Here is a 243,793-nt window from a genome sequence, read left to right as displayed (position 1 = left end):
GTATCAAATGCATCTACTTGGTGCGCAAAAGTCTTCAGGAATTATATCTATGTGCTCAGTGCAATGCTTTTGTCATCCCCAAAAGATCCTTAACAGGACCTTTTCCAGACCGATTGTTGTCCTCAGAAAGCACTCGTAAAGACGTTTCCGGGGCAAACCAGCTTGTGTCGTCCTCAGTAAGAGCTAAGGTCAATGAGAACTGTGCGAGGACGATTGTACCATATGAGGACGGCCTCAGGAGATCGAGCGTTGTCTGGGATCAGACTCAACTCAGGTCCTTCGAAGAAGTGAGCGCATTCGCTGAGAGCCACAACGTTATGCATTGCCAGAACGTCACAAATAGCAAGGCTATACATGTTCGCAAACAAAAAATTTCCTCAACGCTTGTTTGTTTGTGTGTTATGTCTCCTTTTTTTGCTCCAAAGAAGGGAATATGTAATAGAGTGCAAGTCACACTTTCACGACAACCAACGCGCATGTGCAACACTCGATCCGCTTATCACAAGCCTCCTTATATACTCGGCTGCATTATTGAATAAACTGCTTTTGTTCCCCGCTACTCGTCTGGCATAGAGTGTGTACTTCTACCTGGAAGACACCGCAAAGACCTGGCACGAGAATCGGGAGTCCACGCTCCGAACGTGGGATGTCTTCTGCGGCACATTCCTGCAAACGTTCGCGAGCGTCGCTCGAAAAGAGAGGGCCGCTGCTTTATTAGAGACCCGGGTTCAGCTACCAAATGAAAAGGTTGCCATGTTCACAGAACAGATGACCCGCCTATTCCGTCACGCTGATCCAGACATGCCTGAGGAGAAGAAAGTTAGTTTCCTCATGCGAGGGGTCAAACAGGAGCTCTTGGCGGGACGTATGAGGAATCCACCGAACGCCGTCCAAGAATTTGTATCCGAAGCGACCACTATCTAAGAAACCCTGGACATATGCACCAGACAGTATAATCGTCGCCTGACTCCAGAATGCGCTGCTGCTCAAGCCAGTGACTCCGACGCCCTGCGTGAAACGATCCGAGCGATCGTCCGGGAAGAGCTGCGCAAGCTGTTGCCTTCGGCGCAGCCTCAAGTGGATTCGATCGCCGACATTGTGCGAGAAGAAGTTCGGCAATCGCTTCGAATTCCCCAAACACCGCTGCCCGAGCCAGAAACTATGAGCTACGCCGCTGCAGTGCGCCACAGCGTTCCTCCCCGTTCACGCCAAAACGCCACCCCGTCGCACTTCCGTCGCCAGATGCCACCGCCACCCCCATCCCCACCGACGTTTTACCATTCGCCAGTGGGCCAGCGCAGTGCGCCGAGAAAAACGGACGTTTGGCGGGCACCTGACAACTGCATGCTCTGCTACTACTGCGGCGAGGCCGGACACACATACCGCCGTTGCCAGTAACGACAGATGGGACAGCGGGGCTTCGCCATCAATGCACCGCGTCCGCAGCCAGGAGAATGGCCACGTGACATCGCCGACTACCTGACAGGAACTCATTGGACACCACGAATTCCTTCCCGTTCGCCGTCGCCCAGCCGCCGCATGTCACCGCACCAATGGCAGTACTCTGGCCTAACGCAGGCCGGTCTCCTAGCCCGTATCCGAAAATTAAGGGCAGCAGCCGATGAAGGTGCAGTTAGTGTGCGACGAACTACCGAAGATCCTCCGACGATGACGCCGCTGCGACGGAGCTTATCGAACACAACGCCAACCAGGCAATCCCTAACGACGAAAACTCAGTTACCGAAGGTGGCCTGACGACGCGACATGGAAGCAGCGGAACAAGCCGACGCAGGTATGACTCGACGCTACGCCCTAACTGTAACGCGAGACGGCGAACTAGCGACCTCGAGGTTCTTATCGATGGCCACAGTGTTACCGGTCTCGTCGATACTCGAACCGACTATTCCGTCATCAGTGGGCCGTTCACCGCGAAGTTGAGGAAAGTTAGGGCAGCTTGGGAAGGCCCAGAAATCCGCACAGCCGGAGGGTATCTCAGAATGCCTGCAGGAATCTGCCCAGCGAGAGTCACCATTAACGGCAGTATTTATGCTACAGACTTCGTAGTCCTACAGCGTTGCTCGAGAGATGTCATCCTTGGCATGGACTTTTTATGCCTCCATGGTGCTGTCGTTAACCTAAGAACAAAGTCGATAACGGTATCCACATGTCACAAAACGAGCGCTCAAACAAGGGTGCGCCGCCAAATTCTCGCGACGAAGCGCCGAGAGGTCGAGGATAAAAAAAAGAAAACAAGCATCCAAAGACTCCCCGGGCGCGCGACCCTCTCTCCTCGGAAGCGTAGGTTCGCCAACGAACCTCCTCGCGTCGGCGGCCGAGCAAGCCCTGAAATTTTCTCGATGGAAAGGGGCGTGGTGATGCCGGGTTGAGTCATCCATCGCGGACGGCCCCCGTATCGTCTCGCCCTTCCCTCAGCCTTCGCTGCGCATTGCGCCGACGAAATGACGAGAACTTTCTGGAATCTCGCGCGGAAGGTATTTAATCGAGCAGCCGAGATGGGAGATCAGGAGAACACGGAAGTTATCGCCAGAGCGCGTAGAGTATTCCGCCGTGTAGTCGGCGAAGATTTTGTCCTTAGTGACAAAGCAGGAGAAGAAGAGGATGTCCACCTGAGGGGTGACGACTCGAGCTACAGGCAAGAGTGTGTGTCTACCGCTATCGAGCGAAGACGCGTGGCAACAGCTGCGAGTGTGAAGCCGACGTGTTTCCGGTGAAGAAGTTTGAAGCTTGGAGAGTGGCCTATTGAAGACGCGAGGTTTTCTGGAAGAGAAACTTCGGGGGCAGCAGATCGACAACAACGTTGGGCTTTGAGTGAGTGATTCTCGGAAGAGTATCATCCAAACTTTTGTTCCAAGATTTTTGGACTGAATAGGTTTTCTATCTCTTTAGTCTTTAAGTGTCTTGGTTGTTCAATGCATGCGACTGCATTGTAGTGAGTATTGTTGACTGTGTCCGTTGTTTCGAGTGTGGCTGATTGTACTGTGTAGTACGTTGTTTGATTGGTGACATAATGTGCGCAACTATTGTGGAGTGTGCATACTTGTGTAGTGTTTTTGATCTGCCATAATTGAGAATATAATTTTGTTTTGTTTATCAACTCTCGGCTCTGACTTGTTCTTTGGGCCACAGCCGGCGTCCGCTGGCGCGCCAAAAAGGACCACTTCTAAATTGTCCACGCTTTCATGGTGTGGTTCGGGGAACCGATACTTCGGCCCTTCGAATTAGTCCGGCGATTGCCTTCCTAATTAACGGGACCTGTGACAATTATTCTGGCTTCCGCGACAGGACCTTTTGGCTCACAGTGTGCCCAAAGTAGTGAGAAAGAGCCTCGAGTTGTGGATAGTGCTATCGGAACGATTTTGTGTGTTGCTCAGTGTTCTCGTTAACGAGTGCAGGGGAGTGTTCCGATAGACCGATTTAGGCAGATACTTTTTACACGCGGCAAAACTTCATTTGCGAGACACCATGGATCTCGAAAAGTTAGTTGCTCTTGGTGAGAAGATGGGTCTTTCTGGTGCCGAACTACGGAAATGGGTAAGCCAGAAGGAAAAAGAGGCGGTCGAGAGAGAGAGGTTGGCAGCTGAGAGAGCCAAGGAAGAAAAAGCAGCTGAGTTGGAGAAAGTCTGGCCGCTAAAAGGGCGAAGGAAGAAAGAGAGAAACAATTGAAGTTGGAGCTGGAGAGAGAAAAGTTGGCAGCCGAAAGGGCGAGAGAAGAAAGAGAGCAGCAATTGAAGTTGGAGCTGGAGAGAGAAAGACTGGCAGCTGAGAGGGCGAAAGAAGGAAGTGAGGAAAGGGAACGGCAGCGACAGCACGAGTAGGAACTCGAGCGGCTCCGTTTGCAACAGCGAAGTGAAACTCCGGTCCAAGCTAGAGTTTAAAGCAGCGAACTGGAAGATCATAGCTTCCGCTTGAACCCAAGCAAGCTGCTCGTAGCGTTTGATGAAAAGAAGGACGACCTTGACGCGTACCTTCACAGATTTGAGACGATTGCTAGGAGTCAGAATTGGCCGGAACATCAATGGGCAACTGCTTTGAGTACTTGCTTGAGTGGTGAAGCGCTCAGTGTGTACGGTAGGCTGACGCTGACCGATGCAGCCAACTATGCAAAGGTGAAAGCTGCTTTGCTGAAGCGATTTAGCTTTACTGTGGAAGGTTTCCGGGACAGAATTCGGACAGGAAAGCCAGCTGATGGTGAGACGGCTACGCAGTAGGCCGCCCGACTTAGCCATTATTTCGACAGATGGATTGAACTTTCAGGGACAGCACAGGAGTACGATGAGCTTAGAGAGCTCCTAATTAGAGAACAATTTCTTACTAGTTGCCACCCAAGCCTGTCGCTGTACTTGAAAGAGAGGGGAGCTAAGTCACTTGAAGACATGCTTGAATTAGCGGATCAATTCTTGGAAGCGCAAGGTGGCATTAATTTGGCCAAGGTCAAGAAGGAGTGTCCTGAAGATTCGAAGAAATCGGCTCCCGAAGAAAACAAGCGAGCACCGGAGAGCATTCCGCGATGTTTTCTGTGTAACCGAGTTGGTCACCGCGCTCACAACTGTCGAAAAATCTTTACGAGCCCTACGGTATTAAAATGTTTCAAGTGGGGTCAGACTGGACACAAAGCAGACGCATGTCGTAACGGAGCGAGTCAAACTCACCAGGTATCCTGTGTGCTAGCAGCACCGAAATCCGATGGTGAAGCCGTCACCGACGGATTTGTAGAGTTGAAAAATGGGGAGAAACTTCCTATTGTGGGTGCTGTAATGACAAAACAGCCAACCAATGTTACGAAGGGAATGCCAACGCTGCCTGGAAAAGTTGTGGGCAAAAAGGTAACGGTGTTAAGAGATACCGGTAACTGCACTGTTATCGTGCGAAGAAATTTGGTACGGCAAAGTGAGTTGACAGGCAAAACGAAACCGGTTTGCCTAATTGACAGTACGGTTCGCATGCTTCCCGAAGCAGAGATTGAGGTAGAAACCCCGTACTTCAGCGGGAAGGTTACCGCTCTATGCATGACGACCCCCCTGTACAACCTCGTCATCGGAAACATCGACGAGGCGCGAGGGCCGAACGAACCAGATCGTTTGGGGGAAGACCCGCAGTTGGAGCCCCCGCCGACACAGGGACCGCGAGATACAGCGGAGAAAAATCCCATGAAGGATTTCACTCGAGCCCAAGGTGAAGCCTGGGTACAAAAGTCAGTGAATGAGAACATCATCGTATTGAATGAGTTCACGTGCTGGGCAGCTGGACTTACATCGGCACGACCTCAACCGACCGACAGTGCAAAAGTGATGGAGTCGGCCAGCCAGGCCAAATGTCGGGACATGAACAAGTGAGTGAATGACCGAACAGGATCGGTTGAACGTTATCACCCGTTAACACCGTCAGAAGTGACAACGATGGCTGAGACGCCGCCTCAGATACCGTCGTTGGAAAGGGCTCGCCGAAAAAGAATGAGGAAAAACAAGAAGAGATCGAGCGAGCACCGCAAGAAAGGACGCAAGCGCAGCTCGAAATACACGAGATAAGTGCTGAGGTCGAATCAGAATGTGTTTGGCAGGGCTGAGTGCCATATGTTGTGTTAATGTTGTGTTATCCTGTGTCACAAGTGTCGAAGTGTTTGTGCTGTGATGTCGAGCGACATCACAACTGTATGTCGAGCGAGTCAAAATGTTTGTGCTGTGAAGTGATGTATAGTATTGTCCAATTGTTGTAATGAGAGAACTTTGTACATTTGTATTGTTTGGAATATGTGATGGAGTGTTGAATTCATGTACCTCTGGCTATATTTCATGTGTTGTAGAATTGAATTACAATGTACAATTGTATTGAGTGATCTATTGTGAATGTGACGTCTCATGAGCGACGGACTATGTTACAGTCTTTGATAGTGTGGGGCTGTTCGCGCTCGTTTGTGTGGTTTTGAATATTATGAGATAATATTCTTAAAGTGGGGGCAGTGTCACAAAACGAGCGCTCAAAAAGGGCGCGCCGCCAAATTCTCGCGACGAAGCGCCGAGAGGTCAAGGATAAAAAAAAAGAAAACAAGCATCCAAAGACTCCCCGTGCGCGCGACCCTCTCCCCTCGGAAGCGTAGGTTCGCAACGCCACCGAGACTGACTCAAAGCCGGGGGGGGGGGGGGGGGCTCCCGTGGGGCCGTGAATATACGTCATCAGTAAGGGGCCCAGTCCCACGTCTCCGCTAGATGGCGTTGGTCCCCTGAGCGGCGGGGCCTCGGCAGCCTCGGCGCGGCGGGCACGTTTGGACGCGCTGTGAGCGTTCGTGGCGCGGATGCACGTTGCTGCTTGGATATTCGTTTCTGTGCGTAGTTGGGCAACGGCGAGTGACCTAAGTGTTTATCGCGTGTTATTTGTGGCGAACAGGCTCGTGCAGAGTTAGAATCAGCGCCGAAATGCCAGGAAAGTGTTGTGTGCCACGGTGCAACGGCAATTACAAGACAGGCCCCAAGATGCACGTTTTTTCGTTCCCTCAAGCCGACGAAGCAAGACAAGCGTGGATACGTGCCATTCCACGAGAAAACCTGGTCGTGTCAGCGAATTCTAGGGTAAGAAGTTTTGAATGCTTTATAATTTTCTCATGGAGGTTGCTCCTACCGTTGCGTGTCGAGCCTTGTAGTTTGTGGCACGTTACGCCTAAACGCGTCACGCAAAGCCCTGAATGTACTGTTGCTGCTACGAGGTAGCTGTACTGATGCTAGGATATGTTTCTTTTGTTTATGTGTGCGAACGTCACTTTAAAGCCGAAGACATCGTTCGGGAAACAAGCTATATTGACCAAGCCACCGGCCGCACAGTGACCGCACCGCTCTCACGTTTGCGGCTTCAAGCTGAGGCAGTACCGACGGTATTCCCTGATTGCCCAAGCTAAATGTCTATAGAAAGCTGTAGAAGAGAGGACCCAGAGAGCAAGCGAAGACGCTTAGAGGCCGCTTCCCTTGAGAAAGTGCTCGCCGAGTCAATTCTCACTGCCAAAAAAGAGGAAGAAGCAGATAAGCTTTGCGATTTTAAAGATGTCACAAACTTCGTTCGGTCAAGAAGCTGACATTTTGGCATGTCATCGAATGCAGTGACCACGTCATTTTGGCTCACATTTGTAATGATGACGCTCCTTGGATTAAGTACTCTGTTGTAAAAACCGACCTAACTCTTACGGTAAACGTCGCAAAAGCATCGGTGAAGCGGCTCGGGTTCAAAATGGTAGTTCCGTCCATGATCGACAGCAAACGACGGCTGCTGGAATTGCTGGAAGGAGTCGAGAGGTTCGACAGTGCCCAGAGGTCAAACTCTGAAAACTCAACCGCAGACACCTTCGAGACTGTCGCTTCTCTTCTGAACGAACTATACACAGCACAAGAAAGCGATAACACCCCGATCATTCAACTGCTCGCTGAGCAAGTGAAGTTAATGTCAACAAAAAAAGAACTACGGAGCTTCTCTGTAGAATTAATGGTGTACTGCTGCATACTATTTACTATATCGCCTCACGCGTACAAGTATATGCGCAGTCACAGGAGCATCATCATGCCACACCCAAGAACCATTAGGTCAATATGTTTGTCTTTCGGAATGAACCCCCAACTAGAGCACCAAGACAATACATTCCTCCGCTACACGGCCAAGAAGATATCCGAGGTGAATGAGCAGCAACGCTACGTGACTTTGATGGTGGACGAAATTCATCTAAAGCAATTTTTTGACTATAAGAGAGGCAACATCGCTGGTATCGCGTTGAACAACGCAGAAGCAGCAAATAGTGCATTTGTATTTATGGTACACAGCCTCATGTGTAAGTTTAAGGAGGTAGCGCACATTGTTCCAGTTCAAAAGGCTAATGGAGAATTTCTGCACAAAATTTTAGGAGATGTCAATCGCGGCTTAGAAAAAATTGGATACAAAGTAATGTGTGTCGTGACCGACAACAACGCCTTGAATTGAAGCTCAATGGTGCGGTTGAAGTATTCGGTGAGCAAGGCCCCTCAAGCAGTTTTAAAAAAAATCACTGGCAAATGATTTCGTGTATCCGCACCCATCAAATCCCCACAGGCCATTGTTCTTCGTCATCGACCCAGTGCGTTTACTGAAGTGCGTATGCAACAACTGGTTAAAACAAAATGACCAGTGTTTCTGGTTAGCTCAGTTCGAACGAAGCACAACGGGGCAGCGGCGCATGCAGTATGCGCATTTCAAGAAAGTTAAAGACGCATATAATTTAGAGAGTGAGCAGTTACTCCGGTACGGCTACACTTTGTCAAGAAAAGCTGTTTACCCAACAGACATCGAGAAACAGGATGTTAAACCTGCTTTGCAGGTATTCAGCGAGTACGGACCGAATGCACTTCGAGTCATTGGAGCCAAGCACAACCTGAAGCACTACGAAGAAACCGCCAGTTTCATTGATGTAATAGTGAGATGGTGGAAGGTTGTCAACGTAAAGACTTCTTCCAAAGGACTGAGACTAAGGGATGACTTGCGAAAGCCAGTCTACTCTTCTCCATTCGACCCCAAGATTTCCTTCTTGAACGATTTTTTGGACTGGTTGGAGGAGTGGAAGGAAAGGAGAGCGGATGCCTGTAAGTTGTCTGATGAGACACATGGGGCTCTCATTCAGACGACTCGGGCGTTCATTGAAATCTGCGCATATTGCTTTCAGGAGCTCAAGATGTCCTTTGTGCTTCTTGGGAAGTTCCAAACAGACCTTCTGGAAGAACGTTTTGGTTGTTACCGACGACTGGCTGGCTCGCAGTATCATTTGTCCGTAAGACAGATTTACGAGTGCGAGAACAAGTTGCGACCGCAAACCACACTACCACAAATCAGCACGGCGTCCGCAATCGACAACGGCCAAAATCAAAATTGGGAAGAGCACCAAACGCAGTCAGCAGTGCCAAGTGAAAAATTCAACGTTGTTGTGACCCAGGAGGCGCTATCAAAACTGAAGGATGTCATTCCAGTGGTTACCTATGTTGCTGGTTACTCGGTGCACATCGCTGTGAAGAGGTTAAAATGTGACAAATGCAGAGAGCTCCTCACAATTGACAAGACTGCTGCAGTTTCTCCGGAAAATCGCATGTACAGACTTGTCAAAGAGATTGACAGGGGAGGGCTGGTTTACCCAGAAATGCCAGCTGTGAATGCGGTGGCTAATAATTACGTTGTTGTGGAAGAGCTTTCCAAATGTGCCGAATTTTTAAAAGTTCAAAACCAACGTCAAGTGGCCACCTAACTAACACTGCAACTGCTCAGCGACGAGGAGCCTTCAGATTTCGACGTCTGTGAAAAGGTACACGCAAGTGAAGTGGTGCTCAAATATATATTGTGGTGCAGCACGAACAATCTGCTTAAGAACTTTTGCCAGCAATTGAACAACAAAGTTGCGGACCCGGACAACAAGTGTAAGAAGCGGAAGCTGCAAACTCCAACAAATAAATGAATAAAACGGCGATGGGTGTAAATATGAGTGGTCTCTTTTGTCTTTTCCTTCCTAATTTTATTCAGTATATTACACGTGTAGTACTTAGATTTAGGTGCACGTTAAAGAACCCCAGGTGGTCAAAATTTCCGGAGTCCTCCACTACGGCGTCTCTCATAATCATATCTTGGTTTTGGTATGTTAAAATCCAGATATTATTATATAAGTATATTACACGTGTAGCAGCAAAAAAAGTCAGCCAAGCGCACAACTTATGCCCTCCGTAATGCCCTCCGGCGCCCTTAGGGTGTCTGAATAAATAATATAAGGACTTCTGTTCAAGCGTTCCCTCGCTTCCGTTGGCCCCATCCCAGCTACGTCACAGAGGCAGCCCCCCGGCCTGGAAAGAATTTCTTCTAGGTGGTGTTGAGGTTCGCCAACGAACCTCCTCGTGTCGGCGGCCGAGCAAGCCCTGGAATTTTTTCGATGGAAAGGGGCGTGGTGATGCCGGGTTGAGTCATCCGTCGCGGACGGCCCCCGTATCGTCTCGCCCTTTCCTCCAGCCTTCGCTGCGCATCGCGTCGACGAAATGATGAGAACTTTCTGGAATCTCACACGGAAGGTACTTAATCGAGCAGACGAGATGGGGGATCAGGAGAAGAAGGAAGTTAGCGCCAGAGCACGTAGGGTCCGCCGTGTAGTCAGCGAAGGTTTTGTCCGTAGTGACAAAGCAAGAGAAGAAGAGGATGTCCACCTGAGTGGTGACGACTCGAGCTACAGGCATGAGTGTGTGTCTACCGCTATCGAGCGAAGACGCGTGGCAACAGCTGCGAGTGTGAAGCCGACGTGTTTCCGGTGAAGAAGTTTGAAGCTTGGAGAGTGGTGTTAGGTTTGGCTTGGGGATTCGTCTCTCAATCCCTTCGGCGCCAAGTCTGACGGACGCTGTCAAGTATTTCAGTGATTATCCAGACCAGGCGGCGGGCAGAGGCGAGTCCCGTCCTTCAAGTGCGGACCCTTTGGTCGTCCCTTGGAGCAGCAGCGTGACTGATGGCCTCATCGACTCGTCGGGCGACAGGAGGGCTGGCGTGGCCGGCGCCGGAGTTGACAGAGGAGCGGCGCTCCCTTTTGATCCCCAATCACCAAGCCGACCGGCCGACTGCCTATGCTCGTCATGCAGTGTACGTGCTAGCCGGAGGGCGAGACGTCGTGTCGCCAAGACGCCGCTAACCATTCGAGAGAGGCCAACAGAGACAGCACCTTCCTGGAGGAGACCCACGGCCACCGCAAATTACCCCGCTAATTGAGCGAACAAAATCGGCGGACCCTTTGAAGTATGCTGCCAGGATCGTGGGAACTCTCGAGTGGCGGCACACACACGACGCGGAAGAGCCCTGCTGGCGCCACCACCGTGCAGTGTTCGCGTGGACCTTGCATGCTCGCCCCCCTCACCTGTGTGTACGTGATTGGTGTTCGACTCTGAGAGGAGGAGCCCGACAGGGCATAAAACGACGCAGCAGAGTGCTGGACATCGGGCTCTGAACTATGTAGTGTTCAACCACCACGCTCGTGGTTTGTGAAACCACTATCCCTTCTTTTCTGTAAACATGTGTAAATAATGTCATAAACCTCTGTTATGTTTCTCGTATCCTCTTGTCAGCGTTCAGTTCCTCCATCCGGATGCCATCACCTGCAACATCTTCCTTCCCACATCTTACAACTGGTTGGCAGCGGCGAGATCGACTTCATGACATGGTGCTGTGCTGTGGTGAGTGCTTGGTCTTTGCTTTGACTTTTCAGGCTTCAATTGTGTGAGTTTATTAGGAGCTGGATTGGGTGTGGATTAGGGAGATCACCTTTTGTGAGTTTTGAGTTGTAGGGATAACCTAATTATGTGTGAAATGCAGGACCAAAGTACAACGGCAATCATGTCGTGGAAGGCAATGCTAAGAGATGAGCTTTTGTGTGTGAGTAAGTATCTAGGCATTGAAGTAGAGGAAGGAATGTGCAGGACAGCGATTTGGATGCTGATCTCGCAAAAAGCCAGTGAGGAGGATATTAAAAACGCGGTAGCGATTGTAGAAAAACAGGAAATTGAGAAACAAGAAAAGAAAATAAGGGATAGAAAAGAGCGGCTCGATCAATTGGAACAGAAAATCGAGGCAGTGAGGCGGAAGTTTCAGCCATCCGTAAGTGTAGCGCACGAGAAGTGCGAGGTGCAGCCCAGAGTTGTAGAGAAGGCTAGCACGTTGAAAGACAGCAGCAGGTTCGATGAAGAACCAAACTTGAGTGCTGCTAAAGATGCTGCGCTGATTAGAGAGGCCGACGAAGGCCAGAGCAAGTGCGACGAGGTGCTGTGCCAGTCAACTGTTAGCGAAACAGCTAGGATAGCTGTAGAAAAGCTGGCACAGACCTCAACTGTGTTTGTCGCGACGGTGGGTCTTGCAAATGAGGTTGAAGAAGTCAAGAACACCGGAAAAAGCTCAGGAAAAGCAGCGAAAGCAGATGATAAGAACCATGCGGTTGTAGAAAGCTCCCACGAAGGCGAGCAAGATTTTTCGGTGAGAAACAGCGGCATTGTTCTTCAGTGTATTACGCTGTCCGCCAGTGTAGAATGTGAAAGAGATGATTTGGTTGAAAATAATTTAGACTGCGCGAGTTCGACAGCTGAGGAATGCTGTGAGAGCGTTGACGAGCTTGCGATGAAAGCGGAAGGCATGGCAACGAGCCGCAAAAAGCGGCGCAGACGAAAGAGACGTCGCAAAGCCACGAGTGAGACAAGCAGCCCTAAGCGTGTAAAAGAAGGCGAAAAACCTTTGAGTGTGGAAAATAGTACTAGGCACTTTTTATCGAAGCCTAAGTCAGTTTGCATGCGTCCGAGCAACCGGACAAAACGAAAAAGAACAGCACGTTCTTCGAGAATAGAATCGCGTGTAGAAGCGCCCTTGAACTCTAAAGACGCCACCCAAAGCGAACTTCCTAGTAGTGGGGAAACGGTTGGTCGCAAGCGCCGCCGTAAAAGGAAGAAGCGTACGGGAGTGACAAAGCGAAGGGATGAAGGAGGTAGCACTCAGCCGGGCGAACGACGGAAGCGTGGATCATCGGCCAGTTCAACGAACAGGCCCTTGTGTCGTACAGTCAGGCTCAGGCGGCAAAACGGTAGACCGTGGCACAAGTCCTCGCGACGGTATGCGCGGGGGAGATTTAGAGCTTTTCGGGGAAAAGAGTGTCGACGTGGTCCTAGAAGAAAGACCACCATAGCTAAACACCGCTCGGCTAGACCAAAGATGAGCATGTTAGCACACAAGGTTTTGTTTAGTGATTGTTTATAAGGATCTTATGATCACTTCAGTTGAAAGCACTGCGTTCACCAAATTTTGAGATTAGATACCTTTAGAGGATTGATAAGACGCAGTTTGATCTGTTGTGAGTGAGTTTTCGTTGGCGTCAGGGTGTCCCCCAAGTAGGCACTCATGACTACGTTAAGTGTGTAATTAAGAGAATGCGCACAGTTACTTTGTGTAGGTACAGGCAGCATTCCTGTGAAACCATTGGAGATAGTGGTGTTTCATTGAGTTAATGATGAGTTATCAGATTCGTTACAACATTGTAGGGCAGATGGCAGGAGAATGCTAGTTTTGTAAAAATGGAATTACGGTTATATGGGGCCAAATTGTGTTTGCTTTTGTGTGCTTTTCTCAAACGACAATTTGTTTCATCTTTGGCACGCATCTCCACGTCCATGGCTGTTGTAACTTTGGCGGCACCAAATTGTCTCAAAATTTTAGCGTACAGGTTTTCCTTTTGGTGTTGTGAAGCCTGGAGGGTCTTAAGCGGGACCAATGTGCTTGACTGCGGCATGGTATTGTGTTGTGCGGTTCGCCTCGCTGTTGTCAGCCATTGTGAGTTGGTTTGGGAGTTGGTTTCGAGTTCGCAGCTGGAGAGAGAAAAGCTAGGCCATCGTCCTCGTCACCAACCCTTCTCTTCGTGCCCAGCGGTTGGGAGCGCTGGCCAGCCGAGATTTTCCGGGCGGCGGAGGAGCTGTTAGGTTTGGCCTGGGGATTCGTCTCTCAATCCCTTCGGCGCCAAGTCTGACGGACGTTGTCAAGTATTTCAGTGATTATCCAGACCAGGCGGCGGGCAGAGGCGAGTCCCGTCCTTCAAGTGCGGACCCTTTGGTCGTCCCTTCGAGCAGCAGCGTGACTGATGGCCTCATCGACTCGTCGGGCGACAGGAGGGCTGGCGTGGCCGGCGCCGGAGTTTACAGAGGAGCGGCGCTCCCTTTTGATCCCCAATCACCAAGCCGACCGGCCGACTGCCTATGCTCGTCATGCATTGTACGTGCTAGCCGGAGGGCGAGACGTCGTGTCGCCAAGACGCCGCTAACCATTCGAGAGAGGCCAACAGAGACAGCACCTTCCTGGAGGAGACCCACGGCCACCGCAAATTACCCCGCTAATTGAGCGAACAAAATCGGCGGACCCTTTGAAGTATGCTTCCAGGATCGTGGGAACTCTCGAGTGGCGGCACACACACGACGCGGAAGAGCCCTGCTGGCGCCACCACCGTGCAGTGTTCACGTGGACCTTGCATGCTCGCCCCCCTCACCTGTGTGTACGTGATTGGTGTTCGACTCTGAGAGGAAGAGCCCGACAGGGCATAAAACGACGCGGCAGAGTGCTGGACATTGGGCTCTGAACTATGTAGTGTTCAACCACCACGCTCGTGGTTTGTGAAACCACTATCCCTTCTTTTCTGTAAACATGTGTAAATAATGTCATAAACCTCTGTTATGTTTCTCGTATCCTCTTGTCAGCGTTCAGTTCCTCCATCCGGATGCCATCACCTGCAACATCTTCCTTCCCACATCTTTTAGTGGCCAATTGAAGACGCGAGGTTTCCTGGAAGAGAAACTTCGGGGGCAGCGGATCGACAACAACGCTAGACTGAGTGAGTGATTCGCGGAAGAGTATCATCCAGACTTTTCTTCCAAGAACTTTGGACTGAATAGGTTTTCTATCTCTTTAGTCTTTAAGTGCCTCGGTTGTTCAATGCATGCGACTGCATTGTAGTGCGTATTGTTGACTGTGTCCGTTGTTTCGAGTGTGGCTGATTGTACTGTGTAGTACGTTGTTTGATTGGTGACATATTGTATGTAACTATTGTGGAGTGTGCATGCTTGTGTATTGTTTTTGATCTGCCATTATTGAGAATATAATTTTGTTTTGTTTATCAACTCTCGGCTCTGACTTGTTCTTTGGGCCACAGCCGGCGTCCATGGCGCGCCAAAAAGGACCACTTCTAAATTGTCCACGCTTTCGTGGTGCGGTTCGGGGGGCCGATACTTCAGCCCTTTGAATTAGCCCGGCGATCGCCTCCCTAATTAATGGGACCTGTGACACCACAGAAGAAGCACTACCGCCGCGCACGACGTCAGGAAACCAAGCATTGCATGTGCTGGAAGAACAAGACGATAGTTATAGCGCGAGAACAAAACGACCACAGAGACAAGAAGGACAGGAAAGACACGAGCGCTCGTGTCTTTCGTGTCCTTCTTGTCTCTGTGGTCGTTTTGTTCTCGCGCTATAACTATCGTCATGCCATACCAACTAGCTTAAGCTGCCACACTGGAAGAACAAGTTACCGTTTCGCCTCGCGTTCTCGCCTCGAAACCCTGTACGGACTCTCTTTTACAGAGAAATCAAAGGTTATGCTCTACATAATGCAAACGAACAGCTATCTATAATACATAGACTACACAAGCCATCATCTATGACACGGCAAAGAAGAAATATTTATCTGACAGACAAAGCGTTTAAGAAGCGTCTGTAGCGACAACCATCACTATGCTCACCAATTAAGCAAGCCAAAGAAGACATTTGGCGAAATGACCTGCACAACACTCTGAACAAAATCCAAAATGAAGCTTGAAATTGAGGAAATCATCACTAGATTAACACGTCCCATAGCACAGCCTAACCAGCCGCTAGCCTTTGCAATAAATACCGAAATGCAATCCCAAACTTTCGCAAGTATTACCTGATATAACCTAGCAACGAGCCGCTTCGGAAAATGTTCCCCGACATGTTAGTTCATGCAAAAGTAAACCCGCATTTTTTTGTACACATAATACCTAGTTGTAATCTAAAATTTCAGACCTGCAAACACCTTCAAGAATATGTTAGAATTAAAATCACTACAAGTGATTTATGCATAGTATAAAATCTAGTTTTCCTGCACTAGTTCTAACATTATCCACATGAATAAATATACATATTGTCACAAACAGGACAACATTTTAACATGGTGTAGTAGCTCAACTTCGACAGGGACAGAAAGTACAAGAAAACACGACACTCGCTTTTTTTGTTTCCTGTGTCCCCATCGAAGTTGCTCTACTACGCCTCATGTTAAAATAATATTTCACCAACTATTTAAGCTCACAACCCTACTGAACAAACAGGACAACCTGTTAACGTTTCATTAAATAAGCATTAAGCAAGCATGGCAAATGACTGGAAGCAATGGTGCAGAAATTTAGAGTGGCAGGACAAATCTTCAACAATCTTAAACCTTAAAAACAGTAACCAGCTTTCCAAAAAAGAAAAATTGCCGTACCTTATTCACAAGTTTAATACATTCCAGCCAACAAGTGTAAATGTTTCAAAGAGGGCACTAGAACCAATTTGACATGGCACATACACAGTGAAAACCTACAAAGAATAAGCCATTCTTCAAGGGATTTTTAAGGCTAATTATCCCCATTGTCAGGTGGTGCTTCCTCGAGGCAAAGATAATTAAGCAAAATGTCTTCTCCTTTTCTACCCATCTATCCAACACGCTTGCTTCCTCCTGCCCCTCATTTCCTTCTGTTTCAAGGACTTTTGATTGATTGTTCCTTTTACCCTGGCGCAACCCAATACGGGGGATCGGCTTTTAACTCACCCAATTTAGCATGCGGACTTCTTGTTTTCATCTGCCCATTTTCGCTTGTGGCTTTTCCTGCTTTGTTTAGGTTGGAGAAGGGGGTATGAAGAATATACAAAATGCACTAAGGTAGGCAAAAAAATGAATTTTGGCCTTGTTGGTGCAACATATGTGAAATGTTTTGTTGTCATTTGCTGATTGATAGCACCAGTGTATCCCACATTCCCTTCATCTTGATAAATCTGCCCTACTCAATTCAGACAGGTCGGCATGTAAACCTTGAAGAAGTCTGCATGTTGAGACGATGGCTCTAACGACAACTCATGTTCACAAATGTTTCATCTCTTTAGGCTTGTCCTCCTCACAACTTCTGCGTTTTTTGGTTTCATAACATTAAACTTCTGATTTTTCAAAAATAATAAAATTGGTACTGCCTTGCATATTTCGTGTTAATAATAGCGCATTTTTGTTATTATGTTGGTAGATTTTCAATGCACCCATTGTGTTGGTTTCTTAAGAGCAATCATTTGACTGAGTTTGTGAAACAATGATTGCTCTTCTTCGTTTATTATCTGCCATATTGCGTCTACAGACTAGTACATACTATACTAAGACTGAAAATATGAAAGGAACAAAAAGAACGATTTTCTTACAGTGCAGCACCGAAATTAGGATATTTAGTAATTGCGTCTTGTTATTTTATTACCAGCATGTCAAGTGCCAGAGTCAAAAGTGCTGGCTAACCAATGAAGAGTTCATTCCTGGGCCAAGGGGAAAAACATCCCTCGCCCCCCCCGCCGACGCTAATCTGCAATTTTTTTAATGGTTGAATAATTCAAATAACATAACCATTCGAAAAGTGGGCCAAATGTGACGTATCACCCTAATTTGTTATGCAGCACTGAGCAGCTGGCTCGTCCGACACTCAGTGTCAGCGCAGCCGATTTCACCTGGTTGAAACACTCCCGCTGTAGATCGGGCACAGCAGAAGAGCGACACGTGATCCTAAATTCAGCAACGTGTTTAAATTACACGCACAATAAATGTACATCATGATTACACGTATCGCAACAAGAGAAATATGCAACACGTACTGTGGATGTACGGTAAACAATGAAAGTCTTAGTTATATTGTCAAACTCTGTATTAGCCTTTACAATAATCTCATCAGGCTGCTGTACAAACCGAGCAACTTGCGCAGCGAGAAGGTTTTCGAATTGTGGAACATTAACACACAGCGATATTACCACCACTACCACGAAATTAATGGTGCAAAAGCGCGTTCACCCGGAGATTGGTTAGAATTTGACTGCTTACCCGTCCTTGACACGGGGTGCACTATGAACCTGTGAACATTTGTGTTAATCACTGACGTCACTGAAGAGTAGGTTTATCGCGAGGAGGAGTGCTTGCCGCAAATAACCACATAGCTTGAAGTTCGCGCTGGTTCAACGACAAAACTGGAAGCCGCTATAGTGCCAAGGAGCCAACGTAAGCCTAAGTTGTTGCAAGCAAAATTCAACGCAGCTACCACCTCAGACACAGCAGCTAGGACCGGCGATTTGTGCTTAATACGTTTTCGTTTTTAATCTGTCTTTTAAATGTTCCACGAAAACGAAAACAATCTCTTCACATGCTTGAATACCATAGTCATCACCATCAGTAACCCCGCGAAAATTGAATGTGGAACTTCAAACCACCCAAAAATGCCATTTTTATTGTCATTAATAATAGTATTATTATGATAACTTGCAGAGAAATTGCAAGGCTCTTTTGAAAATGGAGCAGAGCCACAGTCACACGCATTTTAAGCACTGCATTAGAACACACATTAGAACACGCATTAGAACAAGGGCATTTGTCACGACCGTTCGCGCGCACGCTGGCTTAGTCAGCAGCAGGTGACTCACATACACTTATACGTGCTGCACTCTCATCGCGAAGAGTGTTGCTCTCCTTGATATGGCTGCCTTTGTATACACCAGCGTTTTGTGGAGTTACACGAGATCGAATCCAGCCTCACTTCGTATAACATTACAATTTGCTGCTATCACATTCATTGCTTTCCCCTTGCAGTGCAACCAGCACTTTTTAAATGCGCAGCATTTCTTAGTTGCAGAACGTTTCTCTTCAGCGTCAATCACCGTTCACACCCATATGCGCATGCTCGCACCTCGTGCCAGACCAGGAAGACACCCGCAAATTTGTCGATCCAGGAGCCATTCAACCTTTCAGATACTATGTACACACTTGTGTACACCAATCATTTTTGCTATTTGTATCAAGTATAGGCTAAGAAAGCGCAAGATATATCATACATTGTATTATTCAAACCTTCTGCATAACAATTTTTTTTTGTTTAGCTTCGTTTCGCAGAATACTGATACATATTATCACTTTTTCTGAAGGCACTACCACACTAGACGAGTTGTCCGACGCGCCACCTCCTTCGAGCAATATGAAAAGAATTTTTCTTTGCTCAAAATAGACCTAACCAAAAATGAAGTTGACTATATGCCAAGTCTGATATTCATTTTTACTCATGCCAAAAGTAAGCATCTATCACTTAAGATATATTCAATTACAACTTAATTAGGATCAGTAGATACTACCCTAGTAAATTGAAGAATTGTCTAATTATTCTTGCTACAATAGAATATGGAGTGCCCTAAAGTACCATTTTAGTGATTTCACACATTCACAGACAGTTCTTCATAAATCGCGTCTGAAAGGGTTAAAGGATAAGACACCACCGGGCGTCCAGCTCCAGCAAGTCAACATGCGCAGTGGGCGTGTGGACCTCTCTTCCGTACTCTTCTCCTTCGAACGCGGGAGGGTGTGTACATAAGCGCTGGAGTGCGCGCTTGGAATTCAGTAAAGAACGTCTTTAGTTGGATTTCGCAGATTTGATGTTTTGATTGACTCGAGTAAATGCGATGGAAGCAACAGTACTGGAGCACAACCCAACGTCACCGTCTCACCACTCGTTGAAGGAATACTTCTCCTTCATTCAATAAATAAGAATAATAAAGACGAAAGAAATATTAGGCCTTCCAAAACCATACCCACTTACGCAAGATTCGCGCGATACGCCATCCATTCTGCGAGGCACTTAGTCGAGTTTCCCTGCAGATGCGAGCGGGTTCTTTAGTTATGTACAGCCGCCTATGCTTTTTCTAACTGGACGCACGAGTGTTAGCCACTAAATTGATAAACGCGAAGTACAGCGGCCAAATGAATGACAATACGCGCATGCACTCGATGAGCAGTCATGTGAGATTTTGATTGCTCGGCTTCAAACTTTTCTGAGTTCAACTTTTTTTCTAGGCTGTTCCGCAAACCGCCCCCCCCCCTACTTTAGAGGACCGTTACTATTATTTTTTGTTTCTTTTCAGCATGATGCCATTATATTGTAAAGAAAGAGTTTGACCGGAGTGGCAAAGCATTGGATGCAATACCAACGAATAGTAGGGCTGGCAGCCAACTCACATATATATAATATACTATTGCATAACTCTACAAAATGTGGGTGTAAGAGAACACAGCCGTGCCAGAGAGAGATGCTCTTCTCGTAGTCTCTTCCCGTTGAGAGTGCAACATGTAGGATGGTTCACGAGCTATTCGCTCTGATGCCAGCCGTAATCGCGCATACATAGCAATTGTCACCACTTCCTTAGGATCACAGTTCCCAGATGCTCCTGGAGTGACAGCCTTTCTGAAATCGAAACTAGAACCGCTTCGGTGAAACCAAAAAGACTGCCTCAGCGACGTTCCCGATCACGGCTCAATGACTTTGTCACTTTGCAGCAAAATGCTGGTGCTGCAGTGCATTACTGCGCCCATAAGCGAGTTAAGCGCAGGATGGAGAAGGTAAGCAAGTTTGGCTCACAATAGCACAGCTGTTTCACCTGATTTGAAATAACCTTTAGTAAAATGTTGAGCACCAGTCTTGTTGTATGTGTTTCTTTAATCTTTGTGGTTTGCACTTTTCACCCAATTCAAGGCACTTGTGTTATAAATTAAAAAAGGAAGACGATGCTATCAGAGGCTCAGCTATCGTCAGCACGAGATGAAGGTACGAGATTGCCATTCGAACACCATCATCCGGTTCCACCAGCATACTCTTCGAGCTACCACCCACTTTGCTCAACTCGTTCCAAAAACCTCTTTACATTTTGTGGATCACACCATATGCAACCTGAAACTACAATGCCGCACACTGCTACCGGCCATGCAAGCCAAAATTCTAGAACAGGCACCGCCATTCGAGGCCACCGTCTTTTTCGGGACTGTTAACCAACGAGACCTCCTGATATTTGCGGGCACGAAAGATCAGATGTCGAGGACTGGCAGTCAACCTAGTTAGTGGACCTAACAGATGGGATGATGCTGCTGAGTTAGACAGTGTCAATTTTTACCTGGCTAATGTGGCGAAGCTATTGTATACGAACCACAAGTCAGATTTCGAAAACTGGTCCGGAATAAAGGAGGCAATACTTCTTTGTCTCCGTCTTTTTTGTGCGCCGCTTTTCTTTGAATATGAATACGCACCAACTCGCCCAACTTTCTATTCTGTTATAGTGTATTTAGAATAGTATCTTTCATCGCAGGAGATAGGAAGTCGTCCGCAGTAATCGCAGTGCGAAGAATAGCAGATAGCAGCACACCATCTCGTATTGTTCAATGGTCAGAGGAGGGCAAAAGCAAACATAATGTAATTAGGGATGCTATCTTTCATCGCAGGACAGAGGAAGTGCTCCAACGTTGACGCACTGATACTAAATAATAGCTAGCGGCACACAATCTCGTATTCTTCACTGGTCAAAGGAGGGCAAAAGCAAATATTTTACATTTGGGAATCATATCTATTATCGCAGGAGTGAGGAAGTCCTCTGCAGTAGTCGCAGAGAGACTGAATAGCAGTCAGCAAAACACCATTTCGTACTGTTCACTGGTCATAGGAAGCGAAGAGCAAACATAGTAAATTTAGGGATGGTATCTTTCATCGCAGGAGAAAGGAAGTCCTCCATCGTTGTCGCAGTGATACGGAAAACGTGATAGCAGCCGACCATCTCGTATTGTTCACTGGTCAGAGGAGGGCAAGAGCAAATATAGGGTATTTAGGAATGCTATCTTTGATCACAGAAGAGAGGAAGTCCTGTGCAGTAGTTGCAGCGAGACTGAATAGCAGTCACCAGCACACCATTTCGCATTGTTCGCTGGTCATAGGAAGAAATGAGCAAACGTAGTGCATTTAAGAATGGTATCTTTCATCTCAAGAGAGACGAAGTCCTCCCCAGTAGTCGCAGTGAAACTGAATAACAGATTGCACACCATCTCGTATTGTTCATTGGTCAAAGGAGGGCAAAAGCAAATTTAGTGTATTTGACATGGTATCTTTCATCGCCGGAGAGAGGAAGTCCTCCGCAGTAGTCGCAGTAAGACTGAATAGCAGATAGCAGCACACCATCTCGTATTGTACATTGGTGAGAGGAAGAGAAGAGCAAACATAGTGTATTCAGGGATAGTATCTTTCATCGCAGGAGATAGGAAGTTGTTCGCAGTAATCGCAGTGCGAATGAATAGAAGATAGCAGCATACCATCTCGTATTGTTCAATGGTCAGAAGAGGGCAAAAGCAAACATAATGTAATTAGGGATGCTCTAATGTAATTAGGGATGGTATCTTTCATCGCAGGGTAAAGGAAGTGCTCCAACGTGTTCGCACTGATACGAAATAACAGCTAGCAGCACACAATCTCGTATTCTTCACTGGTCAGAGGAGGGAAAAGCAAATATATTACATTTGGGAATCATATCTATTATCGCAGAAGTGAGGAAGTCCTCCGCAGTAGTCGCAGTGAGACTGAATAGTAGTCAGCAGCAAACCATTTCGTATTGTTCGCTGGTCATGGAAAGGGAAGTACAAACATAGTGTATTTTGGGAAGATATCTTTCTTCGCACGAGACAGGAAGTCGTCCGCAGTGATCGCAGTGCGATTGAATAGCAGATAGCAGCATACCATCTCGTAGTGTTCAATGGTCAGAGGAGGGCCAAAGCAAACATAGTGTAATTGGCGATGGTATCTTTCATCGCAGGACAGAAGAATTGCTCCAACATTGTCGCACCGATACGAAATAATAGCTAGCGGCACACAATCTCGTATTGTTCACTGGTCAGAGGAGGGCAAAAGCAAATATATTACATTTAGGAATAATACTTATTATCGAAGAATGAGGAAGTCCTCCTCAGTAGTCGCAGTGAGACTGAATAACAGTCAGCAGCACACCATTTCGTACTGTTCACTGGTCATAGGAAGGAAGAGCAAACATAGTGTTTTTCGGGATGGTATTTTTCATCGCAGGAGAAAGGAAGTCCTCCATCGTTGTCGCAGTGATACGGAAAACGTGATAGCAGCCCACCATCTCGTATTGTTCACTGGCCAGAGGAGGGCTAGAGCAAATATAGGGTACTTAGGAATGGTATCTTTCATCGCTAGAGAGAGGAAGCCGTGCACAGTAGTTTCAGTGAGACTTAATAGCAGTCAGCAGCACACCATTTCGTATTGTTCGCTGGTCATAGGAAGGGAAGAGGAAACGTAGTGCTTTTAGGAATGGTATCTTTCGTCGCAAAAGAGAGGAAATCCTCCCCAGTAGTCGCAGTGAAAATGAATAGCAGATAGCACACCATCTCGTATTGTTCACTGGTCAGAGGAGGGCAAGAGCAAATTTAGTGTAGTTGACATGGTATCTTTCTTCGCAGGAGAGAGCAAGTCTTCCGTAGTAATCGCAGTAAGACTGAATAGCAGATAGCAGCACACCATCTCGTATCGTTCATTGGTGAGAGGTGGGAAAGAGCTAACATAGTGTATTTAGGGATGGTATCTTTCATCGCATGAGATACGAAGTCGTCCGCAGCAATCGCAGTGCGAATGAATAGCAGATAAAAGCATACCATCTCGTATTGTTCAATGGAAAAAGAAGGGAAAAGCAAACATAGTGTAAATAGGGATGCTATCTTTCATCGCAGGACATAAGAAGTACTCCGACGTTGCCGCCCTGATACGAAATAATAGCTAGCGGCACACAATCTGGTATTCTTCGTTGGTCAGAGGAGGGCAAAAGCAAATATAATACATTTTGGAATCATATCTATCATCGCAGAAGTGAGGACGTCCTCCGCAGTAGTCGCAGTAAGACTGAATAGCAGTCAGCAGCACACCATTTCATACTGTTCGCTGGTCATAGAAAAGGAACTGCAAACATAGTGTATTTTGGGAAGGTATCTTTCATCTCACGAGACAGGAAGTCGTCTGCCGTGATCGCAGTGCGATTGAATAGCAGATAGCAGCATACAATCTCGTATTGTTCAATGGTCAGAGGAGGGCAAAAGCAAACATAGTGAAAATGGGGATGGTATCTTTCATCGCAGGACAGAAGAATTGCTCCAACATTGTCGCGCTGATACGAAATAATAGCTAGTGGCGCACCATCTCATATTGTTCACTGGTCAGAGGTGGGCAAGAGCAAATTTAGTGTATTTGACATGGTATCTTTCATCGCCGGAGAGAGGAAGTCCTCCGCAGTAGTCGCAGTAAGACTGAAAAGCAGATAGCAGCACACCATCTCGTATTGTTCATTGGTGAGAGGAGGGGAAGAGCAAACATAGTCTACTTAGAATAGTATCTTTCATCGCAGGAGATAGGAAGTCGTCCGCAGTAATCGCAGTGCGAATGAATAGCAGATAGCAGCATACCATCTCGTATTGTTTAATGGTCAGAGAAGAGCAAATGCAAACATAATGTAATTAGGGATGCTATCTTTCATCGCAGGACAGAGGAAGTGCTTCAACGTTGACGCACTGATACGAAATAATAACTAGTGGCACACAATCTCGTATTGTTCTTTGGACGAAGGAGGACAAAAGCCAATATATTATATTTAGAAATAATATCTATTATCGCAGGAGTGCGGAAGTCCTCCGCAGTAGTCGCAGTGAGACTGAATAGCAGTCAGCAGCACACCATTTCGTACAGCTCACTGGTCATAGGAAGGGAAGAGCAAACATAAAAAATTTAGGGATGGTATCTTTCATCGCAGGAGAAAAGAAGTCCTCCATAGTTGTCGCAGTGATACGGAAAACGTGATAGCAGCCCACCATCTCGTATTGTTCACTGGTCAGAGGAGGGCAAGAGCAAATATAGGTACTTAGGAATGGTATCATTGATCACAGAAGAGAGGAAGTCCTCCGCAGTAGTCGCAGTGAGACTGAATAGCAGATAGCAGAACACCATCTCGTATTGTTCTTTGGTCAGAGGAGGGCAAGAGCAATTTAGTGTATTTGACATGGTATCTTTCATCGCAGAAGAGAGGAGGTCTTCCGCAGTTGTCCCAGTGAGACCGAATACCAGATAGCAGCACACCATCTCGTATTGTTCATTGGTCAGAGGAGGGCAAGAGCAAACATAGTGTATTTAGGGATGGTATCTTTCATCGCAAGAGAGAGGAAGACCGGCGCAGTAGTTGCAGTGAGACTGAATAGCAATCAGCGGCACACTATTTCGTATTGTTCGCTGGTCATAGGAAGAAATGAGCAAACGTAGTGCATTTAGGAATGGTATCTTTCATCGCAAAAGAGAGGAAGTCCTCCCCAGTAGTCGCAGTGAAACTTGATAGCAGATTGCACACCATCTCGTATTGTTCACTGGTCAAAGGAGGGCAAGAGCAAATTTAGTGTATTTGACATGGGATCTTTCATCGCCGGAGAGAGGAAGTCCTCCGCAGTAGTCGCCGTAAGACTGAATAGCAGATAGCAGCAAACCATCTCGTATCGTTCATTGGTGAGAGGTGGGAAAGAGCAAACATAGTGTATTTAGGGATGGTATCTTTCGTCGCAGGAGAAAGGAAGTCCTCCATCGTTGTCGCAGTGATACGTAAAACGTGATAGCAACCCACCATCTCGTATTGTTCACTGGTCAGAGGAGGGCTAGAGCAAATATAGGGTACTTAGGAATGGTATATTTCATCGCAAGAGAGAAGAAGTTCTGCACAGTAGTTTCAGTGAGACTTAATAGCAGTCAGCAGCACACCATTTCGTATTGTTCGCTGGTCATAGGAAGGGAAGAGGAAACGTAGTGCTTTTAGGAATGGTATCTTTCGTCGCAAGAGAGAAGAAATCCTCCCCAGTAGTCGCAGTGAAATTGAATAGCAGATAGTACACCATCTCGTATTGTTCACTGGTCAGAGGAGGGCAAGAGCAAATTTAGTGTAGTTGACATGGTATCTTTCATCGCAGGAGAGAGCAAGTCTTCCGCAGTAGTCGCAGTAAGACTGAATAGCAGATAGCAGCACACCATCTCGTATTGTTCAATGGTCAGAGGAGGGCAAAAGCAAACATAGTGTAATTGGGGATGGTATCTTTCATCGCAGGACAGAAGAATTTCTCCAACATTGTCGCACTGATACGAAATATTAGCTAGCGGCACACAATCTCGTATTGTTCACTGGTCAGAGGAGGGCAATAGCAAATATATTACATTTCGAAATATTATTTATTATCGCAGGAGTGAGGAAGTCCTCCGCAGTAGTCGCAGTGAGATTGAATAGCAGATAGCAGAACACCATCTCGTATTGTTCTTTGTTCAGAGGAGGGCAAGAGCAATTTAGTGTATTTGACATAGTATCTTTCATCGCAGGAGAGAGGATGTCCTACGCAGTTGTCCGAGTGAGACCGAATACCAGATAGCAGCACACCATCTCGTATTGTTCATTGGTCAGAGGAGGGCAAGAGCAAACATAGTGTAGTTAGGGATGGTATTTTTCATCGCAAGAGAGAGGAAGTCCTGCCCAGTAGTTTCAGTGAGACCTAATAGCAGTCAGCAGCACACCATTTCGTATTTTTCGCTGGTCATAGGAAGGGAAGGGCAAACGTAGTGCTTTTAGGAATGGTGTCTTTCATCGCAAGAGAGAGGAAATCAATGAGGCAAAAGCAAACATGGCGTATTTAGGGATGGTATCTTTCGTTGCAGGAGAAAGGAAGTTTCCAACGTTGTCGCAGTGATACGGAAAACGAAAGAGCACCCACCATCTCGTATTGTTCACTGGTCAGAGGAGGGCAAGAGCAAATATAGGGTAATTACGAATGGTAGCTTTGATCACAGAACAGAGGCAGTCCTCCGCAGTAGTCGCAGTGAGACTGAATAGAAGATAACCGAACACCATCTCGTATTGTTCTTTGGTCAGAGGAGGGCAAGAGCAATTTAGTGTATTTGACATAGTATCTTTCATCGCAGGAGAGAGGATGTCCTCCGCAGTTGTCCTAGTGAGACCGAATACCAGATAGCAGCACACCATCTCGTATTGTTCATTAATCAGAGGAGGGCAAGAGCAAACATAGTGTATTTAGGGATGGTATCTTTCATCGCAAGAGAGAGGAAGTCCTGCGCAGTAGTTGCAGTGAGACTGAATAGTACTCAGCGGCACACTATTTCGTATTGTTCGCTGGTCATAGGAAGGGAAGAGCAAACGTAGTGTAATTAGGGATGGTATCTTTCATCGCAAGAGAAAGGAAGTTCTCCCCAGTAGTCGCAGTGAAACTGAATAGTAGATAGCACACCATTTCGTATTGTTCACTGGTCAGAGCAGCGCAAGAGTAAGTTTAGTGTATTTGACGTGGTATCTTTCATTGCAGGAGAGAGGAAGTCCTCCGCAGGATTCGCAGTGCGAATGAATAGCAGATAGCAGCATCCCATCTCGTATTGTTCAATGGTCAGAGGAGGGCAAAAGCAAACATAGTGTAATTAGGGATGCTATATTTCTTCCTAGGACAGAGGAATTGCTCCAACGTTGTCGCACTGATACGAAATAATAGCTAGCGGCACACAATCTTGTATTCATCACTGGTCCGGGGAGGGCAAAAGCAAATATATTACATTTAGGAATCATATCTATTATCGCAGAAGTGAGGACGTCCTCCGCAGTAGTCGCAGTGAGACTAAATAGCAGTCGGCAGCACACCATTTCGTATTGTTCGCTGGTCATAGGAAGCGAAGTGCAGACATAGTGTATTTTGGGAAGGTATCTTTCATCGCAGGAGACAGGAAGTCGCCCGCAGTAATCGCACTGCGAATGAATAGCAGATAGCAGCATACCATCTCGTAATTTTCAATGGTCAGAGGAATGCAAAAGCAAACATAGTGTAATTGGGGATGGTATCTTTCATCGCAGGACAAAAGAATTGCTCCAACGTTGTCGCACTGATACGAAATAATAGCTAGCGGCGCACAATCTCGTATTGTTCACTGGTCAGAGGAGGGCAAAAGCAAATATAACACATTTAGGAAAAATATATATTATCGCAGGAGGGAGGACGTCCTCCGCAGTAGTCGCAGTGAGACTGAATAGCAGTCAGCAGCTCACCATATCGTACCGTTCCCTGGTCATGGGAAGGGAAAGCAAACATAGTGTATTTAGGGATGCTATCTTTCAGTGCAGGAGAAAGGAAGTCATCCAACGTTGTCGCAGTGATACGGAAAACGAGATAGCAGCCCACCATCTCGTATTGTTCACTGGTCAAAGGAGGGCAAGGGCAAATTTAAGGTATTTAGGAATGGTATCTTTGATCACAGAAGAGAGGAAGTTCTCCGCAGTAGTCGCAGTGAGACTGAATAGCAGATAGCAGAAAACCATCTCGAATTGTTCTTTGGTCAGAGGAGGGCAAGAGCAATTTAGTGTATTTCGCATGGTATATTTCATCGCAGGAGAGAGAATGTCCTCCGCAGTTGTCGCAGTGAAACCGAATACCAGATAGCAGCACACCATCTCGTATTATTCATTGGTCAGATGAGGGCAAGAGCAAACATTGTGTATTTAGGGATGGTATCTTTCATCGCAAGAAAGAGGAAGTCCTGCGCAGTAGTTTCAGTGAGACTGAATAGCAGTCAGCAGCACACCATTTCGTATTGTTCGCTGGTCATAGTAAGGGAAGAGCAAACGTAGTGCATTTAGGGATGGTATTTTTCATCGCAACTGAGAGGAAGTCCTCCCCAGTAGTCGCACTGAAACTGAATTGCAGATAGCACATCATCTCGTATTGTTCACTGGTCAGATGAGAGCAAGAGCAAACATAGTGTATTTAGGGATGGTATCTTTCATCGCAAGAGAGAGGAAGCCCTGCGCAGTAGTTGCAGTGAGACTAAACAGCAGTCAGCGGCACACCATTTCGTATTGTTCGCTGGTCATAGAAAGGGAAGTGCAAACATAGTGTATTTTGGGAAGGTATCTTTTATCGCACGATACAGGAAGTCGTCCGCAGTGATCGCAGTGCGATTGAATAGCAGATAGCAGGATACCATCTCGTATTGTTTAATAATTAGAGGAGGGCAAAAGCAAACATAGTGTAATTGGGGATGGTATCTTTTATCGCAGGACAAAGAATTGCTCCAACACTGTCGCACTGATACGAAGTAATAGCTAGCGGCACACAATCTCGTATTGTTCACTGGTCAAAGGAGGGCTAAAGCAAATATATTACATTTAGGAATAATATCTATTATTATTGCAGGAGTGAGGAAGTCCTCCGCAGTAGTCGCAGTGAGACTGAATAGCAGCCAGCAGCCCACCATTTTGTTCTATTCACCCCTCATAGGAAGGGAAGTGCAAACATAGTGTATTTAGGTATGGTATCTTTCATCGCAGGAGAAAGGAAGTCCTCCATCGTTGTCGCAGTGATACGGTAAACGAGATAGCAGCCCACCATCTCGTATTGTTCACTGGTCAGAGGAGGGCAAGAGCAAATCTGGGGTACTTAGGAATGGTATCATCGATCACAAAAGAGAGGAAGTCCTCCGCAGTAGTCGCAGTGAGACTGAATACCAGATAGCAGCACTCCATCTCGTATTGTTCATTGGCCAGAGGAGGGCAAGAGCAAACATAGTGTATATAGGGATGGTATCTTTCATCGCCAGAGGGAGGAAGTCCTGCACAGTAGTTGCAGTGAGACTGAATAGCAGTCAGCAGCACACCATTTCGTATTGTTTGCTAGTCATATGAAGGGAAGTGCAAATATAGTGTATTTTGAGAAGGTATCTTTCATCATAGGAGACAGGAAGTCCTCCGCAGAAGTCGCAGTGAGACTGAATAGCAGATAGCAGCACACTATCTCGTATTGTTAACTGGTCAGAGGAGGGCAAGAGCAAACATAGCGTATTTAGGGATCGTATCTTTCATTGCACGAGAAAGGAAGTCCTCCAACGTTGTCGCAGTGATACGGAGAACGAGATAGCAGCCCACCATCTCGTATTGTTCACTGGTCAGAGGAGGGCAAGAGCAAATATAGGGTACTTATGATTAGTATCTTTGATCACAGAAGAGAGGAAGTCCTCCGCAGTAGTCGCAATGAGACTGAAAAGCAGATAACAGAACACCATCTCGTATTGTTCATTGATCAGAGGAGGGTGAGAGCAAACACTGTATTTAAGGGTGGTATCTTTCATCGCAAAAGAGAGGAAGTCCTGCGCAGTAGTTGCAGTGAGACTGAATAGCAGTCAGCGCCACACCAGTTCGTTTTGTTCGCTCGTCATAGGAAGGGAAGAGCAAACATAGTGTATTTAGGTATGGTATCTTTCATCGCAGGCGAAAGGAAATCCTCCATCGTTGTCGCAGTAATACGGAAAACGAGATAGCAGCCCACCTACTCGTATTGTTCACTGGTCAGAGGAGGGCAAGAGCAAATATGGGGTACTTAGGAATGGTGTCATCGATCACAAAAGAGAGGAAGTCATCCGCAGTAGTCGCAGTGAGACTGAATAGCAGATAGCAGAACACCATCTCGTATTGTTCTTTGGTGAGAGGAGAGCAAGAGCAATTTAGTGCATTTTACATGGTATCTTTCATCCCAGGAGAGAGAATGTCCTCCGCAGTTGTCGCAGTGAGACCGAATACCAGATAGCAGCACTCCATCTCTTATTGTTCATTGGTCAGAGGAGGGCAAGAGCAAACATAGTGTATATAGGAATGGTATCTTTCATCGCCAGAGAGAGGAAGTCCTGCACAGTAGTTTCAGTGAGACTGAATAGCAGTCAGCAGCACACCATTTCGTATTGTTATTGGTCTTAGGAAGGGAAGAGCAAACGTAGTGCTATTAGGAATGGTATATTTCATCGCAAGAGAGAGCAAATCCTCCCTAGTAGTCGCAGTGAAACTGAATAGCAGATAGCACACCATCTGGTATTGTTCACTGGTCAGAGGAGGGCAAGAGCAAATTTAGTGTATTTGACATGGTATCTTTCATCGCAGGAGAGAGCAAGGCTTCCGCAGTAGTCGCAGTAAGACTGAATAGCAGATAGCAGCACACCATCTCGTATCGTTCATTGGTGAGAGGTGGGAAGAAGCAAACATAGTGTATTTAGGGATGGTATTTTTCATTGCGGGAGAAAGGAAGTCCTCCAACGTTGTCGCAGTAATACGGAAAACGAGATAGCAGCCCACCATCTCGTATTGTTCACTGTTCAGAGGAGGGCAAGAGCAAATATAGGGTATTTAGGATTAGTATCTTTGCTCACAGAAGAGAGGAAGTCCTCCGCAGTAGTCGCAGTGAGACTGAATAGCAGATAACAGAACACCATCTCGTATTGTTCTTTGGTCAGAGGAGCGCAAGAGCAATTTAGTGTTTATGACATGGTATCTTTCATCGCAGGAGAGAGGATGTCCTCCGCAGTTGTCGCTGTGAGACCGAATACCAGATAGCAGTACACCATCTCGTATTGTTCATTGGTCAGAGGAGGGTAAGAGCAAACGTAGTGTATTTAGGGATGGTATCTTTCATCGCAAGAGAGAGGAAGTCCTGCGCAGTATTTGCAGTGAGATTGAATAGCAGTCAGTGCCACACCAGTTCGTATTGTTTGCTGGTCATAGGTTGAAATTTGAAAATTGAAAGTTGAAATTTATTTCACCAGAACAATACACCGTGATTTACACAAACAAGAAACAATTGTGGCATGGAAAGTAGGAAAAAAGCTGCGCTATAGCAGCTTGACTAGCCCCACCTCCCATTTCTACAAGGCAACGGAAACAATGGCACACCAAACTCCATACGGTGCTCACGTATGATTGAAAGAAAAAAGAAATAAAAATAACATTCTAGTGGTTGTTTATGAAGTACAGAATATATGCACACTTTGGTGTTTACAAAGAAACAATTATTGGGAAAAAAGGCAACCAAAATAAGACGCTATAACAGAAAGGGGTACACTTAACATTTCATGCATTTACAAGTACTGGGTGCAATTTTTCTGGGTTTATAACTCCTTATACAAATCCGTTTAATATATCACTACTTGAAAGGAGACGCAATTGCTGTTCTGTGAGCTTGAACTTATTTAGTATATGGGGAACAGAGTGCTTTAGCATTTGGAGTCCGTAATTTGTTCGCGGTCGGGGGATGTGCCAGTGTTCAGAACTCCGCATCGGACGCAACAAAATTTTGGGCTGTAAGAGTGCTAAGCCTCTCAGGTTTGCGTAATTCTTTCGAATTTCAGACCTCAAAAACAACAAGTTATGTTCATATGCAACACAAAATTTTAAAACTTTAAGCTTGACAAATAAATGGGATGTGTGTTCTCTGTAACCTATATTTGCAACAGCCCATAAAACGCTTTTTTGGAGTGTATACAACTTTTGTTTTGATGTTTCAGTTCCAGGAGCCCATACCAACTGACAATAGCGTAGATGAGAGCAAAAAAGCGTATTAAAGATAGGAAGTTTCTGGGGGAGTGGTAGAAACGACTGACACCTTCTCAGCACGCCAAGGGCTTTTCTTAGCTTAATACACAATTGTTCTTGTGAGAATTCCAGAACATATGTTGTTAAAAGATGACGCCCAAAGTTTTGACAGTCTCTGAAAGTTCGATATTGAAACTATTTAGCATCAGTTTTTGTGTGTACGTACATGTCATTCCTTTCACTCGGAAAAGAACGGCCTTGGTTTTAGAGCTGTTGATCTGTAACGAATTTTGGCAGGACCATTTCGAAAAATTGACTAACGTTTTATTAGCTGCTTTTATCAAATCGTCTATATTTGTTCCCGTAAAGAATAAGCTTGTATCATCTGCATAAATAATGTACGTTATTGAGTGATTCACATTTACAATATCATTGATTTAAAGGTTAAATAGAAGAGGTCCTAATATGCTTCCCTGTGGTACACCGCGTTTGATTTTTTTTGGCATAGATGTTTGCCTATTTATAGACACACACTGGTACCGATCACTAAGATAGCTTTCTATTAAATCGAGCGCGATGCCTCTAATCCCGTAATAAAACAATTTTTCTAACAAGGTTTGGTGATCAATTCTGCCGAACGCCTTCGTAAAGTCTATGAATACGCCTAATGTTAGCTTTCTTGCTTCAATGTTGCCCAGTATCAGCTCTTTTTGATGCAACAGCGCTGTGTCCATCGATACGCCAGACCTGAACCCAAATTGCGCTGTTGTAATCACAGAATGCGACTCCAAAAATTTATACAATCTAGTGAAAATGATTTTTTCTAGAGCCTTTGAAAATATAGGTAATACCGATATTGGCCGGTAATTACTCATTTCATTTTTGTCACCACCTTTATAAAGCACTGCAACTTTGGCATTTTTCATCCGCTTAGGGAACCTACCTGTGCTTAAAACAATATTATAAATATGCGTCAGACAGGGTGATAATAAATCAATAACAAACATAACCGGTTCCATTTTTATGCCGTCAATGCCCTCACTTTTGCTTTTTTTAAGTTTCATGAAAACGTTGTTTACCTCAGTTTGCTCCGTAGGGTCAATAAATATTGAGGGGGCTATAGGTGTTGGCATGTAACTCAATGCATTTCCGTCGTAAGTACTTTCTAACAAAGAAGTAAAGTACCCATTGAATTTATTGGCTAATGCTTTTTCAGTAAATATATGATTATCAATTGTAATTTCGTCGACATCGGGTGTCCTATTACTTGAAGATATAATAATGTTTAGTTTTTTCCACATTTGCTTGATATCTACGATACCGTTAAAAATAGTATGATAATAGTCGCGTTTGGCTTGCCTTAAAAATTTTGAAAGACTGTTTCTGTAGGCCCTAAACGCTTTCAGTGCATTCAAATCGCGATTTTTCAAGAACAGCTGGTACAATCTGTTTTTTGTACGTATCATTTTCAATATACTTAACGTTACCCAAGGCTTACCCCAAGGAAGGGAAGAGCAAACGTAGTGTATTTAGAGATGGTATCTTTCATCGCAAGAGAGAGGAAGTTCTCCCCAGTAGTCGCAGTGCGAATGAATAGCAGATAGCAGCACAGCATCTCGTAATGTTCAATGGTCAGAGGAGGGCAAAAGCAAACATAGTGTAATTAGGGATGCTATCTGTCGTCGCAGGAGAGAATAATTGCTCCAACATTGTCGCACTGATACAAAATATTAGCTAGCTGCACACAATCTCGTATTGTTCACTGGTCAGAGGAGGGCAAAAGCAAATATTATACATTTAGGAATAATATTCATTATCGCAGAAGTGAGAACGTCCTCCACAGTAGTCGCAGTAAGACTGAATAAAAGTCAGCAGCACACCATTCCGTATTGTTCGCTGGTCGTAGAAATGGAAGTGCAAACATAGTGTATTTTGGGAAGGTATCTTTCATCGCAGGAGACAAGAAGTCGTCCGCAGTGATCGCAGTGAGACTGAATAGCAGATAGCAGAACACCGTCTCGTATTGTTCGTTGGTCAGAGGAGGGCAAGAGCAATTTAGTGTATTTGACATGGTATCAGACCGAATACCAGATAGCAGCACACCATCTCGTATTGTTCATTGGTCATAGGAAGGGAAAAGCAAACGTAGTGCTTTTAGAAATGGTATCTTTCATCGCAAGAGAGAGGAAATCCTCCCCAGTAGTCGCAGTGCAACTGAATAGCAGATCGCACACCATCTCGTATTGTTCATTGGTCAGAGGAGGGTAAGAGCAAACATAGTGTATTTAGGGATGGTATCTTTCATCGCAAGAGAGAGGAAGTCCTGCGCAGTAGTTGCAGTGAGACTGAATAGCAGTCAGCGGCACACCATTTCGTATTCTTCGCTGGTCATAGGAAGGGAAGAGCAAACGTAGTGTATTTAGGGATGGTATCTTTCATCGCAGGAGAAAGGAAGTCCTCCGCAGTAGTCGCAGTGAGACTGAATAGCAGATAGCAGCACACCATCTCGTATTGTTAACTGGTCAGAGGAGGGCAAGAGCAAACATAGTGTATTTAGGGATGGTATCTTTCAGCGCAGGAGAAAGGAAGTCCTCCAATGTTGTCGCAGTGACACGGAAAACGATATAGCAGCCCACCATCTCGTATTGTTCACTGGTCAGAGGAGGGCAAGAGTAATTATAGGGTATTTAGGAATGATATCTTTGATGACAGAAGAGAGGAAGTCCTCCACAGTAATCGCAGTGAGACTGAATAGCACATAACAGAACACCATCTCATATTGTTCTGTGGTCAGAGGAGCGCAAGAGCAATTTAGTGTTTTTGACATGGTATCTTTCATTGCAGGAGAGAGGATGTCCTCCGCAGTTGTCGCAGTGAGACCAAATATCAGATAGCATTGGCCAGAGGAGGGTAAGGGCAAACATAGTGTATTTAGTGATGGTATCTTTCATCGCAAGAGAGAGGAAGTTCTTCGCAGTAGTTGCAGTGAGACTGAATAGCACTCAGCGGCACACACTTTCGTATTGTTCGCTGGTCATATGAAGGGAAGAGCAAACGTAGTGTATTTAGGGATGGTATCTTTCATCGCAAGAGAGAGGAAGTTCTCCCCATTAGTCGCAGTGAAACTGAATAGCAGATAGCACACCATCTCGTATTGTTCACTGGTCAGAGCAGGGCAAGAGCAAATTTAGTGTATATGACGTAGTATCTTTCTTTGCAGGAGAGAGGAAGTCCTCCGCAGTAGTCGCAGTAAGACTGAATAGCAGATAGCAGCACAGCTTCTCATATTGTTCATTGGTGAGAGGAAGAAAAGAGCAAACATATTGTATTTAGAGATGGTAACTTTCATCGCAGGAGATAGGAAGTTGTCCGCAGTAATCGCAGTGCGAATGAATAGCAGATAGCAGCATACCATCTCGTATTGTTCAATGGTCAGAGGAGGACAAAAGCAAACATCGTGTAATTAGGGATGCTATCTTTCATCCCAGGACAGAGAAATTGCTCCAACCTTGTCGCACTGATACTAAATAATAGCTAACGGCACACAATCTCGTATTCTTCGCTGGTCAGAGGAGGGCAAAAGCAAATACCGTATAAACCGGAATATAAGTCGAGATTTTTTCAATAAAATAATAAGCTAAAGTCGCCCCTCGTCTTATATAGCGGTGTCTAGCCAACAGTGCAACGCTGTCTGGCAACATAAGGTTTGCATGTGCTTGTGAAGCCAGACGCGGCCATATCCGCATCCAAATCCAATCGCAGTCTTTTTTTTTTGTGTGTGTGTGTGTTCGTGATTTGCTTCTGATCTGTACCGAGTTTTCGCTCCGCTTGACGTTGCGCTGCATTTTTAGTGGCCTTTTTTTTTTTCGTTCACTGAATATGTCTAGCGGTGCGAGGAGGCAGTACTCAGCTGCGTTTAAACTAGAAGTTGTTAAGTTCACAGAAGCGAACGGGAATATGGCTGCTCAGCGCCGCTTTGGTGTATCAGAAAAAAGCGTGCGCTATTGGAGGGCGCAGAAAGGGAAGCTGCAGATGTGCAATCCTCGAAAAATGTCGTTTCGTGGAGGAAGTGCCGTTCATCCGCAGCTGGAGGATAAGCTAGCGGACTTTGTGCGGGAAGTTCGCGCGCGCTCGCTGCCAGTGACCGTGGATACGATTCGCAAGAAAGCCGTGGAACTCGCTCGGGAAGCTAGGCTCACGAGAGAAGAGCTTCGTGCACCGAACTCTTGGGTGCGTTGATTTATGCGACGCAAAGGATTTCCTCTCCGGCGGCGCACATCCATCTGTCAAAAGTTGTCGGAGGAGTTCGAGGACAAGCTCATAAACTTTCAGCGCTTCGTAAGCCGGCTTCGGGAGCAGAACGACTACATGATGGGGCAGATTGACAACGCCGATGAGACCCCCGTGTGGTTTGACATGCCTTCGTCAACCACGATAACGCAGCGCGGCGCCAAAGATGTGAAGCTGCTGTCCACTGGCAACGAACACTAGCGCTTCACCGCCATGCTGGCATGCACGGCAGATGGTAGAAAGCTTCCGCCCTTCGTCATTTTCAAACGCAAGACAATGCGATGGTGCGACAATGCGACAGTTGCGATGGTGGTAGAGGGGAGCTTCGACGATCGGGATGGGGTGCGCCCAATTCGCAAATAAATGTGGTTCGGCAGTTGTGGGTTGTTTTCCTTTTTTTTTTTTTTCAGTAACCTGAACTTGAGGGGTCGACCTATATTCCCACTCGACCTATAGTCCGGTTTATACGGTATAATACAAATGGGAATCATACCTATTATCGCAGAAGTGAGGACGTCCTCCGCAGTAGTCGCAGTGATACTGAATAACAGTCAGCAGCACACCATTTCGTTTTCTTCGCTGGTCATAGGAAGCGAAGTGCAAACATAGTGTATTTTGGGAAGGTATCTTTTATCGCAGGAGACAGGAAGTCGTCCGCCGTAATCGCAGTGCGAATGAATAGCAGATAGCAGCATACCATCTCGTATTATTCAATGGACAGAGGAGGGCAAAAGCAAACATAGTAAAATTGGGGATAGTATTTTTCATCGCAGGACAGAAGTATAGCTCCAACGTTGTCGCACTGATACAAAATATTAGCTGGCAGCACACAATCTCATATTCTTCACTGGCCAGAGGAAGGCAAAAACAAATATAATACATTTGGTAATCATATCTATTATCGCAGAAGTGAGGACGTCCTCCACAGTAGTCGCAGTGAGACTAAATAGCAGTCAGCAGCACAAAATTTCGTACTGTTCACTGGTCACGGGAAGGGAAGAGCAAAAATAGTGTATTTAGGGATGGTATCTTTCAGTGCAGGAGAAAGGAAGTCCTCCGACGTTGTCGCAGTGATACGGAAAACGAGATAGCAGCCCACCATCTCGTATTGTTCCCTGGTCAGAGGAGGGCAAGAGCAAATATAGGGTATTTAGGAATGCTATCTTTGTTCACAGAAGAGAGGAAGTCCTGTGCAGTAGTTGCAGTGAGACTGAATAGCAGTCACCAGCACACCATTTCGCATTGTTCGCTGGTCATAGGAAGAAATGAGCAAACGTAGTGCATTTAGGAATGGTATCTTTCATCGCAAGAGAGAGGAAGTCCTCCCCAGTAGTCGCAGTGAAACTGAATAACAGATTGCACACCATCTCGTATTGTTCACTGGTCAAAGGAGGGCAAAAGCAAATTTAGTGTATTTGACATGGTATCTTTCATCGCCGGAGAGAGGAAGTCCTCCGCAGTAGTCGCAGTAAGACTGAATAGCAGATAGCACACCATCTCCTATTGTTCTCTGGTCAGAGGAGGGCAAGAGCAAATTTAGTGTAGTTGACATGGTATCTTTCTTCGCAGGAGAGAGCAAGTCTTCCGTAGTAATCGCAGTAAGACTGAATAGCAGATAGCAGCACACCATCTCGTATCGTTCATTGGTGAGAGGTGGGAAAGAGCTAACATAGTGTATTTAGGGATGGTATCTTTCATCGCATGAGATACGAAGTCGTCCGCAGCAATCGCAGTGCGAATGAATAGCAGATAAAAGCATACCATCTCGTATTGTTCAATGGAAAAAGAAGGGAAAAGCAAACATAGTGTAAATAGGGATGCTATCTTTCATCGCAGGACATAAGAAGTACTCCGACGTTGCCGCCCTGATACGAAATAATAGCTAGCGGCACACAATCTGGTATTCTTCGTTGGTCAGAGGAGGGCAAAAGCAAATATAATACATTTTGGAATCATATCTATCATCGCAGAAGTGAGGACGTCCTCCGCAGTAGTCGCAGTAAGACTGAATAGCAGTCAGCAGCACACCATTTCATACTGTTCGCTGGTCATAGAAAAGGAACTGCAAACATAGTGTATTTTGGGAAGGTATCTTTCATCTCACGAGACAGGAAGTCGTCTGCCGTGATCGCAGTGCGATTGAATAGCAGATAGCAGCATACAATCTCGTATTGTTCAATGGTCAGAGGAGGGCAAAAGCAAACATAGTGAAAATGGGGATGGTATCTTTCATCGCAGGACAGAAGAATTGCTCCAACATTGTCGCGCTGATACGAAATAATAGCTAGTGGCGCACCATCTCATATTGTTCACTGGTCAGAGGTGGGCAAGAGCAAATTTAGTGTATTTGACATGGTATCTTTCATCGCCGGAGAGAGGAAGTCCTCCGCAGTAGTCGCAGTAAGACTGAAAAGCAGATAGCAGCACACCATCTCGTATTGTTCATTGGTGAGAGGAGGGGAAGAGCAAACATAGTCTACTTAGAATAGTATCTTTCATCGCAGGAGATAGGAAGTCGTCCGCAGTAATCGCAGTGCGAATGAATAGCAGATAGCAGCATACCATCTCGTATTGTTTAATGGTCAGAGAAGAGCAAATGCAAACATAATGTAATTAGGGATGCTATCTTTCATCGCAGGACAGAGGAAGTGCTTCAACGTTGACGCACTGATACGAAATAATAACTAGTGGCACACAATCTCGTATTGTTCTTTGGACGAAGGAGGACAAAAGCCAATATATTATATTTAGAAATAATATCTATTATCGCAGGAGTGCGGAAGTCCTCCGCAGTAGTCGCAGTGAGACTGAATAGCAGTCAGCAGCACACCATTTCGTACAGCTCACTGGTCATAGGAAGGGAAGAGCAAACATAAAAAATTTAGGGATGGTATCTTTCATCGCAGGAGAAAAGAAGTCCTCCATAGTTGTCGCAGTGATACGGAAAACGTGATAGCAGCCCACCATCTCGTATTGTTCACTGGTCAGAGGAGGGCAAGAGCAAATATAGGTACTTAGGAATGGTATCATTGATCACAGAAGAGAGGAAGTCCTCCGCAGTAGTCGCAGTGAGACTGAATAGCAGATAGCAGAACACCATCTCGTATTGTTCTTTGGTCAGAGGAGGGCAAGAGCAATTTAGTGTATTTGACATGGTATCTTTCATCGCAGAAGAGAGGAGGTCTTCCGCAGTTGTCCCAGTGAGACCGAATACCAGATAGCAGCACACCATCTCGTATTGTTCATTGGTCAGAGGAGGGCAAGAGCAAACATAGTGTATTTAGGGATGGTATCTTTCATCGCAAGAGAGAGGAAGACCGGCGCAGTAGTTGCAGTGAGACTGAATAGCAATCAGCGGCACACTATTTCGTATTGTTCGCTGGTCATAGGAAGAAATGAGCAAACGTAGTGCATTTAGGAATGGTATCTTTCATCGCAAAAGAGAGGAAGTCCTCCCCAGTAGTCGCAGTGAAACTTGATAGCAGATTGCACACCATCTCGTATTGTTCACTGGTCAAAGGAGGGCAAGAGCAAATTTAGTGTATTTGACATGGGATCTTTCATCGCCGGAGAGAGGAAGTCCTCCGCAGTAGTCGCCGTAAGACTGAATAGCAGATAGCAGCAAACCATCTCGTATCGTTCATTGGTGAGAGGTGGGAAAGAGCAAACATAGTGTATTTAGGGATGGTATCTTTCGTCGCAGGAGAAAGGAAGTCCTCCATCGTTGTCGCAGTGATACGTAAAACGTGATAGCAACCCACCATCTCGTATTGTTCACTGGTCAGAGGAGGGCTAGAGCAAATATAGGGTACTTAGGAATGGTATATTTCATCGCAAGAGAGAAGAAGTTCTGCACAGTAGTTTCAGTGAGACTTAATAGCAGTCAGCAGCACACCATTTCGTATTGTTCGCTGGTCATAGGAAGGGAAGAGGAAACGTAGTGCTTTTAGGAATGGTATCTTTCGTCGCAAGAGAGAAGAAATCCTCCCCAGTAGTCGCAGTGAAATTGAATAGCAGATAGTACACCATCTCGTATTGTTCACTGGTCAGAGGAGGGCAAGAGCAAATTTAGTGTAGTTGACATGGTATCTTTCATCGCAGGAGAGAGCAAGTCTTCCGCAGTAGTCGCAGTAAGACTGAATAGCAGATAGCAGCACACCATCTCGTATTGTTCAATGGTCAGAGGAGGGCAAAAGCAAACATAGTGTAATTGGGGATGGTATCTTTCATCGCAGGACAGAAGAATTTCTCCAACATTGTCGCACTGATACGAAATATTAGCTAGCGGCACACAATCTCGTATTGTTCACTGGTCAGAGGAGGGCAATAGCAAATATATTACATTTCGAAATATTATTTATTATCGCAGGAGTGAGGAAGTCCTCCGCAGTAGTCGCAGTGAGATTGAATAGCAGATAGCAGAACACCATCTCGTATTGTTCTTTGTTCAGAGGAGGGCAAGAGCAATTTAGTGTATTTGACATAGTATCTTTCATCGCAGGAGAGAGGATGTCCTACGCAGTTGTCCGAGTGAGACCGAATACCAGATAGCAGCACACCATCTCGTATTGTTCATTGGTCAGAGGAGGGCAAGAGCAAACATAGTGTAGTTAGGGATGGTATTTTTCATCGCAAGAGAGAGGAAGTCCTGCCCAGTAGTTTCAGTGAGACCTAATAGCAGTCAGCAGCACACCATTTCGTATTTTTCGCTGGTCATAGGAAGGGAAGGGCAAACGTAGTGCTTTTAGGAATGGTGTCTTTCATCGCAAGAGAGAGGAAATCAATGAGGCAAAAGCAAACATGGCGTATTTAGGGATGGTATCTTTCGTTGCAGGAGAAAGGAAGTTTCCAACGTTGTCGCAGTGATACGGAAAACGAAAGAGCACCCACCATCTCGTATTGTTCACTGGTCAGAGGAGGGCAAGAGCAAATATAGGGTAATTACGAATGGTAGCTTTGATCACAGAACAGAGGCAGTCCTCCGCAGTAGTCGCAGTGAGACTGAATAGAAGATAACCGAACACCATCTCGTATTGTTCTTTGGTCAGAGGAGGGCAAGAGCAATTTAGTGTATTTGACATAGTATCTTTCATCGCAGGAGAGAGGATGTCCTCCGCAGTTGTCCTAGTGAGACCGAATACCAGATAGCAGCACACCATCTCGTATTGTTCATTAATCAGAGGAGGGCAAGAGCAAACATAGTGTATTTAGGGATGGTATCTTTCATCGCAAGAGAGAGGAAGTCCTGCGCAGTAGTTGCAGTGAGACTGAATAGTACTCAGCGGCACACTATTTCGTATTGTTCGCTGGTCATAGGAAGGGAAGAGCAAACGTAGTGTAATTAGGGATGGTATCTTTCATCGCAAGAGAAAGGAAGTTCTCCCCAGTAGTCGCAGTGAAACTGAATAGTAGATAGCACACCATTTCGTATTGTTCACTGGTCAGAGCAGCGCAAGAGTAAGTTTAGTGTATTTGACGTGGTATCTTTCATTGCAGGAGAGAGGAAGTCCTCCGCAGGATTCGCAGTGCGAATGAATAGCAGATAGCAGCATCCCATCTCGTATTGTTCAATGGTCAGAGGAGGGCAAAAGCAAACATAGTGTAATTAGGGATGCTATATTTCTTCCTAGGACAGAGGAATTGCTCCAACGTTGTCGCACTGATACGAAATAATAGCTAGCGGCACACAATCTTGTATTCATCACTGGTCCGGGGAGGGCAAAAGCAAATATATTACATTTAGGAATCATATCTATTATCGCAGAAGTGAGGACGTCCTCCGCAGTAGTCGCAGTGAGACTAAATAGCAGTCGGCAGCACACCATTTCGTATTGTTCGCTGGTCATAGGAAGCGAAGTGCAGACATAGTGTATTTTGGGAAGGTATCTTTCATCGCAGGAGACAGGAAGTCGCCCGCAGTAATCGCACTGCGAATGAATAGCAGATAGCAGCATACCATCTCGTAATTTTCAATGGTCAGAGGAATGCAAAAGCAAACATAGTGTAATTGGGGATGGTATCTTTCATCGCAGGACAAAAGAATTGCTCCAACGTTGTCGCACTGATACGAAATAATAGCTAGCGGCGCACAATCTCGTATTGTTCACTGGTCAGAGGAGGGCAAAAGCAAATATAACACATTTAGGAAAAATATATATTATCGCAGGAGGGAGGACGTCCTCCGCAGTAGTCGCAGTGAGACTGAATAGCAGTCAGCAGCTCACCATATCGTACCGTTCCCTGGTCATGGGAAGGGAAAGCAAACATAGTGTATTTAGGGATGCTATCTTTCAGTGCAGGAGAAAGGAAGTCATCCAACGTTGTCGCAGTGATACGGAAAACGAGATAGCAGCCCACCATCTCGTATTGTTCACTGGTCAAAGGAGGGCAAGGGCAAATTTAAGGTATTTAGGAATGGTATCTTTGATCACAGAAGAGAGGAAGTTCTCCGCAGTAGTCGCAGTGAGACTGAATAGCAGATAGCAGAAAACCATCTCGAATTGTTCTTTGGTCAGAGGAGGGCAAGAGCAATTTAGTGTATTTCGCATGGTATATTTCATCGCAGGAGAGAGAATGTCCTCCGCAGTTGTCGCAGTGAAACCGAATACCAGATAGCAGCACACCATCTCGTATTATTCATTGGTCAGATGAGGGCAAGAGCAAACATTGTGTATTTAGGGATGGTATCTTTCATCGCAAGAAAGAGGAAGTCCTGCGCAGTAGTTTCAGTGAGACTGAATAGCAGTCAGCAGCACACCATTTCGTATTGTTCGCTGGTCATAGTAAGGGAAGAGCAAACGTAGTGCATTTAGGGATGGTATTTTTCATCGCAACTGAGAGGAAGTCCTCCCCAGTAGTCGCACTGAAACTGAATTGCAGATAGCACATCATCTCGTATTGTTCACTGGTCAGATGAGAGCAAGAGCAAACATAGTGTATTTAGGGATGGTATCTTTCATCGCAAGAGAGAGGAAGCCCTGCGCAGTAGTTGCAGTGAGACTAAACAGCAGTCAGCGGCACACCATTTCGTATTGTTCGCTGGTCATAGAAAGGGAAGTGCAAACATAGTGTATTTTGGGAAGGTATCTTTTATCGCACGATACAGGAAGTCGTCCGCAGTGATCGCAGTGCGATTGAATAGCAGATAGCAGGATACCATCTCGTATTGTTTAATAATTAGAGGAGGGCAAAAGCAAACATAGTGTAATTGGGGATGGTATCTTTTATCGCAGGACAAAGAATTGCTCCAACACTGTCGCACTGATACGAAGTAATAGCTAGCGGCACACAATCTCGTATTGTTCACTGGTCAAAGGAGGGCTAAAGCAAATATATTACATTTAGGAATAATATCTATTATTATTGCAGGAGTGAGGAAGTCCTCCGCAGTAGTCGCAGTGAGACTGAATAGCAGCCAGCAGCCCACCATTTTGTTCTATTCACCCCTCATAGGAAGGGAAGTGCAAACATAGTGTATTTAGGTATGGTATCTTTCATCGCAGGAGAAAGGAAGTCCTCCATCGTTGTCGCAGTGATACGGTAAACGAGATAGCAGCCCACCATCTCGTATTGTTCACTGGTCAGAGGAGGGCAAGAGCAAATCTGGGGTACTTAGGAATGGTATCATCGATCACAAAAGAGAGGAAGTCCTCCGCAGTAGTCGCAGTGAGACTGAATACCAGATAGCAGCACTCCATCTCGTATTGTTCATTGGCCAGAGGAGGGCAAGAGCAAACATAGTGTATATAGGGATGGTATCTTTCATCGCCAGAGGGAGGAAGTCCTGCACAGTAGTTGCAGTGAGACTGAATAGCAGTCAGCAGCACACCATTTCGTATTGTTTGCTAGTCATATGAAGGGAAGTGCAAATATAGTGTATTTTGAGAAGGTATCTTTCATCATAGGAGACAGGAAGTCCTCCGCAGAAGTCGCAGTGAGACTGAATAGCAGATAGCAGCACACTATCTCGTATTGTTAACTGGTCAGAGGAGGGCAAGAGCAAACATAGCGTATTTAGGGATCGTATCTTTCATTGCACGAGAAAGGAAGTCCTCCAACGTTGTCGCAGTGATACGGAGAACGAGATAGCAGCCCACCATCTCGTATTGTTCACTGGTCAGAGGAGGGCAAGAGCAAATATAGGGTACTTATGATTAGTATCTTTGATCACAGAAGAGAGGAAGTCCTCCGCAGTAGTCGCAATGAGACTGAAAAGCAGATAACAGAACACCATCTCGTATTGTTCATTGATCAGAGGAGGGTGAGAGCAAACACTGTATTTAAGGGTGGTATCTTTCATCGCAAAAGAGAGGAAGTCCTGCGCAGTAGTTGCAGTGAGACTGAATAGCAGTCAGCGCCACACCAGTTCGTTTTGTTCGCTCGTCATAGGAAGGGAAGAGCAAACATAGTGTATTTAGGTATGGTATCTTTCATCGCAGGCGAAAGGAAATCCTCCATCGTTGTCGCAGTAATACGGAAAACGAGATAGCAGCCCACCTACTCGTATTGTTCACTGGTCAGAGGAGGGCAAGAGCAAATATGGGGTACTTAGGAATGGTGTCATCGATCACAAAAGAGAGGAAGTCATCCGCAGTAGTCGCAGTGAGACTGAATAGCAGATAGCAGAACACCATCTCGTATTGTTCTTTGGTGAGAGGAGAGCAAGAGCAATTTAGTGCATTTTACATGGTATCTTTCATCCCAGGAGAGAGAATGTCCTCCGCAGTTGTCGCAGTGAGACCGAATACCAGATAGCAGCACTCCATCTCTTATTGTTCATTGGTCAGAGGAGGGCAAGAGCAAACATAGTGTATATAGGAATGGTATCTTTCATCGCCAGAGAGAGGAAGTCCTGCACAGTAGTTTCAGTGAGACTGAATAGCAGTCAGCAGCACACCATTTCGTATTGTTATTGGTCTTAGGAAGGGAAGAGCAAACGTAGTGCTATTAGGAATGGTATATTTCATCGCAAGAGAGAGCAAATCCTCCCTAGTAGTCGCAGTGAAACTGAATAGCAGATAGCACACCATCTGGTATTGTTCACTGGTCAGAGGAGGGCAAGAGCAAATTTAGTGTATTTGACATGGTATCTTTCATCGCAGGAGAGAGCAAGGCTTCCGCAGTAGTCGCAGTAAGACTGAATAGCAGATAGCAGCACACCATCTCGTATCGTTCATTGGTGAGAGGTGGGAAGAAGCAAACATAGTGTATTTAGGGATGGTATTTTTCATTGCGGGAGAAAGGAAGTCCTCCAACGTTGTCGCAGTAATACGGAAAACGAGATAGCAGCCCACCATCTCGTATTGTTCACTGTTCAGAGGAGGGCAAGAGCAAATATAGGGTATTTAGGATTAGTATCTTTGCTCACAGAAGAGAGGAAGTCCTCCGCAGTAGTCGCAGTGAGACTGAATAGCAGATAACAGAACACCATCTCGTATTGTTCTTTGGTCAGAGGAGCGCAAGAGCAATTTAGTGTTTATGACATGGTATCTTTCATCGCAGGAGAGAGGATGTCCTCCGCAGTTGTCGCTGTGAGACCGAATACCAGATAGCAGTACACCATCTCGTATTGTTCATTGGTCAGAGGAGGGTAAGAGCAAACGTAGTGTATTTAGGGATGGTATCTTTCATCGCAAGAGAGAGGAAGTCCTGCGCAGTATTTGCAGTGAGATTGAATAGCAGTCAGTGCCACACCAGTTCGTATTGTTTGCTGGTCATAGGTTGAAATTTGAAAATTGAAAGTTGAAATTTATTTCACCAGAACAATACACCGTGATTTACACAAACAAGAAACAATTGTGGCATGGAAAGTAGGAAAAAAGCTGCGCTATAGCAGCTTGACTAGCCCCACCTCCCATTTCTACAAGGCAACGGAAACAATGGCACACCAAACTCCATACGGTGCTCACGTATGATTGAAAGAAAAAAGAAATAAAAATAACATTCTAGTGGTTGTTTATGAAGTACAGAATATATGCACACTTTGGTGTTTACAAAGAAACAATTATTGGGAAAAAAGGCAACCAAAATAAGACGCTATAACAGAAAGGGGTACACTTAACATTTCATGCATTTACAAGTACTGGGTGCAATTTTTCTGGGTTTATAACTCCTTATACAAATCCGTTTAATATATCACTACTTGAAAGGAGACGCAATTGCTGTTCTGTGAGCTTGAACTTATTTAGTATATGGGGAACAGAGTGCTTTAGCATTTGGAGTCCGTAATTTGTTCGCGGTCGGGGGATGTGCCAGTGTTCAGAACTCCGCATCGGACGCAACAAAATTTTGGGCTGTAAGAGTGCTAAGCCTCTCAGGTTTGCGTAATTCTTTCGAATTTCAGACCTCAAAAACAACAAGTTATGTTCATATGCAACACAAAATTTTAAAACTTTAAGCTTGACAAATAAATGGGATGTGTGTTCTCTGTAACCTATATTTGCAACAGCCCATAAAACGCTTTTTTGGAGTGTATACAACTTTTGTTTTGATGTTTCAGTTCCAGGAGCCCATACCAACTGACAATAGCGTAGATGAGAGCAAAAAAGCGTATTAAAGATAGGAAGTTTCTGGGGGAGTGGTAGAAACGACTGACACCTTCTCAGCACGCCAAGGGCTTTTCTTAGCTTAATACACAATTGTTCTTGTGAGAATTCCAGAACATATGTTGTTAAAAGATGACGCCCAAAGTTTTGACAGTCTCTGAAAGTTCGATATTGAAACTATTTAGCATCAGTTTTTGTGTGTACGTACATGTCATTCCTTTCACTCGGAAAAGAACGGCCTTGGTTTTAGAGCTGTTGATCTGTAACGAATTTTGGCAGGACCATTTCGAAAAATTGACTAACGTTTTATTAGCTGCTTTTATCAAATCGTCTATATTTGTTCCCGTAAAGAATAAGCTTGTATCATCTGCATAAATAATGTACGTTATTGAGTGATTCACATTTACAATATCATTGATTTAAAGGTTAAATAGAAGAGGTCCTAATATGCTTCCCTGTGGTACACCGCGTTTGATTTTTTTTGGCATAGATGTTTGCCTATTTATAGACACACACTGGTACCGATCACTAAGATAGCTTTCTATTAAATCGAGCGCGATGCCTCTAATCCCGTAATAAAACAATTTTTCTAACAAGGTTTGGTGATCAATTCTGCCGAACGCCTTCGTAAAGTCTATGAATACGCCTAATGTTAGCTTTCTTGCTTCAATGTTGCCCAGTATCAGCTCTTTTTGATGCAACAGCGCTGTGTCCATCGATACGCCAGACCTGAACCCAAATTGCGCTGTTGTAATCACAGAATGCGACTCCAAAAATTTATACAATCTAGTGAAAATGATTTTTTCTAGAGCCTTTGAAAATATAGGTAATACCGATATTGGCCGGTAATTACTCATTTCATTTTTGTCACCACCTTTATAAAGCACTGCAACTTTGGCATTTTTCATCCGCTTAGGGAACCTACCTGTGCTTAAAACAATATTATAAATATGCGTCAGACAGGGTGATAATAAATCAATAACAAACATAACCGGTTCCATTTTTATGCCGTCAATGCCCTCACTTTTGCTTTTTTTAAGTTTCATGAAAACGTTGTTTACCTCAGTTTGCTCCGTAGGGTCAATAAATATTGAGGGGGCTATAGGTGTTGGCATGTAACTCAATGCATTTCCGTCGTAAGTACTTTCTAACAAAGAAGTAAAGTACCCATTGAATTTATTGGCTAATGCTTTTTCAGTAAATATATGATTATCAATTGTAATTTCGTCGACATCGGGTGTCCTATTACTTGAAGATATAATAATGTTTAGTTTTTTCCACATTTGCTTGATATCTACGATACCGTTAAAAATAGTATGATAATAGTCGCGTTTGGCTTGCCTTAAAAATTTTGAAAGACTGTTTCTGTAGGCCCTAAACGCTTTCAGTGCATTCAAATCGCGATTTTTCAAGAACAGCTGGTACAATCTGTTTTTTGTACGTATCATTTTCAATATACTTAACGTTACCCAAGGCTTACCCCAAGGAAGGGAAGAGCAAACGTAGTGTATTTAGAGATGGTATCTTTCATCGCAAGAGAGAGGAAGTTCTCCCCAGTAGTCGCAGTGCGAATGAATAGCAGATAGCAGCACAGCATCTCGTAATGTTCAATGGTCAGAGGAGGGCAAAAGCAAACATAGTGTAATTAGGGATGCTATCTGTCGTCGCAGGAGAGAATAATTGCTCCAACATTGTCGCACTGATACAAAATATTAGCTAGCTGCACACAATCTCGTATTGTTCACTGGTCAGAGGAGGGCAAAAGCAAATATTATACATTTAGGAATAATATTCATTATCGCAGAAGTGAGAACGTCCTCCACAGTAGTCGCAGTAAGACTGAATAAAAGTCAGCAGCACACCATTCCGTATTGTTCGCTGGTCGTAGAAATGGAAGTGCAAACATAGTGTATTTTGGGAAGGTATCTTTCATCGCAGGAGACAAGAAGTCGTCCGCAGTGATCGCAGTGAGACTGAATAGCAGATAGCAGAACACCGTCTCGTATTGTTCGTTGGTCAGAGGAGGGCAAGAGCAATTTAGTGTATTTGACATGGTATCAGACCGAATACCAGATAGCAGCACACCATCTCGTATTGTTCATTGGTCATAGGAAGGGAAAAGCAAACGTAGTGCTTTTAGAAATGGTATCTTTCATCGCAAGAGAGAGGAAATCCTCCCCAGTAGTCGCAGTGCAACTGAATAGCAGATCGCACACCATCTCGTATTGTTCATTGGTCAGAGGAGGGTAAGAGCAAACATAGTGTATTTAGGGATGGTATCTTTCATCGCAAGAGAGAGGAAGTCCTGCGCAGTAGTTGCAGTGAGACTGAATAGCAGTCAGCGGCACACCATTTCGTATTCTTCGCTGGTCATAGGAAGGGAAGAGCAAACGTAGTGTATTTAGGGATGGTATCTTTCATCGCAGGAGAAAGGAAGTCCTCCGCAGTAGTCGCAGTGAGACTGAATAGCAGATAGCAGCACACCATCTCGTATTGTTAACTGGTCAGAGGAGGGCAAGAGCAAACATAGTGTATTTAGGGATGGTATCTTTCAGCGCAGGAGAAAGGAAGTCCTCCAATGTTGTCGCAGTGACACGGAAAACGATATAGCAGCCCACCATCTCGTATTGTTCACTGGTCAGAGGAGGGCAAGAGTAATTATAGGGTATTTAGGAATGATATCTTTGATGACAGAAGAGAGGAAGTCCTCCACAGTAATCGCAGTGAGACTGAATAGCACATAACAGAACACCATCTCATATTGTTCTGTGGTCAGAGGAGCGCAAGAGCAATTTAGTGTTTTTGACATGGTATCTTTCATTGCAGGAGAGAGGATGTCCTCCGCAGTTGTCGCAGTGAGACCAAATATCAGATAGCATTGGCCAGAGGAGGGTAAGGGCAAACATAGTGTATTTAGTGATGGTATCTTTCATCGCAAGAGAGAGGAAGTTCTTCGCAGTAGTTGCAGTGAGACTGAATAGCACTCAGCGGCACACACTTTCGTATTGTTCGCTGGTCATATGAAGGGAAGAGCAAACGTAGTGTATTTAGGGATGGTATCTTTCATCGCAAGAGAGAGGAAGTTCTCCCCATTAGTCGCAGTGAAACTGAATAGCAGATAGCACACCATCTCGTATTGTTCACTGGTCAGAGCAGGGCAAGAGCAAATTTAGTGTATATGACGTAGTATCTTTCTTTGCAGGAGAGAGGAAGTCCTCCGCAGTAGTCGCAGTAAGACTGAATAGCAGATAGCAGCACAGCTTCTCATATTGTTCATTGGTGAGAGGAAGAAAAGAGCAAACATATTGTATTTAGAGATGGTAACTTTCATCGCAGGAGATAGGAAGTTGTCCGCAGTAATCGCAGTGCGAATGAATAGCAGATAGCAGCATACCATCTCGTATTGTTCAATGGTCAGAGGAGGACAAAAGCAAACATCGTGTAATTAGGGATGCTATCTTTCATCCCAGGACAGAGAAATTGCTCCAACCTTGTCGCACTGATACTAAATAATAGCTAACGGCACACAATCTCGTATTCTTCGCTGGTCAGAGGAGGGCAAAAGCAAATACCGTATAAACCGGAATATAAGTCGAGATTTTTTCAATAAAATAATAAGCTAAAGTCGCCCCTCGTCTTATATAGCGGTGTCTAGCCAACAGTGCAACGCTGTCTGGCAACATAAGGTTTGCATGTGCTTGTGAAGCCAGACGCGGCCATATCCGCATCCAAATCCAATCGCAGTCTTTTTTTTTTGTGTGTGTGTGTGTTCGTGATTTGCTTCTGATCTGTACCGAGTTTTCGCTCCGCTTGACGTTGCGCTGCATTTTTAGTGGCCTTTTTTTTTTTCGTTCACTGAATATGTCTAGCGGTGCGAGGAGGCAGTACTCAGCTGCGTTTAAACTAGAAGTTGTTAAGTTCACAGAAGCGAACGGGAATATGGCTGCTCAGCGCCGCTTTGGTGTATCAGAAAAAAGCGTGCGCTATTGGAGGGCGCAGAAAGGGAAGCTGCAGATGTGCAATCCTCGAAAAATGTCGTTTCGTGGAGGAAGTGCCGTTCATCCGCAGCTGGAGGATAAGCTAGCGGACTTTGTGCGGGAAGTTCGCGCGCGCTCGCTGCCAGTGACCGTGGATACGATTCGCAAGAAAGCCGTGGAACTCGCTCGGGAAGCTAGGCTCACGAGAGAAGAGCTTCGTGCACCGAACTCTTGGGTGCGTTGATTTATGCGACGCAAAGGATTTCCTCTCCGGCGGCGCACATCCATCTGTCAAAAGTTGTCGGAGGAGTTCGAGGACAAGCTCATAAACTTTCAGCGCTTCGTAAGCCGGCTTCGGGAGCAGAACGACTACATGATGGGGCAGATTGACAACGCCGATGAGACCCCCGTGTGGTTTGACATGCCTTCGTCAACCACGATAACGCAGCGCGGCGCCAAAGATGTGAAGCTGCTGTCCACTGGCAACGAACACTAGCGCTTCACCGCCATGCTGGCATGCACGGCAGATGGTAGAAAGCTTCCGCCCTTCGTCATTTTCAAACGCAAGACAATGCGATGGTGCGACAATGCGACAGTTGCGATGGTGGTAGAGGGGAGCTTCGACGATCGGGATGGGGTGCGCCCAATTCGCAAATAAATGTGGTTCGGCAGTTGTGGGTTGTTTTCCTTTTTTTTTTTTTTCAGTAACCTGAACTTGAGGGGTCGACCTATATTCCCACTCGACCTATAGTCCGGTTTATACGGTATAATACAAATGGGAATCATACCTATTATCGCAGAAGTGAGGACGTCCTCCGCAGTAGTCGCAGTGATACTGAATAACAGTCAGCAGCACACCATTTCGTTTTCTTCGCTGGTCATAGGAAGCGAAGTGCAAACATAGTGTATTTTGGGAAGGTATCTTTTATCGCAGGAGACAGGAAGTCGTCCGCCGTAATCGCAGTGCGAATGAATAGCAGATAGCAGCATACCATCTCGTATTATTCAATGGACAGAGGAGGGCAAAAGCAAACATAGTAAAATTGGGGATAGTATTTTTCATCGCAGGACAGAAGTATAGCTCCAACGTTGTCGCACTGATACAAAATATTAGCTGGCAGCACACAATCTCATATTCTTCACTGGCCAGAGGAAGGCAAAAACAAATATAATACATTTGGTAATCATATCTATTATCGCAGAAGTGAGGACGTCCTCCACAGTAGTCGCAGTGAGACTAAATAGCAGTCAGCAGCACAAAATTTCGTACTGTTCACTGGTCACGGGAAGGGAAGAGCAAAAATAGTGTATTTAGGGATGGTATCTTTCAGTGCAGGAGAAAGGAAGTCCTCCGACGTTGTCGCAGTGATACGGAAAACGAGATAGCAGCCCACCATCTCGTATTGTTCCCTGGTCAGAGGAGGGCAAGAGCAAATATAGGGTATTTAGGAATGCTATCTTTGTTCACAGAAGAGAGGAAGTCCTGTGCAGTAGTTGCAGTGAGACTGAATAGCAGTCACCAGCACACCATTTCGCATTGTTCGCTGGTCATAGGAAGAAATGAGCAAACGTAGTGCATTTAGGAATGGTATCTTTCATCGCAAGAGAGAGGAAGTCCTCCCCAGTAGTCGCAGTGAAACTGAATAACAGATTGCACACCATCTCGTATTGTTCACTGGTCAAAGGAGGGCAAAAGCAAATTTAGTGTATTTGACATGGTATCTTTCATCGCCGGAGAGAGGAAGTCCTCCGCAGTAGTCGCAGTAAGACTGAATAGCAGATAGCACACCATCTCCTATTGTTCTCTGGTCAGAGGAGGGCAGGAGCAAATTTAGTGTATTTGGCATGTTATCTTTTATCGCAGGAGAAAGCAAGTCTTCCGCAGTAGTCGCAGTAAGACTGAATAGCAGATAGCAGCACACCATCTCGTATCGTTCATTAGTGAGAGGTGGGAAAGAGCAAACATAGTGCATTTAGGGATGGTATCTTTCATCGCAGGAGATAGGAAGTCGTCCGCAGTAATCGCAGTGCGAATGAATAGCAGACAGCAGCATACCATTTAGTATTGTTCAATGGTCAGAGGAGGGCAAAAGCAAACATAGTATAATTAGGGATGCTATCTTTCATCGCAGGAGAAAGGAAGTCCTCCAACGTTGTCGCAGTGATACGGAAAACGAGATAGCAACCCACCATCTCGTATTGTTCTCTGGTCAGAAGAGGGCAAGAGCAAATATATGGTATTTAGGAATGGTATCTTTGATCAAAGAAGAGAGCAAGTCCTCCGCAGTAGTCGCAGTGAGACTGATTAGCAGATAGCAGAACACCATCACGTATTGTTCTTTGGTCAGAGGAGGGCAAGGGCAATTTAGAGTATTTGACATGGTATCTTTCATCGCAGCAGAGAGGGTGTCCTCCGCAGTTGTCCCAGTGAGACCGAATACCAGATATCAGCACACCATCTCGTATTGTTCATTGGTCAGAGGAGGGGAAGAGCAAACATAGTGTAATTGGGGATGGTATCTTCCATCGCAGGAGAGAGGAATATTGTCACAGTGATACCGAATAGGAGATAGCGGAACACCATCTCGTAGTGTTCACTAGTCAGGACAGGGCAAGAGGAAATTTAGTGTATTTCGGGATGATACCTTTCGTTGCAGGAGAGATGTCCTCCGGATTTGTCGCAGTAATGCCAATATAGAGTTAGTGGCGCACCATCTCGTATATTTCACTGGTCAGAGAAGTGCAAGTGCAATTGTCGTGTATTGAGGAATGGTATCTTTCAACGCAGGAAAGAGGAAGTTCTTCGCAGTAGTTGCAGCATGACTGAATAGCAGATAGCAGCATACCATGTAGTATTGTTCAGTGGTTATCGGAGGGAAAAAGCAAACATAGTATAATTAGGGATGGTATCTTTCATCGCAGGAGAGAGGAAGTCCTGCGCAGTAATCGCAGTGAGACTGAATAGCAGTCAGCAGCACCCTATTTTGTATTGTTCACTGGTCAGAGGAGGGCAAGAGCAAATTTAGTTTCTTTGACATGGTATCTTTCATCTCCATTTGACATGGAGAGAGGAAGTCCTCCAACGTCATCGCACTGATACAGAATAGGACATAGCAGCACAACATCTCGTATTGTTCATTGGCCAGTGGAGGGCAAGTGCAAACATAGTTTATTTCGGGATGATATCTTTCATCGCAGGAGAGAAGTCCTCCCCAGAAATCGCAGTGAGACAATAGCAAATAGCAGCACAACATCTCTTATTGTTCACTGGTCAGAGGAGGGCAAGAGCAAACAGTGTGTTTAGGGATGGTATCTTTATTAGAAGGAGAGAGGAAGGCCTCCGCAGTAGTCGCAGTGAGATTGAATAGGAGATAGCAGCACACCTGTTTGTATTATTCACTGGACATAGGAGGGCAAGAGCAAACATAGTGTATTTAGGTATAGTATCTTTTATCGCAGGAGAGAGGAAGTCCACCGCAGTAGTCGCAGCGAGACTGAATAGCAGATAGCAGCACACCATCTCGTATTGTTCACTGGTCAGTGGAGGCCAAGAGTAAACATAGTTTATTTAGGGATGATATCTTCCACCACAGGTTAGAGGAAGTTTTGCGCAGTAGTCGCAGTGAGACTGAATAGCAGTCAGCAGCACACCATTTCATATTGTTTACTGGTCAGAGGAGGGAAACAGCAAACATAGTGTATTTAGGGGTGGTATCCTTCGTCGTAGGAGACAGGAAGTCCCATGAACCCTTCGCAGTATTGACAAATTGGAGATTGAAGCACACCATCCCTTATATTTTACCGGTCAAAGCAGGGCAATAGCAATTGTAATGCTTGAATATTAGGGATGTTGTCTTGCATCGCAGAAGAGATGAACTCCTCCGCACTTGTCGCAATGATATGGAATAGCACATAGCGGCACACTATCTCGTATTGTTCACTGGTCAGAGGATGGCAAAAGCAAATATAGTATGATGATGATATATGGTGTTTTTTTTGCGCAAGGGCCATTTGATGGCCAAAGAGCGCCAGTTCATGGGACAAGGGGTGTGGACAATGTGATTAGCGGCTGTATAAGGGCCATAAAATTCCTCGCAGCAAGGCGGGTAAAAACATACAAGTAAAAAAATAGTGACCATGACGTGAAAGGTGTGTGTCGTGTGAATAGGTGACAAAAGTTGGTGATAATGAATAACGATGGTGGATATGTATGGCATTAGCACAAGTACCTCACACGTTCATACCCTTGCGTTCAAGGGCCGTGAGGCAAGTGCTTTCCAGTGTAGCCACCGCAGCAAAAACCTGTCTGGAGAGGTTGTGCTACGGAATGCCTGGGTATATGATATGAAAATTATGAATTTCTTTTAAAAACGCTAACAATGATTTATTACTAAAAAGCGGTTCCCTGCCAAAGAACATTGCAGGGTGTAGAGGTATGTGTTGTCGGTAGCATAGTGGAAAGTGTTGTCTTCTTAGAGTGTCTAAATGTTTACATTGAATTAAAACGTGAAGAACTGTTAATGCCTCACCACATTTATCACACAATGGTGGATCACCACCGGACAAAAGATGTGTGTGTGTCGTGTATGTGTGTCCTATTCTGAGTCTTGTTAGTGTTACCTCTGTTAGACGTGATTTTGATACTGGTGGCCAATGACCAAGGTGTGGCTTGATAACGTGTAGTTTGTTTTGTGTGTGCGTATCCCAATTGCTCTGCCAGTAGTCCCTGAGGTTTCGTTTGAGAGACGGCTTAAGAACAAGGACCGGGATTGATATGGATGTGATGGCGGTGCTCTCATGGGCGGATGCAGCGAGCTGATCCGCCCTCACGTTGCCTTGGATCTCACGGTGCCCTGGCACCCAGCACACTACAACATGTTGTTTGAGTGTGTAGAGTGTGCACCAAATGGAGTAAAGTGAGACAAGGACCGGGTTTTTTTGTTTTTTAAGACTGTGCAGAGCCGTTACCACACTGAGGGAGTCGGTATGAATTACTGCTTTTTGTATTTGTAATTGTTTGATGTGTTTAGCTGCCACAAGTATCGCGTAAGCTTCCGCTGTGAAGATACTTGTGCGTGGATGTAGAGGGCCAGCATCCGAAAAGGATAGGCCGACAGCAGCGTAGGACACAGAGGAGTTAGTCTTGGAGGCATCTGTGAAGAACTCAGGACGTGTGTATTTGTGTTGAAGTTCCAAAAAGTATGTTCGGATATGGGCAATAGGTGCATGTTTTGTAACTTCTAGGAAAGACACATCGCCGTCTATAGTCTGCCACTGCCACGGTGGCGGGTATGCTACAGGAGCCATTAAACTGTGTTCAAGTGACACTGCAGTTTCTTCCGCTAGACACTTCAGGCGAACTGAGAAGGGCTGCCTCATCGAAGGCCTGTTTTGAAACAGAGTTGAGCTCGACAAATCATTAATTGTAGAGTATGAGGGGTGCTTCTTGTCTGCTTTCACCTTAAGAAAATAAACAAAGGACATGTAAGTTCTCTGCAGATGAAGCGACCACTCATTTGACTCAACATAAAGGCTTTCTACGGGGCTGGTGCGAAAAGCACCCGTAGAAAGGCGGGTGCCCAAATGGTGCACGGGGTCCAGCATCTTCAAGGCACTTTGAGTAGCAGACTGATAGACAACGGTCCCATAATCTAAGCGGGTGCGAATGAGGCTTCTATAGAGGTTCATGAGGCATTGCCTATCACTACCCCACGTAGTACGTGACAACACTTTTATAACATTCATGGCTTTTAAACATTTTGTTTTTAAATACTTGATGTACGGTACGAAGATCAACTTGTTGTCCAAGATTAAGCCTAAGAATTTATGCTCGGCTTTGACGGACAGACGTTGCCCGTTCAGTCGAATGTCAGGTTCCGAGTGCATGCCTCTCTTTCGAGAGAACAAGACACACGTGCTTTTTTGTGGGTTAAGTTGAAATCTGTTTTCATCTGCCCTTTTTGAGACCTTATTTAAACCCAGCTGAACCTGCCGCTCACACATGGCCAAGTTGCATGACTTGAAGGCAAGCTGAACGTCGTCGACATATGTACAATAGAACATATTGCGGGGAATGGACAAGTGCAAAGAATTCATTTTGATAATAAAGAGTGTGCAACTAAGCACGCCACTTGTGGCACGCCTGTTTCCTGGACAAATGTTTGAAAGAGCACACTGCCCAGACGGATTCGGAATGTACGGTTTGACAGGTAACTTTCGATTATATGAAACATTCTTCCGCGCACACCAAGGTGGGACAGGTCTCTTAGAATTCCGAAACGCCATGTTGTATCATACGCCTTTTCGATATCGAGGAACACAGAGATAAAATATTGTTTATGGACGAAGGCGTCTCTGATCTGTGCCTCGATACAAACAAGGTGGTCTGTGGTGGATCTATTTTCTCGAAACCCGCACTGAAATGGGTCGAGCAAATTGTTTGTTTTAAGGATATGTACAAGTCGGCAGTATATCATTTTTTCGAATACTTTGCACAAGCAGCTTGTAAGTGCAATAGGCCTATAACTTGAAGCTAAAGAAGGGTCCTTGCCCTCTTTCAGAATGGGAATAATAGCCTCTTTCCAGGAGGTAGGAATAGTGCCAGAAAACCAAATAGCATTGTACAAACAAAGTAGAGTTTTTCGTGTTTCGGCTGGTAGGTTTTTCAACATTTCATACACCAGACGGTCAGAACCTGGGGCAGAAGTACTGCAGGAGTTTAGAGATGTTCGGAGCTCCACTAGACTGAGAGCTTGGTTATATGCCTCGTATCTAGTGGATTTGTGTTCGAGTTTCTGCTTTTCTATTCTTGTTCTGTATTCTTGAAAAGTGTCAGTATAGTGGGACGAGCTGGATACCCGTTCCAATTGTGCCCCGAGGAAATTTGCCTGATCTTCCAAGGTATCACCTTGAGTATTTACGAGTGGAAGTGTGTGTACTTGTTTCCCTGTTATCCTACCGACCATGTTCCAGATTTTGGACTCTTGTGTGTATGAATTGATCCCTGACAAAAACTTCTGCCAGCTTTCTCTTCTGGCCTGCCGACACGTTCTCCTAGCTTGAGACTTTATTTTCTTGAAGGTGTCAAGATTTTCGGCTGTCGGTGAGTTCTGAAGCAGCCTCCAAGCTCTGTTTTGCTGTTTGCGCGCGTTTCGGCATTCAGAGTTCCACCATGGCACACACCGTTTTCCAGGGTGTCCATTTGTTTGTGGGATGCATTTTGTTGCAGCATCAATCAAAAACGCTGTGAAGAAGTTGACAGCAACATCAATGTTCAAAGTACATATGTCATTCCAACCTAGACGAGCGATGGTATAAAACTGTTCCCAGTCGGCTCTGTTTATTAGCCACTTGGGAACACGTGGTGGACACTCAGTTACTGTATTTGTGCTCAAAACTACGGGGAAGTGGTCACTTCCGTAGAGATTACTGACGACTTTCTACTGGATCAGAGGCACAAGAGATGGAGATACTATGCTTAGGTCAATGGAGGAGTAGGTGTTATTGGCGAGATTATAATATGTTGGTTCTTTTCGATTTAAGAGACACGCGCTCGACGAGAGAAGGAACTGTTCAATCAGTCGACCTCGCGCGTCATACCGAGAGTCACCCCATAGCCTGCTATGCGCATTAAAGTCTCCAAGGAGAACATAAGGTTACGGAAGTTCATCAATTAAAGAGTGTAAATCACGTTTTTGCAGCTGATAGCTAGGAGGAATGTAAATAGTGCAGATTGTGATCAGTTTATCAAAAAGAACCGCTCGAACAGCCACTGCCTGAAAGGATGTTTGGAGTTGTAAGTGTGTGCATGCAATTCCTTGATTCACTATGATGGCAACACCTCCGTACGATGTCATGGCATCATCACGGTGCTTCCGAAAAATAACGTATTTACGAAGAAAATTTGTGTGTTTTGAATTAAGGTGTGTTTCTTGAACACACAGCACTTTTGGTGAGTGTTCGTGTAAGAGTTCTTGGATGTCGTCAAGGTTTCTGAGAAGGTCCCTGACGTTCCATTGTATAATTTGAGTGTTCATGGTGAATGTAAAATAATACTGTGTGTACGAAAAGCGAGTGGCTGTTTAGACGGAGAGTTTGAGTTCACTTAACAGGGCCGTCACCAGGCCCTGTTATTTGCTGTTTTGTTTTCTTGGCGCACTCCAAGGAGCCACGCCGCTCTTTCGGCACCAAGGGTGCCGACGTATCCATTGTCTCCTCGGAGGCACTGGATGCCCGCACGTGGGGTCTGTTAGTTCGGATTTTGGGCCTCGCCTGGTGAGGGGAGGCCTTGAGACCCGAAGTCTCTGGAGTCTCCGGTCTCTGTTCGGGAGTAGGCGGTGTAGCCTGGGCTACAGCCGCCTTGGGGGTAGGTGCCACAACCGCTGGCTCGGTATGCGCGGGCCGAAGGGTTGGCGAGGGCTGGTGCGGCGGTGCCCCCTGATGCGCCGCATCAGCGTATGTAGGTCCATAGAATAGAGCGACTCATCGCCGTGCTTCCTTAAACGTAATGTTCTCCTTCACCTTCAATGTAATTATTTATTTTTCTTTTTTCCAGTATGTGCAGGAGCGTGAATATGCGCCATGGTTTCCTTCGCAGTTTACACAGTGGGGCGGTTGTTTGCAGTTCTCAGACACGTGGCCCAGGACTCCACATTGTGCACAAGTCTGGCGACCACGACAGGTTTTAGAGCCATGGCCATACTTTTGGCATTGGAAGCAACGACGAGGGTTTGGTATATACGGCCTGATAGATGTCTTTGTGTACCCTGTTTGAATGGAATCTGGTAGTTTACTGGATGCAAATGTGAGTATCAAGTGTTTCGTTGGTATTTCCTTATTATCTCTTCTTATGATAATTCTCTGTACATTATTGACATTTTGGCTCTTCCACCCTTCCAAAAGTTCAGTTTCGGTGAGTTCAAGTAAGTCTGCATCAGATACCACTCCGCTCTTCCACCCTTCCAAAAGTTCAGTTTCGGTGAGTTCAAGTAAGTCTGCATCAGATACCACTCCGCAAGTGATGTTCATGGATCTGTGTGGTGTTACGGTGATCGGTACGTCACTAAACGTTGAGAGGCTGTCTAGCTTTAGAAATTGTGCTTTGTCCCAAATTTCGAGAAGAAGGTCTCCGCTAGCCATTTTGGTTACTTTGTATCCAGCCCCGAGAGTTTCAGTAAGACACCTGGCAACTACGAAAGGAGATACGGTCCTGGCTTGCTTTCCGGTTTTTTCACAGTGAATGACGTGGAAGTGGGGAAAAGTTTCTATTGGCTGGATGAAGAAATTTATGTCGTCGGTGCGTACCCGCTTTAGGCCGGTACGATCAGACAGTTGAGGGAATGCTCCATGCATGCCGGTCTTATTTTTGTTCAGCAGCGTTGCCGGCCAGCCACCACGGAGCCCAACAAGGGGACGCTGCAAGTTTGCAGGTGCTGAAAGCTTGCAGGCGTCAGCCGTACAACACTGCCATAACCCAATGCGCCTAGACCAAGGTAGGCTATTTGCACAGGGTTAACCCAATCCGCCAGGAAAATTGGAAGTAAACAGAAGAGAGAAGTACACAGGAAAGCTAAAAAAGTAAGAAAGACGAAGATGTAGGGAGAGAGAGATAAGAAAAGGCGACTGCCGATTTCCCCTGGGTGGGTCAGCCCAGGGGTGCCGTCTACGTGAAGCCGGGGCCAAAGGGGTGTGTTGCCTCGGCCGGGGAGCCTTAAAGGTCCAATCACCCAGCGTCAGCTCAACCCCCAGGATCCCCTTTTCCCCGGGCACGGCAAAGCCACGCACGGCTAGGCGTGGGGGGGAGTAGAAATTCCCCCGTTAGCTCGGGTCCGTGGTGTCGCTACACACCAAACGCCTACTTGCGCAGGCGCCCCTGCGGGGAAATATAGTATATGTAGGGATGGTATCTTTCGTCACAGGGGTGAAGAAGTCGTCCCATTTTGATACCGTGAGACCGAATGGTGGATAGCGGCAAACAATCTAATATTATTCACTACTCTCAGGAAGGAAAGGAAAACTACAGCGTACTTGGGAATGGTATCTTTCATCGCAGGAGAGAGAAAGTCCTCTGAAGTGTTCGCTGTCAGACCGAATGGCAGATAGGGACACAACATCTCGTAGTGTTCACTGGTCAAAGGCGGGCAGGAGCAAACATAGTGTATTTCAGAATGGTATAATTCATCGCAGGAGATAGGAAGACGTCCACAGTAGTCGCAGAGACTAAATGGCAGATAGCAGCACATCATCTCATAATAATCACCGGTCAGAGGAGGGCAAGAGCAAACATAGCGTATTTAGGGATGGTATCTTCCATCGCAGGAGAGAAGAAGTCCTCCAATATTGTTGCAGTGATACCGAATAGGAGATAGCGGTACACCATCCCGTAGTGTTCACTGGTCAAGAGAGGGCAAGAGGAAATTTAGTGTAATTATGGATGGTATCTTTCGTTGCAGGAGAGATGTCCTCCGGATTTGTTGCAGTAATATCAATATGGAGATAGTGGCGCACAATCTCGTATTGTTCACTGGTCAGAGGAGGGCTGGAGAGAGTATAGTGTATTTAGGAATGGTATCTTTCATCACAGGCGATAGGAAGCCCTCCGCAGTAGTCGCAGTGAGACTGAATAGCAGATAGCAGAACACCATCTCGTATTGTTCATTGGTCAGACGAGGGCAATAGCAAACTTAGTTTATTTAGAGATAGTATCTTCTGTCGCAAGAGAGAGGAAGTGCTGTGCAGTAGTCGCAGTGAGACTGAATAGCAGTCTGCAGCACACCATTTCGTATTGTTCACTGGTCATAGGAGGGCAAGAGCAAACATAGTGTATTTAGGGATGGTATCTTTCGTCGCAGGTGAGAAGAGGTCGTCCGATTTTGATGCAGTTACTCTAAATAGGTGATAGCAGCAAACCATCTCGCATTATTCACAACTCACAGGAAGGAAAGAGCAAATACAGCATATTTAGGAATGGTATTTTTTGTCGCAGGAGAGAGAAAGTCCTCTGCAGTGTTCGCTGTGAGGCCGAATAGCAGATAGCGGCACACCATCTCGTACTATTCACTGGTCATAGGAGTGTAAGAGCAAACATACTGTATTTAGGGATGTTATCTTTCATTGAAGGAGAGAAGAAGTCCACCGCAGTCGTCGCAGTGTGGCTGAATAGCAGCTAGTATCATACCATCTCGTATTGTTCAGTGGGTCAGAGGAGGGCAAAAGCAAACATAGTGTAAATAGGCATGGTATCTTTCATCGCAGGAGAAAGGAAGTCATCCGCAGTGATCGCAGTATGATTAAATAGATGATAGCAGCACACCATCTCGTATTGTTCGTTGGTCAGAGGACTGCAAGAGCAAAAATAGTGTAATTAGGGGTAGTATCTTTCATCGCAGGAGAGAGGTATTCCTATTCAGTATTTGCAGTGAGACTAAATAGCAGATAGCAGCACATCATATTGTATTGTTCAATGGTCTGAGGAGGGCAAGAGTCAAACATAGTGACTTTAGAGATTATATCTTTCATCGCGAGAGAGGACGTCCTGCGCAGTAGTCGCAGTGAGACTGAACAGCAGTGAGCAGCACACCATTTCGTATTGTTCACTGGTCAGGGAAGGGCAAGAGCAAGCATAGTGTATTTAGGGATGGTATCTTTCGTCGCAGGTGAGAAGAGGTCGTCCAATTTTGATGCAGTGAGACTGAATTGGTGATAGCAGCAAACCATGTCGTATTGTTCACAACTCACAGGAAAGAAAGGGCTTATATAACGTATTTAGATTTGGTTTTTTTAAGCGCAGAAGAGAGAAAGTCTTCTGCAGTGTTCGCTGTGAGACCGAATGGCAGACAGGGATACACCATCTCGTAGTGTTCACTGGTCACAGGAAGGCAAGAGCAAACAGTGTATTTAGGTATGCTATCTTTCATAGCAAGAGAGGAATTCCTCCGCAGTAGTTGCAGTGATACTGAATAGAAGATAGCGTCACACCATCTCGAATTATTCAGTGGTCATAGGAGGGCCAGAGCAAACATAGTGTATTTAGGGTTATATCTTTCAGTGGAAAACCCTCTTCCAAGCAAAGCCGAGCCAGTGACAATGTGCAAACTCAAGCCTCAGAGAGAGAGAGATGGGCGAGCTGTCCGAAGACACGTGAATTATGGGCGAACACTGGTCCCAATGCTCCGACAAAGTGCGTCGTCTGTAATGACGAACGTCCGAAGTTTGCAGTGTTGTGCCGAATTGTTTTCGGCCGAACCTATTGCCCTGGTTTCTGGTACCCGAGGACCCGATGTCCATATAGAGTCCCAACGCCTCCAAGCAACTCGGTAGATCTGCGTCATTTAAGATGTAGTTAGCAGGGGCTCTGGTAGTTCGTGAGATTCTTGAAACTTTACATTTTTTTGTGTTGGATCTATGTTCCAAGTTCTACACCAGCGGGCAATATTGTTAATGTCACTTTCAGAAGAACTAATGTCATAGTTTGAAGAAATTTTTATGTAAAAAACGCAGTCGTCTGCAAAAAGGTGAATCGAAGAAGTTACAACATCTGGTAAATCGAATATAAATAAGGAATAAAGAAGGGCCCAACACATAACCCTGGGGCACACCAGAAGTAACGGGAGAAGAGGGTGACATGCAGTTGTTAATAACAAGAAATTGTGAGCGAATAATTAAGAAAAACTCTATCCAATCACGAATGCCGCCATAAATATCAAGGGTCCTAAGCTTATATAGTAGTAGGTGAATATTAATCTTGTTAAAAGCCTTCGAATAATCTTAAGAAAATGCAGTCGACCAGTGAACTTCAATCTAGAATGTTATGTAACGAATGGGTAAAACAAAGCAACTGCGTTTCACATGAGAATGGCTTCTTAAATTTATGCAGTGACCTGCTAAAGAACGAATTTAATTCTAAAAAGGTTACCAAGGTAGAGAAGATTACGTTCTCCAAACGTTCGCATGGTATAGAAGTAAGTGAAATAGGTCGGTAATTATTGACAGAATGCTTGTTTCCTGACTTGTGTAGCGGAACTACCTTCGCCCCTTTCCAAACGCGTGGCACCACACCTTTATTGAAAGACGTTAGGAATATTTTACACAAGAACATAGATGAGGCATGTTTAGTTTCTTTAAGGGGAGATGCTACTCGAAGACACTTTTTTTAATATCCACCCTAGAGCAATGAAACTTGAGCTGTTTATGGAACTTTTTATGCCGATTTCAAACACACAATTACCTTTCTCGCAATTTACACAACTTTAGCTCTGCAACATGACAAACTGAAAACCTTAACCCTTTTGCCCCCCCCCCCCTCTTTTCATCCCTTAACTTCTGTAATTTTTTATCATTCATGGCTCATAATGCTTCAATTGAACTGCAGAGTGCAAATAACTAATTAGGAAGCACATACAAAATATGTGATACGCGTGAAAAATAGACATAGAAAGTTCATAATTTACCTACCCTAGTGGAGGTATACATACAATTTTTTAATATACAATAAATTATTAAAAGTTAAACTATCTAAAAATACATCGAATTTTGTCATACTTTGGAAACATTTTCGGCAAAATTCTATGTGAATCCGAGCGCTAGAAGTGCCCAAAAAAAGAGAGGGCACATTAGAAAAAATGGCAAAATTTGTGCTTTGAGAAAAACGAGTTTCAAAGTTAAAATTGAGTTTTTAGTTTTGAAAGATATCAATAAATCAGATGAATTTCGCACACCAAAAAGGAACAATTCTTCTTGTAGTGGCCACTGCGACTAAAATACGCCAGCACCACAAGTTTGTCCCTCTCTGCTTTTTCGAGCCGACTCTTCAAAGACATTTCGCTCACAGACAGGGCCATGAAACGCTTGCCAAACATCCACTCCATCTGGCAGAGCCTTGTGCCAACTGCAAGCTAGGTAGAAGTTTGACAGGACTGTGAAACCCGAACTAACTCCAGTGTAATGCCATTTTGCAGCCATGCTTGAGCCACATACCGTCGTACATAATGGTAATGTCCTCCTTGCTAAGTTCGCTCACAGCGAGCTCTTACTACCTCTCAATATTGGCGCTGACGTCATCTATTGCCGCATCACAAACTTTCCGGCTGACGGGTGTCGAGGACTTTTGATGCATTGGCTTTTGCAAGCCAACAACTGCCGCAAATCGGACCAGCTGCTCGTAGCCTATTCCTACAGAGCGCGCCGCACAATGGCTCTCCCTTGAGCACGATGCTTTTTTTTCATTCATTACGGAGATAATCACACGAGAAAAGCATTGTTCAGCTGTGCTGCTCGACAAGACATGAACCCCGCAAATAGGTGTTACAGCACATACAGGCGCGCAGCGGCCAATGGCGGTCCCCGATTCGTACCAAGTGATAAGCCAGTCGCGGTGCTAAAAAAACACGCAGAAGAGTGCTTTTTACTATTCCTTGTGCCGCAGCAGCGAGAGAAACTGTTGGTATTTGAAGAGTGAGGCTCGACTCTTTGACTCATGCGATCAACAATGGCGAGCGGCGGCGCATTATCGGCGGCAAGGTGCTCGAAGATTGCGAACTTCGACCTTTTCACAGGCACCTTGTGCTCTTTGGATGCAATTTTAAAGCATTTCCAGTTATGTCTCGACCTGTATTATTTTTTTCATAACTGTAGAGGTACTAATCTTAGCAAAACAGGCGAAAATAAAAAATCTGTAATTTTGAAAAACTCATGTTTTCCGCATCTCCCCTTAAGGATTCTTGCGTTCATACTGTCCACGCCACAAGCAGAAGACACTTTGAGTGATTCAATTACTTTTACAATTCCATGAGCCTCAGTCACTAGAACAGACGTTGATGGATAGTTGCGCGCTGGTAAAGAGACGCTAGCAGAAGTGGACGATACTGAAATGTTCCGGACAAAACTTTCGTTCAGACATGCTGCACACATCTTGGAAGACACGGCAAGGCCGTCCGAGTCAACAAGTACAATTTCACTGTCGTTGGTATTTGTAATGGTTTTCCAAAACTTTCTAGGGTTGCTAACAAGCATTGATAGCAGAGAGTTAGAAAGTTAGCCTTAGCATCCGAAATTGCTGACGAGTAAACTCGTGCAGCTCTGTCCTAGGTGCCCCAGCTTTCCTCCGTACTCTTGAGTTTCGCAGCATGAAACAAGCGTTTCTTTTTCTTAGAAAGTCGCTTTAAGTTTTTATTGTACCAGGGTGAGCAAGAGCTCACAGGTACAATACACAAAACAAATACAAAACTTTAGAAAACTTTAAGGAAACAAAGGTGCGAGTAAGTTCATAGATTTTGTTAACAAACAGATCCCACTTTTCCTGCACGGTTCTATTATCAAAGAAATCTAGATAAGCGTCGTAAAATAGAGAGAGTTCGTGGTTCATTGCCTCAAAGTTTGCAGCATTGTAGTTATAGATAACCTTGCGTTTCTTAGTAGCAGTTGGCATGCTGTTGCGCATGTAAAAATGTAGCAGACAGTGATCGCACAGACCAGGAATTGAGTTTCGTGCATTAATGTTCTCGGGTATTGTTGTAAGAATCAAGTCAAGAATGTGCGATGAAGAACTGGTGACACGAGTTGGGTTAGTCACCATCTGCATAAAATCAAACAGGTTGCAAGTGTCAAGAAAGCAGTGGCCATTTGAAAAAAATGGTACGACTTCAAGTAACGATGACGCCCACATTATGGTAGGATAGTTGAAGCCGCCGAGAATAGTTTTCGAAGAAGATGGGTACTGCATTGTAATTTCATTATTGTTATCGTGAAACTCTTGAACAAAGCTGATGTCTGTATGTGGAGGGCGGTCACACTTGCAAAGAACAAGCTTTTTATTATTCCCAATCACGCCGCACCATATCACTTCCAATGTAGACGTCACGTTTATAAGAAATGACTTAAAATGCTTTGAAATGGCAAGCAAAGTACCACCACCTTGTCTTGTATCTCTATCGCGGAGGTAAATGTTCAACGATTTGGAATTAGAAAAACTTTTGTTATCACATGCTTGAGCATTCAACCAAGTCTCGGTCATGGCAATCACGTCGGCTTCGCAAGAATCGATAATAGCGTCAAAAGCGTCACTTTTGATAATAATACTGCCACTTCCTCTTGCTGATTCGTATGAGGAGACATTAGATGTCCACGCACGTGACAAAAGCGCGGTATCAGGCAATGAACGTGCGTTAAGGTCATGGCTGTGATCGGAAGTCAAGTGCACCCCATTTTCGACGCGTAATCTGCTACCAATACTTCGAAAATGCGCAGTAGTCTCGTGAACAATGCCCGCGGAAGCATCATAAGAATAGTTTGTGTAATTAACAACGAGCTTGTCGTAACGAAGCTGAAAAGCGGGTTGGCCAGGCAATGATTTTGCAAAATTGTGCAGCATCTTGCACGCTGTTCTTGTGGCCTGACAGTAGTCCTCCGATACAGAGACGTTATGACTTCTCAACTTAAATCGACGTTCCAGCAGAAGTTATTTTATATTAAGGCTTGCAAATTTTACTATCACTAGTCGAGTTTTCTCGCGTATGTATAAACCACCTAAACAATGGGCTTCTTTCTACTGCATTCGGGTCAAACTCGGTGCCTAGGCTACTAGAGAGCAAGTTGGTACGTGCCTCTTCAGTCGCTTGCCAGGTCTCATTTTTATCACGCATACCAAAAAACACTAAGTTGCACCTTCGGGCTCTGTCCTCGGGGTCGTTTAGACGGGAAACGAACGCGTCATTTGTTTAAGTGATGCTGTCGATTGCTTCATTCGTGACCTGTAATTCTTTCTCCATGTCAGCAACTGAGTTAGTCTGCAGTTCAACAGTCGAAAGTCGCTTTTAAATCTCGCATAATTTGCTCACCACAAGTTGTGGTTGGCTTTCACCTCGTCTATCACCGTTTCCAAATTGAACTGCTCAATGGCAGATGAATCACAGAGGGCACTTATCTTAAAAAGCATTGCCATGATTCTTTATGACGCGCATCAGAAGAGGCTGTGCTGTTCTCGACTTCATATAGTGGCCCAGGGGTCTTTTTTGGAGGCCCTGGGTTCGCTTCAACAACACCGCAACACAAGAGTAGCGAGAAAAGGGCGTCAGTACACGCTCGAAACAAGACGTACAACACCTATGGGCGTGGAAGCAGCAGTAAAAAACGGTTACTTGTCTTCTTAGCATATAAAGAATAGGTTTCACCAACCTGTATAACGTGAAAGCGAAGCTCGTAAGCCGTTGGACACAGTTAGACTGCCTCCACACTGAATAGGAGATAGCGGCACACCATCTCGTACTATTCACTGGTCAGTGGAGGGCAAGAGCGAACATAGTTTATTTAGGGATGATATCTTCCATTGCAGGATAGAGGAAGTTTTGCGCAGTAGACGCAGTGAGTCTGAATTGCAGTCAGTAGCACACCATTCCATATTGTTTACTTGTCAGAGGAGGGAAAGAGCAAACATAGTGTATTTAGGGATGGTATCTTTCGTCGCAGGTGAGAAGTCGTCCGGTTTTGATGCAGTGAGACCGAATAGGGGATAGCGGCGAACCATCTCGTATTGTTCCCTACTCACAGGAAAGAAAGGGCAAATACAGCGTATTTAGAAATGGTATTTTTCATTGCAGGAGAGGGAAAGTCCTCTGCAGTGTTCGCTGTGAGACCGAATGGCAGATAGGGACACAGCATTACGTAGTGTTCACTGGTCAGAGGAATGCAAGAGCAAACAATGTATTTCGGGATGGTATCTTTCATAGTAAGAGAAAGGAAATCCTCCGTAGTAGTCTCAGTGAGACTGAATAGGAGATAGCGGCACACCATCTCGTATTATTCACTGGTCATAGTAGGGCAAGAGCAAACATAGTGTATTTAGGGCTAAATCTTCCAGTGGAAAACCCTCTTCAAGCAAACCCGAGCAAGTAACTATGTGCAAACTCAAGCCTCAGAGAGAGAGAGATGGGCGAGCTGTCCGAAGACGTGTGAATTATGGGCGAACAATGGTCCCAATGCTCCGACAAAGTGCGTCGTCTGTAATGGCCAACTCCCGAAATTTGCAGTGTTGTGCCAAATTGTTTTCGGCCGAACCAATTGCCCCTGTTTCTGGTACCCGATGACCCGATGTCCAGATCGAGTCCCAACGCCTCCAAGCAACTCTGTCTCCTGCGAAATTCTCCGCAGCTGCTGCTTCTTCGTCGTTCAACGCCGCGGGTGGCCATCCGCGCATAACGCAGTAATGAGCCCTTGGGCCACGGATGCTGACGAAAAGACAGGCCGGGCCCGACACAGGCGCTGCAGCAGGGTCGCATTCACCGAACCAACAAAAGGTGCTCTGCTGCTCCCCCATGCCACGAATCTGAAGGGTGCGCGCGGAATATTGCCACTGTACACTGTCACACTGTCTGTAGACAACAAGGCGCCACCCGATCCTCGTGTTTGCGTGGGGGGCCCGTGAGAACAGTCGACAGAATCCTTCCAGATACTCCACTCCGGATTGCACATTCGTTACCCCGAAGGTTTTCTTTTTCTTTTTTTTTCAATGCATGGGTTTAAGAAATGAACGTAAACATCTTGAAAGGGCTAAGCATCAGTCGGTGTTTGCGGAGACGTCCCAATTCCTTCATCTTGCAGAAGAATTTTCCCAGCGGGGAAATTCAAACACGAGAAATGCGGGCGCATAGCGCCTTTGGGTGGCGCAGTCATTGGAATAAGGCATGCGAACACAGTACACTTGTGATTCAGCCCTGGCGGCAGTGCGTCGCCGATAGGAAGCAATCTGTGATTGTCGCTGAATCATCACCCACCACGAAGCAGTTTGATTCCGTGTTTCTACTGCGCACAACACACATGAAATTTTGAGTATCACCTCAGAAACTCTTGGATAACGCTTGAAAAAAAGGCGGACACTGGTCACAGTTGCTCGTCGAGTGGTTTGGCACGCAACGTTCAGTCATGTGTGCTGAAGGTTCACTACCATGCAAGCACATCACACACTTTGCCTGCAGTTTTCCTACTGGGCATGATCGAACAGATGATACACACATTTGAATACGTTTCCATTCCACACATGCACAAAAATTTTAGGATCTTATCGAACATCTCACATCGAACGAAAAGCGGGAAGGCGGGAGAACATGGGTTATACAGGCAGCAACACTGAATTACCCTCGCGTACCATCTCCTGCCCGGCCTATGCTGCACCTGTCGGTGAGGGAAAGGGACCTTCAACGTGAATTGCATCTTCGGATGGGTTGAGAAAGTAGCGTATATGCTGTCCTATGCAGCTGTGACATTGGGCGTTGTACATCAATACCGATCACGACGCTCCCTGCCTCCTAACGAGGTGCGACACATTCGTGCGGGGAAACGCTGTGACCCCTTTTCAATTTGAACTTTCACCTCGCCTCGTCAATACCATGGCTGCTTCATCTCTTCCCACAAGCCGGCCCTCCCCGCCTCTTCTCGAGGCACGACACTATTGTGTAGAAAAAACGCCGTAGCTTGTCTGTTATTTTTACTTGTCTCATCTCATTAACTGTTGTGCAGCGTCTATTGAAGAATCTCGACCAACCACCTCGCATAATCGGCCTAGTTTGGGCCACAGATGCCAGTCACATATTATGTCTATCTAAACCTTACCGTTTCCAAGACCAGTCTTCCTCGCACCCTGTCTGCGACACGTGGCAAGGTCTAGGTAACCTCACATTCACTGACTCTATGTTCTTCTCATCATTAGGTGTTAATCGGTCCCAGGTGGTACCACTGACTCAGTGATCAACATCAGATACCTCATGCAACACAAAGCCATAATAACCGAGTGAACTACCTGCCTCATTTCAAAACACAATAAACAAAATAAAACAAGTTACAAAGCAAAGCAAAAAAATAAAAAACTTTAACTTCGACACAAGGTTTACACTAATGTAACAAGCACAATGACCGAGCAGAAATCATAGAACATAAAATGGCATACAACATTGCGTAATCGTATGACCCTAGCCGATCCTCGAGCGCTCAGCATCTACCCGTATGTAGACCTCTTCCCCGACTACGAGTCCCGGACCCTTGTTGGATGGTCCGAACTTCCACCTACTCAAATTAGTCGCAGAGTGCGGCATGTGCGAAGCTATCTTATCAGACCAATGCTGCGCGTGCCCGGGTTTGGTGCGGTGTACATCGAGTGTGCTGTAGATACCCTTTGGCCCCACGGGAGTGACCCCGTTGCGATCTAGGCATTATTCAATCTCTACTACTCTCCCTAACGTTCGATCTACCGCCGTGTCGACCAAGACTCCGACAACTGCATCCTCAGAGAACCCGTTCTCATACAACTCCATATCTGCTACTCCTACTGGTAATGCCTCATCGTCTCGTGGGATCTTCGAGGTTGAAACCGCAGCTAAACCATCTGTATCTGCTCTAGCAACCTCAACAGCTTTTGTTTCATCCAGTGGCACTGGCGTGCCAGTGTTCCCCTCAAACACACACTCACTCAATGGCGGAACATCCTCCTCGATCACGGAAATTACATTAACCACATCCGCGCACGGTGAACCGCAACTCGTTTTTACGGAGCTTATTCCTCGTGAATATTTACGACCGCGATTGTCCTCTGCGCGTCAACGTCATGAGGAGGAGTTGCGTCTAGGTTTCCAGATTCGAATTTTGTCACCATCTCCATGTCTTTGTGAATGCGGCTGCCACCCGTCCAATTCCACTTTCGTCGTCGGTACCGGTGGCATTCTCGCCAAATGTGACCAAACCTGCCACAGTTATAGCACCCGCCGGGATAAGGGAGTTGCTTCGGGAATTCCTGCCAATTCTGTTTCACCTTATTGCGTACTACCAAGCTCTCCACAAATTTTCGAGGTGGTCAAGGCAGCTATGCATCTCATGAACATCCGTGTTCTCTCGTATCGAAAGGTAACGTATGGCTCCACGACACTTTCTCATTCTCTTCCTCCTTGACCGCTATGGCAATGGCCTCATCAAACATTTTCGGGTCCCGAGGGAGAACAAATCTGCGGACTGGATCCCTCAGGCCTAATAAAAATTGCGAGATCGATTGTTCGGCTAGAATTTCGCGGCGCAGTGAAGCTTTCACCGGATCCTGACTATCGGAGCTTGCCAGGCTGGCGGTCCCGAGCATGCGCAAGCGACTCGCAAATGACCTCACCTCCTCATCTGCCTTCTGCCTCTCGTTTAAAAACCTTTCCATTTTGAAGATAAGTGGCTCTGTATTGAGCCTCTTGAGGGCCAAATATTTGAACTCAGAAAAAGTTACAGCCGCAGTGACGCCATCATCCCACCACGCAAAATCGTGCGCCGCGCCTACAATCTTGCATCGTGCTATGCAGACCAGCTCACTATCCCGCCATCCACCCAAGGGACCAACCTGCTCCAAAATTTCAAGAAGTCCCTAATATCCGCATCCGTGTCACCTCCCGTAAACGATGGAACCATGCTCGCTAACATTAACGCGCTAGTTTCTAGTGGGTCGTCTCTGTCGGTCATCTGGGTAGTCTGCTCGTTCATTTTGCCGCCTCTCCTTCCCTAGTATGAGGGTGAAATCTCGCACCGTTGCCCCAGCAGTTATCCCACCGCTGCCACCACTTGAGACGTCCCCCGCTACGCCACCGATTACCAAAGAGAGGGAAGGCCACTCAACCCCTTGTCTATCCGGTTCTCTCTTGGCTATGTGTCTCAATCGCTTCCCACATACAGGGATTCGTACTGGGGCCGGAAAGTAAGAGACGCTATGACCTGTTCCTGTTTACTGATTCATTTAATTTATAACTAACTGCAAACACCGTATACCCGCGTACATCAACCACTACACAAAATTATAACACATGATTTAGACACTTGCGACGTTGAACACATGGCAGGCACATAAAGAAAGTAACTGCAACATACAAGTGTATGCATATAAAAAACACACGACAACACAAATGATGAAGTTATAAATGAATAAAACCGCGCAATGTCTCAACGCGCCGCTTCCCTGCCTGCAAAGCTCGTCTAAATAGGGTGCGTAAAATTCGTCTCATTAATGGTCCGTGTTGTCAGTCTTCATCGTCTTCGTCGTCTCCGTTGTCTCTCTCAGTGATTTCCATCTTAATTTTCTTTCATAACGTCCCGCAATCACTCGCTTCCTCGTTTCCCTTCTCTAACTTTCATTCCTCGTCATATCATCTCTGCCTCAGTCATCATCTCATGGACTCTCATTGCTATCTCCTCACACCGTTATCATCCTTTTCCATTCCGTCTCTCTTCCATCTGGAGCTCATCGCATCGCATCTCTCAATCGCCGTTCCGCAGTCCCTTTTTGTAGAACCCGACTCCGCCCCTCCATGGCACCCAACCCATTGCCACTGTTGAAACGACACATTTCTCTGTCAGTCGGTGTGTGTCAGCTTCTAAGGTCACCCCCGCGGCCCACACCAGTGGAAAACCCTCTTCCAAGCAAAGCAGAGCAACTAACAATGTACAAACTCAAGCCACAGAGAGATTGATTCATTGATTGATTGATATGTGGGGTTTAACGTTTCAAAACCACCATATGATTATGAGAGACGCCAAGCCACAGAGAGAGAGATGGGCGAGCTTTCCGAATACACGTGAATTGTGGGCGAACAATGGTCCCAATGCTCCGACAATGTGCGTCGTCTGTAATGGCCAAAATTCGAAGTTTGCAGTGTTGTGCCGAAGTGTTTTCGGCCGAACCAATTGCCCCGGTTTCTGGTACCCTATGACCCGATGTCCAGATCGAGTCCCAACGCCTCCAAGCAACTCGGTCTCTCCCGCGAAATTCTCCGCAGGCGCCGCTTCTTCGTCGTTCAACGCCGCGGGTGGCCATCCGCGCATAACGCAGTAATGAGCCCTGGAGCCACGGAGGCTGACGGAAAGTCAGGCCGGGCGCGACACAGGCGCTGCAGCAGGGTCGCATTCACCGAGCCAAAAAAAGGTACTCTGCTGCTTCCCCACCCACAAATCTGAAGGGTGCGCGTAGAGTATTGCCACCGTACACTGTCACACTGTCTGTAGACAACAAGGCGCCACCCGGTCCTCGTGTTTGCGTGGGGGGAGGCCCGCGAGAACAGTCGACAGAATCCTTCCAGGTACTCCATTTCGCAATGCACATTTGTTACCCCGAAGGTTTTCTTTTCCTTTTTTTCGATGCGTGGGTTCGAGAAATTAGCGTAAACATCTTGAAAGGGCTGGGGCTTAGTTCGTGTTTGCGGGGACGTCACATCCATAACAAGTCCAAATTGATAACATACCCTCGCGCATCGCAACTTTCACTAGCGGGTAGAAACACGCGAGCACTGCTAAAGGAGATATCAAATGAGTCAGCCTATCTCTATCGCCTGGAAAGTGCATAAGGTAACATCTCCCGCGTGGTAGAACTGTCATCGAATGCTCAAATAGAAAGTAAACCACTCGTCTTGAATAAGCATGAAACAACGCTGAGAGGGGGTGGAGTTCGCTCGAGTAGCAATAATGAGCTTGCATTTTAAGGACGGTCGTGAGATCTGGTGCGCTGGCTATCTTGACGAGTATCAGTGCTGTTTCGACGCGAAGGGACTTTGTGAAAAGAGCATTTCTCCATGCATAGAGCGACCGAATTTGCCCACAGCAGCGTTTTGTAGGAGCTCCGCGATACCGGTCTCTAAAGAGTTTGCTGCCAGCCTTACTTCTTATACCATTCACTTTGTTTGCTATCGCGTTCATTGCGTTGCATTTAATGCACCGTCGTGTTGCCAGAACTAATCGGGTAATTGCGAAAGCTATCAGCCTGCGTAACTGGCGGCACGGCGCTAGACGGAAGTGCATGACAAGTCGACCTCCGAAGATCCGTCGTCACCGTGGTTTCGAAGAGTTTCCATCAGCGTCTAATCTGACATTCACTCGGTAGTTAGGACACGGTTGTCCGAAGTTAATAAAAGAAAAGTCATAGTTTCGCCGCAAGGACGAAGCAATAATTGCGATCGCAGCAACTTGGTACGTAATGCTGAGACTGGCAAGCAGATCGACACGTGCAGCGCGCTGCTCAGGAACAAAAGATGGACAAAAAGAACATAGGACGAGAGCGAACTAACAACGTTTACCGCTCGACACTTAACTTGTGTTTAAATAAAAACTACGCACGAAATGTAATCACAGGTATAGATATCAGTGCGAACTAGCAATTGTCCCAGTTGTTACTTCGCGGTGTTTGAAAAGCACACTCTTTTCGCAAACGGCGCCTGTCCAGCGAGCGAAGTGATCTTTGTGCGCCTGGCAACTAAACGCAATCGTTCTGGTCAAAGTCGAAAGGTACGCGACTCTCTATATACCAAAAAATAAGAGTGCGTGCACAAGGATCTGCCCTCCCCCCCCCCCCCCCCCACTCGCGGGGCAAAGCACGCGCGGTAGATAAGCGCACCTCAGAGCATCGTGACAAGCTGGGCGCTGGACGCGGGTGGCTTTTGTGTTTTCTAAATGCGAAGCATTTCTTAGCGAACTTCGGTGACTTAGAGCGTTTCTATCTTTCTGATTTGGTATGTAGGGTTTAACGTCCCAAAACCACCATATGATTATGAGAGACGCCGTAGTGGAGGGCTCCGGAAAGTTAGACCACCTGGGGTTCTTTAACGTGCACCCAATTCTGACCACACGGGCCTACATTTCCGCCTCCATCGGAAATGCAGCCGCCGCACGTTTCTATCTTTCTATCTAGCCGCTTACAACTTTTCGCTCTCCTGGTCGTTTTGATAATGGTATCGATACCAAACTTAGTATGACATTACATGACTATATGACGAACATAACTCACTAGTAATAATATGAAAATCACCATATGTATGTCATTGTCGTGATTTACATTTCATGGTCTCGCTGCTCTTGTGGTGGCTTCGTTCGCATGACATGTTGCAAAAATAGTATGGTATAACATGACTGCATGGTGAATACAAGCGACAGACCCTAACATGAAAACCATGACATGGGTGTCATGTAACAACATGACTACATTCCACGCTCATGATGCGCTCGCGGCCGTTTCGCTAGCTTTGCATATACCCAATTTGGTATTACGGGACGTGAATGGACGATGAAAGTATATGTGACTAATGCAAACATGATAATCATGAGATGAGTGTCATGTAAAAACATGACTACATGCCGCACTCATGTTACGCTCGCGGTCGTTTCGCCAGCTTCACATATACCAAATTTGGTATTACGGGGCGTGAATGGGTGACGAAGATATATGTGACTGATGCAAACATGGTAATCATGAGATGCGTATCATGCGATAATATGACTACATACTACGCTCTTGATGCGCTCGTGGCCGTTTCGCTAGCTTCAAATGTACCAAATTCGGTATTATGTGATGCGGACGACATAGGTAAATGACACGTCCAAAGATGATAATGATGATAAGCGCATCATGTGACAACACGACTACACGCCACCCTCATGATGCGCTCGGGTCTGTTACGCTGGCGTCATATATGCCAAATTTGGTATTACGTCATGTGAATGAATGACGAAGGTATGTTACTGGTGTAAACATAATTATCATGAGATGACTGTCATGTGAGAACATGACTACATACCACACTCAAGGCACAAATACACTTCAACTTGACACGATACGCGTGCGCAATTTTCGTCGTGTCACGTGCGCGCCGCGCTGCGGTGCTTTTACGATTGTGCGTTTGAGCGCGCCCGGCCTACCTCCATCACGAAGAGATGTAGCCGCAGTGCTGTCTGGGTAGTGGGCGCGGAAAGCAGCATGTTCAAATCCGCCCCGGTTGCCGTCAGGCCACGTCGACAGATGCTGGCCGCGCCGGTCGCGCCTGCCATCGAGTCAGAGTATTGAGTGCTCGCGTTATGCTCGCGTAGCGTCGCTGCGCCGAGCGTGCGCGTGCGTCAACGTTACGTTGGAGTATATTGAGCCCTTCGTGATGCGCTCGCGGCCGTTTCGCTAGCTCCACATAAACCAAGTTTGGTATCACGTGACTTGAATAGACGACGTAGGTAAATCAGGCGCCTAAACATGATAATTATGGCATGCATGTCGTGTAAAGCATGACTACATGCTACGCTCATAGCGTGCTTGCGGCTGTTTCGCTAGTTTTACATATACATAGTGTTCATGTGATGTCACTTCGGCTATTGTCGCCCTCTCCCGCCATGCCCGGGTAACTACGGCAGTGCGCGTGCTGCAGTGCGGTTTGTTGGGGGCTTGTAATCTGTTGCTGTATACGATGTTGGAAGGGAAGCAATGTGGTTTTTTGTTGACGTACTTTAACGAGCTCATCGGATCAAGAAGGCCTCGTTTGTTCACTTGATACAAGAACAGAAAATCAATATGTACGACACGTATACCTCCTACCCCGTACACCGGCTGCCCGCCCCGACCTACGAGGGCCCGGTATCCCTCTTTCACTACAAACACTACGAATTGCATGGCGCAAGAACAAGTGAAAGCCCAAAGTCTCCCGAGCCGCAATTTTAAGAATGGATGAGCGAAGTGCAGCAGCTCCCTTCGAAAACGTGTCGTGCTGAGCTAGGCAAGCTTACAAGAGATCCAATATTAGTATAATGTTGCGGCCCACGCCACCGATGTAGCAGCGCCACCTCCCCTCCAAGTATTTTAAACAGTGCTGTTGTTGAGCATCTTTGATTGAAGTTTGTGGAAACAGCCGAGGAAAATATTATGCGAGGCCGATAGAGACTTCGCGTGGTGTGTGCCGCGGTAATGCCAGTCTTCAATTTTTTTTCTCATATGTTTTGATACTTTTTCACCTTGTATTTTACTTTTTTGTACGCTAATGCACAGTGGAGTCTCTGAAAATGGCGGAGAGCGTGTTAGGGAATGCATCGACCAATTTTTCAAAATCCTGATCCCTCGCTCTCCCCCCTCCTTAACTTGAACCGATCAGCTATACTTTAAAGTGAGGTAATATTGTTTCGCATCCATTTTCACGGTTTGTTTCAGTGCAATACCTGAATTTTTCACGACCGCCATCACAATTTTAACCGCCTCCCTGACACGCTAATTGTGCACACAGTGGTTGCGGACAAGTTTGTATGTACAGTATCTTGGTAAGCTATGTCTGTTTGCAGGTAAGTGCTTGGCTATGGCACTTACTCGGAATGAGGTTGCACCTGAAGACACAAACGGTCACCGAGTTTCTTCAAGTAGTTTTTTTTTTGTTAATCCGCGCCAGCCAAACACGTTGGTACTTTTCGGAAAAACTCAATGTGCGTTCTCAATTTTAGGTAATAATTTTCGGCGAAGAAACACCCCGAAGCTCTGCTTCCTCTTCGCGGGCCAACTAAAGCAACTTGCCTCACTAGCAGCCCTCAAACTTGCATCGTGAGCCAAAACTAAATGGGCGCAAGCATGAGGAGACAACACGGCAGCGGTAGGCGACTGAGTCGGTAGGTACCCGGGCATGTCGGTGGTGCATTTCGGAAGTGACGAAGGGGCGCTGCATGACGCACGTGCACACTATGTATAGCAAATTTGGTATTACGGGACATGAATAAACGACGAAGGTGAATGACACGTCCAAACATGATAATCATGACATGGAAATCATGTACCTCCGCCTCGTAACGTTGAGTTGATTTTAAAGTGATATATCAACCTTTTTCATTCATGCTTCGCATATCGTCGATTCTCTATGTACGTGGGATTTGCCAATTTTTTTCTTGCTCCAAAAAATGGCAGAATTGTGTCAAGGCAAGTGCGTGGCCCACGGATGTTGAGAAGATAAAGCGGGCTACGCCGGTCGTCTCTTGTAGCACAGTGTCGTAGGCATAGGTCATAAACGGTAAAACTGCGTCCCAGTTCTAACTGTGAAGCGTTTCTTAGCGAAATTCAGCGACTTTGCGCGTATCTGTCTGTCTGTCTGTCTGTCTGTCTGTCTGTCTGTCTGTCTGTCTGTCTGTCTGTCTGTCTGTCATCTATCTATCTATCATTTAGCTCTCCTGGCGATTTCAATGATGGTATCGATACCAAACTTGGTATAGCATAACACGACCAAAGAAAATATTTGACTAGTCATAACATGAAAATCATGGCATGTATTTCATGAATGTCATAATTTACATTTCGTGGTCCCATGATTTACATTTCGTGGTCTTGCAGCTCTTGCGGAGGTTTCGTTCACATGGCAGTTTGCAAAACTGGTATGGCATGACATGGTTGCATGGCGAACACATGCGAAAGACCCTAACATGAAAATTATGACATGCGTGTCATGTAACAACATGACTACATGCCACGCTCATGATGCGCTCGCGGCCATTTCGCTAGCGTCACATATACCAAATTTTGTATTACGGTACGTGAGTGGACGACGAAGGTATGCGACTGGTGCAAGCATGATAATCATGAAATGTGTGTCATGTAACAACATGACTACATGCCACGTTCATGATCCACTGGCGGCTGTTTTGCTAGCTTCACTCAGACCAAACTTGGTATTACGGGACACAATTGGATGACGAAGGTATATATGACTGGTGCAAACATGATAGGTAATCATGAGATGCGTGTCATGTAAAAACATGACTACATGCCGCGCTAATGATCTGCTAGCGGGTGTTTCGCCAGCTTCACATATACCAAATTTGGTATTACGGGTCGTGAATTGATGACGAAAGTACATGTGACTGATGTCATGTAACAACAAGACTAAATGCCACACTCATGATGCGCTATGGCAGTTTTGCTAGCTGAACATATGCCAAATTTGATATCATGTGACGCCAATAGATGACGAAGGTGTGTGACTGGTTCAAACATAATATGAAATGCGTTTCATGCGAGAACACGACTACATGCCACAGTCAAGGCACTAATACATGCCGACATGACGCGGTGCGCGTGCTCGCCGGCGTTGCCACGCCAAGCGCTGGTCCGGCCATTTACTCGAAGGCACGCGCCGCGCTGCATCGCTTTGACGCATGCGCGTTTCAGCGCGTCCGGCATCCCCCGATCACGAAAAGAGGAAGACGCAGTGTTGTCTGGGGAACGCATTGGCATAGAGTATTGTTACATTATGGCATCGGCGCGAAATGCATATGTCGCATTTGCCATCAGGCCGCGCCAACGAATGCTGGTCGTGCCTGGCGTCCGACTATAGAGTGCTCGCGTTTTGCTAACGTGTCGCTGTGCCCAGCGTGTGCGTGCGTCATCGCTACATTGGAGTATATTGAGCCCTTCATGATGCACTCGCGGCTGTTTTGCTAGCTCCACATATACCAAATGTGGTGTTACGTGACGTCAATGGATGACCAACTATATGACTGGTGCAAACATAATAATCTTAACACGCATGTCATGTAAGAGCAAGACAACATACCACGTTTATAGCATTCTCATGGCCGTTTTGCTAGCTCCACTTATACTAAATTTGGTATCACGTCACGTGAATAGACGAAGGTTAACTTCGTTATATCGAGGAAATCATTATATGGAGGTTAGTTATCAGCAGGTTTAACTGTAATATAATTCTCAGCAGTCTTACGAGAGGCATTTCATAAGAAATAACATAACACTAGTACAAGAATGAACTACAAAAGTGGTAAAAGAATGTGAAAAACAACATATATACGTGGACGCTGTAAGCAGTGATTTATAAAATGAGTAGCACAAAGTCTGTGTGTTGATCGGCATTCAGAGCAGTATTGAACAAATGGCTTCGTACTGTGTGCCTAGGCCATTATGGTGCAATACGAATCTCTTCTCTGCAGTGCCTTGATGTCGAGGAAGAAGAGAGGGTACTGGATAGTCCAGCAGAAAACTCCAGCAGCTGCAACAGCGATCCAGGTATTTCACTTCTCCTGCTTTATGTTACGCATTACACACAGCTACAAGTATCTAGGGCTTCTGTTTATGGACAATCCTGGAGCGAGCATATTCCAACAATGTGTAATAAATCGTTACAAAAGCTGGGTTATCTCCTGTGCACCGTCCAAGTAGGCTTCAAGAAACTAAACTGATTGTATACAAAGCACTAATTCATCCAGTACTTGAGCGTGCAACTGTAGTTGGGAACCCATTTCATTAGGACTATAGAACTAACAAGATTGAGTCGTTTGAAACAAAAACATCTTCATCGGATCTACTGTGAATATTGTCACGGGGCCGTGACGTGGCCGAAGACAGGAGACTTTGTGTTGGAATTTAACTATTTATTTAGGCGAACCTGTACCCAGTAAACGGAAAGTCTTATTACAGTAGCAGTCTTGGACTGATAGCGGCGAATGGAGCATCGGCCGTCGATCAACTACTCACAAGCGGCGAAGTGCGTCGGCATTTATACTCTTGCCAACGAATGTTCTAGCGTTATCGCTGGCGGTGGCGTAGGTTCCAGAACAATCTGTACAGTTCGCTGAGTGGGCGTGATCTTATTGAAATAATCTACTAAAGTTCGGAAGCTTCTCGAAAACTGCACGCGCGTTTTGCGCTGAGAATTGGGTAGGGTTTTGGGCGATAACAAAACTTGAGAAATGGAACGTGGCATTGCCCTCCTCTGAAAAAGGCATCGTCCCGATGCTTTAACTAAAGATGAAGGTACAACAATAATGCAACAAAGTCATCATCATCATCATCATCATCATCATCATCATCAGCCTGACTACGTCCACTGCAGGACAAAGGCCTCTCCCATGTTCCGCCAGTTAACCCGGTCCTGTGCTTGCTGCTGCCAATTTATACCCGCAAACTTCTTAATCTCATCTGCCCACCTAACCTTCTGTCTCCCCCTAACCCGCTTCCCTTCTCTGGGAACCCAGTCAGTTACCCTTAATGACCAGCGGTTATCCTGTCTACGCGCTACATGCCCTGCCCATGTCCATTTCTTCTTCTTAATTTCAGCTATGATATCCTTAACCCCCGTTTGTTCCTTAATCCAATCTGCTCTCTTCTTGTCTCTTAAGGTTACACCTACCATTTTTCTTTCCATTGCTCGCTGCGTCGTCCTCAATTTAAGCTGAACCCTCTTTGTAAGTCTCCAGGTTTCTGCTCCGTAGCTAAGTACAACAACAAAGTATGCAACAAAGTACAATGTATAAGTTACCATACAATAATGTCACGTTACTCTCGACAAACTTGATAAAAATGGGCTCGTTTGATGCTGATGCTGATGACCTCTGATGGATGGCGTTTACCCACAAAGGGGGATGGGCCAAAAACCGGGCGGCAGGATACTTAAATGAAACTAAACTGGAAATGAAGCCAATCTGAAAAAGTAGCTTAAAATATTACTACCAAAAAAACAAAAATGTGTGCTGAGCAAGCAGTCAAACCATCTTTTGTTTTTGAAAGACATAACTACGAATTATAAACTAAAGATCTGAAAAGGTAGTGGTTCACTAGCATGGTAATCTTTTAGTTGCGTTGATGTAATCAAACACAGCGGAGCATACATCCCTGTGGCAGTAACCAAATGAAGTTCCGCCAAGTGATAAAATTACTGGTAAATTTACTTGTATTCCTAGCTTTTGTAATGGGGCTACTAAAAATCTTTTTCTCTGATAAGAATAACGATGACAGAATAAAAAGAAATGTTCAATTGTTTCAATTTCGTTGCACCAAATGCATAGCGGTGACGCATTGAGCTGAGCTTTATTAAAGTAATAATTTAGTTGTGGAACTGCATAGCGCAATCGGGTATAAGTGACCTCTAACTGGCGAGATACATACCACTGTTTATTCCAGCAATAGCTCAGATGCTCGAAATCTTTGAATTTATCCAAATTACCTTTTCCCCATTGCAGGCAAGCATTTCGGAACCTTAGCGCGGTTACGTAAGCCGTATCTGGCAAAACAGGGATGGTGGGCCCACCCAGGGATACTGCTGCTAAAGAGTCCGCCATTTCGTTCAAATATAATCCACGGCGGCCTGGTACCCATAGCAAATGCAGTTTTTTTACGTTTTTCGGTACTAAATGCCGAAACGTATTCATCAGCTCTGAATTTACTGCCGCAGAAAGTACATTAGAAACTGATAACGAATCTGTAATGATAACTGCTAATGATTCGCTTGAGGGTAATTTGCGTAGGCCAAGAACAATGGCCAATAATTCTGCCATGAATACCGGGGTATAATCTGGGAGTCGAATCGAAAAGGACCAGTCCAAAGAAGGAGAGAAGATGCCAACCCAAGCCTTTTCTTTTGACCAAGATGCATCAGTCGCTATGATATTGCTTATCTCTAGGTGGGCTAGATAATCTGCTAACTGGTCATTTAAATACCTATATGCTATATTTAAATACCTATATACTATATGCTAAATACATATATGCTCGTTTAGTCAACTACTCAAGCAGCGGCTCAGAGAGATCGTCTTTGTCTTCTTTCACTCTTCGATCTCACCCAAGCAAACCATGTGGCAATTGTCCCCCCTTTTGAAAGCATCGACTCAATGCTCGTAAATAAAAAAAATGAAGGTATACACACGCAGATATAGAGAACCAAAAGAGGGAGAGTGCCACTACTCGCAGCGAAAATGAGGAAGTTTCGCCAACGCTTGCGCCAAGCGCAAAAAGAAAATGCATAAAAACACAGGAGAACACAAACAGCAGCAGCGACGCAATGTCACGGCATGTCGTAGCACGCGAAACCACAAGGGCTACTGTGTAAAGTAGGGCTTCAGCCGAACGACATGCACGGTTTCGGGCCGAAGCTGTCGACGAGAAGACGCTGCGCCGTCCGGAAATACCTCGTAGGTAAGATCTGTGATTCGCCTAAGAACCTTGTACGGTCCAAAATAACGGCTTAGGAGTTTTTCGGATAAGCCTGGTTGCCGTACAGGAATCCACACCCACACTCGGTCCCCAGGGTGGTAGGTGACATTTCGATGGCGGAGGTTGTAACGTCGTGCGTCTGCATCTTGTTGGTGACTGGTGTTTATGCGAGCTAGCTGACGAGCTTCTTCGGCGTATTGAGTGTATTTCTCAGCATCTTGAGCACGTTCATTGCTTTGGTCGCACGGAAGCATAGCATCGAGCATGGTTCGCACGTTGCGTCCGTAAACAAGTCGGAAAGGCGGAAATCGCGTTGTTTCTTGCGTTGCTGTAATATAAGCAAACGTGATGTATGGAAGAATCTCGTCCCAGGTTTTATGTTGTACGTCCACGTACATTGACAGCATGTCCGCTATGGTCTTGTTAAGCCTCTCTGTCAGTCCATTGAATTGCGGATGATAAGCCGTTGTTTTTCGATGACTTGTGCAGCTCAGTTTAAAAATGTCCTCCATCATTCGTGCTGTAAACGACGTCCCTCTGTCCGTAATCACGCATGACGGGGCACCATGCCGTAGGACGATTTGGTGCACGAAGAACTGCGCGACTTCAGAGGCCGTGCCACGGGGTAACGCTTTTGTTTCAGCATAACGCGTAAGATAATCTGTCGCAACTATAATCCATTTGTTCCCAGAGGACGACAAAGGGAAGGGCCCGAGAAGGTCCATTCTCACGAGGTCAAACGGTGTCCGTGGTGGTGCGATCGGCTGGAGCAGGCCCGCGGGTCTCACAGGCGGAGTCTTGCGGCACTGGCACTCACGGCAGCCTTTCACATATCGATGTACACTAGTTGATAGTCGCGGCCAGTAATACTGTTGGCGTACTCGGGCGAGAGTTCGCGAATAGCCCAAATGTCCTGACGTGAGCTCGTCGTGGCACGCAAGGAGGATTTCATCACGCATGTCGGTAGGAACAACGAGTCGGAAGGCTTTGTCGCTACCACGGGCGTTTTTCTTGTAAAGAATGCCTCTTCTTAGACAAAAAGAGGACAGTTCGCGAGCAATGTGTTGAGGGACCTGAGAGTTGCGGCCTTCCAGGGAATCAATTACTGGGCGTAATTCATCGTCTGCCCACTGCTTTGACATAAATTCGGAGTCACTAACTGCTCCGAGAAAGGCATCTTCATCTTCGGAGCCCCTGACAGCGTTCCCCACAGGTGCTCGAGAAAGCGCGTCGGCGTCTTCGTGTTTCCACCCTGACCTGTACACAATCGTAATATCAAACTCCTGCAAACGCAAACTCCACCATGCGAGAGGGCCAGATGGATCTCTGAGATTTTCCAGCCAGCAGAGCGAGTGGTGGTCAGTCAACACTTTGAAGGGACGACCGTAGAGGTAAGGCCGAAATTTGGTCGTCGCCCACACGACTGCGAGGCATTCTTTTTCTGACGTAGAATAGTTGGTCTCAGCTCGAGAAAGAGTACGACTGGCGTAAACTATCACATGCTCAACGCCGCCGTGTCGTTGTACAAGGACAGCGCCAAGTCTGACGTTGCTGGCATCTGTATGAATTTCTGTAGCAGCGTCCTCGACGTACATCGAGACGGTCTCGTTGGGCATCTGGATGCGTGATTGTAGTGCACGCTCCTCCCGTTCGCGGCGGTCGGGACTCCTGTAGGTCTCCAGGAGGTGACGCTGGAACTCGCGCCAAGATGTCAGAACATCATCCCTGTTCAAAAACCACGTCTTGGCACCGTATTTTAGGCAAGTGTACAAGTTCCGGAGCTTCGCGGCATCATACCAATGATTGATTGCTGCGACACGTTCGAACTCACTCAGCCAGTCGTCAACATCTTCAACTGCTCTCCGTGAAAGGGGCTAGGCATGAGCGGGTTTTGGACGGTGCAGTAGATCGGCGTGGAAGGTGTCGGAGCTTCCATGGGATCTTGTGTCGAAGTCATAGTCGCTGCGTCAGTGGTTGGTCTCTCAGGCGGTAGGCCTCGTTGGCGGCGGCTTACTCTATGAACAGGAGTGTCCACGGGTGCAGGGCTTGTGTTCCGGCTGCTGGGCGGGGTCTTGGGCATCGGGTGGTTTGTGAGACGTTGTACCCAACAACTCCATCAGTCTTGTCACGTTGCTCTCGACAAACTTGATAAAAATGGGCTCGTTAAGTCGACTACTCAAACAGCTACTCAAAAACGGCTTGAGGCGCGCGACATGGACGACTTCAGGTCGCGATTGGCGTCGTTGAGAGTTCATGATGCCGTCGGGGACAACCTCCTAATCAAGTGGGCCGAGATGTCGAACCACCCTGTACGGTCCGAAGTACCGTCGCAGAAGCTTTTCACTTAGTCCACGTCGGCGTATCGGCGTCCATACCCAAACACGTTCACTGGGCTGGTATTCCACGAAGCTTCGTCGAAGATTGTAACGGCGGCTGTCGGTCGTCTGTTGATGCTTGATACGGAGACAGGCGAGTTGTCGGGCTTCTTCGGCCCGTTGAAGGTACTCACCCACATCGATGTTTTCTTCGTCGGTGACGTTGGGTAACATTGCAGCGAGCGTCGTTGCCAGGCTCCTTCCATAGACCAATTTGTAAGGAGACATCTGCGTCGTCTCCTGCACCGCCATGTTGTATGCGAAGATCACGTACGGAAGAATAGCGTCCCATGTTTTGTGTTCGACATAGACGTACATTGCGAGCATGTCCGCGATCGTCTTGTTTAGTCGCTCGGTGAGGCCGTAGGTCTGTGGGCGGTACGCTGTCGTCCGGCGGTGGTTTGTCTGCCTGTATGCCAAGATCACTTGAGTTAAGTCGGCAGTAAATGCAGTTCCTCTGTCGGTGATAAGGACCTCCGGGGCGCCGTGACGTACGACGATATTTTCGATGAAGAACTTAGCTACCTCGTATGCACTGCCTTTGGGAAGGGCTTTTGCCTCGGCGTAGCGGGTGAGGTAGTCGGTAGCTACCAGGATCCACTTGTTTCCGAAAGACGACGTTGGGAACGGCCCCAGTAGGTCCATACCAATCTTCTTGAAAGGTCAGCAAGGTGGTTCAATTGGCTGCAGAAGTCCCGCTGGCCTTGTCGGCGGTGTCTTGCGTCTCTGACAGTCCCGGCATGTCCTCACATGAGTGACGTCGGTGGTAAGACGTGGCCAGTAGTACCTTTCTTGTATCCTCGCGAGCGTGCGAGAAACATCGAGGTGCCCTGCCAACGGATTGTCGTGCAGGGTCTGCAGAATTCTGGTCACAGAGCTGAAGACACCACAAAGAGGTACTTAGCTCGGAGCGGGGAAAAGTTTTTCTTTTGGAGAAGACCGTTTCACAGGAAGAACGACGCAAGTGCGCGTTTGAAGACCTTCGGGACTTCGGCGGTCCTGCCTTCGAGGTATTTTATTAGGGCCTTAAGTTCCAGGTCGGCCCGCTGTCGTTCAGCGAAGTCGTCGGTGGTCATCGTTCCCAAGAAGTAGTCGTCATCCAGGTCGTCGGGTGGTGGTTGGTCGACAGGTGCACGAGAGACAGTCGGCGTCGGAGTGTTTCTTTCCGGACTTGTAAATGACAGTAATGTCATATTCTTGAAGTCTCAGGCTGCATCGTGCGAGGCGACCTGAAGGGTCCTTCGAGGTGGCTAGCCAACACAAGGCGTGGTGGTCGCTTACAACTTTGAAGGGCCTGCCGTAGAGGTAGGGGCGAAATTTCGACGTAGCCCAGATGATGGCGAGGCACTTCTTTTCTGTTGTGGAATAATTGGCTTCTGCTTTGGATAGCGATCGGCTGGCGTAACTGATAACCCTTTCAAGTCCGTGAGCCCTCTGCACAATAACGGCACCAAGGCCTACGCTGCTGGCTTCAATGTGTATTTCTGTCTCGGCGAATTCGTCGAAATGGGCAAGTATCGGAGGCGTCTGTAGGCGATGTTTAAGCTCCTGGAAAGCGTGTTCCTGCGGCGTTTCCCACTTGAACTCCACGTCGGCCTTGGTAAGGTTAGTGAGAGGATCGGCGATGCGAGCGAAGTTTTTTACGAACCACCTATAATAGGCGCACAGGCCCAGAAATCAGCGCACCGCCTTCTTGTCAGTAGGCGGCGGGAAGTCGGCGATGGCGGCTGTTTTCCGTGGATCGGGACAAACTCCAGTCTTGCTAATAACGTGCCCCAAAAATAAGAACTCCCTGTACGCAAATCTGCACTTTTCTGGCTTCAGTGTGAATCCGGACGTCTTGATACCTTGAAGTACAGATTCAAGGCGCCGAAGATTCTCGTCGAAACTCGAGGAAAACACGACGACGTCATCCAAGTACACAAGGCAAGTCTGTCACTTCAATCCTGCCAGTACTGTATCCATAACGCGTTGAAAAGTTGCAGGCGCTGAGCAAGGACCGAATGGCATCACCTTAAACTCGAAGAGGCCGTCCGGTGTTATAAACGCCGTCTTCTCTCGGTCTCTTTCGTCGACTTCGATTTGCCAATAGCCAGTCTTGAGGTCCATTGACGAAAAGTACTTGGCGTTATGGAGCCGATCAAGTGCGTCGCCTATTCGTGGGAGAGGATACACGTCCTTTCTTTTTCTTGTGATTTTGTTGAGGCAGCGATAATCGACGCAGAAACGTAGGGTCCCATCAGTTTTTTTTTTCACTAACACCACGGGGGATGCCCATGGACTTTTTGACGGCTGGATAATGTCAACCCGCAGCACTTCATCAACTTGTCTCTTCATGGCCTCACGTTCTCGCGTCGAAACCCTGTACGGACTCTGACGGAGTGTTCTGGCATTTTCTTCCGGTATGATGCGATGTTTCGTGATTGGGGTCTGCCGAATTTTTGATGACGACGAAAAGCAATCTTCGTATTGCAGGAGCAGGGCCTTGAGCTGTTCTTGCTTATGGTTCGGAAGTCTGGGATTGATATCGAAAGCTATGGGAGGGGCTTGGTTCCTCTGAGCAGGTTCCGCAGAATCGGCGAGGGTGAAAGCACTGGTGGCTTCGACAATTTATTCGATGTATGTGACCGTTGTTCCTTTGTTCACATGTTTGTACTCAATACTGAAACTCGTGAACGTAATCGTTGCCTTGCTTCCCCGCAGCTCTGCAATTCCTTTTGCGACGCAAATATTTCGGGTGACCAACAGATGCTGACTGCCTTCAACGACGCCTTCCAAGTCAGGTGATTTAGGAGCGCCGACTGAAATAATTACGCTTGAGCGAGGCGGAATGGTGACTTGTTCTTCCAGCATATTCAAGGCATGGTTTCCTGACGGCGTGCGTGGCCGTAGTGCTTCTTCTGTGGATAACGTTATCGACTTTGTTTTTAGGTTTAAGAGCGCCGTGGAGAAATAAGAAGTCCATGCCAAGGATGACGTCTCTCGAGCAACGCTGTAGGACTACGAAGTCTGTAGAATAAATACGGCCGTTAATGGTGACTCCCGCTGTGCAGATTCCTGTAGGCGTTACGAGAAGACCTTCGGCTGTGCGGATTTCAGGGCCTTCCCAAGCTGTCCTAACTTTCTTCAACTTCGCGGCGAACGACCCACTGATGACGGAGTAGTCGGCTGCAGTATCGACGAGAACGGTCACACTGTGGCCGTCGATAAGAACGTCGAGGTCGCTAGTTCACCGTCTCGCATTACAGTTAGGGCGTGGCGTCGGGTCACGGCTACGTCGGCTTGTTCCGCTGCTTCCATGTTGCGTCGTCAGGTCACCTTCGGTAAGTGAGGTTTTGCCGTCAGGGCTTTTCCTGGTTGGCGTTGTGTTCGAAAAGCTCCGTCGTGGCGTCGTCATTGGAGGAGGATCTTCGGTAGTTCGTCGCACAGCAACCACACCTCCATCGGTTGCTGCCCTTAGTTTCCCGGATACGGGCTAGGATACCGGCCCCGCGTTGGGCCAGAGTACAGCCGGTAGTGCGGTGACATGCGGCAGCTTGGCGACGGTGAACGGGAAGGACTTCGTGGTGTACACTGAGTTGCTGTCAGGTAGTCGGCGATGTCACGTGACCGTTCTCCTGGCTGTGGACGTGGTGCATTGACGGCGAAGCCACGCAGTCCCATCTGTCGGTACGGGCAACGGCGGTATGTGTGTCCGGCCTCATCGCAGTGATAGCAGAGCGGGCGGTGGTCAGGGGTGCGCCAGACATCGGTCTTCCTCGGCGCACTGTGCTGGGCCGCTGGGGAACGGTAGGACGTCGGTGGGGGTGGTGGCAGCGGTGTTGTCAGGCAACGGAAGTGCGATGGGGCAGCTTTTTGGCGAGCGCGTGGAGGAGGGGCGTGGCGGCGGGCTGCCGCAGCGTAGCTCATGGCTTGCAGCTGAGGCTGTTGAGGTTGAGGATCTCAATTGTTGGATCTCCTGGCGTACGACGTCCATGATGGATTCCACGTGAGGCTGCGCTGAAGGAAGTAATTTTCGCTGCTCTTCTTGCACGATCGCTCGGATCGTCTCACGCAAGTCAGGGGTTCCAAGCGCTTGAATGCCGGCGTAGCTGGTTGAGGAGAAGCTATGGTTATATTGCCGCGTGCGCATCTCGAGCGTCTTCTCTATCGTAGATGCTTCTGAAATGCATTCGGCGACCGTCTTTGGCGGGTTTCTGATCAGCCTGGCAAAGATTTCCTGCTTTACTCCTCACATGAGCAGACGGACCTTTTTCTCCTCGGACATGCCGGAGTCAGCATGGCGGAAAAGTTTATTCATATCTTCAGTGAATAGTGCCACGTTTTCGTTTGGCATCTGCATGCGGGTTTCAAGAAGAGCTGCGGCCTTCTCCTTGCGCACCACACTTGCGAAAGTGGTGAGGAACCTGGCGCAAAAGACGTCCCACGTTGTAAGGCTTCGCTCTTGATTCTCGAACCAGGTCCGAACAGCATCTTCTAAGGCGAAATACACATGCCGGAGCTTTTCATTGTCATTCCAGTCATTGAAGGCGGCGACGTGGTCAAACCTTTCGATCCAGCTTTTCGGGTCTTCTAGTGGCGGACCGCGGAAAGTTGGCGGCTCTTTGGGTTGCCAGAGCAGGAGTGGCGCAGGCTGCATGGGAGCGGTCATGGTTGTAGTAGTGGATGTCGGGATCCGAGTCTGCCTGGCTGCTTCAGGAAGGGGCCCGTACTCTGGTTTTAGTCGCCTCTGCCTGCGGCTGGTTCACTGTTCAGGGTTAGCGTCCGTGTCTTCTTTGACGCTTGGGCTGGGGTTGCGGCTTGAAGGAGGCGTCCGGTACATGGAAGAAACAGCACGTCAACCAGATGTCACGGGGTCGTGACGTGGCCGAAGACAGGAGACTTTGTGTTGGAATTTAACTGTTTATTTGGGCGAGCCTGTGCCCGGTAAACGGAAAGTCCGATTAGAGTAGCAGTCTTGGACTGATAGTGGCGAACGGAGTGTCGGCCGTCGATCAACTACTGACAAGCGGCGAAGTGCGTCGGCAGTTATACTCTTGCCATCGAATGTTCTAGCGTTATCGCTGGCGGTGGCGTAGGTTCCAGAATAATCTGTGCAGTTCGTAGAGTGGGCGTGATTTTATCGAAATGATCTACTAAAGTCCGGAAGCTTCTCGAAAACTGCACGCGCGTTTTGCGCTGAAAATCGTGTAGTGTTTTGGGGCAATAACAAAACTTGAGAAATAGAACGTGGCATTATGATAGGAGCTTTTCACCCTCTTCTAATTTTTCGTAAATCTCAAATTGAGCACTGTGGCAGAACCTTGCCACAACCAAACCTTAAGGAAGTCTAGGGTTTCATCAAAACTTGAGTGGTGAGGAAAAATTACTCTTAGAAACGCTGATTGGCTCTTTTTATATTTTTTATTGGTTGGAGAGTGTTTGCACTCTTTAATTAATGAAAGCTTAAATTTTCTGCTAGGCTTAACTCCCGATGCTGCATTCGTTTTTAAATCAGTCCTTTCAGTACGCTCAACCTTTCTGTACTCGTAGCTTGCATTATCTTGACCTTTTATTACTCAAATCATAAAATGATTTGTCGAAAATAGGTACTTTCTTTCTACAACTGAACGTTGGAATGTATTGCCTGGGCTTGTTGATGCTTCACCGAAGACCGATTTTTCAGTCTGTGATTGGTGTGTGATGGTATCACTACTCCCATTTTAGCCTATGATGGGCTTCAGTATGTAATTATAATGTATATATAAGAATTTTGGATACATTATGCCCCTAGATTGACATTCTTATTGATGGGTTATTTTTAGGTTTTATTGCGATTGCAACTATATGGACACTCGGAGAATTCTTGCCGTCACCATGGCCGCCATGTTTCATATGTACCATACTTTTCTATGTGTAACACGCACTTTATTCCCAATATTTTTGCTGGTGCATCTTATAAGCGCAAAAAGCCATGCAAATCTGTGAGACAACTATGTCTATGTTTCTTTCATCAAAATAATAAATTGAGCATGAAAGCCTTTTTAAAAATATTTCTAATTTTGTTGAAACAATGAAGTGGGAGGGATCTTAGATGTCAGCAATTTGCTGTTGAAGCACTGCAGCGACCACGGAGACTATAGCTGCAATAAATGCCAATATCTTAACTATTGTATTACTGGAATTGTTTGTTCATAAACATATCAATAAACCTACCGAACAGAAGCAGTAAATAAGAAAAGGTAGCACAACGTTTCAATGTGATGTTATAAGAGTCGCCATACTAGTTACAGAAATAAAGTACCCTTTTTATCATCATCATCGGTTTCCGTATGATTCATCGCTTCAGTCCTGCAGCAGTCACAGGTTCTAGCTGCCATATATGTTTTGTGTGTGCCCGTGTAGGTGTGAAAAGCATGGCATGATTGTTTATGCGTTCTCAGAGCCTAGTAATGTAATAAAGACAATGCTTATGACATGCTGCCCTAGTGAAAATTACCAATCGAAAACTAAAGCCTACTTGAGCTATGGACACCTACTGGTCTTTTCGTTCATTGGTCATATTGGTCATACTGGTTTACTGAAACTGTATTTGGCTTTTGGTTCTATAACAGCCTAGTGGGATAATATTGGTGTATTGGTTCTGTGACAGCCAATTGTAACTGTATTGGTATCATCACCATCATCATCTGCCTGACTATGTCCACTGCAGGACAAAGGCCTCTCCCATGTTTCACCATTCAACTCAGTCCTGTGCTTGCTGCTGCCACTTTATACCCGAAAACTTTCTAATCTAATCTGCCCACCTAACTTTCTGTCTTCAACTAACCCGCTTGCCTTCTTTAATAATCCAGTCAGTTATCTTCAATGAACAGCGGTTATCCTGCCTATACGCTATGTGCCCGGCCCATGTTCATTTCTTCTACTTGATTGAGACTATGATATCTTTAACCCTGGCTTATTCCCTGATGCACTCTGCTCTCTTTTGTCTCTTAAGTTTACACCTATCATTTTCTTTCCATTGCTAGCTGCGTTGTCCTTAATTCAGGCTGAACCCTTTTTGTAAGCCTCCAGGCTTCTGCTCAGTATGTAAGTACCGGCAAGATGCAGCTGTTATATACCTTCTTCTTGAAGGATAGTGGCAATCTACCAGTCATGATTTGAGAGTGCTTGCCGAATGTGCTCCACCTCATTCTTATTCTTCTAGTTACTTCAGTCACGTGGTTCGGCTCCGCGGTTATTACCTGTCCTAAGTAGACGTAGTCTTTTACAACTTCAAATGCACTATTACCTATCTCGAAGCACTGTTCTCTTCCCAGGTTGTTGTACGTTACTTTCATTTTCTGTAGATTAAACTTAAGACCTACCTTTCTGCTCTCCTTGTCTAATTCAGTAATCAGGAGTTGCAATTGGTCCCCTGAGTTACTCAGAAATGCAATCTCATTGGCGTAGCTTACGCTATTTAGGTACTCTCCATTAACTGTTATCCCTAACTCTTCCCATTCTAGGCCTCTGAAAACCGTGGTAAATAGCATTGGGGAGATTGTATCCTCCTGCCTTACACCCTTCTTGATTGGTATTTTGTCACTTTCTTTATGGAGCACTATGGTAACAGTTGCTCCTCTGTAGACTTCTTTCTGGATGTTAATATATGCATTGTCGATTCCATGATTACGGAGTGTCTGCATGAATGCTGATATTCTTACAGAATCAAATGCCTTCTCGTAATCTATGAAGGCTATGTATACTGGTTGGCTGTGTTGTTTGCATTTCTCTATTACACGATTTATAGTATGAAGGTGATCAATTGTTGAGTTGTCTGTTCGAAATCCTGCTTGTTCCTTTGGTTGATTCAATTCTAATGTTTTCTTAATTCTCTTACCTTTGTGAATAGCTTGTATACGACGCAGAGCAAGCTGATCAGCCTATAACTCTTCATGTCCTTGTCATCTCCTTTCTGATGTATTAAGCTGTTGCTAGCATTCTTTCAAGATCTTTCTACATTCCCCACCAGAAGATACTTCGTAAACTGTGTGGCTGGTTTTACTAACACAATCTGTCCTCCGTCTTTCAGCAGATCTGATGTTACCCAATCTATACCAGCTGCTTTGCCTCTTTGCATTTCCTTCAAAGTTTTTCTGACTTCTGTTGTTACTGGTGGCATGCCATCTGGGGTACTGCTAGTTCTTACAATATGGTGATGGTTGTCCCGGCTACTGTACAGATCTCTGCAAAACTCCTCCTCTATTTTAATTATCCTATACATATTGGTAGCTATTTTGCCTTCCTTGTCCCTTAGTGCATACATCCGATTTTTGCCTATCTCCCGTTTCTTCTTCACTGTTTTGATGCTTCATTCCTTCTTGAGAGCATGTTCAATTCACTCCATGTTATACCTTCTTACATCAGATACCTTACGCTTATTATTCAAATTCGAAAGCTCTACCAACTCTACTTTGTCTATTGCACTTGAGGCTTTTATGCTTGAACGCTTCTTAATGAGATTCTTCATCTCCTGCAACAGCTTCCCAGTGTCCTGTCTAACTACCGTGCCTCCAACTTCCACTGCACACACCGTACTGATACTAGTCAGATTCTCATTCGTTGCATCAACGCTATATTTATTTCCTCGATAAGAGCTGACTACCTGTTCTGAGGCAAGACTCTCAATTTCTGTACTTTCTCTGTCAGTGTGTGCTCATTAATTTGCTTCTTGCATATCAGCTTTTGTCGTTTCTTCTTCAAGTCTAGGCGAATTCAAGACCGCGCCATTCTATGTTCACTGCATCGTACCTTGCTAAGCACTCCCACATTTTTCACAATGCCTGGGTGTGCACTCAGCATAAAATCTATTTCGTTCTTAATTTCGCCATTAGGTCTCCTCCATGTCCAGTTATGGTTCCCTCGTTTTCGGTAGAAGGTATTCAAAATTCGTAAATTATTGTGTTCTGCGAGTTCTACTAATAGCTCCCCTCTGGCACTTCTAGTGCCGATGCCATAATCTCCTACTGCCAGGTCCCCGGCCTGCTTCTTCCCTACCTTTGCATTGAATTCGCCCGTCAGTAGAGTATACTGTGTTTTTACCTTATTCCAGCTAACTGACACGTGGCTGGATGTAGGCGCGTAAGCCTGTAGCACCTTCATCTTGTATCGCTTATTGAGTTTGATTACGATACCTACCACTCTTTTATTAAGGATATACTAACGCTCTATGTTGCCAGCTATATTTATGTGGATAAAGAACCCCACTCCAAGTTCTCTTCTGTACGCCAAGCCCTGATAGCAAAGGACGTGCCCATTATGTAGCACTGTATAGGCCTCATCTGTCCTCCTCACCTCAATGAGCCCTATTACACCCTCTAGCTCCTTGAATAGTTCAGACAGACTGGCCCCACTAGACAAAGTTCTAACGTTAAACGTTGCCAAGTTCAGGTTCCCATGGCGGCCTGTCTGCATTCAGAGATTCTTAGCTCTCTTTGTTGTGTTGCAGATCTCTCCGTTTCCGTGGTCAGCTTCTACGCAGCCACTTGGGAGTGAGGGTCCTGTGCTAATTGATGTGTGCATGTGGGATGTAGTGGGCAGATACTGCACCAGGGTGGCCAATTCATCTCTGGCCAGTGTGTGCAGTACTGGTGGTGGTAACCGGTACGGGTGCATCGGTTTTGTAATGGCTCATGCATTAGCTTTGTATTTGGCTACTTATTAGCCACGAGCATATTAGAAATAATGCGAACTGACAAACAATTATGCCAACGAAAGTATAGCGAATGTTGTTAGAAGTAATTATAATGTAAATGTGAAAAATAAAAGTGGACGAAAAGGTAACATGTCGTGAGCCGAGGCCGAACCTGCTACCTTCAAATATTGCACCCCATGCTCTACCAATTGATCTACTAACAGAGCATGGAATGCATTATTTGAAGGTCGCAGGTGTGTCCCTGCCCACAGCAAGTTATCTTTTCTTGCACTTTATGGCCACTATATGGCATCGCTGTGGAGGTGCTAGTAACAGTGGATGAATGAGGCATAACATCAAGTATATTCTCATAAGCAAGACCACGTTCTGCTAGCCTTTCATGATGTCGGCAATCTTGAAGGCGACTATTTTGTCAAAGCAACTGTGTCTTGTGTCAATTTCTTCTGCCTCCACATTAGCACTCAGAGAAGTGCCTGACAAATGTTGAAAATAACAGAGCCACACAATGAGGAAACTAACACTTTTAATAGAAGTTTAATCTTGATAGCAAGGTGTAGAGAGCTGTGGGCAGTCCGAAATTATTTAGACCTTTCATTCACCGCACATGTTCGGGAAAGACTGAGTGACATATGACACATGCAACTGTAGCTTATTGCATGAAATCGTGAACTAAAAATCTAGTGTCAAATCTAGTGTCTAGTGTCAAACTAAAAATCTAATGTCAAATATATATATATATATATATATATATATATATATATATATATATATATATATATATATATATATATATATATATATATATATATAGTTTTTTGTGCTCGAAGTAGCTAGGCTGGGCTCTGGGCTGCTTCAGCTACCACTCACTAGTATCGGTATAGTGCATTGCCTTGCGGCTCGATCATTGGTTCCGCGGATATTACGTGCAATCGAATTTGGGAACTTGCACTGCACTCAATATTTTCGAATTAACCAGACTGGTCCTGACTGGACCTTCATATTGCGTGCTCAAACTGTCATTGCAAAATATGGGATTGCAAAAATACTTTGATTTAAACAGGATTTCAAAATAACCGAGTTTGAATTGATTAGGTTTTACTGTAACTACGAGCAGTTGTATGCTTCTTGCTGTCTGCTTTTCCTTCAGTATAGCAAATAGCTGGGATTGTCATGATTATTTTAACTCTACGATAAAATAACTCTGGATGATCAGATAACGTAATCTCATCACAAATACCGTAGTTACTCGCGTAATGAACCCAATTTTCTTTTCAGAAACGTTCACGTCAATTTGGGGAGAGAATTCATTATGCAGAAGAAAAAGTCACGGGAGTTACAACAGCCAAACTTTCGTGTGTCAGCTTCGCTGGTTTGGGCCCGTGAAATTCGCGACAAATCTTGTTGTAGCATGAAGCTCTTTTTGTTTTTTCCCATAACGAAAGCGCATGGATCAACACCAAAGTGTCGTCCAGCCGCTAGCTTCCAATGCTCCAGCACATGCTGTTTGTAACTAGGCCTGTAGCTAGCGTACCGGCCGAACGCGCCCTGCGCAGCAGGTGTCCCAACTAAGTTCACAACGACAAACCCGACAACAAGAAAGTCACAGTTTCGCCACAAGGGGGAAGCAATAAAGGCGATAGCAACAACATGGAATGTAATAGTGAGCACTCAGCTGGCAGATTGAAACGTGCAGCGCGCTTTTCAGGCACACATGACACACGAAAACAACACACACAGGATGAGGGTAAACTAGCAACGTTTAACGCTCGACATGTAACGCACTGTGTAAACAAAACGGAGCACTAAACGTAATCACATGTACAGATGAGTGCAAAGAAGTGTCCCAGTTATTACTTTCCTGTGTCTGAAAAGCATGCTCGTTTTGCAAGCTCTCCAGCGAGCAAAGTGATCTTAGTGTGCCCGGCAGCTGAATGCAATCAATCCGGTACAAAACACGCACCCACAAACATCTACCCCCCCCCCCCCCCCCAATCTGCTGGGCTAAGTACGAGTGAGAGATAAGTGGAAGAGCTGGGCACCGAGCGTGGGCAGCCTTTTTTTTCTTGAGTTTTCATATATATATAGGTACGTATACATATACGGTAAGTGACGCTCACGTCGCCGGCAAAACCCAGCCAAGAGTGTTAATTTCAATAAAACGCAGCGTCGGATGGTGACGCACAAACTTTGTGGGTCCACAACACGCTGTTGGCGTAGTGTGTGCGTTTGCGCTTTGCATGGCCTTCGAGATGGCGAGTGCGTGGAGTGTTTCTACGCCATGCGCGCGCCAGTTTGAAGGGCACGCACTTTGTTTCTGTGCTGCTGTGCATGCGTGGTGCTACCAGCAAAGAGTTTTCTCCTTCATTCAACAAATGGCGCTTTGCCACAAAAGTTGCGACTATCAAATTTTGATTGATGTCGTCTGCTTAGCATGGTTGCAAAACTATGTTTTGACTTTTATTGCGTTGTGATTTTTTCGTGTAATGACTTGAGTTAGCGTTGTTTCGATTGTCAACAGCACTGGCTATCATAACGAAATAAAATGAACAGATACATATCAAAAAAGCTTTATTTTTTTATTTTTTCAAGGCCAAGGTGGGGGGCGAGTTCATTATGCGAGTGGGTTCATTACGCGAGTAAATACGGTAGATATGTCTACTTAAAATGTTAGCCGTAGAAAGTGAGGTAGATACCCACGCTATACTGATTCTTCTAGGAACAAGTCACTGCCATGTATTGGGACACTAAAATACCAATAGCTGTCAGTTATTAGGCCAACAGTTATTTATTGTTTAAACAAAGGAGGTATTCTCTCGATCAGTTGAATACTAAACTAAAATAGGTGGGAGCTCTTGGGCCAATGCACAGACCAATAAGATACCAACTGGTGGTAACTTTTTTACCTATACAACTCATTTTGGCCTTCCACTATCGGCTCAAAAAGAAACCAATTGGCTCACCTACTTGACGAATACAACTCCGCTTTGCCGAATAAGGTTCAACAGTTATTAATTATTTATTGCTATTACGTGCAGCTAATAGTATTTAATAATATTTGCTGCTATTCGTCCCTATCAGCTGCAATATGATACCTATACAGCCTATACAGCCTTGATAGACTTCCTACAGAACCAATAGTGATTTCCTAATGGCGCAATACAAACTTGTATTGGAATTTTTGATAGAAATGTGTTTTCAGTGTCCTGTACAGCAGTTTCATTTCATTTCATTTATTTTACCGTCAATCGCACATAGCTTTACAGAGGGGAGTGGGGTACAAAACATAATAAACTATAAACAAGAGCAAACATAGCAACATCAAAATATTAAAGATTACAAGACATTAAAATTCGATGTTAGGCAATGCACTGAATGTATGTGTATCATCAGAAATATGAGGAAAACAGAGTACCATAATATATATGTACAATATACACTGCACGCGTCATTACGTAGGTACCTCTGTATTGTAGAAGAAAACAAGTCATGATTTGAAATGGAAACCGTGTCCGAGGGAAGGTGGTTCCAGTCGTTGGATGTGCGTGGAACGAAGGAATGATGAAAAGTGTTAGTGTGGCAGCTAATAACGTGTACCTTATGTTGATGATCTAAACGGGCTGAGTAGTATGATGGATGATGGAGTGGTAACGAACTGAGCTTTTAAAAGTGGATGATTGAATATCTTGTGAAAAGTATAAGACGAGATGCTTTGCGACGTGATTAAAGTGACTGTAGCGAAAGGATGTGTTTCATTGACGTAACACTGCTAGTGCGATGGTAGTTAGAGAGAATGAAGCGTGCTGCGTTATTCTGTACCCTTTAAAGCCAGTGAGTCAAGTTCAGTTGAAAAGAGTCCCAAATGGAGCATGCATATTCGAGTTTTGGATGAACTAGTGTTTTATACATTGTTAGCTTCACGGCTTGAGGGCCACGGCTAAAGTTGCGTCGTAGGTACCCTAGCATACGGTTGCTATTGTTAATAGCATAGTTAATATGATGCTTACAGTTCAAGTCAGATGTTATATGAATCCCCAAGTATTTATACGAAGTTACAGACTCTAGATCAGCGTCATTTAAGATGTAGTTAGCAGGGGGTCCGGTAGTTCGTGAGATTCGTAAAACTTTACAATTTTTAGTGTTGAGGTCTATGTGCCAAGTTCTACACCAGCGGGCATTATTATTAATGTCACTTTGCAAAGAGGTATTGTCAGAGTGTGATGAAATTTCTCGGTAAACAACGCAGTCATCTGCGAAAAGGTGAATCAAAGAAGTTACAACATCTGGTACTAAAATAAATAAGGAATAGTAAAGGGTTCAACCCATAACTCTGGGGCACACCACAAGTAGCGGGAGAAGAGGGTGAGATGTAGTTGTTAATAACAAGGAATTGTGAGCGATTAATTAAGAAAAACTCAATCTAAGCAAGAATTCCGGCATCAATATTAAGGGTCTTAAGCTTATATAGTAGTAGGTGATGATTAATCTTGTCAAAAGCCTTCGAAAAATCTAAAGAAAATGCAGTCGACCAGTGAACTTCGATCTAGAATGATATGTAACGAATGGGTAAAACAAAGCAACTGCGTTTCACATGAGAATGGCTTCTTAAATTCATGCAGTGACGTGCTAAAGAACGAATATGATTCTAGAAAGGTGACCAAGTTAGAGAAGATTATGTGCTCCAAAAGTTTGCATGGTATAAAAGTAAGTCAAATAGGTCGGTAATTAGTGACAGAATGCTTGTGTCCTGATTTGTGAAGCGGAACCCCCTTTGCCTCTTTCCAAACGTGTGGCACCACACCTTCATTCAAAGACTGTTGGAATATTTTACACAAGAACATGAATGAGACACGTTTAGTTTCTTTAAGGGGACATGCTACTCGAAGACACTTTTTTTTATATTCACCCTAGAGCAATGAAACTTGAGCTGTTTATGGAACTTTTTATGCCGATTTCAAATATATAATTAGTTTTCTCGCAGTGTACACACTTTTAGCTCTGCAACATGACAAATTAAAAACCTTAATCCTTTTACCCCCCCCCCCTCTTTTTATCCCTACACTTCTGTAATTTTTTATCATTCATGGCTCCTAACGCTTCAAATGAACTGTAGAGTGCAAATAACTAATTAGGAAGCACATACAAAATATGTGATACGCGTGAAAAACAGACGTAAAAAGTTCATATTTCACCTACCCTAGTAAAGGTATACATACAATTTTATTATACAATAAAATATTAAAGTTTAAAATATTTAAAAAATTATTGAATTTTGCCATACTTTGGAATCTTTTGGGCGAAATGTCATGCGAATCCGAGCACTAGAAGTGCCCAAAAAAAAGGAAGGGGCACATTCCAAAAAATGGCAAACTTTTTGCTTTGAAAAAAACAAGTTTTAAAGTTAAAATTTAGTTTTTATTTATGAAAGATATCATTAAATCAGATGAATTTCGCACACCAAAAAGAACAATCCTTCTTGTAGTAGCCACTGCGACTAAAATACGCCAGCACCACAAGTTTGTCCCTCTCTGCTTTTTCGAGCCGACTCTTCACATATATTTCGCTCACAGACAGGGCCATGAAACGCTTGCCAAACTTCCACTCCTTCTGGCAGAGCCTTGTGCCAACTGCAAGCTAGGTAGAAGTTTGACAGGACTGCGAAATCCGACCTAAGTCCAGTGTAATGCCATTTTGCAGCCATGCTTGAGCCACATACCGTCGTACATAATGGTAATGTCGTCCTTGCCTAAGTTCGCTCACAGTGAGCTCTTACTACCTCTCAATATTGGCGCTGACGTCATCTATTGCCGCATCACAAACTTTCCGGCTGACGGGTGTCGAGGACTTTTGATGCATTGGCTTTTGCAAGCCAACAACTGCCGCAAATCGGACCAGCTGCTCGTAGCCTATTCCTACAGAGCGCGCCGCACAAATTGTTCAGCTGTGCTGCTCGACAAGACATGGACCCCGCAAATAGGTTTCACAGCACCTACAGGCACGCAGCGGCCAATGGCGGTCCCCGATTCGTACCAAGTGATAAGCCAGTAGCGGTGCTCGAAAAATACGCAGAAGAGTGCTTTTTACTATTTATTGCGCCGCATCAGCGAGAGAAACTCTTGGTATTTGAACAGTGAACTCTTCGACTCATGCGATCAACAATGGCGAGCGACGGTGCATCATCAGCGGCAAGGTGCTCGAAGACTGCACAGTTTCGATCTTTTAACAGGCACCTTGTGCTCTTTAGATGCAATTTTAAAGCATTTCCAGTTTAGTCTCGACCTGTATTATTTTTTTCATAACAGTAGATGTACTAATCTTACCAAAACAGATGAAAATAAAAAAATCTGTAATTTTGAAAAACTTGCGTTTTTCGACTCGCATCTCCCCTAAGGATTCTTGCGTTCATACTGTCAACACCACAAGCAGAGGACACTCTGAGTGATTCAATTACTTTTACAATTCCATGGGCCTCAGTCACTATAACAGGCGTTGATGGATAGTTGCGCGCTGGTAAAGAGACGGTAGCAGAAGTGGACGATACTGAAAGGTTCTGGACAAAATTTTCGTTCAGACGAGCTGCACACATCTCGGAAGACACGGGAAGGCCGTCCGAGTCAACAAGTACAATTTCACTGTCGTTGGTATTTGTAATAGTTTTCAAAAACTTTCTAGGGTTGCTAACAAGCATTGATAGCAGAGTGTTAGATAGAAAGTTAGCCTTAGCATCCGAAATTGCTGACGAGTAAACTCGTGCAGCACTCTCCTATAGGTGCGCCAGCGTTCCTCCGTACTCTGGAGTTTCGCAGCATGAAACAAGCGTTTCTTTTTGTTAGAAAGTCGCTTTAGGTTTGTATTGTACCAGGGTGAGCAAGAGCTCACAAGTATAAACTTTAAGAAACAAAGGTGCGAGTAAGTTCCTAGATTTTGTTAACAAACAGATCCCAGATTTCCAGCATGGTTCAATTATCAACGTAATGTAGATAAGCGTCGTAAAATAGAGAGTCGTGGTTCATTGCCTCAAAGTTTGCAGCATTGTAGTTATAGATAACCTTGCGTTTCTTAGTAGCAGTTGGCATGCTGTTGCGCATGTAAAAATGTAGCAGACAGAGATCGCTGTGACCAGGAATTGAGTTTAAGGCATGAATGGTCTTGGGCATTGTTGTAAGAATCAAGTCAAGTCAAGAATGTGCGATGAAGAACTGGTGACACGAGTTGGGTTATTCACCGTTCGCATAAAATTAAACAGGTTGGAAGTATCAAGAAAGCATTGGCCATTTGAAAAAAATGATACGACTTTAAGTAACGGTGATGCCCACATTATGGTAGGATAGTTGAAGTCGCCGAGAATAGTTTTCGATGAAGATGGCTACCGCATTGTAATTTCAATAATGTTATCGTGAAACTCCTGAACAAAGCTGATGTCTGTATGTGGAGGGCGGTAACACATGCCAAGAACAAGCTTTTTATTATTCCCAACCACCCCGCACCATATCACTTCCAATGTAGACGTTACGTTTATAAGAAATGACTTAAAGCGCTTTGAAATGGCAAGCAAAGTACCACCACCATGTGTTCTATCTCTATCGTGGCGGTAAATGTTCAACGATTTGGAAATAGAAAAAAATTTGTTATCACAAACGTGAGCATTCAACCAAGTCTCGGTCATGGCAATCACGTCAGCTTCTCAAGAATCGATAATAGCGTCAAAAGCGTCACGCTTACCCATTATACTACGGATGTTCGTGTAGAGCACCGAAATAAGACGTGATACGATACTGCCACTTCCCCTTACTGATTGTTATGAGGAGGCATTAGATGTCCGCGCACATGACAAAAGTGCGGTATCAGGCAATGGACGTGCGTGAAGGCCATGGCTGTGATCGGAAGTCGAGTGCCCCCCATTTTCGATGTGTAATCCGCTACAATTACTGCGAGAATGCGCAGTAGTCTTGTGAACAATGCCCGCGAAGCATCATAGGAATAGTTTGTGTAATTTACAACGAGCTTGTCGTAACGAAGCTGAAAAGCGGGTCGGCCAGGCAATGATTTTGCAAAATTGTGCAGCATCTTGCACGCTGTTCTTGTAGCCTGACAGTAGTCCTCCGATACAGAGACGTTATGACTTCTCAACCTATGTCGACGTGCCAGCAGAAGTTCTTTTATTTTAGGGCTTGCAAACTTTACTATCTCTAGTCGAGTTTTCTCGCGTATGTATTAACTACCTAAACAATGGGCTTTTTCTACTGCATTCGGGTCAAACTCGGTGCCTAGGCTACTAAAGAGCAAGTTGGTACGTGCCTCTTCAGTCGCTTGACAGGTCTCATTTTTATCGGGCATGCAAAAAACACTAAGTTGCGCCTTTGGGCTCTGTTCTCGGGGTCGTTTAGAAGGGACACCAACGCGTCAGTTTGTTTAAGTGATGCTGCCGATTGCTTCATTCGTGACCTGCAATTCTTTCTCCATGTCAGCAACCGAGTTTGTCTGCACAAGTTGTCTGCCACAAGTTGTTTGTCTGCCACAAGTTGCTGGTTGGCTTTCACCTCGTCTATCACCTTTGCCAAATTGAACTGCTCAATGGCAGATGAATCACAGCGGGCACTTATCTTAGAAAGCATTGCCATGAGTTCTTTATGACGCGCATCAGAAGCTGTGTTGTTCTCGACATCAACTAGTGGCCCAGGGGTCTTTTTGGAGGCCCTGGGTTCGCTTCAACATCACCGCAACACAAGAGTAGCGAGAAAAGGGCGTCTCGAAACAAGACGTACAACACCTATGGGCGTGGAAGCAGCAGTAATCAACGGTTACTTGTCTGCTTAGCATATAAAGAATAGGTTTCACCAACCTATATAACGTGAAAGTGAAGCTCGTAAGCCATTGCCACAGTTGGACTGCCTCCACACCCACTAAACCACTGACGTCCACTGTTGGCGCTTTTGTTGCTTGATAAGAATGATGTCCCTGACGATGACGATGTCCCGAATGGCCTGGAAAGCTCAGGTGTGTCGGCGCAGGCACTTGGATCCGTAGTAAAGCTGCAGTCTTCTGGAAACTGTGGCTGTTTGGCAGGGGTGTCAGCCAGCCTTCCGTGGTGAACCATAAGCGGCAGCCAGACCAAGACGACCTGTATAACGTAAAAGCTAAGCTCGTAAGCCATTGCCACAGTTGTTATGCCTTCACGCCCACTCAGCTTTTCAGTTCTTCAGAGGCCTACAATGACAACGTGGCGGTGCTGCCGGCTGAGGTGAAAAAACTTTTGACAGTGCGCCCATGGATGTAGCTTTGAATGCAGTGGAGGAATAAGTAAAGAAGGAAGGGCCTAAAAACTGTGGCACACACCCACACTGGGGGATTGGCCAAGAACCGGGTAGTTCTTATGAAATACTGTTAATTTTTTTGCTCACGTTTTTTAAACTTTCGGTTTACTGCGTCCCAGGACAGTACTCCAGTGCAGAGGCAGTAGCATCGAACGTGCAGAAGAGGCTCGATGCTGCTGCCTCTGCGCCAGAGTACTTTTTCTTTTTTACAACACACACGCGCCAAGTATGGACATGCACACACCGAGGATGTCTCAATTATGCTGTGCAATTAAAAAGCAGAGGAATGGCATTACTTGAAGTTGACCTAATGCATATTGTTGCCAGTGTGCCGTAGAAACCACTACAAATTTTTTCGTTAGTTACAATTAATTAGTCACAAAGTTGTTTATAATTCAAGAAGTCTGGCCTAATTAAGAAATTGTCTTTGTGGCAGTGGACACATAGTGATATAGCACCCGACTGCGGTACTGACACCCCTGCCAAACAGCCACAGTTTCCAGAAGACTGCAGCTTTACTACGGATCCAAGTGCCTGCGCCGACACACCTGAGCTTCCCAGGCCATTCGGGACATCGTCATCGTCAGGGACATCATTCTTATCAAGCAACAAAAGCGGCAACAGTGGACGTCAGTGGTTTAGTGGGTGTGGAGGCAGTCCAACTGTGGCAATGGCTTACGAGCTTCACTTTCACGTTATATAGGTTGGTGAAACCTATTCTTTATACACTAATTGCAAGCTCATTTTTTTCTGTGAATAAGAAAAAACCAGCGAAATCTGAAATGATACGAGTGATCAAATGGCTGGCCACATTACTGTGCTTCAAAAAATAGCAGCCTCAGTAAAGCCCAATTTGAGGTAGTCAATATCAATGAAATAAATGTAGAAAGAAAAGGAAAAAAAATACAAGTTGTTCTATTTGCCACTTCACGAGCCGTCAAAAAAATGAACCGCTTTGATTTTACTCAGCTAGGCTGCAATCTGAACAGTGCTCCAGCTGGGTCATTAATGAGGACATGTAAGAATAGTAGAGTGGGCTAGTTGGTTTAACGTATCAGAAATTCAAGGCGTGAATACCGCATGGACATAGAAAAAGTGCACACACATGGAGCGCCGTAATGAGGATAGTTGGCCATGAGATATCGATAATGACAGTGACGTACAATTATGCGGAAGGAATCTCTGCAAATTCGCAACACATGCTGCTGGCGCCCAACATGTGCCCTTGCCGATGTACGTAACGCTGTATCTGGCAATGGTAAAGAGGTAAAGCAGAAGATTGCAGTAAGCTTATTTGAGGGCACTACTTTTTTTTTGAGGGTGGGAAGATGTCGCTTGTTATTTTTCACATTTCGCGGGTTTTTTTAATAAATAATACTGTTGCGTATTCTTTGTCTCAGCTTGTGGCTGCATCTGTGCAGAAATGATAGACAGAGCAGACAAGCCGACGGTGAGTTAAGGCAACATTTATGTACAGTATGAACGGAGGCCCTACATATTCGACACGGGGTTGGCCGCCTAAGAAGCTCGCACTAAGGTGCGACGATGAGCCGAGATTTCTCCTGACGCTCTCTCTCTCTATTGGGGCAAGAGAGGGAGGCCCTGAAGACACTTTGCATTGGCCAGCAGGAAGCCTCCAATCCAGAACCGTTGCTGGTCATGGGCTGGATTTGCACCCGTGGACGAGGGGATTGCCACGCGTTGCATAAGATGCGCCACAAGAGAGGCCGTTGATTGCATCAGCTGGCTCGAATCGAATCAGTGGGTGAGAGGCTTGTCGAGGGTTGCGTAAGACGCACCGCTAGTGATGCTGGCGTTTGCGTCAGCCTGGCTGCACCCCCACTGCCAGACAATGCGCTAGAGGGACGAGCTGCTTCCACGTGGCTCAGATGCCGGGCGCGCTCATTTGCCAGCTACCTCCATGTTTGCCTCCAGGGTCATGAAGAGGATGTGGCTCTAGGCTGAGTTCAGTGATCAGATCCCGTTCTTGAAGAATATACCGACTCCACTGGCTTGTCGCTGAAACTTGTCGACTAGCTTCCCCCATCTCTTCGGCCACTTTGTGGTTTCAGCACTTGTTGGTGGTTCTGCAACTTGTCAAGAACAGTTGAACAACAAACAATACACGACCCAAGCAAAGCCCTCGATTATCCGACAGAACACCAGACACAATATAGCATAATATATACTTAGCTACGTGTCTATCGTGATTTCGTTCCCTCTATATCAAGAGGCACAAGTGGGACACAAAACTCTTAGAACCATAACTCAAAATTTTACATGTGCAACGACATTTTGAAGTAGAATACAACATAAAGTTGGCTCCTAGAGATCACTCATGACCGGAGCGCTCAGCTAAGGCTGTGATGAGGACAAAATTTTCCTCCGACTTTCGAGCGAAAGACCGAAAGGCGGAGAAGGTACCGACTAAAACGCACGGCTCAATGCATCTGCGTTAGCGTTTAGCTTTCTTTTCTTGTAACGAACGTCTAAGTTGTGTTGTTGCAGCATCTTCCTCTACCTCAGTAACCAGCCACATTTAGCCGACATGTTATTTAACCAGGCTAGAGGACAGCAGTCTGTTTTGACCACAAACCTCGAACTGGAGACATAACAGGCTAGCTTTTCAATGGCCCGCATGAGACAGATATTTAGCAGATTTCGCAATAAGGCCAGCTTCTTTCACCTGTTCAGCACAACTCGTAAATGCTCGACAAGATTGGATTGCGGGTAATGAATTGAGCTGTGTTCTATTTTATTCCGCATTTATCCAAAAAGGTACAGCTAAGGCAGCTGGTGAAGACACTACCGTTGTTGCATTGAATTTCAGGAGGAAATCCGACGCGTGCGAATATAGAGAGCAGAGCATCCACAACATAAGGAGAATTGAGCTCCTTACGTGCTATCGCTTCTGGGAATTTTGTGGTTACACAGAGGGCCATAACGATGTATGAACAGCCTTGCGTTAACTCTGGCAATGGCTAGGCGGTATCAATGACTAGACACCGAAAAGGTTCTGTGATAATTTGCAAAAGCATCATGGGTGCCTTCTACTTGTCCGTGGATTTCCCCGCTCTCTGACAAGTGCCGCATGAGCGCATTAGTCATCGGAATCCTTCCAACTTTTCGGCCAATAAAACTCAAGGAAAATTCTAGCCTTGGTCTTCTTTAAGAAGAGATGCCCTGCGCGCCCGTTTTCATGCGCTAGTTTCAATTGTCGGCGACGATACTTTTGTGGCACCAAGAGCTGCTCATACTTGCGACCTTGCACATCTGTGTAGCTATGATACAGGGCCCTGCTTTCTCATAAAAAGTAACATTCTTTCTCTTTGTTCCCAATTTTATGCTTTCCATTAGCGCTTTGATCGAGAAGTCCTCACGCTGCTCCCGAATGAGCGTTTCTCGATCAACTCTCGACTGCTCACACCAACTTTTTGCTACAGGCGAGAGCGTGCGCCCCTCTCACTCTCACCCAACTCTGCCACTGCGTCGCCTCCGCCAACAGAGACGGCGCCACTCGCTTTAGCTACGGGCAGCTCGAGTAACTCACCCAAAGAGTTTTTCTCCCTGAGGCTCTGTCGACTCGCCGCCGCCAAAATCGCGCAGATCAGTCGCTTTTGCAGGTGGTGTTTCGTTACTTTGAACGAGATGAAGTTTCTGCGAAAGCTTCCGTGCTTGTGATCACGTGAGGGCCATGTACGCTAAGTTGGAAAAAAAAGATTTACCCTGATTTTTGAGAAGCTGTTCAGAGTTATTCAAAAAAGATAAAAAAACAATCGGAAAGTGCAGCAGGTGCGGAGTGTGAAGTTTACCGAAAGAGCTTTCAATGACAATCGTAGCAATTGATAAGCCAGTAACACAGGCCTATTAACTAGCTTCCATGCCCTGAATTTAGGTGAGTGAGGTGCTATTACCCTTGCAAGGTTATTTGCACCTCGCGGCATGTGTGTGTTGTACAGATTAGATGCATTTGTGTTTAACAGCCACCTAGCAACGGGTGGCTCGTGCAGAGCAGTAGGGCCATCTGCACCTTTGTGTTTGGTGGTGGTTTTGGATGCATGTCTCCTGCATGGAATCGCAAGTGAAGGCAATCACAAGCCGTTTCCCGTTAGTTCCTCATGGGGAGTTGAACATTGGTAATGGCCCATTTGTGGCACCTTATTGTGTTATTTTGCTTGAGTTTGGTATTGCAAATCTAGATGAGTTTTTTTTGGTGTAACACTAGTGACGTATTATTTGTTTGATCACCCCTCTTGAAATGTCCCATGTGGGACCTTTCAGGCATAATGAATAAAACTGATTTGGCTGGCAATATGGAATGGAATAAAAAAACTTTATTTGGAATGAAAAAACTTTAATTTAAACTGGCAATATCGTGGTCGTAAAAGCAGGTGAATCAATGCACAGATGTGTGGCTTGCATGAGTATGTCTGCTGTGTCTGTGTGTTCCGAGAGCACAACGTTTCGAGACACCGCAGGTGCCATGAAGTGTTGTTAGCAGATGTGCTGAAAATTCTGTCATAGGTTTATACCTTAAATTGATACTCTCTAACTGGGTAGATTGCATGATTTCTCACCTGCATGGATGCACTGGTGATGGCAGCAGAAGCCAACGGTGTCATAACTGTGCTAGTTAGCAACAAAAACAATGCAGGCTGTTGGTAGTGTGATGTTGCGAGTTTCCCATTGTAAGAAGTGTCTTGTGCCAGTGTCTTCTACCTGCTCTTTGTCGCTGCTGCAAGTGAGCGATGCTTTGCCTGCAGCAGAGGTCAACAGTGCCAACCTGTACAGCAAGGACAAGCTGCTGCAGCTGTTCCGGACCATCCATCCAGATTCAAGACAATCCAAGGGCTAGACTGTTATTGGCTTGGTGAGCACATGATCCTCGGTATGCGAATTCATGTGGAATATATGGTCGAGCCATTGGAGCGCTGCAACCATGTGTTGTTAATCATCGTTGCTATTTTTCTGTGCTGTACTGGCACTCTTTGGCCATCAGCAGCCACCCTTTTGCCGTATCACCATTGGTGATACGGCACAATGGTGATATATCAACTTATATCACCATTGTAATGTTCAGTACGAGCCTTTCTCTTCACCGGGTTGATTTAATCGGATGCCTGTCCATCGCATTACAGTTATTGAATGGCCGAAGAAGGCAGTACTGTCAGTGACAACCCCTGCTTTTTCTGCCAATCTTTCAGTAACTGTAGTAGCAGACATCGACAACATGAAAGGGCCAACATGAAGGGACTCTGCAAGAAAGAGCCCTAGACGACCTCAGTTTTCTTTATTCTTGCACAGTCGCCGCTGGTGAAAAAAAATGAGAATGAAAAAAATGCCGGGCCTCTGAAGAAGGGCAGCACAATGCAAAAGCTAAAAGAGCCGCCTTTGTGGAGCCCATTGCAGACTCTTCTGGGGCTACTATTACATGTACACGTGGGAGGTGCTCACTACATCATAAATCTTAATTCTTGTAAAGTTGGAAAGCAGCCACCATGCCATTATCTCTCATTTTGTGGGCAAGTGTGGTACCTGTGGCACACCTGTATGGCATTATGGGAGCTTTGTAGATGCCATGGCTGTTGACAAGGAAGAGTGATGGCTGACCTTCTGTAAGGATTTGGAAGCTTTAAGTGACCCACTATAGTAAAACCTCGTTTATCCGGATTTTAATAACTCAATCATTTGGTTACCTTAGACTCTCGGTTTGTTCCTGGCAAAACTGTGTATACTTCAATGTTGTCAAATGCTTATTTGGAGAAATCTAGTCGTGCTCCGGTCAACCCTGCTTGGAGGCTCCATTACTGCTTGCCGTAACCGACGGCGAAACCAGAGTTTCGGAGAAACCGTTACTAAATGAACTGCAGCAGAATATGATCACGATGGCCACCTAACCACCATAAAGCCATCATCAACACAACTGCTCGCTAAGCCTACACTGTTGTTCTTTTTTGTGTTGCGACTTCACGCATAGCATGCAAGCTCACACACGTTGCATTCTTTGGCTGCGCTTGTGCGCGTTGCCGCTGCCGTCGCTATAGACGATGCTTCAAGGTTTGTTGACTACGTCGCTTGGAAAATAATGTTGCCATTGCTGGTCCTACTAATGACAATGACATATTATCAGAAGTGCTCGAAGAGGATGAGTTGAGTCGAACGAACTTTATTTGTATGAACATTATTTGTCCAACGGTTATTGCTGTGCCTGGTGATAGGCTGCCAGGGACACATCATTCGAAGGACATCTTCCTAGGGTCTCACTGAGAGGGGCGGCTCGCCATTGCTCAGCAAGGCGCCCTCATTTCAGAGGGTTCCTCAGTTGGCATCGTCCTATTTCGTGGCCCATCTTCAACTCTTGTGCATTGCCAAATTATATGTGCCATATCGGCCTGTTCGTACGCGCACCACGGGCAGCCAGGCGACGGGTGCAGCGTGGGCTACAGGCGGTGAAGATGGTAGGGGTTGGTGAAGGTGCCCATCTGCAGCCTTCTTACGTTCACTGCCTGCGACATGTGCAGGTGCACATGGGATTGCGGAAATTTCTTCTGGTCTTTCCAATAGTACTCAAGCTCACCGTGGTGCATGGCAGGAGATTCTTCTGTATAGCAGTCAGCGCACTTCTTTTGCCTGAGAATCAGTGTTCAGATGATGACAGTCAAGATGAGCTGACATGTTATCACACTGTGCAGGAGGAGGTTGCCGAATCCCTCGTTGTGGTTGAAGAGTTATGTGTTGGTTCAACAGCGAGTGTGCACACTATCCACTGTTGGGGTTCACAAAAATCATTTCAGCACTGATTTAGATGACTGGGCAGACGAAAATAGCCAAGTTTGTCATGAAATAAAGCTTTCTGTATGCTGGGGTACATTTCTGTTCTGTTTTTATGGTCAGTTTGATAATCCAGAATTCGGTCAACTCGAGACGTCTTCTTTGGTCCTGTCAGATCATGGTTATAGAGGTTTGGCTGTAGTTAAGTAATTTCCATCGTGTGACTTGTGGTCTTTATTTCACTCCTAGCGCACTGCATTATGTATGTTGAATGTAAACATTTGACAGATGTCTGTCTGGTTGGGTAGGTAAACTGGGAAACAGTAAAAACTCCAACCAAAAAATGCGTGAAAATGCATAAACCCAGCGTTGGGGAACCGACTTGATTCCTTCTTTAGGGGGGACTGTTATGTATCTTTCTTTCCTACATAGCTGCCATGAAGCTATCCCGGTGCACTAAAAGGTGCATTTTTTCTCCGCCATGTATTCACGAAACACGTTGCGATGCTAGCTGGTGATGCCTGTGTACTTGAAATAATTTGGCGCGCTACTCTCTAAGACATGACAAGACACGAGGACGAATGCCGACTCCACCCATAGAATCAGGAGTCATTTATGCAATTTGTGGCTTTAGAATAATTTAAATATTTATTGTTTTGATATCAGCTCCACATTTGTATGCACAAGAAAAATTAGAGTAAATATTTTTCATGCTTGTTCTGGGGGAGTTTTTGGTTTTCATCTGTTACGAGGCTACTGTTTGCCATCAATCGCTCATTAGTCGACGCTCACATGAGAGCCATGCACACTGCCATTTTTGAGATGTCGATTTTCGGTAGCGATTCCAATCTGGAGTGGCATTTCTGACACGGGCTTAATAGCAATTTGTTCAAGGGGCACTGGTAATTGGTGAGAGAGCGGCCTTTGATGCTTTATTTTTTGGTAATGACCACGTTTGGCCAGTGAATAAGAATAGCCCTATCCCTGGTTGTTGCGAGTGTCACATCTACAAGTTCCCAATTCAAATTGGATCAAAGCATGTTTGAAATGCAAACTTGTACCCACCAGTAACCATCTTGCGTATGCGTGAAGCGGCTCAGCTATGCGTCATATGAACCAATATCTTAAGTTATCACGAAATATAGAAAGGTCATATCCTTAGCAGGAAGATGCACTGACTTGTCACTGGTGCGATAGTATAGTTTCTGTCTTCGTTAATGTAGCAGGCTTTCAAAATTTTTCTTTAGGTTTTCGTCATTCCCCAACCTCAATGTTGTCAAGCACAGGATGGCACCTACCCTGCCTGCGATGGCTGTGTAGATGAATGATACCACAAGTGTCACACTACGAGGAAGCGCTAGTTGGCGAAAAAGTTGTTTTGGTGCGATCTTTCTGCATAGCAGCCCTGTGTGTGTTTGTATTGTTTGGTTGAAGATTTCTGAAGTGGCTATTTTCTCAAGTCACAGCATTTGGAAAGAAATGTTGCTGCCTACGTATGGTAATTTGCTCATTCTAGATTTGTAGAGCCACAAAAAGGTCTTACTCTTTCTCAAACCATTGTTGTACATCTTCACAGGACCAAAACAGTATACTTCATATTGAATCGCTGGTGTTTGGATAAATATTCGCATGACGTGGATGTGAATGTACTCAATTTATATTGCAACATCATTATTGTATATTTAATGATTTATAACATTAGCGACAACATAGTTTTAGCAGCTGTGTGCAAGATCACAGATTACATTCTCTAGCATAGTGCAAAATGTTCATTGCAGATGAATGCAAAAAGGAAGAAAGAAAGGTTATGTGATTGGTTCAGGTTAGCAAATTCAGTGACATGAAAATGAAGGCAACATTTTCCCCCTTGTCATTTATAACTTACTGATTGATTTGGAGAGGCTAAAAACGACAGTTTGATTATATACATAATTTATTGCTTTGGTAATTGTGACGCCTACCATGTGTTTTCATATTCAATCTGCCACTCAAGTCTTTAAGGACAAACTTGGTGTATGCATTGTCGCTTTGTAAAAATAAAGCCAGGAGAGGAAGTAAGAACGTCCTCTGTTTTTTTCATTAGGGGCTAAAAGAGCTGCACATATTGGGCATTTTTCATAAGACTTCGTTTCCTTGTCAGCTGTCAGCCGTTTCCATGTCAGCTTCAGTGGGGACAAGTTGACATGATGTTCCAAGTCGTGCCAGGAACACCAAGGGACGTTCACAGAACACACAGAATGAAGAAAAAGTTGTCGGTTTTGCAGCACTCAGGAAACACCTTTGGGGAGACCCAAAACCATAGAGTTGTTCTAGTGTTTTTTAATGAGAAGGTTTCATTGTACTGATGCAATGTGCGTTTGTGTCATCTCCCAATGAAAGTGCACTGTACGCTTGCAACAGCACGCACAGCACGCATGTTTGATGCGTGAGTGTGGCAGCCATGCTACTCTCTAGAAGGTGGTTCTGCATAAGGTGACAGCAAACAGAGCATGTTTTGTGATACCGAGGGGAATAGCGCAAAAAATGAGACGTAGAAAGATTGAACAAACAACACCCTTTTTTGCACTGTTCTCCTCAGTATCATGTACCAACTGGCCCTTCAAGAAACCCTTCTGCATGTTTTTGTGGTCGTCTGTTCAAAGTGTGCAGTACACGGGACGCCAGGACAATCGAGCAGAAAGCTGAAGGGGCTAGTTACTTTCCTTCTCCTTGACTAATTCAACACTAGCTAAGGAGGGAAGATGTTTGAGGTTCGGAATGGGTCCCCTCGATGACTCGAGTGCACGGTGGCAGCGCGAAGGAAGAGCCGTACTCCAGTGAAGAGATGCTTTATTGCAGCCTCAGGTGACTGCCCGCGTCCAAGCCCGAACCTCCGCTCCATTTCAAATTCAAACATCCTCTTTTCAACCCTTCGTCGAACAAAGAGTCTTCACAAAAACCAAACACATGTTGGGAGTCGCATCATTACAACGAATCACAGAAACACTTTCATAAAAGGCACTACATTTGTAAAAACCTCGTCACCAAATAAAACACGCAAAGAGATAGGTTATCCGCATGTGACACTCTCTCCCATGCCAGCCCGTGCTGCCCAACATTACTAGTGCTGCCTCCATCGGCCGACTTCCGTCGGCAGCTGTTCTCACGCTCAAGCCCCGTCAGTTCTCTCATTAATTGTTGCTTCCTAGAAGCCTCCTTAAGAGCGGTGGGTACACCGTTGGGCTCCGTGCGCTTACCAGGTGTGCATGCGACAGCGAGGCGCCCCGACATCCTAACAACAGCGGGGGAGATTATGGTCGTTTCCCTGCTGCCACTATGTCTTGGTCAGCCAAGTGGTCACGTCCCCGCGTCTTTCTAAATGACACGTGTGTCTGCCAACAACAGCTTAAACTCCGACGGTGGCGCCTGGCCTGCCTCTTGCTAGACGCTTTTCCGAGTTAGCTTTCCCTTTCGAATCCCGAACTGGGGGCGACCTTGAATGCTCCACTTGTGAACCGTGAGAACGAACAAGTTCCCTTTCTTTCCCGCGCTTGAGTCTTCCGCGTTCGCCTTCGCGGAACCGATCAACTTCCTTAGTTGACGGGTTAAGAACTGGCCACGTGCTCTACATCAGCAGCATTAATTGCGCAGCACCCAACACGCTGGTAATTGGTGCCTCATACTAACTCCTCCCCCCTCAAGAGTGTTACTGAATACTCGATGTCCAGTAACGCGATACAAAAACAAACAAAAATTGCTCAAAATAAACTTACTCTCGGTGCACGCATATGCGTGAACCGATTATCACTTCCATCTCAACAGGAGAACTTTCGCGTCCTTCTGCGAAATAGACGCAGCAACGCCTATACATAATGCTCTCAAAACGTCCTTTGAAAGCAAAAACTTTCGTCATGAACAACACTGAATATCGCAACCAGAATGTTGAGTCCACAGCGCCAGTCAGTTCGCATTAGCTTGTCACAGGGCACACGCACCATGCATAGTCCGGCGACATATTGTCTTTCAAAACTCACAACACCACACGGTCATTGTCCTAACACGGGAGACCCACTCCATGCGCCCTCCAGGCCCCGCATGACACACTCAAAGAGAGCGACGGACCCAGCGGTACAGGTATACCTAAGTCTTAACGGATCGCACCAAGAAAAAAAGTTGATAATGAACTTACTTCCCGAAGGCTACCCTATTTTATCTACAAAATTATTCCTACAGTATACATAAACTACGCCTAAAACCGTTTTACCACTTAGGTGCAAGCTCGCATCTCAAAAACAACATAACAAAAAATGTCTGGTACAACAAACAAAACATTTTCACATCACACCGGATCTATTAGTCTGTTCGACTCACTTAAATATCACGCTTAACACCTAAACGTGCGATGCAAACTACTCTACAGTCATTCAATTCACAGAAACTATTTCAGTGGCTACATATCATCATCAACAACAATACTCAACCATATGAAACAGACAAAACGTCACTTTTCTACAAAGAGTTACAATCACGCAACCCAGTGGTCATCCGAGACGCGAAAGAGCATCAGCAGCCTCACTCAAAGCGTCTAATTAACAACAATTTTTGTTTCCCATTCGCCTTTAATTCAACTGTGGACGCCTCTTGTTGCGATTGGTTCAGTCTATTACTGAATAATGCGACTGATCATTGCCATTACCCTATCGCTTGAGAGAGGCAACCTCTAATTGCCCTTTTCGATGCGTTCGTGGCGAAACAAAAAGCTTTGCTAGGGTTGGTTGCCGTCAACTTAGAAAATAACGCCAAGCCCTCTACCTCAATCGAACGCTACCTGTGCCTCTACGTTGTACGGCAGCGTATTCAACACTGTCGAACTGCCGTTACCGATAATTATCTGACTTCCCACACAAAGCCTTTCGCAATGTCACTGCTCATCGGTAACATGCCATACTTAAACACTATAAAATGAAAACGCAAAACTAGTTACTACAATAACTTCTGTCTAGGACGATTACAAAAAAAAACTGTTTCAAAGGTAAAAAACACAACGCAGAACAAAAATACCTTAAAAAATCCGGTACTTATATCCTTCCAAGAACTTACGGTTTCACTTCACTCTTGAGTCGCACACGAGACGGTCCCGTCCTGACAACCTTTCCTTTTAACGGGGAATACGCCAGGTATAGAACCCCCTCGTTCTACCGCCGAAACCCAACGCTAGCCGCTTTTTGACGCGCTTTCTCGTTTTCTTTTCTGGGCAGTTACCACCGCAAGAGTTGTCGATCGCTGACACTTCGTCTCGGCTCGACTCTGACACGACAGACTGGCGTGGCCGCATCCCGTCTAACTGCTTCCGATCAGTAAACTTGACGTGCGAACCCTTTTTCACCTGATGCCGCGTATCGGCAAGTGACTCATCGTGTTCCTGTTGCCCATCACGATAATTTTCACAAAATGGACCAAGCCACTCGCTGTCCACATTACGTTCCGCAGCAGAATTGCAACTGTTAAACTGCGCCTCCTCTACAGGTGAAGCGGACATAATCGTTTGCGGCTTCCTTGCTTGGCCGTCCGGTCTCTCCACTGCACACTGCATGGCGTTAGCGCTAGGACTAAAACCTCGAGAAAAACGCTTTGGCTCCCTCATTAATGAATACTGCTGTGGTCTAACTTCCCCTCTTACACAGCTGATCTCTCTCTTATTACCCACCTTTAGGTCATTCATTGGCTCTTGCCAGTGACCACGAAGACATTTGTAGTCTGCGGGAGTAAGCAGGACGGAAACTGATCAGTCACTGCGCATCGCAATTTCACCGGCTGAACAGCACTCCCTGATGAGGTTGGGAGACTGAGATGCACATGCAGCAGGCGTGCGGTAACACCATGCCCAAAAGCGTCTGTTAGCCTTATTGTGCCACTACTCTTATCCACAATTTCAGTGGACACTTCATTAGCCCGTACCACAATGTTATCCGCACCTGATTCAACGCTTGCGAAACAGGGCTTGTTTCCCACAAAAATCTCGATCAGCGGATCCCGCATCAGGGAGTTTTTCCCGACCGCAGACTGCCGCGACGGTTTGGCTCGGCTCTCAAATGATCGCTTCCTCTTGGAAGCCACACATAAAGCTTCGGCTATATTAGCAGCAGTACCACGGGAAAACTCGCAATCCTTTTGAAAGTGGCCCCGTTTTCCGCAGCGAAAGCACGCTCCTGAATTAGGGCTGAAATTAGCACTAGCAAATAGTTTGGCTTGCGGCTCATAATTCGAATTCCCAGGCTGTGTGTTGCAATAGCGGCCCTGCTTGCCACTGCCGAGGCTTTCTTCGAAATCGGCAGCTACTTCTGCAATATCCCTGGGCCTCAACCATCCCTTGAGTTCCTGCTGAAGCACGAGTGAGTGGAGCTCACTTGGCATTACTGCTTGAGTCTATCAGCAATAAGTAACTCCCTAAGATCTCAAAACGACTCCACCTCTCTACTTTTCAAGTAGTACGTGAACATAGTGTGCAGGCGCGCCATCACTTGGCTCCAAGACTCGCCTGCTTCTCTTTTGATATCCACAAACATACGGCGGTACTCGCTTGGAGTCCTACGTAGCTCCCTCAGCACTCTTAATTTTACATCTGCGTACGCCATTACCCCTGCTTCAGCCTGATTGGCGACGAACGTGCGCATCTTGTCGCTTAAAAATGGCAACAGAAGCGTGTTCTGAATTTCCTCAGGTATGCCCAATGCCGCAAAGATGATTTGATATGTGGGGTTTAATGTCCCAAAACCACCATATGCTTATGAGAGATGCCGTAGTGGAGGGCTCCGGAAATTTCAACCACGTGGGGTTCTTTAACGTGCACCCAATTCTGAGCACACGGGCCTACAACATTTCCGCCTCCATCGGAAATGCAGCCGCCGCAGCTGGGATTCGAACCCGCGACGTGCGGGCCAGCAGCCGAGTACCTTAGCCACTAGACCACCGCGGCGGGGCACCAATGCCGCAAAGAGAGTGTCCACATGTTTGAACCAAGCGGCAATCATAGGCTCATTAGTGGGCATAGGTGCCAAGACTGCCTTCAGCTCTTTCGCGTACCGTGCGATACTAGAATGCTGGTTCCGGTTTTCCGACTCCTCTGACAAGGCACGCGATGACTTCACTTTCTCAAGCTCAAGCTTGAGCTTTAACACTTCTATCTCGAGCTGCAACTCGCGGGTGCGATCTGATTCATTCGCACTGTCACCTTCCATGACATCTCGCTCTGAATCTGTCATCTCCCAGAGTGTGTCTGAACACAAGTGAACTCAGTTAAAAAAATTTTGGGGGGCCCCGAGAGAGCACAAAGGAGGTCTCACCTTGCAGTGATGCGTCGTCCGATGCACTTGACAGTTGGAAGTACGTCCGCCTCGTCGCCAACGCTAGCTGCGACGACCAATTCCAATGCAGCAGGTCTCCACCCGATCACCTCTGTCGCTGACTCAGTCTGTCACATTGACTGTCTCTGCTGCTCTGCTCCTGAAGAAGCACCCTTCAGCGCCTCTCCGACAAGTCCGTTGCTCACCGACGACCTTTAGCTCTGCATCTCCTCCACTGATGTGCAGCGCTCTTGCGCTTCCCAACTCCAGGCTCCAACGTTGACCGGCAGGCTCGCACCGAATGTCAATGCTGCTTCTTGCAGTGCAACAGCAGGTCCCAAGCGGTGAGCGTCTTCTCAGCTTCCCGGACTTCAGCGCCTTCCTCGCCGCGGGCTCTCCACATCTTGTCGACTGCACCAGTTACTTTCCTTCTCCTCGACAAGCTTCAACACTAGCTAAGGAGGGAAGATGTTTGAGGTTCGGAATGGGTCCCCTCGATGACTCGAGTGCACGGTGGCCGCGCGAAGGAAGAGCCGTAGTCCGGTGAAGAGACGCTTTATTGCAGCCTCAGGCGACTGCCCGAGTCCAAGCCCGAACCTCTGCTCCATTTCAAATTCAAACATTCTATTTTTAACCCTTGGTCGAACAAAGAGTCTTCACAAAAACCAATCACACGTTGGGACTCGCATCATTACAACCAATCCCAGAAACGCTTTCATAAAAGGCACTACATTTGTAAAAACGTCGTCACCAAATAAAACACGCAAAGGGATAGGTTCTCAGCATGTGACACTCTCTCCCATGCCAGCCCGTGCTGCCCAACATTACTAGTGCTGCCTCCATCGGCCGACTTCCATCGGCAGCTGTTCTCACGCTTGAGCCCCGTCAGTTCTCTCATTAATTGTTGCTTCCTAGAAGCCTCCTTAAGAGCGGTGGGTACACCGTTGGGCTCCGTGCGCTTACCAGGTGTGCATGCGACAGTGAGGCACCCCGACATCCTAACAACACCGGGAGAGATTATGGTCGTTTCCCGGCCGCCACAATGTCTCGGTCAGCCAAGTGGTCGCGTCCCCGCGTCCTTCTCAATGACACGCGTGCCTGCCAACAATGGCTTAACCTCAGACGGTGGCGCCTGGCCTGCCTCTTGCTAGACGCTTTTCCGAGTAAGCTTTCCCCTTCTAATCTCGAACGGGGGGGGGGCGACCTTGACTGGTCCACTTGTGAACCCTTAGAACGAAGAATTCTCCTTTCTTTCCCGCGCTCGAGTCTTCCACGTTCGCCTTCGCGGAACCGATCAGCTTCCTTAGTTGACGGGTTGGGAGCTGGCCACGTGCTCTTCATCAGCCGCATTAATTGCGCAGCACCCAACCCGCTGGTAATTGGTGCCTCATACTAACGGTGCTTATTGGGAAGTTCTTCGGCAATACTCAGGTCAGAGTAACACTGACCTACGCAGCAAGATCTGGAGACGCTTGACAAGCTAAATAAGCGGACGAAGCAGTCTTACAAAAAGCCATAGAAGTACTATGCTAAATTATATCACTGTTTTTAAGCGAAAGCCTACTACTATGTCACTGCAATGCTTGTCCGACCACAATATATTTTGATAAATGTGAAACCTTTCCCTGGTTTTGCTTTCTTTTTTTAATGTTAGAAGTTTCTAGATACTTTCTTCAGTTATTTCATGGGTTTGTAAGACTGGCTAGGTAGGTGGCGTGGTATGTAAAATGGTTGTGCAGGTCATACCTGGTGATAATCTGTTACTAAGACTTTCTCCAAAAGGTGTTTCAGTGTACAGTGTATTCTAAGCCTATTGGCATACTTGCCTCCCCAACTTGGTACAAAATTGTTTTTGTTTTTTTAAGCTCTGAGGATGCATATCAAATGCCTCTTAACTGCTTCAAATCAAGGTTTGTCTGCTCCAAAATTATAATTTTGCTGCCTCAAAAACAGCTTCCGATCAAGTTGCAGCCGCCTCGCCTCTGCAATCACCTCCTTTATTTTTTATTGCCAATGTTTACGCTCGCTTGTGTTACAACTCACAGTCATTCTCGTCACAATGTGCAGTCTATGAGACCAAGTATATCAGAGATGCGTTCGCATGACCCTACACACCTGGACCCTTCCCAGAAAGAACTTCAACTTCAACTTTATCATTTTTTCGCACAGTGTAAGAATAAGTGAGGTGTTGACACTGCACCCGGCATCACATCAAGATTGCGTTCGCTGCCTGGGCTGTTTCCGTTTGATGCATCAGATGGCGTTCGCGGAGGGTGGGCCAAGGTGCTCACTGGTGAGTGACTCGATCCGGGTGTAGAAGGTTATTGCTGCGGAGCTTCGCTGGTTTATTACGCTCGATATACAGACATAGATGGATGTCAATAAATTAATACACTGTGGCTCTGCTGTAAAGAAATTGAATTCCTAATTTTATATGCAGCTTATTTGCTATCTGTCTCTTTGTGATATAAATGCACCAGCAACAGCTAATGGTGGCCTGCGGAAAACAATTGCGTTCAGACACGAAAGCACTAAAGATCTCGTTTCGTTGAAATTCTGGTGTCGGCGTCAGCATCTTTGGTTCAGAACAAAAAAAAGCAGCATTGTCTGTGAAACAAAATTTGAGGTGTTTGCAAGAGGATAGCAGCCCGAGGGCGAAGGGGCTAGCTGATAAAAAGGCGATAATCTGCGCGTGCGCATGTGTGTGTTTGTGTGTGTGTATTTGTGTGGGAGAGAGAGAGGCCGGATATCACTTTCGTGTCATGTTCCTCAGCGAAATGAACGAAAAACTTTGTCAGAAAGCTCTCAACAAATGTATCCTGAAACTTACACGCATTCCTTTAGGATCCGAAATTCACACACTACCCTTGGTAGTATTGTAAGCACAATATTGACAACGTTTGACCTTCAGCTTCTTCATCTGTGTATAATGATCATCACGAAAAAACGTCGTCTTCGTTCGAAGGGTGGATCAGGCGATTCGGCCTAATAAACGCCGTCGAGACTCCAACACTGCTACTGTCATACGGAGTGGTGGAAGTGCTTTGATCCCCAAGTCCTCTCCGACGTCACGTTCCTCTGTAGCTTCGTTCGGGTCGCCGCTTGCTTCCCCCGTCCACTGACATGGCTCAATAACCGCTGCCCGGAACATCCAGCATCCCTGTGCAACAAACCATTCCTGCGTGGATTGTCAACGCCCAGCAGCGCGACCCACCCATCTTCTGTGGTCTTCCACGCGACGACGTCGAGGTATGGCTAAAATAATACGACATAATCAGTGTTTATAAACAATGGTATGAGCCTCAAAAACTTCGTCACGTCGCCTTCTATCCGTACGATGTCGCGAAAAGGTGGTTTTTTTACCACGAGAGCAGCTTCCCGAATTGGCCTACTTTGGCTCAACATGTCCGTAGGATTTTTGGAAAACCGACTATCCATACCGAAGTGTCGAAACGAAAGCTCGATGGGCGTGCCCAACTTCCCGGGGACACGTACACTTCGTACATTGCAGACGCCCTTGCCTTTTGCCACCGCGTGAACTGGACAATGACAGAAGCTGATCGTGTTCGCCACATCATCAAAGAGATAGGCCATGTCGCGTTTAACGCTCTGGCTGTTAAAAACCCCACCACCGTTGAGGACGTCATCACGACATTTCAGCATCTTGATGAACTCCAAGCCATTCGATTGCACCCAGACTACCCAGACGCCAGTGACAGCCGGCCTTCCTCGGATGCGGGTTTGTGCGCGCTGATTCGCACTCTGATTCACGAGGAACTTCAAGCGCAAGGGCTATCATGTGCACCCGCCCCTCGGCCTCACTCTCAATCTGCTGGTCTGCGCGACATCATCAAAAAGGAGCTCTCATCCATAGCTGGCGCTCTCCCAACGAACACTACGGCGCCACCAACACCACCCATGACGTATGCGCAAGTCGCTGCCATGCCACCTGCCTTGGTTCAGCATGCGCATCCTGTTCCTGTGCAGTCCAACGTAGCAGCATTTGCACCACACTCGCCGGTCCCAGTGCCAGTACCAGCGCCTGTGACCACTCCAGCACACTACGCCTCCTGGCACCCGCCTCGCCCAATATGTTACTATTGTGGCATTCAGGGCCATATTTCACGATTTTGCCGCAAGCGCCAACAGGACGAACGCCATGGCTACGATGTTTACGAAAAGGATTCGGAGCCATCCCCTAACCAGTACCAGCGACGCTCTACGACACATTCCTTCTCTCCGACTTCTCCACTTGCCGCACCTCGCCCCTGCTATCCCGGACGCCGCTGGTACCCTTCACCTCTACGACGCTCAACATCTCCTCTGAGACCAGCTGTACCTACTTCTGACTACCACTCGGAAAACTAGCTGGTGCAGTTTTTGGAGGGAAAGCTGCATCGCTCGAACAAACAGCAAAACCTCCAGAAGGCCCAGCCAACTTGTTATTAGTGTATGCGGAAGGGTTACCAGTTCAGGCATTGGTGGACACGGCGGCTGCTATTTCTGTTATTCATGCGGATTTGTGTACTCGTCTACGTAAGGTTACCACACCTTATACTGGCACTCTCTTACGTAGCGCAAATGACTCGCAGATACGGCCATCAGCACAGTGCACCGTTAGAGTTTTCATTGATGAGATCCGGCATCATATTCAGTTTGCCGTGCTGGATTCTTGTGCTTTTATGCTTATTTTAGGATGGGACTTTCTTTCTGATGCTGCTGCTTCCATCTCTTGTCGACATAGACTCATACATATGCGAGAGACGGATGATATTTCCCCGAAATTATCACGTGACCGGCTACGAACAGCCAATGGCTTTCTTGTGCCCCCTAACCACGAGCACGTTATCACGGTTATGTCTGACTCCATTGACCAGGGTGACGTCCTAGTCAGTCCATCAGCCCGTTGTGTATCCAGAGGGATTGCACTTTCATCGAGTCTTGTCCGCTTCTCCAACGGCACCGCATTTCGCGCAGTACTGAATATCACCAATGAGCCGATTCTGCTGACCAAGGTCACTGTTGTAGTTTCCAGCGTGGACACACAACCTATCTCTGTAGTGGCTTCGGATACCAGTCTGGTGGAATCACGTTCAATACCAACAGATGCTCCACCCACTATGGCTCTCGTCAATACCATCAGCACGGATCTCACTCCCCCGCAAACAGACGAACTACTGGCGTTGTTGTCTAAGCATAAATTTTGTTTCGACGAACATTCCACTGCTCTAAGCCAGACTTCTGCGGTGGCTCATTGAATACACACCGACGCAACTTCTATTGTCCGTCGTCGACCATACCGTGTTTCTTCTAGCGAACGCGAGATCATCGACAAGCACGTTGCTGATATACTCAAGCAAAACATCATCCGCCCCTCCTCGAGCCCTTGGTTGTCACCTGTAGTTCTCGTAAGCAAAAAACGACGGTTTGGTGCGATTCTGCGTTGACTACCGCGCATTAAACAAAGGAACCAGAAAAGACGTATATCCCTTGCCTCGCATTGATGATGCGTTAGATTTCTTACAAGGAGCGGAATATTTTTCGAGCCTTGACCTGCACCCCGGTTATTGGCAAATTCCAATGCACGAGACTGACAAGGAAAAAACTGCCTTTGCCACACCCGATGGGCTTTAAGAATTTAACGTCATGCCTTTCGGCCTCTGGAATGCGCCAGCAACGTTTTAACGACTGATAGACACTGTATTGATGGGCCTTAAGTGGAAAACATGCTTATGTTACCTTGACGACATCGTCATATTTTCTTCAACTTTCAAACAGCACTTGCAGCGCCTGGATGAAGTTCTGACGTGTCTCGCAGCTGCTGGCCTTCAGCTTAACACCAAGAAGTGTCACTTTGCTAGCAAAAGTATTAAAGCACTCGGACATCTCGTCAGCAAAGATGGAATCCCGCCTGATCCCGACAAGATTACCACCATTCTTCACTTCCCGGTGCCTCAACGCGTCAAAGAGCTCCGAAGCTTTCTTGGCCTTGCGTCGTACTTTCGGCGCTTTATACGAGACTTCGCCACCATTGCTGCGCCACTTCAGCAACTCCTTTCTTCGGGAGCGTCGTACGTATGATCGGACGAATGTCAAATGGCTTTTCACACCTTGAAACGTGCCCTCATGTCTGAGCCAGTGCTTTGTCATTTTGATAACGCCGCACCGACTCTTCTCCATACTGATGCCAGCGGACACGGACTCGGCGCTGTACTTCTGCAACGAACAGAGCGTTATGACGAACGTGTGATCGCATACGCAAGTCGCACCCTCACAGCAGCAGAGAAAAACTACACCATCACCGAGCAGAAGTGTCTCGCCGTTGTCTGGGCCATCCAGAATTTCGACCATATCTTCACGGCCGCCACTTTAAAGTCGCCACTGACCACCACGCTTTGTGCTGGCTGTCGACGTTGAAGAATTTGCCTGGACGTCTCGGTCGCTTGATACTTCGTCTCCAAGAATATGAGTTTGACGTTATTTACAAATCCGGCAAGAAACACAACGATGCCGATGTCCTTAGCCGCTGTCCTTTACAATCCTCATCAGGCACTCCTGGCCTGTCGCCAACTGTCAGTGAACCCATCAAAGTGTCTCTGTCAGTTCATTCACTCGCCGCTGTCGATTTTCTTTCTACCTTCAACAACGACACGTTTGCATCCCACCAACGCAGCGACACTTACTGTCGCTCTATAATGCAGCGCCTTCAAGGCTCCTCTCGTCCTCCCAACGCTCGCGCCCATCGACAGCTACGGAACTTCAAGACTAAAAACTCAATCCTTTACCGCTTTGTCTTCCACCCCGAAGGACAGCGCTGGGTTCCTGTTGCTCCTCGTTCCCTAAGGGCGAAGATTTTGGAGGCGTTTCACGATGACCCCAAGGCTGGTCATCTCGGTTTTCAAAAAACCTAGGAACGCATCCGCAGTCGTTTTGCCTGGCCTGGCCTATCCAACTGCGTAGCGTGATATGTTGCGTCACGCTCGCTATGCCAACGCCGCAAGCGACCCACTTCCTCCCCGACCGGTCTTCTACAGCCTCTTCCGTGTCCTGACGCTCCCTTCGATGTCATTGGCATTGACCTCTACAGACCACTACCAATATCAGCTAGCGGCAAGCGCTGGATTGTCACAGCAGTTGACCACTTAACAAGTTAAGCCGAAACAGCTGCACTTCCTTCAGGATCAGCAGAGGACATTGCCACATTTTTTTGGAGGCAATCTTTCTAAGACATGGTGCACCACGCATCTTATTGAGCGATCGCGGCAAGGCGTTTCTCTCGAAACTACTCGAACAAGTCCTCCACGCATGTAATACGATTCATAAGACGACATCCAGCTACCATCCCCAGACTAACGGCCTCACAGAGCGCTTCCATCGAACTTTGACCGACATGATATCTATGTATATCAACGCCGACCACACCAACTGGGATACCATCCTGCCATTCGTGACTTTTTCGTACAATACCGCTACGCAGCGCACCACGGGCGATTCCCCATTCTTTCTTGTCTATGGCCGTCAACCAACATCTCCGCTCCACATATTTTTTTTGACGTCCCTGTGAACTCGTCATCGTCATCGAGGGAGCACTTAATCTCTCGCCTGGCCGATTGTCGCCGACATCATGCCCACCTCAATACACAGGCAAGCCAACAAGAGCGGAAGACTCGCTACGATGGCGTCCACCGCGTAGTTCACTTCAATACTGGAGACGAAGTACTGTTGTGGACCCCAACGCGGTTTCCCGGCCTGTGTGATAAGTTTCACTCACGTTTCATCGGTCCCTACGCTATAGTCGAGCAGACGTCTCCTGTTAACTATCGAGTAACCCCTGTTGTCATACCTCCCGACGGCCGTTTTCATGGTATGGAGGTTGTCCACGTGTCGCGCTTAAAACTATTCGTGCGCCGTACACCACCATCATAAACAGCGGCCCAATTTGCCGCTTCCGTGCGAGGGGGAAATTAGTGTAGGCACAATATTGACAACGTTTGACCTTCATCTTCTTTATCTGTATATAATCATCATCATGAAAAACGTCGTCTTCGTTCGAAGGGTGGATCAGGCGATTCGGCCTAATAAACGCCGTCGAGACTCCAACGCTGCTACTGTCTTACAATAGTAGTGTTAGCTTCACGCAGATTTCGGCCTCTGGCAGTGTACGCAGCATGATATGGTAGCAAAACTTCATTGGGCCCCGAAAATCGACCCTGTGTCAACCCGTACCACACCCACATCTTGGGACTGTTGGACCAGTGCCATCAGCCATACTTTGTGCTCTTTTACTAGGCCGTGCAGAGTTGAACTTGACGAAATGCTTATTAAACAGCGGGAGCAAGCTCACTACCTAAAGCAGTATATTTTGTACAGCTCGACCCTTATAATACTGACGCAGGACGCGGACAATCATATTCCGAGTTTTATGAGGCATCTAAGGATATCGAAGGCCTTTGAATTAATAATATAAAAGATGTGTCATAAGTACCGTGGTAAGAAGTGCACCTACATTATTCTAAGACAATGACAATAGAGCGCTAAAGACATCAAAAAAAGAAAATCTGGCTTGACAAGCATGAAAAACTAATTATGGTCATGATGGCTGCATCACAGAATTAGTAGGTACCATTATTTCTGTTCACTGGTTTCTTTATACTTAATTTCGCTTGGTCCAGATAGGCATTGATGAGGCAGCTAAAAATGTAGCATATCGATTTAAAACAACAAATTATGTTTCCGGCATGGTGAAGAATTCAGTCGGTAACGCATAAGCCCATGCTATCAGTGTCGTGTTGAGAAGCATGCTCCTCATTACGTGTGGAGGAGGCCCGTCGCTGCTGAAGTCAAACCGCTACCTGAATTTGCGTGCCTGTCTGCTGATTCATCATTACCATTCTGTGAAAAAACTGTCTCTACATGCAATAAATTTGGTGTTCTTTCAGTGGTCGTGACAGGTGCAGTTGAACTTTTCCCCGTCACTTCCAAGAAGTCGGCAGTCGAGCCAGCCATTTTTGCTGAGGTGTCCTTTTCTTTTCTTTGTTTTTTTGCTGCACGGTCAGTTATTTTTGACAGACCGATAAGATAGCAGGCACAGCGAAATTGGCCATCGCCACTTATCCAAGTGCTCTGGTTCACGCGAAGCCTTGAAAAGTGACATACGCTCTGTACGAATCCGATACTCCGACTTGCAATTTGGAAGAAAACACCACTTGCCCATTTCGAGGCGCAGCCAGCCACAAGGCCGCTGATGCGTACCCGGAGTAATATGCAGTGAGGTCTACGTGCACTGAATCACAAAGTGCGAATCAGCTGAACAAATGCACTGGCAGGGCTCATGGACACAGGGCAACGCATTTCTAAATCACAAAATCCCTTGCACACAATCCTTTCAGAAAGATGCTCTTTGGTGCACGTGTTTCAGAATGAGTGCCGCGTGAATACCTGGCACATCATACAATAGTGGCATCTCAACTTTCGCAACAGCAACTACTGGTAGCTCAAGGTCATCGGCGAACGCAATCTGTCCGCACCCTCTCTATGCACAGAGCAGCGAGTGTCAGCCCCTAACTTATCCTTACACCGTGCTTTTTTAGTACAAACTAGAAACATCCTCCAGGGCTAAAAGCTGCCATCAGCAGCTTGACTGGGCCCAAGAGGCGTTGTACATGACAGCGCGAGAATGAACATTTTATTACAAAAGAAATATAACCCTCAAATGCATGACTATAGGACGGTGAACATTTGACGCTACATTTATTTACATAAAAACAAAACAGTCAAACAAAATATGATCAGTTGGCCTAACTCATTATACGTGAATATGCTGTATACATGCTTACTTTTTTACCTGTTAGTGAAATATATCTTCAATTACTCACGAGATAATTTAGTGACGTGAACTTATGTATTTAAAATTTTTGGTAAATCGTGTTTGAGGAATTGCAGCTTATATTCAATGCGAAAACACGGTACAAACCAAGGTTCAGAGATTTTTAAATGCACAGGTACGTCGTGGTGTTTCAAGGCCGCTAAGGATATAATAAAATCACTGTGTTCCTTCTTCGCAAAATAAAATATCTGTGAAACACGGTATTGGTAGTACCAGTCTACGCGAATGATTTTGTATTTCTGCGACAATGTTTTTGTTAAGACCCGGGGATCGACATTTGCAATGTGCCGGAAAAGTGCCTTTTGTAATGTACCTATTTTATTTATGTTAGTTCGCATTGTGGTCGCCCAAACTAAGCTGCAGTAATTAAACTGCGATGTGAATAATGCGTGATAAATTTCTGGTTTAGCTTTTGTCGGCATGAAAGCTTTACAGTCAGATAGTACAAAGGTTACTGCAGAAAACTTGTTTCGAAGGTTATTATAAGAGTGTCCCAACTCTGACGGCATGAAAAAGTAAACCGAAGGATTGTTCATTAGGCATTTCTATATTTTACCTAAATAAGTGACTGAATGCATCATCTGAAAAGGTTTACTTCTTCTGGCTCTAAAATGGTTTGCTTTTTGTTTTGGAGGACTTATTCTTGATGACATTTGAAAGGAACCAATCTGATAGTTTCATTAGCAATGCGTTACATCTGATAATTAGTTGATTCGCATCTTTTCCAATGAAGTGTATCGTGCTATCATCCGCATCTATAAAAGAATCAACTGTGGGTTCTATATTTACTAAATTATTAATATATCAGTCGAAGATCAGCAACGTTAAGGATAGTCTTGAGTTTATTTATAGCGACACCGTGCTCTTCGGCGAGGTCTTTGGCATATTTAAGCTGCCTGAGGCTACTAATGTAGTCAATTGCTACAAGCACACTTGTGGGCACTGGCTCGAAAGTTTGTTGTCCTTGCCATCCAATTCCTCCAAATTGCTCTTGCCACCCACTTCATTCACAGTGCCCTTATCCGCGGTTCCGCAGTGTCGGCATCCTTATCAGCTGTAATTAAATCATTGCAACAGGTGTCCTGTACGCCCTCTTATGTCGGAATCGACGAAACACCACCACAAATTCTCGCCGGAGTGGCCCTGGTCGGAAGCTTCAGGCTTGGCATCGGGTTCAATGTCAACGAAGTCAGCCTCGCGAAAACAGTTTAGCACACAAGTAGCCGTCACAAATGCTCACGAAGCCTTCATGATCTCCACAGCTGAATACAGGGACACCCGAAGCGGCAAGTTACCTGTCAGGCTGCCAACAGATTTGAGCAAGCGCTCTATAGCGCAGCAATTAAAATAAGCCTTAAACGCACGGATTGCGCCCCAAACCAAGTGGTCACACGTTCGACAAAAAACGATGTTATATGCACTACGGAGTGCGGTGGTACTAGAAGTGGTTATGTGTATGACAATGCATGCAGCGCCATCTCAAAAAAGCGGTTGCTGTCGGAAAGTTCCGATGAAGAGCGCCCAGGCAACCATCAACAGATGATATGCGCACGGATTATTAGACGCACTACTGTCACGGGTGCTTACAGCTACGCAAACGAACGCTTGTCCTCGTGTGCCTTTTGTACTTGTCCTGAGTCCCCAAATACCGAATAGATGAACGGAGCTCGACTTGCTTGGCGAAACAGGCGTAGTGGCTCTGGCAGTGATAACCTGGCTGCTCGCTCTGAGCAACTAGCAATCTCGCCATCGGCAGAATGTAGCATAGGTACCGCTAGTAGCGTTAGTGTGCCGCAATTTTTACACGCCCAGCTTAGAATAAAGAAACAATTAAGTCATAGCCAGTGATTTACACACTATCGCTACATTTATCTTGCTGATGAGTAACACATTGACCTTCGAAATTCCCAATGATATAACGTTAACAGGCCAGTCAAAGACGCAATAAATCGACAATCTGTGGAAACACACAAGAGGTGAATTTCTACTTCGCATAGTTCGAATGGCTTACCGTAAGTCAGGAACTTTTTTTGGCGGGGGGGGAGGGACATTCGTTAGAAACTTTAAGACACCTATTTTATTAGTTGTCTGCATTAAACGTCACACACCCCTCCCCTATCTGAATTTTGCGGTGGTTGGGTCTAGCCCCCCTTCCTAGGCTATGGCCGGCTGTAAGACACTCTGCCACTATAGTGCACAGATAACGCGTCCATATCCTTGTGTTCGTGTCTTTTTTGCGTGTGCATATTTTACTAGCGACAGATAGCCATTCAGATCTGCGAAAGAACATCTAAGAGCAGCTTTTCCATTGACATTGCCTAACAGGTATAATACAGTGCATATGCTTATCCTGACTCAAATTTAGCCATGGAAGAAAACTAAACCTAACGCTGCTTACTACTCAGATTGCAGTGAACACCTTGCAACTATGCTATAACTTCTGAGCTCTGGCATGCATAAGTTGAGGTTTTACGTCCCCAAACTGAGACAAAAGTATGTGGCATGCATACACTATATGTGAAATGTGTTAGTCCACTGCAGCGGTTGGCAGCCTATTGAGGCAGAGAGCCAAGTTGCAAAAGCACGAAAATTCACCTAATTGACCCACTAATTTGTATGCGATTAGAAATTTCCTTTGTCATGTGTATTTTCAGCGCGCATGTCACAATGTTGTAATCAAGCATAGGAAGCAAAAATTCGATTTTATGTAAAAAGTGACCGATCAGGCCTTCAAGAAGAAGTAGCAAGGAAAAGAGGCAAGGATTCTGACTTCGTCCCGGGGGCCACAGGTTACAGACACGTAATTCATGATGCCGTACATGCATGGAACAAGTTATATTCATTGGCTTTTGAAAAGGAAACAAAACAAAAAGGCACAGGCAATACGCACTCTCTAGATACTCGTAGGCATAATCAGAACGTGCAACTAATATGGTTATTTGAAGCATTGTTCTTTAACAGTGAGACTGCTCACGCTATCTAGATTATGATATGTCTCTGTCATAGGTTGCTTGTAAGGACGCTGGTGACGCAAGGAAGACAAAGGCATTGAGCGAACGCAACGCTGACAAGGCGAATGAAAGAAAAAGAAGAGAGACGCGAGGAACCCTCGTGGCGCGAGAATCTTGGAAAAAAAAGAGAGAAGTAAGAAGATTACTACGTACATAAAGCTGGACTAACAGCATCTCCGTTGTGTCTCTTTTGCAAGGAATCGGAATCAATAGATCATTTCTTTTTATCCTGTCAACGTTATGCTTACCGAAGGAAAAGATACCTGGTCGAACCAATTGAGAAGCTAGGTTTAAAAATAAACGTGGAACTTAATGTTATCCTTCGGAGGGATTACATTAGGTTATAGCCGCTGGGAAGTTTTCTCTGCTGTGTGCGAGTACATAAGGGCAACAAAGAGATTACCCTGCTAGCCTATTGTTATTAACTACGGCTACGAGACTACCTGAATGCCTGACTTAGCACACTTGATGATCCTGCCGCCCGGTTCTTGGCTGATTCCCCTTTGTGGGCGAGTGCGAGCAAAGCTGAAGGTTCATTACCATCATCATCATCATCATCAGAGGAGCAACGCGTGGGCGAGACTCGGAGATCTGTGGAAGAAGCAGCCATGCAAAGAAGAAACCCTGGCTACGGCCGATGCCTGGTGCCACTGAGCCTATGGCTCTGGAGGGTTGATGGAAATTCTCAGGTAGTGTACATGGGCATCAGTCACTTTGCGGTACATCGACGACAACCGTTCACGACACCCCACCTGGCTACCGGACTACCAGAGGAACACCGAGCCCCGACTTCGAAGTGTCGCGTCTGGAATGCTCCTGGTTTCTGCGGCTGGCACCAACGGTGATGTGTGCACCTCGACTATGTCTTGCTTATCCGAAATATTAGCTGAGTATGTGCTTATCTATATCTACTTGATGCACGTAACGCAAGTATTGAGTTGAATATTTTGTATAACGCGAGTTGGTTGAGTCTTTATAAAATGTCTACGTGTGTGTGTGACAGAGAACGCTTGCTTCGTCCTTCTGATTTCTTTTGAACCTGCTGCGGAGAATTTACTACACCGTGACAGTCACATAGTGCCTGCGAAGTCAACTAAAACTATGATTAGCATTCACCAAATATTGAAATGACGAAAAGCCAAGATGATAACATTACAAAAAGAGATGTAGACACATCAGCCTTATGGGGGCAGTGCACTGCCAGAAAGTAGAGTTTATTTGTCCAGTTCAATGTTCTAAGATAACTGCAGTGGCCAAAGCAGCTGGAATGCTGTCACTTGAGTTTGCAAGCACAGCAAAACCATCGCTTCAGCTTTGCGTCTGCACTACAGACTCCAAAACGGCTCCTGCACACAAGGAGCAGAATATTAACACATACAGTGCATCGCTTTAAAAATGCTAGATAAACCTCACCAGTGAAACCACTCCAGGCATTGATCCCATGATATCATTTTGATCTGGACATCGTACTTTTTCTTGCAGCTGTGGCAGAACCATAGCAGTTTTTCTTCTTTATGGAAACTGTGAAGTACAAGAATGGTTGGTAGACTAACAGCCTTTCGAAATGATTAGGATCGCCTATGCCTACCTTACCTGAATTCAGAAAGGCAGCACGAGGCGCGACTTATTTTGAACACTTTCTAGGGCAAAAAAATATTCTGGTAACTTCAACATCAAGTTTCCCACATGTGCTTGTGTGTTAAAAACGATAAACAATCACCCCATCATAATCAGGTACGCCATGAACTGCAAAAATACCCAACCCTGCAATGTCCTAAAAACAGATCGTGTTTTCAGGCCTGAAAGCAACATCCGTGTTGTGATTGCCATTGTAGTAGTGGGTTCCGAATAGCTTCTGGCTTAGATATACTCTGCTCTGATATTTGAGCCCACCACCAAAAAAATTTTCAGTGCTGTGGCTCGATCGGTATCCTGTGAATTTTCAAACATCAGCCAAGCATCTCTGTCACTAAGCTATCACATTGACTGCCTTTACATGTATTGAACAATGAGGCATACCCGATGACATCAGTAAGCCCAGGCATCTTCAGTGTAGAACTTTTTCACACTGGGTAGCTTGACCTTATAGTCCAAAAAGGCACACTTAAACTTCAGGATCATCCACAATGTGGCCGTGAATGAGTAAACTGTTGCATACAGTTTCTCCTACCATGCCAGTTAGAAGTACTGCAAAGGACAAGTTTACATTAAGTTCAAAAAATTACAAGAAAACATTTGCGTTTGGAAGCTGCTCAAATGGCACTGATGCAGTTCTTCTAGGTTGTCTTTTTATAAATCTTCTGGCCAATATTCTTCTTGAGATGGCCCCAACATTTCACCAGCGGGAGCAAATCGCAGCCGACACAGCCACTGGGACATCATGCTCAGTCACTGGGACATCATGCTCAGACATCATGCTCAGGTTGAGCTTGGTGATGGGGATTCTACCAAGCTCTCGTTCTGATCGAGTTCCCTAAGCTGCCACTTTATTGAAGCCTTCATCATCAATAGCTGTATTTGCTTCGTTAGCAGCTACAGTTGATGGGACACTTTGAGTCCCCATGGTGTCTGCATTTAGCACAACTTTCTCACCTTTCAACCAGCTTTCATTTATACTTCTTCTAAGAGTTGAAGCCTCATGCTAAATATATCAGCTGGTAAATCTGGTAAATGATCGGCCATTGTTTTACGGTCCACATTTCGTAGTTGTATAGTTGATTGCTGTTCATCTTTTCATATGAGAGTCCAGGCATAGTTAAAGGTTTCACTGGTACAATATCTGAAGGAGACTTTTTATCTGCAGCCAGATCACTGCTCCTTGCCATGAAGGTAATTTGATAGCTCTTAAACCAACGCATCTTTACAGCCTTTTGTAAATCTGGGGTTTTCTCAAACTTGTGAAAGACAGCCAAGGAAGTGAGGGCAAAATAATCCGAGACTTGAAATTGTGGTGCAAGTACACGTCTGTTCATCTAAGAAAACTTTCTGCCGCGTATTACCACAGGATGAAGCTACATGGTGATGCTGCAGTGTTAATTGCTGCACTTTTGGATTATTTTCTTTAGTTTGCCTGCTTCCTTTTTTATAAGGCTACAAGCCTAAGGAATGAGATTCCTGGAAAAAACTGTCCATCTCACTGGAGGCACCATAGATGTAAAACTCGCAGTTCTGTAGAAGAGCTGCTTGATGCTTTGTGTCATGCCACATTGCACTGGAAATCTTACGAAGGGCCCACAGTGATTCGTGCAGTTTTTGTGACTTAGACAAAATAGCTTTTACTTTACCATTGTGTGACTCCATGTGGTCGGTAGTATTGTTGCCGCCAGTAAACGTAGCATTGCATAAGTGTCTTGCCCACATGTGGATTATATTTGCCAAGTTTTTATTGAAGTAGGTCAGGGCGTCTTCATTCGCATACCTACAAAATTCTTCTTGCACTTCCTTAAACTGCTTTGCCGTTTGTGCTTTTACCATTTCACTAAACCTATTCAGCAGCCTTTCTCGCTCTTCTACAGATTTTAAAAACTGACCTACAGCTGACCTGAATGCTTTCATAACGTGGAACAGGCACAGATGCACTGCCGCCTTCTACGGGAATGTTTCCCGAATAGCATTAATTTTTGTAAAGTCCTTGTCAACTACAACAACATTTGTTTTTGCAGCCTCCTCAGTTTCTTTACCAAATGTCTGCATTTGTTTTACAGCCTTCTCGTTTTCTTTAACAAATGTCTGCAACAATTAAGTGACAACATGTTGTTGCTTCGAGGCAACAAATGCGTAAGCAACAACATGGCTGCGGCCAAAGCCATCCTCAATGACAAAGACAAACAGAGGAATCCTTAGTTTGTTGGTCCTATAAGTAGCATCAACAAGAAGCACTTGTGGAAACGACGCAAAAACCTTCTTCATATATATTGATTGTATAAAAAGAATTACCAGCTCTTGATTTTCGTCAGTGATTGGAAGTATTCTCGCTTGCTGAGTGAACTGCAATCCTTCAATCACTTGAATGAGTTCGCCTGCTTTATTCCTTTTCCTTCCTTTATTTTTCAAGTTATGAAGGTCCCAAGCTATGCGAGTCTTTCCTGCAATGATTACCAAACGAAACATAAGAGAGTGAATTGTGATTGACCCGTAATCCAGCAAAAAAATAAAAACAGAAAAGAAACATATTTAATAACAAAAAATGCACTTACCTGTGTTTTCCTCGAGTTTTTGCGAAATCAACCGAAGAGGAACTTTTATTTCCAAAAGTGGTTTCACGAATTCTTTCTCAAGGCGCCCAAACCTGCGGGACTCTGGATACGAGTTGAAGATCTCGGGCGTCGTGCCACGATTGTGCTCCAGCATGGCACTCGTTATTTTCAACTCCTGGAAAGAACTCGAGGCAGCGATGACGATGGAGCAGGGCAATCTTTCTTCGTCATCCTTATGAAGAGAACAGGGAACAGTTAGTCACAGCGTGCGATGCCACACCTAAATGGCCGACCTTTGCAACAAGCTATGCTTTACATCGCTGTAAAGATAGCTGTATTCCATAGCTTTCATTAGGACGAATTCCAGTGCCAGTAGTTCTGCGCGGCCCACCATGCTTACGTGTGTAAGTCAATAGACCACCGCGACGGGGCACTGACTGCATTACCAGAGAAGGCAAACGCACAAAGGGGAGACAAAAATGTAAGTGGGCCGATGAGACTAAAGAGTTCGCAAGTATAGCGTGGCAGCAGAAAGCACAAGACCAGTTTAATTGGCGGATTATGGGAGAGGCCTTTGCTTTTTTGCTTTGTAGTGAGCGTAGGCAACCTGTTGATGATGATGATGATGATGGTAATGATGATGATAAAACACTAGAATCTGTATATGCTAAATTTTTACAAGACTAGGGTTCTATTGTCTAATTTTTATGTGTGTTACTTATCTGTTACAGTCGAATTTCGATAATTTGAACTTGAAAGGGCCCAAAAATTTGTTCAAACTGAAAGAAGTTTGAATTAATGAAAGCTAAATAAACGAAGGGCTCTCCGTGCAGTGGCGCATGTGCATTGAGCTAAAACACAAGAGCGAAGTTTCAGAAGACTTATTTTTATTCACACATCACTGGACATTCATTAATAATTGAAGTAATCAGTGGTGCACGTCTGCATACGTTTGCCTTGCAGCGAGACAATCAATATCGCACGCAGCTTGCAAAGAATTTCTACCTCGGCTTCAGCAATCTCCTGGCAAGAGAAATTCCGTGCGCAAATGTCCAGTGCTGACACTTTCTAAAGACGACGACAACGACTGCGTAGAGGAGCCTCCCGCTCTCCGCTACGCAGCCGCAGCATGGCCAGCACGTGACGAGAAGAGGAGCGTCTCCATCCGGAGAGAAGCAGATCGGCAATTGAGAAAAAACCAACACTCCACGGCAGTTTTTTTTCTCTCTCTCTTTGCGTTTGTCTTTGAAAGGAGAAGGGTTACAAGGCAGGGAAGAGAAAGGGGGATGCGTGGCACCGGTGCTTGAGAGACCCCTCCCCCCTCGAGGCGCAGAGCTGTGCTCCCGCAAGGGGCAAGGGCAGCAGAAGATAGTGCCTTTTTTTCTTCACTTCAACCATACATTCATTCAACCCAGCGACAGCTTTCTTTTTTTCTTTTATGCAAAGCATTTCATAGCGAACTTCGGCGACTTTGAGCGTATCTATCTATCTAGCCGCCTACGACTTTTAGGTCTCCTGGGCGTTTGGATAATGGTATCGATACCAGATTTGGCATGGCATTACATGACTATATGATGAGAATATCTGACTAGTCATAACATGAAATTCATGATATGTTTGTCATGAATGTCATGATTTACATTTCATGGTCTTGCTGCTCTTGCAGTGGTTTCGTTCACATGACATGTTGCTAAACTGGTATGGTATGACATGATTGCATGGCGAACACAAGCAACAGACCCTAACATGAAAACCATGACATGCGTGCCATGAACCAACATGAATACATGCCACGCTCATTATGCGCTCTCTGCCATTTTGCTAGCGTCACATATACCAAACTTGGTATTACGGTACGTGAATGAATGACGAAGGTATCTGACCGGTGGAAACAAGATAAGCATGAGATTCGTGTCATGTAATAACATGACTACATGTCATGCTCATGATGCGCTGGTGGCCAGTTCGCTAGCTTCGCTTATACGAAATTTGGTCTTACGGGACGGGAATGGATGACGAAGGTATGAGACTCGTGCAAACATGATAAGCATGAGATGCATGTGATGTAACAGCATAACTACACGCTACGTTCATGACGTGCTCGTGGCTGTTTCTCTAGCTTCACATACGCCAAATTTGGTATCACGTGTCGCCAATGGATGACGAAGGTATGTGACTGGTGCAAACGTGACAATCATGAGACGCGTGTCATGTGAGAACATGACTACATGCCACTGTCAATGCGCCAATACACTTCGACGTGACCTGGCGCGCGTGCGTACCAGCCTTCGTTTCCTCACGTCCCGCCGGCGTTGCCACGCCAGGCACTGGTCCTGTTATACTCGCCAGCACGCGCTGCCTTGCTCTGACACATGCGCATTGCAGCGCGTCCGGTGTCTCTCCGTTTCGAAAAGAGGCAGGTGCAGTGCTGTCTGAGTAACGCATTGGGTTACTTACATGATTTGGCCGCAAATAATACACACACAATGTAAAGAAACACTCAATGACAAGCAAAAGCGGCAACCAAGCCGCTTGTGCTTGTCTTTAGGTGTTTCTTTACTTTGTGTGTGTATTATTTGTGGCCAAATCATGTCAGTAAGCAAGTACCAACTAGATCAACAATCAGTATTGTAACTCATTGGCACCGAATGCATCATGTCGCATTTCGCGTCAGTTACCGTTGGGCCGCGATGACGGACGCTCGTCGCGCTGCTCACGCTTGGCGTCAGACTATAGAGTGCTTGCGTTTTGTTAACCTAGCGTCACTGTGCCCAGCGTACGCACGCGTCAATGTGACGTTGGAGTATATTGGACCCTTTATGATGCACTCGAGGCCGTTTCGCTCGCTCCACATATACTAAAGTTGCTGTTACGTGACGTCAATGGATGGCGAAGGTATATGACTGGTGTAAACATGATAATCATGACATGTAAGTCGTTTATGTCATAATTTGCCTCCACCTCATAACGTTGTGGTGATTTGAAAGTGGCACATCAACCTTCCTCATTCGTGCTTCGCATATCATCGATTCCCACTGTACGTGGGATCTGCCAATTTTTCTTTTTTTCCTCTATGTTTTCGCGTGCGGCGTTAGAAGGAGATGGGTCTTAACACGTACGACAGGGACGGAAAAGGGAGAAGCGTGACATGGCTGCGTCGCACATCGGCCTTTGAGAGAAAGCAAACATTCCACTGCAGCCTTTTCTTTACTTTTATTTTCTTTGCTGGCAGAGTTGAAGTGTCGCAGGTGCCACGGTGGGATTGGGCTGGTCACTGAGAGCATTTTCGGAGCGCGGTATGTTCGAATTAATTGTCGGAAGTGCTTCTGCGTTCGAATTACCGGGCGTTTTCGCCCATAGGAATACACATAGCTTTGACGGGACCTCATCGTGAGTTCGAATTAACCGGATGTTCTAATTAAGCGTATTCGAATTAATGAGATTCGACTGTATAGAAGTATAGAATCGAAGTATGAAGACTCAAAGGAGAATCGAAGTATGAAACCGATCGTTCTGGAAGCAGTTGTTTCATTCAAGCAGCAGTTCCATAAAACAAATTTCCGTTTTTGAGAGGTCCAATGCACTATTTTTTATGTTGATGGAAGCTCTCCCATTTCATTGATGAGCACCATCATCTTCTCTCTTTTAACTTTTTAAGGCTTTTGCTTGGTGAATTGGTAAAATTAAGTTTTGTATCAGGTTTCAGAAAACCCATGGTAAATTAGTCTATGCCTGTTTCACTTGTTTCTTTGTGTGTCGCCCTCTTTGAACACTACTTGCCTACAATGCAAGGGATCCATAGCTGAAAACTTTGCATCAGGATTAGCATGATGCTAACACAGTGTTTGTGTCAAATCACTGTTAAAAGTAAATTGTATCTCTGTACATTTGCTCTCAGTGCACGTACTCACAATATTTCTGATGAAGCTGCCTCTTATGTCTATGTTGTCGACTGCACGCAGGTGGGCGACCCCAATGTGGGCAAGACTTCTACCATCAACGCACTTGTTCGCAGAAAGAAGGTCTCTGTGTCCACCACACCGTGCAAGACCAAGCATTTCCAGGTGCAGTAGACTACTTTGAATGCGGCCTGCCTGCTGACCACACGAGAGGTTCGACACAGTTTGCTTGCCATGTTCTGAATGACTTGGGCTGATCTCTGTACAGACGCTGAACCTGGACGATGACTGCCCTGGCCTGGTCTTTCCCAATTTCGTAAACAACAAGACCAAGATGGTTGTTCACGGAATCTTGCCGGGTGACCAGATGACAGACCATATTCCTCCTGTCAACCTCATATTCTTCTACGTATTACAGTGTCTTTTGCTCCGGTGGAACTAACAGGCACTGAAGACGTTACCGTTAAACATGGTATCTTTTTTTAGAACAGTCGTGTAGCCGAGGGGCAATGAGACCACTGAAATGTAAGGCCAGCATCTGGGAGTGCCAATATTCATGGTACAGTGGAACTTCGATTATATGTCTTCTGGTTCCGTGATGACCCGCATTTTACAACGAATTGATTTTATCTTGGCAAGGTTCCAATAAAGTAAATGTATAATATAAACCTTGGTTAACCATTCAGTTTTACAACTTTCAGGTTCCATTCGAAAGGAAAAACAAACACATTTATTACAATCAAACGTCGAGCAAATATTCACAAGTGTAATGTAGGAACTTGCATGCGCCTAGGTTGACGATTAGAAAAATAGAGAGCAAGACAGGATGTCTTCTTAGAATAAAAAATTTATTCTCCTGGAAGTTCATGCGCTTCTACATATGCCTCAATCGCTTGTTTACGTATCTAGGGTCATTAGCTAGTCAAGCTCTGTCCGCACAGAGTAGCTTCATCCAGCCGAAAAGCTGATATTTTCAAGTATCCGATCCGTGAAAACTTTTCGTGGTCGACATACAAATGATCTTCTGCCTTTGTTGCACTCACAGTCACAGGCTTGTGCACGCATGAGGGCGTGACGCAAATGTTTTTACCGTGCGAAACTACTTTCACTTGACATCAATGTTCATAGACACCACTAGTTTCACTTCACAAGGCAACAAATTACAACGCGGGCAGCTTAGCAGTGCATGAACTGCACAAACGCATTCTGCGCAAACTTGCGCCATGGTGTGTTGCCATTTCATGATAGCAATGACACTGCGTCTGCCTTTTCTGACGGGAAACAGTTGGTGACGTGGTTTCAGTTTCGTTTTCATGCGCAGGCAATTTTCGAACGCTACTTATTGGTAGAAAGACGCGTGTTGGGTTCGATTTTTTTAAGGTTGAGAATAAAGGTTCTCTGGCACCTCCTCCAAATAAGTAATGATGTAATTAGCTGCCACTGTCAAGAATAACTTAGTCTACCTTTCTTGCAGAGGCACAGGGTCATGCCGTAGACTTATTAAGGCAGTCTGTACCTGTTTTTGTGCAAGGCTGGGTTATATTGTCTGTAATCTGAGTTTCTCAATTATAATCTGAGTTTATAATCTGAGTTTCTCATAAGTTCCTTATTTATTGCAACTACATAAAAGATGTCATACAAGCCCCAGTAAAGATTCGTCTTTTCGCAGACGACTGCGTTATTTTTAACGAAACTAATAGTGTTGAAGACCAATGCTTGCTTAGTGCAGCCTTAAACAGTATTTTTTAGTGGAGCAATAAATGGGGCATGAAGCTAAATTCTTCTAAGTCTGTGCTCCTGCGTATAACTAAAAAAACAGTACCCTTGATGTTTTCATACTCCGTTGGCCAAGACTCATTGATTGAAGTTAAGGAGTACAAATATCTTGGAGTTACCATTACTAACAACCTCAACTGGAGCACCCATATTTCTAACACCGCCTCTTCTGCTTTTAAAAATTATGCCTACTTCGACACAAGCTTAAACATGCATCCCATGACGTGAAAACTTTAGCCTATAGAACTTTGATCAGACCCAAGTTAGAATACGCCTCCATTATTTGGGATCCTTCCACCAAAACAAATATTAATTGCCTCGAATGAATACAGAGAAAAGCCATGCGATTCATTTTTTCTACATACAGCCGTGAGGATTCTGTAACGGATCTTATACGTTCTAACGGTTTTCACACACTTCGAATGAGGCGCAAAATATCCCGACTGAAGTTCCTCCATTCTTTGTTAAATCGTAAATTTTTTTTATAGATCGCAGTCCTTACATAACCCTTTCTGAGACTAGGAAAACCCGTCATTCTCATCCCCTCACACTCTCCCCTTATGTGGCCAGATCTAAATTTTTTAAATATTCTTTTTTTTCCCCGCACCATAGAGGAATGAAACCTAATACTTTTTTCATTTATTCCACCTTAAAGGCCCGGAGGCATTACATAAGGGGGGGCGGCGTACAAGGTATGTCGAACAACTCAACAAAACTCGAAGGGTTCCAAAACGTAAACATTCAAAGATCAATGAAAAAAAAAAAAAAAAGGTTATGAGGAACACGGTCGAATGCTTTAGAGAAATCTAAAAATATGGCGTCAGTTTGAAGATTTTCATCCATGAAGTGAAGAATATCATGTGTGAATTCGGCCAGTTGTGTTTCGCATGATAGTTGTTTCCGGAAAAAAAAAGGTACAATATGCAAAGTAAAACGCCAATATTACCAAATGCAAATAAAAAAGTAATGGTACAAAGGTAAGCTTCCAGAGAAAAGTGACGACAGTATATACATTAGTTAAAAAAAAGTATTTAAACATTGGCAGGGAAAACAGCACATTCAGTTAGATTGCGACATGTGACATTTTAGCTTACTGCGGAAAATTTGGCGGTTATTACACGTGACTATATTATCAGGTAGTTTATTCCACAGTGTTATCCCATTGGGAAAGAAGGAAGTAATCATTGCAGAAGTGTGTCCATTTATTGGTGCGATAGGGTGACTGTGGTTTATGCGGGATGAAGTTCTGTGTGATGGTTGAAGGAGGACGTGCCGTGATTGAGGGTGATAATAGAAAGCATGCATCAGACACAATCGAGAAATGATACGACGAGATTCGAGGGACGGCAGTTTCAATGATTCTTTTAGTGCAGTAACGCTGATATCGTTAGAGTATTGGGAGTAAATAAAACGGGCAGCGCGGTTCTGAATCCTTTCTAAATCGTTAGTTAGATATGTTTGTGAGGGTTGCCAAATTGAGCAAGCATATTCTAGTTTCGGTCGGACGTACGTTTCATAAGCTAATTTTTTAATGTCTGGTGAGGCTAATTTTAGGTTGCGGCGCAGGTATCCGAGAGTGCGTGAAGCTTCTGAACAGATTATTTGAATATGGGTTGACCAGGATAGCGACGATGACAGATGCACTCCGAGGCATTTGTATGATAGGGTAGGGCTAATGGGAACAGACTTTATGCTATAGGTAAATTTTTCTGGGCTCTTTTTGCGGGTGAATGACATAATTTTACACTTAGTTAGGTTTAACGGCATTAGTGACTTATCACACCAAGTTACAATTAAATTTAAATCATGTTGAAGTTTAATGCTGTCGTCTGGTGTACAGATTGGAGAGTATAAAACGCAGTCATCGGCAAAAAGTCTTAATTTGGTTAGCACATTGGTGGGTAAGTCATTTATGTATATTAGAAAAAGGAGCGGGGAGAGACAGGCACCTTGGGGGACGCCGGACGTTACGTCGGAAAGAGGTGAGTCGTGGTCATTAGCGCTGGTGAACTGCTTACGGTTTTTTAGAAAATTTTCTATCCAGAAAATTATGTTGGGAGGGATTCCAAGGTTGCATAGTTTAGAGAGTAAGAGGTTATGAGGAACACGGTCGAATGCTTTAGAGAAATCTAAAAATATGGCGTCAGTTTGAAGATTTTCATCCATGAAGTGAAGAATATCATGTGTGAATTCGGCCAGTTGTGTTTCGCATGATAGTTGTTTCCGGAAACCATGTTGGTGATCGAAGAAAAATTTGATGGATTCCAGATATGTCATTAGGTTTGAAGCTATAATATGTTCGAGCATTTTAGATGGGATGCTGGTTAAGGAAATAGGTCGGTAGTTAGCTGGGATTGCGCGGTTGCCTGATTTAAAGATGGGAATAACCTGAGCTTTCTTCCAATCGTCTGGGACGTTTCCTGTTCGTAATGATTGTGTGAAGATTAGGCAAAGTATTTGGCTTGAGACAGAAACGGTATTTTTTAGTAATTTACTGTTAATACTGTCGCAGCCCGCCGAGGATGAAACTTTAAGATTGTTAATGAGTAGGAATATTCCTTCTGGGGTAATTTCAATTTCTGGCATCGCTACAGCTGCAGATTCGGGCAGTGTTACGGTATCAGTGGTGTTGGCAGAGGAAAACACAGACGTAAAGTGGTCATTTAAAGCAGAAGCGCACTGGTCAGCGTGTATTGGTTCTCCGTCAGCGTTAGTGAGGCTTATTCGATTAGATTGTGACTTGGGGGACAGCATGCGCCAAAATTTGCTGGGATTTGATTGAAGAATTGATAGTAGGTCATGAGAAAAAAATTTGATTTTTGCAGCTTTTAGTTCGGTTAAGTACTGATTAGCGCACGCGCGGTAGCGCTCCCACGCAGTTGAACTTTGGCTTAGGCGGGCCGTTCTGTACAAGCGTTTCTTTCGGTTACAGAGTAATTTTAGCTGTTTGTTAAACCATTGGCAGTTTGAATCTGATTTAATGAGGGTAGAAGGAATGTATTTGTTTTTGAGGTTAAGCATTGTAGTCTTAAAAAGTTCCCAGTTACAGTTGACACTTCGTTTTAGGTGCGTATTCCTAAAGTTTTCTAAGAAGTTGGCGAGTTCGTGATTAATCGCATCAAAATTTGCTCTCTTGTAATCCGTGATTACCTTCCGTGTGGGTGATTTCTTTTTAAGCGGGGAGGCGATGCAAATATGGATTAGGTTGTGGTCACTAAGACCAGGGAGCGTATTAATGGTTTTTATGTCGTCAGGGCTCGAAGTTAGCAGGAGGTCTAGTATGTTATTGCCCCTGGTAGGGCACGTAATAGCCTGGTGAAGGTTAAAATCAAGGGCAGTGTTTAAAAATTGTTGCTCTTTAGATGATGTCCCATTCGACGCTGAAAGCAACGACCAACTGATTGAAGGATAATTGAAGTCCCCAAACAAAAATATAGGTGCATTAGAATGTTTATTTGTAATGGTGTGGAGGGATTGATGAAGTAGGTCGCAGAAGTCGGGGTGGCTGTCTGGCGGCCTATAGCAGACGCCAAAAACAAATTTCGAGGCTCCGTTGGAGACAAGAACCCAGATTAATTCTATTTTATCGTCATGGAAAATAAGTGAGGATGCTAGAGTGTTTTTAATAGCTATGAGCACGCCACCTCCTTTCTTACTTTTGCGATCCCGGCGAAAAATTGTAAAATTTAAATTGGATGGAAACACTTCCGTATCTGTGACGTCATCATGCAACCATGTTTCAGTTAGTACCACCATGTCAGCACTGATATCATTTATGAAACTGCAAAGTTCGTCGCGTTTAGGAATTATGCTTCGTATGTTAGTAAATGCAATGTTTATGTTTAGAAATGCCATAGGACGGATACACGTGTTACACGAGGCGGAATGATTGCAAACCCGTCATGTTCTGCCAACAGAGGTGGCTTCCGATGATGCGCTGTTTTCAAATGTAATGACGGGTGAGTTCCGAAGTTCTGTGACTTTATCAGTTTTCGCGTCATAGAAGTATGATTTATTTCCAACAATAAGTTTGTCAACCCTCAGCTTAAATGCACACTTTTGTGGCCGAATGAATTTGAGTAATTTAGAGCGTGCAAGGCGAGTGGCTGCTGCAAAGTCTTCTCTTACGGCGAAGGTCGTATCTTTGAGCTTAATTCCGCAGCTCAAAATCTTTTCTTTCGTTTTAAAGTGAGCGAGCTTTATCATGATTGGCCTATTCTTGTTTGGGGCAAATTTTCCGATCCGATGAGCACGTTCTATGGCTCTTGGTTCGAGCGTAATATCTAGTTGGGCGGAACAAAAGTTTATGACGTTAAGCTCTGATTCTTCCCAAGTTTCTTTAACAGAGTCCTCAATACCTAAAAAGAGAAGGTTATTGCGGCGCAGTCGATTACTAGCGTCGGTGTTAGCAGCTTTTAGCGTTTCAATTTCATGTTTGATTTTGGCGGCGTCATCGGGTACGGCGCCCGATGAGGGTTCGATTTGGACTGTTTCTAGCGCTGAGATTCGGTTTGTTAGTGCTGAGAGAACTGTTTCATGGTTGGTTTGTACTGCCTTGAGCTGATTAATATCTTCACGAATGGTTAAAACGGTTTGCTCGATCTTCTTGATAGCGTCTGATAGAGGTTCTATCTGTGCTTTAGTTGGACCGGGGTTTAGTTCCACATCCCCTGATAGTAAGAGTATCAACTGTGACAACAATTGTAGGGTGAACACATTGTAACAAGTACATAGCCAGATGCGCAATTTCAAGTCGTAGGGGCACGACACCGTGACAAGGAAGTAGTTATTGGTATAGTATTGTTTAGAATGGGTAAGGTAACCAACCTGGAAGGTGAGCAGCGGCGTGAACATTTTGCGCCAACCGGTGTCGTGCCCCGAGCTTTTGGTGATGTTGTGAAGATTATGTAGGCCGCATTGGCCCCACGTGGTTGGTGACGTCGACGATGAGAAGCGTTGCCAGGCGTAGCTGCAGGCGCGGGCTGGTATCAGCGGGCTGACGATTGGTGACGAAATCCGTGGTTGATCCAGATGGCTTGAGGGCGCTATGGGCACGGGTAGGTCACCGGGTGGTGACCAAGCGCAGTCGCCCAGGCCAACGGTGTCTGCAACCCAACAGGCCACGATCTGGAAGGTGAGCAGCGGCGTGAACATTTTGCGCCAACCGGTGTCGTGCCCCGAGCTTTTGGTGATGTTGTGAAGATTATGTAGGCCGCATTGGCCCCACGTGGTTGGTGACGTCGACGATGAGAAGCGTTGCCAGGCGTAGCTGCAGGCGCGGGCTGGTATCAGCGGGCTGACGATTGGTGACGAAATCCGTGGTTGATCCAGATGGCTTGAGGGCGCTATGGGCACGGGTAGGTCACCGGGTGGTGACCAAGCGCAGTCGCCCAGGCCAACGGTGTCTGCAACCCAACAGGCCACGATCTGGAAGGTGAGCAGCGGCGTGAACATTTTGCGCCAACCGGTGTCGTGCCCCGCAACTTATTGATCATCCGGACTCAACTGAATCAATACAGAATTACTTCTTCACTGTTTCCTAATTATATTTTATTTAGAGTTCTTTTTTATTGGTACCCGATGTGTTTATGATATTCAATTGTGCTTTGTAGATGTATTTATGTTGTACCCTGCCCATCCTGCATGGACCACATGGCCTGCAGTATTTTGTAAATTAACAAAATAAATAAATACGACGCCCAGATTATGTGACAGTGTTGCGTGGTCCCCTGTAATTTGTATATTTGGGAATCCACTGCAATTGCAGTCATGGACAGAGTTGTCTGATACAAATTCAAGTCAAGTCAAGTCAAGTTTATTAAATAGTTCAGTTGAGTTACATGGTTAGCGTTATTACAGCAGGAGGTCCCAAAGTTTCAGAGAAACTGACAGGGGGACCTCCTATGGCTACATGGATGGGGTAATTACAAAAAAATACAGCAATAGTATACGTATTGTGAGTAATAATGAATAATCTTGATTAACAATAAAAATACGATCAATACACAACATGATGGTAATACTCACTATTGAAAAATAACAAGGAAATAGTCAAAAGCAAGTGAAGACAAAAAACAATATTAATGAACTCTACGTGACAAATACAACACGTTTCATTATCAGTGTTATCAATTATACAAAGGCAAATTGAAGTAGTAAAATAGCACAGAACTGTGGAGAGCTATTAACAGTTAATTACACAAATCGGATGAGATGATTAATTCCTGAACGTAATATTTATTACCGCGCGAAGTGAAAATATGGAAGTTATGCGATGATTTTAATTCAAAAGGCAATGAATTCCAAATGGCTATGCTAGTAAATAGGGTTGAGAACTTGCCGTAGTTTGTCCTTACGGCCGGCAAAAGAAGATTATTGCACTGGGAAAACCGGGTGATGTTATGATTAGTCAAGTGACGATGATCAATGCATGCAGTAAAAATGTCATGCGTGATGAATGTAAAGGCGATAATGGACAGTCTATGATGAAATAATTGTCTCAATGAGAGTATGTTAAGCTGAGGAAACAACGAGCTGCAGGAGAAGTAAAATGGGCTGAAAGTCATTATTCTAACTGCTTGATTCTGAAGTCGCTGCAAACGTTTGATGTGCGTGAAATATGTGTTGGCCCAAGATGATACGCAATACAAAATATGACTATGAATATAAGCAAAATACAAAGTACGTATGATGTGAGGCGGAAAATAAGTTCGTGTCTTGCTGATAACGTGAATACCAAATGCAATCTTTTTAACGAGTGATGCTGCATGTTTATGAAATTTTAGTTCGCTATCTAAGATGACGCCAAGAAACCACGCTTCACTGGAAATGTTCATGACGGTATTACCAATGTGAAGGGAAAGTTGTATGTCAAGTGAAATGCGCGGGGAATGGAACAACATAAACACGGTTTTAGTAACATTGATCTGAAGATAATTGGCCTGGCACCATAAAGTTATGTTATGTAAATCTGTGTTCAGGTCAGACTGGAGTGAAGAAACTGATTTTGATGACTGAAAGATAGTTGTGCCGTCAGCGTAAACTATGCACTTTGTCCTTGTAAGAATGGTAGGTAGATCATTAATAAACATCAAAAATCAAAGTGGGCCTAAAATTGATTCCTGCGGAACACCAACGTTAATTAACTTGGGCGTTGAAAGATGGCCATTAACATGAACCATTTGAGACCGGTTACTGAGGTAGCTCTTAATAAAACTTAGTGGCGGACCAGATATACCAAATGATTCAAGTTTAGCAAGTAGAACGTGATGATTTATAGTGTCAAAAGCCTTCGGCAAATCGATAAACACAGATCCCACAAGCAACCCTCTATCAATAGCTTTAGCTTTAGCTGCCACACATACATTTTGTAAATTGAAGCAATTCACGGCCAGATTTTCTTGCACGTTTCGCCACAATTGCAGGTCCCAGACAGCATTGGTTAAAGCCACTGCCATTTTCATGACCTCACTGTTCAGCTCTATCGCATGCCATTCCAAAGGCTGCCATGGCAACTGTGGCCTTTGTGCTTGCTGTCAATGTTCTTGCAGTTTGGTGCCCCAGTTTTTGCTGAATGGTTTGCCACTGTCAGCAATAGAAACAATTTTGCCATGACCCTGGCCTGTGGTTTTCAAGCACCGAAACCATGCCAAGGATCAAAGCAGCTTTGCATAATGCTGGTTTCTGAACGTTTCTGTCTTAGTACAGTGGAGCTCTTGTCTGGAAGCATACAATTAGAAGGTCAGAGCAGCCCCTATCGTGGCATATGTGGTTAGTGCAGTAATATTTTGTGTGGTCAAACTTACATTTCTCAAAAAATTGTCTAAGCTGAAATTTTTCCCGCACTGGATCATTTTTCATACGAGCCACGTAGTATATTCTTTTCCTTCTGCCCAAAGTAAAGTAGTAGGATGCACTGTCGCATACAATACTGCAGCAACTTCTTGCACCATAAGATACATGTGTGCGGCAAAACAAGGCTTATTTTGCAAATGCCGCCAGACAAGGCTTTTAACTTGGGTAGGGAAGTCTGTCGCGGAAAATAACTGAGCAAGATGTGTGTGTTAAAGTATAAAACAAAAGGATTATTTGCGCATTATACTGACGCATTCACTTTGGTGACATATAAAGCTGCACAGACGTACAGTAAATTGCACAAGTAGCAGTAAGAACAGTCTCTCAGTGCATTGCACGACACATACCTTATTCGTTCTATATTGAATAACCGGAAATAAGAGGATGTTGTGGAGTAATTACTTTTGTCATACAGTGTTAATCTCACAATAAGACTTTTATTTGCAGCTGTAAAAGTCTTCAGTGCACCAAAATCAAGGTGTTTTTGTGTGTGTTGAAACGACCGCATAAGCTCATGCAAGGGCTGCACTTTTTTTTTCTCTAACTGGAGTGGCAATTTTAGAGTGCAACCCTTACACAATCTTTTAGTACTTTGCATAAATTGCAGAAGCAGCTAAATATCATTGTAAGGTAGTTTGTTTGTATAGATGAAAGCCACTCACCAATTTAAATATCATTTTCATGATGTCAAAGTGTCTGCCTTCTCAGCGGGAATCGATCTGAAGTCCTTAGTATGGCCCTTAACTGAATCACATGGCCAGCCTTATTCCAAGGCACGTGTTGGAGTCCACCTACAACATTTGCTTGCCAACGCCCTACGAGACAGAGGACTCAGACAGAGCGCCCACTGCGGAAATGTTGCCTAATGCTTATGGATGTGAGCCGCCCACTTGTATCATTTGTGTTTAATCATGTGATGGTGCTCCAAGCTTTCGCTGTGAGTGTGCTGTGTGTTTTCATGCAATATTGTTAAAGCTCATTTCACGGAAATTTCAGTGTTAGCATTGTTGGTTCTATAGTGGTAATTGAAAAAAAGGCTTCTGGGGAAGGTGGAAGCTTGAAAAAAAGGAAATAAGAATGAGAACCTAAGCAGTTGCAGACTTAAAGAAGGCAAGTCCACTTGTTGGCTCCAGTGACGCTCCGTATTCATAGATTTTTTACATCTGACATGGCAGTACGCTTTCTGGGTAATGCTTCAATCTGCTCCCACCCACTAGGCTCTGAGATGTTTTATAGGTCTGCGTGAAGGCTGCAGTTGTGCACAATGATGTTCATCACTGGGGTGGTTTGCATGACATTCTCACAATGTTCAACACGACCCTGCAGTGCCGTACTAATTCTTTGGCAGTTATTTCATTATTCAGTCATCTGGTTTTTCCAGCAGCAACCTGTCAATAGCTGTCAGATGCAGTCAGATGTTGTTATTACTGTTGATCATCTACAGCTTCAAGGCTGATGGCAAGGGAAAAGGATGTAGTACTCGTAAGAACTTCAGTGCTAAAATCTGCGTACTCGCTTATCAGCTGTTCAAAAAGAGTTTCTCAGATCGCAGTAGCTTGGGAGATGAGGAATCTTTGCCAGATGAAGTCACTTGATTTCTGTCGAAAAAATCACACTGAAGTTTCTCGCTGCTGCTGCTGCTGCTGCTTCGGTGGCAGATGTGATTTAGCTCCTTCATCCATAGGCATCCCTGGCATGAGCTCTGTGCCTGCACTTTGGCTGCTTGCATTGAAATTGCACTGCTTTCAAAGGCGTGCTTTGTTTGCCTTTAGCTGCTTTCTTCTCTCAACCACTCTTAAAGCCACTCTCATGGTCTAACAGTGGCAACCCTCAGCCACCATCACTCTTGTTTGAGAAGCAGCACCAAAAACTTGTATAATTGTGTTTCTGGAAAGTTTTTGTAAGTGTTCGAGCAGCCAACTATGAAGCAGTTAGTGGTATGTAACGTTGCGCATGCAATCAGACGAACACAGGCAATAAAGAAACGTAAACTGCAAGAGCACAAACTATCAACTGGCTTTATTCCTTTGGTAGCTGTAAATAAATGCTTATTTAACACACGTCCCCAAAAAAAGTTTGAAAGAAGGTTGAAAGAAGAAAACACATGGCAAGGATACCTGACATTAATAAAAAATAGCTGCGCAGAAAACTGCTTTCTGTGCTATACAGTGCAACAGACGTGTCGCTTACACATTTGTCTCCCAATTCTTTAAAATAAAAAACTTCTAAAAGCTCAGGCCCTACTCTCTCGTTGCTCCTGTCTAGAATTTTTACATTTTTGAAATCTGGCTCACAACCCACACTTGTGCTGCAATGACTGGGCAAGTTCGCCTCTTATTTTTTTCTAACTGACGCAGCATGCTCCCCCAGGCTGTATTTTATGCAGCGCCCTGTGTGCCCCACGTACGAGCATTCACATGAGAGAGGGATTTGGTACACCACCTCTGTGGCACACTTCACGAACGTTTCGGCATGCTTTTTTCCCCACTCGCTTCGCCGTTTCCCGTTCCTGCCAACCCTTGGGCAAAAGCCGGCTAGCTTCTTTGGCGCAGAAAAAAACACATGAACACCACGCCTGTTTGCCAATTTTGTCATGTTATGTGCAACTTTATGCATACATAATTTTAATAGTCATCTCTAAGCTAATGAACGTGTCCCACACAGATTCAGCATGTAAGATTTTAACAAGCTGTAGACAATCTGGCAAAGGTTTACTGTTCACGCATGAAACCCCGTCTAACGAATCACTGCGGTTTTTAGATATTAACCTGAATTTTAGTATGCCTCACATCCACCGGCGACATGCACCAAGTGGGCAGAAAGAGCTTTTCCCTGTTGAGTCTGCGCATTCAAAGATAGTTAAAAGGGCAATTGCAAGCTCGTGTCGAGAATGGGCCCTCACCAAGTCATGCCCGCATGCCATGCATGATAGCTGCTCTAGGCAAATCAATAGGCTGCTTTTAGCAGGCTTCTCCTCCACGATCATCACGAATGTGACTGAGAAACTTCTCAAAAATACAAAGAAAGAAAATTGCGGCAGCAACACGGAGCGACTGCGTAAAAAGAATTTCACAGTTGTGCCATAGGTGCACAAAGTCGTGCATGACATGAAAAAAGTGGTGAGTGTTTGACCTTAATCAGTTTCTGACTGAACATTTGGTTAGAGCAATAGATGGTGACTCAGTATTATCATGAATGGAATTTCTTCTGCGACACACTCATCTACAAAAATGTCATGAGAGCATACTGTCGTACTTAAGATGCTTGTGGATGATCTGTTTTCCTAGCACTAAAAAGGCATTCTCGGCTTGTGGTTTTTGTAGATTTCAGCAGCCGCATGACCTTTAGAGCATACAGTTTCCTAAAATTAACCAGAGAAGTGTCTGACGCTTCGATTGTTCAGCGACCAAAGTAATTATGGGCAGTACAGTGAAATCTAGATACGAATCACAAGGGACCGCTTAAAATTATTTGTTTCTTTAAAAGTTGTTGTAGTGAAAGTATTTTCACGTAGTCATGACGTTGACGAAGGCAGAAGACTCTATGTCGAATTGAAATTGTTTAGTTGGCCGCACTTGTGGCTGCTAAATGGAAAGTCAGATTACAGGGACACAATGGTACTGACATTGGCAAGCAGAGCGCCGGCCGTGAATCATCTTACAAGCGATGACGTGTATCGGCATTTATACATGTGCTGTTGAATATTCTGCTAGCAGCCACTTAATTTACAGAACAAACTTTAATGATCGCGTTGTGCGCGTAGTCACATCGAAGGTTTACCATTTTCTTGATATCTTGATGGTTCTTAGTCAGTCGGCATGGTTGCACTAGAAAACAGTTGCAGATGTAATGGGGCAATAAAAAAACTTGAGAAAGGAGGGTGGGAGTAATAAAAATTTACAGAAAAATCGAAAACAGAACCACATGAGTCGCTTACCTGTGCTGTGTATGCATTTGTGACGGGGTTATGCTCAAGTGAGCACAAAAAAACAAACACGAAATACAGTCGAGCCCACTTACAATAAACTTGGGTGTGACATGGCATCTGTTCACTGTATGCCGAAGTCTGTAGTAAATGAAAAACAGCTTTAAAAAAGTTGATAGTCAAAACAAATTTTTTTATTCAAGAAAGTCCGTGATGCACGTTTCAAGGAGCAGAAGCGATAAGGATGGTCTCGAGTTTATTTAAACTGGCAGCATGTTCTTCGTCGAGGCCCGTGGCATATACAAGATGACGGAGGTTCTAAATGTAGCCAATGACTTCAGGCACGGTTGTGGGCACTGGCTCCAAAGTTTTGTCACCCTCGCCATCTGATTCCTTCCAATCGCTCTTGCCACGCACGTCATTCACAATGCCTTCATCCATGCATAGTTACACGGTGTCGGCATCATCATTGCTAGTCATGAAGTCCTCACATCGGATTTCTCGCCCACTTTCCCATATCGTAGTTGATGATGCGCTTCCACAAATTGCTGTCGGAGTGGTCCCGTTCGGAAGCTTTAGGCTCGGCAGCGGGTCCTACGCCCACAAAGTCAGCCTTGCGAAAACAGTGTGGCACGCATCTAGCGGTCACCACCGCCCACGAAGCCTTCACCATTTCTACAGCCCATTACCGGGACGCTCGAAGTGGCACGTTGCTGCCAGGTAGACAACAGCTTTGAGCAAACACTTCACAACCGGGCACCTAACGTGCGGATTACACCCAAGCCAATCAGTCACACTTTTGGTGTTTTGTTAAGCAGCAGAAAAAAGCACGGAAGGCCTTCATCTGCTATCCTGACCACACACGCACACAAACAGTGAGCAAGACGCACACACATGCCATAACGCAAGGAACTGCTCTGGGCCCGTTTCTATTCAGAAAACAAAACTTCTGAATTCGAACCAGCGTGGCGGGTGTCGCGGACCGGTGGAGATGGGCAAAAAAGTTCTGATAAAGAGGTTGTGATAAGGTGGCTAATTTCTGCAGCCCAGTAGGGAGCGCACTGGCGCAGCACCTGAAAACAGGAGAGTAAACTTGCGAAAGAAAAAAACAAGGAGTTATGATAGAGTGAAGAGATGGTACGATACGGTGGGAAGGCGACCTTGAAAACCAAAACACGTGGGAAGCAGGTACGTCGGGTAGCTTGCTTGAAAAGTCCAGGAAATGCGAAACTCACATGTAGAAAAATTTGAAAGAGGGCCTGCACGCGCGCAGGTCAAAGAATCATGTTGTGACACCGGCGCTGTTTCGCTACCTCACCGACTTTAATAATTGGCGACTAATTTCATGTAACATCCGTTTTTACACTTCCGCACGCGTGCGGAGAGCATGTTGAGCCAAGCGCAGAGTGAGCGAGAACAGGTCCTAAAGAAGGGGGTGAATCTCAAATTATCAGAGTCGCGTCCACTGGAACGATATGACACCGAACCAGACAAGACGCAGATGATCAGGCATGATCGGTCGCTGTTGGCGAATGGTCTAGTCACTCCAAGGTGGTGACGCCAAAAACAAAACCAGTGGTCAAAAACTGAAAGGATATTATTTGTCCAACCAGTCTTCAAAAGATCTGCAGCAATGTGAAAACACTGGCCTTGTCTGGCGATGCGAGTTCTCAGAGTGGCGTGGGGACAAAGGACCAAGAGATGTGCAAAAAAATGGTCGGGGAGAGCGACAACTAGAGGGGTGCAGATCGGCATTCAATATTAAGAATCTGGGGGCACCTCTCCAATGGTTTATCGGTGGTCGAAGGTGGTTTCCTGCAAAGTCGCTGGAGCGCCGAGTTTGTTTGCTGCAACCGATTGGCAGGGTTCAGCAACGTTCGTTGTAAGTGTGTTTTTGTGCCATCGAAACAATGTGTATTTCTACGGTGACGCGGGTATCGTTCATTTTAAGTGGTGCCGTTATTATGTGGGCTCAACTTTAAAACGGAACCAGTGTACGTTTATTTATTTTAGGAAGAGTGCGATACATCCTGATGTTGCCAGATCGACTACTGAAAGACAAATTCTTGTTATGATCGTCATTATTGTCACGGGGTCGTGACGTGGCCGAAGACAGGAGACTATACGTTGGGATTTAGCTGTTTATTTGGACGAGCCTGTGCCCGGTAAACGGAAAGTTCGATTGCAGTAGCAGTCTTGCACAGATAGCAGTGAACGGAGCGTCGGCCGTCCATCAACTACTGGCAAGCGGCGAAGTGCGTCGACATTTATACTCTTGCCATCGAATGTTCTAGCGTTATCGCTGGCGGAGGCATAGGTTCCAGAATAATCTGTATAGTTCGCAGAGTGGGCGTGATCTTATCGAAATGATCTACTAAAGTCCGCAAGCTTCTCGAAAACTGCACGCGCGTTTTGTGCTGAGAAATATGTAGTGTTTTGAGACGATAACAAAACTTGAGAAATGGAACGTGGCATTGCCCCCCTCTGAAAAAAGGCATCGTCCCGATGCTCTAACTAAAAATGAAGGTACAACAATAATGCAAGAAAGTACAATGAATGAATTACGATACGATAATAATACAAAAAACACTGTTTCAGTTTGTTAACGCGCATGAAACGGCTTAAGGCGCGCGACACGGACGACTTCAGGTCGCGATCGGCGTCGTTGAGAGTTCGTGATGCCATCGGGGACAACCTCGTAATCAAGTGGGCCGAGACGTCGAACCACACTCTACGGTGCGAAGTACCGTCGCAGAAGCTTTTCACTTTGTCCACGTCGGCGTATTGGCGTCCACACCCAAACACGTTCACCTGGCTGGTATTCTACGAAGCGTCATTGAAGATTGTAATGGCGGCTGTCGTTCGTCTGACGATTCTTGATGCGGAGACGCGCGAGTTGTCGGGCTTCTTCGGCGCGTTGAAGGTACTCACTCACATCGAGGTTTTCTGCGTCGGTGACGTTGGGTAACATGGCATCGAGCGTCGTGGCCGGGCTCCTTAAGTAGACCAATTTGTATGAAGATATCTGCGTCATCTCCTGCACCGCCGTGTTGTATGCGAAGGTCATTTGTGGAAGAATGGCGTCCCACGTCTTGTGTTCGACATCGACGTACATTACCAGCATGTCCGCGATCGTCTTGTTTAGTCGCTCGGTGAGGCCGTTGGTCTGTGGGTGGTACGCTGTCGTCCGGCGGTGGTTTGTTTGGCTGTACGCCAACATCGCTTGAGTTAAGTCGGCAGTAAATGCCGTTCCTCTGTCGGTGACAAAGACCTCCGGACCGCCGTGACGTAGGACGATATTTTCGACGAAGAACTTAGCTACCTCGGATGCACTGCCTTTGGGAAGGGCTTTTGTCTCGGCGTAGCGGGTGAGGTAGTCGGTAGCTACCACGATCCCCTTCTTTCCGGAAGCCGACGTCGGGAACGGCCCCAGTAGGTCCATACCAATCTGCTGGAAAGGTCGGCAAGGTGGTTTATTTGGCTGCAGAAGACTCGCTGGCTTTGTCAGTGGTGTCTTGAGTCGCTGACAGTCCCAGCATGTCCTCACTTAACGAGTGACGTCGGTGGTAAGACGTGGCCAGTAGTGCCCTTCTTGTATCCTCGCGAGCGTGCGAGAAACATCGAGGTGCCCTGCCGACGGATATTCGTGCAGGGTCTGCAGAATTCTGGTCACAGAGCTGAAGACACCACAAAGAGGTACTTAGCTCGGAGCGGGGAAAAGTTTTTCTTTTAGAGAAGACCGTTTCACAGGAAGAACGACGCAAGTGCGCGTTTGAAGACCTTCGGGACTTCGGCGGTCCTGCCTTCGAGGTATTCTATTAGGGCCTTAAGTTCCAGGTCGGCCCGCTGTCGTTCAGCGAAGTCGTCGGTGGTCATCGTTCCCAAGAAGCAGTCGTCATCCAGGTCGTCGGGTGGTGGTTGGTCGACAGGTGCACGAGAGACAGTCGGCGTCGGAGTGTTTCATTCCGGACCCGTAAATGACAGTAATGTCATATTCTTGAAGTCTCAGGCTGCATCGTGCGAGGCGACCTGAAGGGTCCTTCGAGGTGGCTAGCCAACACAAGGCGTGGTGGTCGCTCACAACTTTGAAGGGCCTGCCGTAGAGGTAGGGGCGAAATTTCGACGTAGCCCAGATGATGGCGAGGCACTTCTTTTCTGTTGTGGAATAATTGGCTTCTGCTTTGGATAGCGATCGGCTGGCGTAACTGATAACCCTTTCAAGTCCGTGAGCCCTCTGCACAATAACGGCACCAAGGCCTTCGCTGCTTGCGTCAGTGTGTATTTCCGTCTCAGCGAATTCGTCGAAACGGGCAAGTAACAGAGGCGTCTGGAGGCGATGTTTAGGCTCCTGGAAAGCGTGTTCCTGTGGCGTTTTCCACTTGAACTCCATGTCGGCCTTGGTAAGGCTAGTGAGAGGATCGGTGATGCGGGCGAAGTTTTTCACGAACCGCCTATAATAGGCGCACAGGCCCAGAAATCGGCGCACCGCCTTCTTCTCAGTGGGTGGCAGGAAGTCGGCGATGGCGGCTGTTTTCCGTGGATCGGGGCGAACTTCAGACTTGCTAATAACGTGCCCTAAAAACAAGAGCTCCTCGTACGCAAATCTGAACTTTTCTGGCTTCAGTGTGAGTTCGGATGTCTTGATGGCTTGAAGTACAGCTTCAAGGCACTGAAGATGGTCGTCGAAACTTGAAAAAAACACGACGACATCGTCCAAGTACACAAGGCAAGTCTGCCACTTCAATCCTGTCAGTACTGTATCCATAACGCGTTGAAAACTTGTAGGCGCTGAGCAAAGACCGAAGGGCATCATCTTAAACTCGAAGAGGCCATCCGGTGTTATAAACGCCGTATTCTCTCGGTCTCTTTCGTCGACTTCGATTTGCCAATAGCCAGTCTTGAGGTCCATTGAGGAAACGTACTTGGCGTTATGGAGCCGATCAAGTGCGTCGTCTATTCGTGGGAGAGGATACCCGTCCTTTCTTGTGATTTTCTTCAGGCGGCGATAATCGACGCAGAAACGTAGGGTCCCATACTTTTTCTTTACTAACACCACGGGGGATGCTGATGGTCTCTTGAACGGCTGGATAATGTCATCCCGCAGCATTTCATCAACTTGTATTTACACGGCCTCACGTTCTCGCGTCGAAACTCTATGCGCACTCTGACGGAGTGGTCTGGCATTTTTTTTCGGTTATGATGCGATGTTTCGTAATTGGGGTCTGCCGAATTTTAGATTACGACGAAAAGCAATCTTCGTATTGCAGGAGCAGGGCCTTGAGCTGTTCTTGCTTATGGTTCGGAAGTCTGGGATTTACATCGAAAGCTTTGGGAGGGGCTTGGTTCCTCTGAGCAGGTTCCGCAGAATCGGCGAGGGCGAAACCACTGGTGGCTTCGACAATTTCTTCGATGTATGCGACCGTTGTCCCTTTGTTCACGTGTTTGTACTCATTGCTGAAATTCATGAGCATAACCGTTGCTTTGCCTCCCCGCAGCTCTGCAGTTCCTCTTGCGACGCAAATTTTTCGGGTGACCAACAGATGCGTACTGCCTTCAAGGACGCCTTCCAAGTCAGGTGATTTAGGAGCACCGACTGAAATAATGACGCTTGAGTGAGGTGGAATGGTGACTTGTTCTTCCAGTACATTCAAGGCATGGTTTCCTGGCGGCGTGTGCGGCGGTAGTGCTTGTTCTGTAGATAACGTTATCGACTGTGTTCTTAGGTTGATGACAGCACCATGGAGGCATAAGAAGTCCATGCCAAGGATGACATCTCTCGAGCAGCGCTGTAGGACTACGAAGTCTGCAGGATAAATACGGCCGTGAATGGTGACTCTCGCTGTGCAGATTCCTGCAGGCGTTACGAGATGACCTCCAGCTGTGCGGATTTCAGGGCCTTCCCAAGCTGTCCTAACTCTGTTTAACTTCGCGGCGAACGACCCGCTGATGACGGAGTAGTCGGCTCCAGTATCCACGAGAGCGGTCACACTGTGGCCATCGACAAGAACGTCGAGGTCGCTAAATTGCTGTCTCGCATTACAGTTAGGGCGTGGCGTCGGCTCAGGGCTGCGTCGGCTTGTTCCGCTGCTTCCATGTTGCGTCGTCAGGTCACCTTTGGTAAGTGAGGTTTCTCCGTCAGGGCTTTGCCTGGTTGGCGTTGTGTTCGGAAAGCTCTGTCGCGGCGTCGTCGTCGTCAGAGGATCTTCGGTAGTTCGTCGCACAGCAACCGCACCTCCATTGGTTGCTGCCCTTAGTTTCCCGGATACGGGCTAGGAGACCGGCCCCGCGTTGGGACAGAGTACTGCCGGTGGTGCGGTGACGTGCGGTGGCTGGGCGATGGCGAACGGGAAAGGCTTCGTGGTGTCCATTGAGTTCCTGCCAGGTAGTCGGCGATGTCACGTGGCCGATCTCCTGGTTGTGGACGCGGTGCACTGACGGCGAAGCCACGCAGTCCTATCTGTCGATACTGGCAACGGCGGTATGTGTGTCCGGCCTGGCCGCAGTGGTAGCAGAGGGGGCGGTGGTCAGGGGTGTGCCAGACATCAGTCTTTCTCGGCGCACTGCGCTGGGCCGCTGGCGAACGGTATGACGTCGTCGGGGGTGGTGGCGGCGGTGGCGTCTGTCGACGGAAGTGCGATGGGGCGGCGTTTTCGCGTGGACGGGAGGAGCGCGTTGGCGCACTGCAGCGGCGTAGCTCATAGCTTCCGGCTCGGGCAGCGGTGCTCGGGGAATTCGAAGCGATTGCCAAACTTCTTCTCGCACAATTTCGGCGATCGAATCCACTTGAGGATGCTCCGAAGGCAACAGCTTGCGCAGCTCTTCCCGCACGATAGCTTTGATCATTTCACGCAGGTCTTCGGAGTTACTGGCTGGAGCAGCAGCGCATTCTGGAGTCAGGCGATGATTATACTGTCTGGTGCGCATGTCCAAGGTCTTTTCGATGGTGGTCACTTCGGATACAAATTCTTGGACGGTGTTCGGTGGATTTCTCATAAGTCCCGCGAAGAGCTCCTGTTTGACCCCTCGCATGAGGAAACGACATTTTTCTCCTCAGGGCATGTCTGGGTCAGCGTGGCGGAATATTCGGGTCATTTCTTCAGTGAAAATGACGACATTTTCCTTTGGTAGCTGAACCCGGGTCTCTAATAAAGCAGCGGCCCTCTCTATGCGAGCGACGCTCGCGAACGTTTGCAGGAATGCGCCGAAGAAAGTATCCCACGTTCGGAGCGTGGACTTCCGATTTTCGAATCAGGTCCTTGCGGTGTCTTCCAAATAGAAGAACACACGACGGAGCTTTTCTTCATGGTCCCAGTGGTTGAGGGCAGCCACACGGTCGTACGTTTCTAGCCAGGACTCCGGGTCTTCGAACGATGACCCATGAAAAATAGGTGGTTCCCTGGGTTGATGCATGACCATCGTGGGCTGGGATGCTGCGGTTGTAATTGTCGCTGCAGTCACGGTCATGGCCTTGGTCTTCCGCGCCTTGTCTTGTAGAAGCCCGTACTCCGGTGGTAGCCCTTGCTGTCGGCGGCTTGTTCGCTGCTCCTGGTTGGTGTCGGTGTCTTCTCCGCGACGTGGGCTGGGTTCACGGCTTGACGGGGGCGTCCGGTACATGAACGAAGCAGCACCTCCACCAGATGTCACGGGGTCGTGACGTGGGCGACGACAGGAGACTTTATGTTGGGATTTAACTGTTTATTTGGGCGAGCCTGTGCCCGGTAAACGGAAAGTTCGATTACAGTAGCAGTCTTGCACAGATAGCGTTTAAGAGAATTTTATTTCTGGATATATATTACACAGCTTATGTGCACACATAAAAATGGACAATGGTGAACAATGCGTATGTGGAATGCCAGCTGTTATATACAGCGAAAGAACTTATAGCGTATGCAGTGACGTACAATGCAAAAATTGTACAACAAAGACAGGACATTCATGACATCGAGATGATTAAAGTTAAATGAACAGTAAGGCTATATGAACAAACAAGGTGAGGTCATTCACAGTGTAGCGTGTTATTTTTCATTAACCTCGGAGGACAATTTGCTCTCGCGCTCAGGAACAATATTGCACAAAAATACATGTTTTTAAAGAAGAAAAGAAAAATACACACGGTAATGTCACAGTAGTACAAGCTCTAGCCCACCTCCTCAATAAGGGAGGAAAGGCATGAGCACTCTGTTGTTTTTTACGATAATAAATCGCGTAGACCACCGTCGGAGGAAAGCCTCCTCTCCCAGCATGACGAGTTCTGCGTTAAGATTCATGAGCATTATGTTTCTTAGCCGATGTAGTAGGGGAAACATGGCTCTCTGGGGGCGTCCCCTCAGGCAGGTCAGTCCCCTTGGTTTCCATAAGACGAAGGCTCCGATAGCCATTAAGAGTACGACAAAGTTATCCCTGTGGCTAGACTTCCACTGCATACTTGTTTGGAACATCCTGGTAACCATGCGCCAAAAGGTGCGCGCTACTATACATTCATGGAAGACATGGTTCAGTGTTTCGACGCGACCGCATTGCAAGCATTTGGCGGAGGGTGCCACGCTTCACGCCGCAAGGCGATCGGCCGTTGGTAAAGCCCCCATTCCCTGAGCCAGTTTAGGTCACGGACTTCGGAGGGGAGAGACGTGTTTGTAAGAATCCAGCGTCTTTTCGCCCGGCATTTCAAGCGTTGTTCTTCAGATAAGCTTTTAAATGCCATTAATTCACTCATGTCGGTGGGAGACATTTCCATAAGTTCTTGAACAGGAAAACCGTTTCGCCATTGTTGCATAGATTTTATAACATGTGTGTAATACGCTGGTGGCTGCTCAGCAGCTGGTCCCGTGTAGTTTCCTAAACCAAAAAGTCTTCTAGAGGTTCCTAGCAAATACACTACAAGTTGCCTGCCTCGATACGATGAGTTCTCTAAGAGTGCTCAGGTGTTTTTGAGAGCCAACATGCGGCACATTACATCAAGGTTGGGTACACTGAGCCCTCCCCATTTTACTGGTAGACGGACCAAGGCTCTGGCAACAGCTTCGGCATGGCCATCCCAAAAAGAGGAGCCGCACGCAGTAGCCACTCACAGCAAAACCCGTCGAGGTGTTCGTGCAATTCTGGCTACATAAAGCAGTGGCGCTGTTATGCTGGATTTAATTAGATAATTGATTGATTGATTTGTGGGGTTTAACGTCCCAAAACCACCATATTATTATGAGAGACGCCGTAGTGGAGGGCTCCGGAAATTTTGACCACCTAGAATTTTTTAACGTGCACCCAAATCATTTAATTAGATAAGCTCTTTCAGTAAAAGGTATTTGAAACGCTCTGGTGACTTCAATGCGTCTGTCCACTTTGTGTTGGATTTCTTTCCGTGTGGTGCGGGCTACCTCACTAGTCGAAAGGAAAGTTACACCTAAGACTTTAACGCCTTGGATGATTTGGATGCCATCAAGGAACTCTTCAATGTGCATCCCAAAGCACAATGCCTTGCTTTTTCGGGATTAAGACGTGTTCCCGACAGGTAACTATACGTGTGGAATATTCGCAGAAAGGCTCTGTAGCTATCTATGTTCGAAATAAACAACGAGTTGACATCGGCGTATGCCGCCACTTTCACTTCGCCCAAGCCTCGAAGAGGGAAACCACGCATCGAAGTACATTTCTGGATTTGTCTCAATAATGGATCTATGCATAATACAAAGGGAATTGCGGAGAGGGGACAGCCTTGTCAAATATGCCCCTACGTACTGCAATAGGTTCAGATGTATAGCCATTCACTACTAATGTCGTTTCTAAGTCTGTGTAGAGTAAACGGAGGGTGTCAGTTAAATGTGCTGGGAAGCCATAACACTCAAGCACTGCGAAGAGATAGTGCCATTCTACGCGATCAAAAGCTTTTTTTCTCGTCCAAGGAAACAAACACGCCAGATATTTGTGTTCTTGTAGCGTACGTGAATAAATCGCGAGTCAGCGCAAGCTAGGTATAGATCGTACGACCTGGGACACAGCATGTTTGTATGTCGCTTACTATTTCCGGTAGAATGATTGTTATGCGGTTTGCAAGGATGGCTGTCAATATCTTATAATCCGAGTTAAGTAGGGAAATGGGCCTCCACGCCCTTGGGTCGGACGGCTCTCCCTCGCTTTTAAGCAAGAGTGTAACTCTGCGCTCACAAAACATATTCGGTCTGATTCCATCAGCAAGAAGCCCATTTAGCACTGTCAAAAGGTGGTCTTGTATTGTTTCAAGGAAGGTTTTGTAGAAACTCAAAGGTATCCCGTCAGGGCCGGCGGCGGCGGTTGCTTTCGTGTGCTGAAGCACAAAGCGTAATTCATCCAGCGTCACTGGGCTGCACAGACCATAGCGGAGCTCCTCCGGTACGCGGGAAATTCCCGCGCCAAACTCGTTAACTATGGTGGTGTAGTGCACGTCGCTCGCGTTCTCCGCCATGAAAAGATTCGAAAAATGTGTTTCAAAGACCCTCATTATGTCTTCTGCTTGTGTAGACTGTTCGCCGTTCGGCAACTGAACGAAAGGAACATGCATGTGTTCACCCAAGGAGCCGTTGCGAACACTTCGAAGAACAGCTGGATCTGAAACCAGTCGTCCATTGATAAAAGACTGCGCAGCCATGTGCAAACTAAAACGTAGCAAAGTTCGTACCATGTCTTTAACTGATCGAGATAGTCGTGCATTGCGAACTCAGCGTCTTGCTTCTGCGTACATTGTGCGCTTTTCGTAGCGTTTCGTTTATCTCTGTCATCAGGTGCGCTTTCCTTTCGCGCCCCGCTTTGATAAGCTCGGCGCGCCAACTGTGTTTCAATGCGTCCTAGCTGCGGGGTTCAGGCGGCCTATCACACGCTTGCTCTAGTGCATTACGCAGTAATGCTACGCTTTCCGGGTCGTGCACGAGTGTGGTGTACATTTTCCAATGGTTTTTAAATGTAGTGGATTGTTCAAAGCAAAGTTTTACAGACACTGGAAAATGGTCTGTAATGCATGGAACGTCCGGTGGAAAATGACCTCGCAACTAAGGACATGAGTGGCTAGCACTTCTGGAAAATAGTAGCGGTCTAGCCGGGTCATGTTGGGACCCCGTTGCCAGGTTGCAACGAAGTCATTCCCTTGAGTGTCGACCAACGCACCCCTGAGCTTGAAATTGCGGATGAGTTGTCGCAATGCGCTAACTCCGCTATATTGTCTGCTTTGTCTGCGTCCGCGCGCATCTCTGTCGGTGTCCTCAACACAGTTGAAATCTCCAACTAAGGAAGTGGGGTAACTGTCAAACATAAATGAGTCGAGTGAATTGAAAAAGTCGGCCATGCCCCCCCGTTGAGCTGGGGCATATATTACGAGCGCCCTTACTCGTCTGCCGTGAAGGTCAATGTCTACTGCTAGTGTGCGGCCGTCAAAACCATAAACACAGTGTGCTCTTTGACGTAACGCTGGTGTCAAAAAAACAACTCCGACTCCGCACATCTTAGAATCAGTCAGCGAAAAAAAGGCCTCGGCTCCAAAATGTGAACAAAAGGATTACACATCAAAAGGGGTTCTAAAATTACATTCCTTTAAGAAAAGGATATCGACATGACGTGACCTTGCGAAGTGCATGACTTCTCTCTGTTTATCTCGGCGTCTGAAACCCCTGACGTTTAAGGAGAGAAAATGCACCGTAGCCATTTTGAAAATAGGGGAGTGCGTGCAAACTTCAGAGAAACCCCTTGCAGGGGGTGGGGCGAGATCTCAACGAGTGAAAAAAACTAATGAGAGAAATGCTCTGACGTCGTCAGAGCATTAGCGAGTTTTTGGGGCTTACTACTGTCCGTAGAGCCCTCAGAGTCCGTGGTCAATGGGTGGGCTCGTTTGGTGGCTGAACGGTCTATTTCCATGGCGCTGGCACCGACACTCGCACCGGCGTGAGTGGTTCTTAAGAAAGAGAAAGGAAGAGAAAAGTGAGCCCCGTTATTGTCTGCTTCAGTGAGCGACACCGCCACAGGGCTCACAAGGGATGGGGGTGAGGAGGAATATAAAAGTTAGGAGGAGTGCAGAAAAAAGGAAGAAGAAGCAACAACAAACTGAGAGGATAGGAGAGAAAGGAAAGATGGAAGCACGGTCACTGGAGTCCGAGGACGGGGTACACTTGCGAGAGATGTTGTCGGCGTCTGTAGATGGCGTAGAGCAGGTCCAGTAGGTCAGAGCTACACTGTCGTCGAAGGCCGTCGGCGACAGGAGGTGACGTAGGGCGAGCCCAGTCGGCCAGAGCTACGGTGACGCCGAAGGTCGCAAGCGCGCGGAGCGCGCGGGCGCACAACCGGTCGGCACGAAATCCAGCGAGCCGGCGGCCACACCTGTAATTTGGTAAATGGGGTTTGACAGGCTCAGTTTGCGGGTCTGAGCCGAGTAATTGCTGGCGCGGGCGCTCGTGGTTGTCGGTGGCATAATCACTGTTGTGGTCTTGTCTGGGCCGATGATCGGAGCGTCTGCACGTCCCGTCGTTCGGGTGCCGCGTCCCATCAAAGCTCTCGGCACCTCGGAGCTACTGGTGGTGCCAACTGTGTCATAGCTGTAGCTCTCGTGGTCTCTGCTAAGTACGGGCACTCGGGCTTCGGCTTTGGATGAGCTGTGTTCTTCATAGACGTCCGGCAAGAATTCGCTGGTCTCGGACGGGGTGTGAAGGGTTGACGAGGCTTTCTCCGACAGGGGAGGCAGGTCTCCTGCGTCTTGTGGTTCAGCATGGGCGTCAGTGTCACTTGTGTCAGTGTCGCTCGCAGGCTCGAGCGCCGGATAGTCATCTTGCAATTCGGGCGTGAGGTCGGTGCACGCTTGTTCTTCGGTTGCCGCGGCTGCAGCCGCTGCGAAGGAGTTCGGACGTACGCAGTCAGCTGTTGCATGGCTGCCTGAGCACTTGCGGCACGGTTCTGCGCATCCCTCTGTGGCATGTCCAAACACGTTGCGTCGCGTGCAACGGGGCGTGGCACAATCTATGACGATGTGGCCAGCATTCCTGCACTTAGAGCACACTTTCTTGACACCCCGGTAGTCACACATGACATTGTAGCCTTGGACTGTCAGCAAGTTCGGTATTTGGCTTTTCATTTCCACTCGCACCACACGGACACCTGTGCCAACACCAGGGCGGCCCTTGAACACTGGCTCGTGGATATGTTGCACGTTGCCGTAGGCGCAGAGAGCAGTCGCTAGGGTTGCGTCGCTTACCCACAGAGGTACCCGGAAGACTGCGACGTAGACTGTTTCAGGACCTGCGCTGACTAGAGGAACTGATTCGCCGTTCAAGAGAATGGCGCCCCGGCTCTTCAGCTTGGTGGCTGCATGGACGTTTGCGGCTGCGGTGCCGAACTTTGCACCTCCCATGTGCTCGAGGGACTTGATACCAATAGGGCCGGTTACTGCTTCGAGGGCATCTATGATGTCGTCGATGGTGCTACCCTCTGGAGCACTGAAGTTAAAGCAATGAGCTTTCGGTGGTGGCGCTGCGAAAGCCATCACACTTCCGTCCTGGCCCTGGCTCCCACGGCTTGCGGTGTGGTTCCCGGACGTTGGCTCACGATAAAGGCCTGGACCGAGCCGGGAGATCGTCCAGGGGTTCGCTTGATGCTCAATAAGATGGCGTGGACGACTGGGAGCGTACCTGGTCGCGGGAATCCCGGCGCCAAATAAGCGGCAAACGGAGCATCGGCCGTCGATCAACTACTGACAAGCGGCGAAGTGCGTTGGCATTTATACTCTTGCCATCGAATGTTCTAGCGTTATCGCTGGCGGGAGCATAGGTTCCAGAATAATTTGTACAGTTCGCAGAGCGGGCGTGATCTTATCGAAATGATCTACTAAAGTTCGGAAGCTTCTCAAAAAGTGCACGCGCGTTTTGTGCTGAAAATTTTGTAGTGTTTTGGGGTGATAACAAAACTTGAGAAATAGAACGTGGCATTATTATTGAAGTCTTTTGGGGTTTGTGAACTGGACGAAAACAGTTCGACACATTAAAAGTAAAGATGTGCCGTCAAGACGGGCTGATTTCTTCTCAGCGAAACGTGAACCAGGGGTTCTAGGACCGCTTCGGCGCTAGGAAAACGCACGATCAAAGAAATGCCATTGTGAACTCGACTCCATTTAAGGTTTTCCAGGGAAACAAGGAGGCAACCGGGCCACTTTCGAGGTGACCGTAGATCTAGAGAGACCAAAACCAGCATGGTATTTGCAGTTTGGGCTGAAAGCTAAAATCCAAACCAATTGTGGCTGGACCTTGCGAGGAGAAGCAAAGCTTGTTCGAAGAGAAGCAAAGTCCGGGAAATTTGCAGTTCAGCCACAACTCCTAGCAAACAACGAGGGATTGAATGTGTGGTTGAAGGAAAGGAAAAAGGCACTATCTTCTGCAGCCCTTCCGAAAGCACACCTCAGCGCCTTGACGACGAGAAATTAGTCGACCATTCCTCCTTCCCCCTGTCTCCATGGCATCGGCTAAATGGAGTGGCAGGATTGATGATAAGCTGTCAGAGCACTACATTGTCCTATACGAACGCAGTCAGGTAAGTTTCGCACGTGTACCAAGAGCCGGTCTTTCGAACCTCACCCTACTTGCCGGAAGAGTTCTTGGAAACCAAGGTCATCTGGATCATCGAATGTGCGCAAAATCTTGGTGATGTGTTGAAAACGTTGGTGCAGTGCGTTCATGACTATATTTGGGCATCGTGTAGACTGTGCCCTCTCCGTGTATTTTGCGGTGTCTTTCCCCGCCTTCGTGGGTGGAGCACTTATCGAGCGCCGTATTGGCTGAACCCTTGGACATCGCGCCCGGGGTTGGCAACACGGCACTATATAAGCGGAAGACCTTTTGTATATTTTTGGTTTTAGGGTTCTTGAGTTCTGATTCCTGTTCAGTTCTGCAGCGAGCTCATACTTACTTGATCACCTCCTTTTGAGTTCTCAGTTACTTCCCAGTAAATAAATTATTGTCGTTCTTACGAGCACTCATCTGACTTGTTAGATGACAGGTCCTAAGACGGGGGCCCGCTACCAGAATATGACCCGCGGCACCCGGAGTCACAGCACTCTTAAATCTGGGCATCCTTCTTCTGCACGGCGAAGCATCGGTGTTGAATACCGATCGTTCACGTTGGTTCACGCATGCTATTTCAATTTTGGATGTTTTCTTCGCTGTCGACCGTTATTACGTCAAATGTTATGAATTTTATTGGTCGTTGGCTAAGCTCACGTGCATGTTTCGTTGTTGCACTGTGTGGCGTAGTGTTACATCAATGACTTCATACCAATCAAGTTGCTTTTTCACTGTTGTAGCATTTCTTTCGTGCTGCTTTGAGAGCTCACCGTGAACATTGAACCACCAACCAAGGCTAGAAAATGGCTGCATAACAAGCGCGCTGGGAAAGCTGCCCAATGAAAACAAAGGCAACGGCGCAAAGCTTGACACAAAGAACAAGTTCCAGGCAATGATATTACATAGAGAAATAAGTGGGCGTTCTGATGATGATAGTGGCAGGTTTAGAGGTAGGCATTATTTCCACAGCCACAAGTAACGTCTTTAAATCGCTATTAGTTATTTTGAGGTGTTGTTGAGATATAGAAGGGGAATAATGTTTAATGTTTTTTTCAAAGATTCAATAATATGGAATTCGTAGTAATGAAATATTTTTACAATATACCAGTGGACATTTGGAGGGAAATTTTCAAAAAGTCGTAAATCTGAAGAAATCAATATTCTGAGGTTTTGTACAAGAAATTTTAACTGTACATGAATTTGCGTAGCCTTTGTGCTTGTCGGTGTATTTATAGTGAAGAGGAAGCTCCATAAGGACAGTAACAATGGAAGTGTTTATTCTGACAGTTTCGGCCAGACTCTGGCTGAAACTGTCAAAACTGTCCTCACAAAAGTTGTACTTCTCTTGATGATAGTTATAGCACAAAAACAGAACGACGACAAAGGGACAAGGAATCGTTCTGCTCTTTATCTATAACTATCATCATACCAACAAGCCCAAACCGCCACACTTCTAATCTACTTCATTGTTTGCAATGCTTCAACCACTTTCACCACCATGCCTGCCTATCATATATGTATGTTATCAACAGTATTTCTTCATGCTTTATTTTCTCGCATACCTTATGAAGCTTTGACTGCTGCTTTTCAAAACCAGACTTAGACTGATGCCTTGTACAAATGTCTAATGTTAGAAATGACCAGATATAGATTGTGTTCGGCCATATTTTGCAGACATGCGAGGCTTCATGACACAGAGTGGGTTGCCGGATAACCCACGTGCATCGCGCTACATACTCAAAGACTTTGTCAATGAGAAGTTTCTCTACTGTGTTGCGCCACCTGGCGTGGACCAGAACGAGTACCACACATTTCCACCACCCCCTGCCCGAACACGTCGGCTGCTACTCACCTTTGACCGGCAAACACAAATGAGGCGCACACAGGTATGACCCGGTAGATGTGATGGGAACAGGTTGATACATTGTTTTGTGCAAGTATTGTGTAAATAACTGTAGTTATTGTGTGATTCTTGATATTTTTATTCTGCAACAAAATATCGAATTGCGAAACCTAAAGAACATGCACTAGTTTTTCTTCATGCTGTTTGCAGCATGCCAAAATTCATTATTTTGATGTGCCTTCCAGGACCTGGCAACCTAAATATTTTGTTGAACATATCAGCAAAACTATTCTTTCCAGCTGTAAACAGCACATGAACCACTTCAGTTCTTTAGACCCCATTTGGAGTCATTTGTTCGAGCAAGCATGGTTAATTCCGCAGCAAATAATTTTTACCTTCACCTTGAAATTATCGTATGGAGAGCCTTGCCAGTGAGTATGCTCCTGTGCCTACTGTGCCAAAGTGCACCTTGTTGAATTTACTGTGCCATCCTAGTGGCCAATTTTTTGGTCAGGGAAGGATGATGATTTGTAGCTCACAACCACTGACACATATGCCAGAATTTTCTCGCGGCGAGCTCTTTACCACTATAGCGTTAAAAATTTCCACGAAATTCCTTGCATGTGTGTAGTAGATACGACGCTTCTCCGAAGAATGACGAAGGATAGCATTGTGAATGCCTGCCTCCTAAACAAAATTATGATTTTTTATGGCATAGTGGCTACCGAGCAAGTGTGCTTGTTGCAGTTAACCAAAGACTGTCTAGAAAAAGCTCTGAAATGCCGTCAATCCAGCTTTCACTGGGACTGTGCTGCACGTTCCGCGCAGGCCAGCCAGTTATTTTATAACGGAGTTCAACCAAATTTCTGTGGTAGTCGTGTGCTACCAAAGTCGCACTTTGGTAAGGAATCAATGACACTCCTTGAGATGGGTGCATTTGAACGGAAGGGACACATATTGTTGATAAAAACGAGGGTGGTACTTGTGGTAGGGCTTGAATGGTGGCTCGCAATTTCATTGCGATATTCTTAAATCCGGTGCGCACCCATGAAATAGATTTGTTGGCGTCTTTCAGCACATAAAATTGTGTATGTTATTCGATACAGTTTCTGTGTAATGTGCATAATTGAGGCGGTCTGAGGAGTCAGCAAATTTTCGCGATGACGCTTTCTTTGTTATCCCCCCTCCCTTTTGGCGTTCATTTGCTTAGCAGTGCGTGTCCTTAGACATTGAATTTTTTTATTCCCTTTCGGAAATTTAAATGAGTATAATCACCACGCATTGCATGCTTAGATTTTCAGACACGTGAAGCTGCAAGCTCAACACGTTTTGTACAAATGCGGCCTTGAAAAAGGTTGTCTTGGTTATGTCGTGATACTGCATAGTGCATATACAGTGAGGACCACTTGTAACATAACCGCTTATAGTGCAGAAACGCTTACAATGCGGTCTTTTTCTGCTCCAGTTTGCCCTCCCATAGAACCTCATGTATATGCATACCGCTTATTGTGCAGTCCCCCAAGATGAAAGACGGGTTATAATGTGGTTGCCTGAAATTGTTTCTGATAAATGTGGTAGCGAGTGCACTTCTGAAAGGTGGCGCGCTGAGTGCGCCACTGGGGAGTGAACGACGAGGTCGTTACGGAGGAGGAGGGGACACGGAGTGCACGAACAAAGGGCGAAAGGAAGAAAAAGAGAATGAAAGAAAGACTGCACGTTTCGATTTTCGGACACGCGAAGCTGCATGTTCAACACGTTTCGCGCAAGTTAGATCCTTGAAAAAGGTTGTTTCGGTTATAGTGTGGATATTCGCCACTCCCGTGACTTACGTTATAAGCGGTCTATACTGTATCGGCGATTCCCGTGATTTACGTAACAAGTGGTCCATACTACTAAGAGACTACAAGGGGATGAAATTGTTGAGGCCTCAGCTGAGGCATGCCAATCTCTGCCACCTTCTCAGTTAAACGAAGAGAAGTGTAGAGCACCCCGGCTCTTTTCTTTGTCCCACTAGTGACGATATTTGGCTGGTCTATTTCGTTCATGTGCGAGTGGCTTTGATATAGCTGCTACCTCTGTGAGACTTGCTGTTCACCAGGACAGTTGTGATGAAAAATTGTTTATCGTAAAACGCTGAAAAAGCCCCCTTCAATCTCAAGGTGGCGATAGCGAAGTTTTCCTACCAACGGAAAAAAATATCACAGCCCAAGCACACCATACAAATGGTTAACCAGCGACAGTTGAAAAGTTCGGCCCCAGTGTTGAGCAGTGGGTTTAACCCGACACTGAACTGAAGCTTTTCATGCTTCTTAGTAATGAGGTCAGACACAGGTATGGCTTGGGTTTACCACAGTGCTTATTTCACGTGCCGCACATCGTGCCTTGTCTGGTCACCGTCATAGAGGAGTGTTATGAACGGTTAAATGTGCTTCAAATGCGTTAATCACAGTGGTTGCTCGCGAACCGCAGGTGGTCACATACATTGCAGCGAATGCCAAAGTGCCTCTGGAGAAACTCCTGCCGAAAGAGGGCATTCATCTTGCGCTCCAGTAATCATTCTGTTGACGCTGTTGTGCCAGCAAACATTTAAAATCGCGAGCTAACTCAGTGCCGTGATTTGCAGGCTCCACGTGTCACCAGTGCTTACATTCCCGTTCGCAATTCAGCGCGGCTTGAAAGACTGCCAGATCATCACTGTGCAGTTGCTGGCGACACTTGGCCTCCTGGGTCTGAGACTGCACCATTGGCCTGACGAACGCGAGCTCTCTTATGTTTCCGCTGTCCGTGCTCTTCTAGAGTTGTTCGCGGCTTACTCATGTGGGAGCTCTTGGTAGAAACTGATACGTGCATACTTGACGCCATGGCTGCTACGGGATGAAAAGCATCACTCACAAAGCAACCAATGGCGCGCCTGCTTGGGTACAACTCTAAGAATGACGTAACTGATAGGACAGCTAACATAGACCGCTCGTATCATCTCTGCCGGATAGTTTTTCGTTTCTGCTAGCCATATTTAGCTTTCGCTTTTGAGAACTAAGTGCATGTGAACTTCTTTGGAAATTCCTGGTTCCTGTTCATGGCACTGTGGATTACAACAATGACTTAGAAACATAAAGGACACACAATCAGAGCTCGGCAAGCACTGCACGGAAGCACCCCTTATTGATGGGTGTACACCAATACAACAACACTCTGGACAACAGACACAAATGTCAGAAGCCTTACTTTTGCTAACTGCATGCTCCATAATTTAAGATAAGTGTACAAAGTTTACAGATATCGAAGCTAAGCAGAATTGGGTTGGATTCAAGCAGGTCACTGTTGCTGGGGCACTGTGCGTGATGGGCTCAAAGTGGCAGTTGGGGCAGGGGCAGCTGATGAGAATTTTACGATAATTAGTACATTTTGGTATCAATGAAAACCTGCTAAAGCATGACCAATCTTTCTTGCTTTCTTGCTTTTATATTCAGAATCGCAAGACCACAAGTAAGTACATTGACAGGAGCTTTTTTCAGAAGGTGAGAGTGACATTGTCACTTTTTTCCTCCCCTTATGTCGGCAAAGGCATTTTGAGTTTCTGTTCATCTATTTACGATGCGCTAAGGCCTTCATGGCTGTAGTACTAACTGTTTTTAGATTGTGGTATGTGCAAGGAAGGAATAGAGGCACCTTGATGTTAAGAGCTCACAACGTGTGGCCTGGGAAACTAGATGCAATTTCAGTGAATAGTGTGGAGCCCGAGAGTGTATCAGCATCGGGATGCTTGGGGCTGGAACAGTATATGACGCGGATGTCATATTTTTGAAGCTGAGGAGCCCAACAGGCAAAACGACGTGACGCGATGGATCTTTTACCAATGACAACCAACATTATGAGTGGTGGTCTCTTAATCCATCAAATGTACGGCCACAAAGGTAGGGGCGGAGCTTAACAAGTGTCTAAACGATCGCTAAGCATTCTTTCTCAGTGACACTTTAGTTTGTCTCAGTCTTGGTGAGAGTTCTGCTGGTGTTGTGATGACATACAAGTTGAACTCAGGCTTTCGTTGCAATTAAACCACACGGAGGCCGATGCTGCTGGTGTCGGTGTGGACTTCAGTTGCCGTCGTATGATCATAGTGGCGTAATATTAGTGGTGAAGTGAGGAGACGACAAGAATGGAGAATATTTGCTCTTACTCGGAAGACCATGACGAAATATTGGCGGTGCAACTTAAGGGGGAACAGGAATCTTGGAAAGCCGAAAACCGAAAAAAAAACGGCTTTTTGAAGCAGATATTTCCGAAATCTGTACATATTGTCGCACTTATCTGAGAAGTTTCTAGCTTCTCGCATCATTACTTCTGGCGCAATATCAATTTATGACACCCGTATAAGATGAACGCAAGCGCAAAGGATTTCTAAAATTACAATTTTTCCGCACCGAACCATTACCATTACACACGAGCTATCATGATCGTCTTAGTCTCGTTTGGAAAGGTCGTTCTTCATCTTCAATTTTGTGCCACAGCTGGCTCCCCTTGCTTCGTTTTTCAGCAAAAATGCGTCATCAAAACTCACCAGCATGGGATTCTATTGGCTCGTTGGCGCTCATGAGAAAATCTAGCGCCCGATTTTGGTCAAGAGGGCAGACTGCTCTTTGGGACGAAGAAGCGAGAAAAAAATCATTTTTTTAAGTTGACATATTTGGTATCTACAAGTATTTTGCTAACTCTCTGCAAATTTTTACACGCGAGGAAATGATAATTTTTTTGTAATGTCATTATAACTGTTCAGATTTTTGGTGCTGTTAACATGCAGAACCTACAAAAAAATGGGGAACCAACTTCGAGGCGTCTTTATAATTTGCCGGCACCTGTGTTATAAGCTCTGCTACGAATTTATGAGCACTTTTATGAAGATTGCTAAACATTCACACCATGATTGTTGCTTTTTTGAATCAGCTGTGTGTTTTCAGTTTTTTCCATTTTTCAAAAAAGTAAATACACAACTGTTATTTTTGCAATGGAAACCTGTATGTGTTTAGGGTGCAAGTATGGGAGGAGAATTTAGAGAACAAGCATTTTAATTAATTATTTATCAAAGTTTTAAACCAATTCCAACTGCTTTTGAAAAGGAATAGTTCATTATGCTGTAAAATAATAAGAAAGGCTTAAAAACAGAAAACTCTTGCATTATTCCAGTTTATAGTCATTAGTATATGTTAAGATACTTTAAATATCACTTTTAATTAAGCACATTTTCTTCTATAGTGGCCTTACACAATAGGGGGTGAGCTTAAGTTATCGCAGGAATAAGGTGAGTTACAGAAAAACTGATTAAACATTTGAAGTCGGCAGAAAAACTGCATAATCTGTGCAGTTTGATCAAGATCACTGAAGAAATAAACAAAAAATGTCTAAGAGCAGTCTGCCCCTTTAAGTGGCATTTCTGGTGTCTGGTTCACTGTTTGCGTAAGCGCGGACATGCACCATATTGTTATGGTGCTGTCGACTGCCAGCTGCAGTAAAGAAGTTGTGCGCAACAATAATTTGTGAAATGGGTGTGGTGATCGTCAAATCACTGTGAACTTCAGAAAGAGCCCCGCTATAGCTCAGGACAAGAATAACGATCTCGCGGTGGTCCACAACGGTTGCTGACAACGTTACTGAGAGCCGCCTGGTTTTGCACCTCATCAGTTAGAGGACAACAAGTAAAGAAGCATAGGTGAAGCTAGGAGATATATCCACCTATGCAGCGACAGAACGGAAGCACAGTCTTCTTGATAAATGATCCGATGCCGTGGTTCGCCCGCCTGACTAAACAACCTCGTTTTTGTGTGAACTGCATGACGGGTCGTCATAGTGGAGTTCGCCACGTGTTGTCTCCGAACAACAGAAAATCAGTCCCTTCGCGGTAACAGGCAACTCGCTCACCACCCCCACAATGGAGGCTGCTGGCAACAGGGAGACTGCTTTTAACGACGTATTCGCCATGATGTCGCAGTCTCCAGTCGAAAATACGGCAGTCTTACGTGAAAAGGAAACTAAAACCTCAGCACTCATGTAGCCTTGAAATTGATGAGCGAAGGCACAAGTTTGGTTCGTGACACTTACCGGTAACTCATTCCGGACAAGCCGGAAAGCAACGCCGTGTCATTAGACGGATCGCGAATGACGCGTGCGCGTTCACCATACATCAACGTCAGTACTGTCACCGAACTGATAAGTGGCCTTGTCGGCAGACGAGGACACAGCGACAACTTGCAGCAGGATTTGAAGAAACAACACCCTCATGAAAACAGTCTGATTACATGCCGGGTGCATTTTAACTGACATAAAGTATGTGTACCATTATATTGTTTACTCGAAACAGCGAAATACAAATTCAGCAGTATTTTTCTCGAGGCACAGATTTTGACCACTTTCCTTGTTTGCTTGTCCTTTAAAAGTCGACCTAGGACAGCTAGAGCTGTAATTATTTTTGCACATTGTAGCTAAATGTGCACAGAAAACAACGATGAGAGACGATTCTGATTCTAAAGCCTCAGTTCTTTCTTTCTAATATGACTTTTTTGTTTTTGTTTACATTTGAAAAGTACTTGTTCGATTTTCAATCAGCTTGCAGAATTGCATTCCTCAGGCTTTCTAGTGTCCATGTGTATGTTAATGACTATATAATTCTAAGTACATACATTTTTACGAATAAACATGTTAGAACTTTTTGGTGATTTTCTCCAAATGGCAATTTTTACACTCTGCATGACAATTCTTGCAATATATCGGAAACTATTACAGATAGCAGAACGTAGGATGAAGCTGTTTGGAGCACACAACATGGGAAGCACTTTTTAATTTCTCTTGATGCAAGTTTTTAAAATGGGTCTTTTGTGTGACCACACTCAGAGCTATGAAGTTTAGTATACTGTAAAGTGAAAAATAATGACCCAATCAAAAAAGTGCTTTTTATGTATACCGTCAATCCCTCTGCCATTTGTAAATTTTTGGCTGGTGATTATTTTCCAATTGTGGTAGCAACAATAGAGATTGTTATCTTGATTATATAATGAATTAATAAAGCCACAGAAAAAAAATACTACACTTTAGAATCAATTAACAAGCTGAGTAAAGCGTGCCAACTTTTATCACCTTGGGCTCAAAAATAGATAAGAGAGCCCTAAGACCCGTGTCGCCCCTTACCTAACTTATTTTTTTATTTATTGGTGAATTTTGATCAAATGTCCATCCTTTATGTATTTTGGCATGCTGATTTTAAATATGCAATTAGCTGGTTTGTGCATTAAGTACGTTTTAAAATATTGAGAAATTCGTGTTTTTGCATTGACTACTTTCGAGTTGAGTTTTCTCTTTAATGCTGGCAGTGATCAAAGACAGTGGCATATGAAAAAGATGTTGTATAGTCAGAGCTTGCAGTGCTACAAGAATGAATGCTGTCGGCTAACTTTCTAGTACCAAACTGAAGAAATTACTTTTTGAAAACATTTCTGATGTTATTTGTTCAAATTTTATGCCTATGGCACTCCCGATTTGTCCCCTTTTTCAACAAAACAAGAATATCTGCGATAGGATAAGTACCACCAGAGATATCGTCACTCCAAAACTACACCATGATCAAAAACGTCGTTTTGGGAAAACGAGAAAAAACATTTGAGGACAAGTTAGAAATAATTATGGAAATCTCTTGAATACTACAGTGATCGAGGATGATATACGGGTTCAATCAGGCAAGAGTCAATATTTTACAACAATCTCGGATAAAATTAGGGCATGTTAAAATTCATTTTAAAACTCAGTAATAAATTCAAAAATGTTTATAGATGTTGTTTAATAATAAGTAACTATGTACTAGTTCTACTGCACTTGTAAATTCACAATCTTTCTGACCAAAAAAAATAATTATCGAGACTGGTTGAGTAGAACCAGAGATGTTGCTCCATTATGACGCCATCAGAAATGCCACTTTGGTGAACCAGGTCAGCGCCTTCTCTATTTTTTCAGTGCCCAGGCAAAGGAGCGGATTTCTATGGGAAGCGGCCGCTGATGCTAGTGAGGCGTTTCGCTGCCAAGCGCCACAACTGGAGTAGAGATGTCGCCGCGTCGTCTCTCGCGCAAACAAATGTTGCAGCTGCATTCGAATTTGCCATGTAACTCAGTTTTCGGCTGTATTGGCATTGTTTAGGAAGTAACGGAAACTTAAAAACGAGAATCGCGAAGCCCATCTGGTTGTTGATTTATTAGGAGACCAATTCTTTTGCCTGATTACTGCAAGCACGCTCTCCGCGAACACCAGCGGAAGCTGCAGTTTCACAGAGCTACATCCGTACAGTGCATTAAAGCGACAGCTTTAAATGCCTCATCAAAAGCGAAAATTGATCGCCTGCGGCATCCAGCGTCTGGTCGCGTCCGCGGCTTGACCATGAGTGATAGAAGAAATCATCATTACGTGAAACGTCATCACATGACATCACATATCACGAATGTTTCTGACGTATGGGAAGGTCACATAACTTGAGGGCATCTTAAAACATATTGGCTTGGTTGAAATGGGCTCATCATGAGGGCAGTGGGCATAACCAGCTGAGGGAGAGAACTAGTCTTGTCTCCAATCCTTGAAGCAGTAAGAAAACCATGTTGGGCGCAAAAATATCCCGGAGAGAAGTAGGAGACAATCAGTGCATTGAATCGGAAGAAAACAGGTAGTTTTTGCGTTTCAGTGTCCTCAGGTGAATACATAAGGGGACCGGTGAATTTTTTCTTTTTTGAATGAGAAATGAAAAAAAAAGACAATCTGATTTTTTTCTGTCCAATATGCAGAGTTGTACACAGCAGTGTTATATACTGAGGCATGTAAGTAATGAGGTTGCAATATCTTGAAAGAGAAAATAAAACCAGAAGATATGAAACTCGATCACATATATCGAACCGGTAGCACAGCCTGACAGAGCCAAGTGAAAACAGCGCGCCGCTATGTTCGTGTTGCTTTTCATCCTTCCTGCATCCGTGAAAGCCGTCAAGAAGCACGACTGAAAATTAAGTCGCATAAAAACACGCATTCACAAGCTTCCTAATTAGTGCGGCCGCTCAGCGCCTGCATCCCGTAGTCTACTCGCGCAGTGCCATCATGCGGCAGCGGCAGGCGAAGGCGGAGCACGCGCTCGACAGCCTCAAGAGAGCGTTCAGCCGGACACTGAAGAAAATAGAGGCGGCGCTGACCAGGTAAAAGAATTAAAAGTGCCATTGGAATGTTTTATTGTACAGCCCTCATCATCACAGTCCCATCGCAGCAAAAATATTGTTCATGAATGTTTGGCTGTTCCCACTACAGAGCATTGCACGTGTGGGTAAGATGTTTATTTCAAAGGCATTGCACCACTTTTCACCATCGACTCTGGGTGAGTTTCATGCCGTCGTCACTTCGCCACAACAGTCGCACTTCACTATTAGTTTCTTAGCGAGGCCACCCGTAGTCGCGGTCACTCGTGACCAGTTTCACACACCGGCCACATGCTTTGCACCACGCTTTGCACCCTAGGGAATCAGAGAGAAGCCCATTCAGGATCTCCAAGTCCACCATCAAATACGAAGCTGCAGTGTCTGCGGCAGATGCCGATGACTCATCACTTGCATCGGTGAGAACCGCAGTCTTTCGCGGTGTCGCCAGTGTCACCTCAAGTCGTTCATGCATGACCTGCTCATGAGCACTCATTTGGGCTATGTCGCTGCTCGTGACAGCTTCAGCGTCAACTCGCACAAGACTAGAGTCGTCGTGAAGAATGCTGTCATTCTAGGGTGGATCGCTGTGAGTTGCATCGTCACGGCTCTCCTGCTTATCGCTTGTAAAGTCGGAAGACGGCATGTTTTTATCTTACGAACTGCTATCACCTGTGCCGAGGATGTCGTATGTTCCGGCACTGCGAGTCGCTTGCTCATCGGTTGCAGAGTAGGGTGATACCGTGTCTTTGTAGAGCAGACCGCAATCATCTCCATCGCCGTTATCCTGTGTGCCAAAGCAACGGCGCTCGCTTGCTGATCGCTTGCAGAAACCTGTGATGTTGTGGCTTTAGCATGTTTTTTTTTGCTCATCTTTGATCTATCTGATACACCTAGTGGAAACTTCTCGGTCTTCCAGGCACATTTATTGTAGGATTCTAACCTAAGCCACAATGGTGTCTCAACTAGCCAGGTTTTCAAATGAAGTGCCCTAAGCCAATCAGATGACGCCATTTTTGCCACGTGATCGGAAGTGACCAATGACAACATTTTATTCTCACTTTCTTTTTCATTAATATTTCAGAAAGTGGCAAGCTCAGTGTTGCCTGACCGAGTGATAAAGCGAAACGCGAGAGCTTTTCAGCGATACCAAAATGGCCGCCTTGGAGCGGGTCGCTCAAGAGTTAGAGGCAACCAAAATATGCGCGGTTTGTTCACATTTTTAAAGGACTGGGAGTGTGCCAACGCATATTTAATTTAGTGTTACGCCGCTAATAGGTAAGATTCTGGAATGAAAACTTGCACACAGGTGCGTGATGGTAGACAAAATACGAAAATGACACTTTGGAATTTTGATTTTTTTGGCAAATTTTCGTGTCCCAAGAGTCATGTCCTAAAAGATGCAATAAAAAAGTGAAACCAACCAGTGAAAGTAGGAGAGTAGCCCTACAAAACTCTGTAACTACTTCACAGTCATTGGTTTGGGGAACTCGGCGACAACATGTAGTTTAGCCAGGTCCGAAAGTACAGGGGCAAATTTATCCTCTAAATTTGGTGGCAGTCTGGCAACAACCACCCCAAAGTCTGGCAACTGATTTATGCAACGCCAAACAGAACCTTGCCCCAGCCAGTTTTCTGAACGCAAATCTAATGATGGAAAAACTCAACACCTTGTAAAATATCAAAAGCTTCGTCAGTCCTGAATAAAGGGTACACGTCTTTTTGAGTAACCTTGTTGAGGCATCGGTAATCTACACAGAAATGAATCAAACCATCTTTTTTTCTTACTACAGGTGAGGCCCTTAGACTTTGCGAAGGTCGTGTGATGTCACGTTGCAGCATATTGTCAACCTGTGCAGTAATGGCTTGGAGTTCTGCCGCAACAACACGGTATGGTCGTTGCCACACTGGCGCTTGGGAGTCTGCGTCGTAGTAATGAAGAGTGGTAAAAGGGCAGCCAAGGGCAGGTTGAGCAACATCCAAAAATACACAGAACTGGTAGAGCAACTGAAGAAGATCAGATCGTTCAGGTGGTGACAGTCCGTCTGTGATCGACGAGAATGCTTTGTCATCTGGTACAGGCGGCCAAATCTATAGCTATCATGCATGAGTGTCAGTTTTATTTTTTTGTCGTACAACTGAATTAAGTTTCAAGAAAGGTGAGGACAAAATTATGTCCACAAAGCACAATCCCCTTGAGGCAGTGTTTCGTGATTTTGTTCTGTAATATGGCGTTGTGAAACAAAAAAGTGGCCACTGTGCCCAATAGTTATTGCTTTGGCTGACTGTACATCGAAGGGGTTAAGGGCACTGACGGCGTGGAGGTCAGTTTGCAATGATTCTTGAGGAACGGTAAAAATTTGTCTCTTATGAATAGGCTGGACGCATCCAAGAAATTCGCCTTCAAACAGTTTCATGGGATACAGAAAGGGATTGGTGAGGCAGAGAACACTGGCTCAATTAGAAATTGAGAGGGTGTGGTCGAAATTTTCAGAGCCCTCCACTACGGCATCTCTCATAATCATATGGTGGTTTAGAGATGTTGAAACACACACATCAATGATCAGTCAAATTGAGAGCATTGAATAAAGCAGAATAAGTGGTTTCCGACTTAAAAGAGGCTTGATGGCTCAAAGAATGCAGCTTCATCACACGTGCCGTAGGAAAACACAGGGAGCAAAACAGCTGCTGTCGGTGGAATTTCGGTTTGCTCTCAGCCAACCAACTTTAGTGCGGCTTAATGCGTGTGGTAAAATAGGAGGAGCTCAAGTTTGGATCTGGCACAATCTCTAACGGCATGATTACGCATCAGGAAATCCCAGCCAAGTATTACGTCATGAAAGCAGCAGGAAAAGAGGATCATCTCAACAGTATATAGAGGGGTCCTCCGCGATGGTGAGTGGGGCAGTGCAGGCCACTATCGGCCGAACAGATCAGCCTCTGTAATGGAAATGGCAGCACTGGTATCTACAAGACCATATTCATGAGCGCCTTCAATAAAAAAACTTGGACAATTCTGTAATAGAGCAAAGTTTGAGGACTTCGCCATTTCGACAGCGCAGTTCTTACCTCCCAAACTGCGGAGGCTAGTTTCCCTAATTTTCAGGGGGTGGCCATCGACGCATGGGTGACAAGGAGAAATGAGATGAAGTTTCTGGATAGTCACGTGTGCTGGAAATAGGATCCAAACTTTCGGGATCAGGCGTTTGTGAAGCCTGGAGCGCGGCGACGGCAGTGCTGAGCGATATGGCCAGCGATATGGTCGGCAATCTGGTCCTGAACCACATGTCGAAGCATTGGAGCCAAAGGGGTCGGTGCCTGCAGTTGCTGCTGCTGCGGGAGCCCTTGGCACTGAGTAAACGACAAGAGAGAATGCTGACGTGCGACTTCCTCACGAACAAAGTCTTTCATTTGTTCGAGAAGGCATGAGTGGTGGACAAGAGGTCCAGTGCAGTGAGCGGTTGGTTAGACTGAGATGAACGTCAGGTGAGGGCTTGTTCCCTTTGCGATTCGACGTAGTTCTGGCGCAGGGTCACCACTTCGGACACCATGCCAGGAGACTTCGCAAGCATTTGAAAAACATTGTCGTAGAGACCCTTCATAACTTGCTGAATTTCGGCACTTTATGTCATAGAGGCACTTATGCGCCTGCAGATATCGTGTATGAATGTGTACTAGATATAGGCGGTAAACGTTTTCCCTGGTTCTGTGGTGCTCATGTATGTAGGCGTTGTTCAGCGCACAATTTTCGAACGACAGGGCTACCAAAAACGGCTGGTATTGCGTCACACAAACCGCTGCTGTCTGCTATTCAGTCTTACTGCGACTACTGCGGAGGACTTCCTCTCTCCTGCGATGAAAGATACCTTGTCAAATACACTAAATTTGCTCTTGCCCTCCTCTGACCCGTGAACAATACGAGATGGTGTGCAATCTGCTAATCAGTTTCACTGCGACAACTGGCGAGCACTTCCTCTCTCTTGCGATGAAAGATGCCATCCCTAAAAGCACTACGTTTGCTCCTCCCTTCCTATGACCAGCGAACAATACGAAATTGTGTGCTGCTATCTGGTATTCAGTTTAACTGGGACAACTGCGGAAGACATCCTCTCTCCTGCGATGAAAATATACCATGTCCAATACACTAAATTGCTCTTGCCCTCCTCTGACCAAAGAACAATACGAGATGGTTTTCTGCTATCTGCTATTCAGTCTCACTGCGACTACTGCGGAGGACTTCCTCTCTTCTGTGACCAATGATACCATTCCTAAGTACCTATATTTGCTTTTGCCTTCCTCTGACTATTGAACAGTACGAGATGGTATGGTGCCATCTGCTATTCAATCGCACTGCAATCACTGCGAATGACTTCCCGTCTCGTGCGATAATAGATATTATTCCTAAATAAAATATATTTGCTATTGCCATCCTCTGACCAGTGAACAATACGAGATTGTGTGCCGCTAGCTATTATTTCGTATCAGTGCGACAACGTTGGAGCAATTATTCTGTCTTGCGATGAAAGATACCATCCCCCATTACACTATGTTTGCTCTTGCCCTCCTCTGACCATTGAACAATACGAGATGGTAACCTGCTATCTGCTATTCATTCGCACTGCGATTACTGCGGCCGACTTCCTGTCTCCTACGATGATAGATACCTTTCCAAAATATACTATGTTTGCACTTCGCTTCCTATGACCAGCGAACAATACGAAATGGTGTGCTGCTGACTGCTATTCAGTCTCAGTGCGACTACTGCGGAATACGTCCTCACTTCTGCGATGATAAATATGATTCCAAAATGTATTATATTTGCTTTTGCCCTCCTCTGACCAGCGTAGAATACAAGATTGTGTGCCGCTAGCTATGATTTCGTATCAGGGCGACAACGTTGGAGCACTTCCTCTGTCCTGCGATGAATTATAGCATCCCTATTTACAATATGTTTGCTTTTGCCCTCCTCTGTCCATTGAACAATAGGACATGGTATGCTGCTATCTGCTATTCAGTCTTACTGCAACTACTGCGGAACACTTGCTCTCTTTTGCGATGAAAGATACCATGTGAAATACAATAATTTGCTCTTGCCCTCCTCTGACCAGTGAACACTACGAGATGGTGTGCTATCTGCTATTAAGCTTCACTGCGACTACTGGGGAGGATTTTCTCTCTCTTGCGAAGAAAGATACCATTCCTAAACGCTCTGCGTTTGCTTTTCCCTTCTTATGACCAGCGAACAATACGAAAAGGTGTGCTGCTGACTGCTATTCAGTCTCACTGAAACTACTGTGCAGGACTTCCTGTCTTTTGCGATGAAAGAGACCATCCCTAAATACACTATGTTTGCTCTTGCTCTCCTCTGACCAATGAACAATACGAGATGGTGTGCTGCTATATGTTATTCGGTTTCACTGGGACAACTGCGGAGGACATCCTCTCTCCTGTGATGAAAGATACCATGTCAAATACACTAAATTGCTCTTGCCCTTATCTGACCAAAGAATACTACGAGATGGTGTTCTGCTATCTGCTATTCAGTCTCACGGCGACTTCTGCGGAGGACTTTCTCTCTTCTGTGATCATTGATACCATTCGTAAGTACCCCATATTTGTTCTTGCCCTCCTCTGACCAGTGAACAATACGAGATGGTATGCTGCTATCTGCTATTCAATCGCACTGCGATCACTGCGGACGACTTCCTGTCTCGCGCGAAGAAAGATACCTTCCCAAAATACACTATGTTTGTACTTCCCTTTCCATGACCAGCGAACAATACGAAATGGTGTGCTGCTGACTGCTATTCAGTCTCACTGCGACTACTGCGGAGGACGTCCTCACTTCTGCGATAATAGATATGATTCCCAAATGTAATATATTTTCTTTTGCCCTCCTCTGACCAGTGAAGAATACGAGATTGTGTGCCGCTAGCTAATATTTCGTATCAGTGCGGACACGTTGGAGCACTTCCTCTACCCTGCGATGAAAGATACCATCCCTAATTACAATATAGCATCCCTAATTAATTATGTTTGCTTTTGCCCTCTTCTGACCATTGAAGAATACGAGATGGTATGCTGCTATCTTCTATTCATTCGCACTGCGATTACTGCGGACGACTTCCTATCTCCTGCGATGAAAGATACTATCCCTGAATACACTATGTTTGCTCTTCCCGTCCTCTCCCCAATGTACAATACGAGATGGTGTGCTGCTATCTGCTATTCAGTCTTACTGCGACTACTGCGGAGGACTTCCTCTCTCCGGCGATGAAAGATACCATGTCAAATACACTAAATTTGCTCTTGCCCTCCTTTGACCAGTGAACAATACGAGATGGTGTACAATCTGCTATTCAGTTTCAATGCGACTACTGGGGAGGACTTCCTCTCTCTTGCGATGAAAGATACTAGTCCTAAATGCACTACGTTTGCTCATTTCTTCCTATGACCAGCGAACAATGCGAAATGGTGTGCTGGTGACTGCTATTCAGTCTCACCGCAACTACTGCACAGGACTTCCTCTCTTCTGTGATCAAAGATAGCATTCCTAAATACCCTATATTTGCTCTTGCCCTCCACTGACCATTGAACAATACGAGGTGGTGGGCTGCTATCACGTTTTCCGTATCATTGCGACAACGATGGAGGACTTCTTTTCTCCTGCGATGAAAGATACCATACCTAAATTTACTATGTTTGCTCTTCCCTTCCTATGACCAGTGAACAGTACGAAATTGTGTGCTGCTGACTGCTATTTAGTCTGACTGCGACTACTGCGGAGGACTTCCTCACTCCTGCGATAATAGATATTATTCCTGAATGTAATATATTTGCTTTTACCCTCCTTTGACCAGTGAACAATACGAGATTGTGTGGCGCTAGTTATTATTTCGTATCAGCGCGACAATGTTGGAGCAATTCTTCTGTCCTGCGATGAAAGATATTATCCCCAATTACACTATGTTTGCTTTTGCCCTCCTCTGACCATTGAACAATACAATATGGTATGCTGCTATCTGCTATTCAATCGCATTGCGACCACGGCGGACGACTTCCTGTCTAATGCGATGAAAGATACCTTCCCAAAATACACTATGTTTGCAGTTCCCTTTCTATGACCAGCGAACAATACGAAATGGTGTGCTGCTGACTGCTATTCAGTCTCACTGCGACTACTGCCGAGGATGGCCTCACTTCTGCGATAATAGATATGATTCCCAAATGTAAAATATTTGCTTTTGCCCTCCTTTGACCAGTGAAGAATACGAGATTGTGGGCCGCTAGCTATTATTTAGTATCAGTGCGTCAACGTTGGAGCACTTCCTCTGTCCTGCAATGAAAGATAGCATCCCTAATTACATTATGTTTGCTTTTGCCCTCCTCTCACCATTGAACAATACAAGATGGTATGCTGCTATCTGCTATTCATTCGCACTGCGATTACTGCGGACGACTTCCTATCTCCTGCGATGAAAGATACTATTCTAAATACACTATGTTTGCTCTTCCCCTCCTCTCACCAATGAACAATACGAGATGGTGTGCTGCTGTCTGCTATTCAGTCTTACTGCGACTACTGCAGAGGACTTCCTCTCTCCTGCGATGAAAGATACCATGTCAAATACACTAAATTTGCTCTTGCCCTCCTCTGACCCGTGAACAATACGAGATGGCGTGCAACCTGCTATTCAGTTTCACTGCGACAACTGGCGAGCACTTCTTCTCTCTTGCGATGAAAGATGCCATCCCTAAAAGCACTACGTTTGCTCCTCCCTTCCTATGACCAGCGAACAATACGAAATGGTGTGCTGCTATCTGGTATTCAGTTTAACTGGGACAACTGCGGAAGACATCCTCTCTCCTGCGATGAAAGATACCATGTCAAATACACAAAATTGCTCTTGCCCTCCTCTGACCAAAGAACAATACGAGATATTTTTCTGCTATCTGCTATTCAGTCTCACTGCGACTACTGCGGAGGACTTCCTCTCTTCTGTGATCAATGATACCATTCCTAAGTACCTATATTTGCTTTTGCCCTGCTCTGACTTTTGAACAGTACGAGATGGTATGCTGCTATCTGCTATTCAATCGCACTGCGATCACTGCGGACGACTTCCCGTCTCGTGCGATAATAGATATTATTCCTAAATAAAATATATTTGCTATTGCCCTCCTCTGACCAGTGAACAATACGAGATTGTGTGCCGCTAGCTGTTATTTCGTATCAGTGCGACAACGTTGGAGCAATTATTCTGTCTTGCGATGAAAGATACCATCCCCCATTACACTATGTTTGCTCTTGCCCTCCTCTGACCATTGAACAATACGAATTGGTAACCTGCTATCTGCTATTCATTCGCACTGCGATTACTGCGGCCGACTTCCTGTCACCTACGATGATAGATACCTTTCCAAAATATACTATGTTTGCACTTCGCTTCCTATGACCAGCGAACAATACGAAATGGTGTGCTATTGACTGCTATTCAGTCTCACTGCGACTACTGCGGAATACGTCCTCACTTCTGCGATGATAAATATGATTCCAAAATGTATTATATATGCGTTTGCCCTCCTCTGACCAGCGTAGAATACGAGATTGTGTGCCGCTAGCTATTATTTCGTATCAGGGCGACAACGTTAGAGCACTTCCTATGTCCTGCGATTAAAGATAGCATCCCTATTTACACTATGTTTGCTTTTACCCTCCTCTGTTCATTGAACAATACGAGATGGTATGCTGCTATCTGCTATTCATTCGCACTGTGATTGCTGCGGACGACTTCCTATCTCCTGCGATGAAACATACCATCCCTAAGTACACTATGTTTGCTCTTTCCAACCTCTCACCAATGAACGATACCAGGTGGTGTGCTGCTATCTGCTATTCAGTATTACTGCGACTACTGCGCAGGTCTTCCTCTCTCCGGCGATGAAAGATACCATGTCAAATACACTAAATTTGCTCTTGCCCTCCTTTTACCAGTGAACAATACGAGATGGTGTGCAATCAGCTATTCAGTTTCACGGCGACTACTGGGGAGGACTTCCTCTCTCTTGCGATGAAAGATACCAGTCCTAAATGCACTACGTTTGCTCATTTCTTCCTATGACCAGCGAACAATGCGAAATGGTGTGCTGGTGACTGCTATTCAGTCTCACCGCAACTACTGCACAGGACTTCCTCTCTTCTGTGATCAAAGATAGCATTCCTAAATACCCTATATTTGCTCTTGCCCTCCTCTGACCATTGAACAATACGAGGTGGTGGGCTGCTATCACGTTTTCCGTATCACTGCGACAACGATGGAGGACTTCTTTTCTCCTGCGATGAAAGATACCATCCCTAAATTTACTATGTTTGCTCTTCCCTTCCTATGACCAGTGAACAGTACGAAATGGTGTGCTGCTGACTGCTACTCAGTCTCACTGCGACTACTGCGGAGGACTTCTTCACTTCTGCGATAATAGATATTATTCCTGAATGTAATATATTTGCTTTTACCCTACTTTGACCAGTGAACAATACGAGATTGTGTGGCGCTAGTTATTATTTCGTATCAGCGCGACAATGTTGGAGCAATTCTTCTGTCCTGCGATGAAAGATATTATCCCCAATTACACTATGTTTGCTTTTGCCCTCCTCTGACCATTGGACAATACAATATGGTATGCTGCTATCTGCTATTCAATCGCATTGCGATCACGGCGGACGACTTCCTGTCTCGTGCGATGAAAGATACCTTCCCAAAATACACTATGTTTGCAGTTCCCTTTCTATGACCAGCGAACAATACGAAATGGTGTGCTGCTGACTGCTATTCAGTCTCACTGCGACTACTGCCGAGGATGGCCTCACTTCTGCGATAATAGATATGATTCCCAAATGTAAAATATTTGCTTTTGCCCTCCTTTGACCAGTGAAAAATACGAGATTGTGGGCCGCTAGCTATTATTTAGTATCAGTGCGTCCACGTTGGAGCACTTCCTCTGTCCTGCGATGAAAGATAGCATCCCTAATTACATTATGTCTGCTTTTGCCCTCCTCTGACCATTGAACAATACAAGATGGTATGCTGCTATCTGCTATTAATTCGCACTGCGATTACTGCGGACGACTTCCTGTCACCTACGATGATAGATACTATTCTAAATACACTATGTTTGCTCTTCCCCTCCTCTCACCAATGAACAATACGAGATGGTGTGCTGCTGTCTGCTATTCAGTCTTACTGCGACTACTGCAGAGGACTTCCTCTGTCCTGCGTTGAAAGGTACCATGTCAAATACACTAAATTTGCTCTTGCCCTCCTCTGACCCGTGAACAATACGAGATGGCGTGCAATCTGCTATTCAGCTTCACTGCGACAACTGGCGAGCACTTCTTCTCTCTTGCGATGAAAGATGTTATCCCTAAAAGCACTACGTTTGCTCCTCCCTTCCTATGAGCAGCGAACAATACGAAATGGTGTGCTGCTATCTGGTATTCAGTTTAACTGGGACAACTGCGGAAGACATCCTCTCTCCTGCGATGAAAGATACCATGTCAAATACACTAAATTGCTCTTGCCCTCCTCTGACCAAAGAACAATACGAGATGGTTTTCTGCTATCTGCTATTCAGTCTCACTGCGACTTCTGCGGAGGACTTCCTCTCTTCTGTGATCAATGATACCATTCCTAAGTACCTATATTTGCTTTTGCCCTGCTCTGACTTTTGAACAGTACGAGATGGTATGCTGCTATCTGCTATTCAATCGCACTGCGATCACTGCGGACGACTTCCCGTCTCGTGCGATAATAGATATTATTCCTAAATAAAATATATTTGCTATTGCCCTCCTCTGACCAGTGAACAATACGAGATTGTGTGCCGCTAGCTGTTATTTCGTATCAGTGCGACAACGTTGGAGCAATTATTCTGTCTTGCGATGAAAGGTACCATCCCCCATTACACTATGTTTGCTCTTGCCCTCCTCTGACCATTGAACAATACGAGATGGTAACCTGCTATCTGCTATTCATTCGCACTGCGATTACTGCGGCCGACTTCCTGTCACCTACGATGATAGATACCTTTCCAAAATATACTATGTTTGCACTTCGCTTCCTATGACCAGCGAACAATACGAAATGGTGTGCTGCTGACTGCTATTCAGTCTCAGTGCGACTACTGCGGAATACGTCCTCACTTCTGCGATGATAAATATGATTCCAAAATGTATTATATTTGCTTTTGCCCTCCTCTGACCAGCGTAGAATACAAGATTGTGTGCCGCTAGCTATGATTTCGTATCAGGGCGACAACGTTGGAGCACTTCCTCTGTCCTGCGATGAATGATAGCATCCCTATTTACAATATGTTTGCTTTTGCCCTCCTCTGTCTATTGAACAATAGGAGATGGTATGCTGCTATCTGCTATTCAGTCTTACTGCAACTACTGCGGAACACTTGCTCTCTTTTGCGATGAAAGATACCATGTCAAATACACTAAATTTGCTCTTGCCCTCCTCTGACCAGTGAACACTACGAGATGGTGTGCTATCTGCTATTAAGCTTCACTGCGACTACTGGGGAGGATTTTCTCTCTCTTGCGAAGAAAGATACCATTCCTAAACGCTCTGCGTTTGCTTTTCCCTTCTTATGACCAGCGAACAATACGAAAAGGTGTGCTGCTGACTGCTATTCAGTCTCACTGAAACTACTGTGCAGGACTTCCTGTCTTTTGCGATGAAAGAGACCATCCCTAAATACACTATGTTTGCTCTTGCTCTCCTCTGACCAATGAACAATACGAGATGGTGTGCTGCTACATGTTATTCGGTTTCACTGGGACAACTGCGGAGGACCTCCTCTCTCCTGTGATGAAAGATACCATGTCAAATACACTAAATTGCTCTTGCCCTTATCTGACCAAAGAATACTACGAGATGGTGTTCTGCTATCTGCTATTCAGTCTCACGGCGACTTCTGCGGAGGACTTTCTCTCTTCTGTGATCATTGATACCATTCGTAAGTACCCCATATTTGTTCTTGCCCTCCTCTGACCAGTGAACAATACGAGATGGTATGCTGCTATCTGTTATTCAATCGCACTGCGATCACTGCGGACGCCTTCCTGTCTCGCGCGAAGAAAGATACCTTCCCAAAATACACTATGTTTGTACTTCCCTTTCCATGACCAGCGAACAATACGAAATGGTGTGCTGCTGACTGCTATTCAGTCTCACTGCGACTACTGCGGAGGACGTCCTCACTTCTGCGATAATAGATATGATTCCCAAATGTAATATATTTTCTTTTGCCCTCCTCTGACCAGTGAAGAATACGAGATTGTGTGCCGCTAGCTAATATTTCGTATCAGTGCGGACACGTTGGAGCACTTCCTCTACCCTGCGATGAAAGATACCATCCCTAATTACAATATAGCATCCCTAATTAATTATGTTTGCTTTTGCCCTCTTCTGACCATTGAAGAATACGAGATGGTATGCTGCTATCTTCTATTCATTCGCACTGCGATTACTGCGGACGACTTCCTATCTCCTGCGATGAAAGATACTATCCCTGAATACACTATGTTTGCACTTCCCCTCCTCTCACCAATGTACAATACGAGATGGTGTGCTGCTATCTGCTATTCAGTCTTACTGCGACTACTGCGGAGGACTTCCTCTCTCCGGCGATGAAAGATACCATGTCAAATACACTAAATTTGCTCTTGCCCTCCTTTGACCAGTGAACAATACGAGATGGTGTACAATCTGCTATTCAGTTTCAATGCGACTACTGGGGAGGACTTCCTCTCTCTTGCGATGAAAGATACCAGTCCTAAATGCACTACGTTTGCTCATTTCTTCCTATGACCAGCGAACAATGCGAAATGGTGTGCTGGTGACTGCTATTCAGTCTCACCGCAACTACTGCACAGGACTTCCTCTCTTCTGTGATCAAAGATAGCATTCCTAAATACCCTATATTTGCTCTTGCCTTCCTCTGACCAGTGAACAATACGAGGTGGTGGGCTGCTATCACGTTTTCCGTATCACTGCGACAACGATGGAGGACTTCTTTTCTCCTGCGATGAAAGATACCATACCTAAATTTACTATGTTTGCTCTTCCCTTCCTATGACCAGTGAACAGTACGAAATTGTGTGCTGCTGACTGCTATTTAGTCTGACTGCGACTACTGCGGAGGACTTCCTCACTCCTGCGATAATACATATTATTCCTGAATGTAATATATTTGCTTTTACCCTCCTTTGACCAGTGAACAATACGAGATTGTGTGGCGCTAGTTATTATTTCGTATCAGCGCGACAATGTTGGAGCAATTCTTCTGTCCTGCGATGAAAGATATTATCCCCAATTACACTATGTTTGCTTTTGCCCTCCTCTGACCATTGAACAATACAATATGGTATGCTGCTATCTGCTATTCAATCACATTGCGACCACGGCGGACGACTTCCTGTCTAATGCGATGAAAGATACCTTCCCAAAATACACTATGTTTGCAGTTCCCTTTCTATGACCAGCGAACAATACGAAATGGTGTGCTGCTGACTGCTATTCAGTCTCACTGCGACTACTGCCGAGGATGGCCTCACTTCTGCGATAATAGATATGATTCCCAAATGTAAAATATTTGCTTTTGCCCTCCTTTGACCAGTGAAGAATACGAGATTGTGGGCCGCTAGCTATTATTTAGTATCAGTGCGTCAACGTTGGAGCACTTCCTCTGTCCTGCAATGAAAGATAGCATCCCTAATTACATTATGTTTGCTTTTGCCCTCCTCTGACCATTGAACAATACAAGATGGCATGCTGCTATCTGCTATTCATTCGCACTGCGATTACTGCGGACGACTTCCTATCTCCTGCGATGAAAGATACTATTCTAAATACACTATGTTTGCTCTTCCCCTGCTCTCACCAATGAACAATACGAGATGGTGTGCTGCTGTCTGCTATTCAGTCTTACTGCGACTACTGCAGAGGACTTCCTCTGTCCTGCGATGAAAGGTACCATGTCAAATACACTAAATTTGCTCTTGCCCTCCTCTGACCCGTGAACAATACGAGATGGCGTGCAATCTGCTATTCAGCTTCACTGCGACAACTGGCGAGCACTTCTTCTCTCTTGCGATGAAAGATGTTATCCCTAAAAGCACTACGTTTGCTCCTCCCTTCCTATGAGCAGCGAACAATACGAAATGGTGTGCTGCTATCTGGTATTCAGTTTAACTGGGACAACTGCGGAAGACATCCTCTCTCCTGCGATGAAAGATACCATGTCAAATACACTAAATTGCTCTTGCCCTCCTCTGACCAAAGAACAATACGAGATGGTTTTCTGCTATCTGCTATTCAGTCTCACTGCGACTACTGCGGAGGACTTCCTCTCTTCTGTGATCAATGATACCATTCCTAAGTACCTATATTTGCTTTTGCCCTGCTCTGACTTTTGAACAGTACGAGATGGTATGCTGCTATCTGCTATTCAATCGCACTGCGATCACTGCGGACGACTTCCCGTCTCGTGCGATAATAGATATTATTCCTAAATAAAATATATTTGCTATTGCCCTCCTCTGACCAGTGAACAATACGAGATTGTGTGCCGCTAGCTGTTATTTCGTATCAGTGCGACAACGTTGGAGCAATTATTCTGTCTTGCGATGAAAGGTACCATCCCCCATTACACTATGTTTGCTCTTGCCCTCCTCTGACCATTGAACAATACGAGATGGTAACCTGCTATCTGCTATTCATTCGCACTGCGATTACTGCGGCCGACTTCCTGTCACCTACGATGATAGATACCTTTCCAAAATATACTATGTTTGCACTTCGCTTCCTATGACCAGCGAACAATACGAAATGGTGTGCTGCTGACTGCTATTCAGTCTCAGTGCGACTACTGCGGAATACGTCCTCACTTCTGCGATGATAAATATGATTCCAAAATGTATTATATTTGCTTTTGCCCTCCTCTGACCAGCGTAGAATACAAGATTGTGTGCCGCTAGCTATGATTTCGTATCAGGGCGACAACGTTGGAGCACTTCCTCTGTCCTGCGATGAATGATAGCATCCCTATTTACAATATGTTTGCTTTTGCCCTCCTCTGTCTATTGAACAATAGGAGATGGTATGCTGCTATCTGCTATTCAGTCTTACTGCAACTACTGCGGAACACTTGCTCTCTTTTGCGATGAAAGATACCATGTCAAATACACTAAATTTGCTCTTGCCCTCCTCTGACCAGTGAACACTACGAGATGGTGTGCTATCTGCTATTAAGCTTCACTGCGACTACTGGGGAGGATTTTCTCTCTCTTGCGAAGAAAGATACCATTCCTAAACGCTCTGCGTTTGCTTTTCCCTTCTTATGACCAGCGAACAATACGAAAAGGTGTGCTGCTGACTGCTATTCAGTCTCACTGAAACTACTGTGCAGGACTTCCTGTCTTTTGCGATGAAAGAGACCATCCCTAAATACACTATGTTTGCTCTTGCTCTCCTCTGACCAATGAACAATACGAGATGGTGTGCTGCTACATGTTATTCGGTTTCACTGGGACAACTGCGGAGGACCTCCTCTCTCCTGTGATGAAAGATACCATGTCAAATACACTAAATTGCTCTTGCCCTTATCTGACCAAAGAATACTACGAGATGGTGTTCTGCTATCTGCTATTCAGTCTCACGGCGACTTCTGCGGAGGACTTTCTCTCTTCTGTGATCATTAATACCATTCGTAAGTACCCCATATTTGTTCTTGCCCTCCTCTGACCAGTGAACAATACGAGATGGTATGCTGCTATCTGTTATTCAATCGCACTGCGATCACTGCGGACGACTTCCTGTCTCGCGCGAAGAAAGATACCTTCCCAAAATACACTATGTTTGTACTTCCCTTTCCATGACCAGCGAACAATACGAAATGGTGTGCTGCTGACTGCTATTCAGTCTCACTGCGACTACTGCGGAGGACGTCCTCACTTCTGCGATAATAGATATGATTCCCAAATGTAATATATTTTCTTTTGCCCTCCTCTGACCAGTGAAGAATACGAGATTGTGTGCCGCTAGCTAATATTTCGTATCAGTGCGGACACGTTGGAGCACTTCCTCTACCCTGCGATGAAAGATACCATCCCTAATTACAATATAGCATCCCTAATTAATTATGTTTGCTTTTGCCCTCTTCTGACCATTGAAGAATACGAGATGGTATGCTGCTATCTTCTATTCATTCGCACTGCGATTACTGCGGACGACTTCCTATCTCCTGCGATGAAAGATACTATCCCTGAATACACTATGTTTGCACTTCCCCTCCTCTCACCAATGTACAATACGAGATGGTGTGCTGCTATCTGCTATTCAGTCTTACTGCGACTACTGCGGAGGACTTCCTCTCTCCGGCGATGAAAGATACCATGTCAAATACACTAAATTTGCTCTTGCCCTCCTTTGACCAGTGAACAATACGAGATGGTGTACAATCTGCTATTCAGTTTCAATGCGACTACTGGGGAGGACTTCCTCTCTCTTGCGATGAAAGATACCAGTCCTAAATGCACTACGTTTGCTCATTTCTTCCTATGACCAGCGAACAATGCGAAATGGTGTGCTGGTGACTGCTATTCAGTCTCACCGCAACTACTGCACAGGACTTCCTCTCTTCTGTGATCAAAGATAGCATTCCTAAATACCCTATATTTGCTCTTGCCTTCCTCTGACCAGTGAACAATACGAGGTGGTGGGCTGCTATCACGTTTTCCGTATCACTGCGACAACGATGGAGGACTTCTTTTCTCCTGCGATGAAAGATACCATACCTAAATTTACTATGTTTGCTCTTCCCTTCCTATGACCAGTGAACAGTACGAAATTGTGTGCTGCTGACTGCTATTTAGTCTGACTGCGACTACTGCGGAGGACTTCCTCACTCCTGCGATAATACATATTATTCCTGAATGTAATATATTTGCTTTTACCCTCCTTTGACCAGTGAACAATACGAGATTGTGTGGCGCTAGTTATTATTTCGTATCAGCGCGACAATGTTGGAGCAATTCTTCTGTCCTGCGATGAAAGATATTATCCCCAATTACACTATGTTTGCTTTTGCCCTCCTCTGACCATTGAACAATACAATATGGTATGCTGCTATCTGCTATTCAATCACATTGCGACCACGGCGGACGACTTCCTGTCTAATGCGATGAAAGATACCTTCCCAAAATACACTATGTTTGCAGTTCCCTTTCTATGACCAGCGAACAATACGAAATGGTGTGCTGCTGACTGCTATTCAGTCTCACTGCGACTACTGCCGAGGATGGCCTCACTTCTGCGATAATAGATATGATTCCCAAATGTAAAATATTTGCTTTTGCCCTCCTTTGACCAGTGAAGAATACGAGATTGTGGGCCGCTAGCTATTATTTAGTATCAGTGCGTCAACGTTGGAGCACTTCCTCTGTCCTGCAATGAAAGATAGCATCCCTAATTACATTATGTTTGCTTTTGCCCTCCTCTGACCATTGAACAATACAAGATGGTATGCTGCTATCTGCTATTCATTCGCACTGCGATTACTGCGGACGACTTCCTATCTCCTGCGATGAAAGATACTATTCTAAATACACTATGTTTGCTCTTCCCCTGCTCTCACCAATGAACAATACGAGATGGTGTGCTGCTGTCTGCTATTCAGTCTTACTGCGACTACTGCAGAGGACTTCCTCTGTCCTGCGATGAAAGGTACCATGTCAAATACACTAAATTTGCTCTTGCCCTCCTCTGACCCGTGAACAATACGAGATGGCGTGCAATCTGCTATTCAGCTTCACTGCGACAACTGGCGAGCACTTCTTCTCTCTTGCGATGAAAGATGTTATCCCTAAAAGCACTACGTTTGCTCCTCCCTTCCTATGAGCAGCGAACAATACGAAATGGTGTGCTGCTATCTGGTATTCAGTTTAACTGGGACAACTGCGGAAGACATCCTCTCTCCTGCGATGAAAGATACCATGTCAAATACACTAAATTGCTCTTGCCCTCCTCTGACCAAAGAACAATACGAGATGGTTTTCTGCTATCTGCTATTCAGTCTCACTGCGACTACTGCGGAGGACTTCCTCTCTTCTGTGATCAATGATACCATTCCTAAGTACCTATATTTGCTTTTGCCCTGCTCTGACTTTTGAACAGTACGAGATGGTATGCTGCTATCTGCTATTCAATCGCACTGCGATCACTGCGGACGACTTCCCGTCTCGTGCGATAATAGATATTATTCCTAAATAAAATATATTTGCTATTGCCCTCCTCTGACCAGTGAACAATACGAGATTGTGTGCCGCTAGCTGTTATTTCGTATCAGTGCGACAACGTTGGAGCAATTATTCTGTCTTGCGATGAAAGGTACCATCCCCCATTACACTATGTTTGCTCTTGCCCTCCTCTGACCATTGAACAATACGAGATGGTAACCTGCTATCTGCTATTCATTCGCACTGCGATTACTGCGGCCGACTTCCTGTCACCTACGATGATAGATACCTTTCCAAAATATACTATGTTTGCACTTCGCTTCCTATGACCAGCGAACAATACGAAATGGTGTGCTGCTGACTGCTATTCAGTCTCAGTGCGACTACTGCGGAATACGTCCTCACTTCTGCGATGATAAATATGATTCCAAAATGTATTATATTTGCTTTTGCCCTCCTCTGACCAGCGTAGAATACAAGATTGTGTGCCGCTAGCTATGATTTCGTATCAGGGCGACAACGTTGGAGCACTTCCTCTGTCCTGCGATGAATGATAGCATCCCTATTTACAATATGTTTGCTTTTGCCCTCCTCTGTCTATTGAACAATAGGAGATGGTATGCTGCTATCTGCTATTCAGTCTTACTGCAACTACTGCGGAACACTTGCTCTCTTTTGCGATGAAAGATACCATGTCAAATACACTAAATTTGCTCTTGCCCTCCTCTGACCAGTGAACACTACGAGATGGTGTGCTATCTGCTATTAAGCTTCACTGCGACTACTGGGGAGGATTTTCTCTCTCTTGCGAAGAAAGATACCATTCCTAAACGCTCTGCGTTTGCTTTTCCCTTCTTATGACCAGCGAACAATACGAAAAGGTGTGCTGCTGACTGCTATTCAGTCTCACTGAAACTACTGTGCAGGACTTCCTGTCTTTTGCGATGAAAGAGACCATCCCTAAATACACTATGTTTGCTCTTGCTCTCCTCTGACCAATGAACAATACGAGATGGTGTGCTGCTACATGTTATTCGGTTTCACTGGGACAACTGCGGAGGACCTCCTCTCTCCTGTGATGAAAGATACCATGTCAAATACACTAAATTGCTCTTGCCCTTATCTGACCAAAGAATACTACGAGATGGTGTTCTGCTATCTGCTATTCAGTCTCACGGCGACTTCTGCGGAGGACTTTCTCTCTTCTGTGATCATTGATACCATTCGTAAGTACCCCATATTTGTTCTTGCCCTCCTCTGACCAGTGAACAATACGAGATGGTATGCTGCTATCTGTTATTCAATCGCACTGCGATCACTGCGGACGACTTCCTGTCTCGCGCGAAGAAAGATACCTTCCCAAAATACACTATGTTTGTACTTCCCTTTCCATGACCAGCGAACAATACGAAATGGTGTGCTGCTGACTGCTATTCAGTCTCACTGCGACTACTGCGGAGGACGTCCTCACTTCTGCGATAATAGATATGATTCCCAAATGTAATATATTTTCTTTTGCCCTCCTCTGACCAGTGAAGAATACGAGATTGTGTGCCGCTAGCTAATATTTCGTATCAGTGCGGACACGTTGGAGCACTTCCTCTACCCTGCGATGAAAGATACCATCCCTAATTACAATATAGCATCCCTAATTAATTATGTTTGCTTTTGCCCTCTTCTGACCATTGAAGAATACGAGATGGTATGCTGCTATCTTCTATTCATTCGCACTGCGATTACTGCGGACGACTTCCTATCTCCTGCGATGAAAGATACTATCCCTGAATACACTATGTTTGCACTTCCCCTCCTCTCACCAATGTACAATACGAGATGGTGTGCTGCTATCTGCTATTCAGTCTTACTGCGACTACTGCGGAGGACTTCCTCTCTCCGGCGATGAAAGATACCATGTCAAATACACTAAATTTGCTCTTGCCCTCCTTTGACCAGTGAACAATACGAGATGGTGTACAATCTGCTATTCAGTTTCAATGCGACTACTGGGGAGGACTTCCTCTCTCTTGCGATGAAAGATACCAGTCCTAAATGCACTACGTTTGCTCATTTCTTCCTATGACCAGCGAACAATGCGAAATGGTGTGCTGGTGACTGCTATTCAGTCTCACCGCAACTACTGCACAGGACTTCCTCTCTTCTGTGATCAAAGATAGCATTCCTAAATACCCTATATTTGCTCTTGCCTTCCTCTGACCAGTGAACAATACGAGGTGGTGGGCTGCTATCACGTTTTCCGTATCACTGCGACAACGATGGAGGACTTCTTTTCTCCTGCGATGAAAGATACCATACCTAAATTTACTATGTTTGCTCTTCCCTTCCTATGACCAGTGAACAGTACGAAATTGTGTGCTGCTGACTGCTATTTAGTCTGACTGCGACTACTGCGGAGGACTTCCTCACTCCTGCGATAATACATATTATTCCTGAATGTAATATATTTGCTTTTACCCTCCTTTGACCAGTGAACAATACGAGATTGTGTGGCGCTAGTTATTATTTCGTATCAGCGCGACAATGTTGGAGCAATTCTTCTGTCCTGCGATGAAAGATATTATCCCCAATTACACTATGTTTGCTTTTGCCCTCCTCTGACCATTGAACAATACAATATGGTATGCTGCTATCTGCTATTCAATCACATTGCGACCACGGCGGACGACTTCCTGTCTAATGCGATGAAAGATACCTTCCCAAAATACACTATGTTTGCAGTTCCCTTTCTATGACCAGCGAACAATACGAAATGGTGTGCTGCTGACTGCTATTCAGTCTCACTGCGACTACTGCCGAGGATGGCCTCACTTCTGCGATAATAGATATGATTCCCAAATGTAAAATATTTGCTTTTGCCCTCCTTTGACCAGTGAAGAATACGAGATTGTGGGCCGCTAGCTATTATTTAGTATCAGTGCGTCAACGTTGGAGCACTTCCTCTGTCCTGCAATGAAAGATAGCATCCCTAATTACATTATGTTTGCTTTTGCCCTCCTCTGACCATTGAACAATACAAGATGGTATGCTGCTATCTGCTATTCATTCGCACTGCGATTACTGCGGACGACTTCCTATCTCCTGCGATGAAAGATACTATTCTAAATACACTATGTTTGCTCTTCCCCTGCTCTCACCAATGAACAATACGAGATGGTGTGCTGCTGTCTGCTATTCAGTCTTACTGCGACTACTGCAGAGGACTTCCTCTGTCCTGCGATGAAAGGTACCCTGTCAAATACACTAAATTTGCTCTTGCCCTCCTCTGACCCGTGAACAATACGAGATGGCGTGCAATCTGCTATTCAGCTTCACTGCGACAACTGGCGAGCACTTCTTCTCTCTTGCGATGAAAGATGTTATCCCTAAAAGCACTACGTTTGCTCCTCCCTTCCTATGAGCAGCGAACAATACGAAATGGTGTGCTGCTATCTGGTATTCAGTTTAACTGGGACAACTGCGGAAGACATCCTCTCTCCTGCGATGAAAGATACCATGTCAAATACACTAAATTGCTCTTGCCCTCCTCTGACCAAAGAACAATACGAGATGGTTTTCTGCTATCTGCTATTCAGTCTCACTGCGACTACTGCGGAGGACTTCCTCTCTTCTGTGATCAATGATACCATTCCTAAGTACCTCTATTTGCTTTTGCCCTGCTCTGACTTTTGAACAGTACGAGATGGTATGCTGCTATCTGCTATTCAATCGCACTGCGATCACTGCGGACGACTTCCCGTCTCGTGCGATAATAGATATTATTCCTAAATAAAATATATTTGCTATTGCCCTCCTCTGACCAGTGAACAATACGAGATTGTGTGCCGCTAGCTGTTATTTCGTATCAGTGCGACAACGTTGGAGCAATTATTCTGTCTTGCGATGAAAGGTACCATCCCCCATTACACTATGTTTGCTCTTGCCCTCCTCTGACCATTGAACAATACGAGATGGTAACCTGCTATCTGCTATTCATTCGCACTGCGATTACTGCGGCCGACTTCCTGTCACCTACGATGATAGATACCTTTCCAAAATATACTATGTTTGCACTTCGCTTCCTATGACCAGCGAACAATACGAAATGGTGTGCTGCTGACTGCTATTCAGTCTCAGTGCGACTACTGCGGAATACGTCCTCACTTCTGCGATGATAAATATGATTCCAAAATGTATTATATTTGCTTTTGCCCTCCTCTGACCAGCGTAGAATACAAGATTGTGTGCCGCTAGCTATGATTTCGTATCAGGGCGACAACGTTGGAGCACTTCCTCTGTCCTGCGATGAATGATAGCATCCCTATTTACAATATGTTTGCTTTTGCCCTCCTCTGTCCATTGAAAAATAGGAGATGGTATGCTGCTATCTGCCATTCAGTCTTACTGCAACTACTGCGGAACACTTGCTCTCTTTTGCGATGAAAGATACCATGTCAAATACACTAAATTTGCTCTTGCCCTCCTCTGACCAGTGAACACTACGAGATGGTGTGCTATCTGCTATTAAGCTTCACTGCGACTACTGGGGAGGATTTTCTCTCTCTTGCGAAGAAAGATACCATTCCTAAACGCTCTGGGTTTGCTTTTCCCTTCTTATGACCAGCGAACAATACGAAAAGGTGTGCTGCTGACTGCTATTCAGTCTCACTGAAACTACTGTGCAGGACTTCCTGTCTTTTGCGATGAAAGAGACCATCCCTAAATACACTTTGTTTGCTCTTGCTCTCCTCTGACCAATGAACAATACGAGATGGTGTGCTGCTATATGTTATTCGGTTTCACTGGGACAACTGCGGAGGACATCCTCTCTCCTGTGATGAAAGATACCATGTCAAATACACTAAATTGCTCTTGCCCTTATCTGACCAAAGAATACTACGAGATGGTGTTCTGCTATCTGCTATTCAGTCTCACGGCGACTTCTGCGGAGGACTTTCTCTCTTCTGTGATCATTGATACCATTCGTAAGTACTCCATATTTGTTCTTGCCCTCCTCTGACCAGTGAACAAACGAGATGGTATGCTGCTATCTGCTATTCAATCGCACTGCGATCACTGCGGACGACTTCCTGTCTCGCGCGAAGAAAGATACCTTCCCAAAATACACTATGTTTGTACTTCCCTTTCCATGACCAGCGAACAATACGAAATGGTGTGCTGCTGACTGCTATTCAGTCTCACTGCGACTACTGCGGAGGACGTCCTCACTTCTGCGATAATAGATATGATTCCCAAATGTAATATATTTTCTTTTGCCCTCCTCTGACCAGTGAAGAATACGAGATTGTGTGCCGCTAGCTAATATTTCGTATCAGTGCGGACACGTTGGAGCACTTCCTCTACCCTGCGATGAAAGATACCATCCCTAATTACAATATAGCATCCCTAATTAATTATGTTTGCTTTTGCCCTCTTCTGACCATTGAAGAATACGAGATGGTATGCTGCTATCTTCTATTCATTCGCACTGCGATTACTGCGGACGACTTCCTATCTCCTGCGATGAAAGATACTATCCCTGAATACACTATGTTTGCTCTTCCCCTCCTCTCACCAATGTACAATACGAGATGGTGTGCTGCTATCTGCTATTCAGTCTTACTGCGACTACTGCGGAGGACTTCCTCTCTCCGGCGATGAAAGATACCATGTCAAATACACTAAATTTGCTCTTGCCCTCCTTTGACCAGTGAACAATACGAGATGGTGTACAATCTGCTATTCAGTTTCAATGCGACTACTGGGGAGGACTTCCTCTCTCTTGCGATGAAAGATACCAGTCCTAAATGCACTACGTTTGCTCATTTCTTCCTATGACCAGCGAACAATGCGAAATGGTGTGCTGGTGACTGCTATTCAGTCTCACCGCAACTACTGCACAGGACTTCCTCTCTTCTGTGATCAAAGATAGCATTCCTAAATACCCTATATTTGCTCTTGCCCTCCTCTGACCAGTGAACAATACGAGGTGGTGGGCTGCTATCACGTTTTCCGTATCACTGCGACAACGATGGAGGACTTCTTTTCTCCTGCGATGAAAGATACCATACCTAAATTTACTATGTTTGCTTTTCCCTTCCTATGACCAGTGAACAGTACGAAATTGTGTGCTGCTGACTGCTATTTAGTCTGACTGCGACTACTGCGGAGGACTTCCTCACTCCTGCGATAATAGATATTATTCCTGAATGTAATATATTTGCTTTTACCCTCCTTTGACCAGTGAACAATACGAGATTGTGTGGCGCTAGTTATTATTTCGTATCAGCGCGACAATGTTGGAGCAATTCTTCCGTCCTGCGATGAAAGATATTAATCCCAATTACACTATGTTTGCTTTTGCCCTCCTCTGACCATTGAACAATACAATATGGTATGCTGCTATCTGCTATTCAATCGCATTGCGACCACGGCGGACGACTTCCTGTCTAATGCGATGAAAGATACCTTCCCAAAATACACTATGTTTGCAGTTCCCTTTCTATGACCAGCGAACAATACGAAATGGTGTGCTGCTGACTGCTATTCGGTCTCACTGCGACTACTGCCGAGGATGGCCTCACTTCTGCGATAATAGATATGATTCCCAAATGTAAAATATTTGCTTTTGCCCTCCTTTGACCAGTGAAGAATAGGAGATTGTGGGCCGCTAGCTATTATTTAGTATCAGTGCGTCAACGTTGGAGCACTTCCTCTGTCCTGCAATGAAAGATAGCATCCCTAATTACATTATGTTTGCTTTTGCCCTCCTCTGACCATTGAACAATACAAGATGGTATGCTGCTATCTGCTATTCATTCGCACTGCGATTACTGCGGACGACTTCCTATCTCCTGCGATGAAAGATACTATTCTAAATACACTATGTTTGCTCTTCCCCTCCTCTCACCAATGAAGAATACGAGATGGTGTGCTGCTGTCTGCTATTCAGTCTTACTGCGACTACTGCAGAGGACTTCCTCTCTCCTGCGATGAAAGATACCATGTCAAATACACTAAATTTGCTCTTGCCCTCCTCTGACCCGTGAACAATACGAGATGGCGTGCAACCTGCTATTCAGTTTCACTGCGACAACTGGCGAGCACTTCTTCTCTCTTGCGATGAAAGATGCCATCTCTAAAAGCACTACGTTTGCTCCTCCCTTCCTATGACCAGCGAACAATATGAAATGGTGTGCTGCTATCTGGTATTCAGTTTAACTGGGACAACTGCGGAAGACATCCTCTCTCCTGCGATGAAAGATACCATGTCAAATACACTAAATTGCTCTTGCCCTCCTCTGACCAAAGAACAATACGAGATATTTTTCTGCTATCTGCTATTCAGTCTCACTGCGACTACTGCGGAGGACTTCCTCTCTTCTGTGATCAATGATACCATTCCTAAGTACCTATATTTGCTTTTGCCCTGCTCTGACTTTTGAACAGTACGAGATGGTATGCTGCTATATTCTATTCAATCGCACTGCGATCACTGCGGACGACTTCCCGTCTCGTGCGATAATAGATATTATTCCTAAATAAAATATATTTGCTATTGCCCTCCTCTGACCAGTGAACAATACGAGATTGTGTGCCGCTAGCTGTTATTTCGTATCAGTGCGACAACGTTGGAGCAATTATTCTGTCTTGCGATGAAAGATACCATCCTGCATTACACTATGTTTGCTCTTGCCCTCCTCTGACCATTGAACAATACGAGATGGTAACCTGCTATCTGCTATTCATTCGTACTGCGATTACTGCGGCCGACTTCCTGTCACCTACGATGATAGATACCTTTCCAAAATATACTATGTTTGCACTTCGCTTCCTATGACCAGCGAACAATACGAAATGGTGTGCTATTGACTGCTATTCAGTCTCAGTGCGACTACTGCGGAATACGTCCTCACTTCTGCGATGATAAATATGATTCCAAAATGTATTATATATGCTTTTGCCCTCCTCTGACCAGCGTAGAATACGAGATTGTGTGCCGCTAGCTATTATTTCGTATCAGGGCGACAACGTTAGAGCACTTCCTATGTCCTGCGATTAAAGATAGCATCCCTATTTACACTATGTTTGCTTTTGCCCTCCCCTGTTCATTGAACAATACGAGATGGTATGCTGCTATCTGCTATTCATTCGCACTGTGATTGCTGCGGACGACTTCCTATCTCCTGCGATGAAACATACCATCCCTAAATACACTATGTTTGCTCTTTCCAACCTCTCACCAATGAACGATACCAGATGGTGTGCTGCTATCTGCTATTCAGTATTACTGCGACTACTGCGCAGGACTTCCTCTCTCCGGCGATGAAAGATACCATGTCAAATACACTAAATTTGCTCTTGCCCTCCTTTGACCAGTGAACAATACGAGATGGTGTGCAATCTGCTATTCAGTTTCACTGCGACTACTGGGGAGGACTTCCTCTCTCTTGCGATGAAAGATACCAGTCCTAAATGCACTACGTTTGCTCATTTCTTCCTATGACCAGCGAACAATGCGAAATGGTGTGCTGGTGACTGCTATTCAGTCTCACCGCAACTACTGCACAGGACTTCCTCTCTTCTGTGATCAAAGATAGCATTCCTAAATACCCTATATTTGCTCTTGCCCTCCTCTGACCATTGAACAATACGAGGTGGTGGGCTGCTATCACGTTTTCCGTATCACTGCGACAACGATGGAGGACTTCTTTTCTCCTGCGATGAAAGATACCATCCCTAAATTTACTATGTTTGCTCTTCTCTTCCTATGACCAGTGAACAGTACGAAATGGTGTGCTGCTGACTGCTATTCAGTCTCACTGCGACTACTGCGGAGGACTTCCTCACTTCTGCGATAATAGATATTATTCCTGAATGTAATATATTTGCTTTTACCCTCCTTTGACCAGTGAACAATACGAGATTGTGTGGCGCTAGTTATTATTTCGTATCAGCGCGACAATGTTGGAGCAATTCTTCTGTCCTGCGATGAAAGATATTATCCCCAATTACACTATGTTTGCTTTTGCCCTCCTCTGACCATTGGACAATACAATATGGTATGCTGCTATCTGCTATTCAATCGCATTGCGATCACGGCGGACGACTTCCTGTCTCGTGCGATGAAAGATACCTTCCCAAAATACACTATGTTTGCAGTTCCCTTTCTATGACCAGCGAACAATACGAAATGGTGTGCTGCTGACTGCTATTCAGTCTCACTGCGACTACTGCCAAGGATGGCCTCACTTCTGCGATAATAGATATGATTCCCAAATGTAAAATATTTGCTTTTGCCCTCCTTTGACCAGTGAAGAATACGAGATTGTGGGCCGCTAGCTATTATTTAGTATCAGTGCGTCAACGTTGGAGCACTTCCTCTGTCCTGCGATGAAAGATAGCATCCCTAATTACATTATGTCTGCTTTTGCCCTCCTCTGACCATTGAACAATACAAGATGGTATGCTGCTATCTGCTATTCATTCGCACTGCGATTACTGCGGACGACTTCCTGTCACCTACGATGATAGATACTATTCTAAATACACTATGTTTGCTCTTCCCCTCCTCTCACCAATGAACAATACGAGATGGGGTGCTGCTGTCTGCTATTCAGTCTTACTGCGACTACTGCAGAGGACTTCCTCTGTCCTGCGATGAAAGGTACCATGTCAAATACACTAAATTTGCTCTTGCCCTCCTCTGACCCGTGAACAATACGAGATGGCGTGCAATCTGCTATTCAGCTTCACTGCGACAACTGGCGAGCACTTCTTCTCTCTTGCGATGAAAGATGTTATCCCTAAAAGCACTACGTTTGCTCCTCCCTTCCTATGAGCAGCGAACAATACGAAATGGTGTGCTGCTATCTGGTATTCAGTTTAACTGGGACAACTGCGGAAGACATCCTCTCTCCTGCGATGAAAGATACCATGTCAAATACACTAAATTGCTCTTGCCCTCCTCTGACCAAAGAACAATACGAGATGGTTTTCTGCTATCTGCTATTCAGTCTCACTGCGACTACTGCGGAGGACTTCCTCTCTTCTGTGATCAATGATACCATTCCTAAGTACCTATATTTGCTTTTGCCCTGCTCTGACTTTTGAACAGTACGAGATGGTATGCTGCTATCTGCTATTCAATCGCACTGCGATCACTGCGGACGACTTCCCGTCTCGTGCGATAATAGATATTATTCCTAAATAAAATATATTTGCTATTGCCCTCCTCTGACCAGTGAACAATACGAGATTGTGTGCCGCTAGCTGTTATTTCGTATCAGTGCGACAACGTTGGAGCAATTATTCTGTCTTGCGATGAAAGGTACCATCCCCCATTACACTATGTTTGCTCTTGCCCTCCTCTGACCATTGAACAATACGAGATGGTAACCTGCTATCTGCTATTCATTCGCACTGCGATTACTGCGGCCGACTTCCTGTCACCTACGATGATAGATACCTTTCCAAAATATACTATGTTTGCACTTCGCTTCCTATGACCAGCGAACAATACGAAATGGTGTGCTGCTGACTGCTATTCAGTCTCAGTGCGACTACTGCGGAATACGTCCTCACTTCTGCGATGATAATTATGATTCCAAAATGTATTATATTTGCTTTTGCCCTCCTCTGACCAGCGTAGAATACAAGATTGTGTGCCGCTAGCTATGATTTCGTATCAGGGCGACAACGTTGGAGCACTTCCTCTGTCCTGCGATGAATGATAGCATCCCTATTTACAATATGTTTGCTTTTGCCCTCCTCTGTCCATGGAACAATAGGAGATGGTATGCTGCTATCTGTTATTCAGTCTTACTGCAACTACTGCGGAACACTTGCTCTCTTTTGCGATGAAAGATACCATGTCAAATACACTAAATTTGCTCTTGCCCTCCTCTGACCAGTGAACACTACGAGATGGTGTGCTATCTGCTATTAAGCTTCACTGCGACTACTGGGGAGGATTTTCTCTCTCTTGCGAAGAAAGATACCATTCCTAAAAGCTCTGCGTTTGCTTTTCCCTTCTTATGACCAGCGAACAATACGAAAAGGTGTGCTGCTGACTGCTAATCAGTCTCACTGAAACTACTGTGCAGGACTTCCTGTCTTTTGCGATGAAAGAGACCATCCCTAAATACACTATGTTTGCTCTTGCTCTCCTCTGACCAATGAACAATACGAGATGGTGTGCTGCTATATGTTATTCGGTTTCACTGGGACAACTGCGGAGGACATCCTCTCTCCTGTGATGAAAGATACCATGTCAAATACACTAAATTGCTCTTGCCCTTATCTGACCAAAGAATACTACGAGATGGTGTTCTGCTGTCTGCTATTCAGTCTCACGGCGACTTCTGCGGAGGACTTTCTCTCTTCTGTGATCATTGATACCATTTGTAAGTACCCCATATTTGTTCTTGCCCTCCTCTGACCAGTGAACAATACGAGATGGTATGCTGCTATCTGCTATTCAATCGCACTGCGATCACTGCGGACGACTTCCTGTCTCGCGCGAAGAAAGATACCTTCCCAAAATACACTATGTTTGTACTTCCCTTTCCATGACCAGCGAACAATACGAAATGGTGTGCTGCTGACTGCTATTCAGTCTCACTGCGACTACTGCGGAGGACGTCCTCACTTCTGCGATAATAGATATGATTCCCAAATGTAATATATTTTCTTTTGCCCTCCTCTGACCAGTGAAGAATACGAGATTGTGTGCCGCTAGCTAATATTTCGTATCAGTGCGGACACGTTGGAGCACTTCCTCTACCCTGCGATGAAAGATACCATCCCTAATTACAATATAGCATCCCTAATTAATTATGTTTGCTTTTGCCCTCTTCTGACCATTGAAGAATACGAGATGGTATGCTGCTATCTTCTATTCATTCGCACTGCGATTACTGCGGACGACTTCCTATCTCCTGCGATGAAAGATATTATCCCTGAATACACTATGTTTGCTCTTCCCCTCCTCTCACCAATGTACAATACGAGATGGTGTGCTGCTATCTGCTATTCAGTCTTACTGCGACTACTGCGGAGGACTTCCTCTCTCCGGCGATGAAAGATACCATGTCAAATACACTAAACTTGCTCTTGCCCTCCTTTGACCAGTGAACAATACGAGATGGTGTACAATCTGCTATTCAGTTTCAATGCGACTACTGGGGAGGACTTCCTCTCTCTTGCGATGAAAGATACCAGTCCTAAATGCACTACGTTTGCTCATTTCTTCCTATGACCAGCGAACAATGCGAAATGGTGTGCTGGTGACTGCTGTTCAGTCTCACCGCAACTACTGCACAGGACTTCCTCTCTTCTGTGATCAAAGATAGCATTCCTAAATACCCTATATTTGCTCTTGCCCTCCTCTGACCAGTGAACAATACGAGGTGGTGGGCTGCTATCACGTTTTCCGTATCACTGCGACAACGATGGAGGACTTCTTTTCTCCTGCGATGAAAGATACCATACCTAAATTTACTATGTTTGCTCTTCCCTTCCTATGACCAGTGAACAGTACGAAATTGTGTGCTGCTGACTGCTATTTAGTCTGACTGCGACTACTGCGGAGGACTTCCTCACTCCTGCGATAATAGATATTATTCCTGAATGTAATATATTTGCTTTTACCCTCCTTTGACCAGTGAACAATACGAGATTGTGTGGCGCTAGTTATTATTTCGTATCAGCGCGACAATGTTGGAGCAATTCTTCTGTCCTGCGATGAAAGATATTATCCCCAATTACACTAAGTTTGCTTTTGCCCTCCTCTGACCATTGAACAATACAATATGGTATGCTGCTATCTGCTATTCAATCGCATTGCGACCACGGCGGACGACTTCCAGTCTAATGCGATGAAAGATACCTTCCCAAAATACACTATGTTTGCAGTTCCCTTTCTATGACCAGCGAACAATACGAAATGGTGTGCTGCTGACTGCTATTCAGTCTCACTGCGACTACTGCCGAGGATGGCCTCACTTCTGCGATAATAGATATGATTCCCAAATGTAAAATACTTGCTTTTGCCCTCCTTTGACCAGTGAAGAATACGAGATTGTGGGCCGCTAGCTATTATTTAGTATCAGTGCGTCAACGTTGGAGCACTTCCTCTGTCCTGCAATGAAAGATAGCATCCCTAATTACATTATGTTTGCTTTTGCCCTCCTCTGACCATTGAACAATACAAGATGGTATGCTGCTATCTGCTATTCATTCGCACTGCGATTACTGCGGACGACTTCCTATCTCCTGCGATGAAAGATACTATTCTAAATACACTATGTTTGCTCTTCCCCTCCTCTCACCAATGAACAATACGAGATGGTGTGCTGCTGTCTGCTATTCAGTCTTACTGCGACTACTGCAGAGGACTTCCTCTCTCCTGCGATGAAAGATACCATGTCAAATACACTAAATTTGCTCTTGCCCTCCTCTGACCCGTGAACAATACGAGATGGCGTGCAACCTGCTATTCAGTTTCACTGCGACAACTGGCGAGCACTTCTTCTCTCTTGCGATGAAAGATGCCATCCCTAAATGCAGTACGTTTGCTCCTCCCTTCTTATGACCAGCGAACAATACGAAATGGTGTGCTGCTATCTGGTATTCAGTTTAACTGGGACAACTGCGGAAGACATCCTCTCTCCTGCGATGAAAGTTACCATGTCAAATACACTAAATTGCTCTTGCCCTCCTCTGACCAAAGAACAATACGAGATATTTTTCTGCTATCTGCTATTCAGTCTCACTGCGACTACTGCGGAGGACTTCCTCTCTTCTGTGATCAATGATACCATTCCTAAGTACCTATATTTGCTTTTGCCCTGCTCTGACTTTTGAACAGTACGAGATGGTATGCTGCTATCTGCTATTCAATCGCACTGCGATCACTGCGGACGACTTCCCGTCTCGTGCGATAATAGATATTATTCCTAAATAAAATATATTTGCTATTGCCCTCCTCTGACCAGTGAACAATACGAGATTGTGTGCCGCTAGCTGTTATTTCGTATCAGTGCGACAACGTTGGAGCAATTATTCTGTCTTGCGATGAAAGATACCATCCCCCAATACACTATGTTTGCTCTTGCCCTCCTCTGACCATTGAACAATACGAGATGGTAACCTGCTATCTGCTATTCATTCGCACTGCGATTACTGCGACCGACTTCCTGTCACCTACGATGATAGATACCTTTCCAAAATATACTATGTTTGCACTTCGCTTCCTATGACCAGCGAACAATACGAAATGGTGTGCTATTGACTGCTATTCAGTCTCACTGCGACTACTGCGGAATACGTCCTCACTTCTGCGATGATAAATATGATTCCAAAATGTATTATGTATGCTTTTGCCCTCCTCTGACCAGCGTAGAATACGAGATTGTGTGCCGCTAGCTATTATTTCGTATCAGGGCGACAACGTTAGAGCACTTCCTATGTCCTGCGATTAAAGATAGCATCCCTATTTACACTATGTTTGCTTTTGCCCTCCTCTGTTCATTGAACAATACGAGATGGTATGCTGCTATCTGCTATTCATTCGCACTGTGATTGCTGCGGACGACTTCCTATCTCCTGCGATGAAACATACCATCCCTAAATACACTATGTTTGCTCTTTCCAACCTCTCACCAATGAACGATACCAGATGGTGTGCTGCTATCTGCTATTCAGTATTACTGCGACTACTGCGCAGGACTTCCTCTCTCCGGCGATGAAAGATACCATGTCAAATACACTAAATTTGCTCTTGCCCTCCTTTGACCAGTGAACAATACGAGATGGTGTGCAATCTGCTATTCAGTTTCACTGCGACTACTGGGGAGGACTTCCTCTCTCTTGCGATGAAAGATACCAGTCCTAAATGCACTACGTTTGCTCATTTCTTCCTATGACCAGCGAACAATGCGAAATGGTGTGCTGGTGACTGCTATTCAGTCTCACCGCAACTACTGCACAGGACTTCCTCTCTTCTGTGATCAAAGATAGCATTCCTAAATACCCTATATTTGCTCTTGCCCTCCTCTGACCATTGAACAATACGAGGTGGTGGGCTGCTATCACGTTTTCCGTATCACTGCGACAACGATGGAGGACTTCTTTTCTCCTGCGATGAAAGATACCATCCCTAAATTTACTATGTTTGCTCTTCCCTTCCTATGACCAGTGAACAGTACGAAATGGTGTGCTGCTGACTGCTATTCAGTCTCACTGCGACTACTGCGGAGGACATCCTCACTTCTGCGATAATAGATATTATTCCTGAATGTAATATATTTGCTTTTACCCTCCTTTGACCAGTGAACAATACGAGATTGTGTGGCGCTAGTTATTATTTCGTATCAGCGCGACAATGTTGGAGCAATTCTTCTGTCCTGCGATGAAAGATATTATCCCCAATTACACTATGTTTGCTTTTGCCCTCCTCTGACCATTGGACAATACAATATGGTATGCTGCTATCTGCTATTCAATCGCATTGCGATCACGGCGGACGACTTCCTGTCTCGTGCGATGAAAGATACCTTCCCAAAATACACTATGTTTGCAGTTCCCTTTCTATGACCAGTGAACAGTACGAAATGGTGTGCTGCTGATTGCTATTCAGTCTCACTGCGGCTACTGCGGAGGACGTCCTCACTTCTGCGATAATAGATATGATTCCCAATTGTAATATATTTGCTTTTGCCCTCCTCTGACCCGTGAAGAATGCGAGATTGTGTGCCGCTAGCTATTATTTCGTATCAGTGCGCCAACGTTGGAGCACTTCCTCTGTCCTGCGATGAAAGATAGCAACCCTAATTACTATATGTTTGCTTTTGCCCTCCTTTGGCCATTGAACAAAACGAGATGGTATGCTGCTATCTGCTATTCATTCGCACTGCGATTACTGCGGACGACTTCCTATCTCCTGCGATGAAAGATACTATTCTAAATACACTATGTTTGCTCATTCCCACCTCTCACCAATCAACAATACGAGATGGTGTGCTGCTATCTGCTATTCAGTCTTTCTGCGACTACTGCGGAGGACTTCCTCTCTCCTTCGATGAAAGATACCACGTCAAATACACTAAATTTGCTCTTGCCCTAATCTGACCAGTGAACAATACGAGATGGTGTGAAATCTGCTATTCAGTTTCACTGCGACTACTGGAGAGGATTTCCTCTCTCTTGCGATGAAAGATACCATGTCAAATACACTAAATTGCTCTTGCCCTCCTCTGACCAAAAAACAATACGAGATGGTGTTCTGCTATCTGCTATTCAGTCTCACTGCGACTACTGCGGAGGACTTCCTCTCTTCTGTGATCAATCATACCTTTCCTAAGTACCTATATTTGATTTGCCCTCCTCTGACTATTGAACAGTACGAGATGGTATGCTGCTATCTGCTATTCAATCGCACTGCGATCACTGCGGACGACTTCCTGTCTCCTGCGATGAAAGATACCTTCCCAAAATACACTGTTTGCACTTCCCTTTCTATGACCAGCGAACAATGCGAAATGGTGTGCTGCTGACTGCCATTCAGTCTTACTGCGACTACTGCGGAGGACGTCCTCAATTCTTCGATAATAGGTATGATTCCCAAATGTAATATATTTGCTTTTGCCCCCCTCTGACCAGTAAAGAATACGGGATTGTGTGCCACTAGCTATTATTTCGTATCAGTGCGACAACGTTGGAGCACTTCCTCTGTCCTGCGATAAAAGATACCATCCCTAAATACACTATGTTTGCTCTTCCCCTCCTCTCACCAATGAACAATACGAGATGGTGTGCTGCTATCTGCTATTCAGTCTTACTGCAACTACTGTGGAGGACTTCCTCTCTCCTGCGAATAAAGATACCACGGCGAATACACTAAAGTTGCTCTTGCCCTGCTCTGACCAGTGAACAATACGAGATTGTGTGCTATCTTCTATTCAGTTTCACTGCGACTAGTGGAGAGAACTTCCTCTCTTTTGCGATGAAAGATACCATCGCTAAATACACTACGTTTGCTCTTCCCTTCCTATGACCAGCGAACAGTACGAAATGGTGTGCTGCTGATTGCTATTCAGTCTCACTGCGACAACTGCGGAGGACTTCCTCACTCCTGCAATAATAGATATTATTCCTAAATGTAATATATTTGCTATTGCCCTCCTCTGACCAGTGAACAATACGAGAATGTGTGCCGCTAGCTATTATTTCGTATCAGTGCGACAATGTTGGAGCAATTTTTCTGCCCTGCGATGAAAGATACCATCCTCAATTAAACCATGTTTGCTTTTGCCCTCCTGTGACCATTGAACAATACGAGATGGTATGCTGCTATCTGCTATTCATTCGCACTGCGATCACTGCGGACGACTTCCTATCTCCTGCGATGAAAGATACCATCCCCAAATACATTATGTTTGCTCTTCCCCTCCTCTCACCAATAAACAATACGAGATTGTGTGCTGGTATCTGCTATTCAGTCATACTGCGACTACTGCGGATGACTTTCTCTTTCCTGCGATGAAAGACACCATGTCAAATACACTAAATTTGCTCTTGCCCTCCTCTGACTAAAGAACAATACGAGATGGTGTGCAATCTGCTATTCAGTTTCACCGCGACTACTGGGGAGTACTTCCTCTCTCTTGCGATGAAAGATGCCCTCCCTAAATACACTATGTTTGCTCTTACCCTCCTCTGACCAATGAACAATACGGGATGGTGTACTGCTATCTGGTAATCGGTCTCACTGCGACAACATCGGAGGACATCGTCGCTCCTGCGATGAAACATACCATGTCAAAAACACTGAATTGCTCTTGCGCTCCTCTGACCAAAGAGCAATACGAGATGGTGTTCTGTTATCTGCTTTTCAGTCCCACTGCGAGTACTGCAGAAGACTTTCTTTTTTCTGTGACCAATGATACCATTCGTAAGTACCCCATATCTGCTCTTGCCCTCCTCTGACCAGTGAACAATACGAGATGGTGGGCTGCTATCTCGTTTTCCGTATCAATGCGACAACGATGGAGGATTTCCTTTCACGTGCGATGAAAGATACCATCCCTAAATACACTTTGTTGGCTCTTCCCTTCCTATGACCAGTGAACAGTACTAAATGGTGTGCTACTGATTGCTATTCAGTCTCACTGCGACTAATTTGGAGGACTTCCTCACTCCTTCGATAATAGATATTATTCCTCAATGTAATATATTTGCTTTTGCCTTCCTCTGACCAGTGAACAATACGAGATTGTGTGCCGCTAGCTATTATTTTGTATCAGTGCGACAATGTTGGAGCAATTCTTCTGTCCTGCGATGAAAGATACCATCCCCAATCAAACTATGTTTGCTTTTGCCCTCCTCTGACCATTGAATAATACGAGATGGCATGCTGCTATCTACTATTCAATCGCACTGCGATCACTGTGGACGCCTTCCTGCCTCGTGCGATGAAACATACCATGTCGAAAACACTGAATTGCTCTTGCGCTCCTCTGACCAAAGAGCAATACGAGATGGTGTTCTGTTATCTGCTTTTCAGTCCCACTGCGACTACTGCAGACGACTTTCTCTTTTTTGTGACCAATGATACCATTCGTAAGTACCCCTTATCTGCTCTTGCCCTCCTCTGACCAGTGAACAATACGAGATGGTGGGCTGCTATCTCGTTTTCCGTATCACTGCGACAACGATGGAGGACTTCCTTTCTCCTGCGATGAAAGATACAGTCCCTAAATACACTATATTTGCTCTTCCCTTCCCATGACCAGTGAACAGTACGAAATGGTGTGCTGCTGATTGCTATTCAGTCTCACTGCGACTACTGCGGAGCACTTCCTTACTCCTGCGATAATAGATATTATTCCTAAATGTAATATATTTGCCTTTGCCCTCCTCTGACCAGTGAACAATACGAGATTGTGTGCCGCTATTATTTCGTATCAGTGCGACAATGTTGGAGCAATTCTTCTGCCCTGCGATGAAAGATACCATCTCCAATTAAATTATGTTTGCTCTTGCCCTGCTCTGACCAGTTACCAATATGAGATATTGTGCTGCTATCTGCTATTCAGTGTCACTGCGACTTCTGCGGAAGACTTCCTGTCTCCTGTGATGAAAGATACCTTCCCAAAATACACTATGTTTGCAATTCCCTTCCTACAACCAGCGAACAATACGAAATGGTGTGCTGCTGAATGGTATTCAGTCTCACTGCGACTATTGCGGAGGATGTCCTCACTTGTGCGAAAATAGATATGATTCCCAAATGTAATATATTTGCTTTTGCCCTCCTCTGACCAGCGAGGAATACGAGATTGTGTGCCGCTAGCTATTATTTCGTATCAGGGCGACAACGTTGGAGCACTTCCTCTGTCCTGCGATGAAAGATAGCATCCCTATTTACACTATGTTTGCTTTTGCCCTCCTCTGTCCATTGAACAATACGAGATGGTATGCTCCTATCTGCTATTAAATCGCACTGCGATTACTGCGGACGACTTCCTATCTCCTGCGATGAAAGATACCATCCCTAAATACACTATGTTTGCTCTTCCCCTACTGTCACCAATGAACAATTTGAGATGGTGTGCTGCTATCTGCTATTCTGTCTTACTGCGACTACTGCGGAGGACTTCTTCTCTCCTGCGATGAAAGATGTCATGTCAAACACACTAAATTTGCTCTTGCCCTCCTCTGACCAGTGAACAATACGAGATGGTGTGCAATCTGCTATTCAGTTTCACTGCGACTACTGGGGAGGACTTCCTCTCTCTTGCGATGAAAGATACTATCTCCAAATACACTATTTTTGATCTTACCCTCCTCTGACCAATGAACCATACGAGATGGTGTACTGCTATCTGGTGTTCGGTCTCACTGCGACAACTGCGGAGGACATCCTCTCTCCTGCGATGAAAGATACCATGTCAAATACACTAAATTGCTCTTGCCCTCCTCTGACCAAAGAATAATACCAGATGGTGGTCTGCTATCTGCTATTCAGTCTCATGGTGACTACTGCGGAAAACTTCCTTTCTTCTGTGATCAAAGATACCATTCCTAAATACCCTATATTTGCTCTTGCCCTCTTCTGACCAGTAAAAAATACGAGATTGTGTGTCGCTAGCTATTATTTCTTATTTGTGCGACAAAGCTGGAGCAGTTCTTCTGTCCTGCGATGAAAGATACCATCCCCAATTACACTATGTTTGCTTTTGCCCTCCTCTGACCATTGAACAATACGAGATGGTATGCTGCTATCTGCTATTCATTCGCACTGCGATTACTGCGGACGACTTCCTATCTCCTGCGGTGAAAGATACCATCCCTTAATATACTACTTTTGCTCTTCCCCTCCTCTCACAAATGAACAATACGAGATGGTGTGCTGCTATCTGCTATTCAGTCTCACTGCGACAACTGCGGAGGACATCGTCTCTCCTGCGATGAAAGATACCATGTCAAAAACACTAAATTGCTCTTGCGCTCCTCTGACCAAAGAACAATAGAAGATGGTGTTCTCTTATCTGCTTTTCAGTCTCACTGCGACTACTGCAGAAGACTTCCTCTCTTCTGTGATCAAACATACCAATCCTAAATACCCTATATTTGCTCTTGCGCTCCTCTAACCAGTGAACAATACGAGATGGTGGGCTGCTATATCGTTTTCCGTATCACTGCGACAACGTTGGAGGACTTCCTTTCTCCTGCAATGAAAGATACCATCCCTGAATACGCTTTGTTTGCTCTTACCCTCCTCTGACCAGTTAACAATACGAGATAGTGTGCTGCTATCTGCTATTCAGTCTCCCTGCGATTTCTGCGGAAGACTTCCTGTCTCGTGCGATGAAAGATACCTTCCCAAAATACACTATGTTTACACTTCCCTTCCTACGACCAGCGAACAATACAAAATTGTGTGCTGCTGACTGCTATTCAGTCTCACTGCGACTATTACGGAGGATGTCCTCACTTCTGCAATAATAGATATGATTTCCAAATGTAATATATTTGCTTTTGCCCTCCTCTGACACGCGAAGAATACGAGATTGTGTGCCGCTAGCTATTATTTCGTATCAGGGCGACAACGTTGGAGCAATTCCTCTGTCCTGCGATGAAAGATAGCATCCCTATTTACACTATGTTTCCTTTTGCCCTCCTCTGTCTATTGAACAATGCGAGACGGTATGCTGCTATCTGCTATTCATTCGCACTGCGATTGCTGCGGAAGACTTGCTCTCTTCGCGATAAAATATATCATGTCAAATACACTAAATTTGCTCGTGCCCTCCTCTGACCAGTGAACAATACGAGATGGTGTGCTATCTGCTATTCAGTTTCACTGCGACCACTGGGGAGAATTTCGTCTCTCTTGCGATGAAAGATACCATTCCTAAAAGCACTACGTTTGCTCCTCCCTTCCTATGACCAGCGAAGAATACGAAATGGTGTGCTGCTGACTGCTATTCAGTCTCACTGAAACTACTGTGGAGGACATCGTCTCTCCTGCGATGAAAGATACCATTTCAAAAACACTAAATTGCTCTTGCCCTCCTCTGACCAGTTGACAATACGATATAGTGTGCTGCTATCTGCTATTCAGTCTCACTGCGACTACTGCGGAGGACTTCCTGTCTCCTGTGATGAAAGTTACCTTCCCAAGAAACACTATGTTTGCACTTCCCTTCCTATGACCAGCGAACAATACGAAATGTGTGCTGCTGACTGCTATTCAGTCTCACTGCGACAATGTTGGATGACTTTCTTTCTCCTGCACTGAAAGATATTATCCCTATATACACAATGTCTGCTCTTCTCTTCCCATGACCCGTGAACAGTACGAAATGGTGGGCTGCTGACTGCTATTCAGTCTAACTGCGACTACTGTGGAGGCCTTCCTCACTCCTGCGATATTATAGATTTTTCCTAAATGTGTTATATTTGCTTTTGCCCTGCTCTGACCAGCGAAAAATACGAAATGGTGTGCTGCTGACTGCTATTCAGTCTCACTGCGACTATTGCGGAGGATGTCCTCACTTCTGCGATAATACATACGATTCAAAAATGTAATATATTTGCTTTTGCCCTCCTCTGACCAGCGAAGATACGAGATTGTGTGCCGCTAGCCATTATTTCGTATCAGGGCGACAACGTTGGAGCACTTCCTCTGTACTGCGATGAAAGATAGCATCCCTAATTACTCTATGTTTGCTTTTGCCCTCCTCTGACCATTGAAAAATACGAGATGGTATGCTGCTATCTGCTATTTATTCGCACTGCTATTGCTGCGGACGACATCCTATCTCCTGCTATGAAAGATACCATGCCTAAATACACTATGTTTGCTCTTTCCCACCTCTCACCAATGAACGATACGAGATGGTGTGCTGCTATCTGCTATTGAGTCTTACTGCGACCACTGCGGAAGACTTGCTCTCTCCTGCGATGAAAGATACCATGTCAAATACACTAAATTTTCTCTTGCCCTCCTCTGACCAGTGAACAATACGAGATGGTGTGCTATCTGCTATTCAGTTTCACTGCGACTACTGGTGAAGATTTCCTCTCTCTTGCGATGAAAGATACCATTCCTAAAAGCACTACGTTTGCTCTTCCCTTCCTATGACCAGCGAACAGTACGAAACGGTGTGCTGCTGACGGCTATTCAGTCTCACTGAAACTACTGTGCAGGACTTCCTCTCTCTTGCGATGAAAGATACCATCCCTAAATACACTATGCTTGCTCTTGCCCTCCTCTGACCAATGAACAATACGAGATGGTGTGCTGATATCTGGTATTCGGTCTCACTGGGACAACTGCGAAGGACATCCTATCTCCTGTGATGAAAGATACCATGTCAAATACACTAAATTGCTCTTGCCCTCCTCTGACCAAAGAATATTACGAGATGGTGTTCTGCTATCGGCTATTAAGTCTCACGTCGACTACTGCGGAGGACTTGCTCTCTTCTGTGATCAATGATAGCATTAGTAAGTACCCTATATTTGCTCTTGCCCTCCTCTGACCAGTGAACAATACGAGATGGTGGGCTGCTATTTCGTTTTCCGTATCACTGCGACAACGTTGGAGGACTTCCTTTCACCTGCGATAAAAGATACCATTCCTAAATACACTTTGTTTGCTCTTCCCTTCCTATGACCAGTGAACAGTACGAAATGTTATGCTGCTGATTGCTATTCAGTCTCACTGCGACTACTGCGGAGGACTTCCTCACTCCTGCCATAATAGATATTATTTCTAAATGTAATATATTTGCTTTTGCCTTCCTCTGACCAGTGAACAATACGAGATTGTGTGCCGCTAGCTATTATTTCGTATCAGTGCGACAATGTTGGAGCAATTCTTCTGTCCTGCGATGAACGATGCCATCCCCAATTAAACTATGTTTGCTTTTGCCCTCCTCTGACCATTGAACAATACGAGATTTTATGCTGCTATCTGCTATTCAATCGCACTGCGATCACTGCGGATGACTTCCTGTCTCGTGCGATGAAAGATACCCTCCCAAAATACACTATGTTTGCACTTTCCTTCCTATGACCAGCGAACAATACGAAATGGTGTGCTGCTGACTGCTATTCAGTCTTACTGCGACTACTGCGGAGGACGTCCTCACTTCTGCGATAATAGATATGATTACCAAATGTAATTTATTTGCTTTTGCCCTCCTCTGACCAGTGAAGAATACGAGACTGCACCGCTAGCTATTAATTCGTATCAGTGCGACAACGTTGGAGCACTTCCTCTGTCCTGCGATGAAAGATAGCATCTCTAATTACACTATGTTTTCTTTGGCCCTCCTCTGACCATTGAACAATACGAGATGGTATGCTGCTATCTGCTATTCATTCACACTGCGATTACTGCGGACGACTTCCTATCTCCTCGACGAAAGATTCCATGTCAAATAGACTAAATTTGCTGTTGCCCTCCTCTGACCAGTAAACAATACGAGATGGTGTGCTATCTGCTATTCAGTTTCAATGCGACTACTGGCGAGCATTTCCTCTGTCTTGCGATGAAAGATACCATCCCTTAATACACTACGTTTGCTCATTTCTTCCTATGACCAGCGAACAATACGAAATGGTGTGCTGGTGACTGCTATTCAGTCTCACTGCAACTACTGCGCAGGGCTTCCTCTCTTCTGTGATAAAAGATACCATTCCTAAATACCCCATATTTGCTCTTGACCTACTCTGACCAGTGAACAAAATGAGATGGTGGGCTGCTATCTCGTGTTCCGTATCACTGCGACAACATTGGAGGACTTCCTTTCTCCTGCGATGAAAGATACCATCCCTAAATACACTATCTTTGCTCTTGCCCTCCTCTGACTAGTTGACAATACGAGATGGTGTGTTGCTATCTGTTATTCAGTCTCACTGCGACTACTGCGGAGGACTTCCTGTCTCCTGTGATGAAAGATACTTTCCCAAAATACACTATATTTGCACTTCCCTTCCTATGACCAGTGAACAATACGAAATGTGTGCTGCTGACTGCCATTCAGTCTCACTGCGACTACTGCGGAGGACGTACTCACTTCTGCGATATTAGATAAGATTCCCAAATGTAATATATTTGCTTTTGCCCTCCTCTGACTTGCGAAGAATACGAGATTCCGTGCCGCTAGCTATTATTTCGTATCAGGGCGAAAATGTTGGAGCACTTACTCTGTCCTGCGATTAAAAATAGCATCCCTATTTACACTATGTTTGCTTTTGCCCTCCTCTGTCCACTGAACAATACGAGATGGTATGCTGCTATCTGCTATTCAGTCTTACTGCGACTACTGCGCAAGACTTGCTCTCTCCTGCGATGAAAGATACCATGTCAAATACACCAAATTTGCTCTTGCCCTCCTCTGACCAGTGAACAATACGAGATGGTGTGCTATCTGCAATTCAATTTCACTGCGACTACTGGGGAGGATTTCCTGTCTCTTGCGATGAAAGATACCTTTCTTAAAAGCACTACGTTTGCTCTTCCCTTCCTATGACCAGCGAACAGACGAAATGGTGTGCTGCTGACGGCTATTCAGTCTCACTGAAACTACTGTGCAGGACTTCCTCTCTCTTGTGATGAAAGATACCATCCCTAAATACACTATGCTTGCTCTTGCCCTCCTCTGACCAATGAACAATACGAGATGGTGTGCTGCTATCTGGCATTCGGTCTCACTGGGACAACTGCGAAGGATATCCTCTCCCCTGTGATGAAAGATACCATGTCGAAAACACTTAATTGCTCTTGCGCTCCTCTGACCAAAGAACACTACGAGATGGTGTTCTGTTATCTGCTAGTCAGTCTCACTGCGACTACTGCAGAAGACTTCCTCTCTTCTGTAATCAAAGATACCAATCCTAAATACCCTATATTTGCTCTTGCCCTCCTCTGACCAGTGAACTATACGAGATGGTTGGCTACTATCTCGTTTTCCGCATCACTGCGACAACGTTGGAGGACTTCCTTTCTCCTGCAATGAAAGATACCACCCCTAAATACGCTATGTTTGCTCTTGCCCTCCTCTGACCAGTTAACAATACGAGATAGTGTGCTGCTATCTGCTATTCAGTCTCACTGCGACTTCTGCGGAGGACTTCCTGTCTCCTGTGATGAAAGATACCTTCCCAAAATACACTATGTTTGCACTTCCCTTCCTACGACCAGCGAACACTACGAAATGGTGTGCTGCTGACTGCTATTCAGTCTCACTGCGACTATTGCGGAGGACGTCCTCACTTCTGCGATAATAGATATGATTCCCAATTGCAATATATTTGCTTTTGCCCTCCTCTGACCAGCGAAAAATACGAGATTGTGTGCCGCTAGCTATTATTTCGTATCAGGGTGACAACGTTGGAGCACTTCCTCTGTCCTGCGATGAAAGATAGCATTCCTCTTTACACTATGTTTGCTTTTGCCCTCCTTTGTCCATTGAACAATACGAGATGGTATGCTGCTATCTGCTATTCATTCGCACTGCAATTGCTGCGGACGACTTCCTATCTCCTGCGATGAAAGATACCATGCCTAATTACACTATGTTTGCTCTTTCCCACCTCTCACCAATGAACGATACGAGATGGTGTGCTGCTATCTGCTATTGAGTCTTACTGCGACCACTGCGGAAGACTTGCTCTCTCCTGCGATGAAAGATACCATGTCAAATACACTAAATTTGCTCTTGCCCTCCTCTGACCAGTGAACAATACGAGATGGTGAGCTATTTGCTATTCAGTTTCACTGCGACTACTGGTGAAGATTTCCTCTCTCTTGCGATGAAAGATACCATTCCTAAAAGCACTACGTTTGCTCTTCCCTTCCTATGACCAGCGAACAGTACGAAATGGTGTGCTGCTGACGGCTATTCAGTCTCACTGAAACTACTGTGCAGGACTTCCTCTCTCTTGCGATGAAAGATACCATTCCTAAATACACTATGCTTGCTCTTGCCCTCCTCTGACCAATGAACAATACGAGATGGTGTGCTGCTATCTGGTATTCGGTCTCACTGGGACAACTGCGAAGGACATCCTATCTCCTGTGATGAAAGATACCATGTCAAATACACTAAATTGCTCTTGCCCTGCTCTGACCAAAGAATAATACGAGATGGTGTTCTGCTATCTGCTATTAGGTCTCACGTCGACTACTGCGGAGGACTTCCTCTCTTCTGTGATCAATGATACCATTAGTAAGTACCCTATATTTGCTCTTGCCCTCCTCTGACCAGTGAACAATACGAGATGGTGGGCTGCTATTTCGTTTTCCGTAACACTGCGTTAACGTTGGAGGACTTCCTTTCACCTGCGATAAAAGATACCATTCCTAAATACACTTTGTTTGCTCTTCCCTTCCTATGACCAGTGAACAGTACGAAATGGTATGCTGCTGATTGCTATTCAGTCTCACTGCGACTACTGCGGAGGACGTCCTCACTCCTGCCATAATAGATACTATTTCTAAATGTAATATATTTGCTTTTGCCTTCCTCTGACCAGTGAACAATACGAGATTGTGTGCCGCTAGCTATTATTTCGTATCAGTGCGACAATGTTGGAGCAATTCTTCTGTCCTGCGATGAACGATGCCATCCCCAATTCAACTATGTTTGCTTTTGCCCTCCTCTGACCATTGAACAATACGAGATGGTATGCTGCTATCTGCTATTCAATCGCACTGCGATCACTGCGGATGACTTCCTGTCTCGTGCGATGAAAGATACCTTCCCAAAATACACTATGTTTGCACTTTCCTTCCTATGACCAGCGAACAATACGAAATGGTGTGCTGCTGACTGCTATTCAGTCTTACTGCGACTACTGCGGAGGACGTCCTCACTTCTGCGATAATAGATATGATTACCAAATGTAATTTATTTGCTTTTTCCCTCCTCTGACCAGTGAAGAATACGAGACTGTGTGCCGCTAGCTATTAATTCGTATCAGTGCGACAACGTTGGAGCACTTCCTCTGTCCTGCGATGAAAGATAGCATCCCTAATTACACTATGTTTTCTTTGGCCCTCCTCTGACCATTGAACAATACGAGATGGTATGCTGCTATCTGCTATTCATTCACACTGCGATTACTGCGGACGACTTCCTATCTCCTCGATGAAAGATACCTTGTCCAATAGACTAAATTTGCTCTTGCCCTCCTCTGACCAGTAAACAATACGAGATGGTGTGCTATCTGCTATTCAGTTTGAATGCGACTACTGGCGAGCATTTCTTCTGACTTGCGATGAAAGATACCATTCCTAAAAGTACTACGTTTGCTCTTTCCTTCCTATGACCAGCGAACAGTACGAAAGGGTGTGCTGACGGCTATTCAGTCTCACTGAAACTACTGTGCAGGACTTCCTCTCTCTTGCGATGAAAGATACCTTCCCTAAATACACTATGCTTGCCCTTGCCCTCCTCTGACCAATGAACAATACGAGATGGTGTGCTGCTATCTGGCATTCGGTCTCACTGGGACAACTGCGAAGGACATCCTCTCTCCTGTGATGAAAGATACCATGTCAAATACACTAAATTGCTCTTGCGCTCCTCTGACCAAAGAACACTACGAGATGGTGTTCTGTTATCTGCTATTCAGTCTCACTGCGACTACTGCAGAAGACTTCCTCTCTTCTGTAATCAAAGATACCAATCCTAAATACCCTATATTTGCTCTTGCCCTCCTCTGAACAGTGAACAATACGAGATGGTGGGCTACTATCTCGTTTTCCGCATCACTGCGACAACGTTGGAGGACTTCCTTTCACCTGCGATGAAAGATACCATCCCTAAATACACTTTGTTTGCTCATATCTTCCTATGACCAGTGAACAGTACGAAATGGTGTGCTGCTGACTGCTATTCAGTCTCACTGCGACTATTGCGGAGGATGTCCTCACTTCTGCGATAATAGATATGATTCGCAAATGTATTATATTTGCTTTTGCCCTCCTTTGACCAGAGAATAATGCGAGATTGTGTGCCGCTAGCTATTATTTCGTATCAGGGCGACAACGTTGGAGCACTTCCTCTGTCCTGCGATGAAAGATAGCATCCCTCTTTACACTATGTTTGGTTTTGCCCTCCTCTGTCCATTGAACACTACGAGATGGTATGCTGCTATCTGCTATTCATTCGCACTGAAATTGCTGCGGACGACTTCCTATCTCCTGCGATGAAAGATACCATCCCTAAATACACTATGTTTGCTCTTTCCCACCTCTCACTAATGAACAGTATGAGATGGTGTGCTGCTATCTGTAATTCAGTCTTACTGCGACTACTGCGAAGGACTTCCTCTTTCCTGCGATGAAAGATACCAAGTCAAATACACTAAATTTGGTCTTGCCCTGCTCTGACCAGTGAACAATACGAGATGGTGCGCTATCTGCTATTCAGTTTCACTGCTACTACGGGGGAGAACTTCCTCTCTCTTGCGATGAAAGATACCATCCCTCAATACACTATGCTTGCTCTTGCCCTCCTCTGACCAAAGAACAATACGAGATGGTGTTCTGAAATCTCCTATTCAGTCTCTTTGCGACTACTGCGGAGGACTTCCTCACTCCTGCGATAATAGATATTATTCCTGAATGTAATATATTTGCTTTTACCCTCCTTTGACCAGTGAACAATACGAGATTGTGTGGCGCTAGTTATTATTTCGTATCAGCGCGACAATGTTGGAGCAATTCTTCCGTCCTGCGATGAAAGATATTATCCCCAATTACACTATGTTTGCTTTTGCCCTCCTCTGACCAGTGAACAATACGAGATGGTGGGCTGCTATTTCGTTTGCCGTATCACTGCGACAACGTTAGAGGACTTCCCTTCACCTGCGATAAAAGATACCATCCCTAAATACACTTTGTTTGCTCTTCCCTTCCTATGACCAGTGAACAGTACGAAATGTTATGCTGCTGATTGCTATTCAGTCTCACTGCGACTACTGCGGAGGACTTCCTCACTCCTGCCATAATAGATATTATTTCTAAATGTAATATATTTGCTTTTGCCTTCCTCTGACCAGTGAGCAATACGAGATTGTGTGCTCCTAGATATTATTTCGTATCAGTGCGACAATGTTGCAGCAATTCTTCTGTCCTGCGATGAACGATGCCATCCCCAATTAAACTATGTTTGCTTTGGCCCTCCTCTGACCATTGAACAATACGAGATAGTATGCTGCTATCTGCTATTCATTCACACTGCGATTACTGCGGACGACTTCCTATCTCCTCGATGAAAGATACCTTGTCAAATAGACTAAATTTGCTCTTGCCCTCCTCTGACCAGTAAACAATACGAGATGGTGTGCTATCTGCTATTCAGTTTCAATGCGACTACTGGCGAGCATTTCCTCTGTCTGGCGATGAAAGATACCATCCTTAAATACACTATGTTTGCTCTTCCCCTCCTCTCACCAATGAAAAATACGAGATGGTGTGCTGCTATCTGCCAATCTGTCTTACTGCGACTACTGCGGAGCACTTCCTCTCTCCTGCGATGAAAGATACCATGTCAAATACACTAAATTTGCTCTTCCCTCCTCTGACCAGTGAACAATACGAGATGGTGTGCAATCTCTATTCACTTTCACAGCGACTACTGGGGAGGACTTCCTCTCTCTTGCGATGAACGATACCATCCCTTAATACACTATGTTTGCTCTTGCCCTCCTCTGACCAGTTGACAATACGAGATGGTGTGTTGCTATCTGTTATTCAGTCTCACTGCGACTACTGCGGAGGACTTCCTGTCTCCTGTGATGAAAGATACTTTCCCAAAATACACTATGTTTGCACTTCCCTTCCTGTGAGCAGCCAACAATACGAAATGTGTGCTGCTGACTGCTATTCAGTCTCACTGCAACTACTGCGGAGGACGTCCTCACTTTGCGATATTAGATAATATTCCCAAATGTAATATATTTGCTTTTGCCCTCCTCTGACCTGCGAAGAATACGAGATTTCGTGCCGCTAGCTATTATTTCATATCAGGGCGAAAATGTTGGAGCACTTACTCTGTCCTGCGATTGAAAATAGCATCCCTATTTACACTATGTTTGCTTTTGCCCTCCTCTGTCCACTGAACAATACGAGATGGTATGCTGCTATCTGCTATTCAGTTGTAGTGCATGATCATTATCATCATTTTCTCAATCAACGCGCCGCGCCTCTCACGCAGCAGATGCTAGCTTGAGCTGCGCGAGGATTAGAACGAGCTTCTGGCCTGGCGGTTTGGACGCTGGTAGTCGACGTGGCTCCGCTTCAGGCCTGCAATAAAGTGGCGAGATCGGCACGGCCCCATCGGCCGCCTTCGACGTCTTCTCACGTCTCTCTTCTCTCGCCGCTACATTGGTAACCCGGAGAACACGCCCTTCGCCGAACGGCCCGCTGCCATGTTCCCGCAACTTTGCCCGCCATTGCCGCCGTTCCAATCGACCTACCCCAAGGTATGGTTTATGCAACTCGACGCCGTTCTTGCGGTGAATGGCGTCACGGACCAGCCGCTGATGCACGCCATTCTTCAAGACGCCCTTCCGGTAGAGTTGCGTCATCTCTCTGGCACTTCAACCTCCTGCCAGCAGCCTTACGATGACCTCTGCTCGGCGGTGCTTGCCAGACATGGCCTCACCTACCACCCGCTGCCGTTCACCCGCGACTTACAGGTTTTGTCCGCGTCACAGCGTGCGGTACCCTCCGGCCCAAAAGTCTTCACTGACCAGGACCTAGCTTCCCCGACAACGTCTCCCTCCGCCTTGGATCCGGCCGCTGGCGCGGTGAGTCTCGCACCCGGTCACAGATCCGACGAGGTTCTTGAGGTTGTTCCTGCTGCCGACGACCTCTCCACCACGGGGTGCGTTTTTTCGAGGTCCGCGGCCGATGGTACTTCTGGCATGCTTGCTACCTCCATGTTTTCCATGAGAGCGACGGCACGCGACACCGTGGCCCCACGGGAGTCCATAACGACCACCTTGCCGCCCGCATCGAAGTCTGGCACAGGTGACCTTTCGCCCGTTGTTGACTTCCCTACGTCGAAGCTTTCGCCTTCAACAACGTCCGATAAACGAGACTTAACCTCTCGTCTGGCCACTGGCGACGCGTGTCCTGCGCTCGACTGCCCATACGCCAAGGTTGTCGACATTTGGGCTGAATGCAACCAGTCAGCCACGAGATTTGTGTTTTCATCGTCCTCGGCCGACGACGCTGCAGGCATGCTTGCCGCCGGCTCGTCTCAGCCGACCTCCATGGCTCACGGCACGGCTGACACGTCGGGTTCTGCGACGGCGGCGTCATCGAGCGCCCTGGCGTCTACAACGACTGTGGACATCGTCACGCCTGCTGTTCACCCCCCGGTCGCGAGGGCTTCAGTGTCAACGATGTCCGGGGGTGCCTCTTCACTCACCTCGGTGATCTGCGTGTCTGGCCGGCAGCAACCATTCTCGCCCTCGCGGTCTCTCGCGGGTGAGGTTGAAGCCAAGGGCTGTCAACCACGGCCAGACTTCCGAGATGTTGTGACTCTGACCGACGCTCCTGAGGACGACGTGCCTGATCTGCCTATGTCACAACAGACCGGACATTTCACGCCTGGCATGCGGGCACCCATCTTCCATACCGACCTGCGCACGAACCGACGTGCGCCGACTACTGAGGGTGTTTCGCCAGGTCAGGGTACGCCCACTGAGCCTCCTCTGGAGTCCATGTCGGCTGGATCCCGTGACACGCCTGCTGCTGAGTTCTTGACGGAAGCCGTGGGCGAGCTGGCGTGTGACGGGACTGTGGGCACACCCTTTTACGGGCCGCATGCGTCATTCACCTCTGCCCGGCGTGTACAATCCTACTTGCTCACTGCCAGCGTGGGTGGTCAGATACACTCATATTCAGATGCCACTCACGTCACGACACCTGCGTACCGACATCGGCACCAGTGCTGTGCACGCCCGCGAGGGCACCGTCAAGGCCATTGCTTGTCGATGGGTGGTCTGCAGGACTTCACTACGCCACTTCTAATTGCTTCGCGGGCAGGGGCCAAATCGGCTTTTGTGCACCCGTCGCCACCTCACCCTGAACGCATCTTTACTACCTGCAATGCTCACTCGCGACACCCTGTGCGCTCCCAGCTAGCCCCAGCTGGTCATCCAGTCACCCACTTGTGTGCAAACACAGTTTCGGAACGCTTACTTCTTCGTCCTCTGCGCAACTCCCAGTGTCGCCCACCAGAGACCCACTGGCTCCCTTTGGTCACTACACGTTGACAGACTGGACTTCCTAAACGGACACCTTGCGGATCGTCGTTCATGTACATAGTCTCTTTCTCTTTCTTTGTCATATACACTTCAAATCGCGCAAAGCGCTAGGGGGGGAGCCCTGTAGTGCATGATCATTATCATCATTTTCTCAATTACCGCGCCGCGCCTCTCGTGCAGCAGATGCTAGCTTGAGCTGCGCGAGGATTAGAACGAGCTTCTGGCCTGGCGGTTTGGACGCTGGTAGTCGACGTGGCTCCGCTTCAGGCCTGCAATAAAGTGGCGAGATCGGCAGGGCCCCATCGGCCGCCTTCGACGTCTTCTCACGTCTCTCTTCTCTCGCCGCTACACAGTCTTACTGCGACTACTGCGGAAGACTTGCTCTCTCCTGCGATGAAAGATACCATGTCAAATACACCAAATTTGTTCTTGCCCTCCTCTGACCAGTGAACAATACGAGATGGTGTGCTATCTGCAATTCAATTTCACTGCGACTACTGGGGAGGACTTCCTCTCAGTTGCGATGAAAGATATCATCCCTAAATGCACTACGTTTGCTCTTCCCTTCCTATGACCAGCGAACAGTACGAAATGGTGTGCTGCTGACGGCTATTCAGTCTCACTAAAACTACTGTGCAGGACCTCCTCCTTCTTGCGATGAAAGATACCATCCCTGAATACACTATGTTTGCTCTTGCCCTCCTCTGACCAATGAACAATACGAGATGGTGTGCTGCTATCTGCTACTCAGTCTCACTGCGACTACTGCGGAGGTCTTCCTCTCTTCTGTGATCAAAGATTCCATTCCTAAATACCGTATATTTGCCCTTGCCCTCCTCTGACCAGTGAACAAAACAAGATGGTGGGCTGCTATCTCGTTTTCCGTATCACTGCGACAACGTTGGATGACTTCCTTTCTCCTGCAATGAAAGATACCACCCGAAAATACGCTATGTTTGCTCTTGCCCTCCTCTGACCAGTCAACAATACGAGATAGTGTGCTGCTATCTGCTATTCAGTCTCACTGCGACTTCTGCGGAGGACTTCCTGTCTCCTGTGATAAAAGATACCTTCCCAAAATACACTATGTTTGCACTTCCCTTCCTACGACCAGCGAACACTACGAAATGGTGTGCTGCTGACTGCTATTCAGTCTCACTGCGACTATTGCGGAGGACGTCCTCACTTCTGCGATAATAGATATGATTCCCAAATGTAATATATTTGCTTTTGCCCTCCTCTGACCAGCGAAGAATACGAGATTGTGTGCCGCTAGCTATTATTTCGTATCAGGGCGACAACGTTGGAGCACTTCCTTTGTCCTGCGATGAAAGATAGCATCCCTCTTTACACTATGTTTGCTTTTGCCCTCCTCTGTCCATTGAACAATACGAGATGGTACGCTGCTATCTGCTATTCATTCGCACTGCAATTGCTGCGGACGACTTCCTGTCTCGTGCGATGAAAGATACCTTCACAAAATACACTATGTTTGCACTTTCCTTCCTATGACCAGTGAACAATACGAAATGGTGTGCTGCTGACTGCTATTCAGTCTTACTGCGACTACTGCGGAGGACGTCCTCACTTCTGCGATAATAGATATGATTACCAAATGTAATTTATTTGCTTTTGCCCTCCTCTGACCAGTGAAGAATACGAGACTGTGTGCCGCTAGCTATTATTTCGTATCAGTGCGACAACGTTGGAGCACTTCCTCTGTCCTGCGATGAAAGATAGCATCCCTAATTACACTATGTTTTCTTTGGCCCTCCTCTGACCATTGAACAATACGAGATGGTATGCTGCTATCTGCTATTCATTCACACTGCGATTACTGCGGACGACTTCCTATCTCCTCGATGAAAGATACCATGTGAAATAGACTAAATTTGCTCTTGCCTTCCTCTGACCAGTAAACAATACGAGATGGTGTGCTATCTGCTATTCAGTTTCAATGCGACTTCTGGCGAGCATTTCCTCTGTCTTGCGATGAAAGATACCATCCTTAAATACACTATGTTTGCTCTTCCCCTCCTCTCACCAATAAAAAATACGAGATGGTTTGCTGCTATCTGCTATTCTGTCTTACTGCGACTACTGCGGAGGACTTCTTCTCTCCTGCGATGAAAGATACCATGTCAAATACACTAAATTTGCTCTTGCCCTCCTCTGACCAATGAACAATACGAGATGGTGTGCAATCTCTATTCAGTTTAGCAGCGACTACTGGGGGGGACTTCCTCTCTCTTGCGATGAAAAATACCATCCCATAATACACTACGTTTGCTCCTTTCTTCCTATGACCAGCGAACAATACGAAATGGTGTGCTGTTGACTGCCATTCAGTCTCACTGCAACTACTGCGCAGGGCTTCCTCTCTTCTGTGATAAAAGATACCATTCCTAAATACCCTATATTTGCTCTTGACCTCTTCTGACCAGTGAACAAAATGAGATGGTGGGCTGCTATCTCGTGTTCCGTATCACTGCGACAACGTTGGAGGACTTCCTTTCTCCTGGGATGAAAGATACCATCCCTAAATACACTATCTTTGCTCTTGCCCTCCTCTTACCAGTTGACAATACGAGATGGTGTGTTGCTATCTGTTATTCAGTCTCACGGCGACTACTGCGGAGGACTTCCTGTCTCCTGTGATGAAAGATACCTTCCCAAAATACACTATGTTCGCACTTCCCTTCCTATGACCAGCGAACAATACGAAATGTGTGCTGCTGACTGCAATTCAGTCTCACTGCGACTACTGCGGAGGACGTACTTACTTCCGCGATATTAGATAAGATTCCCAAATGTAATATATTTGCTTTTGCCCTCCTCTGACCTGCGAAGAATACGAGATTTTGTGCCGCTAGCTATTATTTTGTATCAGGGCGAAAATGTTGGAGCACTTACTCTGTCCTGCGATTAAAAATAGCATTTCTATTTACACTATGTTTGCTTTTGCCCTCCTCTGTCCACTGAACAATACGAGATGGTATGCTGCTATCTGCTATTCAGTCTTACTGCGACTACTGCGGAAGACTTGCTCTCTTCTGCGATGAAAGATACCATGTCAAATACACCAAATTTGCTCTTGCCCTCCTCTGACCAGTGAACAATACGAGATGGTGTGCTATCTGCAATTCAGTTTCACTGCGACTACTGGGGAGGATTTTCTCTCTCTTGCGATCAAAGATACCATTCCTAAAAGCACTACGTTTGCTCTTCCCTTCCTATGACCAGCGAACAGTACGAAATGGTGTGCTGCTGACGGCTATTCAGTCTCACTGAAACTACTGCGCAGGACTTCCTCTCTCTTGCGATGAAAGATACCATCCCTAAATACACTATGCTTGCTCTTGCCCTCCTCTGACCAATGAACAATACGAGATGGTGTGCTGCTATCTGGCATTCGGTCTCACTGGGACAAATGCGAAGGACATCCTCTCTCCTGTGATGAAAGATACCATATCAAATACACTAAATTGCTCTTGCCCTCCTCTGACCAAAGAATAATACGAGATGGTGTTCTGCTATCTGCTATTCAGTCTCACGGCAACTACTGTGGAGGACTTTCTCTCTTCTGTGATCAATGATACCATTAGTAAGTACCCCATATTTGCTCTTGCCCTCCTCTGACCAGTGAACAATACGAGATGGTGGGCGTCTATCTCGTTTCCCGTATTACTGCGACAACCTTGGAGGACGTCCTTTCACCTGCGGTGAAAGATACCATCCCTAAATACACTTTGTTTGCTCATCCCTTCCTATGACCAGTGAACAGTACGAAATGGTGTGCTGCTGACTGCTATTCAGTCTCACGGCGACTATTGCGGAGGATGTCCTCACTTCTGCGATAATAGATATGATTCGCAAATGTATTATAATTGCTTTTGCCCTCCTTTGACCAACGAAGAATACGAGATTGTGTGCCGCTAGCTATTATGTTGTATCAGGGCGACAACGTTGGAGCAATTCTTCTGTCCTGCGATGAAAGATACCATCCCCAATTAAACTATGTTTGCTTTTGCCCTCCTCTGACCAATGAACAATACGAGATGGTGTACTGCTAACTGGTATTCGGTCTCACTGCGACAACTGCTGAGGACATCGTCTCTCCTGCGATGAAAGATACCATGTCAAAAACACTAAATTGCTCTTGCGCTCCTCTGACCAAAGAAAATACGAGATGATGTTCTGTTATCTGCTATTCAGTCTCATTGCGACTACTGCAGAAGACTTCCTCTCTTCTGTGATCAAAGATACCAATCCTAAATACCCTATATTTGCTCTTGCCCTCCTCTGAGCAGTGAACAATACGACATGGTGGGCTGCTATCTCGTTTTCCGTATCACTGCGACAACGTTGGGGGACTTCGTTTCTCCTGCAATGAAATATACCACCCCTAAATACGCTGTTTGCTCTTGCCCTCCTCTGACCAGTTAACAATACGAGATAGTGTGCTGCTATCTGCTATTCAGTCTCACTGCGACTTCTGCGGAGGACTTCCTGTCTCCTGTGATGAAAAATACCTTCCCAAACTACACTATGTTTGCACTTCCCTTCCTACGACCAGCGAACACTACGAAATGGTGTGCTGATGACTGCTATTCAGTCTCACTGCGACTATTGCGGAGGATGTCCGCACTTCTGCGATAATAGATATGATTCCCAAATGTAATATCTTTGCTTTTGCCTTCCTCTGACCAGCGAAGAATACGAGATTGTGTGCCGCTAGCTATTATTTCGTATCAGGGCGACGACGTTGGAGCACTTCCTCTGTCCTGCAATGAAGGATAGCATCCCTCTTTACACTATGTTTGCTTTTGCCCTACTCTGTCCATTGAACATTACGAATAGGTATGCTGCTATCTGGTATTCATTCGCACTGCAATTACTGCGGACGACTTCCTATCTCCTGCGATGAAAGATACTATCCCTAAATACACTATGTTTGCTCTTTCCCACCTCTCACCAATGAACGGTACGAGATGGTGTGCTGCTATCTGCTACTCAGTCTTACTGCGACTACTGCGGAAGACTTGCTCTCTCCTGCGTTGAAAGATGCCATGTCAAATATACTAAATTTGCTCTCGCCCTCCTCTGACCAGTGAACAGTACGAGATGGTGTACTATCTGCAATTCAGTTTCACTGCGACTACTGGGGAGGACTTCCTCTTTCTTGCGATGAAACATACCAACCCTACGTACACCAGGTTTGCTCGTACCCTTCTCTGACCAGTGAACATTACGAGATGGTGTACAGCTATCTGGTAATCGGTCTCACTGCGACAACTGCGGAGGGCATCCTCTCTCCTGCGATGCAATTACCATTCCTAAATACCCTATATTTGCCTTTGCCCTCCTCTGACCATTGAACAATAGGAGATCGTGGATTGCTATCTCGTTTTCCGTATCACTGCGACATCGTTGAAGGACTTCCTTTCTCCTGCGATGAAAGATACCATCCCTAAATACACTCACTATGTTCGCTCTTGCCCTCCTTTGACCAGTTAACGATACGAGATGGTGTGCTGCTATCTGCTATTCAGTCTCAATGCGACTGCTGCGGAGGACTTCATCTCTTTTGCGAGGAAACATACCATCCCTAAATATACTAAGTTTGCTCTTGTCCTCCTCTGACCAATGAGCAATACGATATGGTGTGCTGCTATCTGGTATTCGAATTCACAGCGACAACTGCGAAGGACATCCTCTTTCCTGCGATGAAAGATACCGTGTCTAATACACAAAATTGCTCTTGCCCCCCTCTGACCAAAGAACTATACGAGATGGTGTTCTGTTATCTGGTGTGTTGCTATCTGCTATTCAGTCTCACTGCGACTACTGCGGAGGACTTCCTGTCTCCTGTGATGAAAAATACCTTCCCAAATACGCCATGTTTGCACTTTCCTTCCTATGACCAGCGAACAATACGAAATTTGTGCTGCTATCTCCTATTTAGTCTCACTGCGACTACTGCGGAGGACTTCCTCTCTTCCGGATAATAGATATTATTCCTAAAGGTAATATATTTGCTTTAGCCCTCCCCTTACCAGTGAAGAATACGAGATTGTGTGCCGCTAGCTATTATTTCGTATCAGTGCGACAACGTTGGAGCACTTCCTCTGTCCTGCGAAGAAAGACAGCATCCCTAATTACACTATGTTTGCTTTTGCCCTCCTCTGACCATTGAACAATACGAGATGGTATGCTGCTATCTGCTAATCATTCGCACTGCGATTACTGCGGACGACTTCCCATCTCGTGCGATGAAAGATACCATTCCTAAATACACTATGTTTGCTCTTTCCCACCTCTCACCAATGAACGGTACGAGATGGTGTGCTGCTATCTGCTACTCAGTCTTACTGCGACTACTGCGGAAGACTTGCTCTTTCCTGCGTTGAAAGATACCATGTCAAATACACTAAGTTTGCTCTCGCCCTCCTCTGACCAGTGAACAATACGAGATGGTGTGCTATCTGCAATTCAGTTTCACTGCGACTACTGGGGAGGACTTCCTCTTTCTTGCGATGAAACATACCAACCCTACATACACCATGTTTGCTCTTACCCTCCTCTGACCAATGAACATTACCAGATGGTATACTGCTATCTGGTATTTGGTCTCACTGCGACAACTGCGGAGGACATCCTCTCTCCTGCGATGAAACATACCATTCCTAAATAACCTATATTTGCCCTTGCCCTCCTCTGACCATTGAACAATACGAGATGATGGGCTGCTATCTCGTTTTCCGTATCACTGCGACAACGTTGAAGGACTTCCTTTCTCCTGCGATGAAAGATACCATCCCTAAATACACTATGTTTGCTCTTGCCCTCCTCTGACCAGTTGACGATACGAGATGGTGTGCTGCTATCTGCTATTCAGTCTCAATGCGACTACTGCGCAGGACTTCCTCTCTCTTGCGATGAAAGATATTATCCCTAAATACACTATGTTTGCTTTTGCCCTCCTCTGACCAATGAATAATACAAGATGGTGTGCTGCTATCTGGTATTCGGTGTCACTGCGACAACTGCGGAGGACATCCTCTCCCCTGCGATGAAAGATACCATGTCAAGTACACTAAATTTCTCTTGCCCTCCTCTGACCAAAGAACAATACGAGTTGATGTTCTGCTATCTTGTATTCAGTCTCACTGCGACTACTGCGGAGGACTTTCTCTTCTGTGATCAAAGATACCATTTCTAAATACCCTATATTTGCTCTTGCCCTCCTCTGACCAGTAAACAATACGAGATGGTGGGCTGCTATCTCGTTTTTCGTGTCACTGCGACAACGTTGGATGACTTCCTTTCTCCTGCGATGAAAGATACCATCCCTAAATACACTATGTTTGCTCTCGCCCTCCTCTGACCAGTTAACGATACGAGATGGTGTGCTGCTATCTGCTTTTCAGTCCCACTGCGACTACTGCAAAGCACTTCCTCTCTCTTGCGAGGAAAGATACCATCCCTAAATACACTATTTTTGCTCTTACGCTCTCCTGACCAATGAACAATACCAGATGGTGTACTGCTATCTGGTGTTCGGTCTCACTGCGACAACTGCGGAGGACATCCTCTCTCCTGCGATGAAAGATACCATGTCAAATACACTAAATTGCTCTTGCCCTCCTCTGACCAATGAATAATACGAGATGGTGTTCTGCTATCTGCTATTCAGTCTCACGGCGACTACTGCGGAGGACTTATTTATTTATTTTATTTACAGGATTTCTGTTGGCTTCAAAGTGAAGCCATAAGCAGGAGTGGGTAACATATAAATATAGCACGCTGAACATTTTCACAATATATTACGCACAGAGAATGTCGCGGACACACAGGTTTTAACGCGGTAAAAAGAAAAATATACAGTGCTTGACATGCGATATCGCATAGCATAATACCTATATAAGTGCGTACTAACATCACTTGTAAACTAACAACGCAACGTCAAAATAACAAAGATTACAATTATGGCAGGAAGACATGCTATGAATTTTTTAGCTCCGATAAGAATGACGCCACTGTCGCCGCCTCCACAATCCCACCAGGGAGGCGATTCCACTCGCGTACAGTTTGTGGGAAAAAAGAGCCCATGTACAAGTTCGTTCTGCAAAAAAATTCCTGTAATTTTTTGAGTGATCCGCCCGCGTGGGTCGTCGCACAACTTTTTCTATATATGCACTTGAATCAATGCCAAGCTTATCGTGGTAGAGCAGATACATATATTTTAGTCTTTCGCGATATCGCCGCACTTGTAATGCTTCGAAGTTCGCTGTCTGAAGCAAAGCAGTGACTGACGTAAGGCGATTGTATGAGCGAAAGATAAATCGAGCAGATTTTCTTTGTAGGTTTTCTAGTTTATCAATATTTGTCTTTGTGTATGGGTCCCAGACCACGCAGGCATATTCCAAAAGGGGACGAATGTAGGTTTTATATGCTAATAGTTTTATTTCTTGCGTTGACTGTCGTAACGATCTTCTAAGATATCCAAGCTTTCTCATGGCTTTCTTTTCTAGTAAAGTGATATGTTCATTCCACCAGAGGTCTGAAGTGACTATTAAACCTAAGTATTTATAACGATTTACAGCACTAAGACAGCGACCATTTATTGAATACTGTAAAGCAAGTGGTGCCTTCTTTCTTGAAATTGTCATTGAGACGGTTTTGTAGTATTGATGCCCATCTGCCATTTTTCACACCAAATATGCAGTTTGTCCAGGGCACTACTTAATAATGCCTGGTCGGCAGGTGTGTTTAGTTCCTGATAAAGGATGCAATCGTCCGCAAACAGTTTGATTTTGACAGGTATATCGTTTACGATATCATTTATATAAACTAAAAAGAATAGTGGCCCAAGAACCGACCCTTGGGGAATGCCTGATTGCACGGGCGCCGGGCGTGAACACGAGCCGCCGACTGATACGCATGGACTCCTAGACGATAAGTATGACTCTATCCATGAGAGAAGCGAGTTATTTTGTAATATGGGTTTTAATTTTAACAAATGCTTATGGTGCGAGACGCAATCAAATGCCTTCTGGAAGTCCAAAAAAATTATATCAATTTGACTCTGTTTATCTAAGGCTGAGGCAAACTCGTGTATTGTCTCAAGGAGTTGGGTAACCATCGACATTCCCTTACGGAAACCATGTTGGTGGCAATCAATCAATTTATTTTGTAGCAGAAAGTTTGACAAGTGCGTAAAAATAATATGTTCTAGCAATTTTGAGCAGGTACACAGTAGAGATATTGGTCTGTATGACGTAATTAGTGAAGGATCTTCCGCCTTAGGAATCGGAACAACCTTCGCGCGCTTTCAATCTTTCGCGAGTTCTGCAGTGGACAATGTTTTTTTTGAATATAATAGATAAATACTTTGAACACCATTCTGCATACCTTACTAGAAATGCGTTCGGTATGCAATCAATTCCTGGTGATTTTTTTATATTGATTTTAAGCAGCAGTGATAAGACACCCTCTTCAGTTATTATTAAGTGGAAAATTTTGGGTACGTCCTGAGAAATTGCAAAATTTGGTTGTTTCCCATCGTCATTTGTGTAGACTGAACAAAAGGACTTGTTAAACGATGACGCAAGGAGTGATTCATCAGTTAGCAATTCTCCATTAATGAGGATTTTATATGCCTGTTGCTTCCTAGGTGACAAGTGTCGCCAGAACTTCGCAGGAGCAGAAAGCAAGAAGTTTTTCAAAGATATGTTGAAAAAGTAGTCTTTTGCCTTTTTTATGGTTTCATTACCCTCAAACGCATATTAGAAAATTTTGATACATGAGAAGATGACGGGTTCTGGCGCAGTCTTTTGCGCATCTTCTTCAGTTTGCGTCCCGCTCGCACTACTTCCCTCGTCGTCCAAGGGCGAGCAGATTACGTTCTGATAATCTTTGAGGGGACATGACTTGAGACGCAATTCATAACAAGATTCTTGAAGAAACCCCACAAATCTTCGACAGAGCAGCTACTTGATTCATACATATCACCGAAATATGAAAACAATGTATCTAAAAGGTCAAGAACGGTGACGTCATCAGCACGAGTGAAATTTGGCACTACGCGTTTTTCCTTCACTTCTTTCCTTACGTGGAGTGGAATGCTCAAAGATAACAATCGATGATCGGATACACCATCATAGACGCACAAAGCAGGATTTCAACGAAGGATTCTGTCACTCACAAGAAACAGATCCAAAATAGATTGTGCATTACTTTGAACACGGGTGGGTTGTTTTACTAACTGTGTTAAGTCATGAAAAAGAACAATGTCGACCAAGGGCTTAGCAGAACTAGAAAGCGGTTCCGGGAAGTCCGCGTCCCAACTAACTTGAGGAATAATAAAATCCCCAGCTAACAATATATTAGAAGTACTTGTGTTGCAAGAACAAAGAAAATCATTAATACCATCAAAAAACGCCTTCTCGGCATACGGAGGGCGCTAAAATGCACCCACAACCAGGTTCATTTCCTCAAGGTGTATTTTATTAATGACACCTTCAATGCCGTCTATATCGAAAAGCCTACTCACATTGAGGTAGTTTTTAAACAGGATGGCCACACCACCACCACGAGATGGTCTGTCTTTCCTATAAATGCCATATCCTGTGGGCGCTATTTCGTCGTCCTTAATATCTGAATGTAGCCAGGTTTCTGTTATTACAATCAGATGGGGTGCATGCGCTATTGTGATACTTTCCAGGTCATCAAGTTTATTGATGATGCTGCGGGCGTTAAACTGAATGCAGCGAAGTGAATTGCCTGATTGTGCTTCGGTTCACTGCTGAGATTTCTTAACGACATTACCTGGAAGTGGCACTCGTTCGTTACGGTCTGCATCCCAAATGAACAGAACACCATTAACTCGAATTTTGTCGTAGATTAATTTCACCTTTTCGCCTGCCCTTCGATTTTCCACCGTGCTTTCCCAAAGTTTTGTTCTTTTATGTCGTGTAGCTTTCGAGAAGTCCTCAGAAATCGAGAAATCTGTACCCTTTCGTTTGAAGCAATTTTTAAGCACAGCAACCTTGTCACGGTAATCAATAAACTTTAGAATTATAGGGCGAGGCTTACGAAGTTGTTTGCGCCCAATTCTGCGAATTCTTTCCGCAGACGACACTTGTATTGCCAGGATATCGGTACACACACCCTTCAAAACACTTTCGCTGAGTTCATCGAAAATTTCATTAGTTGTTTCCGGTATACCGAAGACAATCAAGTTGTTCCGCCTATTTCTATCTTCAAGGTAAGCTAGCTTGCTTTCCAAGCTTACGATCCTTTTTTCCAACTTATACGCCATTGTTTTCACCTCATTTACAGCCGTAGCAACTTCTTCCACTTTTTTCAACTTCAGCTCAGTGCCATCCAGCCTTTTCCGAATGCTTTTCTGACCATCCAAAAGCTCAGCAAGCAACTTTTGAACGTCAGGGCCGGGATTCGGCTCGACGTCGCCACACAATAAAAGCAATGAGAGAAGCATTTCGCGTACACAAGAACAGATTCTGCTTAAGCTACATGGGCATGTCAGCTGGACAAAGAAAGTGTTGTCACATATGACAGATGAAACATCATCACTAACCTGCATGAAGAAAATAAGCGGATTTGACATGATGTCGATGCAAGGCCAGCCGACATGCCCACTGAAGAAGCTCGATGGATGCCGTGAATTTATATCTGCGTCCGGTGACGTCATGTAGCCGCACGTGGCACCTTCCATCCCTCCCAGCACCGCTTGTAGTGCACTGGTTGTCCTGCGCAGTCCTCAAACTTCCTCTCTTTTGTGATCAATGATACCATTCGTAAGTACCCCATATTTGCTCTTGCCCTCCTCTGACCAGTGAACAATACGAGAAGGTGGGCTGCTATATCGTTTTCCGTATCACTGCGACAACGATGGAGGACTTCCTTTCACCTGCGATGAAATTTTTCATCCCTGAATACACTATGTTTGCTCTTCCCCTCCCATGACCAGTGAACAGTACGAAATGGTGTTCTGCTGACTGCTATTCAGTCTCACTGCGACTACTGCGGAGGACTTCCTCACTCCTGCGATAATTTATATTTTTCCTAAATGTGTTATATTTGCTTTTGCCCTACTCTGACCAGTGAACAATACCAGATTGTGTGTCGCTAGCTATTATTTCGTATCAGTGCGACAAAGTTGGAGCAATTCTTCTGTCCTGCGATGAAAGATATCATCCCCAATTAAACTATGTTTGCTCTTGCCCTCCTCTGACCAGTTAACAATACGAGATGGTGTGTTGCTATCTGCTATTCAGTCTCACTGCGACTACTGCGGAGGACTTCCTGTCTCCTGTGATGAAAGATACCTTCCCAAAATACACCATGTTTGCACTTCCCTTCCTATGACCAGCGAACAATACGAAATTTGTGCTGCTGACTGCTATTCAGTCTCACTGCGACTACTGCGGAGGAAGTCCTCACTTCTGCGATAATAGATAAGATTCCCAAATGTAATATATTTGCTTTTGCCCTCCTCTGACCAGCGAAGAATAGATTGTTCCGCTAGCTATTATTTCGTATCAGGGCGACAACGTTGGGGCAATTCCTCTGTCCTGCGATGAAAGATAGCATACCCATTTGCACTATGTTTGCTTTTGCCCTCCTCTTACCATTGAACAATACGAGATGGTATGCTGCTATCTGCTATTCATTCGCACTGCGATTACTGCGAACGACTTCCTATCTCCTGCGATGAAAGATACCATCCATAAATACACTATGTTTGCTCTTTCCCACCTCTCACCGATGAACGATACGAGATGGTGTGCTGCTATCTGCTATTCAGTCTTACTGCGACTACTGCGGAAGACTTGCTCTCTCCTGCGTTGAAAGATACCATGTCAAATACACTAAATTTGCTCTCGCCCTCCTCTGACCAGTGAACAATATAAGATGGTGTGCTATCTGCAATTCAGTTTCACTGCGACTACTGGGGAGGACTTCCTCTTTCTTGCAATGAAACATACCAACCCTACATACACCATGTTTGCTCTTACCCTCCTCTGACCAATGAACATTACGAGATGGTGTACTGCTATCTGGTATTCGGTCTCACTGCGACAACTGCAGAGGTCATCCTCTCTCCTGCGATGAAACATACCATTCCTAAATACCCTGTATTTGCCCTTGCCCTCCTCTGACCATTGAACAATACGAGATGGTGGGCTGCTATCTCGTTTTCCGTATCACTGCGACATCGTTGAAGGACTTCCTTTCTCCTGCGATGAAAGATACCATCCCTAAAACACTATGTTTGCTCTTGCCCTCCTCTGACCAGTTAACGATACGAGATGGTTAGCTGCTATCTGCTATTCAGTCTCAATGCGACTACTGCGGAGGACTTCATCTCTCTTGCGAGGAAAGATACCATCCCTAAATATACTAAGTTTGCTCTTGTCCTCCTCTGACCAATGAG

The 243,793-nt window shown here is 45.6% G+C and overlaps 2 protein-coding genes and 1 pseudogene across 3 annotated transcripts; all 3 read left to right on the top strand.

The window, feature by feature from the left end:
* Positions 1 to 6,190: 6,190 nt before the first annotated feature.
* Positions 6,191 to 175,032, top strand: LOC142804251 (uncharacterized). Of its 2 annotated transcripts, none has more exons than XM_075890992.1 (5): positions 6,191 to 6,584; positions 80,624 to 80,699; positions 140,132 to 140,233; positions 169,856 to 170,067; positions 172,648 to 175,032. In XM_075890992.1, the coding sequence occupies exons 1-5, from the start codon at positions 6,432 to 6,434 to the stop codon at positions 172,774 to 172,776; spliced, it is 672 nt and encodes a 223-aa protein (XP_075747107.1). In that variant the 5' UTR covers positions 6,191 to 6,431; the 3' UTR covers positions 172,777 to 175,032. The 2 variants fall into 2 exon arrangements, with proteins under 2 accessions (XP_075747107.1, XP_075747106.1); XM_075890991.1 differs by having other exon boundaries at positions 6,192 to 6,584; positions 140,132 to 140,281; positions 172,648 to 175,031.
* On the top strand, positions 6,698 to 14,681 carry LOC142804249 (uncharacterized; annotated as a pseudogene).
* LOC142804250 (uncharacterized) lies at positions 8,207 to 14,681 on the top strand. Its single transcript, XM_075890990.1, has one exon. It carries the CDS (start codon positions 8,207 to 8,209, stop codon positions 9,260 to 9,262), a length of 1,056 nt encoding a protein of 351 aa, XP_075747105.1. The 3' UTR covers positions 9,263 to 14,681.
* Positions 175,033 to 243,793: the final 68,761 nt, after the last annotated feature.

Source organism: Rhipicephalus microplus, chromosome 3 (assembly GCF_043290135.1).
Source record: "Rhipicephalus microplus isolate Deutch F79 chromosome 3, USDA_Rmic, whole genome shotgun sequence".
In the NCBI taxonomy this organism is placed as follows: domain Eukaryota; kingdom Metazoa; phylum Arthropoda; class Arachnida; order Ixodida; family Ixodidae; genus Rhipicephalus; species Rhipicephalus microplus.
Note: the sequence above shows the minus strand (reverse complement) of the source record. Positions and strands in the feature narration are given on the sequence as shown.

Bases quoted from the DNA above. Each gene is read 5' to 3' on its own strand.
- LOC142804251 (XM_075890991.1), top strand. From the start codon at position 6,432: ATGCCAGGAAAGTGTTGTGTGCCACGGTGCAACGGCAATTACAAGACA. The intron at 140,282-169,855 runs GTTCGACACAGT...CATATTTTGCAG, and splicing joins GCCTGCTGACCACACGAGAG to ACATGCGAGGCTTCATGACA. The intron at 170,068-172,647 runs GTATGACCCGGT...CGTGATTTGCAG, and splicing joins CACAAATGAGGCGCACACAG to GCTCCACGTGTCACCAGTGC.
- LOC142804250 (XM_075890990.1), top strand. From the start codon at position 8,207: ATGCAGTATGCGCATTTCAAGAAAGTTAAAGACGCATATAATTTAGAG.